The following is a 269020-nucleotide window of genomic DNA, read 5'->3' on the forward strand; positions in this document are numbered from 1 at the left end:
TTTCAGCCAATACATGGCATTTACCCGACGACCAATTTGAAGTGAAAACCTAAATTGAACGAAGTTCAAAAGTTTCGTACGTCTTCGAATGGAAATCGAAAGTGGATAGAACAATAGGGGGAACCTTTTCCTATTTGGCATTAAGCCGGTAATGTTCAATGGAATTTTGCCTGAATGATGGATCATTGTCAAAATCCGTAAGCATATAAAATTGATTGTTCAATTGAATTTCATCAGAAGGGGGATCAAGCGATTGCCCTTTTCTTTTGCGCCTAGGCGCCATGGCGGCAGACCCAAGTTTCTCCAAATCGACTTCCAAGCAGATTACTGTATGAATCCGAAAGATCGAAGAGGAATTTTCCTCGGTAGGGTCCAAACAAGAGGAATAAGAGTCAAACAAGATAGAAATTTTTCAATTAATAGTGATACTGAAAAGTGCTGTTTAAATTTGTTCTAGCTTTAGGTAGCAGTAACACTTCCTTCAGCAAAAAAGCAAATAGATCCTCACGTCAAGAGAGTGCGACTGAAATGCCCGTGATTGTTTTTATGTAAAGAGGAGCGTACCGATATGGATATACACTTATGTATATGTATATATTTTTTTGTTGGAACGTTTTTCAGGATGATCAAAAATAGAAGTCTGATGTCTCCTCAGGATTGTTCAATATTATATGATCAAAGAATACTTCACAACAAACTGTACGGGATGCTTTGCACGGATGATGACGAATTGCTACATACCTGTAATGTGAAAAAAAGAAACATAGGGGAAATGCAGGTAGTGTCGGCCTAAGTGTCCCTAATTTGGGCCCATACATAAATTCAGCAATCAACTAAATTTTCAATAGCAATCAAAAATATCCATTAGTAACGTCCCAATAACGCGTTGATCTAGATAAAATTGATAAATAGAAGACTTTTAGCGATGGTCCCAAATTAGGGACATGTAGGCCGACATTACCTACATTTCCCCTAATTAATTACTTTGTCTCATTTGCTTAGTCTTCAGAATGACTAAATTATACAATCCGAATCAAACAAGGAACTGAAATGGGCAAAACTCATCACGACGAAGTCATCATCCACAATAGTCGTTTATTTCCTTCAACACCTTTAACCAACCATCAAGGTCGGTTCTCTAAGCGTCTGTCTCGTCCAAGCGCCGCTGCACCCACCCAGCTGGCTAGATAGCTAGTTTACGATCATCTCTTCCAAGTTTGGCGGTAAAAACCCAGCCCCAAAATCCCCGACGACGAAACTTACGTGAGACAGAAGAACACATTGAGCTATTCCTGCGCGTACCGAACCAACGAACCGATGGTGTCACTCAGTTTGCCTGGTAAGATGCCCACTTGCCACATGGGCTTCCTCAGGATCAGTATGCACTCGATTAAACCCAGGTTGGTCATAAGTCACGCTTATGAAATTCTTATGTGTTGTTCATAAGTCGAGCCTTATAAAATTCTTAAGTCTATTTGCCTCAGTGTATGATTTAAAACAGGGAATTTTTCATAATACAGTAATTACCCGATTATGTCCACTTCTTTTTTTTTCTAATATTCCTCAAAATCCATACGCTTTTTCTGTGATGTTATTGTGTCAAATAATACCTAAAATGTCCATCTTGAAGACGAATGAAAAGGATTTGGAATTACGGTAATGTATAATTATTGAAAGATAAAAGTCTGATGTGCGGTAGGGCTGACGAAATCGTATCATTACTGTACTGAGTAAAATGTTACTCAACTGTGAGTTGTTTTTAATAGCCTTGTTGATATTGATCTGTCAACTGCTAAAAACTCAATTTACAGTGTACTAGACACCTTGCTCGACCTTTTGTGCAGGGGCCTGGGTAGCGGCCATGTTTTTGATGCTATCATCTGCTCTTGTCTTTCTGCTTATAACACGATTCTCCGTCCCTTTCCACCATGTATACGTCAGGCGGGCCGTATTTAAATAAGGCCCGTGATGTTGCCTACTGTCAAACGTATAGGATTGATAAAGGCTTGCCAGCCCCCTGCTTTTGTATCACTAGTGTCGGAAAACATCGATTCTTGGGGATAATAGCAGAGTGAACTCTAAACGTGCTGTCAAATCAGCCTACAGATCTTGCGCAACACGAGAAACGGGCCTATCATTGTTGATCGATTCTCTTCATCGATTTTCTCTTTCGCTAATAACCCGACTGCAAATGAATTCGACAGTGAGCATTCATAAGGGCGTATACGCGATGATCGATTCTCTTCATCGATTTTCTCTTTTGTTAATAACTCGCTAGATTTAACGTTTGTCGGTGCGTTTGCAGTTGCTTTTGATAGCCAATGCAACCTGTTACAACTCTACATTGAATAAATTCTACAAAATAGTTGCGCTTAGCTGTAGCAATGCAAAGAGAAAATCGATGAAGAGAATCGATCATCGCGTATAGGCCCTTATGCATGCTCACTGTCGAATTGTCTACTGAGTGTGCTGTTTCAGGCGCAAGCTAACATCATCTTCTATCGAAGTGTGCTGCGAACTTAGCGAGAAATTCGTTTATGTTGCCGTGGTAAACCAAAGAGAAAGTCGATGAAGAGAATCGATCAACGAGGATAAGCCCTTTTCAAATGTTAAGTGAGAGATCATTCCTGTATGAAATTGGCTCCAAACGTAAATAAACCTTTTAGGTTTCTTATGGCTTGTTTACGTTTCGAACCAGTTATACGAGGTAAACGACGATTGTACGATTCAATATAATAGCAGCGCAAGCCGATTTCCATACAAAATGGTCAACTTTGACAAGTTGTAACTTCGTTCTCTTAATATCAATTGAGCTGAATTGATCATAAGTTAACAAAGTTACATCATGTCAAAGTTGACCATTTTGTATGGAAATCGGCATGCGCTGCTATTATATTGAACACAACTGTACGTATTTGACAGCCACATCCCACATGAATCATATTGTTAATTTATAATATTTGATTACGCATAGTCATAGGTCGATTCAAAAAAGCTTATCTCATCCCCCTTCAAAATTTCATGAATGTGAATAAAGTGCTTCACCCATCAAATTACACCTAAATGTACCTTACTAACCTTTTAAATTGATCAAGCTAGGCTTCATACTGCATTTTCTTCTGCCTAATTCAACATTCTGATATAAAAACTACTAAAAATCATCAAATTACCTTACAAAGACAGCCTGATTAACAACCACTTAACCTCAATCACACTATTCCTTCCAACTCCCACCTGGACGATGACTAACTTCTTTATTATGTCGGTTTGCTTCCTCAACCGCACACCGATTATGCGTTTTGGCTTTTCTCACTTTTGTATCCTGATAATCCGAGCTTAATTTAATTAACGCCTGAATGGCACCCGAACAAAAAACCCTGTTAAAACTTTTACTTACTTTTACCTGGTGGCAAGGTGAAATCTCCGCTCGCGAACAACAGTGGTGGGGATTTTTAGATGGGCAAGTTCCGGACGAACAACCGCGCTATTTTCACAACGTCCGTCGAAGCGAAGAAAAAAAATCACAGCATCACAACAGCAGCATCTTCATTCGCCTGCCGGGTCCGGCATGCATTGTCGTCTGTCTCGTTCGAGAGACAGGAGATAAGGAGTTTTCGTCTTTCGTCCGGAAGTTGGCATGGTTAAAACATTTTCTCCGTCGACGAAACAATGATGCTGTCGAGCGGAGAGCATAGAGCATATACCGTTTTGACTCAAATTACGGACAGTCTCGAATTTCGAATTATAATGGAGTCGTTGATTTCAAATGAGTACAAAGTACACAGTCAAATACATTTTTGCAAAATAATACACTGGAAAATGAATTAATTGGGTTGCTTGTAATTGAATAAACTTCATTGTGCAATATTTAAGATGGTTCTATAAACCCTATAAAACACAATTTCTAGTAGTTACAAGGCACAATTCAATAAAAATACATGATTTTTAAAATCCCATCTACGCTTCCTTCCGGTGCTTATCGTATCACAACGTGGTATTTTTTATTAATTTAATTAGGTTGCATCTTTCGGAAGTCACCCTCCCCCTTGAAAAAAAAAATGTATTTTCGTTACGCAAATTTCTATCATTGCCAGAGGTCTAGGTTTGGGAGTGTTCGGAATTTGGATCAAAACGGTACTGCATCCGATAAGCACCTTCCGAGGAGATGTGGTGCGCCTCATGCGGAAAATGTAGAAGGGAGAGGAAGATCGGTTAAGGAAACAAGCGAAAATATATAATTTAATTACAACTTTGATGAAGTGGTGGTATAATTATTTATGAAGTTAATTAGAATTTTAATTAATAAATTTGCATAGATATTGTAGGGAGCCTTTTGGCTCCTGGTTTGCCTTTTTTTTTGTCTCCGACAACTCTTTCCCTGTCATGGTCGGTTCGGTCTTGTCTAGTGTCGGTGGTGCGATGCCAACGATGTGTACGAAACGAGCAGCAGTGAAAAATTTAACGAGTTTTTGTCTTTTGCTCTCTAGGAACATCCGGAGATGCTACGTCGCCGACGACAACGACGACGGAAGAGACAATATGTCTTCGGCAGGCATTTTCAATATTTAATTTCCATTGTTTTCAGAGCTTTTACTCCCCTTGTATCTCGATCCCATGGCAGTGTATTGTTGGCCTCTATTATGTCGGTCTACCTTCTCGCTTCCGAATCGGCGACGGGGGAGGCTTTCCAGAAGAATGTCGACAGATTTTCGCCATACATACAAAGTTCACTTCCGTTGAAAGTGGCTCTGTGCATCGAAAGAGCAAGGAGCACAATGTTCACTTCTTTTCCGATAAAGCACTTTGCAGAAAAGTTCGAAAAGCCCCCGATGAGAGACTTCGAGCAGCAGTCGATAGTTTGGTGAAGAAGTTGGGAACACTGGGATAGTTTGGATTCAAAATAGGCTTCTAAATGGTAATTTTAGGTGAAGTTTAGTACAAAATAAATTTTGGTCCGACGCTAAGCACGCTAGACAAAAGAAATTATAAAAAGTGGTGTGGGTCAAATTTGGTTGCGATTAAATGGAATTGTTGGTTGATAGTAGATGTCGATCTCAAGCCATACTCCATGAATCCATGATTTCAAATATGTTTTTCAGCCGAGTGTGAATTACAGCCAACTGCACTGTTGCTTTATCATTTGCTTTAGATATGAAAATATTTTCAAACAATTTAGCAATAAGTGAGCATATGATGTATAGATTAGAAAAAAATAGAGTTAAACTTAAAAATAAGAAACACAGTTAAAATTATAATGAGATCTCCGTGGAGAATAATGAGGTAGTGAAACTTTGTTGCAGTGACTTAAAAGATTGAACTGTTTGTGTTTTTGAATCTCTATGATGTGACGACCACAGCTTTATTTTCTTTTTGAATAACGAATATAAGCCGAAACTTATTGGGAAGTACAAAAATGTACACATACTGCAACTTAATATACGACCATCGAACAAAGACAAAGCTTTTGAAAAAATAAAATAAGATGATCACAACTGCTGTCGAACGATTACAGATATTACGGATCAGTAGTAATCGAAGCATCAGGTTGATCAACACATTGAAATACATTTTTCCAGTAAAGCTGGGTATTGCAACTCTGGCGATTGGATCTGTGTTGAACTGATTCGATTCGCTTAGTTCTATTTTAATAAAAAGGGTTCCAACCAGCTACACCGTACTCAAAATTAAAGCGTACCAGGGAACATGACAGCGATTGAAGGCAGTATACCTCGATATACTCGATAAAACACCTTAGTTATCCTAAAGATAAGATCCAAGATGTTGAGACTTTCCCAAGCAACACAGTTGGTCATAAACAGGTTTACATTCCTAATTTATGACGAGCTTAGCAGTAAAAATTAACGTCTAACCACTTATTTACAACGCATTTATAACGAAAAAAGCGCAAGAGGTAGGGTCAATATACAGTGCTTTCCCGATTTTGCCAGCTCCCGAATTTGTCAGCTTTTTTCCCGATTTTGTCAGCCTGCAGATTTCACTAAAATTTTGAGTTTTTAAACATGAATTCTCAAACTTTACGCTGTGAATAATGTGAATGTTATGGGAAGTGGGGATTAAATGTGCATACGGGGTAAAATTAACAATTGACGATTTTAAGTGCTTTTTCATTCAAATATCAAACAATTTCAGCGCATCCAATGTACCTTTTACATTTTAATTAATTTACATTTATATAATATTCTCCTGCTAAGAATTATTAGTTTTGAATTGCTGTTCGCTCTAAAAATCATCGTTCTGTTTTTTTGCAATTGTAATAAAAACATTGCTTCATTGTCAGCAACATTTATTCTTAGAAAATAAAAAAAAAAGCATTGAATTGTACATAAAAGTTTTGATTGACTTTCAATTTTCAAGAGATTTTGTCATCGCAAATTCTCGAATTCAATGGAAATAAATAACATCGTCAATTCTGAGGGACAATGCTTCAACCTAATCAGCTCTATCAGCTTTTGTTTTGGATTGTCGGAGAGGCAGTTTGCATTCTGGAAAGGTGGATGTAATTCGAACAATGGTCGAGAGAGCCGAGAAGGCGTCCAAACAGAAGCAAAGACGAGATCGATATTGCACCGTGATAACGATCGCCGTCAGGAGTGCGTTCAACAGCGCAGCTGGAAAGCCATTGCCAAAGCGCTGCATAGAATGAGGGTCCCTGACTACCCCTGTGCAGGATTCTGAGGAGTTACTTCCAGCGCCTGGTTCTGGTCTATGAGACAGATATGGGACTGAGATCGATTAGGATCACAACGGGAGTTCCACAAGGCTCCATCCTTAGTCCAACGCACGCCTTTGCCTCGAAGCGCGTGTTGAAATACCTGGGAATGATGATCGATGACCGACTAAACTTCAACAGTCACGTCGAATTTGTTTATGAGAATACTTCGAAGGCCATCAACACAATAGCTAGTATCATGCTGAACAGTTCTATTCGCAGCAATATAAAGAGGCGTCTTCTGGCTAAATACTGATGTATGGAGGTTCAGCCTGGTTTGCAGCACTGGAAACGAAACAGAGCCAAAGGAAACTGAGCAGTACGTTCCACCTCATGGTCATGCGAGTCGTGAGTGCGTACAGAACCATCTCATCGGAAGCAGTATGTGCCATAGCCGGAATGATCCCTATCGTCATCACCCGACGGAGGACAGCGAGTGCTACAGTCGGAGAGAAGCCGGTAGAGTACGGAAAGTGGTGAAAGCGGAGTCTTTGGCAAAGTGGCAATAGGAGTGGAACACGATGGATAACGGTAGACGGACATATCTGTTATTACCGATTCTTTCGACTTAGGTGAACAGAAAACACGGAGAAGTCAACCACCACCTGACGCAGTTCCTGTCTGGTCAGGAAATATCTGCATCGGTTTGAACACGCAGCTTCACCTCTCTGTCCGGAGTGTGGCAACGTGGATGCAACGCCGGAGCATGTGGTCTTCGACTGTGAAAGGTGCGAGACAGTTTGAAGGGAGATGCCTGACCTTAACGTGGAGAATTTCGTCGATGAAATGTGTCCAGAGAAAGGCACTTGGAATGGAGAGAAGAGCAGCGATCTAGCAACGCCAGCTAGTACTGAGAGTATACGAAGCGCATGAACAAGTAGTCGAAGTAGTCGCTTCAGCGTGGTCCCGGGGGGATCCAGGCAGAGGAGAGAGTAAGGAATGGGCTTTAGTGGAGCTGCACTAGGCAACTAGTGGATACCACCCCTTGCCAACTTCAATACAGGTCTAGCTTGTTGACCCCCCCCCCCCATTTTCTCTGCTTTGAAAGTTTTTTTTTATTATTAATTTATTTGATAAGGCTCAACCGAATTAACTTTACAGAGCCAAGTATTCTTGTTCACTGTTCAATACATCTTAAAACTATAGTCAAAAGGTACAACACAATAAACATTTTATCTTCCGCCATCCAATAAGCTTCCTCTACCAGAACGGGAGCCGCTTCCAGTGGTTTACTTGTATGGCAGATTCGCCAACGAGGGTCAGAGCACTTCCATTGTAGCAATGGACGCAAAACGTGGTCAGCACTCACACATTCATCACGAAACGGTTACTTTGCAAAGTCGACGACGCATCGACTGAAAGAACTGCTGATGAAGAACAATGAGGAGGACCACACAATGCACAGTGGCTTATTTCGAGCAAAAAAACAGACGCAATTCAGACACGGGTTTTCAGCTTACGGAAGATAGTGAATCTTATGTAAAAAATTCCGGGGAATCTCATGGTGTAAACCCCTTTCCGAAAAAATGGCAGGAAACGTCCGATTTCTCCCTTTTTCCCCTATAAATGAGAAATATTTGAAAATATCGATCTATAACAATCTGCAACCTCGATAAAGACATTCAAAAACCATTGTACCTTACGTAAAAAAGTCTAAGAAATCGAATGCCAGTAACCTCTTTGATGTCAAAAATCTTAAAGTGGCCCAATTCACCCGTTTTCCCCTATAAGTTGAAATTTTTGAAAATATTGATAACAATCCGCAACTTCAATAAAGATATTCAAAAACCATGCTGCCTCACGTAAAAAAGTCCAAGGAATCGAATAGCGTTATCTCCTTTCATGTCAAAGATCGAAAAGTGGCCGAATTCACCCGTTTTCCCCTAAAAATTGAAATTTTTCAAAATATCGATCAATAACAATCCCCAACTTCGATGAAGGCGATCAAAAACCATGCTACCTTACATAAAAAAGTCCAAGGAATTGAATGCTGGTAACTTCTTCAACGTCAAAGATCGAGAAGTGGCACAAATTGCCCGTTTTCCCCTATAAGTTGATCTTTTTTTTTTAATTTCGATCAATAACAATCCAAAACTTATATAAAGACATTCAAAAACCAAGCTGCTATACGTAAAAAAAGTCCAAGGAATCGAATGCCGTTATCCCCTTTCATGTTAAAGATCGAAAAGTGGCCTAATTCACCCGTTTTCCCCTAAATATTGAAATTTTTCAAAATATCGATCAATAACAATCCAAAACTTCGATAAAGGCAGTCAAAACCCATGCTACCTTACGTAAAAAAAGTCCAAGGAATCGAATGCCGGTAATCGCTTCAACGTCAAAGATCAAGAAGTGATCCAAATCAACCGTTTTCCCCTATAAGATGAAATATTTTTAAATTTCGATCTATAACAATCCACAACTTCGATAAAGACATTCAAAACCATGCTACCTTATGTAAGAAAGTCCAAGGTATCGAGAACCAGTATCTCCTTTAACATGCAAAATCGAGAAGCTGCCTAATTCACCCGTAATCCCCTAAAAGTTGAAATTTTTGTAAATATCATTCTATAACAATCCGCAAATTCGATTAAGATATTCAAAACCCATGCTACCTTATGTAAAAAAAGTCCAAGGAATTGATAACCGGTATCCTTTTTACTTTCAAAAATTGAGAAGTCGTCCAAAACGCCCGTTTTGCTCTTGAAGTTGAAATGTTTTGAAATTTCGATCTATAAAAATACACAACTTCAATAAATACATTCAAAACCATGCTACCTTATGTAAAAAAAAGTCCAAGGAATCCAGTATCGGTGTCCCATCAGTATATCCAAATTGGAGAAGTAGCCTAATTCACCCGTTTTCCCCTTAAAAGTTGAAATTTATCAAAATATCGATCTACAACGATCCGCAAATTCGATTAAGACATTCAAAAACCATGCACCTTTATGTAAAAAGTCCAAGAAATCGAATGCCGGTATCCCCTTTAATTTTCAAAATCGAGCAGTGGCTTGATTCGCCCCTTTTTCCGTTTAACTTGATTTTTTTTTTTAAATAACGCTCCATACCAATCACTTCGATAAAGACATTCAAAAGCCATGCTGCCTCATGCAAAAATCCAAGGAATTGAAAACCGGTATCCGGTGTGAGGAGGAATGTAAACAAACATCCTTTCTCTCTTTTGATCTCACTTAAACCAGATGGCAGCACGCTACTGTCGTCAAGGCGAATAAGACGCTTGCTCATGTAAATAGAAAAGAAGATGAATGATGTGTCAAAAACTCGGAAATGCGTTTTATGCTGCACAGTTTCCTGAGTTGATTGCTCAAGTGTGGGTGTGTGTTTTTTTTTGTTAAAATGAGGAACGAAAAAGTTGTGGACCTCTATCTCCGTTAAAAGCAAGATCGCGAGTGTTTAATTCAGGAGCTTATCGCAGAAGGTGTGAGCAATCGGAAAGAACTGTTGCCTGCTGTTACAACGTGGATTCGAAACTTCCGCTACCGCTGGAAATTGTCGCATGGGAAACGGAAATTTTATAAGAAATACCGGAGATGGCTCGATGAAACGTTCGTGGTAAGATATATTACTATTTAAAACACATTCTATTATTTTCATTGAATTGACAATTTGTTTTGCCAATTCTATGGTTGTTGACTATGTAGGTAGAGTTTTTCTAGTAGAATAGTTAAACCTGGTAAATGTTTGTTGCGTTAAGTGTGTCATTATCAAGGATGCCCTGCACGTTCTTACTTTTGAAATAGGTCGCCCCAATTTCGAAGAGAAAACGTGGTCCGAAAAATAAATGCTTCGAAGATCTCTCTGAAAGCTTGAAGAGCAAGCAAAGCAAAGCTTTAGCCGATACAGAGCCTTTGGAGAAATTGCTGCGGGCAGCTGAAAAACTATGTAGCATGCATAGCTTGTCTCCAAGTATGGCAAAAATGCTCCGAAAGCTGAGGATACGCGGAGAGGAATGGGCATGCAAAGCTTTGAAGAAGGCAAGGCAAGAGAAGCTTGTCAAACCAACAGCAGAGAAGTCGCTTCGTCTCAAAACTCGATTGGGCCTGACACGGAGAAAGTACGCCAGTATCAGAAAGTATAGCAAGTCCATTTATGGTAGGAACTGCTTAGTTCCGTAGGAGGAGGCGATGCAGCATCGAGATGCCATCATTCCGGCGTATGATCCTCCGATTTGGGACAACGGAGTTTTAACCTGTAGGGTAGCTCTAAGAGACATGGTCGTAAATATTATCGAGAGATTACTTAGCTTGGAAGAAGTTCAGGAGGCTGTGATCATGATGGACGGTGACGTGGATTGTGTTTTGTTACTGTCGGCTGGCGTAGACTCTGCTACCGGTTTCAGCCAGTACAGCCAGAAAGGAATTATGACGAAGGATAATTCGTTGCTCACCGAATGCGTGCTCCTGCTAATTTTGGAGACCAGATCGGGGGAAAAACTGTGGACAAATCCCAACCCACAATCGGATAAATTTTGCCGAGCTAAGTCTATGAGCTGGCAAAAAGAGACTGATTGTGTAACAAGGGATCTGTTCGGCAAGTTTTTTGCAGAGGTTGACCATATCGCGGAAGAACCACTAGTCGTTGAAAACGAGGTATTATCTCTCATATTATAAACATTTCTTATTCTCATTGCACTTTTTTTTTCATTCAGCAAGGATTGAGGTTGAATGTCACGGTTTCGGCTTTTTACTCGATGGTTGACGGCAAAGTTGCTAATGCGGTGAACAAAAACACTGACACGCATAAGTGTCCTCTATGCGTCAACGCAGCAGACGATCGGATTGGACCGTCTTTTTACCATTGTCGACTGAACTGTGTAGAATGGCTGATTCGGGTCTCTGGTCAGCTGCACATTCCTGGACATCCCGCACAAAAGGACACTAAAGTTAAGGAGAAGAGAAAGGAGATAACCAGACAGCTCGAGAGCCACTTTAAACTCTTAATAAATAGACCGAAAATAGGAAGAAGGGGCTCATCCAATAACGGAAACATGGCTCGAAGACTCCTCGCTGATCCAAAGAACTTCTCCGCCATTTTGGGAATCAGCCAGGAGTTGGTAGAAAAGCTCAGAATGATAAGTTCTTTGGCATTGTCATCCAAACATCTTAACGCCGAAAAAGTCAGACAATTGTATGCGCAGCTTGAACAGCAGATCTGGAAGCAGTTTCCATTCCTGAATAATAAAATACCGCCATCAATGCATAAATATTCACACCTACCGGAGTACATCGAAAAATTGGTAACTATAATTAAAAGATTCTTATGGCAGTAAGAAAAACTAATTTCATAACTGAACCATTTCAGCCATATCCTCTAAGTTTTGCGGATGAACAAGCCGGTGAGAGGTTCCATAAACGGTCCAAATATGGCAGAACGTATCTTTCTCGGAAAACGTCACCAGAGAACAACTTGGAAGACATGATGCGCCTCTCATTGACCTGGTCAGACCCGAAACACGCTGATCAAGATGTTCCAGCAGAACGCTCACGGAAAAGAATAAAAGACGAGCTGTTTGAGCGACAGATGACATTTTACTATTCCGATCAAGATGATAGGGATAAGGCCGATGAAGACGATAGCAATGTACAAAGTGATGATGAGGAGATGGGCGATGATGAATCAAATGAGAGTGAAGAGGAAAGCGATGAGGATGATACTACATGATAAAAAAGAATTAAAATTGATAACATTTTTGCACAGGTGCAAAGTCAAAGTCAAAACGCTTCTTATTATGTCTACTGAAAATGTCTTGAGCGGGCAACATTTGATTTGATTTCTGATCTTTGACAGTATAAAGGATGCCGGAATTTGATCCCTTCAACTTATTGTTACATATGGTAGCATGGCTTTGGAATGTCTTTATCGAAGTTGCGGATTGTTATTGATCAATATTTTCAAAAATTTCAACTTATAGGGGAAAACAAGTGAATTAGACCACTTTTCGATCTTTGACATGAAAGGGGATAACGGTATTCAATTTCTTGGACTTTTTTACGTAAGGTAGCATGGTTTTTGAATACCTTTATCGAAGTTGTGGATTGTTATAGATCGATATTTAAAAAAAATCAACTTATAGGGGAAAACGGTTGAATTGGGTCACTTTTAGATTTTTGGCATTAAAGAGGATACCAGCATTCGATTCCTTAGACTTTTTTACGTAAGGCAGCTTGGTTTTTGAATGTCTTAATCGAAGTTTTGGATTGTTATTGATCGATATTTTGAAAAATTTCAATATTTAGGGGAAAACGGGTGATTTAGGCCACTTTTCGATCTTTAACATGAAAGAGGATAACGGCATTCGATTTCTTGGACTTTTTTACGTAAAGCAGCTTGGTTTTTGAATGTCTTTATCGAAGTTTTGAATTGTTATAGATCGAAATTTAAAAAAAATCAACTTATAGGGGAAAATGGGCAATTTGTGCCACTTCTCGATCTTTGACGTTAAAGGGTTTACCGGCATTCGATTTCTTGGACTTTTTTACGTAAGGTAGCATGGTTTTTGATTGCCTTCATCGAAGTTGCGGATTGTTATTGATCGATATTTTGAAAAATTTCAATTTTTAGGGGAAAACGGGTGAATTCGGCCACTTTTCGATCTTTGACATGAAAGGGGATAACGCTATTCGATTCCTTGGACTTTTTTACGTGAGGCAGCATGGTTTTTGAATATCTTTATTGAAGTTGCGGATTGTTATAGATCAATATTTCCAAAAATTTCAACTTATAGGGGAAAACTGGTGAATTGGGCCACTTTAAGATTTTTGATATCAAAGAGGATACTGGCATTCGATTTCTTAGACTTTTTTACGTAAGGTACAATGGTTTTTGAATGTCTTTATCGAGGTTGCAGATTGTTATAGATCGATATTTTCAAATATTTCTCATTTATAGGGGAAAAAGGGAGAAATCGGACGTTTCTTGCCATTTTTCCGGAAAGGGGTTGGCACCATGAGATTCCCCGGAATTTTTTACATAAGATTCACTATCTTCCGTAAGCTGAAAACCCGTTTCTGAATTGCGTCTGTTTTTTTGCTCGAAATAAGCCACTGTGCAATGGATGCTGCCAAGTAAACAGACGATCGCGTAACACACATTGAGAGTGGTCTGCTTATGTCGACAGCCGAGTGAACACTGAACTTGCTTTGAAAGTTGATACATATTTCATTATCGTCAAAGGAAAATTGATTCAATAATTCTAATTATTTGATAGTTTAGAAGAGATTTTACAAATAATATCCAAATGTAGCACAAGCAATAAAGAGATGTATTGGGAACCAGTGATCTTGCGATCTACGAATTCCTTTGTTTGTCTGATGTTAGAATTTGATGTGACCATCCCCTCCTTTCCACACATTTTCCAGCCGTTGTGTCGCAGTCTTATTATCCACCTGTTTCTGTGCTACTTGCCCCTGCCCAGCCAGCATTTGGTCAACCGTTCGAGAGTAGTATCTGAAGGAGGCTTCAAAAACCTGTTTCCTACCTAGCTCCTTCCAATCTAAATTGCTACCCATTAACCTCGAGCTCGCCACGAGTAATTGGTACCCAATACTAACCTAAATCTACTGCTGTTTAAAATGTTAATTAAAAAATTACTGATTTTTAGCTCCGCAAAGTGTCACACACGACTGAGCCTAGTAAATAAACAAACTATTTAAAAAAAAAGTTGGTGTCAAACGCACCCCGGTGTTATATGACCAACAGCGTTTTTTCTCGTACTCTTAAAAGACTAATTGATAGAAACAATTTCGCTTATGACTGTTGTACAGGTCTGCTAGTGATTATTGGTGAAAATTAAATTTGTTTTGAAAAACATGTAAATAAGCGCTGTTGGTCATATTATCTCATAGCACCCCGATCCCTTTAAAAATTTCATTATTCTGTACGAATTTTGATCACAAAAATAATGCGAAATTTTTTCCCGATTTTGTCAGTTTCCCGTTTTTGTCAGCCTAAAATTTGAGAAGGGGTTGACAAATTCGGAAAAGCACTGTTTATTAACTCGTACACTGAACCAATATGACATATTCCTGTTATGTGGAAGTCTTTTAAATGTGCGCTATAAGATAAAGCAATGAAAATGATATGATTGAAAATGTGTCAGGTAAATTCTATATGAATATCTGATAAATTTACAATGCTGATAATTTGGTAACTTTTATATGATCGTCATATGATAAATGAAAATCGGTCAAATTATAATAATTAACTGAAATGGATTTGAAACCCATAAGCATAAGCATAAGCTTTACTTTTCACCACAATATAATATATGTGACATAAATCAATCAAAGTAAAGTTTATGTGAAAATCACATGAAATTTACTTCTTCTTTTGTCACATATATTTAATCGATTTCTAAAAATAAATCGAAAAATAAACATCAGGCTTTCACAGTTGTGTCTTTTTTATTGTAGCTGATTTGGGATTCGATCCAGAACTGTTGAGGTGTTATCCTTTCGGTGTCTGCGCTCGATTCCACTGGGCCACGGCTGACTTCAAGATTGAGCTAGTTCAATTAGCATGAAGTAAGAACAGCTCTCCAGCCATAGAATGTAGTGCAACGTTATGCTCGTTTTGCTAGAATGAAGAAAAATAGCACTGACAAATTTATGCTCCATTTCGGTGGTGTCGTGTATTCAAATCTTGCTTAATGCTCCTGTGTGCAATAAAACAACGACTACATGCTTTGAGTTCATGGAACTGGTTCATGAAGCTCGAGTACTTGTGCTGGAATCTGAATCAGCCGTGTAGAAGGCTTACAATTAGAATCTTAGCAAATAAATATTGCAGTAGAATCATTTTTTTTTTTCGATCTCAATACATTCTTTTCCGCAACCCCTTATCTTATGGAACAATAACAAACAAGGATTATTCCATACAGTATCATTGTTGTTAGCAATATTTAGTTGGACTAATCATTTTAATGAGTGTACGATAACATCGTTGAAAATTGTTTCAATAATTTATGAAGAACAATCATGTAAGATGTATTTTATTGGGAGCAATATTCATCCCAGAAAACCATGCCAAAACAAATGTTTGCTGTTGGATTTCTTAAAAGGTAAATGTATATGACTATATAATGATTGGGATAGATCTGTTTACAATCTTTAAACGTCAAAAATCAAAGGAACCTATTACAATGAGATATACATGTTTTCCTATATTGCAAAGTTAAATGGCTGTCTAATAGTTTCTACATGTCTGTTTACACGCGACATATCAACAAACGTCAAAAATCGTTAAAAGCAACTCCAATAAAATAAACAAAATTATCTTATAAGAAATATCTTTTAGTGAGCAATATTCATCAGAAAACCAGGTATATTTTACTGAATTTTCTCATAGTGCAAACTTATATGATTTTCCATTAGTTTCTAGATGTGCTGGAATCTGAATCCCACCCATTACATATCACCAATTTTTCACCTTGAAATATTTCAGGCAATATTCATATATTTCTTATCTATCACTAACCACGCTCAAAGTAAAGTATTGTCAAGTACTAAGTATGTGAAAATACGATAGAAATCATTCCATATCGCAGTCATAGTTTTTAAGTGATAATCCTATGGAATCTATCAATCATCACATAGGATGAATAAATCTGCTGACATTGCTATGTTATAGGATGGATCCAATAAACGGTACATGTCGATTTGTTTCAGTGTATGATTAACTTACGCTACTTGAATATAACTATAACGCAACCCAGGCATGGATCCTCCTCAGAGCAGAAAAGAGAAAAGTAAAATTCCAACCTCACTCAGTTTTCAATACCATGCGCTCTTCTCCGCTTTGCTTCGACTTTGCTCTTTGAAACCGACGACGGCTGTTCGGATGGCCTCCTCAATGTTTTAAAAACTGAGGAGATCACATTTTGTTCCGCTTTGTGAGACTGTTTGGCTTGATTAAATCCGTTGATGTAATGAATCAAGGATTGCATGCTTCTTATTTGGTTTTTATCGCAGTGTTCCAACAAGCGTCGCAGGACTAGCTGGTTAGGTACGCGCTCTTGGAACCCAGAGAACGTGGTTTTAATTCCGGATGTAGGGGAAATGGATGTAATTTCGGCCTAAATGTCCCTGATTTGGGCCCATACATAAATTCAGCAATCGACTAAATTTTCAAGAGACCAAAAATGTACATTAGTACCGTCTCTAAATGTCTAGATAAAATTGAAAATAGCAGATTTATAGCGATGAGCCCAATCTTAGATCCATAGGCCAACATTAGAGCCATTTGCCCTATTAGAGAAAACACATCAATCACAGAATATGAGCCTACCTGACGGTACCTACGTTTATACTTTTTGATGCAAATTTAAAGCCCCTTCTATTAAGAGAATTCGGCGAGTTTTTTTTTTTTTTTGGCATAATGATCTTAATAGGAGGGGCTTAGAATTTGCACCAAAATGCATAAACATCGGTACCGTCTGGCATGCTCAGTGCTTGATATCAATATTCGGCGACTGTGTTAGGGAAACCACTTTTCCCATCACGGAAACGTCTCGTTTTCTGACGATAAAATTACTCATTTATGCGCACAAAACGCACGAAATTTTTGTTTTATTCAATAGATAATAAAAAAAAAGCGAATATTGATTGGAGGAATTTCTTACTCAATTTTTTCCAATCGCGATCAATCATATAAATTCGTGGTTTTTTCTTGTTTTTTCTAGCGTCCTGGAGAAAACCTTCCGAAGTGTCTCAGGTTAATTGACATGGTCATGTGGTATTCGGTCATTGCGAGAATTTGTATGTACCACTTCAATGGCTAGCAAAATGGCGAGCGAACGTTAAAAAAAATGAACTCTAAACAAAAATAATTTATGGTGATCCTAAAACGGACTGTTTTGTCGTAATAATTGAGTAATGCTGAGTATTAGAATGTTCAACACAGATGAGGCTGGCGAGCTGTATGTTGTTTGGAACGAGGGTGACGCGCTTGGCATATAGATGACCCTCAGATTGCACCAATACATTCAGGCCTACAATTCCACACCTTCTATAGACCAGGTTGAGCCTTGATAAATAGCTGCTTGCCGGAACTGACATCCGATTGATGACCTTAACAAATGTCCAAAACATACTCTTAAAAAAAAATTATGATTATTCTAAAAAGGACCGTTTTGTCGTGATGGTTGAGTTATGCTGAGCTATTAGGGAGTTCAAAACGGATGAGGCTGGCGAATTGTATATTGTTTGAACAAGGTTGACACGCTTGACATTGATGACGCACAACTACTAACGAGGAAACTGATTTCGATCCATAGCTGTGCGGCTTCTTCCTCCTTCTATGGATGCTCATGTGGCCTGTGCAGCTCGCTGCTTGCAGGCTGCCTTTCGTTGTGTACTGGAGAACAATGTTCAACGCCACACGCCGAAAGCACTGCTGCTGCTGCTGCTGTGGACACCGACGACCGGACACCACCACACACGGTGATTGAATGAGCACCGTTTCTTTGAAACAGGATGAAATTTGATTTTTAAATCTCTGTTAGTGAATGCACTGTTTGCAGGCAATCGGTGATAATTTTACTCACCATTGCAACAGGTGGACATTGGTGTATTTTTCAATAGTGACCTATTAAAAATTAATAAAAAAAAAAAAGTTGCATAAGGGCTAAAATGTACACAAACACCAAAATACAATTAATTTCACGAATTTTCACTTTAAAACCACTTGCATTGAAGTAAACATATCGTCAGATGATTGAAGGAGGTTGAATAAATAAATAAATTTAGCCATTAAATATTAATTTCCAACCAATTTCACCAGATTTTATTCTGTTGAATTTGCCCAATTATTTCTGGCTTCCTTTAGGAGTGTCTTTTAACTATCTCAGGATGTTTTGTTTGATTTACTTTAAAAAGATTCTTCAGACATCCCCCAGAAGTTTTCATTTCAATTTCCTCCGGAAGATACATTCACATTTCTCCTGGAGTTTTATTTTGTCTTTTCTAGTAAATTTCGAAAATTTGTTCCAGTTTGTTCCAGTTTTAATATAATGTATTTTACGACATCTTTTGGAAGGTTCTACTGACTTCCCCGGGATGTTTCTATTGACTTCCACCGGAAGCATTCTGAAACTTCTCCATGTAGTTTAATCCGGTTTTCCCAAGTGCTTCTGGCCTCCTCCTGTAGTTTCAAACGACATGGGACTGGAAGCTTTATTCAGACTTGCTCGGAAAGTTTATTCTGACTGGCACCGGAAAATTCGTACAATCACTCCTGGGAGCTCCCCCAGTCGGTGCCGCCGGGATGTTCTGAGGCATAAAATCTCTGATCACGCCTTCCTTCGGAAGGGAAGTAAAGCCATTGGTCCCCGGTTCATGAGTTGATGGGTGATAGATAGAGTCCAGGTGTGGGAGCTACTTCTCTGGCGTCGGTAGCATTGGTAATCAGTACGGAAAAAAAGATCGACGGAAAACAGATCAAGGCAAAAAACACTCCTAGAAGCTCCTTCTGAATTATCCTCGAAGTCCTCTGGAAGTTTAAATAAACAATCGCTGTGAGTTTTTTCCAACTTGCCCCGGAAATTGCTTCCGACTTTTCCTGGATGTTTATTATCACTTGACAGAGTCGGTCAGCTTCACCAAACTTTTTCAGGGAGTTTATTCTGACATCTCTGGAAGTTATTTACAACCTCTCAAAAAAAATCCCATCAGCTTCCACTGGAAATTTCACTCATTTCATTCATAGTTCTACACGGAGTAAGTGTTCCAAAAATGGTTTCCTGGTCGATGTGGGCAATCTTAATAAATTTATATTTAGCATGCCTTTTTATAGCTGTTTCCCAGAAAATCGAATTAGCTAGCCTAGAACTGAGATTTTTATTAAATTAGTAGCGGGAAGTAATTCCCAGGATATCAATTGAATTTCGTTTTATTTTAATCAAGTCATTTTAACAACCTCCAGAAATCGGCTGTGCCACTGATAAGTATTGTAACATTTATGTTTTCATATACAAGAGCGATGGACTAAAACCATATTGAAAATTTGCTCAATACAACCCATCTAACCGAAATTAAAATCTTCAAGGTTGCCAAATGATTTGTATTTCAAATTTTTAAGAGTTCTTCAGGACCGGTTTATGTCGTTAGCAATCATTAAAAATTCCAGGTCATGATAAAGCTTTATTCTACCATATTTTAACCTTGCCCACTCTCTATGAATTGCTGCATAAAGTCACAGGTGCTAGTAAGAACCACACTATATTTGGCAAAGTTGTACTGTCGGATGTTAACCTAGCCAAACTTGATTTCCCATGCAGATATTCAAAACCTTATGAAGATTTTATGTTTGAGAATGTGCACTTTATCCTGCACTGAGACGATACCCTTAGCAACATTAAGCCTTTATTTATAATTCAGCATAAGTATACTTAACCGTTATATATCCTAGGGTCTTCAACTTGGTCTCCAAATTGCCTTTGAGATCAGATTATTTGAACTACTGAATCAACAAGGGCTTGCCTTAGCAATGATATCTGTTCAATTAGATGCATACAGGATGTGTGCACCATCCACGGTTCATTTTCATTTTTATTTTGGATTTTCTAGGTTCTCCAAATTATCCAAGAGTTCTGAACAAATGATCTACTAGATCAAGCACGTTTGGTATTATGTCTTTAGCGACGAAACATGTCCAAACAGGTTCATAAAGTATTGGTACATCATGTACCCCCTAAGCTTAGTCGGTACAGGCGCAGCTACAAAACAAGACCATGCTGGAGGTGGCTGTGTTCGATTCCCGGTCTGGTCTATGAATTTTTCGGGTTGGAAAATTTCTCGATTTCCCTGGCGATAATAGACTTGTACTTGCCACTCAATTGTATTAATGCAAAATGGTGCATGCATCGAAATCTCTCAATTAATAACTGTTGAAGTGCATCTAGAACACTAAGTTGATAGCACGCAATAAGCTAAAATGCGTTAAGAGCATTAAGCTTGAAATGCAAAAAAGATGCAGACATCATGTACAGTCTATTTTTTTTGCTAGGTTTCCAAAATCATTCTGGAGTTCAGATAAAATGATCTACTAGATCAACCCCGATTGATGCAATGCCCGAGCAACGAAACATGTCCCAATAGATTCATTATGCTCATCCACAAAATTCACATTCCATTTTTATGCATATTAGACGTTTTAGGATTTCCAAACTGTCCTGGATTTCACACCAAACGATCTACTAGATCAACCCCCACTGAGACAATATCTATAGTAGTAAAACTCGTTCAAGCAGACCCATAGCGTCTATACACACTACGAAAAAGTCGGAGAAGCCTGAGACCGACACATGTAAGCGGTGCTGTTGACATAAGAATCAGTTGAAAAAAACGAGAAATTCAATTCAATCAAATTTCGATTGAGCCTGTACAAATAAATGAATTATAAAAAAAAAATCAATCAAACGTTCTCTTCGTCGAGTTGCTTATGTTTCGGTTTGAGAACACTTAATTTTACATGAAATGTTTGTTTACGTTCCATGATTTACATCCAATATGGATTACGTCTCGTGTAAAAGTAGTTATTTCTAAGTGTGTAGAGTATATGTACACACACACTTAGAAAAAATCATGTAAATTTAGCTGCTCTCAGAGTGACATATACGAGCGTCGATTTTGGCATAAATTTGAGCCATAACAGACGCGAAATATAGTTCAATCAAACGTACTTTTCGTCGAGCAAAGAACATTTCAGTCTCGGAGCACTTAATATTACATGAAATGTTTGTTTACGTCTTATCTTTTATGTCAAAGATGGATTCCATCATGTGTAAAATTAGTTATTTCTAAGTGTGCAGTGTATCTCAAAATTAATCGTACACAGCAAAAAAATAATTTTGATATCACGTCAAAGTGGATGCACTACAATCATGTCGAAAATATGGTGTAATATTACTTGCTAAAAAGGACAAAATTATCATTAATACAATGCATGAACTGACATTATGCTGCTTTTACTGCATTTGTTTATTTATGTGGTCATAAAAATTACATGAAATTTTCGACATGATTGTAGTGCATCCACTTTGATGTGATTTCAAAATTATTTTTTTGCTGTGTACAGCAGTACTTAAATTTTAGAAAAAAGGACTCTAAAAGCACAAGTTAAAAAGATACGCATCTGAATTTTTCGCAGCTGACTCAGCTTACATTTATCAATTATTGGCTAAGTATTTGGCATACTTGGTTGAGTTTACAAAAAGTTAGAACAATTTACGGAAAATGTCTTTTGCTTGAAAAACCTCATTCTCTTGAAATAAAATTAACATAACTTCTTAAAATTTTGCTCATATTTAGTCGTAATAAAGATCATTCATCTGTCACTAATTATACTAAAATTTGTCCGCTATGTAAAAAATTGAAAATCGAGCGTTTTATTAAAATAAATCTTGCTTCATACAGGCTCTTCCAATAAAGACCAAAATTATAGCAATAAATCAATAAACATCTATTCAATCGCCAGCCCTGCTTTAAAAAAAATACGTCTAAATATTCACCGTGTTTAAAAAAAAATCTTCTAGGGTGTACGATCAATTTTGAGATACACTGTATGTGTATCAATTACATTTTATTCCATGTAGGGGAAATGGATGTAATGTCGGCCTAAATGTCCCTAATTTGGGCCCATACATAAATTCAGCAATCGACTAAATTTTCAATAGCGACCAAAAATATACATTAGTACCGTCCCAATGACGCGTTGGGCCCAATCTTAGATCCATAGGCCAACATTAGAGCCATTTCCCCTATATAAGATGTTATAGGTTCCTCAAATCTTCACAGATCACATGATCCCCTACGTCAACAACGACTAAAACAATTTGTTTAGAAACGAACCAACCAGATTCATTGGATGCACATCATTTACGATCCATTAATATGTATCCAAGAAGTTGTAGGGTTTCCAAACCGTCTTGGAGATCAAATCAAACGATTTACTCAATCAGCCACGACTGGTACAAAGGCAAGGACAAATTTTTAGCCTAGAACAAATGAGGCTTATTTGCTAGATCAAATGATAATTTGGATTACCGTAAAACGGGGTATCTTTGATAATGAAGGTAGCATTGATAGTATAATATAAAGATTAAATTTACTCGCTGCGCTTTTCCCAAATTAGAAACATTGATTCCATTTTGTAGCTTAGGGAATTTCCGTTGATATCGTATAGAGTTTTTATATAGTATGTGTTACTTATTTTACAAACATATTATAAAACAATTTTCGTGTTTTTGGCCTGTTTGAAAAAGCACTCAAACCATCACTTATGAAATGTATTTTCGATATAGCCATCACAAATTCAATATTGTATTATTATTGGTTATGAAGTCTTCTGATTATAAACTCATTCAAAGTTTCATATTAAAAGAACTAAATTGATTGAATTTCACTATTTTTTTTTCTACATTCATCGAGCATAATCAAAGTTACCCCAAATCAAAACACTGAAGTTCGGTCACAAAACTAAAAAAAATGTTTAAATGCTTTAATTTCCGTTAAACATATTACTAACGAATTGACTCTTGGATCCTCAGTACTTGTTTTAAAATTTGAAAAACATTCATTGCTGTAAAAAATATTTAGAATATACTTTAAAAAACTATCAATGTTACCCCGTTTTACGGTACTTAAAACATGTTTTATCCATGAAAGTGGAACTCAATAAAACTGCTTAGCTTTCGTGAAATACCCGGTTGACCTTGATCCTATGACATATTCTCTAGGAAGATTTGCTAATCCAACAACATCTTAAATACACGTAATTCGTTCGTAATAGATGCGTTTGGACTCCACAAAATTGTTGGAGGTTATAGAATATCTAATATACATTAAAATTGTTTGAAACTGCCGTGTATTGATTCCAGGAAACTGTCTGGACATGTTTCGTAGTTATTGGCATTGTATCAGCCGTGGTTGATATAATAGATAATTTGATCTAAACTTCAAGACGATTTGCAGGACCTAGAACATCTTATATTGATGGATGCGCATAGACTCCACAAATAACCTTGGATATGTTGCGCTGCTAAGCGCATTGACTCAGTTATGTTTAAAGTAATGATGGTGGAATGATCTGAAGTCAACGATGATTTGAAAAATAATCAACATCTTATAGGATAAGTTAGCCAGATAGCACTATAGTACTGTAGGGTACTGTCATTGGTCGAAAGGTACAGTAGCAGCACGTACCCTACCCGTGTACCCTCGAGATCGTCAAGTCGACTATGACAGGAGCACATACCGTGGTAGTGGTAACAATGGCTGCAATTTCCAAACCTATGACTGGATGCTTTCCTTCAGAAAACACCTTGAGTGTGGTAAAAATCGATAGAACTGTTTCAAACACATCGTCTGTACTTGAACGTATCGGTGATCATCGCTTTTTGCCAGTGGTACGGAGGGGGAATACCCCTAACCATCCCTCTCCAACGGGAGAGTTTGGTAAAGAGAGATGATCAAACCGATTTGTACCTTCATTCATAAAAGTTATCCTTGCTCGCTTTCTACTCTCTATATAAACAATTTCACACTGCCGTACTCTAACGGAACTATCAACTCTATACTTTCATCTCCTCATCTATCGTATCAGAATTACCACTCTAGTCTGTTATTTGAAATTAGCATCTTCAATTATGTAAATCGTTGACTTCACGCAGAAGTGATATAAAACAAATATTTAAAGAACTGTGCAAAGTTTGGGGACGACTGGTTGAAAACCTACTTTTTTGCATTTTTATCCCTACACACTACGGAAAAGACATGTAAATTTCAGTGCCCTGAGACCGACACATGCAAGCGGCCTTTTTGACATAAGAATCAGTTGAAAAGGACGAGAAAATCAATTCAATCAAACGCAGTTTTCGTCGAGTTGCATATGTTTTAGTTTCAGGACACTTAATTTTACATGCCATGTTTGTTTACGTTCCAGGATTTACGTCAAAGCTGAATTACGTCTCGTGTAAAAATAATAATTTCTAAGTGTGTAGAGGAGACCACAATTTTGCTTGAACCATGCAACTGACCATGTACAAATAATTTTGCCAGGAAGTGTCTAACAACTTTGCCAAAGGAAGTACGGTGCAAGAATATATCTAAAAAATAGTTATAGCTGTTCAAATATTTATGGTTTGAATTAAATGCCAGAAATCATTTTTTCTGCCAACACTGCCGTTATATCAATGGGAGTCAGATTCGAAACTGAAATAATTTCGGTGTTTCTTATCTTATCGATTTTGTATGTTCAGATGAATTATTTAAAAACAAATGCTCTATCTCATATACGTAGCTGGAGAGTGGGGGCTTAAAACAACCCCCGCCTCCTCACTCATATCAATAGAAGTAAAGTTTCAAACTGAAATATCCTACGCCTAAAAATCAACTTATAGAACATAATTAAAAAAAAATCTTTTGCAGGCTTAATGCTTGGAGCCTACTTGAACAATGCATTTCATTTTAGTCTAAAAAAATACTTTTCTCTTGTACAAATTTTCGAAAAAGGTTAGACTAGCTCAAAATGTCAAAAATGTTATAACATTTTTGAATAAAAAAAGGTCTATTAGAAGTTTCTTATAACTTAGCGTTGATATTCCTTCAGCAGCTTTATAAATAGTCATTGGTTTCTTATATAACACGATGTATTTCTATTTTTTTTTTTAATAAACATTAAAGATTTTCTTAACAATATATTACTTAAGTCCGTTCGGGACAATATGTGTACCATCTTTCTTCAATTTTGCTGTATCATAGGAAAGCATGTTTTGAAGCAGCTGATTTGGAAAAAAATCGGAAAAAATGTAGCCTTAAGTAAGCAACTTAACTAAAACTATTATATTCATAAATGATGAAGTATTGAAGTACGATTTAGAAGACTTAAAAAATTGATTGGATTTTAAATGATAAATCTAGATGTTATGAACATGACTAAGTACCATACCACATAGAATTCCAGGTGTTTTCAGCAATATAACCAAGAATAAGCACTCCAGGATAGTTTGGATGGCCTGGGACATCCTAAACAAAATTTTTTGCTGATATTTTGCTTTTTTTGTATGATTTTCGATCAAATCTTCCGAAAAATCTGTAACCCTTACTGTTCATGTGTAAAGAGAAAAGTCGTCCCATAAGGGTTAAAACCACTGCTCCTGAGTTGGATCGCATATTATGTTTTAATGATTTCATTTACCCAGCGTCAATTGGTCATGACATGACTTTAGAGCGGCCAATTTTTATTAGCTCCAACATTGATAAAACAAAATTTGTTGCTTGGGAAGTCATAAAATGGTACATTTACAAAACTCTCAATTAACAACTGTTAAACTAATCATAATATAAATAAGTTAAAAAGCGAATAAGGAAAAAGCGAAAATTATAACTTACTCCCATCGGTCTTGCATCGCAAACACTCACATCCCACTATCCAAATTCAACAACTCAATTTTCCTCCTCTTGCCAGTAAAACCCCGTCCAACTGTTATCTGTCATCTCCATTGTTATTCTCAACTGATTTCCGCAGCATGGCATCATCCACCTTCGAAAATGAGTAGCATCAAGCTACCAAGTCTCCGCCGGGTCGGAGATGCTGCCGCCGACGACGACGCCGTTGAGGACGAAAATGAAAAATTATAAAACAATAAAGACTATAAATTAACGTGATTGTTTCGCACTCGTACGGAATTTTCCAGAGTAGGTATGTCCTCCTTATCCAACGCAACAACAGCTCAATGAGCTGCTTGCCTATGCTACGTATCGTCGTACTGTAGAGGGAAAACTTTCCCTTCGCATGCTTCTATGTGTAGATTCCTTCACGAGTTTCCTCCCGTCCCGTTGCGTTGTCATCCTTCGGGGTATATCATCATCACCGAAGAGGCCTTGCCAAGCAGTAAATTATGCAAATTTCTATACCGTGTCTCTTCCGCTTTTCTCTTTACTCTCGTTCACATTCGATCCCAAAAAACAACGACACGGGAAAGTACCATTATGAGGCAGTAGCGCGGTGCACTGGGACTGCTGATCACACTACTGGAGCAATGATGGCATGCTTCCAGCATTGTATTTTGTGGGAAAAGCTTTCCGCGCATACACACACATTCATCCGGGAAAATGTGGAAAATTTTCAATATTAGTCACAAAAGACAAAGCATCGGCAAACAAGGGCAAATCACACATGCTTTCTTCCCACTTCGGGAAAGGGTGACGGGGTGTATCGCCATTAATTCGTTTAGTCTTCGATGCACTGAAGGCGTTGCTGGTGGGAGTGAGGCATAGAGCTACCAATTTCTTCCTTTGCTTTCGGTTCAGGCCCAAAATGCATCTTTCATGTTCGTTGCCTTAGTGTTTCAAAATTCATTACACAGTGGTTGAACACAGATTATAGCACTGGGATGGAAAATCATCCAAAATTTATACTTTTTCCGGGACCGGTTGAAATTATCTGAAATTTCATGGAAAATTACTGACAGCGACAGGTTTACAATTCACTATGTTAGGAAGCCTCCAGATTTAGGTTGTCCTTCTCTAATTTCAATAAATCCTTCTGTAGTATCGCCATAAAAATCTTTTGAAGTCGTATTTGTATTTCTACTTTTCTATAAATCGTCAAATCAAATCATGAAATTTTTTAAATAATTATATTTTACTATAGGTTCGATGAGTCTCCTCAGTACAAGAATATTTACAAAACATTTATCAGCACGATCTAACGCAACAAGACAAGTCTGCCATGATTAACTTATCATCTTAAAAGTATCATGTGAAGCTACGCATCTGCTTGCATCGCGTACTCAGACGGGCACGTTCTTACTCGACGCCACTGTCTAACCACATCACGTGAGATTGCTTGTATTCTCGTAATTGAATTTTACCCCCTACTAAACGTAGAAGCACACTCTCACCTCAAAATAAGAACACCCTGCACTACCCGTTCAATGAAACAGTATCGCTCATCAAATATTTAAAAAATAATAAAAAGCAATTTTATTGCCGTGAAAATCCACTTATCACGTATCACTTATAAGAAATAAAAAAAAAAGTTTAATCTCACTAGAAGACTCCTCAAACGACTACGATATAATAGCAAGAGAGCACCTAAACTTAATTACGACGATTGCTGCAACAGTTCCAGCTGATCCAGTTTATCCAATTCGTCTTCGATCCAGCTCCGGTAGGTGGTCAGATTGGTGAACAGATGTGGCGCCCGGTTGATGTCCGTCGACCAGGTCAGAATGCCTCGCAGTTCCACCCGTGCCGTCGCTCCGTCCTCTGACCGTTCGGTGCAAATCAGGGGTGATCCGCTAAGGTCCTAAAACAATAAATGAAAGCAGAACATTACTACTGTGGTGAAGCGTTGGCCGCAGCTCTGTGTAATCAAATAAGTTATCACTAAAAATTAGCAAGAGCAAATGTTGAAAACGCCAAAATAAACAATCGAATACCTATTTTGAATGGGAAAAACAAACCAGACCAACCACCCCGATACCCAGTGACATAGGCGTGCAGTGGATAAGATGGAATGCATTTAGATTATAAAAACCATAAGCTTTGCAATCTGAGTATTCGAAGAATATTACAATTTTGATAGAAATGTTTGGGACCACGAGTCATAGAGCTTAAATTGGCAGTGCATGTGTAAATTCAGATGCCAGAAAGAAAAATTTCAAAAATTTCAGTCATTTATTGCTAAAATTAAATTGTAGCATTTCCAAACTATTTTTCAAATAAATCACCAAAACATTGATCGATTCTCTTCATAGACATTCTCTTTGGGTCGCCATGGCCGTACAAAGGCACTTGCGAATATTTTTGACACACAGTTTGATGAAAAAACAACGTTTCTACATCCAGGAAAAATTGTGCAGTCATGTTATTAACAAATTAGAAAATCGATCAATGTTTATTTAGACCATCCTTTATTTTTCTTAAATGGAAAATGTTATGGTTTGAATTTTTTTGTTTTTTTTTTTTTATTTTATGGTAGACAGACGTAAATCAGATTGAGTGCAGCTAGACGTTTCTCTTCTTCTTATTCGCATATCAAGCTTATTGCTTTGTGCATATTAGCTTATTGCGTGCTCTCAACTTAGTGTTCTACTAAATGCACTTCCACAGTTATTAATTGAGAGCTTTCGATGCCAATACCAATGCATGAAATTGTATATTGTGTAATGCTTCAGTATATTTCTTCCTTGGATTGTTATCTTGTTCCAATTTGGTCAGTGGAATCTTGTAAATAGTCTGCTCTTCCCGGAGAAATTTCAAACCGCCCCACAGAGTGGTATTTCTTCTAATCTAGCTGGCCAAAAGTCGATTTTTAAAATTAACCAACATTGTTTTTTAATTGGTGCATACCCAAAACATAGGAGAACAATGCTCTATACCTTTTATGTTTTATTCATAGCTCACAACGTTGTGATATCAATTCAAATTTAGCTGTATTTGCATAGTGCAAAATCGCACGAAATGATCGTTGAAGGAAGTATTCTTGCCTGTGCTTGCTGTTCGGATTGAATCTGTTTGTGTCACATGCAGAGCGTAAAATTATTGACTGCTTAGGCTGAGTGTGAAAGAACTGCTCTATTTAATTCATTGCTCTATCCAGACCGTACACATTTAAAGACTAGGCAACGAAAGAGCAAGCAAAAACATTCAGTCACTCATGAACAGGCGACTCACACCGCTGGCTTTCGCTCACACAGCATGTAATTGAGGCATTTTTCCATATAAAATGTACGCTCAGTCATTCAAAACAAGGATGGGGTACCATAACGGAAGAATAAACGTGCTGACTGAGCTACTGAATGAGTGCTCTGCTGCCAATGACAGTGACTTACTTCCGAATCATTCAGACTCTCACGAGGCAGTGAATGATGAGGCGGATGGCTGTTCATATTCATTTGAAAATGACTCATTGAACCTGAGCGTTTTGCGCACTGGTCACATATGCATTGATCAAACAGGCATTGAAGTATATATTCCACATGATATCAGTTTATTTTGCTAAATTTAGGATTCGTTCCAATAGTTCGTCCTTTTATTTATTTTTTTTTTTTTTTTGGTAAAAAAGTTAATACATTCTGTATTTTTTGTGATTACATCTATTGAGCATTAATGACAGGTATGGAAGCTTTAAGCGAAAAATCAGCTGCGATTATTTGCGATCATTCGAGATCCTATAACATCGAAATATCGAGTCAAAATAGATAAATCTTACACAAAACAAACAAAAATGCTTATACTGACCTCAAACTTCGCATGACATATTAAAGATCGTTTTTGTTTTTTTTTTCTTTGTGAGTTATATGATAAGGTTCAATCGAATCAACTTTACAGAGCCGAAGATTTCACTATACAAACTACAGTCAAAAGGTACAACACAATAAATACCTTCCGCTATCCAATAAGCCTCCTCCATCAGAATAGGATCCGCTTTCATTGCAGCAATGGACGCAAAATGTGGTTATCACGCATACACTCATCACGTAACGCTTGCTTTCCAAAGTCGACCACACATCGACCGAAAGAGCTGCTGATGAAGAACAATGAGGAAGGCCACTCAATGGTTGATGCCGAGTAAACAGGCGATCGCATGACACACATCGAGAGTGACCTGCTTCTTTAAACAGCCGAGTGAACACTGTTTTTATTTTGTTAATCATCAAGATTTGTGCATTCAATTTGATCACAAAAGGGTGGGAATTGTATTTAGAAGAGAGGGTTGCCTTCAAAATGGATTTCTTTTTTTTTACTTGAATCACGTTAACAACGTTCTATATTGAGAAGCCGCTAATGGTCAAAATGTTACTTATTTATTGAGCTAAAAAGTAAGACCATGCTGGAGGTGGCTGAGTTCGACTCTCGGTCCGCTAAAATAATTTTCAGGTTGGAAAATTTATCGAGTTCGACGGGCGTAGAGGATGGTTGTACTTGCTACACAATAATTCTAATGCAAATAATAAATATTGCTTAAAATATTCATAAGAAATGTTGTCAATATTCACGAGAGTTTTTCTTTCAGTGTGCATTGTTTTATTTTTTCTATTAACAGTATACACTGTTCTCAACACTTCTTCAGAAAGAGACCCTTCCTCCCAAAACATCTCAATTTGGCTCGTTGGGCTATCTTTTAGTGGACTACGTTTTAGTTGGGCTCCCGTTAGTTGATTTGTGGTCCACCCAAATTGAAGTCAAACGTCATTTCTGACATAACAGATTTAATGTTTCAGGGACTCATGGATGAACAATTTGGATAGTTGCTAATCGATTTTGACGATACTACCTAGGACCGCTACTGTTTTCGATCTTTTTAAACGACGTCGCCTTTCTGATACCATCAGAATGCCGCGTTTTCTATGCAGACGATACAAAATTATTAAAAGTCTCTCGGGCTGTTGGGATCTCCAGAATATGTAAGGTATTTTTACTGACTGGTGCTCCAGAAATTTGGCATCGAAAAAAGGAACCTTATTTCCTATCACCGAAAAATCGAACCCATTATGTTTGACTATGTTCTCTACGGACGCTGTCTTGCTCGTGTAGAGCACATAAAAGATCTCGGCGTTACCTTGGACTGCAGACTCACTTTCAGAATCCACTACAATGACATCATCTCCAGAGCTAATCGACAATTAGGGCTTTATTTTCAAAATTGCCCACGAGTTCCGTGACCCGCTATGCTTCAGGTCACTCTACCGTATGCGTGATAATGTTTGCAACATCGTACAAATAAGGTTCCCGTTTCACATGTGCGTACAATGCCTTGGTTTTCTTTGCATGCACGTAACCTATAGCTCATACCGTAGTAGGCTGTGTAATACACAGTGTGTATAAAAGAAAATGATTTATTTTGTTTGACAGTTGCACCATGACGAAGTGGCAGCGTATTCGTGATTTGTCCCACACGCAAATGTCGCAAAAAGACATTTCAATCGCCATGGGAGTGTCCCGGTGAACCGTCAAAAGGGTTTTAGACCGAGAAAAGAAAGGACAACTATCCGCGAAGGTGGCCACAGGTCGTCCGAGGTTAGCTCGGGTTCCGAGGGTTATCGCTGCTATCAAAAGGAAGATTCGGGTGAATCCAGCGCGTTCAATAAGGAAAATGGCAAAGGAACACGGGATCAGTGACTTTACGGCACGGAAGATCGTAAAGGAAGATTGCGGGGCGAAGTCGAGGGCACGGAAAAAAAAAACTCCCATGATAACCAACCGCACCCGGGAGCTACGAGTCAAACGGTGCAAGAAAATCTTGAACTTCTTGAGCGAAAAAATCCGGTAATCATGTTCACCGACGAGAGCATGTTTACCGTCGATCCCGTATCAAATTCCAGAACCGACCGGTATATTAGTTCTCTTCCGGTAAAAGACGTGACCGACGAGCAACAGTGTGCATCTGACCAAGCATCCTGCTAGCGTTATGGTGTTTGGATTGGTGGCTTCCGATGGCAAAAAAAGGGACCCGGTATTCATTCCAGAAGGCGACAAGGTCAACACGGAGGTCTACATCAGGATTTTAAGTAAGTATGTTCTTCCGTGGATCAAAGAAAAGTACGGTCCGAAGCCAAATGTTGTATTTCAACAATATGGGGCTCCGTGCCACACCTTGAACCGCACTCAGAAGTGGTTTCAGGAACATCTTCCGTTCTGGGCGAAGGATATGTGGCGATCTAGCCCCGATCTTAATCCACTGGATTACTCAATATGGCGCGTCATGAAGGCCAAGGCCTGTTCTAAACACCACCCGAGTACAGCAAGCCTTATTAGAACCTGCCGTGCATTCCGAAAGCGTGTGGAGGCCGTAATTGCAGCAAGTGGAAACTAGATCGATGATTAACATAGTTTAAGGCTTTGAGAAACATCCCCCTTTAAATAAATAAAAAAAAACCGAAAATGAGTTTTTTGAGAATTGTTTTAATTTTGACATTGCTCAATGGTGCAAACATTATCATGCATACAGTGCGATCCTTATTGGAGTCAAGTTTAGTTGCTTGGTGCCCTTTCCATGCTAGCTGGATCACTAGAATTGAATCCGTTCAACGCAAATTTGTGAGACATGCTTTTTGTTTCCTCAACTGGCGTGACCCAACGAACTTGCCACCGTACGAGGAGCGTTGCCGTCTCCTGGGACTCGAACCATTAGAGGTGAGACGGACGGTCGCTCCAGCTATGTTCGCTGGAAAGCTGCTAACGGGTGACATTGACTGTCCAACACTGCTGTCTCAGCTGAATATGCATGCCCCTGAGAGGCCTCTTCGTCAACGCAACTTTCCGTTTTTGGAACCACGGCGCCGAAATTATACACAACACGAGCCAATTCTAGCAATCAGCCGGCAATTCAACAACTTCTTTTACATGTTCGACTTCAATGTATCAGCTAACGTGTTTCGTCATCGGTTACTTGGTCTTTTCCGTACCGTTGACGTATTTATGTAGTTTAAGTTTTATTCATTTAGACAATAATTGTCAGTTGAATTTTTCAATATACAAATAAACAAATACAATCGGTGTATCTGCAAGCAATTTTCAGCTTTTACAGGTCAGCCTACCTAACGAAAGCCTTTCACTAATGTAGTATAAAGGTGCAATGAGCAAATAAAATAAATAAATAAAATGAAATTAGAAAATAATAATTGTGTTTTAATATCCAGAATAGAAAATACGACACTATTAACGAAGTCATTAATCAACTGGTAACCGCCATTACTAATTATAATAATAATAATAATAATAGTAATAAGAATATTTGAACTTTCCTAATGAGATTGAATTCCACGTCGCAATCTCTGATTGGTTGAAGTGTTAAAGCCTTCAGCTATTTAAACAGGGTGTACTGTCCATTCTGACGCTGAACAGGTAGCATCTACTTCGAAAGCAAGCGAGCCCTCTCCTTCTTCTGGAAGTGAGAGTCCCCAAGCGAGCCCTCTGTCGACGGTAACCAAGGCAACCACCGAGTACCGATCAGCATACACCAGCAGCCTACTTCGATCGAGAATATGGCACGGAAAGCCCTCTTATTTGAATAAGTAGCGCAATCCAGCCAAATCTCGAGTAGGATGATGCCCAGTTACGACAACTAAGTGGGTTATGGGTTTAGCCCAACGAGTGAAAGTTGACTGTAACTATATAATAACAGAACGTTTTTGACAAGATTTACAAGACGGCTTCATTCATGTACTTCATCGTACTTTAATTTTCCACAAATACTTTCGTGAAAGAGGTCATCCACCATGAAGATCATTGACATTTGCATAACAAACATAATGTCACACGAAAACATCTTATGACCAGCGCTGTCATTGTAAATTTAGAGCTTGCTACTAATTTATTTTTGAGATATGCTTACAATCGCCCACCTCAAGTTCATGCGCCCCCTTTCAGGAGCGCCCATAATTACAATTTATCTCGATGCGCATTTCAAAACGTCTTATCTGCTTTGATCGACTCTCTTCATCGACTTTCTTTTTGGATAACCACTGCTATGCAAATAGATTTCGAGCTATTTTTACCACACAGTTTTGCGTGGTTCTGATCTAGCGCCCAAAACGTCAAATACAAAAGGGATAGGTTTTGCAGCTGAGTTATTAACGAAAGAGAAAGTCGATTAAGAGAATCGATCAATGCAGATAGAACCTTTTAAAATGTTCATCTAGGCATGAATGTGTAACTGCTTGTACACACAATTTAGTTTTCTCTTCCCTAAAGTTAATTTGTACTGGGGTATGGGAAAAACTTGTATGCAATTAGCTCAACTATTTGAGACGAGATCATCAACTAGAGTATCCAGACCATGACCTTAGATAGCCAAACTTCAAATCATTGTTCAATGCTACCATAATTGTTTCACTGTCTTCGTTCAGAAACATGGATTGGGAAGCGATAATAACGGAATTCTCACGTAACATTTGAAAAGTGCTTATCCTCGTTGATCGATTATCTTCGTCGACTTTCTCTTTGGTTTACCACGGCTAAATAAACGAATTTCTCGCTAAGCTCGCAGCACTATTCGACAGAAGATGATGTTAGCTTGCGCCTGAAACAACACACTCAATGCAAAATTCATTTGCAGTCGGGTTATTCACGAAAGATAAAATCGATGAAGAGAATCGATCAACAATTATAGGCCCTTTACTCGTATTGCGCGAGAATTCTTTTTTGCGTTACAGTAGAACAATCAATAGACGTCACTAATTAAAGCGAGAATATGATAATCCAACAGATACAGACAGATATGATAAGTAAGACTTCCTGCAATTTTAACAGATGATCTTAGAACAGCCCTGAAGATCCCGAAATGTTACTAAAGATCTCAAAACAAACGTGAAATTCTCTGCAATTCAATTCATTGAAGATCAGTGGACTTTTATTAAGTCCTCAGAATTTATTAACAGTTCCTGCCATTTCAAAACTACCCCGATGCTCACGGTACTTCCCTTTAAAACCTTTGAACTACCCAGATCATCCATGGACATCCCTAAAGTTATCGGATTTTTTCTGGAATTCTAGGAACTTCTTGCAGATTTAAAAATTATCCTGAAGTTCTCGGAACATCTCCAATGTTTTTGTATGTTTCCTGAAGCTCTTGATGCTGCTCTGAACTCAATTATACTGTCCTTAAAATCCATTAACTTCTTAAAAATTCTCTGAACTTCTGTGAAGTTCTTAAAAAATGTCAGCAGTTTTCTAAACATCTATAGACCTCTTGAAAACCTAGGAACATTCCATGATTTCCGAGATGTATCTGAAATTAATGGAACTGCAATGATCCTCTCTTAAGTTCACCTGATTCTTGATTCCCACATTTTTCTGATGTTCATGAATCTTTCCTGAAGTCGTCAGAATTTCCCGAATCTTCCCTGAAGTTCTCTGGACTTCTAGGTAGTTACCACAGTTTTCCTGAAGATCTCCAATTTTTTTTTTAATTACTTAACTTCCCTGGAGATCTTTGTATTCCCTCGAAATTTCAGGTTATTTTTTTAAGTTTCCTAATTTTTTTCTGAAATTGAAACAAAATGATTGATAAAGATCTTAGATTTTCACTGAAGTTCTCAAAACTTTCTTGAAATTCGTGGAACTGCCCTTTAGTTATCGAAACTAATTCTTCGTTATCTTTAAACATCCCCAAAAGTCTAGATATGGGCATCCCTTAACTCAGTTCGTAAAGGCGCAGCAATCAAGCAAGATCGATTCCCGCCCGGTCTAGGAATTTTACGAGTTGGACAATTACAATTACTCGACTTCCCTTGGCATAGAGTATGTCTGTACTTGCCTCACAATTAAACTAATAAAAAAATTGCGATAAACAATAAGCTTCACATGCGAAAAAGAAGAAGACGAAGAAGAAGAAGAAAGTCTAGTTATCACTGATGTTTAAGGTGCTTATATTATTGGAAATATTATTGGAATTGGAATTCCCTGAATTTCTAAATTATTTTTTTCAATCTTCAAGTTTCCTTCAACTTTTCTGGACTTCCCTAAGGATTCGAATCTTTTCTGATGGTCCCTAAATTTTCAAATGTTCCGGAAATTTTCATCATAGGGTTATATAATGATATCAACCTATATGGCATTTTTTGTAAGTTTTCCTCTAGCTTCCAAAAATATCCATGTGTATCGTACAGATGATGCATAGTTCTTCGACAAAATTTTAGGAACATGATTTTGATTTTATCGATGGGTCCACTCTTTAAATCCATAGGCCATCATTGAAGCTATTTTCCCTATTTATAAATATCGATGAAGACCCCAAAATGTCCCTGAAGTATCGAAATAATCACGGAATTCTCGGATTATCCCATAATTCCATGCAACTGGAAGTTTCTGCAATTTTCCATAACTGCTTCTTCTTGTTTCTTTATTAAAGTGAGTTTCTACCATGGGCTAGTTCATCTCTATAATTATCCATAAGTTATTAGAACTAATGATATATAATGAAACTAAATGGAAATCTATATACTTCACTGAAGTGAATTTATGAACGTTCTCGCAATTTTCTTGAAATGTATTGAACTACCTTGAAGTTGTCTGATCTTCACTGAAGTTTTGAAACTGCCATGAACATCACGGAGCACCCCCAAAAATGTTCTAACATTTTCCTGATGCTCTTGTAACCTCCCTAACGTTTCTGAAATTTAAATCAAGCTCTTGAAACGTTGCTGAAGTTTAAGAAATTCTCTGATTTTCTTGAAATTCCGTAAACAGTCTGCACCAAAGATCTTTGAATTTCCCGATATTTTCTGAATCTCCGTGAATTTCCGGCAGCTTTAGTGAAGTTTCCAATTTTTTCCTTGTGGTCTCTAAACTTCCCGGATGCTCTTTAAATCTACCTGGAGCTCCCAAAGCATAGTCTGAGTTCTCAGAACTGCTCGACACTGTGTAACTTCCTTTAAGAGCTTTTAACCCGTCTATAGGACCTGAAATTGGGACTGGCTTAAAGGTCTTAAATTCATTAAATCTATCCAACTGCCCTGAAGCTGCCAGAACGTATCTAAAAAATCCTAACGCATGCCCGTAGTTCTGGAGGTTCTTGAAGTTTTCGGAACTTACCTCAAGTTTTAGAAGCTTCTTTTAAAATCTTAGAAATTTTCAAGAGATTATCATTTTTCAAGGTTCCCGCATTTTTTCTGATGTTAATGAACGAAAAAAAAGGTTTTCAAAATGTTCCTGAAGTTCTCGGAACGTCATTAAAAATCCCCCAGTTGTCCTTAATTTTATGGAACTCCCAACTTTTTAAAAGTTTTCTGGACTTTGTTCTTGGAAAATCTTTAAAGGTCAAGCATTTTTTTCAGAAGTGATTTTAACGGTCCTTAAATTCTTAAATTTACCCTGAGGTTTTCGGAACTTCCCAAAAGATTCCACAATTCAAAAGTTCTTGAAAATATCTTGAAATTGATAGAACTGTCACGAAGTTCCCTATTCTTCATCTTAGTTCACTAAATATTCCTGAAGTTCATTTAATTGCCCTGTAGTTTTCAGAGTTTAGCCTTAAAGATCTCAAAGCTATGAACTTTTCTATAGTTCTTGGAACTAACCTGAAGTTTTTTTTTTGTTTATTTCTCTAAATGTTTCGGAATCTCCCCAAAAATCTTAGAACGGACCTAAAATTATCGGAATTGATCTTTTTTTTTTGGTATTTATTATCGAGATTTTTAGCCATATGGCTAGTACATCTCTTCAACGAAATTGATTCTCATCTCTTCAACGAAATTGATGCTCCGTCATCCCTCATTTCTTCAAGGCTTTCCTAAATTTCCCAGAACATCAATAAAATTCCTGAAATTTTTCATAAACTCACTAGCGGCGAAGCAATATTTCTACATTTTTAGAGCAATGACTTGTCAAATTTCACAAGAGCATAAGGCGGACAAAAATAGAAGGGTGTCCAAACATTTGGGGAAGATTTTTGGTACGCCCAGTTAGTTTTGATTAAAAAAAAAACAAATTGGCTTATGGAGTTGATTACTCATGGAGTAACCATGAGTAACCAATATGACAGGCATAGACCTCGGTTGGAAATGCTAACATGAAGCTTTAGTGTGATGATTTTTATTAGCTAGAGAATGATTTTTAGAAGAGGGTAGGTGGATAGTTCCGTTAGAGTACGGCAGTATGAAAATTGAATAGAAGTTGAAAATGAGCGAAGGGCCATTAATGCGACAGTTTTAAGATCGACGCACATTTTTGCCTAACCCGTACGATGTACGTGGGGACTTGAAGTATGTCTCCAAGTCCACAGGCAAAAATGTGCGTCCCTCTTTTTGCTCATAAACTGACTGCGGCTGTGGAATAGTTCTAGCAACGTTTTCATCACTACCTAAAGCCCCACGTTGCGAGAGCATTTCCAGTCGATGGTGTGTTATAATGCAGTTCTTCTTTACCCAACTATTGTATTGCTCCTTTCGTCATGACCAACGTGATCATATCAGAGAGGAGGCACAGGCAGTAGGGTGGTTGTTGTGTGCTGTACCATCATCAGCATTGTTGACGGCTACTCCCGCCTTGAGTTGTTACATTCAAAGTGTTTTTATGTTACTTCATACGCGAAGTTAACGATTTTCAGAGTTGGTTGGAAATGCTAACATGAAGCTTTAGTGTGATGATTTTTATTAGCTAGAGAATGATTTTTAGAAGAGGGTAGGTGGATAGTTCCGTTAGAGTACGGCAGTATGAAAATTGAATAGAAGCTATCCACCTACCCTCTTCTAAAAATCATTCTCTAGCTAATAAAAATCATGACACTAAAGCTTCGTGTTAGCATTTCCAACCAACTCTGAAAATCGTTAACTTCGCGTATGAAGTAACATAAAAACACTTTGAAGGCATGGACCTATTAAATTATGGTGATCCTAAAAATCTGAATAACGATCCGCTCAGCTCCTGGTTGGTTGGTTGGTTATCTTTATTGAGGAGATTTTCAGCAAGATACTACATGCTTCATTCGTTTTTAATATCACAAAAAAAAAATTTTGAAAATATTATTGAAAACGTTGCATAAGTGCTGGAAAAGCTTTTAGAAAATTGTTACCTAAGGTACTCGTCAAACCTGCAAACGCTCTCGTTTCTATACTAAAACTAGCTTCCAAATCAGCAAACAACGTTAATAGTCCTTACCACATGCAAGCTGCGACTTTTATCCACCGGGCCGGCACACAGATTCCCCTGGTGCTGCAGATAGTCCCGGTGTTCCCGACGGCATTCGCTACTGTTGGCCGGAAAAATGCTAATATTTGCCGTTATGTAATTAGTGCCATCGTCACCGGAGCCGGTTCGGTTCAGCCGCACGGTTCGGCTCCGTTGTCGTACCCGTTGGTTTAGCCGCTGCCTCCGGCTTCCAGCTCCTCCTGCTCCACCGGTGGACGACCGACCAGCACTGTACCGCACCAGCATGGATTTCACGGTCGCCGGAAAAGATAGATGTGATAATTGAATAAATAATGCTCTTTCGTTAAAACTATTTAATTTTCACTTAAGCAAATACTATCACCGAGCTGCAATAATATGGCTATGGTTGTTAGTCGTGTTGGTAGTGCTTGCCAAGCGGCATAATGAATTTAGTGTGCTGAAAATATGGCGAGTAAAGGGTGAGATTGTTTGCTTGGGAAAACAGTGTTAGTAAAGTGGTGATGCAGTTTAATGTTATTTTGCTGGGAACGTGAACCGGATTTTATGCGAATTTAGATAGAGCAGCATAACAGCAAAAAGCCGAAACGTGTCAAATGTGAGTGAAAGCGGGTTTTGGTTACTAAATTTTATGACCATAGCGTGACTGAGCTAAACCTTCTATGACCCACAGTTGAAATCACATAAATAAGACTTGAGAACGTCGAGGTGGGAACAATTGCAATTAGTGTTTCGCTGGCGTTTCACATGCTAATTAAATTAGTCTGTTACTTTTGCAATATCGTATAGAAGTTTCAACTCCTTCTTTCAAGTACCAACGATAAAAGCAGTATGTGCATCGCACATTAACCAACCTCTTATCACCAGTCTAGTCTAATTGAAGACATCCCTCCTCTTGATACCATTCGAGAATTGGAAAAGTTTTCACCGTAGCCAGCCAAAATTATGCAAACAGTCAAACCGCTCCCTCTGAACGACGGTGGAGAACAACGCGCATTTATAGCTCATACGCCAGCAATTGCTCCCGTTCAAATTAGAACCGAAAAATAAAATGTAAAAACTTGCAAGGTAAAGCAATTTTAAAATTGAAATAAAAATGCAAATTCACCTTATTCCCAACCATCATTATCGTTAAGTCCATCACCGTTGGCGACTTGTTCCGTACACCAACCGTAGGATGGCCTAAACTTTTCCTACAACCATCCAAAAAATAAACCCATCCGAGCGCTTAATACAGAATGAAGCAAACCTCCTGCAATACTCGACGGACAGAGGAAGAAAATTGAACGCCGCAAGCACAAGGACTAAATAGAAAGTTGAAAAGTTACCAAGTTAAACATAGCTCATCTTGCAGTGAACCAACTTCCTGGATGGGATACTTCCGGGAAAATGCAACCAGAACCCTACCGTTGGACAGTGGGGCCAAAGTGGTTTAAATTCTATTTTTTTTTTTTTGTAAACTATTAATAGTAAGTATATTGTTCAATAACACAAACTTTAGGACCCATAGGCTAATACCGAATCACCTGACCTGGTTGAACAGAGAGTGTAGAGAAGAAAACTTCTACCTACACTCAAAAAATTTATCACATATCTAATGGATGAAACCCATGTGAATTTCTCATAGCTTTCATGTGATCTCACATAGCTAAAAATCCCACCACAAAATCATATGAATATTATGAGGCCGATGAAATTTATATGAAAAATCAGATAAAATTAACGTGATCGCATAAATGTTATGTGAAATTCAGATGCATTCCATTAGTTTTGTTTATGGATGAAAATCATTTGCGTTTTCAATGAAAGCTACATGAAAACTATTTTCGGTGTAACACAATTCCTTTCTGGTTGCTTCAGAAAGTACCTGCATCGTTTCGGACACTTAAGGTCACCTTTCTGCTCAGAGTGGTAGGTGCATAATTGCTTCTCTGCCCAGTTGATCTAGGTGGCACCTTCTTTTGAATGGGTAGTAAAGCTATTGGTCCTGGCCCATGTGATGATGGGTTCTATACCTATGGTCCACATGTAGAGTCACCTCCCTGGCTTCAATGTTTGGCACTACGTGCGAAACAGAGACGAGAGGCAGCTCACCTCACTCGTCACTCAAAATATTGAATTAGATTAGATTGCTGTTGCTTTAAACATAATATAACTATTGAGTCATGAACATTAAATGGATTCTGGATTTCTTACATCCTCTGTATATGATTCTTACAACACTCGTAATGACAGTACAATGGACTGATGCTTTTTCTTAAGTTCTTTGGACTTCCCTTAAGATCTCGGAACTTCTTGAAAGTTCTCTGATCTATGCTGATGCTCCCGAAATTTAACAAAAGTTCCCGAAACTTACATGAAGTTATTTGAACTCCTCTAAAAATGTCACCGCATTTTCCCGAAGTTCATGAAATAAGTCTGAAGATTCCGCAATTTTCCTTGTACTCACGAAACTTTGCTAAAATCTTCAAAAAATTTCTGAGTTTATTATTTGAAAGTACTGAAAATTCATTGAGGTTAATTGAATTGCCCTGAGGTGCTCTGAACTTCATTGAAAGACTATTGAGCAATCGATGAATTTACGTTACGGTCGACCAGCAGATGGAAATGATGAGAAAATGATAATGACGTTTTGCTACCTATCAAATCGTATGGAATATTTTTTAGTACATCATCACTTTTGTGGTTTTGGATTTCAAACCTAGGTGTCGCGTGCACTGGTGCAGTTTCGCGAAGATTCATCAATTCTCCTGAAGTGCTTCTATGAAGATCTGAAATAAATGGCAATGTCCGATATATATTTATATATCTCTGATGTTCACCGGATCTTCTAGAAGTTCCTGAAGAATTTAAAAAGTTTTCTTAAGATTGTTTTCAGGCTTCCCAGAATTTCTTGGAATTTCTTAAAATATATCGAAATATTATTGAAACTCATAAAACTGTCCTGTTCTTTTCAGAACTTCCTCAAAAGTTTGGATTTTCTCAAAATTTTTGGAAAATCCATTTAGTTTTTTTCGCTGTTGGGTCATTCGTGACTTGTCCAGTGTGAGATTTGAAATCGTGACTTTGGCGTGAGATGTATGGATGCTAACCACTAGGCCAGGGTCGCCCCAATTTTTGAAGTTATTAGAACTGTATTTAAGGGGAAAGGGGACGTCAATAATTTTTCGGAATTTCAAAAGACAGATTTTTCGTTGAAAACTGAAGTTCTGTCAATGAAAATGGTAAGCAAGTAGACAGCAAATTCACATTTTCATGAACGTAATTTAATATTTGGACGAAACTACTTTAGATTTTTGAAAATTAATTACATCAACTTTTACCTTAAGACCTCTGATCTTCCCTGTAGTTCTCTAAACCAAGCTTCTCTGAGTTTCTTGGAACTTCTTTAAAGTTTTAACAATTTTCATCAAGCTCTCCGGACATCTATGAAGTTTTACTTCCTTGAAGTTCTCATAACTGTTTTAAAGTTGCTACAGTTTTCCTGATGCTAATGGAACTATCTTGGAGTACTTTAATCTTCCTAGAAGAACCCAAAACTCCTCCAGAAGTTCGTTATGTGCTCGCGGTCGATTCAAGAAAGTGCCCAGAAATTATCGGATCTTCCTTTCAGTTTTCGCAACTTCTTTAAAGTTTCTTACGTGAAGCCTGCCCTGAAGAGCTCATAATTACTCTTGATATTTTTTTTTCCAGAAATTACACTGAAATTAATTTAACTTCTAACATCATTCCTGAAATATTCGGAACTTCTTGAAGTTTCCCGCTGTTTCCTGAAATAAAAAAAAAAAACTGTTCGAAAGATCTAGAAAATCGCCGTAAAATTTTCCCCGCCGTCATGGAAAATCCGACTGCGACCATGAGATGGATCGGAAGACAACTGGGAATCACCCATACAACTGTGTCTCGCGTGGTAAAATCGTTTAAGGAGTCCCAGACGACCGAGCGGCGGGCTGGAAGTGGAAGAAAATCGAAGACAGCTGACCCTGTGAAGGCCCGGAAGGTGTTGGATTATTTCAAGCGTAATCTGAACCTTTCGATTCGCGACGCGGCTCTGAAGGCAAAGTGTTCCGCCTGGTTCGTTCAGCAAACCATGAAACAAGCTGGGCTTCGTGTATTCAAGGTCCGGAAGGCACCGAACCGGCATGATCAACAAAACACGGCGGCCAAATCCCGCGCAAGGAAGCTGTATCGAGAGTGTTTAACGAAACCGATGTGTGTGGTTATGGATGACGAAACCTACATCAAGGCAGACACAAAGCAGATACCGGGGCTGGAGTTCTACGTTGCCAAATCACGGTTTGATGTTCCGGAAGACATAAGAAAGAAGAAAGTGGACAAATTCGCCAAAAAATACTTGCTCTGGCAGGTCATATGCCAATGCGGTAAACTGAGTAAACCGTACATCACAATTGGTACCATCAACAGCGAAATTTACCGCACCAAGTGCCTCCAGAAGCGTCTGTTGCCCTTCCTGCGGTCCCACGGAGGCAAGACAGTATTTTGGGCGGACCTGGCATCACGCCATTACGCGCGATCGACGTTGGATTGGTACAGAGACAACAGATTTTGAGCCATAATGAAGGCCAAAGTTCGAAAATCGTCCAAGGTGTTTAAGAACGAGCTGGAGTTGAAGAAAGAATGGATGAAAGTGACCAAAAAGGTCGGCTTCACCATTGCACAAAATGTAATGAGGTGTCTTAAGGGAAAGGTGCGGGCTTTCAGCGATGGAAAGGAAATAGAATAAAGTAATTATGCCGAAACATAATCCATATGCATTAGTTCATTCCCTGAACGTTTCAAGAAAATCCGACTTAAAATAAATTTTTGGCGAGCACTTTTGTCTGGTGCATTTTTTTCGAGTACAGGCCTTAGATGAAATTTTCGATTTCGGTTTCATTTATAATGCAGATACCGAATATGTATTTACCTCAATACCCCTAAACAACCCAATTACAACTGATCTGGCAATAACAGAGTAACAACCGTCGGCAGTCAATCATGTTCATATTGTGTTCAAAAAGTAACCTCGAACCTGCTTGACAGCGAAAAATCTGAAAAGAACAAATTCTGTAGTGAGGTCACCGGAATGTTTTTTGAATAATTTTGAAATTTTATGACAGCTTAAATTTCGAACAGTTTGTTTTCCGAAATACATTGTCTCTAGAAAATCGTCACGTTAAGGTTTAATTCAAAAATATGCATTCTGAAATAATTTGTATGTACGCTGCAATCCATTGCTACAACTACCATTACATTTGTTGTATGAAACATATCCAGAGGATGTAATAAATCCAACCTTACATTGGACGTAAGAGAAATATTTGTGCGTGTGGTTGTTGACATCCATGACTATCGCACCGAAGGCACGAGTTCAAATCTCATCCCCGGACAAGTCACGAATGACCGAAGAGTGTTGATGTAACTATAATTTAAAAAAAAAACAACGCATTTTGAATATAACACTTACAAGAGATTACAAATGGTAAAAAATAATACTGAAAACCGGAGCAACATTTCCACCACCATTCAATGTTCAAAATCCCACTATGCAATGGCTGCCAACCAATAAAGTAACACCTCTCATGCTGGCAGCTATGCGGTTAATTTTAAGCAATACAAAAAGTATAATATTAAAATTACGATTACACCACTTTTTGCTAATTCAAGCCGCCCACTACTACCAGATCGTTCTGCTGAAGGGAAAGTTGAAAGGAAAGTTAAACCTATCCACCGAAATCAATCAAGCGCAGGAATCCTATGGAATTCCCCTCTGATCATTACTGCTTGAAATGTACCTACCTGGCACTTTTCCGAAGCTTTCTCCAGGAGTAAGTTTGACAAATATTGGACATTGCCGGTGAAGGATGATTTATAATTGATGATAAGCAAATATAGGCCGACGATTCTGGTTGATGATTCGGCTTGTTCCCTGCGATAACCAAAGATGGAGGGAAGCCTACGGACGGATCCTGAGCCAGTGAAGAAGAGTTGTTTCTTCGACTGTTAGGGCTTACTTCCGCATGTTGTTGGAGCCAGATGGTAGCGGTGGTAGTCGTAGACGCGGCTGCAGTTCTACTGATGTTTCTGAAGAGAGCCTGTTTGAATACTGTATTATCTTCCTCGTCGGAAGGTTGATGTTTGCCTTTGTCCTGTTCCAGAACAAGAAGAGCCTGAAAGGACGAGTGAGAAAGTGTGTTTGTGTGCGAGAGTGATTAATAATTTACTCGTTTGGTTTCTGCACGTTTCGATTATTATTATTACAATATGTACATTATGGATCTGGTAGGATGTGGCGTTGCATAAATTTTGCTCCTGTGTGAGGGATTTGTGGAGGCATGAATATTTCATTTGGATGTGATTCTATGGAAGAGGCCATTATTGCATATTAACACGGTCAATTTGTGGGTTACGGTGATGGGCGAGCCTAATGGGCCGTATTTATAATAATTTATTACATGAGCATGTGATTGAAATGAAATGCAAATCCACTTCATCCCCACTAACTTGAAATCTATCTAAATTAATAGTCAAAAAGGTCTAATAAACACATAAAATTCAACAAACACTGCTCACATCACCTTCTGAATTGCTTCAAATGCCAATTATCGACAAAAGATATCATCTTTTTTGCTACTATTAATCCCTCCAATCAAATTACTACCCTCAATTGAGCAGAGTTCTTTATCTCTCCCCACCACGCTATACCTACAACATTGTTCTCCAGTCGTTCGAACGTCGTCGCAAACTGGTCCGGTATGACGATCCTTCGAATGGCACGCGACTGCTCCTCATCAACGGCTATCCGGCCGGTTTCGCTTGACTGGCGCCGCACAATTAACTGGTCGGGATTTTTGCTAACAGCGTCAAAAAGGCGAAGGAAAAAGGAGGAAAAGAAGAGAAACGTTAGAAGATCTAAGATTTGTGCAAAGAATGAAAAAATCAAATTAATGCTTTCCACTCGAGATGATCATAAATGTAGTAATTGATTAGCCATTTTATTGTCTATATAACGGCATCTACGTCAGCTGATCAAGAAATGTCCATACTTTCAATACACATTTTCCTGATTTGTCCGGAACATTCACGTGTTTACAAATATCAATGATGTCCAGACTGACCTGATTAATCTGGGAAAATTGATCACCCCTAAACAGAAAGTGAGGGCCTACCAGCTGGGCACTGAAGAGGTTTATTTTTCCTATTATCATTTAGTGTTAATGCCTCAGTTCGTAAGCAAGCTCCCCAAGTAGACCTACAAACAGCATAACCATTGATTGCCCCAACAAGACGGTACGCAATCCAATCGGAAGAACTCCCAGCGCAATCATCAATGAACTAAAGCTTTCAACTGAACTCAGCTCTGCATTCGAAATGAGAGAAAACCAGTTGAGGGAAACAATCACCCCACAACCGACAATGTTGACGATGATGCTTACTGCTACTGGAAGAAGCTCAGTAGCTCACGGTACTGGAATTCTTAATTTGGCGCCCCCTCTAAATAATTAACAGAAATTAAGCTGGAAATTGTTTTTGCTCTCTACTGTGTGTATCCTGTGTTATCGTAAAAAGCAAGATGGATTCAACCGAAGAAAGGCTCACCACTGCACAGAAGATCTTATACCAAGACCCGAAATCAATGAAGAGGGAAAACAGCGACTAGAATGGAACAGGGAAAACAATCTCCAACGAAGCTGCTGATTTTCTCGTTGATTTAATTCTCCCGCGGGGGTTGAGTAGAAACAATACAACAAAGAGGTTGTGGAAGTGAACAGCTAGCAGGCAGGAGCGGATTTGGTGATGATCCGTTTTGGCATGGCTCTGCCCGATAGCAAGACATGGCTGCATAGCAATAATTTGCTTGAGGCGGCGAGTTCATTCCCGGTTTGGCCGAGGAAATTTTCGAATGTAAAATTTTCTTTGATTTCTGGGCATAAAGGGTGCATTCAATAAAAATGGCACACACATATTTACTCACCATAATTAAACCGATTATTTGATTTTCTTGAAATTGTCATGGAATGAAAAACTACTAAATAGTTATAGTCTACAAAATTTGATTTAATAAATTTCGTCTCCCATCCCTTCCTTTCCACTCCACAAAACATCCGCAAATCGCCTGCCGGATCAGGAACTTCTTTGCAAATTTCGATAATTTCTTCTTGAACACGCACTTAGACTTGGCAACGAAATATTCTTGCCCAATAAGTTGAAGGAAGTCGGCCTTGACGTAAGTTTCGTCATCCATCACGATGCAACACAATTTGGTAAGCAACTTCGTGTGAAGTTTCCGGGCGCGGATTTTCGCAGTGATGTTTTGCTTCTCATTCCGGTTTGGGGCTTTTTGAACCTTGTGAATATGTAGCCCAGCACGCTTCACGATTTTCTACACAAAACCGACTGACACCTTGGACTTTTTAGCGACATCTCGAATTGACATGTTTGAATGTTTCTTGAATTGTTGCACCACTTTCCTGGCCATTTTACTATATATTGGACCACTTTTACAACCACTCCCTTCCTTCCTTCGGGCACTCAGATGCTCCTTGAAGGTTCGTATCACACGAGACACAGTTGTATTTGTAATTCCAAGCTTTTTAGTAGAGCGTAAAATTATTTACAGCTTAAGCTGAGTGTGAAGACACTGCTCTATTCAATGCATTGCTCTATCCAGACCGTATGTACCAAACGGTAAAGAATGAGGCAATGAAATAGTCAACAAAAACAATCAGTCACTCACGAAGGGGCGACTCACACCGCTTGCCTTCGCACACACAACATGTAATTGAGGCAATTTCCCATATAAAATGTACGCTCAGTCATTCAAAACAAGGATTGGGTACGATCACGGAAAGAATAAACGTGCTGACTGAGCTACTGACTGAGTGCTCTGCTGTCAGTGACTCGTTTGCTTCCCAATCATTCAGGCTCTCACTCGGCAGTGAATGATGAGGCGGATGGCTGTTCATATTCATATGAAAATGGCTCATTGAACCTGACTGTTTTGCGCACTGTTTTTTAGCGATCCATCGGTGGGACGTCTCTGAATTTTGATTGTAAGTGCACAAAAATTTTCACAGATAATTTCTCACGACATGACTGGAACTACTGTATGAATATCTATGAAACTTGATAGATGTAAACAATACACTATGAATAATATTTACTCAAATTTTCAGGTTTTTTACTCAAACGGTTCAAAGTTACAGAAGATTTTCGGTGTGCCATTTTTATCGAATACACCCTTTAGAGTATTATTGTGCAAAAGTGGTATGCACGTAAAAAGCTTTCAATTATCAATTGTAGAACTACTAATAAGTACTCAAAGAAAAGTAATTTTCAAATATTGGAGTATTCAATGTCTGAGAGTGTCATAAGCAGTATTCGGAAAATCTTTCTCAAATCTCATTCATTTAGCCTCCCTGAAAGGATAAACTCACGTACAAATTTGACAAACACGCTCACACTTGAGATTCTGTTTTATTTTTACGCACTTATACTCACAACGCCAAAAAATCATTCCAGCTTTAAACTCATAAAGAACGCTCAAATGTCAATTGATAGAATGCTTATGCATGTTGTGTTAGTTTTTCATTCACTGATGCAAAAACAGCTTTAATATCAATGAATAAACGCTAAAATATAAAGCAATGAATTTTTAAACCTGAAAACTCACCAGTGATTTTTACGCAGTTGAATTTTGCAAGGCAAAACACATAGGCGAATAAACTCAGGCAAGAGATTTGAGTTTTTGAGTTTTTCCAAACACTGGTCACAAGGGCAGGGGTTGAAACTGTTGACGTTTTCTACGACGCTCGCTTCGTGGTCATGCGCGATAGTCTGTTTTTATTCGTACTATTATGCTCTACCATCGTCTCTCTTACCTAACACAAACGGTAGAACAACATTTGAGCAAAAAGAAAATTTTCAAATTACTATCATATGACATGTGTGATTTCGTTCTAATTCCTCAATTTGGTGTAAATTAAACCATTTCTGATCAGAAATGTTGTTACTAGGTCATCGTTGCTTGCTATTTTCAGAATTCACACAAGCACAACATCCGCAGCTCTTATTATGAGAAAAACTTAAATACATACATTCGTGACGGTCTTCGGCAATAGTGTCGTATGACAGAGTCTATCATATGACATTTTAATTTGGTACTGTAGTTTGATAGCTTGTTTTGCAAGTGTCGGAAGCAAAGGCAGTCGATTATCACAGAAAATATGTCGACTACGGTGACCACTTACAAGACTACACAAGGGTGCAAATATTCTTGGAAAAATATTAGTATTTAGCGAAATTGCCACAACGTCAAATCATTTCAAAAGTGGCCGCAAATTCAAATAAAACGTTTGAATTTAAATAGCATGTAAGGCAACAGGACTATTGTAAAACGGTCTACACTGATTGACGATAAATAAAAAAAAATAAAATAAATAAATGTGCGAAATGAAGCATCATTCAGGTGGCCAGGTGAATTTTATTTAACGGATTTTTCCCGGTTTTTCCGGACCAAATTTTCCGGTTTCTGGCAAATGATCAACCGTTAGTTTTCCTGTCATAACTCAAAAATGGTTAGGCATACCACTCTTAAATTTTCACTCATGAATTTTTGTTCATATTTTTTTGTGAATGTTTATTTGTTTTTTAATTTGATTTTCTTTGCAATTTTGGATTGCTGATATTATCATTTCACAAAAAAAGAATGTTTCTGCTATGTTTTCTTTACTAGTAATTAATATTTAAAGTCTGTGATGTCCAGGAAAATCTGACATTTTAACTAAAGTTTCTAAAAAAAATCCACCTAAAATTTGTGATTTTTTTTTCTCAAATTTAACTATAAATTCTAACTGTGGTCGAAATTTCATAAAATGTTAAGATACTTTGGCCCAATAGTAAAAAAAAATATTTTAGAAATCTTAAATTTCATGCAATTTCAGACCTAGGTAAAATAGTTGAACAAATTGTTGTCTGTACTAACAAAAAAAATAAACTTAGAGATTTGATATTTGATAAATGTTTCGTGTCTAAAGCCAGATTTTTGACATACACAAATATTAGTGATCATAGATTTAGAAAAAAAGGAACAGATTTAATTAATTCAACTGAGAAAAACACTCAATATGGTTCAAAGATCCAAGATTCCAACAAAAAAAACGTTATAATCGGTTCTGGATCATTTCTAGGTGCTGGGAAATTTAAATTTCAATTTTACCAGAATTCCAACGTAATTGTGAGATGCAGTTCTAAGGAATTCTGAGATGAATTCCATGGGATTTGCGGGGAGAAGAAATGAAATTCTGGATTGAATTCCTATGTTATTCTTAAAATAGTTCCAAAGGAGTTGTGAAGAGAACTGCAAGAAGGTGATTTTATTGATTTTTTTTTTGCTTCTTGCCAGATTTGTTCATCCTTAAAAATGAAAATGTGTAGCTCTGATCTTTAAAAGTTATATAAATGTTCATCTCCGTGAGTCTCGAGGTTCTGGCAGGAGTAACACCCCTCCAGAACCGTTTCTGGGAGCTCTCTCTCAGAATACTAATCAAATGCGGAGTGACGAACACACTTATAATTGCTAATTTTGAAGAAATTCTTGGGCTGAACACACAATCTCGATTTATGAGAATCTACCACCACTACATATCATCATATATGTGTCTTCCTTGTTATACTCCAGACCGTGTTCACTTCACCAATCGCAATTCTTCAATTGAATATGATCTGACCATGAAACAAGCAACTCATGGGATTCCCGATCAACTTCGACCTATTATTATTCCGCGTATTTTTACTGAAAAGTACCAACAAGTCAATTGCATGAAAAGATATTTTACAGACGGGTCCCGTCTCAATGGATCCACTGGCTTGGGTGTCTTCAATGAAAACTCTAACGCCTTCCGCAAACTTCAGGAACCTTGTTCCGTTTTTGTTGCTGAGCTGGCAGCAATCAACTTCGCAATGGGGATGATTTCCAACATGCCCGCAGACCATTACTTCATCTTCACGGATATTCTCAGTTCGATTGAGGCTATTCGGTCTATGAAACAAGGTAGGCACTCATCTTATTTCCTTTCAAAGGTAAGGGAGCAGATGTGTGTGCTGGTCGAAAGATCATATATGATTACCTTTGTATGGGTCCCTTCACATTGCTCAATCCCAGGCAATGAGAAGGCGGACTCTCTCGCAAAGGTGGGTGCGCAGGAAGGCGAATTGTATGACAGGCAAATTTCACACGATGAATTTTACCATTTAGTGCGTCAGAGTACCTTTTCGAGTTGGCAAACCGATTGGGACACTGGAAATCTTGGACGGTGGTTACATTCAATTATTCCTAATGTTTCTTCGAGAGCGTGGTTTAAAAGCTTGGGTTTAAGTCGTGACTTCATTCGCGTGATGAGTAGACTTATGTCCAACCACTACTCGCTAGATGCTCATCTCAATAGAATAAACCTCGTGGACAGCAACATCTGTCGGTGTGGAAACGGTTACGATGACATCGAACACGCAGTTTGGCAATGTACGGATAATGACGCCGCCAGAGAGCGACTTTTGAATACCCTCGAGGCCCAAGGAAGACAACCCTATGTTCCTATCAGAGACGTGTTGGCAACCCGTGATCTCTGCTATATGCAGTGCGTTTATGTTTTTCTTCAAATGTCTAGTATAAGAATTTAATTCCTTTTGTCTTTTGTCTCTCTTTATTAGTTTTTGTTTGTCTTGTCCCCCCGTCTCGATGAGTCTCATCGTCGCCCACTGGTCACCCGCCATAGCCGGTCGAACTCCGGACGAAGCTAGAACAGCACTACCGTTCATACTGGCGACAACGCTCTGATGAGATAACGAAACCCTACCCCAAGCTCCTCCCCTGACCCTATCCTTCGAAAATGTACCCTTCTAACCTCGAGTAAGCCGCGAGTAATCGGCCCAACTCCTACTAGACATAGAATTAAGTGAATTTTGTTACACACAGTGAACAATGAATTATCGGCTCCGTAAAGCTAACGCGATTGAGCCTTCCAAATAAACGAACTAGATAAAAAAATGTTCATCTTACTTTTATAATACCACAACAAAACATGAAAACATTCCAAATTGGCTTCACAATGATTGACATTTTCTTCATTATGTATATAACATTAATTCAACAGAAAAGTGTAGGTTGTCATAAAGAAGTTGAAATGATAATTCAGATGACGCATCTAGTAGGTATTTTTCAAAACATCTTCAAAACGAACCAAACGCATTCGCTCTATGATTTTCCTGCCAATGACGAGAACATCATAGATAGTAAGCCTAAGTTAGTCATCTTTAGTCTAGTTAGAAAGTTACAATTCTATGACATGCTCAACAGTTTTCTTTAATTATATTTTCGTCACTAAAATTCATCGGTTATTATGATGTTTTCCAAAACATTTGATAAGACCATAATCTACTTTTACAAACTCCTCTCGCTTGGTATTTTGCCATGTGTGAGAACTTGATGGATAGTAAAAAATTGTTTAGCAACAAGCGGAGTTGGTCTACTCGAGAAGTTACTAACCTAAAGGCTGACTAAAAGTAAATTGCTATGCCCCTCGATCGCCACAAGCACGCCTCTAGTGTTGGGAATCGAAAATCTTTGATAGTGGTTTGTTTAGACTTCTATAGATAACAACTGGTGCAAGTTTGATCAAAGGAGTCGATCGTGTTCAGAAATAACGTCAAATGGAACTCGAAAGAAAAAAAAATATTGTGCACAAACGCCTGGAAAATCCGGAATGGTCCGGTTCCAAGCTGGCTAAAGTGCTGAAGATGCCGGAAATCCTGAGTGTGGAAAGGAATCAGCGGACCTACGAAAAAAAAACTGGAACTAGGGATCATCAGCTGCGCAGCAAGGTGTTGAGGTGCGGTAAAGCCAACCCTGGTCTTTCGATCCGAGATGTGGCCAGAAGGTACAACGCCAACTTTCAAACGGTGCGGAACATCCTTGCCAGGATACAATTCGTACAAAGCCATCAAACATTCGAACCGGCACATGAAGCCGAATTCGGTGCCGAAAAAGCGTGCAAGACTCTTGTACGTTTTGACGAAACACAAGGGCTGCAGTTTGATCGATGACGAAACATGCGTCAAATGTCAAAACATACGTTTTGAATGTTAATCAAAATTAGTTATATGACCAATGATTTGTTTTATAACGCTTCAAAATCTGCGCTTTTTCAGTTGAATAAAAGTTTATAAGGAAATGTATGTAATGTCGGCCTAAATGCCCCTAATTGGGGCCCATACACAAATTCAGCAATGGACTAAATTTTCAATAGCGACCAAAAATATTCATTAGTACCGTTCCAATGACGCGTTCATCTAGATAAAATTGATAAATAGCAGATTTTTAGCGATGGGCCCAATCTTAGATCCATAGGCCAACATAAGAGCCATTTCCCTTATATTAGGGTGTCGATTCTAAATCAGGTTCAGATAATTCTCCAAATATTTGAGTTTATGTGGATGCGAACTGATACTGCACTGGCCCTTTGTAGTATACATGAGAAAAGCTATGTGAAGAGTGATTTTTTTTCTCAACATCTTATAAGGTGTCCCAAAAAGTATAAGCACACTTTCAACTCACCGCCGTTTCTACCCCGATGAAGTTTATCAGCTTTTCATCGATGTGTGTTGTTATTTACTTATTGCTCAAAATGTTTGTGTATGTAAAGTGCATTTTTGGCGTAGACTACGTCTTACGGGAAGGTACTGGGGGTAAATCGAAAATCTAAAATTGCAACCGTCACGAAAAGGTGTAAGGTTTTGAACGCTTATAACTTTGTCATTTATAGATTAACTTCAAATCCAAATACACCAACCAATATGAAATAACTCTCAAAATCTGCCACAATAAATGCTTTCCAATGTTCTATTAAACAACGGTTGAAAAATGTAAATAATATGTGATAATTTTATCACTGTTTTCATGAAATCAACGGTCTTCCCAAACTCAGTCGTCATAATCGAGCACCACTTGGTTGCACATCGTTCTGATTGAAAATGAAAAGTTATAAATCAGCACTGCTGTCATTTTCCAATTTTGATTTCAAAGAGTCACAATCACCTGTTCGCGGAAAATCAAGAATGAGTGAAGTTGTTAAATTTTATGTGTGAAACACAAACTTTACAAACCATTCTTGCTACTAACAAATACAAAATATCATCATAATCATGATATCTTATGATTCCATGGCACATAAAACATCTTTTTATGCGAAAATTCATTTCAGTTCAGACAGTAACCTTACTGTCATAATGCGTAACAATGAAAGAGGCAACACATCAAATTTTTATTCTCAGCCCTATTCTGTACAACATTAGGAGCGACTATGCTGAAGCTAATTTCGGGGGTATGTTCATTAAATTTACGTTTTGTTGAAAGGAAATCAGTATCGAAAACACAAATTACATTCATTTGGTTCGTTGCAGATCGAAAAGATCGAACGGAAAGATCGATTTTCCGATTTTTAAATAAATATAGAATCGATCCTAAAAATCGAAAATCGAGATCAAAAAGATCGATCCAAGATCGCCAATCCTAGATCAACCTCGCCTAACTAATGTGATAACGATCTCGCATTTTACAAATACTTCTTGGGCTGTGTTCCAATTGTCGAGTAAAATGTAACTTGTGGTTAAAAGTTACTGATCGCGCACGGAACTTCGTTTCCCTACGTTGTGATATTTTTTAATATATAAAAACAGACCGGCTGTTGGGCCATCCTGCCATGGCGGAGGCATACGAACTATATACATTTATTCATACGGCTGACAAATAATAACACAGTGAAAATTATACATGGACAAGTGGTGACATCACTGACATCTATGGACAGGTAGTATTATTATTTTATGCTAAGGGTAAAGGCGGTAAACGTCGCTTGCACGAACATACCGGCCCGCCAAAACCAACGGTTTTAAAATTATATAATGATTTCGATGATGAATTCACTGGTCATTCTTCATTCTTCGTCGGTGGATGAATATTGATATTAAAAAGTACACTGATGCAATCACGCAGGCAGATGAATATCCAACGTAGACACTTGCCCGTTGTCAATGAGCATCCGCCTCTAGCCAAATACTGAGCCTTTTGCAGCAGTATCGGAGGGTGAGCTAGATCCGAGCGGGATGCTCTGCTAGATGGCTACTTGAAAAGCCACACCATCGTAGCCGGTAGCGTAGTTGAATACTCCATAGCACACTGGTTTGATCGCACAAATATACAAAGTTCTGGGATTTTCAAATTGGAAAATCACGTCACTTTCATTACGGTTCGCGCAATCCTGGTCACGGCACCATTATGATCGCGCACGGAACTTCGTTTCCCTACGTTGTGATATTTTTTAATATATAAAAACAGACCGGCTGTTGGGCCATCCTGCCATGGCGGAGACATACTAACTATATACATTTATTCATACGGCTGATAAATAATAACACAGTGACAATTATACATGGACAAGTGGTGACATCTATGGACAGGTAGTATTATTATTTTATGCTAAGGGTAAAGGCGGTAAACGTCGCTTGCACGAACAGTTACACTTCGAAAGTTATTTTCATTTTCAAATGATTTCGATCGATCGGTTTTCAAACAGAACTCAGTCACAGTTGCCAAAATTTAACTTCTAGTCGGTCAAAAGGGTTATTTGATAACTTTCCATCTGTCACTTTTAACCACGAGTTAAACTTAACTAGCCAATTGGGACACAAGCTTGGAAGTAAAATAAGGTACCATCCATAAATAGTGTAGCATTTTTTTGCCCATTTAACCCCCTCACACCTTGATAACAACCTAAAGAAACCATACATGAACTTTGCCGAATACTTTTTTCCAGGAAATTACATAGTGCAACAAACTAAAAATTAAATGGAAATGGTAATTTTCTCGTACATTTTTAACCGTCCGCAGGGAGCTAAAAAGATAAATTTATGAAAGAAAATTCAATCTCGAGCTCAATATCTCAACATAGCCTTTATTTTTATGACACTTTACTTGTAATTTCCCTCACCACAGATTACAAAATAGAGTACTACTACTAAATTTATTAAGATTAACATCCATATACATATTTTGCACAAAAGATACTTTCTGCTCCGCCCATGCATAAAAAAACGGTGGGAAATCCTTTCAAAGGCGGGGCTTATAAAGTATTTTTTTGAGCAAAATAAATTAAAAAGGAGGGACTTCGGATGTTAATCTAAGTGCATATTAAGAGGTACCAGACATGTTTTGCATTGCACTGCCCTCTATGAACAATTAACGGAAAACAGATTATGCGTAGCTTCCGGTAGATGTCACCGCAAACAAGAGCAGTGACATCTGATGGAAAATGAATGCATGAATGAATGAATGATTTTTTTTTAGCGTTCTGAAGGTGAATCGCTGTGGAAACCTTATTTCTGTACAATCTCATTACCACAAAAAATGCAATAGCACAAATATCAGCTCTCACAAAACTTATAACAATGAAACTGGAACTTTACGTTTGCAGCAGTGCAGTACTCAAGGAGTTCAAATTTTATGAGTGATGTCACAAATGCGTCTAATATTTGTGCTCTAGAAAGTGAAACGGGATATCAGCCATCATGGCGACCATTGTTGGACGCTTCAAGGAATCACCTGAAGAAAGCCCAACCTTCATATCTTATTGTAATTTAGGAACCAAATGGAATATAATATGTATTCGCATTTTATGAGGTCCTGAATTTAACCAAGTTTTACTATGTAGGAAATCCAAAATATCTACATACGACTGAAATCATAGATTAGTTCCATTGTATTTAAAACCAATATACAATATATATATGTATAAAAATGAACGAGAATTTCACTAAACAGCTTAACGTAGTCTACGTCAGCCATGCAGTCGTGTCTTGTACACAGCCCCACCAATTTTTTAAAATCATCAAAATGCGAGGCATTTCCCCTGAAAACCGCACACAGACCGTGCACAAATGGTGCACTATTTCCAATCTATCAGTAAGGAAGTTGGCGAAAATTGAGGAAGAAAGTATCCGAGCAGTCCAAACCGCAATCCGGAAGTTTGGCGAATAAGTTACCTTCGAGGACACATCGACATCTGGCCGCAAACCGGGACCGGTGGACCAAAAAGTGGACCAGAAGATCACCAAACTTTCTTCAATAAAAAAAAATGCCTCTGTTCGAGATTTGGCTAAAAAACTGAGAACATCGAAGAGTAACGTCCAAAGAGCCAAGGTAAGAAATGGGCTGAAAACGTTCAAGAAGCAAAAGAAGCCGAAACGGAGTCAGAAACAAGCCGCATCCATAAAACCGAATGAATGATATAGCATAAGCGTTCTAGTACTACTTTTATTTCAAAATTTGGCCAACCCAATTCTGAGAAAATCAGTCACGATTCTTCAGAGTAAATTTTGAAAAATATTGTAACTTTGGGTGAACTTTTAGCACACAAAATTTGAAAATTGTATTGAACAATTTGCCCACGAGGAAAGTTCCATTCAATACCTTTCAAATGATCTAAAGAGAACGAAAATTGGACGTAACATGACAGAGATATGAACATAACAAATTTGGCATGTTTTTTTGGGAGTGTCCTTAAACTTATGATCGGGAGTGTATATGATAGCCTTCTGTGTGGAAAACTGGAGTGTGTTATCATGCTGCCCAATCCATATAATATCATTAGGTTTCAGTAGTTTTCTCCAACGATATGTTTATTGTGAAACTACAAGGAAATCGAAATTAATATTACTCACAAATTGGCGCTTTTCAACCACTGTACAATGTTGCCTAATAAGCAGTTTATGGAGCATATTAGAAGAATATCTACTTCCTAATTAATTATCCTGATTGAAATGCAGCTCTAACCAAAGTTGCAGCTCATAAAATTTAACATTAGTACAAATAGCAAACTTTCCCGAAGATCATTACAGCGAAGGACTAGCGCACTTTTCTTATAGTAATACAAAAGTAAATTTTGGGAGAATTACCAAGACCTGATTGGAAATCGATTGAACTCGATATTTTGAACCACCCTAATATAAACATTTGTGTATGTATTTTTGTTTATGTGAAGTGAATAATAAATTATCATGAACAAAAATAAACAAAGTTCACCAAATCGTTACTTCCGACAGCAAAATGTCATTCCAGATATTAAAAATAAAACTCCCAAATACTGCCCTGTTTCAATCACAACTATTAACCACAAAAGCCAGGCAAAAAACATTTGCAGACAAAGAGACGCTGAGTTGCTTCCCTCTCGCTCCTAATGGAGCACAGCTTTATCATTATTAACCAAATGCTAGATTTGCTGGTATGCCTTGAAAGCGAAAGCTTCATTTTCGTAATAGGATAAGAGGATACACTACAAAGCCGTTCGTTGTGTAGTTACTGTTACGACATTACAAAAGGCGAATATTTATATCCATTTGTATTTGCCTGCACATTTTTTCGTTCTGTTTTTTTTTTATATATATTTTTCAAAGAGAGCTAGATAACAGATTAGAAAAGGTCTGTCAGAGCGTAATATATTCTCATCTAGAAGCTCGAAGGGGACAGGGATGAAAAATCGCGAACGGCGTTCTGTTGGTGGAAGAATGGCACAGACAGAGAAAACATGAATGCTTACAAACGCAAGATGCTCTCAGAGATGATTGATTAAAATAAATATACTTCCTGTTGGATATAGACTGCAGACCGCCTTCAGCAGGGATTACTCTGGATATAAATGATGTAGCACTAGAAACATGTGCAATGACTCATTTAAGGTGCAACGGAGTGGAATCGATTGATGATGGCCTTAAATACTCTTTGGAATACAACAATTTTAGATTTATGAGGGTTCTAAAGACGATGAATCAGATTAGTAGCATGCTTTAAAATCTCTATAAAACTTGCAATGCTACTTGGGCATTAGTTATTGTTTTTATTCACTTTTTAACCAGTGCTTTGTAGGTAAATTTTAATACCTCTTCTCTGATCCGTAAAGAACGCTCTAGTAGTGTGATAAATTTAAATTATTGTTCAATTACTACTAAAAAACTAAAACAACACGGGTTGCCAAACATAGGAAGGCACTGTATCAACTTTCTATAAAATAGATAATGTGCCATTATTCTTGCTTAATAAGATACCGTCTTTCGTAGGCGGGGCAGTTTTTGAAGCATTTATCCTTCATGTAGGAGGTCACGGTCATTCAGAATCAATATTAGAAACAAACAAACAACTGTAACTAAAAGCACCAAACTCCACGGGCAAAATATATCTTCTCTCTCAGCGGATATAATTAAAAAAGTTTGAAGAACGTTGTTCAACTGCACAGATATAGAAATCCAAATTCAACCGAAAAAAAAAACTCGCAGTCAAATTCACAAAACTCTCCACTGCTGCTGCTCTACAATGAACAAGCGAACACAAAAAACGGAACGATTCGTTCCTCTAAAATTATATTTACTTTTACTCAACCTGTGAATCGTACTGCAAAATTGCATACGAAATTGTTTTCCTTTTTGGCTCGTTTTTTTTTTCTATTTTCGCCTCCCGCTGGATTCGCTTCGACAGAAGGCAAAGAAAGCTGAACTGAGCGGGATGGAAAAAAAAGGCGTTATCCTGCTCGGTGAGCCACTTTCCCACGACGCGATGGTTTCCTACCCTGCCTAAGGGCAATGTGGAAAAAGGAAAAGCATTAAAACATGGCAGGGGGAGGTGAAGTTTCCTAGCGCCTCTGCGCGAGCTTTGCCCGAATACTTTGCTTTTCATTATTTTTGCTCCTAAATTGGCTCCGGGATTCAAGAGCTGTGCACACATAACACTTGTTCGCTCGCGGGTCACGTCGAAGCGGCGACGTAGGGAGCGTCAGATTTTTTACCCCGTGCTCGGTGGATGTTTGTCTTCAGTTTGAAATGAGAAACGGTTTTTGGTTGGACTTTTCGAAAATAATTGGTCGCATTGGTGCAGAATTGCTTGCTCTCAAGGATTGTTATAGGGTTAACTACCCCATTTCCGTCCTATTAAGCACAACCCGCACTTAGTCTTTCTCAATCTAGCGCAGTTTAGCACCAAACGGAATGTTATTATTACTGATGGCTTCCACATTTATTTACCTTTCCATACGTACCGTAGGATTTGATAAAGAGAAACCAATCGTTCAGATATTGTCAAAAGTCTAACACTGCTTCTTGACGCCAAACTCGGCCTATGGATTCTAAACTCGGCCTAACGCATTGAAACGCAATTGAAACGCCAATGAATTCACTTCGGCCTATCGGATGAAAATAAAAATGGATTCGGTCGGAGCGCTTCTTTTGTTTTTGGGAATAATGGATGCAAACGTTCATATCACGCGTTCTCATTGACTTCGTTCGGTAGCTTATTAACTAAAGTATCGTACCAAACGCATAATTGACTTGTTAACTCTGAAATCATGGATTTATTTGAAGTTTTCTGCTCAATAGGCCCAAAATGGGCGATTAGGCCGAAGTAGTTCTCTACCCTACAACAGTTCCATTTCAAATGACGAATTCTTTTTAAATTTTGTGATCGACCTTTTACGATTATGTTGAAACTTTGCACAGTTGTTTGTTATTGTCCATCATGCCATTTTACATATTTGGTTCCCTAGTTTTGTACACAACTAACACTTGAAAAGGGCTTATGCAAAAATGATACGTGTTGTGCGGTAGCAAGCGAATCGAGATTTTGTCAATTCAATGTATTCAGTTTTATTGAATTACAAAATTCCTAATATAAATGTCATATTTGAAATTATTTGTAATTAGATTGAGTATGAGATCGTTCCTTACTTGTAGTGATTCTATACCGCTCAACGTTTTAGTCTAAATGTTCAGTCCAAGTTGTAGCTGTATTTCCTGTGTCTAATTAGATCATAACTGTAGTTCATAAGCTTAAACCAACATTTTTAGTTTAATTTTCACCTTCACTTGTCGATTTAACGTAGTTTAAGCACCTTTCTCGGTCTTTTCTTAGGCCGTATCGCAATATTCCTAGGTAATTTTATAATTAGTTTAAGATTTAGTTATACCGCTTTACGTTATTAACCTGCAGTAGCAAAAAATATTTTCTGCCCGAACTCAATCGATAATTCACTAGTATAAGATTGTGTATTTTACTTAATTTAAGAATTCACTAGGTATTCAGCACTAGGTAATTTAGTAATAATTATTCGTAAGCCGGTTGAAGTGCACAGAAAAACTTCGAACAATAGCTTCTGTTGTTTTTCTTCTGGTCTTCCCACTGTCCCATAGACAAAACAATCCTCCGTACGTACGATGGGTGTGGATGGATTCGACCATCTACGTCGACTGTGTGGGGCGTGTGGGGCTTAACGGGCTCGTCAACGTAGCGCAACCAACACTCCCCCCGGAATGGGCTTCTGGTCATCCTGATGCGCATTGCTTCCAGCGCCTACGTCGAGCACGGCAAGCTTCACAGTTGGTCGCTCGTAGATGCCACCGAAAGTCTGCACAGTAGCACTTCGCACCTGTCCGTCCGATCCCTGCTTTATCCCAATAACTCGGCCTTTAGGCCAAGTGTTCCGAGGAAGTTTCGGGTCCACGATGACAACGATATCGTTGACTCTGATGGGTTTCACCTCCGTGAGCCATTTCGTCCTTCGAGTGATTGAGGGAAGATAATCCCGAAGCCACTGCTTCCAAAATTGGTTGGCTAAAGTTTGCGAAAGCTTCCAGCAGTTCTTGAGCACTTCAGAGCTGTCGTCAAACGGAACCCAAGGCCTTAGTCCATTGCTTGATCCCAGCAAAAAATGATTGGGAGTTAGCACCGGTGACTGGTCATCGTCGATTGGAATGCTAGTTAGCGGACGAGAGTTGACGATATTCTCTATCTCCGTTAGCATGTTTTCGAGGACTTCATGGGACAGCGTTCTGTTGAGTTTCAGTTTACCAAGGTTCTGTTTGACAGTTCGTACGAGACGTTCCCATGCTCCACCCATATGCGGTGAAGCGGGAGGAATGAAATACCAGGACGTATGGGAGGTGGTGAACTCCGCCGCTAGACGATCTCGATCCAAGTTCTCCATAGCCTCTTGGAGTTCTTTACTGGCTCCCTGGAAATTTGTACCTCTGTCACTATACACGACTGCAGGTACCCCCCTCCTAGCCATGACGTTTCTCAGTGCCATAATACAAGAGTCGGCTTTTTTTCGCCACGAGCTGTCTTCGGGCGCGGACGCATTTGCATTTTGGTCCGCAAGTAATTTGTATATATATATATTTTTTTTTTTTTACACTTCGACAACGACGCGTGTGGGTCTCGCTGGCCATTTGTACCTTATAGTATCGCGTCGAATATTTAAAACATAAGCAGTTATGCCGTGCGGTGTAATATCATGCAGCATCAACGACGACCGCTTTCTATGGAAGTGCGAATTTTGCAACAAAAAATACCATGCTGCCTGTGTCGGAGTACAGCGACAACGGGAGCATTTCATCACGGCATTCATGGTGCCTATGTGTGCTGACTGCCAGCACATTTTACGGAAGGAAGCCGACGTGAGGAAGCTGCTTCATCAACAGGAGCAACTTGTGGAAGCAATCCACTCTCAAACGGACGCGAACCACCGCATTGCTGCTGACCTAAAAAAATTCTGCTTAGTATCAGAATTATTCGACAGCATTGAGCACCTGCTAAATGACGTAAAAGAAACGTTGGCAGTAATAAATAAAAACAATAATAACATGTGCAGCGCGGTCGGCCAGCATATGAAAACGTGTGATTCACAAGCGCACGCGACAATAACCGGCATCAACGAATCAAATTCGTTGATGTCACAAAAAATTACAAAATTACTTGACGAACGGCTATCAAGCTTATCTAATGACATGGCACTTTCAATAAAAGGGGCCGAATCATCACCTCATCATCATCATCCAGAGCCGAAACTTCTGGAAATTCTTGAGGAAGTGAAATTTGTATCTGGGGCTGTTTCTAGTCTTCAGATAAATGCTGCAGAACCTCATCAGAAGACCTTGGAGGAAGAGTTAGCTGAAAGTCCTCCAGTACACAAAAATACAATATCTCCAAAAACTGACCATTCATCTCCTGGATGGCGGTTTTTAGGCAACAAATGGCACTGGAAGCAGGACTGGTCTAAATTTGACGCAAAACAACGGACTCGCAGGTTGCAGGAAAAAGCTGCTGAAAAATCCAAACGCAGCAGAAAACGACGAAAACAACAACAAATCCACACCAGCAGTACCAAAAACATCATCCAAGGAAATGAATACAGCCGCGCCAAGGGATCGGACAAGCAACTACTGGCCACAGCGAAAGTACAATTTGCTGGTCCGCCATTGACCACCGACCACCCAATTGCAGCCCTCTCGGTCCCAAAATTCATCAACTTCAGGAAGGGTGAAACCATCAACCAATACCGGACAGAAAAGCAGGTACAACACAACAACAAGACTGAAACGCCGTCATCATTGCAATCATATACAAATACATCAAATCAAACATCTGGATGGTCACTCGACCCTATGCGCCCACCCATCGTAAGCTTGACGCAGCAATCAGCTGATGGGGACGGGCGTTTCCTGAAAGCACGACTACGGGACACAAAAATAATGTACATCGTTCGCCTTTATTTGGCATATATGCATGACAAGGAGCCATCGTTTTGCCATGAAGGAATGACCACTACTAGCATCAAAATTAATTTGGCATCCGAAGGACTACCGACTTCAGCGGAGGAACTTCGGAAAATCTTTTTCGAGGTGCATGAAGAACATGGTGTACCAAAACAGGCGGCATCTGACGATTTGGAATCCTATCGGCGTCATCTTAACAACCAGAGGATCCAACACCTGCAGCGTATAAGGGAAAGCGCCGACAAATTTCACAACCCGAATTTTCGGAAGCAATGACTCCTTTCGACGAGAAAGAGGTAAATAATAATACCAATGAAAATATTTTATCAACCGACGTACTTCCAAAAATCTCTTCACATAAACAGAATGCGACTGAAATTTTGATTTACTGTCAAAATTTCAATCGCATGAAAAGCCCAGCTAAAATGAAGGAAATCTATCAAAATTTATTATGCTCATCCTTCTCGGTCATTCTGGCAACTGAAACAAGCTGGGACGAAAGCGTGAAAAGTGAAGAAATCTTTGGAAATGCTTTTAATGTATTCAGAGACGACAGAAATTTTCATGCAACTCAGAAGAAGTCAGGCGGTGGAGTCCTTATAGCTCTTTCGGCCAATTTTAACTCAGAACTTATCTTTACACCAAAATTTACAGAATTTGAGCATATTTGGGTGAAATCACACATTGCCGGTGAAACGCACGTGTTCGCCTCAGTGTATTTTCCACCAGACCATGCTCATAAAAGCACTTATGAAGCCTTCTTCCAAAGTGCTGAACAAATTCTATCTGAGCTTCCTCCTGAGGTTAAAGTTCACATCTATGGAGACTTTAATCAACGCCATGCTGACTTCATTCTGGACTCTGAAAATGAATGTATCTTACTCCCAGTCGTTGGGGATAATGAAACATTGCAGTTCATTTTTGACAAAACTGCTAATTTAGGACTGAACCAAATTAACCACATCAAAAATCAACAAAATTGCTATTTGGACTTTTTACTAACGAATATTTATGAAGATTTCTGTGTGACCAAATCATTAAACCCATTGTGGAAAAACGAAGCGTTTCACACAGCAATTGAATATTCTTTATTTGTACACGAATACCAAAGACCCAACGACTGCGAATACGAGGAAGTCTTTGAATACAAATTAGCAGACTACGAAAAAATCAAACATAAATTAAACAGCGTCAATTGGCAAATAATTCTAAGGAATGAAGGAAATGTCGAAACTGCTGTAGACATCTTCTACCAAATTTTATCAGGAATAATTTTGGAAGAAATACCTTTGAAGAAAAAAAGACGCTACAGAAGCACAAAAAATCCAGTCTGGTATAACAGACAAATAAAAAACTTAAAAAATCGAAAACAGAAAGCACATAAACATTACAAAAAACACAATAATAGTGAAAATTTGGCTATCTATTTGGACTTATGCGATCAACTAGATTTAGCCATCAGTAATGCATTTGAAGAATTTAATTCAAAAACTGAACTTGAAATAAAGTCCTGCCCAAAGAACTTCTTTAATTACGTAAAAACCAAATTAAAATCTGACAATTTTCCATCAATAATGCATCTTGACGAACGTGTCGGGGATAGCTCGGAAAAAAATTGTAAGCTTTTTGCAATTTTTTTTCAAGAAATCTATACGACATTTTCCGATGAAGATCGCGACCGCGATTATTTTGCATTTCATCCAGAATTTTCAAGGGACATTGGCGTCAATCAACTTCAAGTGCAGGATATTTTGCAGGCTTTAAAGAATTTAGACGCCTCAAAAGGTCCTGGACCTGACGGAATTCCTCCAGTATTTTTAAAAAGTCTAGCAATGGAACTCACTGCTCCATTGTTTTGGCTTTTTAATATGTCACTGGAATCCGGAACCTTCCCAAAAATATGGAAAAGCTCATTTTTAGTACCTATTTTTAAATCTGGCCGAAAATCTGACGTACGTAATTATCGTGGAATAGCCATTATCTCTTGCATTCCAAAGCTTTTCGAGGCAATTGTAAATGAAAAATTATTTCTTCAAACCAAAAATAGAATTACTGACATGCAACACGGCTTCTTTAAAGGACGTTCGACCTCGACAAATTTACTTGAATTTATAGACTATTCATTAAATGCAATGGATAATGGAAACCACGTAGAAGCTCTCTATACAGACTTTAGCAAGGCATTTGACCGAATTGACATACCAATGCTTCTTTTCAAATTGAAAAAAATTGGAATTGAGCCAGGACTCCTGAAATGGCTTGAATCATATTTAACTAACCGCCAACAAATAATTAAATTCAACGGAAAGAAATCGACCCCAATTCAAGTCACCTCAGGAGTCCCGCAAGGCTCTCATCTGGGACCTCTTCTTTTTATTCTGTACGTAAACGACATTTCCTTCATTCTCAAAAAAATAAAATTGCTAATCTATGCCGACGACATGAAGCTCTTTTTGGAAATAAAAAATGATGAAGACATCAATATATTCCAGAGTGAAATACACATATTCTACACATGGTGTAAAAAAAGCCTATTAGAACTGAATGTAAAAAAATGCAACTTAATATCATTTAGCAGAAAAAGAACACCATCAAACATTTCAATTGCATTAGGAAATCAGAATGTAGAAAAATGTGAAAGAGTCAGGGATTTAGGGATTATCTTAGACTCCAAACTAACTTTCATAGACCATTACAATACAATTATTCACAGGGCAAATAACATGCTAGGCTTTATCAAGCGCTTTTGCTATAACTTTCAGGACCCATACACAATTAAAACACTATATATTGCCTATGTGTGGTCAATACTGGAATATTGCAGCATTGTATGGTCTCCATTTTCAATCACGCACGAAGAAAGATTAGAATCAGTACAAAAGCAATTTCTATTATATGCCCTTCGTAAATTAGGTTGGACATCATTTCCTCTTCCATCATATGAAGCACGCTGCATGCTTATAAACATACAAACATTAAAAGAGCGTCGTGAATATGCAATGGTTTCGTTTGTAAACGATATCGTTTCGCAGCGCATTAACTCAGCAGAACTTTTATCAAAATTAAATTTTTATGTACCTACTCGACAACTCAGAAATCGAAATTTATTTGCCGTAACCCATCATCGCACAAATTATGCAAAATTTGGGCCATTAAATCGCATGATGGCGTCTTACAATCAATACTGCGAAACCATTGACTTTTCAATGTCTCGGCATAAACTAAAACAATATTTTAACTCCATACGGAATCATAACTCGTAGGAAGTAAAAATATAATAGCTGACAATATATTTTTTAATATTCTTAAGAAAAACAAATTTGTATATGTATTTGTACTAGTCTACATCGGTTGATGAAATAAATAAATAAAATAGTCATTGTGTGAACGATTTGCAAGTGGATGGCACGAGTGGTAAGGCAAGTGGCGAGAAGTACCCAACGTTTCTCGAGACGTCGTCCAAGGATAATCACAAACGGTCCAAAGTAGTCCACCCCCATGTAAGTGAACGGACGAGCGTAGGCGGCCAAGCGAGGTAAAGGCAAGTCGCTCATAGCCGGTGGTTGCGGTCGTGCACGGTCGTTCTTGCATTGCTGACAGCATTGACGGATCCTGTTGTAGGCAGCCTTCAGACGAGGGATGCTGTATCGCTGCCGCAGCTCGTTGATAACTGTGTTATGGTTTTGATGATGATATTTGCTGTGGTAGTGGGATATGACGAGACGGGTGATGTGGTGGTCTCGTGGAAGAATAACAGGATTCACCGCATCCTGATTAACAAACGGACAACTGATGGTTCTACCACGAACGCGGAGTACATCATGTTCGTCTAGAAACGGACAAAGATGATAGATTGAACTGTTCTTCGGTATCGTTAATGTGAAGTTTTCCGACGCTCGTATGCCCGATAGTACTGCTACCTCATCTGGGTAAGAACTTCCCTGAGCAAGCCGGTACAAATAGTTTTCAGCCGTAGCTAGCTCTGAACTCGTCAACACTCCAATAGTTCTTTCTTCGGGTCTGGATGTCCTCAAGTTCCCGATGAATCGAAACACGTATGCAGTTCGATGGACAAGTGGAGTCCATTTAGAGCAGTTTTGGAGGTCGATGATTGGCTCCGGTAATTTGACGTGAACGAGCAAATGTGGGCGCAGTTCCTCCGTAGTAGGTCCTTCGATGTGTAGTTCCACAGGCCATTCTCCTTCAATGTTCTTGAGAAATTCCGGTCCGTTAAACAATCGGCTAGTTCTAGTCATGTCAGGCACCCGTTTCCACTTCGTGCCATCATCAGCAACGTCCTTTTTAGTTTGGATCCATTGCCACTCGTAAACTTCCGAAGCTTCTAGTATCTCACTCACTCGGAAAGCAACAAATTGGCTATACCGACGATGATCGGATTTGAGCCAGCTGATGACGTCACTGGAATCCGTCCAGAAGTAGCGTCTATTCACCTTGATAGACAGTGACTGTGCTATGCTGTTCGCAAACCTGACTCCGATAACGCAAGCTTGAAGCTCCGAGCGCGGAATCGACAGAAATTTGATTGGTGCAACACGAGTCTTCGATCCAACCAGCGCAGTTTCGATGATGGGCCCCTCCTTGAATCGCAGATACACCACCGCCGCGAAACCCTTCTCGCTAGCATCGACGAAGATGTGCATTTGTACTTCGTTGGAACCTCCAACAGATGTAGCCGTCCTGTAGCACCGCGGGATTTCTACCTTTGCCACTTCAGGAAGGACCTTCAGCCATTGCATCCACATCTCAAACTGTTTTTCTTCGATCGGGTCATCCCATCCGACGGATGTTCTCCAAATTTCCTGCAGTACCACCTTCAGGAACATCAAGAAGTGGCCAATGAGTCCTAAAGGATCGAAGATCATCATCAAGGTTCTGAGCACTTCGCGCTTCGTTGGTGTCCGCTGCCCCGACATTAGCTCAGGATCGTACCGTGGAGAAACCTTGAAGGTGAAACAATCAGTGGACGTATTCCACCACATTCCGAGCACTTTCTCGGTTATCACTCCTTCTGCCATATTAAGGTCCTTCTCTTCCGTATTTCGTTCATGTAACGCCTCCAAAACATCCGGGCTATTTGAGATCCAGTTCCTCATTTCAAAGCCGGCTTCATGGTGAATTTTCTTTACATCCCGTGCGAGGTCCACTGCTTCTTGCTCGCTTTCCACGCTTACAAGCATGTCATCTACGTAATGCTGGTCGACGATAGCTTGAACAGCGGTGGGATGGTCCTTCTCAAACCGTTGGGCGTTGGTGTTTTTGACGTACTGCGCAATGCTTGGAGCACACGACACTCCGAACGGTAACACCAACATGATGTACACCTTAGGATCCGCGTTGCCTTCATCGCCCTTCCAGAAGAAGCACAGTCGAATATCTTGCCTCAGTAGAACCTGCAGATACATCTCCCGGATATCCCCGCAAATTGCGATCCGGAATTCACGAAACTGGACGAGAACTGCAAGTAGCGACGTCAAAAGGTCAGGGCCTTTGAGTAACAGCGAATTGAGTGAAACGCCATAAGCAGGAGCAGCTGCGTCCCAGACTAGCCGTACCTTACCCGGTTTGTTGGGGTTCACAACAGGGAACACGGGTAAGTACCATTCCTTAGACTGATGCATATTGAGTTCATCATCCGACAACTTCCGAACGTAGCGTTTATCCACGTATTCATCCATCTTCGTCGTCACGGTTTTTGCAAACTCCTCATCCCGCTTCATGCGCCGGTCTAAACACTGCCATCTTCTGTAAGCCATTCCTTTGCTACTTGGAAAGCGAACATCATCGTACTTCCAGAGGAGTCCCGTTTCGTACCGCCCTTCTTTTGGGATTGTCAGCTTTTCGAGCATTTCCAAGGCACGTTGTTCTTCCGTTGACCGCAAAATCTTTTCTGGTTTTGCCACTCCAAGGCTATCTAGAGTGAAGTAGTTCTTCATTGCGGTGTGCAGGTTATCGTCGGAATCAAGATTGCACTCACATACTTTAATCGTATGGACATTCACGTAGTTTTGGTTTCGCTGTGTTCGTGAACAACTCCCGTAGATTATCCATCCCAAGCGTGTTTTGACGGCGATAGGTTCGTATGGCTTTCCTTCTCGACTTTTCATAGCATGCCCAAGCGACGCATGGTCAAGCCCAATCAGGATTCGAGGACATACGTTACTGTAGGATTCGACAGGTAGTCCACCGAGGTGTTGATACCGTTGCAGTAACTCAGAATACACTAACGTTTGCGGCCGAAGTTGTAGGTTCTGAATCGTATGTACGTTGGACATCCTGTGCGACTTCGAGGTATTTCCGATGGCTGATATTTCCACATCCACCTTCTGGGATTCATTCTCCACTCTCTTGGTACCACCCGTCCATTTTAAGCACAGCGGTGTTCGAGGCCCCTTTACGCCAAGCTCCTCTGCAAGGCTATCTTCCATCAGTGTCAGCTCTGAACCGTCGTCTATGAACGCGTATGTCTGGATGGATTTTGATGGACCGTGGATTAGCACGGGAACAATCCTGAACAGGACTTCGCTAGTTTGAAGTTGGTGAATATTGCAACTTCCGGTAGCAAAGGTTTGGCCAGAACGTTCCTTTTCAACCTCCTGGTGGTCATTGTGCAACAACGGATGATGCAAAAAGATGCATCCTTTGATCCCACACGGTTTTTGCTGCCTGCATGATCCATTGTGCTTACGCAGACATTTGCGACACAGCTTTCTCTCTCGTACAACAGCCCACTTTGCAACTAGGCTTAACTCAGCAAATCTTTTGCACTTTGCAACTGACGGACAATGACCTCGGCATGTGATGCATTCTGTCATTGGCGCTGATGATGATCCGTGGATACCCCGAGTCTTTGCAGCTGCTGATCGGGACAGTTCTGATTCTGCTTCAGAGTGGACATTGATAAATCCATCATTCTTTGCTCCACGACTTCTTTGCGTGCTGAACGAAGTTTGCATAACTGAACTAGCATCTTCCGCGATCGAGTACAGCCAATAACTGAAATCAAGCAGATTTGGTGCTGCATTATTTCTGGAATACTTCGCCCAATCCAGCTTCAGCCCAGGAGGAAGACGATCCACTAGCTCACATTTCAAAGACGCATTGTATACGAAATCTTCGACGCCGCATGCCTCTATCGTAGCTACCAAGTTTTCGACCGTCAATGCAAAATTGACAAGAGTGTCGAGTTTTTCCACTTGTGGCGATGGTAATGACCGAATCTTCCTAACTGATGCCTGAACGATTGCTTCTGGTCTTCCATATAGCATTTTCAACGTAGAAATTACACCGATAACGTTGGATGGGTGGAGTAGCCGGCATCGTACAGCATCTAGAGCCTTGCCCTTCAAGCATTTTCGAAGCCGAAGCATGTTTTCTTCGTTGGAGAAGCCACACATCTTCGTTGAAGAGTTGTACATGGAGAAGAACAGCGGCCAATCTTCAGGATTTCCGTAAAACTCCGGTAACTCCTTGGATACAGCCTGACGTGCTGCTAACTGGCTTCGGTTGAGGATGCACACGTTCTCTTCGACATTGCGAGCAGCTGGTTCCGGATTTCCGAAACCCTGGGATGTTGAATCTCCTTGAAGCATTTCATTCCTTGACCCTGAAGGTTGACGATACTGGCTTTCCGGGACGATTGTTGGTTCTGGCCAGAAGTGTTCATTTGGTGCAGCAGGTGGCGGCCGAATGCCCTGAACTCCTGGAGCTGGAGCCACTCGAGGGACTTGCGAATGATGGAACTGGATTCCTGGAGCTGGAGCAGGCCGAAGATCCTGTGGCAGGTAGTTATGTGTTTCTAAAGCTGCAGCTGACCGAAGTACTTGTGGTCGGTAGAACTGGTCTTCTGGAAGCGTGTGCGAAGGCGACCTTCGGAGCAGGCCTTCTGGAACAGGTGCCGGTGGTCGACGGAACTGGACTTCTGGAACTATGGCTGATGGTTGACGGAACTGGACTCCTGGAGCTGTGGCTGGTGGTTGACGGAACTGGACTCCTGGAGCTGTGGCTGGTGGTTGACGGAACTGGGTATCTGGAACAACAGGCTGACGAAATGGCTCCTCTGGAACTGGTGCCGGTGGTCGGCGGAACAGGCTTTCAGGGATCGGTGCTGGAACGGAAGGTTGCATTACACGGCTCCTCAACCTCGGATCCATACGAACGGTCTCTTGAGGCGTTGAACGTTGGTTAGGAACGAAACCATGTAGAGATGATTGCGGTTCCGTCTGCCCCATAGTCGGTGCCTGCTGAATGACAGCTTGCACTTGATCATCGTTCGACTCTTCTTCCACCAGACCGGAATCATAATCTTCACCACACTTTTCCGTATCTCTCAGCCATCCTCTCACTTTGGACATCTCCTCGGATCCTACATCATCATCACTGGCGACAGTTTCATCGTCAGCGTCCTCTTCATCCAAAATGCGGTATTTTTCATCCAAAAACTTTTGTTCCAACTGCTTCTGCTCTTCCAGCTTCTGCAATAGTCGATCGACCTTCCGTTGATTGCTCCGGTTACTGCTTGCCTTTCCGGTGGACTTCTTTGAACTTACAGAGTTGGGGGGTGGATCTACCGGTTGAATCTGCTGGAGCATTGGTGTCTGCTGCTCTTGATGACTTGCGCCGAAATGCATGTATGGACACTTTGGACAAATCCAGCTGTAGTCCGCTATGCCACTAGTCACTTCTACACAAGAGAAATGATACCACTTATCGCAACCATCACACTGCACCATTCTACTAGTATCACGTTCACTACACAACTCGCAATGACTGTACCGAGTTATATGAACGCGTTGGTTCAGATCAAGTCGAGCGTTGGGTCTCGCGTTAACGACAATATTTGACGACCGGACGGGATTGACTTTAGTAGTAGCACTAACCTTTATTTTGGGTATGGCTCCCTTTACATGGGCCTGTCTGGTATTGGCAACGTCAAGATTTACCTGAGGACTAGGAGGGGGAGGAACTACTTTTACCACAGCTGCATCGCTCTTTGCGCCTGTTGCCGATTTCATCGAGTCCTTCGCTCCGCGTTTCGCGTTGGTCACGATAGTGAGACTGTTGATCCCGGCAACTACATCTGCATCGGTTATTGGAGTTCCCGTGTCCTTGTCTGCTGCGCTACCCACATCGCCTGTACCGAAAAGTTGGCTTACCGCACCCATGACAGAACTCAATTCCGACCTGGATCTGGTTGACGATTTGCGAGACATCCTCGACGTGCTTACAAGAATTTTGTAAGATGTTGTGCGGTAGCAAGCGAATCGAGATTTTGTCAATTCAATGTATTCAGTTTTATTGAATTACAAAATTCCTAATATAAATGTCATATTTGAAATTATTTGTAATTAGATTGAGTATGAGATCGTTCCTTACTTGTAGTGATTCTATACCGCTCAACGTTTTAGTCTAAATGTTCAGTCCAAGTTGTAGCTGTATTTCCTGTGTCTAATTAGATCATAACTGTAGTTCATAAGCTTAAACCAACATTTTTAGTTTAATTTTCACCTTCACTTGTCGATTTAACGTAGTTTAAGCACCTTTCTCGGTCTTTTCTTAGGCCGTATCGCAATATTCCTAGGTAATTTTATAATTAGTTTAAGATTTAGTTATACCGCTTTACGTTATTAACCTGCAGTAGCAAAAAATATTTTCTGCCCGAACTCAATCGATAATTCACTAGTATAAGATTGTGTATTTTACTTAATTTAAGAATTCACTAGGTATTCAGCACTAGGTAATTTAGTAATAATTATTCGTAAGCCGGTTGAAGTGCACAGAAAAACTTCGAACAATAGCTTCTGTTGTTTTTCTTCTGGTCTTCCCACTGTCCCATAGACAAAACAATCCTCCGTACGTACGATGGGTGTGGATGGATTCGACCATCTACGTCGACTGTGTGGGGCGTGTGGGGCTTAACGGGCTCGTCAACGTAGCGCAACCAACAATACGCATCAATAGAAAAACATATATCTTGCGAACGATTTGTTTGATTGAGATGGTGTCTTAGAAGAAGTGGCGGACAAGTATTGTGCCAAGAAAAAATAAACACTGTAAAATATTATTATTTTTTTACAAAAAAAATCAAAATTATCAAAACAAATTAAAATTACTCAAATTGCATAGGGGAAATGACGGCTTCGGCATGACAGACTATTTTCGGCAACACAAATTGAAACAATATTTTCACTGGATTTTCTTACGAAAACACTTCGCTGAATGCATGCAAACGATTCTTTATGCTTTCCGCAATTTTTACCACTGAGAAAAAGCAATCTAGCAAGGTTTTCTTGAAATGCAACACACGCACTACAAATTGTAGCTGATTTCGAGTTGCCGATAATAGAACAGCAGATTTACATGCAGTTCAAATGGATCGGTTGCCGAAGAAAAACTGGTTGCCGACAATACTCGCTCACACTATAGAAGATTGGAGCTTTGTAAAAGCATTTCAAAACAGTTTTTGACAATTCTTTCGACTGAAATTGTTAGAGCAGCTGACAACAAAAGATTGTAAACAAACCAATACTGCATATGTGTGCGTTCCTTAGAGAAAAAGGCTATAGAAAGAAGGTCGCTGCTTAGGTTGCCGAGAATACGTAAATTCCCCTATTTGTTTTTTTATTATTTTTTTTATATTTATTTTGTAGTTTAGATAAAGTTTCACCTACTGACACTGTGCATTTTCTGGGCAAATCATAAACAAAAAAGTTATGAATTATTGAAAAAATAAGTATTTTCCAAAATACCACCTAAAGTTATCGAATATCTTTAGAATAGTGTTAATATTAAAACACATCAAATTTACAACAAAAAAGCTCATAATGCTTAAATTAACCAAAGTTGCAATTTTCGAGATACTCGGAGGTTAAAATTCACTTTTCGCATATTTTAAGAAATTTTCACCTTTTTGAGATGTTTACTCAAATTGCATATCTTTTTAAAATATTTTTTATATATTTTTCGTTTGTAGCTTAGGTAAAGAAATACCTATTGACACTGTGTATTTGCTGGGCAAATCATAAACAAAAAAGTAATTAAGTTATAGAAGACAAAAAACATTTTCTACTACATATAATGAAAACATCTCAAAAACACCAGAATATACCTCTCTCAAATTTTTGATATTTTATTTATCGAGTATTGCTTAATTTTTGCTGGAAAAATGTCAGGTTGCGTTTTTTTGCGCTTTAGGAGATATTAAAGTTAAAAAATTGTAGTTTTTTTTCGTTTTTTTTTTTTCAACAATATCTTTAAAATTTGAAGCTTAAACCAGTATTTTTTCACAAAAGTTATATGGTTAAAAGCAAAAAAAACGAAACAGGAAGAAAAAACAATATATTAAAATATTTTTTTTCTTTTACTCCATATAACTCAGAACTGTGGAAAATTTACGTCTCCAAAAGAGCTGTTTATTTTGTCAAGATAAACAACTTTACAGAAGACATCAAGTCTCAAAACCGTCAGAGAAGTTAGATTGTGGCGCCATCTTTGCATTGAGTTTTGAGCTATTTGTTTATGTCAATAGATAGTCCTTATTATGATGAGAAACTTTGCCGGAGACACCAAGTCGCGAAAATGCTTCGTTTCGGAGTTATTAATTTTGCTCCGCCAGATTACATTCCTGGCACAGGATGCACTGCTTCAGATGCTCAGTTTGTTCAAAGTCTCCGTCAGTTCAAAAGTTCAACACATCGACGTAGAGCCTGGTCACATTCTAGACGTAGCATTTGGTTCATTTTGTATAAATACTATTAAGCGATGCATCCATTATGCGAAACGTTCATTATACGAATCGTCCATGATGTAAAATGTACATAATGAAAAAAATAGTCACATCATAAACGTAACATTTAGTCCACTTTATGTATATAATTTAATGAAAAATGTTCATTATGCAAAATTTCCATTATATGAACCGTCCTTATGCGAAACGTCTGTATGTGAAATGGACCCAATGAGGTACAGCGAGAGGTGAGGCAGATCATGAAATATTGTTGTATCAGTAAACCAAAAATTCAACGTAAACGCAATAAGTGCCTAATTTCTTGTATTGTTCAGGGGTTTCACTCGCACAACTTAACCGATTGCTTCACCTCGGTAATCCATGTCAGTGAAATTGACCATCCCCGATTAATACATGTATACGGACAAATATCAACAATGCGAAAAAAGATAAACATTTCCTTAAATTACCCTTTTATCACTCAGCGGCTGTTTATAAAACACATAGCCAGTACGTGTTTTATGGACAGCCCCTGAGTAATAGATCTGGATTGCAACAAAATTTTCTTTTAGTAATGATATCCATATAGGGTAATTGATTCTGGTTGGACCTATCGAAAAACTGATGATGGTTGACCTATTTTTTCAATTGCTAGTTTAGTCAATCTTCGCTATTTTTTTTTTCAAAGACCACTTTACTATCATAAAAAACTCTTTTTCTTCAATTTGCATGGGTGTTTTATTGAAAAAACTTCAAAACGATTGATTTTCAATGTGTTTTCAAAACAGTTCACTTTCCACTCATTTGCTCGTCATCATGCCTTACTTTCAAACAAACAAAAAAGGAATATTTTTTACATTTATTTTTATTTTCATGCAGTAAAATACTGCTTTAAGGTGTAAACAACACGTTAGTAGGCCATTTATCCATTGGTTTCACTAAAATGTTTGAATAATTGACGAAATTCGAATAGATAAATATGATCATGGTTGGACCTACGCATGATGATGGTTGGACCTATGTGTTTCGTAAGACGGCCGCTAGGTGCGCTTCGGTTTGTCTACATCCTTCATGCGCAGCTGATTTGAAATTCGATTTAGTTTTGGCCGAGTGATCAGTTTCTTCGATTGAAAAAATGGCTAAAAAAAGAGTTATACGGTCGAAAATTTTCAAGAGGCTGTTCTTTTAGCAAGAACTAAATCACTTACCGCGTATTAGGCACAGAAAAGGTACAATATTCCGAAAACGACACTTCACGCTAAAATTAAGGGAAGCCACGGCAAGAAATATGGAAGGGAAATAGTGTTGAGTGTTGATTTGGAGAATCAGCTAGCGGATTGGGTTTGTATGTGAGCTGCTTCTGGCTGTGCCAAGACGGCCAAAAAGATCTGGGAAGCTGCTAAAGACCTTGCGTCACTAGTTGGGCGTAAATTTAAAGGAGGAATTCCATCGTCAGGTTGGCTGAAAGGGTAACCGCAGATTTCCGAACTACCACGAAAGCGCCGAAAGAATCTGTTAATATGAATTTACATTAAGCACTTCTCATACACCTTCTATGTGTGAATTAATTTGAAATAAAATGTTAACAAACTAAAAATTGCTAACTGAAACATATTTCCGAAAAAAAACTCCTAGGAGAAAAAAGAACTATAAAACCGGAATTAAGTTCTGATATGCTGTCATTTTAAGCCCCTAAATTTCCCGGAGGCACCCAAAACATGCCCGGAAGTGGCCAATGTGGTCCAAGGCACTCAATTTTGTTATTTATTTATTTATTTATTTATTTATTATTATTATAGTCCATCGGACTTGATAGTCTCAATGAAACACTTAAATCTAAATGTAGTCACTCATTAAAAATTAAAAATTGGCCAACAGCAAACGATGACGAAACATCGAGGCATTGATGTCAAAGTCAAATAGGTCAGAGGCTTCGTTGAATTGATGAATCATGGCGACAAAGGAACTGTTTGCAGCATAGTTGGTTGCATGTACTACTTCATGTAGCAAGGTTCTCGGACGGAGTGTTCGGGCAGGAGCATACAGATTAATTTTGGCCAGTAACTCAGGAACATCATATTCTGCGAGTAAAACTTTAGCAACGAAGACGACCTGCGATATGTTTCGTCGCTTAGCAAGAGTATCCAAACCCAGTAAACGACAGCGGTCAGCATACGGTGGTAAATTCAGCGGGTCACTCCATGGAAGATAGCGCAGTGCGTATCTGACGAATTTGCGTTGAACAGCTTCGAATCGTCCACTCCATACAGCTTGGTAGGGATTCCAAACTACACTCGCGAATTCCAGTAGTGAGCGTACCAATGAACAGTAAAGGGCTTTAAAACACAGAGGATCACGAAATTCCTTAGATATCTTGAACATGAATCCAAGCTGTCGATTAGCTTTGTCGATCGTGGTTGAGAAGTGGCGAGTGTATGTGAGCTTTTCATCCAACATGACACCGAGGTCTTTACCGTGATCGACACGTTGAACTGCAGTTCCAGCAACGTTATAATCAAACAAAATGGCAGTCCTAGTTCGACGAAAACTAATTACGCAGCACTTTGAGACGCACAGGACCATAAAATTACGTTCACACCAATCATTAAAGATTTCAAGAAGGTTTTGTAGTTCTAAACAGTCGGCATAGCCTCAAATGACTAGATAAATCTTCAAGTCATCGGCAAAAAACAATTTACCTCCTCGTAGTAGAATAAACGTTACATCGTTCACAAATAAAGAGAAGAGCATTGGTCCCAAAGTGCTACCCTGTGGAACTCCTGATCTGTTCGAGAAACAGTACGATGAGTAGTTTCCAATGCATACAGTAACTTCACGTTGCACGAGGTACGATCTAAGCCAGCTGCAGAAGGAAACAGAACATCCAATTTTTTCAAGCTTTGCTAGCAGAACGTCGTGCACAATTTTATCAAACGCAGCTTTAAGATCAGTGTAGATGGCATCCACTTGAAGTTTCTTGCATACATTTTCCATACAGAACGACGTAAAGCTGACGAGATTAGTTTCCACGGAGCGGCCAGGAAAGAAACCATATTGACATGTACTTATGTAATGCTTGCAGGAAGCAAACAATCTCTCATTTATCAGCGACTCAAACACCTTAGATTCAACCCCAAGCGAGGTAATCCCACGGTAGTTTTCCACATTGCGTTTGTCTCCTTTCTTGAAAACAGGGAACATAGTAGACCGTTTCCATAGTGCGGGAAATTTCTGTTGACGAAGTGACAGGTTGAAGAGCAAGGACAACGGAGCAGCTAAGATATCGGAGCATTTTTTTAGGACTGCAGATGGAATAACACTCGGACCTGGTGAAAATGATGATTTGGTTTTACTCATCACAGAGAGAACCATTTGTACATCTACGGCAAAAACATCCATGTTTACGATGTCGGTTGGCACATCACGGACGGCTCGCTCAATTTCTGCTTGCGATGGGGAGTCATTCGAGAAGACGCTTAAGAAGTGCCTAGCAAATAGGCTGCATTTGTCCTCAGTTGTCAATGCTACGTCATTGCCGAGAAACATTTTTGACGGCAGTCCAGTTTCCTTCCTCTTAGTATTCACAAACGACCAGAATCCCTTGGGGTGGCATTGCAGATTATGTTGAGTACGAATTACATACCTCTTGTAAAGAAGCTTGTTGTAGTGGCGATAATCATTGCTGGCAATTGAAAAATTTCGCTTGGTAAGGGTACATCGTCGATGAGTGAGAGCACGGAGAGCTCTAGATCGCACTCGTTTCAGGTTGCGGAGAGTAGCGTTAGACCAAGGCGGTTTTCTTGGAGGTTGGCACTTCGGTACTGAAGCACAAACACAGTCGCGCAAAAGGCTATTATAGCGAGCGGCTGCTGTATCGATATCAAGGTCATTCAACACGTTCCAGTTGATCCGGGACAAGGAACGTCTCAGCAAACGGAAATCGGTCTTCCGGAAATTGAGCCGAGTGGCAGTCATGGTTTCATCAAAACGAATTTGAGATCCGTTCGCGATAGATATATCCAAAGCAGGGTGGAAATTGTCAAGAGGAACGATGACATCAGGCGCTTCAACGACGACACAGTCCAGAAGTGCACTTTCGCTAACAAAAACCAAGTCAAGAAAACGAGACTGGAAATTGGGAACAAGGTTTATCTGGCTCAGTCCATGAAAAACCGTGCCGTCAACAAGCAAGCGGCTGGCAGGAGTAGTTGAAGATGCAATCGGATCTGGAAACGCATAACCCTGGCCTGAGGGTGACCAGCTAAGCCCAGGCTGATTAAAATCACCAAGCAGAAGAAGCACATCCGTTATATCAGCCATGGACGATGCAAATTCTGTAGCATCCAGATGAAGCTGCATTGTGGTGCAGTCATGTCGACGTTCAGGGGGAATATACACCGCTCCAATGAGGATGTCCCGCAAAGTGAGGCTGACCTTAATCCAAACCGCTTCAATTGTAGTAAATAGTTCGTTGGAGATTACGCAAGAGGCGAATTCGTTGGAAACAGCGATGAGCACACCACCACCGCGAGTACGAATGCTGTTGGATGAATTACGGTCTAATCTGTAGACAGTAAAAGAGTCACCAAACAGTTGCACTGAATTGATCCTCCCATCGAGCCAAGTTTCCGTGAATACATAAACGTCATATTCCCCGTCAAGCGCAGCCAGATAAACATCGTCCAATTTAGTGATTGATCTTGTTATCGAATGATAGGTTTTATTCCTTCCATGTCAAAATTAGGTCCATGTTCCATATACCCTGGAACTTGTTGCGGCCATATCTCCAAAACCAGTTGACCGATTCCAAAAATATTCGATAGCTTTCAATGGGACCACAATACCTATCTTTTTTTTTTTTTTTTTTTTTTTTTTTTTTTTTTTTTTTTTTTTTTTTTTTTTTTATATAGTTACTTTAACACTCTTGGGTCATTCGTGACTTGTCCGGGGTGAGATTTGAACTCGTGACTTTGGCGTGAGAGGTATGGATGTTAACCACTACGCCGGGGTCGCCACCCCCACAATACCTATAGTTTGACGTTTAAAATTTTCTAAATCGCGTCAATGATTTTCCGAGAACATGAGCCATAGTGAATAGTAAATGCGTGGAAAGTGAACTTTTTTAAAAACGAAGTTAAACTCAAATTTCTTGATTTGATTGAAAAACTGTATAAAAAGGGTTTTTCCATTATACCAATAAGCTCTAAACAAAGTTTTTGAACAAATATGGGCTAAACTAGCATTTGCAAAAATAGGTCCAACCATCATCATATTTTAGGTCCAACCAAGATCAGGATAGGTCCAACCAACATCATAATTCTTTGCTGAATAAAAACCTTTTATAAAATCATTTGTTCATAATATTTAACTTTTTATGTTATTATCAGAAACAAGAAAGGTAGATCTTTCCCCTAATCACGCATTTTTTATAATTATATGTTGAATTCATAAAACAAATACGACATGAATGTTGACGTTGTGTGAAACCGGCTTAATAGGTCCAACCATCATCAGTTACCCTATTTGTTTTTACAATCGCAATTCGGGAATGTCGAGAAATTCTGCATTTCTTTCCCGTTGAACATGTTTTGTAACGATAGCGACCATTCATGTTTACAATTTACCATGAAAGGACATTGTAAATACACCCTGTGCACTGCACATTCAAGTACCCTCTTCAAAACAAAATCTACCGGACAATGGTCCCCCATTTCCGCTTGTCTCAGACAACAAGCGATACTTCAGCAAGCGACAGAGTATACAGCAAATAATTAAAACACAAAAGGAACTTGTTGACAGGAGCGACGTGGAAAAAAAAATCTGCCCGGGGAAGTTAAATTTTAATTTTGATCCCCTTCCTATCTTACTGACCATGGTCATCGTCCGGTACAGTCCTCACTGACGGCAATAAACTCCTAGGATGGGTCAGTAACAGTGAGTGCACCGAAAGCGACAAAACAGCGGAACTGACTCGTTTTGTGCAAATTTCCCGAGTGTCTGGCCCAGAGAGAGAGAGAGAGAAAGAGAGAGAGGGAGATTCGGAGAATGGGCACACCACCCACATATGTTTTGCCTGGGAATCAAATGATAACCATTCACTGGCCCTACTGAGGGCATTCCAGGCTGGAAGATTTGATTGCATTGTTTTCGGTCCTTCCCCCGCAATTATTGTTGTCGGAGTCTATGTGATTTTGCGGTATTCCATAAATGCACGTATAATGGACCTTTTGTCTCATGGCCTTTACTGGCTTAGGGTGAAAATTTAGCACTCCAACAAGCAGCACATCGGGATCAGTTGCAAAACTGTTCGGGAATAAAAAGTTACGAACCGGAAAGTAATAATGGCCCTTCTTCCCTAAGCCCCACCGCAAGCAGTTTGTCCCATTTTTCTCCCGTAACGATCTTTTTCCCATTTGCACCTTTCGACACCTCGAGGGAAAACCTGAAAGTCTCATTTATTTTGAAATTTAAATTAATGCATTCATATGGTGCAATACTGATGATATCGTTACCGAGGTATGCAAATGGTAGATGGAGTCTGTGGCACTCCGCAGGTGAAAAGTTTCACAGATGTATCTCCTTACACTGACTGTGTGGTGACCGCACGCAATTGCTAACGAGTGTTTTACAGTTTCGGTATTTCTGGCCAAGCCATCTGAACAAACCGGTAGCGAAGTGGTTTATAAGCAATAAGTTTCAATTTGAAAGTTTGCCTTTACCTACTGTTTGGCAGAGTTGTTCCAATGGTTCAGTTCGTACCAAAGGAAGGCAACTGGTCATCCCAGGTGACGCAAACCCCCATCAGGTCCTTTGGAAAGAATGCCAAATAACACTTACTTTATCACGCAGACTGCAGTGGTTAACAGCACGCTCGGATGGATTAACGTTCCGGCGCAAATTGTGAGTCCTTTTTCAATTAAAATCACCCGGTAGAGCCAGGGAAGATTCTGCTGTAGTTGCTGCTGCTGATGCTGCCGTACCGAATGAGGTTGGTTAGTTCTGGTTGGGTCCCTGCTGTAGCCCTCGTCGCTCGAAATTGCAATTTGCTGTAGAAAATGAAAAAGAAACACCAGAAAGAACGAATATAAATTAGCATTCCACGTTTATTTCCCCCGCATTGGAGCAACCTTCATTACTATTGCTACTTATGCTACAATATTCCAGGGTACCACTAACTACTGCTGCTGCTGCTGTAGGATGCCGGGACCGAATGTTTCTGCTACTGACCGAAACCAATGATGACCTGGTCAAACCGTTGTCGTCACCCGGAACGGACTCCAAGTGGTAGATAGGATCAAAAGGCAACCCAACTCGCTCCATGATGACGAGGATATGCGATTGCAGAGAGCAAGCTCTAAAATTACTGATGAAAACGTTCATATCCTGACTGACTTTTTGCCCTGAAGGCATCATCAGCATAGCATCAAAGTAAAACGGTATTTCACGTTACACAGACACACACACACGCATCGCGTTTGAGTGTTAATATAAAAAGTTGTGATGAGTGCTAGCTCTGTCGACTAACTATCTTCATTTAGATCACCCGCTTCTGTATGATATGATAAATTACCTCTCCAATTGTTTAACACATACCATTAGAATTGCTAGAATTTTTTTGTTCAGAAAGTTTGATTTGCAAAAAAACGTAATTCAACTTCTGTAGAGTCATAAAAACAAAATAAAATGAGTAGGAACTTTGGAAGGAAAGAATAGGAATAGGAAGAATTGAATAAATAGTCCAGACGTCAAGGTAGACATATATAGTATTAGGTATTAATATTAGGGTAGAAGAAGAAAACCAAAATTAAAACAATGATTGCACTGGATTTTAACAACATCGTCTCTTCGCAAAACGCATTTTTTTAACTATTTTGTTTATTTACTAGACTCAGTCGTGTGTGACACTTTGCGGAGCCAAAAATCCGTAATTTTGGGTACCAATTACTCGTGGCGGGCTCGAGGTTAATGGGTAACAATTTAGATTGGAAGGAGCAAGACAGGAAACAGGTCTCTGAAGCATCCTTCAGATACTACTCTCGAACGGCTGACCAAATCAGGCGTAACATTTGATAACGGCACAAAAGCTTTTGTAAATAAACTTTTTAAGGCCCTTTACACGCAAATCGAAGTACGCTCACGCAAACCAACAACATAATCGGATAGGGGCAACTCTCACTGAAAGTGGTATTAGTTTGCGTGGGCGTACTTTGGTTCGCGTGTTAAGGGCCTTAAAAAGTTTGTTTACAAATGCTTTTCTGCCATTATCAAACATTACGCCTGACATGCTGGTTGGGCAGGGGCAAGTAGCACAGAAACAGGTGGATAATAAGATTGGGACACAATGGCTGGAAAATGTGTGGAAAGGAGGGGATGATCACCTCAAACTCTAACGTCAGACAAACAAAGGAATTCGTAGATCGCCTGCATGTAGGGAAGATCGCGGGTTCCCAATACATCTCTTACTTCACGGAAGGGTTGTCTACCTTGGGCCACTAGGGTATCCAATAGACATGCTCTGGAGGCTTCATTACCCGGGTAATGCCAAACTGCGTGATCAATGTCATCTTAACTTTTTTTTTTTAGCTCTTTATTAAAAAGATTTTTAGCCTATGGCTAGTTCATCTCCGGGATGTCATCATAACCGGTTCTGCACCTACATATATTGCTGTCAACGAGATTTATTCTGTAGAGATGTGCGTCTAGCGAGTAGTGGTTGGACATAAGTCTTGAAATCACGCGAATGAATCCCCGACTTACATCCAGACCTTTGAACCACGCTCTCGAAGAAACGTGAGGAGTAATGGAATGTAACCACCACCCACGATTTTCCACCCCTCCCGGCGACATCCAAAACCCCTGATGTCCCATTTTTAAGAACAGAAGCTTCTTCTTCATCTGGGTTGTTCTCATTTGATAACATTGTGGACGATATCCTTAAGTACCTCAATATTTCTGATCCTCCCAAAAGCATTGTTTTGGCAATGCTTCCTTCTTTGAAGACCCTCTTGAAGCAATTTACATTGAAGTGGCCCCTCCTTGCAGTAACCATTTCCTTCGATGGATAATTTTCCAAACGAGGTCGGGGATTTGATCACTGTCCTACAGTGGAATTGCCGAAGTCTTATTCCTAAATTATACTCTTTTAATTTTTTAGTTCACAATTATGATTGTGATGCATTTGCTCTTTGTGAAACTTGGCTCTCTTCAGATATCGATCTTCCTTTAAATGATTTCAACATTATTCGATTGGATCGTGAGGATTCGCGTGGAGGAGGGGTACTTTTGGGGATCAAAAAGTGCCATTCCTTCTATAGAGTGAATCTTCCACAATTCCCAGGTATTGAAGTTGTCGCCTGTCAGGCTTTTGTTAAAGACAAGAGCCTTTGTATTGCTTCTGTGTATATTCCTCCCCGAGTTTCAATTAATCAAGAACAACTTTCAGATATCTGTTCAGATCTTCCAACTCCTCGGTTGATTATGGAAGATTTTAATTCTCTTGGTACAGGCTGGGGGGAACTGTATGACGACAACCGTTCTACTTTGATGACCTCTGAGATAACTTCAATATGACAAATTCTTAACAATGGCTGGACCATCCTCGAATGGAAGTAAATTAGACCTCACACTTTGCTCTAACTCATTATCGTTTTATTGCATGTAGAATGTGATCCAAGATCCCCAGGGTAGTGATAACTTGCCGATCAAAATTTCGATTGTCAGTGGGTTCAATCCGTCGGAATCCGTTAACGTCGCATACAACCTCACCCGTAATATCGATTGGACAACGTTGAAAACCACGATAGAGGAAGCCGTGTCGTCGGTAGAAGGCCTTCCACCATTGGAGGAATATAACTTCCTCTCCAATCTGATCTTGGACAGCGCACTTCGAGCTCAAACTCGGCCGGTTCCAGGAACGTCTTTTCGTAGGAAACCTCCTACCCCTTGGTGGGACCAGCAATGCACTGAGGTTTATCGTAAAAAGTCCAACGCGTTTAAGCATTTCCGGAAACGCGGAACACCCGAGTATTTCGAAGCGTAAAGGGTGTCCACGATGAAATTGCCACACTATGAAATTGCTCTAACTTTTTAACCGTTGGGTAGAATTTAATGAAAATTTGGGTGGATTTAGTTCATAGTGCATTATTTACATCCTGCAAGTTTTAAAGTCCTGTGATCAAAACTCGCGGAAATGGAGTCGAAAGAACAGCTCGTGCGTGATAAAATCTTGCGCATTCATCACGAGAACAAGGAGCTCTCGCATCGTTCCATCGCTAAAACGTTGGGAATCGCGAATTCCACGGTGTCGCGAGTGATTAAGCGGTTCGAGGAACGGTTGACCACCGATCGGAAGCCCAGAAGTGAAGGAAAAAGTATTCTGTACAAGACCAACAATCACAACCGCGTAGTTGGGGCCTTCAACCGAAATCCGAACGCCTCCGTTAGGGATGTGGCTAAGAAGCTGCACCTAAGCCGAAGTTTTGTCCAGAAGGCCAAAACTAAGGCTGGGCTTCGAACGTTCAAGGTACAAAAGGCCCCTAATCGCGACGAGAAGCAGAACAAGTCCGCCAAAACCCGTTCCAGGAAGTTGTACCTCAACATGCTGACGAAAGTTGAATGCTGCATCATGGACGACGAAACATATGTGAAGGCCGACTTCAAACAGATCCCCGGCAACCTGTTTTTCACGGCCAAGGATAAGTTCAGCGTTCCGGAGCATGTCCGCACTCAGAAGATGTCCAAATTTGCGAAGAAATTCCTGGTTTGGCAAGCCATCTGCACGTGCGGGAAGCGGAGTGCACCTTTCGTGACCCAGGACACGATGAACGGACAGGTGTACATAAAAGAGTGCCTCCAGAAGCGGCTGCTTCCTCTCCTGAAGGCCCACAACGTCCCAACAATCTTCTGGCCGGATTTGGCCTCATGCCACTACTCCAAGGACGTGCTGAAGTGGTATGCGGACAATAAGGTCAATTTCGTGCCGAAAATGTTCAACCCTCCCAACACTCCGGAGCTCCGCCCCATCGAGAAGTACTGGGCGATTATGAAGCAGCACCTTCTTAAACGACCTAAGGTAGTGAAGACAGTCGAGGAACTGAAGAAAGTATGGGTTTACATGCAAAAAACGGTTGATTCACAGGTTGTGCAGAATCTTAAGGCCGGGGTTAAGGCCAAGGTGCGGGCATTTGCGTATGGACTGTAAATAAAATACGAGTAAAATGGTAAAATGAAGTTTAATAGTTATTTCTCAATCCCTGAAAATTTGATGGCAATCGGATGAAAACTCGAATTTTGCGAATCAATTTTGTGTGTGGCAATTTTATCGTGGACACCCTTTACTCGACTCTTGAACACGAACTCAAGAGCCTCATCAAAGCCAAGAAACGTGGATACTGGCGGCAATTCGTGGACGGTTTATCGCGCGAAACGTCGATGAATACGCTTTGGAACGCGGCGCGAAGGATGCGAGTACTTAGAGGAGTAGTTAGATCGATGTCGCGCGAAAAGTATGCCCGTGCCGGCACATTCAATGGTTTGATAAAGACCCATCTGATCAGGAACCGTAATCCAATGCTTAAAGGAACATCGAGGACCTCCATCCAGTTGGATTTTTACCTTCCTTTTAAATAGAGATCAGCTATGGCAGATTATGCACGAATACGGATTTCCGGATAAACTGACGCGATTGGTCAAGGCGACGATGGATCGAGTGATGTGCGTTGTTCGAGTATCGGGGTAAACGAGTCCCTTTGAATCTCGAAGGGGGCTACGGCAAGGTGATGGACTTTCGTGTCTGCTATTCAACATCGCGTTAGAAGGTGTGATCAGAAGAGCTGGGATAGACACGAGTGGCACGATCTTCAGAAAATCCATCCAGCTTCTTGGCTTTGCCGATGACATTGACATCATGGCACGAAACTTTGAGACGATGGCGGAAACGTACATCAGACTGAAGCTAGGCGGATTGGACTTGCCATCAACGCATCAAAGACAAAATACATGAAAGGAAGAGGTTCTAGGGAAGACAATGTTAGCCTCTCACTCCGAATTCAGATTGACGGTGACGAAATCGAGGTGGTCGATGAGTTAGTGTATTTGGGCTCACTGGTGACCGCCGAAAATGATACCAGCAGAGAAATTCAAAGACGCATTATGGCAGGGAATCGTGCCTACTTTGGACTCCGGAGGACGCTCCGGTCGAATAAAATTCGCCGCTGCACTAAGTTGACTGTCTAAAAGACGCTGATTAGACGCGGTGGTCCTCTACGGTCACGAGAACTGGACTATGCTCGTGGAGGACCAACGCGCCCTTGGTTTTTTCGAACGGAAGGTGTTACGTACCATCTACGGTGGAGTGCAGATGGATGACGGAACGTGGAGGAGGCGAATGAACCACGAATTGCACCAGCTGCTGGAAGAACCATCCATCGCCCTCAAATTTTGGGCGACTACGGTGGGCTGGGCACGTCGTAAGAATGCCGCACGACGACCCAGTGAAAATGGTTCTAGAAAGCGACCCAACAGGAACAAGAAGAAGCGACGTACAGTGGGCTAGGTGAATCGACCAAGTAGAAGGCGACCTGCGAACCCTTCGCAGACTACGAGGCTGGCGAACTGTGGCCATGGATCGAGTAGAGTGGAGACGACTTCTTCGGACAGCAGAGGACAACAAGGCCTTAACCTGATTGGTAAGTAAATCTAAATGGATTGTTGTCGCTTTTATCTGTCCAAGTACTGCCTATATTATAAAGAAGGAGTCAACACCAAGAGAAAGAAAGGACATTTGAGTACTTCAGTTTGAATGCTCAAATTATGTCTAAATTTGATTCACTTGCATTATTAATTTTATTGCTTTTAAAGGGCTACTTCAGCGACATATTTCTCAGGTTCTCTGTTGGTATCCAAGTTCCCTGAACATAAGGTTACATTTCTAAATCTTGACTGAGGTTTATTGAACTGGAAGTTTGAACTATCCTTAACTTCTTATAGATTTTCTTAGCTTCTCTTAAGTCTGATGCTGAAGTACCCTAAACGTTTCTGACGGACCTGTGAACCTTTCTAAAGCTCCCTTGATCTTCTCAAAAGAAACTTCATTATGCTCTCCTAAATATCGCTGAGGTACCCTGAATCTATCCGAGGTTCCCTCGACTATAAAGAATTTTCCTGAGCTATTTAGAATGTCACTCAACTTCTCTGAGTTAAGATAATCATCTTTGACGTTAGACGGCCCCGTAGGTTAAGTAAGCATGACTGCATTCTCACTCCAAAGAGTCCGCGTTCATTCCCAATCGAGCTTGTTCTGAGGCGTAAAACCTCTTGTCATGACTTCGAATGGAAGAAAAGTCATTGGTTCAATGGATTCATATCTAGGGTGCAAGTGAAGTTGTCGCCCTTGCGTTGGTTATTGGCACTTACGTGGCGGAACAGAATTAAATGGGAAATAACCAAGGAAAAAACTAAATTACAGTCAGGAATATTTTCTGAAATACATTTAATTTATTTGAAATTCTGTTCTCCTGCAGTTCTTTTTTAAGATCAGATAGTCAAGAAGCTGATGAATAGAAGGAGCTGAGAAGCTCTTAGAAACTTTGATCTGCTTCATGGTGGTAGTACCTTATCCGTAGGACCACATTTGCCCACAGCAGGATATGTTCCGGATTCCTCAGGGAACCAGCTAGAACTAGAATACTACCAAAATCGGCCGCTGATGTGGCACAGTAAATGCGATCAACATTCGATGATAAATCGATTGCCGGTAATACCCTAGTAATCACATTCGCCACGTCAGAAGATATTCCGGAAACATCCCGGTAAAGTATTGAGAAGAAGCAAAGTCGTCTTTCTTATTAAAAAAACCGGTCTAGAAAGTTTCTGTCCTCGGCAAAGACCTTTTGGATGGTGGACAGATTTGATCCGAAATCTTTCACTACGTGACACCAGTGAACTGTTTGTATAAGCTTGATCTTGAGATCTTGACTATCTATGAAGTTGCTATCTCCAGGAAAGTTGTTCTTATGATTAAGGCCTTTAAATCAGTTCAGAGTTTTCTCACTATTTTGCGCTAGTGTGCATGTAATCTTCCGTTATGCGCATATTTTGAGATCCTGGCGATCTACAAAGTTTCTGCGTTAAGAAAAGTTTTTCAGGTGAGTGAATGTCTGAACAAGTAAGATAAAACGACATTGTAAAGTTAACACAATATATGGAACTATCATGAGATAAAAATGTCATTGATAAAGAATATTTAAAAAATTTTGCAGTCACCTTGAAATCTGAAAAATATATTTACAATTGAACACAATAATTTTAATTTTAATTTGTTAAGTGCATCTACAACAATTCATTGATTTACTTTCACTGCAGAATTTTGCAAGTAGTAAACGAAATATGTAATAAAATTCATTAAACTAGTATTCAAAATGCCGTATCGTCAGCATTCACTGCGATTGTTAAATTTCTGACAATAGTGCCAGCAGCTTGTGGGGTCTAGCAGTAAAGCAGCCGTATATTTTGCCAAAGGTGGTATTTAAGTAGAATTTGCTTAGTTGTAGATACTAATTTCAAATAACAGACTAAAGTGGTAGTTTTTATACGATAGATGAGGAGATGAAAGTATAGAATTGATAGTTCCGTTAGAGTACAGCAGTGTGAAAATTGCATATAGAGAGTAGAAAGCGAGCAAGGACAACTTTGGGAAGGTACAAATCAGTTTGATCATCTCTCTTTACCAAACTCCCCCGTTGAAGAGGGATGGTGAGGGGTATTCCTTTCATCTCCTCATCTATCTTATAAATTACTGGCATCACTGTCTCTTCGGTTTGCCTTGAAGTTAATTGAATGTTTTTATGTTGTATTTATATCGTGAGAACCATTTTTATAAATCTGACCGTTTATTTTCCGTGGATGTACTGTGTAGGTCACTGAAGGTCTGTGTCAAAGTGAGCTGCAAACATCAAAACGAACATAAGTGAAAGTGATCTGTTCTGTTTATTTCTTATTGTTCGACCACGTCATTCAATCCACCACGCTGTATCTATCCCAGTACCTATTGTGCAGTGTTCTCACTAGTAGCTGAAGCAAATCATTTCTGGATCAACAATAGAAAAGGGCCCATCAGCATTTGTAAACAAACCGTTCTAAAGCCCTTTCCTCACAAAGCGAAGGCCACCCACGCATACCAACACTATCATCGGATAGGGGAAAGTTTCCCCTACACGATGATGGTGTTCGTTTGCGTGGGCAGCCTTCGCTTTATGCGGAAAGGGCTTTCGAACGGTTTGTTTACAAATGCTGATGGGCCCTTTTCTATTGTTGATCCAGATTTATGGATTTTAATTCGCCTGCGCATATCGTATCTACATTTTGGCGTTAATCCAAAATCTAGTCATGGCATGCCCGCGTTGTCAAAAAGTCATTTCTGACTCTGACCGCATCGTCTGTTGTGGGTTCTGTGGTGCATCTTTTCACACCTTCTGCGCAAATGTGGACATTCCGGTGCTTGACGTTCTGGGGCTGCATGAGAGGAATATTTTCTAGATGTGCGATGGTTGTGCGGATTTATTCTCCAATGGACATTTCCGTAGCATGACCGCTCGCTGCAATGATAGCCCCACAAGTCCAGCCGATTCAGAAACAATCAACTCGCTAAAGGACGACATCTCCAAACTAAGTGATGCTGTCGTTACGCTCTCAGCCAAAGTTGAATCTCAGCCAAAATCGCAGATTGCACTGGGTGGATTTCGTTTTAACGATTTGTCGAACAAACCGAGCACACCAAAATGTAGGCGTTTTTCTGATGAAACTGCTTCTCGTAGTACTCCTAAGCTGGTTAAGAATCGTGGTACTAACAAGACTATGGGTGAAGCCATAAAAACCGTTGAACTGAATGAAGACCTGTTTTGGATTTATGGACTTTGTTCGAAAATGCTTGAACATGAACGATGACCAGCCGAAGTCGAAGGTGGTGAAGCTAGTTCCCAAAGGCAAGGATATTTCAACAATGAGATTCGTGTCTTTCAAAGTCGGTGTTAGTAAGGAGATGAAAGGTATTGCGCTCTGTACTGATTCCTGGCCAGAAAATATCTACTTCCGTGATGACCGCACAAAAAACGTAGCGCAGATTGTAAACCGGAGCAATGATCAAGCAACAGATGGAGGTACAACAGTTACTATAGACACACCGATGGAATAATGGAAAAATCAGCGCTTACCTCCGGAAGCACATCCACCAACATAGCCGTTCGTATATACTCCGCAGGAGGCATTTCCCACAGTTCTATGGGAGCCCCGGATCCACCCGACCCAGTCATGTTTGCTGATTCCTCCTGCCAACGTAGTCGTCCTGGACCTGTGGTTGTGGCTGGTGGTGGGGTCACCCAGCAACACCTCTCAGGCAAGTATACGTATGTTAGAAACGCTATCTTGCCTAATTGCTTTACGAGTTCCAGTAACCCTCGGAGTGCCATTGATGTCAGCTCCAATGCTTCTGATCTTCCTGCTGAGCTTGTAATTCGTGGCCGGGATTCCAATTCCACTGCAGTAATGGCAGATAACTCCTTTACGCTGTCAACCCAACCGGTGTCACGTGACAACATCCTCTGTTATCCGAATTCGGACAAAGTACACCCTCAAATGGATTTGACACCACGAGGACGCACTGTATACAGCACTTTGGAAGCCCCTGATCCACTCGACCCAGTCGTGTTTGATGCTGTTTCCAGCCATCGGAGCCGTCCTGGTCCTGCGGTTGAGATCGGTGAAGGGGTCTTCCAGTCTGTGTTGCCAGGCAAGTATTCTACACATCAAAACATTTCTCTGCCTGACAAACATTCGCGTTGCAGTTTACCTGAGCGGAATGGTGCATCTTCTGGTCTCACCGCACCCAACGTCGCCGATATATCATCTGAGCTACACCTGTACAACCAGAATGTTCTTGGCCTCAGGACTAAAATTGATCAAGCTTTTCTTGCAACCGCCGAATTGGATTACGACGTGTACGTGTTCACAGAGACTTGGCTGGACGATCGTATACAATCTTGCCAGCTATTCAACAACAACTACTGCGTCTATCGCGTTGACCTTTGCGCCTCCAAGTGCTTGCGTCGACGTGGCGGAGGCGTACTAATAGCCGTGAAGCGAAAGTACGCTTCTTCAGTTGTCCAGCTTACAAGCAACATTGAGCAGCTGTTTGTTGGTGCACTGTACATGCCGCCAGATAAAAGTCAGGACCAGAATTTTGTTCAGCTTCATGTAGATGCCATCTTTGAAGCAAACAGACAGCATATCGATATGGGTGAGCTCGTTTTGTTCGGTGATTTCAATCAACCTCGTCTGTTCTGGAAAAGTTCGAGCAGTGGATACGCCTTCGCTGATCCGATACTGTCACAGACTTTAATGGCCAGTCAAATTATTCTTGATAGTATGGCATTTCTTGGATTGAGGCAGCGTAATTTAATTCGAAACTGTTCTGACCGAGTACTAGATCTAATATTTTCAAACGATTCAATTATGACTAACGCTACCGTAACATTAGCAGCTGAAGAAGTTGTGCCAAGCCTGTGGTTTGTGTGCCTCCTGTATCATTTCAAGAAGATGTTGACCTTTCTGAGCGTAACTTTCGTTTAATTTCGAGGGGATTATGATAACTTGAATGAACTGCTGTCCCAAGCTGATTGGTCTGAAGTATACCAAAGCTATGACGTCGATAGCATCGTCAGCTCCTTCAATCGTGTTTTGCATAATTGCATCATTCAAACTGTACCGCTAAAAAGGCCCTCAAGGAATCCTGCTTGGTCCAATGCGCATCTTAGCACCCTGCGTCGACGGCGCGCCTAGTTGCTGCAGCGATATTGTTGTCAACGATGTTTGTATCTAAAGCACCAGTTTGACGAAGCTAGTCGAATCTATCGTGGATACAATCGTTTTTTGTGCAAAATGTACGTTAGACGGAGACAAGATGATCTTCGGCGAAACCCGAAACGGTTTTGGAGCTTTGTAAATTCAAAACGTAAGGAGAGCGGATTGCCGACTACGATGCACTTAGGAGATGTTCATGCTCTTTCTGCAGAAGCAAAGTGCGAGCTTTTCTCTCAAAAATTTGCTAGCGTGTTTGAGAATCGTATGCCAACTGTGGACGTGATAGTTGTAGCTGTTGAGCTGGTACCAAGATACGCGGTGGATCTTGATGTATTCAACATCAACACAGCGACGGTTGAATCAGCTCTACAGAAACTCAAGCAACCTGGCCCGGATGGCATTCCTTCGTGTGTATTCAAAAAGTGTAGTGCACTTTTGGTTGCTTCTCTTCAAGTAATTTTCAACCAATCATTGCAGCAACAGTGGTTTCCTTCTGCTTGGAAGACCTCCCATATGCTTCCAGTGCACAAGAAAGGTGATAAGTCAGATATTTCTAACTACCGTGGGATAACTTCGTTGTCAGCTGGACCTAAGTGCCTCGAAATCATCGTCAATGAAGTACTGTTCAGCTCTTGCAGGAACTACATCAGTGCCTCTCAACACGGATTCTACCCCAAACGATCAGTGGACAGCAATCTGTGTGAATTTACCTCTTTTTGTATCGGCACAATGGACGATGGAGCTCAAGTTGATGCTGTATACACCGACATAAAGGCTGCTTTTGACACCGTGAACCACGATAATCTTCTTGCCAAGCTACTTCGACTAGGCGTTTCCACCAGAGTATGTAATTGGCTTCGTTCGTACTTAAACAACAGGCAACTCGTTGTTAAAATTGGATCAACAGTGTCTGCTCTGTTTACTCCGTGCTCTGGTGTGCCTCAAGGTAGCAACCTTGGTCCATTGTTATTCGTATTATTTTTCAATGACGTGACGATCCTTTTAGCAAATGGGGGACTGCTGATTTATGCAGAAGATTTGAAAATTTATCTCGTAGTACGAAATGAAGCCGATTGCAGGCAACTTCAAGAGTTACTGGATCGATTCGCTCATTGGTGCAACTCCAGCTTCCTCAAAGTGAGTGTATCTAAGTGTTGCATCATCTCGTATCGGCGGTACAAAAAGCCTATTCTGTACAACTACACGATCGATGGACAGGATCTTGAGCGCGTTGATAAAGTGAAGGATCTTGGAGTATTGCTGGATCACCAACTCACATTCAAGATGCATTATTCAGCTGTTGTTGACAAAGCCAACCTTCAATTAGGATTCATTCTAAAAATCACGCAAGACTTCAATGATCCACTTTGCTTGCGTGCTCTCTATTGCTCTCTACTTAGATCAATACTAGAATTTGCATCGGTTGTTTGGTCACCGTATGAAGCTGTGTGGATCTCCAGGATCGAATCTGTGCAACGTAAATTTGTCCGGGCTGCACTACGAAGTCTACATTGGCGTGACCCAGTAAACCTACCGCCTTATAAGCATCGTTGTGCCTTGCTGAATATCGAACCGCTGGCAAATCGTCGTAAGATGGATCAAGCTGTATTTGGAGCTAAGATACTTCGCGCAGAGATTGATAGTTCAGCCTTACTGAATCGTATGAGGATTTATGCCCCAGAGCGAGTGATGCGGTCACGACAACTAATCCAACCAACTACGAGGAATACTTTATATGGCTCCAATGACCCTTTGAACTCTATAAGCAGACGGTTTCAAGAAGGGTATCATGTTTTTGATTTTAATATGTCTACAAACACTTTTAAACAACGTTTACGATCTCTGCATATATTTAATTAAACTAGGATTAAGAATATTTCATTAAGACCACGATGTCAGATGATAGATAAAAATAAAAATATTCTAAATAAATAAAAATTACCACTTCAGTCTGTTATTTGAAATTAGCATCTTCAACTATGTAAATCGTTGACTTCACGCAGAAGTAACACTAAACATATATAGTCAAAGTAGAATTTGCTCCTGATAACGTGCTGTTTTTAATGTTTGTTGGTTACAGTGGTATCGTACATTTCCAAGAGCTAAAGAGAAGTTCCGAAAAGTATCGAGAAATTCCGAGACGTTTTGGGAACTTTAGAGAATTTCCGAGAATTTCCGAGTAGTTCAAAAAACTTTCAAGAGGTCTTAAGCAGCTCCAACGACTGCAGAGAAGTTTTAAAGATTTTAGGGACGTTTTTAAAATATCCAAGCACTCCAGAGAGATTCCGACAATGTTCAAGAACTTCGCTTGAAATTCTTACGTGTCTTACGTACATCCTTTCAAAATAACCAAAATTCTATGTCAACACTTTCAACAGAGTTGTTTTACAGGCCTAACAACTAAGTAACTAACTCGATTAGGTGTACCTATGGCTATACGTTCGTATTATGGTGTGTTCCAATTATGGCCTTTGGAATTTTAATTGGTTTACATCCTTTTACCCCTACAAAAGTTTGAGCTGGACGATTTAACTATCAGATAATTAAGTACAACATCCCGATTAGCAAACAAAATCGAACGAACTGGTTTCAGTTACAGATTTAAATTCCCGCTACAGTTTACAGTTGCTTCACAGCGATATATGTGAAAAAGCTTAGGCGTCCACCTCTTTGATTACACTTTTGTCCAAATATTCACAAGTATTCCCAGTGATCAAGAGGTCATGAATAATCAACAAATCATCCTTTTACACTAGCAACCCCGTAATATGATGATATCATAATATTCGGCAATGTTAGGAGTTTCAAGTCTTCTTCCAAAAAACGTTCAATTTTTTCATCAATTATAAAATTCAGTCCATTATATCCATAATACCCACGTGAGGCTCAAACCTTTGGAAAACATCATAATACAAACGTATAGCAATAACTGGTACATCTACCCTAAGCTAATAGCTGAGTGTACCTAAAGGAAAATATTTCAAATGTTTTATTGTTTTGCAAACAGGCAACTCACGTTCCACGCACCTCACCTAGAAACGCATTCCGTCCGCATAGCATCACAGGCATAGCATACTATAGTAAGGGGTTGGCTAACGCACAACAGTTCCCAGGTTCCTTACCCCCACCTTCACCTCTTTTGATTATGTATGATTTTTAGTGCTTTTCTATACGTACATTGACGGTGCTACCTCCGCAATGCCGGCGTGGTGATTGGCGTGCCGGCTGCGCATGTGACAACGACGACGATAGCGATGATGACGAGCTCAAGGTTGAGGATGTCACCAGTACTCCGGCGGCATTATCGGCGGAGGACGACTGCGTTCGGGATGGCGCGAACGAATTATGACGGAACACTGCAGCCACGGCATTCTGGATCGTCGGGTCTATGGAGCGATTGAATTTCTTCTTGCGACAGCAATAGTCACGACACGAGTTGTGTATCTTTCTGCAAAATGGCGAGAAGAGCATAGAGAGGAAAGAAATCAGAGATGCGTCCACCACTTGTGCCTGTGTAGAATCGGAGTGAAGGACATGAATAAGTTAATAGTTGGTTTTATCTTCATGGCGTATCATTTAAAATAATAATCACGCTAATAGTGGGCTGGCATTTAACCGTCTTCGTCGTCGACCGTAGATATACGATTGTATAATTGACTACTATTGCAGTGGTTGTGGTTTGTGGTTAGGGAGGAAGAATGATGAAACGTAATATACTCTCTGGCAAATAGCCTTCGAGCTTTCAGCTACCCAGACCTGTTCTGAATCTGAACAAAGAGTTGGTGGCGTGATGAATGCGATGCTTACATGCTACGAGTCTTTAACCTGTCAGCATTAGCACCTCGTACTGTCATTAGCAATCAGGGAAAGCCTCCCAAAGGGGGAGTAAAGTGGTGATCTATATAGATATCACTGTTCAAGGCGTTATTTAAATGATCTGCGTATCTTCTTCATATGAACGGAAAACATTGTCCACATAATTCAAATTTAGCCCTAAGCCCTTTTTGGTAAACACATCAACTTTCATATCGGAAACGGTATTCAATTCAAAGCCTACATCAAAGAATAACGCTGGACAGCTATTATTTCAGCGAAAACTAATATCATGATTCATTATCCCTCCAATCGACCGAAACCACCCTCCTTCTGTCGAGAGGTAGAACGATGCTCATGAGGGGAAAAGGTGGCAATCCAATAAACCGTGTCGCATCCGTGCCATTACATAAATTACATCAAACCTAACCGGATCTCCGCAGCAGCGCTTTGTATTACTACCTCCGATATCCGCCGAGCCTCGTTTTCAGCATACTGCGCATTCAATGCTCACGATTTACCCAGAAATTCAATCGTCAACGGAAGTTTGCGTACGGCTTTGGTGGAAATTCATCACATAAATCCAATATGCAATTTCTCTCGCTCAGCCATGGATGGGAAAGCTTCCTGTTTACGTCCTATTCTGTGTGGATCGGTATGAACAGACAACGATACAAAAGAACCACCGGAGCGAGATGTGGAAAGTGCATTTTGTCTAATGAAAAGAGGCTTTCCCGGTAAGTGTGCTGTGCGTACCTAACAGTGTATGTATGAGTGAAAGCGTTCAACCTCTCCACCGTAGCTCAATGGAACTGATTTATTATTTATGATTTAATTAAATTGATATTTGAACAACGTACGTTCTACAGGGAACGAGCTTGGCAGTGAATCAGTGTATGTTGGTATAAGGAAGCGTATGCAATTTACCCTGCCTCAGGATTCCAGGCGATGATGATGGAGTGCGCTCTCGTTCATAGGTGACTAAAAGCAAGGATTCACCAAGCTATCATCTGTGAGGCGGAAAATTGACTACAGGCGATGAGCTTTCATCTCGGAGTGTTTGAATTTAGTATGAATGTGGGATCAATCTAATTGAAAAAGGAAGCTCTTCTATCAATTGGTTTTCAGTTTCACATATCCTTGTCGATCGTAATGCAATGCGAATTGAGGTAGGTAGTGAGATACACAGCCCCAAAATTGAAAGAATTCATCTTCATTTGCTTGGTTATAAAGTCCCAAAGACGGTAAATTACAATCATACTCTATGCCCAGGGAAGTCGAGAAATTTTCCAATCCGAAAATGTTCTGGACCGGACCGTGAATTGAACCCAGCCACCTCCAGCATGGTCTTGCTTTGAAGCTGTGCCTTTACCGACTGAGCTAAGGGAGGCCCCTGCCCTTAATGTAGCGTTAATTGAGTCGGCAATCGAACCTCCAGCATAGTTTTGATGTACTTATAACCAGAGCTTTGTGAACTAGGCTACACACTAAGAAATACCTATTCTTACACGTGACGGAATCCACATTTGACATAAAGTATGAGACGTAAACAAACATGTCATGTAAAATTAAGTGCTCCGAGACTGAAAAGTTCGAATGTACGTTTGATTGAGTTTAATTTCGCGTCTAATATGACTCAATTTTATGTCAAAATTTACGCTCGTATATGTCAGTCTCAGAACACCTAAATTTACATGAATTTTTCTAAGTGCGTAGGACAACATATCAAGAAGACTGGTAATTCTTCCCTTTGCCAGGGGTGTAGCCTGTAAGGGCACAAAAGGATAAATGCTCTTCCTCCATAATTCAGTAACAATATAGCAGATTTTTTTTAAATTTCAGGATATTTTTAGTGCAAATAATTTAAGGGGCGATAGCAGATCATATTTGAAGTGAAAATTTTTTCTACACATATGATCAAATCTCAAAGATTACTGAGTTATTGAACTTTTTCTGTTTTGGTCCATGTTTGTCATAAATTGGCTCTAACTCAAAAACTATGCCATTTAACTTCAAAACTCTTGCCTCTATTGGCCAGCTTGGTAAATTTACCACTTAATAGTGTCATTTCTACTTTAGGTAAGCTGCATTTATACACAGTTTAGGGATACACGAGGCTAAAACTTGTGTTTTTTCCTACGGGTTTTCTCTTATTCTTTCAAAAAAATACGTAATAAAGTGTATTGTATTGTCCAATCAAAATATGCCTCTTAATGCGTTCTACAACTCTCTATTTGACACAAATTGTCTATCTTATTTAGTTTTGTCGCAATTTCGTACTAAACACATGATGTTGGGTCGTTAATTAACGGTTGTTTAAGATACGAATTCAACCCCACCGTGCGTTGCTGTTGACGTCTGTTTGCAGCGCGCATAGCACATTTCTCGCGTCACTTTTCAAATAGTCCAATGTAACAAATGTAAACAAATCGAGTTATTGCTCTTCTGTCATTGTATGTGATACAAAAACATCCATCCAAATTTACTTTCATTTATTTAAGATAATCATTGATCAAAAATTGTCCAATGTACAGTTTGAAATGATGGGTACATGATTGTTACTTCGGTCATTCGGACTGCCTAACATGATTGGTGCTCTTTTTTCCAAAGGCGGGGCCAATCTAAAGTTAGGTACTATACTCTGAAATCTGTGAAAGGGAATCTAGTATCATGTAGACAAAACTTCCAATGTAACAATCATTGATTATGTCATTGAGAAAAATCGTCCAATGTAACATGTCCGATGTACAACTCGACTTGTCAAAACGTCCTATGTGATTTTTTCTATGTTGTAGCATGAAATTCAAAGTAAAATTGTGATTTTACTGTTTCTTCTGAATTTTCAACGTTATTATATGCTGACTACATTAAAAATAGTAATGCAAAATGTATTGTTTTTAAACAGTTAAAATAATAATCTGTCGAACTTCAACTTCGATTTTCTCAAAATGGTGGATATGTTACATTGGTCTATTTGAAAAGTGACGCGAGATTTGATCGCCACGCGGAGTGACGGTATGAAAAGTGTGACAAGATAAACAATGCTGCGGACGGTTCAATTCGCCTTGACACCAGTCCCGAAGTGACGTTTCTTCACACACATTTTGACAGTTCCTTATGGGGTTTTGCGTTGGAGTGAAAGAATAAGAAAAAGTCCGCCATGTTTCACACATACACTGACAGTTACATATGAGATTTCTCCATAGGAGTAAAGAGTTACAGAGCTCTCGTCAACGCCAATCGAACGCATGATGAAAATTGAAAATGTTCTATTTTTTTTCTCGATACCAATGTAGATCAGTTCATTGAACTGATTGGGTATTTTCCAATGATCAATCAAATTGAAACACTGATCTTCGTTTCTTTCATAAATTTATTTCAATAGTTGCTCTATGTGTCCTCTATTTTCTTGGATTTTCAATTACCCACGTGTGGTCATTGTGGGTATTGAAGTATCCTGCACGGGTAAAGGTGCACTCGTCCGTACAAAGAATGCTTTTCAAGAACAATGCATCCTCATCCATTTTCGCTATCATAATCCTGCTGAACTCAATCCGGAGCGGTATAACTCTTTCCAGAAGCTCATGAACTTGTAACGTAGGGGAAATGGCTCTAATGTTGGCCTATGGATCTAAGATTGGGCCCATCGCTAAAAATCTGCTATTTATCAATTTATCTAGATTAACGCGTCATCGGGACGGTACTAATGGATATTTTTGGTTGCTATTGAAAAAGTAGTCGATTGCTGAATGTATGTATGTAAGCCGGCGCCGGTGGTGTAGAGGTAAGCGTGACTGCTTTCTAACACCCCAATGGGTCTGGGTTCAATCCCAGTCGAGGTCGGTGGGATTTTTCTGAGGCATAAAAATCTCTGGTCACGTCTTCCTTCGGAAGGGAAGTAAAGCCGTTGGTCCCAGCCCATGTGTGTTGAATGGGTGCGATATCCTACGCAGGTGTGGAAGCTGCCTTCCTGCACATTCGATTGCCGTCAATGGATGGCAATCGATGTCCGTCGGTGATTGGCACTAGATTGTGGAACAGAGACCGACGTTAAATAAAGGAAAAGAATGAATGTATGTATGGGCCGACACTTAGGCCGACATTACATACATTTCCCCTATGAAACGGATGCATATTCTCTAACTGAGCTGCAACTCGCCTTGTGCTGGTTTTGGGATCGTTTCTCAAAATTCTCTTAAAATTATCTCCACCATGGCCGGTGTTAGCGACCGGCGGGGCTGGTTGGCTTGAGGTGCAGTCGAAAATAACGTTTCATCCCGGAACCGACGGTGTGTAGACGTGAAGGTTCCTGTGTCAGCGTAATTTTTTACATACAAATCTTAAATCTAACATTATTTTTACATACTTGCGTTAGGCAGTCGACGGTTGTGGAACCTGCGACCATATTCTTGCTGGGCTCTCGTTGCCACACAGTTGACAAAACTGTAACAGAGATGAATATCCGCCAGCTCTTCTGGAGAATACATGTTTGTTTTCTGCAAGCTGTAAGTTTCTGTTTTGATGTTTCTTCTTGGCCTCACTTATCGCACTTTTTTTTTTGTTTATTAATTTATTTGATAAGGCTCAACCGAATTAACTTTACAGAGCCGAGGATTCTTGGTCACTATACAATACATCTTAAAACTATAGTCAAAAGGTACAACACAATAAACACTTTATCTTCCGCTATCCAAAAAGCCTCCTCCATCAGAACTGGAGCCGCTTCCAGTAGTTTCATTGTATGGCAAATTGTTGTACGCCAACGAGGACGATGGACGCAATGGACGCAAAACGTGGTCAGCACTCACACACTCATCACGAAACGGTTGCTTTCCGAAGTCGACGACGCATCTACCGAAAGAACTGCTGATGAAGAACAATGAGGAGGACCACACAATGGTTGCTGCCGAGAAAACAGACGATCGCGTGGCACACATCGAGAGTGGCCTGCTTTTGTCGACAGCCGAGTGAACACTCTACTTATCGCACTTATCAGACCGTCACTCCGCGTGGCGATCAAGTGTGCTATGCGCGCTGCAAACAGACGGCAACAGCAACGCACGGTGGGTTGAATTCGTATCTTACGCAACCGTTAATTAACGACCCAACATTATGTGTTTAATACGAAATTGCGACTAAATTGGTGTCAACAAGATAGAAAATTGGTGTCACAGAGAGAGTTATAGAGCGCATCAAGGGGCATCTTTTGATTAGTACATTTTATTGCGTATTTTTTTAAATAAGTTTTAGACCCGTTTATCCCTCAAATGTGTCTGAATGCAGCATATTGAAGTAAAAATGATACCATTTAATAGTAAATTTACCAAACTGACCAATGGAGACAAGATTTTTGTGCTAAATGGCATAGTTTTTTAGTTAGAGCAAAGACCAAAACAGAAAAAGTTCAATAACTCAGTAATCTTTGAAATTTTATCATATGCGTAGAAAAATTTTTATTTCAAATATGATTTTCTATCTCTCCTTAAATTATTTGCACTAAGGAACCGAACACCCTGTTTATTCAGAGGACATCTAAAACACTTATTATCAATTCAGGAAATTTCGTAGAGCTTAAAAAAAGTTAAGGTGCTTTGTCAAAAATTCACAAAAAACTAAGTTGACCTAGGAACGTTGTAAAAGTTTGGAAAACATTGATTAAGTTACAAGAACTTTGGTTTATTTTAAGAAACTTCATACAAGCTCTTCTGTTACCTGAAATACCGTGATTATTTTAATTTAAAAAACTTCATAAGACTTCTTAACTTCTTAAGACTTCTTAACTTCTTAAGACTTCTTAACTTCTTAAGACTTCTTAACTTCTTAAGACTTCTTAACTTCTTAAGGCTTCGTAACTTCTTAAGATTTATTAACATCTTAAAACTTCTTAACTTTTTAAGACATCTTAACTTCTTAACTTCTTAAGACTTCTTAACTTCTTAAGACTTCTTAACTTCTTAAGACTTCTTAACTTTTTAAGACTTCTTAACTTCTTAAGACTTCTTAACTTCTTAAGACTTCTTAAGACTTCTTAACTTCTTAACTTCTTAAGACTTCTTAACTTCTTAAGGCTTCTTAACTTCTTAAGACTTCTTAACTTCTTAAGACTTCTTAACTTCTTAAGACTTCTTAACTTCTTAAGACTTCTTAACTTCTTAAGACTTCTTAACTTCTTAAGACTTCTTAACTTCTTAAGACTTCTTAACTTCTTAAGACCTCTTAACTTCTTAAGACTTCTTAACTTCTTAAGACTTAAAATAAATCAGGAGCAAACTCCATAATAATTCTGATAACTTTTTAGAAGTCAACTGGATTACGTAGCAATTTGAAGAACTTCGTAAAACTTCATAAATGTGCTGAGATTTTTTTTAAGCTCAAGGAACTTCGTCGGAGTTCAGCCAAAATTGTAGAAGCTCAAGAATTATTGAACAAATTCAGCAGTTTCACCCAGATGTTTAGAAAAATTTGTAGAAAAGTTTGATCGTTTTTTTTCTGCTGTTTGGAGAAGGCCATGGATTTTCTGAGATCTTGGTCGGATTGAAAGAACTTGAAAAAAACATTATTTATTTATTTATTTATTTATTTGGAGGGAAAAGCCCACACTAGTGGGCGCAAAACCTGATCATTTAAGTACCAACAGAAAACATGGAATCCTACAGATACATTTGCTTGAACTAAGTCCTAAACATATAAAAAGATATTAATGATAACATAATTAGCGATTAACAAATTAAGTTATTTAAATACAGAAAACAGAAACCGTCAGGAAGTTAAAAGTACATTATTAAACAGATTCTTAAGCCTAACACGGGAGATATTAAAATCAAAGCAGTTATAACATTTGTTGAAAATTTTGCACATGCTAGTTAAAGGCTCATTAGCGCCGTAGTTTTTGCGAAAAGCAGGGATATTTAAAAAAAAAATACGAACGTAAATTTACGCGTCTGTTATTGACATTCAACTGCTGCAGAAGTGAACCGCAATTAATGTCCGATCGAAGGAGATCAGCGATGAAGGTAGCGTTAGAGACGCCTCGGCGAACACTAATACTCCGTTCACATTACAGTCTATGTCACGTAATAAAGGCTGTCTTGCCATGAGCACTCATACATAGGGCGACACGAATGTCACAGAAGTGATAAAGTGTCACTAATAAATAATAATAATAATAATAACTCATACATACGATTTCCAGTAAAAACTAGATGTATGGGTGCTCATTGCAAGACAGCGTATATCACGTGATATACGCTGTAATGTGAACGGGGAATAAGTAATTATAGGGACATCAAATTACAGCAACTTTCATAACTAGGGAGATTGAAAGGATCACTCCAGGGTAGCCAACGAAGGGCGAAACGTACAAATCTTCGCTGAATGGCCTCGATACGATTCACCCCGTTGCTATAAAAAGGAGTCAATTCTACGGAACAGAACTCTAATGTGGAATAATATTTGCTCCTGCAGGCTGTAAGCATAACAGATAGGTGATTTTCCTGGAAAACCTTATAATGGCACATTTAGAAGCATTTAATACCATCCTATTCTTGTCACACCAAACAGTAAAAACGTCCAGCTGCTGCTGAAGAAACAATGCATCACTTCGATATTTGATGACAAAGTATAGTTTGAAATCGTCTACATAAGACAGCTTCAGGTAACGGATCGAAAAGTGAACGTCAATATCCCAGAATCCAAAGAGAGGTTGACGATGGATGCTAAAGGTGCGGCCAGCACTCCAATACAGTTCTTAATAACCGCGGAAGGGATACCATCAGGGCCAGTGCTGAAAGAATTTTTCAAACGAAGGCTTGCTCTACGAACATCATTAGTCGAGGTAAGCGGATGCGGCCCAACAGCAGAAAGTACGGGAACATCACTTACGATGTGCTCGTTAGGTAAATTTTCTTTGACGAAGACACTGCTGAATTGTGACTTGAACAGGTCAGCGATTCCCGTATCCGTATCTGATTCTTCTTAATCCGTATTGTACATTGTAGAATGTAAGCCCGATTCCTTCCGTTGATCGTTCACATGATTCCAGAAGCTTTTGGGATTTGCTTTGAGTTTAGTTTGTAGATGGCGTTGATGGGCTTGATAAAGCTGTTTGTTGAGCCACTTATACTGTTTTTTAACGAGGTTGTACCATAGAGGTAACTCTAAGACTAGTAGGTCCCGAAGAAACGAGCTCAACTTTTTGGCTCAGCTCTGGTACTATCTTCGGTCCAAAGCTAATCGATTCACCCCTCGAAACATAGGAAAATCCACTAACCCTTCATTTTATCTGTCAAACTTTCATAGCGAATCAAAACAAACATAGTGTAGTACTGGAATTTATACTAGAATTGGGTACGTTAGTCGATTTGCTTGGGACCATTAGGCTAGTCAAGTCTTCGATGTATCCGTTCGAAGTTTACAAAATGTCTTCAAGGCAGCTCGTTTGGATGACTTCGGTCGCTTGAGTCGGTGCTTGGTCCAAGGATGGTTACTAGATATGGGTGGAGTTGTCATGGGTACAAACTGGTCGATCACATACGCGACAATAAATATTCGAGAAAATAGAAGAGGCAGCATTCGCGTCACGATCTCGGAGTTCATCGTCCCAGCTGATGTTTTCGAAAATGGTTGCCATTCCCTCGAAGTCAGTCCTACGGTAGTCATACGATACGCTGTCCACAGGTGAATGGAGTCTACAACGTTCAACTAGTGGTTCGGGTGCCTCTTGAACCGAGCAATTATAGGCGAGTTCATGGCTTAGGAAACATAGATCAAGCAGTCTATGATTTTAATTGGAGATCCTGTTCCGTTGCAGAATATCAGCAGTATTGTAGCAATCTAGGAGAGATGCTACTAGAGGTGTAATATATGAGCCATTAGAGCGAGGATGAAAGAACCCTGTTTCATTCGATGACCAATTGACAGAAGCAAGATTGAAATCACCAACAACAAGGATTTCTTCAGTCGCATTCATCTTGGATACAACCCAAAAAAGTGAACCAATGTGTTGATCGATCAACTCAGAATCGCCAAATCGATCCGGGGGTTAAACAACACGTAAATGAAGACCATTTTCAACGGTAGGGTAACAGCCACCCACACCTGTTCGACACCTGGCTATTAGGTGGATGAAGTAACCTAGAGTCAAAAGTAGAACGAATTATGAAACTCACTCATCTGGGTATATCTCAAAAACTAGAAGAAGAGTTTTCCAAAGTGTGGTAAAAATTTGAGACCAAAATATTAAAATAGGTCATTTTTTGATAATTTGGATACCTGCCGGTAATCAGGCTGTCAGTTTACTGTAGTTACTATAACAAAACAAAATTTGGGTACACCTATAAGAATCTACATTAAAAACCTTCAAATTGACGTTCTAAGATCACGAATAGCTTATTTGGTTGTGGAGTAATCTCTTCTGGAAGTTGCAATTTTAAAAATCTCGAAAATCCAGGGTTGTAGCCGAGAGGGATCTAGGCACTTCAGAGCAAAATCAAAAAAGGCGTTTGTTCATAATGCCAAATTTGACAGCTCCCGTGACAAGCAGGATATTCTGGAATGCATTAAATATCATAAATTATGAGTGGATGTGACAATAAACCTATTATTCAAATAAATCTACTGTCCGTCTTACCTCCGCTGTTCGTTTTACTCCCACTGGCCGTCTTACCCCGAACACACCTAGATTGTATTTGATTGATTTCCACAAACCAGGTGGACAGTTTATGAATGATTTTAGATAAACCCTTTCCTCCCCTCTACGTAGATAATTAATAATTATTAATCATCCATACCGACCGATGCGATACTTACAAAAATCTCTACCTATCTCTAACTGATTGATATTTCCCAGTACTTTTTTCAAATGATGCTTCTCACCTGAAGTACTCCTCTACAGCAATTAATCTCTGCACACAAACACACGCATAAGTAATAAAGCTAATGGGTTCGTAAAAGATCAATAGCACCAGCTTACGAGAGGATTTAACTCCAATTACTTCTAACTCATTAACTTGTAAATGCACCGTAGATTTACACAAACAGGATGTTAATGGGGTGGTGTACGTGTTTCTGATGTGTGCTTAATAGCGCATGCTGCCAGCCTATTTACTTATGGACCCTTGCGCTCTGTGTCTGTGCATATATTCATAACTGGCGGCCAATTCCACATCCGGACGAGTGGCACTGGTACTGACGATGGCATGATTGCTAGTCCTCTTTGAGCAAAGCTTTGCACACCTTACTCCGGGTCAGCCAGTGCCATGTTTCCCTCTAATCCGAGGCTATAATTCACTCAAAAGCCTCTCGTTTGGTGATAGATTCCCAACAACTGACTGATGATATCCATTCGACATCCCACCATCCACGCATTGCACGAGTCATGGATTCTGCATCTGAAAGGATGCTCTGCTCGCGTCAGATGGAGCTGGACGGGGCAGTCTTCTAGCCTTTCTGCCTGACTATATTAGCATTACCATAAATCACTTTAAAAACCCCTTTCGAGGAAAAGGCTCTCACCTGGATTCTAGTCAGGCGCCCTAGCAGGAATGGATTCCCGGTATTGATATGTGGATGTCGGAAACAAGTTTTGCTTTCGTGAAAGTGGCCTTACCGTATAGTGTTCCTTTGCTGCACTCTACGCACACATCATTGCCAGGGGTTGGATGGACATCTATGTCAGAAGAGCCGAACCCAGCTATATCATTCATTTATTCATCAAACATCACAGGAAAAACTTCAGCCACAGGCTCACAATGTTGAAAAGGATTTCAAGCGGATAAGCACCTCCCAACCACCCGGCCCGACTGATCGTCCTTGCTGTGGTTTTGCATTTCCGGGATTGCTTGCTGTGCAGTGAGGATAGGAGGATATGTGCGTGTCAAATCAAATCCGGTCACAGCACCTGAATCATCATTTCATCATCAACAACGGCCAGTTGAAGTGCAGTTTGCTGAAGCTTGCACGTCGTACGCAATACCGTTTTTGTGGAAGTTAAATCTGGACTGATCTCCAGAGCTTAGGGGCCTGAGACAAATTAAGTTTGCATACAATTAGACTTTTACTAGCTAACAACTTTTACGCTGCTTTAATATTTCGACGATTTTTTTTTTCTAATGATTAATTTCTGCGCTATAGATTGGACCATAGTCTTATAACAGATGGACAAATGGACATTTGACTTGATAGATGTTATCTCGTGATCGAATAATGAGCTTACGCAGTAGAAATTTGGTTTTCATCGAAATCGATTTATTAGTCTCCAAAAAAGTGAGTGCGACACGTGAGCCTCCGAGCCTTGAAGCTAAAATGTGCTGTTAAGTGCTTTACTTATTTAAATTCAGACAAAGTTGCTAAAGCCCACATTTCGAGAAGAGGAGTAAGATATTTTCTGAATGATATGTGGGTCTGTGTTTTAATGTTCATACGTTACGTTTACGACTCATGGTAGATTTTGGACAGCGAATATGTTCATAACAAACAATCATGTATTTGAATTTTACTGTGATTTGTTTTAACTTACTTGTGTGGCCAACATATTCTTGTTAATTGAACTTTCAGGCGCATTTCAAATTTCGGTCACTTCCTGAGGGGCCCCCAAAACATGGCTAGCTATGGCCAATGTGGATCCAGGTACAAAATATAATTGAGAGAAATGTGTATGACACATTAAACGTGACGTTTAAACGGATTATGCCTGTTTTTTGACAGTTTTAGTACTGTAACTGATAAAAACTTAAGGGTTGTGTTACGTAGTGATTAGTTTTGGTGCTCCATTCAATAATATTAATATATTATAAAAAAATAAAAAAATAAATGGATTAGAAATTAACTCAAAAATAAACAATTCATTAATTTCTTTTTTGAAATAAGGCGGTTGTTGAATGAATCCTAAAATTCAGATTCAATTTTAAAATAAGAAAATTAGCTCCTTAATGATTCATAATTAGGCTCCAACCATGTTCACTCAACTTTCGGAAACTTACTGATGTTAGTCATGGCAAAACAATTTTAGAAATCAAAGTCCACCGGATATCACAAATCTTTATGTTGCAGAACTAGGACAGACAAGTGATTTTCAAGTAAAACTCATTTAAGATCACTCAATTATCGCTTATTTTACTTCCATGAAGTATTTGTAGCACTCCTGAGTAATATGGCGCTAATTGGAAATAGTAGATAGAATTTCTTTCTCTATTATGCACCATTTTTTTTTCCTTTGGTTTGTTTTCCGTCGATCTTGTTTTCTGTGCTGAGCACCAATGCTACCGACGCCAGGAAGGCAGCTCCCACATCTGGACCCTACCTATCGACCCATTAACTCATGAACCGGGGACCAACGGCTTCACTTCCCTTCCGAAGGAAGGCGTGATCAGAGATGTTATGCCTCAGAACATCCCGGCGGCGCCGACTGGGATTGAACCCAGGCCTGCTGGGGTGAGAGGTAATCACGCTTACCACTACACCACCGGCACCGCTAAATTATGCACCATATATGCATTTAGATTAACATCCGAAGTCGCTCCTTTTTTACATATTCTGCACAAAAAATACATCCGAAGACCCTCATTTTTTACATATTCTGCACAACAATACTCTCTAAGCCCCGCCCCGGACAGGACTTCTGGCCGTTTTTTATGAAAGGAGTGGGGCAGAAGTATCTTTCACACATGCCCGATATCATCCGGTCGCAGCGCCTGCGAGAATGTTCAGCACGACGGTAGAGAGAGAGAAAATCCACCACTTGCTCCTGCTTACTGCTTGCCACGCCGTCCAAAGCGGAAATGAGCAGATGCAGGTTCAAGCAGTACAATGTTCAGCCGATTATGACGACTGGGTTTGGGAAAAACGTTTATTTTATGAAAACAGTGATAAAACTATCATTTGTATATTTTTCAAAAGTTTTTTTTTATGAAAATTTTAATACGTATTTATTTCAGCAGATCTGTAGAGTTATTTGCTAATGATTGGCGTATTTGGATTTAAATTTCATCTATAAATGACAAAGTTACAAGCGATCAAAACCTAGCACTATTTCGCTACACATTTTTTTTATTTGCAGTCTGTAAAGATGTAGTTCTACGACAAAAATGGAAAATAACCCCAAAATATGATTGCTGATTTGGAAAGTGCGTCAAATTTCTTATAAGAAATGATTCAGATTTGAGAATCTCAATACGTTTTGGTGAGTAGTTGTTGGGCAGTGTAGTTGAGAAGAGCTAAACGTTGTAATGCCTCTTGGTCAATTTTTATAGGGAATTTATCACACATTCCAAATCTGCATTTATATTTGAGGAGTACTATTATTTATTATTTTTTTCAGTTACAGTACAAAAACTGTGTAAAAATCAGAAATAAACGTGGATCCTAGTACAACGGGTCATGTTTTAAATTCCTATATGAAAGATTATGGTTTAGTCAGCTTTTGGCCCTACTGAAGGAATCTGGAACATGTTCGAATGTGACCAATTTGGGCCAAAGATCTCAATTCAACCAAAAATGATCTTACAAACATTGAACGGTAAATAAAAACTTATTCAGTCAAAAATATGCTTCTTGAGCTAAAAAATTGCGTCTTCAATTTTAATTCAGCTTAAATTATTTGTTGGATAGAACTTCCATTGACCTACACTTAGACAAAAGAACGTAAAAATTCCATAAGAAACACTTTTGAACTTTACCAACAATAAATCGGTATTAATTTCATAATGAAAAATAATGTTGACATAAAAATAAAAAATCGGAGCAGACGGGAGCCGAACCATGAATGTTAAGATTACGGGGCCCGTGTGTTGACTACTCATCTTTCAAGGCTTGAAAAAATTAAATGGTTAAAGGCGTATAAGAGTTACCTCATGCACAGCAAAAAATAAATTTTAATATTACATCCAAGAGGATGCGCTTCAATCATGTTTTTTTTATGGCCACAAAAATAAACAAATGTAGTAAAAGCAGCGTAATGTCAGTTCATATACTGTATTAATGATGATTTTGTCCTTTTTGACTAGGAATATTACACCATATTTTTGACACGATTGAAGTGCATCCACTTTGATGTGATATCAAAATTGATTTTTTGCTGTGTGCTACTCGAAAATCATTCTCGCTTATGAAATTCATATGTGTTGTTCATAAGTGGAGACTAATGAAAATCTTAAATCTAGTTGCCACAGTTTAGATTTTGAATACTCATATGATTTAAAATGTCACATGATAGTTTGTGATCAGCGTCAAAATCTTGCCAATTCCTCGGGGTTGATCGGATCATGTCCAGATGTGACCAAAGTGGTCACGTTATCGACTGTTATAGATTAACAACGCTTATTATAGCTACCACTAGATTTTGAATTCCCATGTGGTGTCACATGATGCGTCCAAGGATGCCTGGAATATGTCCAGATTTAGCCAACATGGTCTTGGGTACTCGATATGACTAATATTGAACATGGTTTTGAATTCTAGTGACATTTGAAGTGTCGCATAATGGATTTTGGTCCAAGTCGGAAACTGGTCACTTCTTTGGGGGTACCCGGAACATGGCCTGATGTGACCAATGTGATCCTGGGCACTTAATATAGCTACCATTGAGCTAACATTGCATGATGGGTTCTGGTCCGAGTAATAACTGGCCACTTCCCCGATGATCAATGGAACGTGTCTGGGTTTGGCCAACATGGTCTTGGGTATTTGATATAATATTGAAATTGGCTTAGAGTTCTCATGTGATTTGAGGTGTCACATGATGTGGTTTGGTCCAAGTTAAAAACCGGCCACTTCCACGGAGTATGTCCAGATGTACACACTAATCGAGTCAGTACGGTTTTACCGAGTTTTTGAATTGCGGAACTGTTCGGTAAAAGTTTAAAAATCTTTGGAAAATTTATTATTAAGAAAATTTGTTCTGAACTTGTATATACTTAGTTCTGTTATCCCCATTTAATGATAAAAAATAAAATTGGTCAATTTCATTGATTCCTTACGGATAACGGTCATTTGAATTTTTACCGACTTTTTCAGCAATTCAAAAACCCAGTAAAAAAATACTGACTACTGTAAAAAAAATCTTAGTGTGTAACCAATGTGGTCCTGACCACTTGATATAACGACCATTGAACAAGGTTTTGAATTCTCATGTGATTTGAAATGTCGCATGATAGATTTTGATCCAGCATGATTGACCGCCCACGGTTGCTAATCTGTTATTGCCAGATCAGCTGTAATTACACAGAGAACCAATAAACGATGCTTGGAACTAGCAATCATCCTAAATATGTAAAAACTGGTGATCTCAAACTAGGAAATACCAGTGCCAGTCGTGCCCGAACACAGGTCAAGAAAGGAATCGGTAGGAATTTGTTGAAGTGACACTCGCTTTGATGAAAACCGAGAACACCTCTGCACTTCCACGAGGAATCACTGGGATATTGGGTAAGAGGGTTGCAGCAGGGTTGGTTTTGATAAGCGATAAGCTGAATTGATATCCTAACGATTCTATAACGCGAAGGAGCTTATGATTGATCCCACGGTCTTCTACTGAGTAAGCAAAACCGTTTGCCACAATGCAAAGGAGCTCCTTTTCATGCTTGACATGCACAGTTGTACACACCAACTGCTCGTTTGTTAATAACTTTTCACTCAGTTGTTGAAATTTAGTGTTCTTTCAAGTAATTGATAGATTAGGATCATAGTTTACTGTAGACATGCAAAGAGTAGGTAAATCTTATCATTTGAATCAACACCAATGAATTTTTACACTTAAAGTCCGAGATGTGCAGCGAGCATTTCTCACTTGATTTTTGCAACGCAAAATCAATTACAGTTTATTACTAAAATTAAAATATAATTTTAACGTATCTATAAGAAGCTTAAACTCTATTCTATCGACTGCTTCAAGCAGAACTATGTTTCGTCAACTCTGTGCAAAGTTATTAGCAAATGAGCAGTTAGGGAGCAAAACTGTGTATGCCAAGCATGCTCTTTTTATTACAACATAACAATGATCGATTTGTTGTTATTCCTATGTATTGACATTAACAAATAAAGCGAATCTTGAATGTGGAGGGGCTTGAAATTAATCTCATGATGCTCTACTCAGTAAACAAAAATGGTCATTCTAAGGCCAGCAAGCCCCTCATATCACATCATATAAGATACGATCGCGTTGCTATTGCAACCATACAAACCCGAACCTGACGGTGACGATGATGACGATGTTAAGTTGCACAAAACACTCGATAATCAAGCGATGTTATTACAAGTCTCCTTAATATGATAGGACCTGGGATTTATTTAAACTCAAACTGGACGACGGTGGCCTTTACACAAGAACTAGCTTCTACGACCGACGATCTTTTAAACCTGGAGATAAAAAGCTAAGAAAAGTGCTTATGCCTTCATTACATTCTAATTTTACGCGACGTTCGTTGTTTCCATTTGGTCCTTGCTTAAGACGGGAACAGAATCCATAAAACTTTCACATTTTCGGATTACCATGCCCGTTATTTCACAAAGTAAACTACAACTGACCCGACGATTTTATCAGCGTAAAAATATTGCACATCTTTTAAGCTATCTCAACCGAACTCTATTGCATTTTAAAACGACTGTTATCTCCTTCATATTTCACCGGACCGCCCCGATTATGTGTCAAACTACCGCATCAAAACCACCAAACCGCACAATCAAACACAACCCGCCGTGACTACCGTCAGTCTTCAACCACAGCCCTTTTTTTTTTTTTAATGTGTTTATTTTTCCAGGCTCATTTGCCGTAGCTTTGCGGAGCCGATATTCATTGTTTAGGTTACAAAATTTCTTAAGACTAACGTTAGTAAAGCGGGGGCCGATTACTCGCGGCTATCTCGAGGTTAGGGGTAACAAATTGTAACAAATGGATGGCAGGGTAGGGATTGAGAACACAAGGTTTGGAGAGCAATGTGCTCTTGATCTCGAACTAAGCGACCAACTCATGAAAAAGACAAACATGGGGGTACACCGATGGGCAGCTAACAACTTGGGGGAACACAAGATGACACTAACTACTAAATCCTCAGATCTATCCGTTTTAAAAACACATATATTAAATTGCAATAGTCGAGATCTCGGCTCGCCAAGATGTCTCTAACGGGCCGCATGGGTTGTTTTCCTCGGGCCCTGAGGGATGCGGATAACTTGGATCTAGCAACACAATGGAGGGTACATGACCAAAGTACGTGGTCGATATCGTGATAGCCACTACCACAAGCGCACAAATTGCTGCCTGCGAGCCCGATTCGGAAGAAATGCGAGTCTAACGAGTAGTGATTGGACATGAGCCTTGATATGACACGTATAAAGTCACGGCTCATGTCCAATCCTTTGAACCATGGCTTGTTCGATACCTGTGGGAGAATAGAATGTAACCATCTTCCCAGATCACTCTCATTCCATTTTTGTTGCCAGTTGGTGAGGACGTGCTGACGGGTAATTGAGAAAAATTCCGCAAAGGCGATTTGTCGATCAAAAATATCGCCTTCCATAGCGCCCACCTTAGCTAGCGAGTCCGCTTTCTCATTGCCCGGAATTGAGCAATGAGATGGGACCCAAACTAAGGTGATAGTATAGGAGCAGTTAGATAAAGTACTCAATTTAGCTCGGATTTCGGTCAGGAAATACGAGGAGTGCTTCATCGGCCTCATTGATCGAATAGCCTCCAACGAGCTAAGACTATTAGTAAAAATAAAATAGTGATCAGATGGTAGTGAGGCAATTTGCTCTACTGCGTAAAATATAGCTGCTAGTTCCGCAACGTATACGAAACAGGGTTTTTGCAGTTGATATAAGGCGCTATGAAATTAGTTGAATACTCCAAATCCAGTGGAAGCGTTTATAGTTGACCCATCTGTGAAAAAACTCTTATTGTTACTAACATGGTGGTACTTGTTTGCAAAAATTAAGGGAACAACCATCGACCGATGGTGATCTGGTATTCCACGGATTTCTTGCAACATGGTCAGATCAAAATTTACAGAGGAACTATAAAAGTCTTGGAGGCAAACACGAGAGGAATTGAATGAAGAAGGGCCAATCTCCAGCGTCATGTACTCGTAATAGAGACTCATGAATCTTGTTTGAGGATTTCTGTCGAGCAGCTTCTCAAAATTTTCTATTACCAGTAGGTTCATTACTTCACAACGGATAAGAAACCGGAAGGACAGTTCCGCGAAACGATCTGTCAGTGGGAGAACACCCGCGAGTACTTCGAGGCTCATCGTATGCGTCGAGTGCATACAGCCAAGCGCGATTCGGAGGCAACGGTATTGAACCCGTTGTAGCTTCAGGATATGTGTTTTTGCCGCGGATTGAAAACAGAAGCTACCGTACTCTAGAACCGTCAAGATGGTTGTTCGATACAACCTGATCAGATCTTCCGGGTGTGCTCCCCACCAAGTTCCAGTAATTGTACGAAGAAAATTGATTCTTTGTTGGCATTTTTGTTTCACATACGCAATATGTTTTCCCCACGTGCTTTTGGAATCGAACCAGACACCTAAATACTTGAAAGATATACTTTGAGTGATTGTTCTACCCTTTAGTTGAAGCTGTAACTGTGCAGGATGATGCTTCCTAGAAAAAACAACCAACTCAGTTTTCTCCGGAGAGAATTCGATACCCAGCTTCATAGCCCAAGTAGACAAATTGTCTAAGGTATCTTGCAATGGTCCTTGCAGGTCCGGTGCACTTGGCCCTATAACGGACACAACCCCGTCATCTGCAAGCTGCCTTAGCGAACAATTTTCATCAAGACAACCATCAATGTCTTTTACATAAAAATTATAAAGAAGGGGGCTTAAACATGAGCCCTGGGGGAGACCCATGTAACTAATTCGTGAAGTTGTCGAGTTTCCATGAGAAAAGCTCATATATTTCTCAGACAACAAGTTGCTCAAATAGTTGTTCATAATTGGTGAAAGCCCACAATCGTGGAGTTTATCCGAAAGGACATCGATACAAACAGAATCAAAAGCCCCCTTAATGTCCAAGAAAACTGAACCCATTTGCTGTTTTTTGCGCATAGGCCAGTTGAATTTCAGTTGAAAGCAACGCAAGACAGTCGCTCGTTCCGTTGCCTCTCCGAAATCCAAATTGCGTATCTGAAAGTACACCATTTGACTCGACCCATTTGTCTAGACGAAAAAGAATCATTTTCTCCAACAATTTCCGTATACAGGACAGCATCGCGATGGGACGGTACGAGTTATAATCCGACGCGGGTTTACCGGGTTTTCGAATGGCGATAACTCTTACTTGTCTCCAGTCATCCGGAACAATGTTGTGCTCCAGAAATTGATTGAATAAGTTCAACAAGCGTCTCTTCGCGACATCTGGGAGATTTTTAAGCAAGTTGAACTTGATTCTATCCATTCCTGGAGCTGAATTGTTACATGAAAGGAGAGCAAGTGAGAATTCCACCATCGAAAACGGGGAATCTATTTCGTTATTACCCGACGGACGATCACGAACGTTGGTTTGAGCCGACACCGAATCCGGGCAAACTTTCCGCGCGAAGCTGAAAATCCATCTGTCCGAGTACTCCTTGTCTTCGTTAATCGGTGTAGACGCGTTTCGCATTCTCCTGCCGACATTCCAGAGTGTTCTCATGGAAGTCTCTCGCGACAAACCATCGACGAACCGACGACAGTAACCGCGTTTTTTTGCTTTAATTAAGTCCTTAAAAGTTTTCTCGAGGTCGGTGTACCGCTCGAAATTTCCGACCTTGCCGTGTTTGCGGAAGCGTTTAAACGCGGCGGACTTCTCGCTGTTCGCGTCGGTGCAATCCTTATCCCACCACGGGGTGGGAGGTCGCTTGCGGACGGAAACACCCGGAACACGTTTCGTCTGTGCTTGCAGTGCAGAATCGATGATGAGACGCGCGAGAAAGGAGTACTCGTCCAGCGGAGGAAGTACGTCAACCGATTGACTGGCATCAAGAACCGCGGTCGCGAATTTTCGCCAGTCAATGTTTTTCGTAAGATCGTACGCGATGTCGACCGAGCGAGTAGAAGATGAACCATTGGTAATAGAAATTTTGGTTGGCAAATGGTCACTACCGTAGGGATCTTGAATTACTTTCCACGAGCAATCCAACGATAGTGAACTCGAGCAAAGTGAGATGTCTAATCTGCTTATTTTTGCTGGAGGTTTGGCTACTCGTGTTGCTTCCCCGGTGTTTAGAATTGTCATTTTGAAGAAGTTGCACATGTCGTATATCAAGGTTGAGCGGTTGTCGTCGTACAGTTCCCCCCAGCCTGTACCGTGAGAGTTAAAATCTCCCAAGATCAACCGTGGCTCTGGCATAGCCGTGCAGATATCCGAGAAACTTTGACGAGAAATCGCAGTTCGCGGTGGAAGATATACTGAGGCAATACTGAGGCATTTACCTCGAATATTAACCTGACATGCAACAACTTCAATGCCTGTCACCGAAGGCAGATCGATTCTGTAGAAGGAATGGAGCTTGTTGATCCCCAGAAGCACCCCTCCATACGAATCTGCCCGATCAAGGCGAATAATGTTGAAATCGTGGAAAGCAAGATCGTTGTCTGAAGAGAGCCATGTTTCACAAAGGGCAAATGCATCAGAAAGTAAATTGTAAAATATTACACTGAGGCGGCAGATGACTGGTGCGAGGCTATTGTTTGCCCCAACGGCTGTTGGGTCGATAACCTGATAGCTGGTATGCCTCGGTCGCCTCGGTAGGCAATTTAACGTGCTTTCGTTGTTGCTATCAATGGGATGATGTGATGATGCGATGATGGTGATTAAAGCTGGACCGTAAGCAAAGCGCTCGGCGTATGGTTAACGGCTTCCTCACTCGCGCACTAGTTGTATTAGCACTATGCCAACTAACTTTGGCGAGAAAAAACCCTAGCGTGGGGAAAAACTCAAAAACTCAAATACTAGTGTCGTACAACGAGACCGATGCGACTTGACCGGCTCAGCGTGCGAGACGGAATGAGCCACAGCCCTAATGATCTTGTTAAGGACACACCTAACAACTTATCAAAAACTAATCGGTCAAGTGCCTAGCTGGCATGTTCGATCGCGACGTTTATTTTTTAACGAATTATGCTTCAACATGAAAAAAAAATCATAATGCTTTATTCTGACCAATGGGAAACGATGAAAATAAATCTCGATTTCTCCCTCGAAGAAACGCATCCGCTCCAGCAAACAATGCGTCCGATCCCCAATCCAGTGCAACCGGCATCCCGCCCATGCATGCCAACACCACCATCAGATAGGGGCAATTTTCCCCTACCTGATGGTGGCCCCAGCATGAGCGGACGAGAGACCAGCCACACCAAACCGAACAATCTTCAACTGCAACGTACACACCAAATCAATTTATCCGGGAGCGCATTCCCAAAGCTTCCACGCATATTTGCCTATAGTCATTTCTAAACAATTCCTCCTCCAGCGATTCCAGCCACACAATAACTAAGCAGGGGATATGGCTTAAATGTTGGCCTATGGATGTAAGATTGGGCCCATCGCTAAAAATCGAACTATATATCAAACTGAACGCGTAATTGAGATGGTAGTAATGGCTATTTTTGGTCCCTATTGAAAATTCTGTCGATTGCTAAATTTACGTATGGGCCCAAATTAGGGGCATTTAGGCCGACATTACATCCATTTCATTACATCCATTTCCCCTATCACTTTTCTTTTTCAAATCACTCTGTGCACAAAAGCATTGCACATTGCAAAAATCTAACAATAGATCAACGCGGTCGAGTCACACCGGCAACAAAGGGAAGCGAGAGCACACCTGGCACCTAAGCAACAGGGGGAAAACATCAGCACAAACCATTCTAAATCAAATTATCGCGCCTGGGACCCAAAACTATTAAAATGCGAGCACTAACAAACTCCACGGTCACCTTAGTTTGGGTCCCATCTCATTGCTCAATTCCAGGTAATGAGAAAGCGGACTCGCTAGCTAAGGTGGGCGCTATGGAAGGCGATGTTTTTGATCGACAAATCGCCTTTGCGGAATTTTTCTCAATTACCCGTCAGCAAGTCCTCACCAACTGGCAACAAAAATGGAATGAGCGTGATCTGGGAAGATGGTTACATTTTATTCTCCCACAGGTATCGAACAAGCCGTGGTTCAAAGGATTGGACATGAGCCGTGACTTCATACGTGTCATGTCAAGGCTCATGTCCAATCACTACTCATTAGACTCGCATTTCTTCCGAATCGGTGCGGTGCGCTTGTGGTAGTGGCTATAACGATATCGATCACGTGCTTTGGTCATGCACCCTGCATTGTGTTGCTAGTTATCCGAGTTATCCGCATCCCTCAGGGCCCGAAGTAAACAACCTTTGCGGCCCGTTATATACATCTTGGCGAGCCGAGATCTTCTTCTTGATATTCGCATTTCATGCTTATTTCTTAGTGCATATTAGCTTATTACGTGCTCTCAACTTAGTGTTCAAAATGCACTTCCACAGTTGTTAATTGAGAGCTTTCGATACCAATACCAATGCATGAATTTGTACATTGTGTGGCAAGCACGTTGATACCATAGAGGTAACTCTAAGACTAGAAGGTCCCGAAATAACGTGCTCAACTTTTTGGCTCAGCTCTGGTACTCTCTTCGGTCCCAAGCTAATCGATTCACCCCTCGAAACATAGGAAAAACCAATAACCCCTCATTTTATCTGTCAAACTTTCATAGCGAATCAAAACAAACATTGCCTAGTACTAGAATTTCAACTAGAATGGGGTACGCTAATCGTTTGCTTGGGACCAAGAGGCTAGTAAACTATGTCCGGTTTGCATAATTTTAACGGACTTGGTTGTCATTGAGTAAGTGGTATCTGGGTGCCGGAACGAGTCCGGGCCAGAGCACTGGGAATCTTTGAGGTTTCGGAATGTGGTGTCCTTTCGGAGCACATTGAAAGTCACGCCTCGATGGTTGTCGAAAGACTCTGTTTAATTCATTGTTCAGATACTCTTTATAGCTAATTAATGATGATGTTTGCAATTTTACAAAATCGATTCTCTATGATGGATAGAAACGCCTGGGACGGCGGTGACAATATTTGATAATATTAAACGATAATAATAAACTACCTTCGGTACGCAACGTTGTTTTGAAATATGATTCTTTACTCGCCGTGGAACGAACGACCGCCAGTAGGTAAAAGAGGAAAGTCAGCAAAACATACCGTATGCACTTTTGCAATACTATTCGTTCGTAACTGACCTACCTTCTCTACTTTATCTGAATTGGTGATTCATCCCGGCTGTTTAGGCAAATGTAAATATAATTTAATATGTTTTACGGTGAGAGATGTTCTAGACAACTTGGGTACAGCACACTAGTCAAGTAGTGAGCCAATTTAAAATCGTTAGTTTCGTATTGATTGTTGTTGATACTCTATGCCCAGGGAAGTCGAGAAAATTTTCAACCCGGAAAGATTCCCTCGACCGGACCGGGAATCGAACTCGCCGCCTCCAGCTTGGTACCGTGTCTTTACTGACTAGGCTATGAGGCCCCACAAGATCTCGACAATTTAAATTTAATTTATGTGTTTTTAAAACTGATCGATCTGAGGATTTAGTAGTTAGTGTCATCTTGTGTTCTCCCAAGTTGTTAGCTGCCCATCGGTGTACCCCCATGTTTGACTTTTTCATCAATATGTCGCTTAGTTCCAGATCAAGAGCACATTGCTCTCCAAACCCTATGTTCTCAATCCCTTCCCTGACATCAAATTGTTACAATTTGTTACCCCTACCCTTGAGATAGACACTAGTAATCGGCCCCCGCTTTAATAACGTAAAGTTTAAGTAAGTTTGTAACCCAAACGATGAATATCGGCTCCGCAAAGCTACGGCAAATAAGCATGGGAAAATAAACTCATTATAAAAAAAAACTCCATGCTAGCACAAAGGTAGCCAGAACTAAACAAATGAATAAATATAATAAAAGCCCACAGCGTAGCAAAAACACAGCCGTTCACGAACGATTTTCAAAGCGAACCCCAGTAAGGCTTAAGAACTAGATTGATAAAAACCAAAAATAGCCGTTTGTATGGTTTGTTTGCCTTGTGTGGCTTATATCAATCTTGTTCTTAATGCAACAATATCAAAGTATTGATGGATTTGGGTACCGTAAAATGGGGAGAAATTGATCACTGTTTACCTATATACCTGAACATTTTTCTAACCACATGTTTGGCTTGTAAACAAATAACCTCTGAAACCTGCACCAGCAAATGCTATTGTACGAATTTAGTTTCTAAATTGAATGTTTGGTTTATTTCTTAGAATTAAAATTAGAATAAACTTGCAATTTTTCAATTCTTTAATGAAGTTGATCATGCAGGTGTTTATGCAATGTAATATTCAGAAGTTAGCATATATGTACATTTGATTTATATTCATTAAAAAACAATCTGGAGTTAAAATTCAAAAAAAAAGTTGAGGTGCACGGAAAATTGCATATTTTTTTCAAAATGGTTAAAGTACCGAATGTAGGCAATTAACAACAGTTTTTCTTACATAAAATCATGTTTAAGATATGAAATTGTTCATTTTAAAGAAATCTGATTTTAAATTTGAATTCAGCGACCCTAAATTAAGTTAAATAAGTAACTTTGCCGTACACAGTACCAGAAGGAATGCTGATTCTGATAGTATTTTTAGGAACAGTTAAAAGATGCATATTTTAAGACTTCCACAAAATTGTACTTTTCGAGTAAATTTTAAAAAAAAATAACTAAAAGCAATTTATGTTATGGAAAACGTTTCAATAGAACTATTTTAATCTACTTAATGAAATACTACACAAATTACCTTTTAACAATATCATGATAAAAGGATTGTTGATCAACTTCACCTCGATGATCAATTTCATCCCGTTTTACGGTACAACAAGCATCAACAGCAACAACCTTGCGTTTAGCAAAAACATAAATTAAACATGAAGGCCAATTATCAGTCGTATAGGTAATACATTACGAAAATTTAAAAAAAGCTGTTTATTTTGTAGAATTTGGAAAAATATTGATGCAATGCAAAAATAGATTGCTACGATTTTTATTTCTTCAAATCTCTGGCCTCTGGAGGAGGGCAACACTAGGTAGGGGGGGCCAGGCCCACCATATTTACGACAATGCTAGTTCATCAGAGGTCCGATGGTAATGAGCCACCACTTTCGAATTACTATGTATTAAATAGACTATTAAGAATATTAATGGAAGTAGGCAATGAAATGGGTTCTGGCCTGGCAAGAGCGTTTTGCGCCATCCAAAAGATCGTTTCTTAAACACTTACGTTTCATACTTGTTTAAGTGCATCAACGAATAACTTACGAATCCGCTGATATACCCTATACCTATGGAAAAACTCTCCTGCTTCTTAAAATTTCTCATAATTAACAAACCAACATCTAATGACATCACACCTACCTCTGGTTTACCAAGTTGAAAGGTGATGAACCCGGCGATGAAGTCAGCAGATCTTTGCAGGAGTAAGTCTCGCAGGCACAGTGCTTGGTGGTAACGTTGAGCGTCGATGAGTTCGCCAGACAGGTGATTAATTCCAGCTGCGGTGGCTGTCACGACCAACCAACCATCAGAGCCAATCAGATTCCAATCGCAGATTTCCGAAGTGACCGTAGGACGAGGAAGGCAACAACGACGCCACGGGTCGATCGTGATGTCGCGCGTCCATGAATGAGCGAGGGGACCGTTCGTCGTCCGGATGATTATCAGATGTGTACATACAAAAACGGTAGGCATATGAAATGAAACCAGAAAAAAGAAGCAGGAAAAATCATCAGCAATCAATTATGTATTCCTCGTTCGACGCTGATCATTATTTGTGTTCATTTGGAGCTGTTTCTTTTTTAATCGTATTGATTCCTCAGTACAAGCAGTAGCGGTTGGTGGGTACTACTAACAACATGTTGCCAGCGTGTGCGCTTCGGCCACGATGGAGAATGAGAACCGCGTGTACGATAATAGACCAGACAATTTATTTTACAATTCAATTTCTCATCGCTGTCGGATGGGCTGGGGTGGAAAAAAAACCGACCACATCCTAGACCCCAAAACGACGACGTGCATGACAGGAAGCTGATTGAAACACTCTCACTGTATGTCGCTGCATTCCATACAACATAAATACGGTCCGGTGGCGCTGATCGATAGCGTAGTTAGGAAATCTGCATTTATCATTCGTCAGGCAATGTAATTTTTAAATACACGACGATAATTTTTCCTTTTGCATAATGCGAATATTTTTAGCACAGAGAAATTCCGTGCAACTTCCAATCAGCCACAACCTGCATACGCCAGTGAATGTGCTGACAGCACGCGCCATTCACCACTGCGCTGCGGAAAGGAAGCTGCATCTCATCCTCATCCGAACCGTTGTTATAAATAATGATGATAGTAAATAATCTTCCTGTACAAGGGATAATTGTTTCAGGGAAGGTCATTTTTCCGTTTTCGATTTGCAAGCTGTCGTCAGTGGACAATTTTCCCCCACGGCCGCTTCTGCTGCCACTTCTCATTCAAATGGGAAACAAATCAGCGCTACATTGTGTTACAGAATAAAGCATGCTTTTTGTTTCGCTTTGCAACGTTCATTTAGCAATAAAGATTTACTCGGCGGTGATGTATCCGGATTGTAACTCATCCTGCATCGTTATCCGCTAATGCGCTTTTGTTAAGTCGATTAATGAAGCGACCTTCGCGTGTCGATCCAGTGGATTATCGGATTGGCAGTATTTTAATTATTAAATTTACAATGCCTGATGCTTTTTATTCGATCGGTTTCCGTATGAGAATCGCACGAAGCGGTTTGTTGTAAAAATTTCACTAATCAACATTACTAATTTCACGCCAAATCACCCAGTCAGTGCTTGGTTGGCAGTGGAAATAATGATGATAATAATAAAAGAAATCGATCAAAACAAATCTTCACTCGGAAAATGGATTCCTTGTATTTCTTTGCAATGTTCCTCGGGAAAAAAATCCTTTTCATTTCAAAATTTTTTTTTTTTTTTCTGCCATTCTTGGTTCATGAGTTATGGATGTTCAAAGTACGTGAATTAATAGCGAAAAAATAAACAAATTTTAGATTTTACCTCTCAGAATTCCAAGAAACTTTGCATAATTGTTCTCTAGAGGCAATGCACCAATTTTGTGCTGGAATTTGGTCATTTTGACTCTCGTACATTTTTTTAAAAGGCGCATTCGATATTTTTCAATAAATCATGTTACACACACGGCTTTTCTATTCGAACTGATGCCTGAGACAAAGTTGTACTGAACTGAATTACCTTTTCAAAACTAAGCAAGCACTGGAAAAAAAATTCTTTCAAAAAATGGAAAAAAATGCTAAAAACTGCAATGGCAAAAAGTTTATCAAATTTTTTATCTTTTCTGAAATGGACATAATGGACACTTACAAATTTACTAAAATCTAGATTTATCTTTTTCAATACGCACTGGATTAAAAAATATGTTTTCTGCATAAAAATAAATAAAAATTGTGTGTGGAAAAAAATCTCTAAATTTGTACTAATACTTGATATTCTACAACATTGGTCAATTTTGCAGCTACCATTTTGCCCATGTCAAAAAATTTAGCATTTTTGAAAGGCTACCAAGTCTTAAAGCATTTTTGATAAGTTTAAAAATCTTAAAAATAATTTGCTATTAATGTTTTCAACAGTATATTTTCTTTTCCAAAGTAAATTTGTGGATTTTTCAGTGATTCTATGATTTATTTAAAACATCGAATTCGTCATTTTGAAAAAAATGGTGTGAGAAAAACTTACCGAAATCCGGAACAAACTCTAGTGAACAACTTTACGAAGTTTTATGGCATTTGTAGAGGTAAAAATAAAGTCGATTCGTCAGTTGGGGTGGAACCTCTTAATTATCATAGGCCATAGTTTAAAACTGGTAGGCGACACCGCTCTGTAATCTTCACCATGAATCAAAATTTCGTCGAAAACATTTTTCATACTATAATTTTATGGATCGCATACATAATTTCCTTATCATTTCACTACACAACGTTCTTTCTACAACATACATGCAGGGCTGGAAAGCACCTCAGAGCGTAAGCAAAGCAACTTTGTACATGCATCTCACAACACTCGACAAAGAGTGTGCGGTTCTCCCATTTACTTCGCACACTCTTTTCCAACTAATCTGAGGGAAAGCGACCCACACAATGAGCGGGTACACTCCGTGCGGCGCAGGGAGCGAATAGAATACAACAAGCGCTAATGTCTTCTTTGAATTCTTTGCAGACTTTGCTTACCACGACTGCATGCATAGAATATGAAGAAGGGCATAACAAAGAAGAATTTTGTCTTTTTGCTGTGTTTCCCATTTGCAGCCCTACATTGAGTGGCGCTCTTTGCATCGGAGCCGTCGGAGCGATGGCTACACATTGAGTTTTCGTTATATATGGGTGTGTGTCTGTCTTTTCTTCTCCGCTGATTTACACTTGCGCAGGGTGAAAAACAACCCAACTTTGTGTTTGTTTCTAGAAATCATCGAGAGAAGTCATTGTTTACAAAAGCTGTTACGCCCTAATTCCAGCTTTATCTTGATTTCAGAAAATCAGTACATTGCGCGCATTGAGTGATCAGATGTTAGCCCTGTTCATGAGTTATAAATTTTCAATGTCCAAGAAAATCCGAAAACTTGAACTAAAATTTTCCGGAAAAATTTACCACCCTGAATTTTGTGATTTTTTTTTTGTCATATAAACATAAACTCTACTGTATTTCATAAAGCAGCGTTTGATACGATCAACCATGACATTATGTTGGCAAAGCTATCCAAACTCGGTGCGTCGGACCGTTTGACTTCGTGGTTGTGCTCCTACTTGACTGACAGGTCTCTGCGAGTGAAACTCGATTCCAGTACTTCCTCGTATTTCACGAACTCGTCAGGTGTACCACAGGGTAGCAATCTTGGCCCGTTGCTGTTTGTGTTGTACATCAACGACGCACTTCTTCTACTTGGAGATGGCTGTAAGCTTGCGTATGCCGATGACCTAAAGCTGTACTTCGTGGTGCGGACTGCTGAGGATTGCATTCGTCTTCAATCGGTATTGGATCTGTTCGTTGATTGGTGTCGTCGGAATAAGCTTACCCTCAGCATTCCTAAATGTATGGTAATGTCGTATTACCGCATCAGGCAGCCGATTGTTTTTGACTATGCCATCAACGGTGTGGTTCTTCAAAGAACCGACCAGTTCAGCGATCTTGGTGTTCTACTGGACCATAAGTTGACGTTCAACCTCCACCGCTCTGCTCTGATCACAAAGGCGAATCGCCAGCTAGGTTTTGTGTCGCAAATATCGAAGGACTTCATTGACCCACACTGCCTGAAAGCTTTCTATTGCTCACTTGTGCGACCAATCCTGGAAAATGCCTCCTTGGTCTGGTTTCCTCATCAGTTGACTTGGAGCTTGAGGATCGAAAGTGTTCAGCGCAAGTTTATCAGGATAGCATTACGTAATCTACTATGGCGTGATCCGCAAAATCTCCCGCCGTATTCTGATCGCTGCAATCTGCTGAGCTTGGATACTCTGGAATACCGACGGAAAAATCAGCAAGCAGTTTTTGTTGCCAAGCTATTGAATTGTGAGGTCGACTGCTCGAGGCTTCTCTCGCTGTTGGATATCCGAGTACCACCGAGAACATTACGAAGTGGTACCCTTCTCCAACCGCGGTACCATCGAACGGCGTTCGGTTACAACGAACCACTAACAACTATGATGCGTACGTTTACGGCTGTCGAAGAATTATTCGAATTTGGGGAATCTTCATCTCGCTTTTTGGCACGGATTAGAAACACTTGAATTATTTTAGCTTTAAGGTTGTTTCATGTAGACAATAGTCCGATGAATAAAATTAAATAATAATAATAATAATAATAATAATAAAATGTTGAGACCCTTCTTTTTATACGATGGTCCCACTGCTTACCGCTTCAAAGGTTTGAGCTGGATGGTTTATCTTTAAAATAATTAAGTATAACATTTAACCAGATTAGCAAACAAAACCGAGCTTTTACAGATATAAATTCCCTCAACACTTTTCAGTTGCTTCACAGTGATATAAATGTGAAAATTTACCCTTTTGCCCACCTCAAACATTCACATTCCCAGTGATCAAGAGCTCATAAATAATCAACAAAGCATTCTAATACGCTAGCAACCCCGCAATCTGGTGTTAGCGTAAACTTCAGCAACGTAAGGAATGCTCATGAGCCCCCGAAATTCAACCAGAAGACTTACTATTAATTCAAGGCATCTTCCAAATAAGCTTCAATGTTCCATTATTTGTTTGTTTATCAAATGTTAAATTCAGTAAAAATTACTTTTTTTCATAACTACTACTATTAAATCAAATATTAAAAATCCATCATCACCATCGTGGCGAACAAAATAGTTTTTGTTGTGCTACAGTGCTACAATAATTATTAAAAAGTCGTTATGACAGCTATCCATACAAAATGATCTGTTAGAAACTTCCTTAAGATACATAATTTGTCAATTCATAAATAGAAATTCATTAGATAACTTTTCATAAGACAGCTTTAACGTGTGAAATGCAATGGCAAGTAAATTCTGTAAGTGTAGTTACACGTTTAATGTGTCTAGGCATCGAATTGAAAACATTTATTCTTTAAAATACAATGGGTTTTGTGAAGCACAGCTCAAGAAAGTAGTTTTCAACCTAAACCTAAATATCAGATAACTAAAAACATCCCCAGCACCTTCCCAGATTTCAATTACACTTAGCGAGTAAAAAGACTCAAGTCTACTTAGCCATTGTTGCACACTTGTTTTATTTTTAAAAAAATCAACTATTTGAAAAGGGCTGAACTTAATTTATATTGTCCACTCAAAAAAGGTGACGTTCGGTTTCTTTTCGGAATTTTGTTTCACGTATATTTTCGGTTGCATGGGCCTTATAGTCTAATCAGTAGGCACGTTATTACCAATCGGGCGAGTTCGATTCCCGGTCCGGTCGAGATAATCTTGAGGGCTTAAAATTTTCTCGAAATCTCTGTGAATAGAGTATCATTGTGCTTGCCACACAACATACAAATTCATGCAGTGGTATTGGCATCGAAAGCTCTCAATTAATAACTGTGGAAGTGCATTTAGAACACGAAGTTTAGAGCACGCAATAAGCTAATATGCGATAAGCAATAAGCTTAACATGCGAAGAAGAAGAAGTTATAACGGCGCCGGTGGTGTAGTGGTAAGCGTGATTACCTCTCACCCCAGCAGGCCTGGGTTCAATCCCAGTCGGCGCCGCCGGGATGTTCTGAGACATAACATCTCTGATCACGCCTTCCTTCGGATGGGAAGTAAAGCCGTTGGTCCCCGGTTCATGAGTTGATGGGTCGATAGGTAGGGTCCAGGTGTGGGAGCTGCCTTCCTGGCACGTCGGTAGCATTGGTGCTCAGCACGGAAAACAAGATCGACGGAAAAAAACAAACCAAAGGGAAGAAAAAGAAGAAGAAGAAGAAGAAGAAGAAGAAGAAGAAGATTTTCGATTGCTGATCCATTCAAAATTACTGAAGGGTTTATTCCGATAAATCTCCCTTGCTCCATATTAGTCCCATCGTAGAAATGTACTGATCTTCACAACATAAGGGGCAGCATTATTAAGCATTAGATTTGATCAAATTATTCACAGTTCTACTTGTCCAACGCTCGCAGAAGGGTGAGGGCTAGAGGATAACACACATACACAAAATATAACGCAAAATACTATGAGACAAACTAAAATCTAGTGTAATAGTGAAATGAAAATTGTCTTAACATTAATATAAAAATAATGAATAACAATGTCTAAACTGATAAATTATCTGCTGACTTGCAGCCGCCCCTGACAGGATTTTTCGCCGTTTTTTATGAATGGGTGTGGCAGAAAGTATCTTTTGTGCAGAATATGTAAAAAAGGATGGACTTCGGATGTTAATCTAATTGCATATAAAGAGGAACCAGATATGTTTTAGTCAGTTTGTTTGTTCGGTTTTAGTTTGTTTCGCTCTTCGTTTTTTCGTTTCACGCCGTGGAAGTGCCGTCAACGTCACACACTCTGGCAAGTTTGGTTCAAATTGCCTAAAACCAGGTGGTGCGTCAGCGTACTAGCAACCGGTGGAAACTAACGATTTAAAATTGGCTCACTAATTGACTAGCCTATTGGTCCCAAGCAAATCGATTTACGTATCCCATTCTAGTCGAAATTCTAGTACTACACTTTGTTTTGATTCGCTATGAAAATTTGACAGATAAAATAAGGGTTTCGTGTATTTTCCTATGTTTCGAGGGGTGCTTCGATTAGCTTGGGACCGAAGATAGTACCAGAGCTGAGCCAAAAAGTTTAGCACCTTTCTTCGGGACCTACTATGGTACTAGCGCATCAGCAGTAGAGGGCAGACCGGAGCGTCAATGAACGATGCTCAAAACCGTGTGCTGCAAAGCAGTCAGTTCTCAGTGCTCGAGGAAGACATGTAACGCATGACTCGCAGCTTGCGAGATCTCGACCACCGAATACGCTTCCTGTCTCTAAAACGAGTGGCTTAAGCGCCACCTCTGGAGAGGACCACTCGTCAAGGTTTGATTTGCCCGACAAGAAACCCAACATCAGGCGGGTTTATGAATGGAAGAGACCGAAACTTAATTTGAGGGCGATTCAGCAGACTGAAATCCCATGAGAGATTGAGATCCTGAAGAATCTAGCCAACAAAAATTAACATTACGAGGAAAGCTTTTACTTTATGAAAACAACATTTATTTCATGGCCAAATAACGGAAATCATTATATGATTTATTCCTAGGTGTGGTAGAGGTCATCATCGTCCTGCGCACCTGCAAGACCAGATCTGAACAGCTTCATGCTGCTCTGTTCCATTTCACTAAAAAAGGGCCGTGAAGTTATAAAGATTGCAAATTGGAACGCTTGTTCGCTGAAGAACAAGCATATCGAACTACTTGACTTCCTTAACGCCAAGGAGATCCACATTGCCGACATCACCGAAACCCATCTAAGGCCGGAAGTCAACATCTACCTATCGGACTTTTGGCTCTTGAGACTCGACAGAACCAGTGCAAGAGGAGGGGGAGTAGCCGTTGCTATGAGGCGTAACATCAACTGCCACCTGCTGCCGTACTTTCAACTCAAAATTATCGAAGCCATCGGGGTTGAAGTTGGCATATCTCTTGGCCCCATCACCATCATTGCGGCTTACTGCCCCAAACAAGTCAACAACAGGGATAGGTCAGCAGCGAACCTTTGACGAGACATCATCAAGCTGACTCGGCGGCGGCAAAAATACATCATCACTGGCGACCTGAATGCCAAACATTAAGCTGGGGGCAACAGTCGGCGCAATCAAAACGGCACCATCCTGAACAACCATCTGCAGGAAGCGCAATACAACATCTGGAGTCCGGACACTCCCACCCGGTAGGAGTAGGTCCGGTGCTCACGCCACCATCGATATCTACATCAGCAACATGGGTAACAACATTTCGCAACCTGTCGTGTAGCTCGGATCACTATCCGGTGGTAGCTGAAGTGGATTCCTCAATCAACAAGTTCCAAGTACCACGGCGAAACTACCATCGGATAGAATGGTCACAGTTCCAACACTGCATTGACACCAGTATCGACTATGACGTCCGCCCGGAAACGACCATCGATGAAGCGATTTCTCGGGCCAGGGAGCAACACGTGCCAGTATCCAGACAGGTGAGTAATACTCTGAACCTTGTCAGATCTACCAAAGACCTTATAAGACTCCGTAACACCATCCGAAGACAGTACCAACGCTCTGGACTGCCTGTACTTAAGACCCACTGTAATCGTTTAACAAAAACCATTAAAGCCATCCAGAAATCAGGACTTTGCTAACAGGATCCACTCTCTCCCAGATTGTGCAAAGCCCTTTTGGAAACTAACCAAAATTCTTAAAAATAAGCCAAGGCCCATTCCACCACTGACCCCACTGGATCGTTACGGCGACCCACTGGTTCATCTGGTAACTCCTGAAGAGGAGGCAGCCGCGATAGGTCAACACTTCGTCAGCTCCCATTCTCGGACAAAACATCGTCAGCCCTCACGAAGCAACCAACCTCCATCAGATTCCCAATATTTTTTTCCGAGGAATCCGAAATTACGGCTGACTAACTGTTGGCCTATATCAAATCATCTAAAAATATGAAGGCCCCAGGTTTCGACAACATCCTGAATCTAGAACTGAAACACTTGAGCTCCAGATTCTACAACCATCTGGCACTGATTTTTAATCTGTGCCTCCGACTTGGCTACTTACCCTCGTGCTGGAAGTCAGCTAAAGTCATACCCATCCGGAAACCTCGGAAGGATCCGTCCTCTCCTTCAAGTTATCGACCAATCAGCCTTCTCTCAGGGTTATCAAAACTGTTCAAAGGAGCAGTCTACCACCGGCTCCTAACATCTGCCGAACAAAACAACATCTTACTCGAGGAACAGTTTGGTTTTCGGAAAGGTCGTTCGACCGTCCACCAGCTGACTCGAGTGACAAACATTCTCAGACGGAACAAGTCTGTTTCGAAAACATCTGCCATGGCGTTGTTGGACGTTGAAAAAGCGTTCGACAATATCTGGCATGATGGCTTGGTGTTCAAATTGCAGCAGTATGGTCTTCCAATCTTCCTGGTGAAGATAACTAATAACTATCTATCGAACAGGACATTCCGAGTCTCTCTGAATGGCATCACATCAGATGCTTTCAACATCGGTGCTGAGTTTCCACAAGGAAGCATCCTTGGCCCCATTCTATTCAACCCGTTCACCCGATATGCCGGCTCTCCCTGATGGTGGATCGTTGTCTCTGTTCGCAGATGACACATCCATCGTCTTCAAGGGTAGGGTCATCAAAGCTCTGACTGCCAAACTTCAGAGAGGCCTGGACGTCCTGTCTGAATATTTCAACAGCTGGAAGATCCGTATCAACGCGGCAAAGACCCAGGTCATCATCTTTCCACACTCAAAATCTCCCAGACTTGTTCCGTCGGAAAATAACAAGATCTGCCTGAACGGCACAGTGGTGGAATGGTCGAAAGAGGTCGTGTACCTCGGGCTAACACTAGACAGCAAGCTGATTTTCAGGGAGCACGTTGACAAAACCAAGTGAAACATATTGATAAGATCACTGTATCCACTCATCAACAGGAAGTCTACTCTATCCCTGCAAAATAAGCTTGCTGTCTACAAACAAATCATCCTTCCCGTAATAGAATACGGGATGCCAATCTGGAAGAGTTGCGCCAAATGCCATTACCTCAAACTCCAAAGGATCCAGAGCAAGATCCTTAGGATGGTCCTAAACAGTCCCCCACGGACTAGAAATTGTGAGATCTACCTCCTGGCTGGAATTCAACGGAGAGTATTCATCCTGGAAACACCTGTCTGAGATCAAATAATCAGATCATACGTGATCTAGCACGTTAGGTTAATTTATACTCGTAGTTAGGTAGATTGTCACACCCCCAAAGGGGTATTCTGTAAACTACTTGAAAAACGCAAATATTAAATTAGAATATCAAATTAAACAAAGAGGCCGAGCCAGGTAGGCTAATCAATTAAAATGGTAAAATCAATGTACTATCATTATCAACAGAAATAAACATAATTTTACTACTACCTTTTAGTCAGTTGTTGATGAATCACAAACACAATATCATCAAAATGTAGACATGCCTGGGTGAGCAATGTTTTTCTGGACAAGCAAGGGGAATTAATTTTACTTAATTGTAGTAGTTTGTTGATTGTTATTTTTCGGAAAAAAAAGTGATAGTCAAAGCTCATGTTCAGGTTGCTATTATAGGTGAGGAGGAAGAGGAGGAGGAGGGGGGAGGTGTTATATATAAATAATTTCCGTCATTCGTTCTAGTTACCGTCTCTCATTCGACATCGCTGGTTGTCAAGGTGATCGATCCCCTGCGTAGACAATTAGGGGAAATGTATGTAATGTCAGCCTAAGTGTCCCTACATAAATTCAGCAATCGACTAAATTTCCAATAGCAACCAAAAATATCCATTAGTACCGTCCCAATGACGCGTTCATCTAGATACAATTGATAAAGAGCAGATTTTTAGCGATGGGCCCAATCTTAGATCCATAGGCCAACATTAGAGCCATTTTCCCTATCCATACAATTTTTTTTCAAGTGGGATGGGCCGTGGATAATTTCCAACCCTGACTATAAAACCATTAGATTTCATTACAAAAACCTTATCAAAATAAAGTTAAAAATCCGGGTCAATATGACCTGTTAACACCTTATTTCTAATTTTTTTTTCTGTAGCAGTTAAGGTTCAATTTACTTTGATGCTTTTTGGAAAATTTCAAAAGCGGTTTTTTTTTCAGACGCATTATTTCAGATTGCAAAAAGTTCGCACTATTCGATTCCTTTTGATATTTTACACAAAATCACGCGAGCTTTTTGCAATCTAAAATAATGCGTCGAAAAAAACTGCTTTTGAATTTTTAAAAATGCATCAAAGTAAATATAACCTTAAGAAAAGTCCATATAAAATGATTTCGATGTAGAAATGTAAGCCTTCGCTAATTAGAAAAATTCAAACAATATTCAAAATGCTCACCCTAAAACCTATATTTTAATGTTGAACTCATTTTATTCACTTTTTACGGCTTGGCGTAATTTTTCAATAAAAAGATTACAGCATGCAAAAATGTTCCTTATCAAAAGTTATACAAATTCCTGAAACAAATCCTTAAAAAATTAATGTATAAAAACTAAGTTAAAAAACGGGTTTTCAGGGGATACCCTAAATTACTTATTAAAATCTAATATAGTAGGGTTAACTACCCCATTTCCGGCCTATTAAGCACAAACCGCACTTAGGCTTTCTTAATCTAGCGCAGCTTAGCACCAAACGGAATGTTATTATTACTGATGGCTTCCAAATTTATTTGCCTTTCCGTATGTACTGTAAGATTTGATAAAGAGAAACCAATCGTTGAGATACTGTCAAATATTTAGCTAAGCCAGGAATCCAAAAGTTATGAATTGGTTCGCGTCTGATCTATTCTGGACAAATTATTTTTATCTAGATCAAAAAATTCTATGGTTTTGACAGTTTGGATTACTGCACATTTAAATCGGCCGTTAACGATTTTCGGGAATAAGTCAGAATTAAGCGTCATGTCGGTTTTTTTTTTTTCCTTTGGTTTGTTTTTTCCGTCGATCTTGTTTTCCGTGCTGAGCACCAATGCTACCGACGTGCCAGGAAGGCAGCTCCCACACCTGGACCCTACCTATCGACCCATCAACTCATGAACCGGGGACCAACGGCTTTACTTCCCATCCGAAGGAAGGCGTGATCAGAGATGTTATGCCTCAGAACATGCCAGTGGCGCCTACTGGTATTGAACCCAAGCCTGCTGGGGTGAGAGGTAATCACGCTTACCACTACACCACCGGCGCCGTTGTCATGTCGGTTTGTCGGTGTTCAAACGCCATTGAAACTCCAATGGATTCACTTCGGCCTATCGGATGAAGAAAAATTGATTAGGTCGGAGCGCTTCTTTTCTTATTGGGAATAATGGGTGCAAACCTTCATATCACGCGTTCTCATTGACTTCGTTCCGTAGCTTATTAACTAAAGTATTGTTCCAAACGCATAATTGACGTGTTAACTCTCAAATCATGGATTTATTTGAAGTTTTCTGCTCGATAGGCCCAAAATGGGCGATTAGGCCGAAGTAGTTCTCTACCCTACATGAAATATTAGAGAGAGAAAATTGGTTTTGTATGCAAAATTGTTCTACCGAATTGATTTATTCGAGTATCACCTCCCAAGTAATAATTACGGTTTTAGGTAAGGTACAGTAGATCATGATTTAAAGTTGTAGAATGCTTGAAACCCTCGATAAAACTTGAAATGTTACTTCATTACTTCATTACTTCATTACTTCAAAACTTAAAATGTTACTTGGGCTAGGACAAAAAAAAACTTAAGCTTAAAACACGTCAAATTTCAGTCCACCTAAAGGAGCAAACGTTATTTTTCCCGAGCTACATAAGGTGCACCGGGACAAGTTGAAGGCATGGGGAAGTTGAAATGGTGATGATTATTTCTAATTTAGTAGTTTGCGGTACTACACAATACTTCTCAAAAATGATTACAGTGAATATTCACTTCCGCTAAGAGATACACGTACCGTTTCAACTTCCCCGTGCGTTTCAATTTGCCCCGGTGAACCTTATTTGTCGATCGCTGATATTTTCGTCCTTTACGTCAAAGTTTAATTTCGTCACGTATAAAAATTAGTGTGTAGACAGAAGTCAGGCAAAAATTAGGTTACCATAACATACGTTTTATACAATTCTTCTAATTCACAAAAAAGACCTGTGACTGCATTTGATCGTATCAATAATAAATGGTGAATTTTCAGAAAATTCCATTAAACGTGATTGCGTTAACTTGTTCTTTCGCCATCAAAAATTTACGTTACTTACATATCTCTGAACTATTTTTCACATCCGATACTTCATATTTACACTGCACTCACACCTCCCCTCCATGCTCCCATACCGCCCAAGCACATCATAAAACGTAAATAAAACGAAAGCTATGTTAAGTTTACTATTCATGAATATATCACACATCATGAACGAAGCAGCCTCCGCCGCTCGCGAAATTTCCATATAACATTCCCATCACCAATCAGACCAACCCCTTTTGATGGGCTTCTATACCCTATTCCATTTGTCGCCGTTTTATAGTTTTAGAGCCACGCCATGTTCATGTAAAATAGATTAGAACAGCGCGTACCGTATAAAAACCATGATGGAAAGAAGAAAAAATACCGAATCCCTCATCGGCTGCTGCAGCACTATGTACACAAGAATCTAGGCTAACCGAATCCATATCCCGGCACAGTTTCGGAGCGCTTCTAAAACTGCTTTTATTAACATTTTTATTCCCATCCGATTTTATTTTCTCTATATTTTATTCACAATAAATCAACGGAGCGCGCTTCTTTTTCGGCTGTCTATTTTTCCTCTATGCTGTAGATAAATTTGGCGTTCAGTCGAGTGGTGTTTTCAGAGCTTTTAGGAAACCAGACTTGGTCAAACTTGCCTGCTTGCAGGACCTCTGTTTCACTCCGTTGCAATCAACTCTGGATTTTGTGTTTGTTTGTTGTTTGCTTATCCACCAAAAATCCTCACCAAGCATTCCAGGGCCATATGCATGCATGCATGCTGTAGGTGGTATGTGCATATGCGTGGACGACACTGGACAGAAAGAGGGAGAGAGAGCATATGACTGCTAGTTTTAGGCTTACGTTCGGTTGGTCTGTCTGACTATTATTTCTATTTCACGCAATTGTTCACAATGGCGACAGGACGACTTTTTTTCTGTTCCAATATATGTGGATTGTGGACCCTAAAGTTGTCGTTTGTCGGAATGTCCACATCATGCAGGAGGGCGACAGAACAGCCATCGATGTACCGCCAGAAACCAGGACAGGCCACATGTTTTGTTAAATGGCCAGCAAGCAAGCGGGAAATTTGAAGGACCTACAGGATAGAAACGATAGAACCGGGACATCCGAAAAGGGTGCGGTTTCAACAATTGCTGCCGGTTTCTGCTAGAATTGTGTTCTGTCATCAAATCAAATGTGACTGGGCAGGGTTGTACTGATTGTCGGAAAAATTATCAAAGCCTCAGAATCATAAATTGCAAGCCTCAGAATAAGAGTCTTCAAGGTTCATCCGACCGGTCAGCATTCGTGATTTTTTCATTTATCGTGGGGTCGTTATTTGTGATTTTGATTTCAAATTTTCTCATTATTTATGAACGACCCTTATATTCATAATGACGTTTCACATTCATCTAGTGACCGAAAAGTAAAATATTTGTAATCGGTTATATCATGCCAAGTAAGCATTAACTTCTTCAAATGATCATCACCCATCTTTTTAAAAATGTTCTGAACTCTCATTGGTGGAAAAATGACAGCCCAGCGAAAACAAAATAATCAATTTGTTGTTAAACAAGTAATTAAAAAATTGGACTGATTTTTGGAGTGATTGTTTTGGTAAAAAAAAATACGCTAAACGTCAACTCTAGCGAGGAGTAGCATATCTACAAAAACACCTTGCATACCCCCCGTATTCATTGGATAAAGCTTGTAAATTTATCAATATTCTAGAAGAACTTAAAAAAAATCGAAATTCTGAAAATATATTCTGTTGGGGTCGTCTTTTTCACCTCTCCTTAAATCTTAAATTTCATTTGATTAAACCTGGTTTAAGGCTTAAGTTAAGGTGAATAAATTGGCCCCTAATGCATTTTGGGTGGCCTTCTGTTGGTAACACCTTTGCTATACTCAAGGTTATTGATTATCGCACTGAAGCGATGATCGAATTATTTTCCCATCGTGTGCGATCGCTTATATTGACGATGCAATTTGTGTTATTTTGTTTCTCCCACCCTTCCCTTTATTCACTGAGTGAACACATGCACCCATTGAGCATGGGTCACTCACTCTCAAATTTCCAGCAACAATCGTTCTTCGCGAGCGATGCCACTCGTAGAAGAATACACCCGGATTGATCCTCTTCATGAAGAGCATCATTGCTATTATCGTTCATGAACGAGGCTTTGTGTGGTCGCTTGTGATGACGAGTGTCTTGATTTTGATAGTGGGCTTACGTGAGCTAGTGCAAAAGGGAATATTTTTTGTTTCATTTACACAAACATTAATGAGAAACATCGTTAGAGAAAAAATAGCATGCCGACGGAGAGACGTTGTCAGCGCCAATACGCTTCCTGCGATGATGATCATTAGAGCATATTCAAATATTCTTCGTGAGGATCAAAGCATGAGCATCGCGTTGATGCGAAAAACCATTCGCATCTTCATGAAGGCTAAAGCATACGAAGAACGCTCCCACCGCTCGCGATGCGAACGACGAAGAGAAGTAGAGCAGGCAGGTTTGAGTGGTGCATCGGCACTCACACTCCTCACTCACCGAGCATTCTTTACAATTTGCTTTTATGTGGGCATCCACATCATTCAAGAGTTTTGCTGAGATACCGATGCTTCGAGTACCGTCGCACACGATGAACGAATATAAGAGAAATGAAGCGAATAAAAGTAGCCTTGTCAAGTACTTTCAAAAATCACGTATTATGTTTGAGTGAATCGTATAAACAAATGTAGTTCAATTTATCCCTCTACTGCTCTTTTTTTCAATCATGCATGCCTCAAAGGCAATATGAAAAAAATGTTGGTATTTTTTTAATCTAAATCAATTTAAAAAAAAATCGATTTTTTTTTTAAATTTGGCTAGTTGAAACTACTTAGTACTAACTAAACTACACTGTACACTCAGTCGGTAAAGGCGCAGCTACAAAGCATGACCATGCTGGAGGTGACTGTGTTCGCTTCCCGGTCCGGTCTAGGAATTTTTCGGGTTGGAAAATTTCTCGACTCCCTGTGGATTGAATATGATTGTACTTGCCACACAATTATACTGATGCAAAAATGGTAGCAGGCAATTAATTAATAACTGTGGAAGTGCATCTAGATAGAACACTAAGTTGAGAACACGTAATAAGCTAATATACCATAAGCAATAAGCTTGAAATGCGAAGAAGAAGCAGAAGAAGAAACTACACTGTAAGAAAAGACCTGCCATTTTTCGAATGATTCGTTATACGGTGTATTAACAAATGCCAATTTCTTGTTATTGAATGAAACCAGCAACAAATGAAAAGGATGCTTAGCATAAAGTGAAACCCATACTTAAAGTAGATGCTAATGAACATGAAACTTATATGAATTAAAGTTTGCTTCTGGAATGTACCAAACCAAACGAACATAATTTTAAAATCTGAGAGATAAATGTATCATCGAAGCCCCATAACGATAATAGTTCATTTTCCTAATGAACTGTTGATGTATGAAAAAATGACAGCGAAGTATCTGGCAGACATGTTGAAGAGTACGTAACTTTTATTTTTCAAATTGAATGTTGAGTTTCTATAGACTATTACCTTAAATGATGGGTAAGTTTTAGATTAGTTTATGCTTCGGTGTATATACTTAAATTAATTAATATGGTTTCAAATCCAGATAATTACACCACAGTGCAGTGCAGCTGATTGCTCGTCACATAATTGCGGACAAAAGAAGTTTTCTGAAGCGCTTTCGTAAAGACGCCGAGGCCAAGGGACGTTCCCAGCAGGAGATGCAGGAACGGTAGCAACGAAAGTTGCTCTACAGCGATGCCGTTCGGTCGCGGGAAGGTATCATGGACAATTTTCTAGAGGCACTGCATCGGCGTTCGGTAATCAGGATCACCGATTCCGACGGAGACCACGGCCTTCAGGAGCGGAGCGGAGTGCGCAACTAGATCGAAGCCGATCGCGAACAGGAATCACATCCAATGCTTACTCCAGTTGAAAGATGCTGTCGGCGTTGTTTACACCTTCGTAGGAACTACTTAGCTCGAGGTACATAGGCGTTGGGACTGTAAGATCGACTCTACTTATATGTATATATAAAAATGAATTTCTGTCTGCCTGTCTGACCCTTATAGACTCGGAACTACTGAAGCGATCGGCGTGGAAATTTGTATGCAGATGTGTTTAGGGCCGGGAAAGGTTTTTAGGATGGTTAGAGACCCCCCCCCCTCTGTAAGAAACAGAAAAATATAGCGTGCTTTTTTGAATCGGCGCATAAACTCAAACTAATATTGAATCCCGAGCTAGGCCGGGCACATTCACATTGAACTAAAATCATCCTAGATTAGAGTGTCAAACATCCTAGTTGTTGTGGTTTTAACAGATGATGAACCGAATGATGATTATCTCAAAATCATTTGATAATAGTAATAGCAACAATCAATACGAAACTAACGATTTTAAATTGGCTCACTACTTGACTAGCCTATTGGTCCCAAGCAAATCGACTAACGTACCCCATTCTAGTATTAATTCCAGTACTACACTATGTTTGTTTTGATTCGCTATGAAAGTTTGACAGATAAAATGAGGGGTTAGTGGATTTTCCTATGTTTAGAGGGGTGAATCGATTAGCTTGGGACCGAATATAGTACCAGAGCTGAGCCAAAAAGGTTAGCTCGTTTCTTCGGGACCTTCTGGTCTTAGAGTTACCTCTATGGTAATAGGGCTTGGGCGAAGCAATAATCCTTCAATCAAAGGCTGATGTTTTGGTTCAGTATAACTGATATTGGGTCCACTAGACTGATGCAAAATTTGAAATTTTCGGTCCACAGTGCTCAAACAGTTCCAAATTGGGCCCTGATTAGCCTTCCAAAATTTAAACTCATTTAATGAGAAACTGACTTGGCACAAATCATTTGAACTTTATATGGGAATTACTATGAAGAAACCATAGTTTTGGTTCATATCTATCTCAAAATTCACGGGTTCACTTTACTTTAGAAAATGATAGCAGAGCTTGTTGAGAATTTTCTCTGGTACAACTTTGTTGAAGACCACTTTTCGATCAAATGTAAGGAACAAAAATGATTAATGATTCAAGTCACTGATATCTTATGATTATGCTCAATCAACTGTTCAGCAGGCAACATTGGTGTTTATAGTGCGTAGAATAGAGGACAAAAATCATGGCTACTATGTCACACTGCAGAATACAGTGTTGCCCACAATACAGTTGCTTAATCTTGCCATAAGATTATCAATCTCTTAAACAATTAATAACTATTAAATTTGACGCTTGGCTGAAAAACGATTTTCTGCAAAGTTGTAGCTAATAAAAATTCCTATAAGAATAGCAATAGAATTTGTTAATAGTACAATATGTTAAAAGGCTAGAAGACAAGGAACAAAAAATTTTGTTTTCCCATAGTAATTTCCATATAAACTTCAACTGGTTTGTGCCAAGTCAGTTTCTCATTAAATGAGTTCAAGATTTGGGAGGCTAATCAGGCTCAATTTGGAGCCATTTGAGCACTGTGGAGCGAAAATTTCAAATGTTGCATAAGTCTAGGGTCCACGGTACTAGCATAGAGGTAACTCCATAGAGGTAACTCTAAGACCACTGGGTGCCGAAGAAAATCATTATTATTTTTGGCTCACTCAGTACCAGAACAACGGTCCCAAGCAGTCCCAAGCTATTTCACTCACCCCTGCATGTTCTGCATGAATCCACACATCCCTGATGTTATCTGTCAAACTTTCATAGCGAATCAAAACAAACATAGTGTAGTAATAGAATTTCAACTAGAATAGAGTACGTTAATCGTTTGCTTGGGACCAATAGGCTACTAAAGTGGTGAGCCAATTTAAAATCGTTAGTTTCGTATTGATTGTTGGTAACTCTAAGACCACTGGGTCCCGAAGAAAATCATTATTATTTTTGGCTCACTCAGTACCAGAACAACGGTCCCAAGCAGTCCCAAGCTATTTCACTCACCCCTGCATGTTCTGCATGAATCCACACACCCCTGATGTTATCTGTCAAACTTTCATAGCGAATCAAAACAAACATAGTGTAGTAATAGAATTTCAACTAGAATAAGGTACGTTAATCGTTTGCTTGGGACCAATAGGCTACTAAAGTGGTGAGCCAATTTAAAATCGTTAGTTTCGTATTGATTGTTGGTACTAACATGAATTTGAATTTTGACATGACATCATTCTCTTCACGCTTATTATGGTCAACTCAAAATTGAGTCGAATGTACTCATCTCAGCGGCAAGGAGGGCTACTCTACTCTAGTAACCTTATGTTGACTCACTTTTGAGTAAACGACGTTCTCACGTATACTGATTCAAATCCACTCAACGATATTTTCAGTTGTGGGGAAGTTTTTGTTTTGATTTTATTCAAGGAAATGAAAATTGTCTGCTCCGGATTCATTCTACCGGAGCAGAAAAAAGGTTTAACACCATTGCCCTAAGCAATTCCTTCTAACCTGAAGGAATTTCCGCCGGTTTTGAGTGAAACATTCGCCCGTTTTCTAAGACGTTTCCTCCAACATGGTTGTCATTTGTTCTAAGTCCAGGATTTTGCTGACTGAGAGTCTTTTACTCAGTTTGACAGTTTTTGACAACTCGATACATCGGACGAAAGTGAGTACGATCGACTCACCCTGTGAGTAAGCTGAAGTTAGCGTGTTGATCAAGGCAACCGAGGGGGGCGACTATATCTGCAGGATGCAGGAAAGTCGCCCGCGCGCACGCTGAGTAAATAGAAAGAACATTGATGAAGATTCTGAAGATTTCCTGCAGAAAGATAATGCTCGGTGCAAGTAGATGCGAAAAATTTTAGAAAATGTTTCGAAGATTCATTACGAGCTTCTAGAATTGAGATTTAGGTGTGTCACCCCCCATTTGCCAACAAGAAAAAGTGCTCCGTACTGCATTGGAGATCACAAGCGAGTGGTTGCTGCTGTCAAACGCAAACCCAACTATTCCGTCGCGGGATGTTGCGAAAAAACTGCACTTGACAATAAGTTTCATGCAGAAAGTCAAGAAACGAGCAGGACTACGTTCATTCAAGGTGCAGAAAGCACCAAATGACAATGAACGATAGAATTGGAAAGCTGGAACGCGGGCATGTAAGCTGTACACACAAATGTTGACAAAACCCCACTGCTGTATCATGGACGATGAAACATAAGTAAAAGCGGAATTCAAAAAAATCCCTGGAAACCAGTATGTGAATGCGAAAGACAAGTTCGATCTTTCAGAGTCTCTGAGGAAACAGCTAGTGTCGAAGTTCCCCAAGAAATTCATAATTTGGCAGGTGATTTGTTCATGCGGAAAACGGAGCAAGCCTTTCGTAACAACTAAAGCACGCTAGCACGCCTCTAGTGTTGGGAATCTAAAATCTTTGATAATGGTTTTTTTTATACTTCTATAGAGAAAACTGGTGCAAGTTTGATCAAAGTACTCGATTACGTTCAGAAATAACGTCAAATGGAACTCGAAAGGAGACAAAATATTGTGCACAAACACCTGGAAAATACGGAGTGGTCCGGTTCCAAGCTGACTAAAGTGCTGAAGATGCCGATAACAACAGTTTGTCGAGTGCTTAAAACCTACAAGGAAACCCTGAGTGTGGAAAGGAATCAGCGGACCTGCGAAAAAAAACTGAAACCAGGGATCGTAAGCTGCGCAGCAAGGTGTTGAGGTGCGTTAAAGCCAACCCCGGTCTTTCGATTCGAGATGTGGCCAGAAGGTACAACGCCAACTTTCAAACGGTGCAGAACATCCTTGCCAGGGAAGGATACAAGTCCCACAAAGCCAGTAAACATCCGAAACGGCACCTGAAGCAGAATTCCGTGGCCAAACACAAGGGCTGCACTTTGATCGATAAAAAGATGAACTAGCCTGCGGCTAAAAAAAAACTTTGATCGATGACGAAAGACACGTCAAATTTTTAAGCAGCTTCCCGGTCAAAAGTTTTGTATCGCGACTGGAAGTGGGGATATGCCGGGAAGATTCAAGTTTGTGTTTGCCGACAAGTTCACGAAGAACGCCATGGTTTGGCAAGCGATTTGCAGTTGTGGCCTGAAGACGGAACCATTCGTCACATCCTCGAGGATGACATCCCAAGTTTACATCGAAGAATGCCGGAAAAAGCGTGTATTACCGTTCATCCGCAAGCATAGGGGCAAAGTCATCTTTTTGCTCGATTTGGCCAGCTTCCACTACTCCAAGGTGGTTCTGGTGTGGTATGCTGCCTACAAGATCGATTTTGTGCAAGCTAATGAATACTGAGCAATTTCAAAGCAGCAACTTCGACGAAGCGGCGGGCAGTCAAGGACATCCAGCAAAAGCGAGCAAAATGTGCGAAATGCGCTGATTCCGTGTCCGTTTCCACTGTGCGGGCACTGATGGGCTCCATCAAGAGGAAGGTCTAGATTTCGTTCGAACTGGATGAATGTAGCCATCTAATGCTGAAAATTTGAAGTTTTAATAAAAGTACTGTAAAGCAACTATTAATGGACCATTTTAAACTTATTGAATCACGAGTTAGAGGTCTTTTTGTGCGTACCAATTTACTTTCAGTCAGCCTTTACAACCGTAAACGGCCAATTCTACACAAATGATTGCCTGAAGAAATGACTGCTCCCGTTTCTCAAATCACACAACGTTTCTACAATTTTTTGGCACAATATAGCCGCTTGTCACTACTCCAATGACGTTCTGGAGTGGTACAAGACGAATGGGGTTAATTTCGTGCTGAAGGATCTCAATCCCCCAAACACACCGGAGTTACGTGGAATTAAGAAGAAAGTTCGGGAATTTGGATTAGGTGAAGAAATAGAGTGAAATAAAGATGCTTAAACCAAGCTTATTTAATTCCCTGAAAACTTCATGACAATCGGCTGAGAGACTTATTTTTGGCAAGTACAACTAAGTGATGCAATTTAACTGTGGACACCGTTAAGTTGGCGTAACATTGCAATGCGGGTCGAATCCTGAGGGAGGTTGGAACAGCAAATAAGTAAAGTAAATAAACAGACCAAGTGACCACTAATCCCTATCAGTCTAATGGCATTTATCCTAGTGGAATTTGGCCTAATTATATACAAGTAAAAATCTGAACCTCTATTTTTCGAAACATGACTACGTTGTTATAAAATGCCATTAGATCAAATAGGTAATTATACCTTAATATGGATGACTACTTCTTCAAACACACTTAGATTATCAAAATGGAGTCAGTAATTCAGAAAACAGTTGGTCTTAATTTCGCAGTGGGTGTTTGACGACTGTGGTAATTGATTATATGGACGGTTTTGGGCTCATTCAGTCTCAAAAAACAGCAAAAACGTTTATTGCTTCAATATCCGACGGTTTTGGTTATATATTAAACCTTTTTCAAGGATTAGAGGCAACGTTTCATTGTTACAATATGTAGTGCCCTACATTTTGTTGTCCAACATAGTATGGCGCCCACTTTGGTGCAATAGTTTCGATTTGTGTGTACCGCACTGTACATTTGATCAGAAACTTTTTCCGTTAGATAAAAGCTTTTTATATCGTTTTACAATAGTTGATCTATAGATTTTAAGTGCGGGCGTTTTATCGACACCTATTCTGACTATTAGTAATACTAATAGTGCTCGGATTTTGGTACCTGCGGTACCTCAATTCAGCTTATATTTCAATAAAATTATAAACTTACCTAGCTCCAGGCTCTCCATAGATTTTGGAATACGTCAAAGTTCAAGATTTCAAATTATTCCCAAGTTCTGAGTCTCAAATTGGGGCATCCATTAGCTCAGTCGATAAAGCCGCAGCTACAAAGCAAGACCATGCTGGTGGTAGGTGGGTTCGATTCCCGATCCGGTCTACAAAAATTCGGGTTGGAAAATTTCTCGATTTCCCTGGGTATAGAGTATGATTGTACTTGCCATACATTTATACTAATGCAAAAATGATACCAGGCATCGAAAGTTCTCAATTAATAACTGTGGAAGTGCATCTAGAACACTAAGTTGAGAGCACGCAATAAGCTATTTTGCGATAAGCAATAAGCTTGAAATGCGAGGAGGAAGAAGAAGAGTCTCAAATATTTGTCTAAGTCAGACACCTCGCCAAATTTTCAAGTTTCTAGATTGATGAAAATAATTCTAAGTAAATGAAAAATCTTTATCAAAATCCAGCACCAAAAAATATTTCTTTGAGTTTGAGATCTCAAACACTTTTTAAAATCCTAAAATCTGTCCATGCAAGATTTTCGTAAAAAAAAACCATGAGTTCGAGATCATAAAAAAAAATTAAAGTGTCAGAATTATAAATAACGGCCTAGTCCCAGTATCAGAAAACATGTTTCATATCCGAGTTCTTGGAACCCGTACACAAATCTCAGGAAAAACTTCAACCCTGACCGTTCATCATCCAAGCATTCACTTTGGAGCCCGATGTTTGTAGATTTTGCCGTGGGCACCAATCAGCACCGATAGCAAACGACAAACGGTAGCAGCAAGCGGCTAGGACTAACGGCAAGAGCCATGCTCTCAGGAGAAAATCGCGGCGTATTCCGCAAACACGTATGCCAAACAGTCCAACCACGGTATGTAGAACTCCTACCTATGTGCGAACAATGTGTCGGACGAAGGAAGGATCTGGTTCCTCAGTCCTGCTGTTCTGCTGCATCAATGTTTCCAGTGCTCGGTGCCCTGTTCGAAACATGGCTGAAGGAGAGGATGTTTAATTTTATTATGAGTGTATTTTCCATTTTTAATTCTGGGGAATCGAGATGGAAGACATGCGGCATTGGCCGTATTGTGATGCAAAGACCAACATCAGGAAAGTTGTGTATGATTTGCTGTTTCCGTTCGTTTGGACGCTTTCCAGTAAGGGGTAGGGGACATGCTTTTGTGTCCAATCGAGTCCCATTTGACTTGGCTGCAGTTGATGGGGTTCCCTCTGAACCGATCCGGTGTCCAAAGCGGAGCAGAGCGCACAGGGAGATGAAAACAGATAGCAAGCGAGTGAGCGCGAGAATTGTAAATTATTTATTCATGAGTTTGTTTTAGCTGTTTGGCATAATGAATCTGACGTTCTGATTTCGATGCCGGTTTTTAATCCCGTCCCGGTGCGGCGAAGCTTCTTCTGTTCCGTGTGTGCGACACAAGTGCTCTAGTTCAAGCCAGGGCTACTGACATCGTTCGTCGGTTTATCCTGTCAGGTTGTAATCAATTAGGCACTCTAAATCGTGCGGAAAGTAGAATGACAATCGAGATTATTTAAAGCTGTCGTATCGTGTCATGATGTGTCACAAGAGTTTACGACAGGCTATGTGAAAGTATAGATCTGGGTTATACGACAAAACTATTCACTCAGCAATATCCGAAGCCTATTTGCTTTCCATTTCAATCCAACTCTCAACAAACAATAACACTTTTCTACCAATCAACGAATTTTGTCAAAAAGCGCAACCAAACTCTATACCCGTTCAAATCGAATACACGTAGACTCCCATTGAGAGTTAGAATATTTGCGACAAATTGAATTAACAAAGCGTAAAAATGTTTGCACCAAATAAAACACAATCCGCAAAGCGGTCCTCGGGAAAAGAGTTAATTTTTCGCCTTTTCAGTCGTTCGAAAAAAAGGGGGAAAATAACAAAACAACAGTTGTACCCAATCAAAATTCTCGACAAATATTGCTCCCAGCTATAGGTAGGGAAATTGCTGAAACACAGAAAGAGAGAAATGCACGATCCCCAGTGAGACCGGGGATTTATACAAACTAGCTGAGCCTACACGAATTCAAGCAGAGAATTGAAAATTGATAGAATTTTTAACCAGATCCGATGGGAGTTTAGCCCCGAGATAAGAGGAATCTGCAAAGCTGCCGAACGCAGGTAAATTTTTCAAATTTTCTACATCGAACACTGCCAGGGAGTCAATTCGTGCATGCATATAAATTTTGATCTGGATATTAAATGGATTGGACTGAGAAAGGTTTTTTTGTTCGGCCCGGTTTCATTTCTTTCCCAACCGACTGCCGGTCGGTGTAGTTTCGGGACTAATTTAGTTTCGAATCACGAGAAGCAATTTAGAAGGCGCTCGCGCTGATAGCTAACGGAAATTTGAATTTATATGCAGCGTCCGAATGATTTCGAGAAGCCATTAGGATCGGGTAGGTTATGCATTCCTAATTAGGTTAGAACCTGGGATACCAGATATTTCTCGCATCGAGCAAACGTATGAGTCATGAGTTTATTGTACTTACACTTTGTTGTCATATATTCTTGATCTACTAGATTTGATCTATTTTGGGTGGTTAGTCATGAATGGCGATTAATTCCCAAATTCACTAACTGTACCGCATCGCTATAATCGCAGCAGGTAAACGAAGCTGCACACTTTGAGTAACTCTGCTAATCTCTGACTGATCATAACCTAGGAAACACTGGATTTCAGAATTTTAATTCTTGGTTTTTCCTGGTTCTACAAGAGTATTGAGTGAATGATTGGATGCTTTTTGGCGTGGTTTTCTCAGTTCCCAAAGTTTCGGACGTACGGTTCCAGTCTTTTAAAGAGTTGTAATGTCTATCGTTCCCCGTTACACAGTTTTTGGAATACGCATAGAAGACAGTGTGTATGGTGCTTTTAAATGACCTGTTGTTTTGGTTGAGAGAATCATAATAACGGTCTTCTACACAGCACTACAACGTTTGTGTTTCAGATTACTTTTGACCCTTATGAATGCGATATGTAGTTGGGAGATCATAAGAGAATTTAGGAAAAAAAAACTTTGAAAGGATACCAATAATAATCAAAATATTCAGACATTTTAGCAACATTAAAAAAATGCAACAAGGGGAATGGCTCTTGCCTATGGATCAATTGGATTCTCATAAACACTTAAATATGTACGATAGGAAACTTTAAAGCGAAAGATTAAATAGAAATTTTATGACTAAACCTTCAAGCTTCTACTACTTGGAAAAACCTGAAAAACCGGGAATTCTCAGGGAATTCTATTTTTCTTGAAAATACCTGGAAGTCTCAGGAAGTCTTATCATTATTCAGGAAATTTAATAATGTTCTTACTAAGAATGCATTTTAACATAAAAACATTTAATATTCCTAGTTATTTTCATCCACAAATTGAACTTTATAGATCCAGAATGAATTAATCTTCAGTAACAAACGAGGGGGGCGACTCTATCTACGATGCAGGAAAAATTGTGTTTTGCTGTGGTTAGCTGCATGCACACTGAGTAGCTAGAAAGAAGATTGATGACGATTCTGAAGATTTCCTGCAAAAAGTTGATGTACGATGCAACTAGATGGGAGAAATGATTGAAGATTTTTCGAAGATTGATTCGCTAGTGTGAGATTTGTTGAGCATCTAGAATTGAGATTTAGATGTGTCACACCCCTCGGTAACAAATACATTTTTAAAATTCAGAGGCTTCAAATGATTTTTTTTTGGTTCTAGAATATGCATATTTCCAACAAATTTTATAAATTCTTAACTGAAAAGTGAAAAGAGTCAAATTTCTTGCACAGTTTTAAGGCTCATGGAATTTTATTATAATTTCTAAGGACCTCATTCTACGGGAGTTCTGAAAAAAAATCTATGAGAAAAACATCAACAACAATCTACTTTTATGGTAGTTGTGAGGAATTTTAGACTTCATGTGAAGCCTAAGCCTCACTCCAAGCGAATTTTCATGAGAAATCTCCGTTGAATATGGAATGGACTATTCTGAGGTCTAAGCTTCAAGCGAATTTTCATTAGAAATCTCCGTTGAATATGGAATGGACTATTCTGAGGTCTTCAGAACTACGTGAAAATTTCCAAAATATTCCTGGAGTTAATTAAATTGCCTTGAAGTTCTTTTGTAGTTTGAGAAACTCGCCTGATACTCGCAATACTTCTCATCATTTTTTTAACTTCTCTAAACTTTCCACAATTTTCATAACGTTCATGCATTTTCTCTAAAGTGTTAAAATTCACTGAATTTCCCGAAACTTTTTTTAAATTTATGTAACTTCCCTACTCTGGAATAACTCTCCTCAGAGGATATCTGTTCTTTCTTGAAGTTTTTTTTGTTCAGAGCTTTATTGGCGAGATCAAAACTTTCTCAAAACTTCTCTTAAGTGTTTGCAGTTCTAATGAAGCTTGTTGTACTACCATGAATTTAATTGAACTGTTCTAAAAATGTTTTAGCTTGCGGGAACTTCTGAACTTATGTGAAAACCTCAATAATTTTCTTAACATCTCTTAAGTTCTCTGAATATCTGGGAACTTCTTGAAACTTCCCACTAATTTAGTGAAATTAATGGAACTGAACTCCCGGAAAGTTCCTTTTGTTTTTGGAGCTTTACTAAACTTATTTGAGATGCTCCCGAAACGTCCATAAAAGTCCCTGAAGTTCTCTGATCTTCCCTTAAGTTCCATAGACTTTTATGAAGTTCTGGATATGACAATAAACAGTTTCGGCTTGGCAGTCTGGCAATCACGCAATCAGAACAAATTAATTTTGTAATTTGTCCCTACGTTTCGGCTCTGATTAGGGCCTTCTTCAGGGGAAAAATTGTTGGATTTGTTCTTTGTCTAAATACTGTTTGAAAATTCTGGAAATGTTTCTGAGATCTCTGTACTTCTGTGAAGTTTTCGAAGATATTCTGAATTTTCAGGAACTTCTCTAAGTTTCCGCAGCTAAATAATCAATATAGTTCTATGATTTTCACTGAAGTTCTCAAGATTTGTTTGAAGTTCAATTATCGAAACTAATTCATAACTTCTTCAATAGTCTAGACTTGCCTTTAAGTTCTATAATTTGCCTTAAGTTTTATAAAGTTTATAAACGCTCACGGTACTTTGCCTTAAATCACTAATTTTCCCTGAAAAGCCTGCACACTTAGAAAAACCTAATATTACACGTGACGGAATCCATCTTTGACATGAGACGTAATCAAACATGTCATGTAAAATTAAGTGCTCCGAGACTGAAAAGTTCGAAAATACGTTTGATTGAGATGAATTTCACGTCTATTATGACTCAATTTTATGTCAAAATTGACGCTCGTATATGTCAGTCTCAGAGCACCTAAATTTACATCCATTTTTCTAAGTGTGTGGACTTCCCAGAAGTTTTATACACAGCTAAAAAAGAGTAGTGTAAACTTCCGTTACTATGATGCACATAAATGGAGCGTCATAAATCATACAAATTTACATTATAAATCGTGTAAATTTATGAGACATGTCATGCAATATTCCATATATTGTATGCAACTTTCCACCTTTGTTTGCAACATTTATTGCAAGCTACTAGTTTACGTGAAAAGGAAGTTTACATGCATGCATGTTTGCATGCATGGATGTTTACATCACCAGTAAAATTCAGATTTTTTTAGTGTGTATGCTTACCTTAATTTCTCTAAATTGATCAAATGTTCCGATAAATTTTCTAATATATTTATATATTTATAATTCCCTGAAACTTCTAAAGTTTTCGGATCAATCATAGAATTCTCGGAATATCCCATAATTCTAAGGAACTCCTTGTAAGTCGCTGCATATTTCCTTAAGTTAATGGGATTTTTCTGATGTTATCTGATCGTCCTCGAAGTACTCGGAACTTCACTGAATATAATGAAACTATCTAAAAATATCAAAATTTCTAAGAAGTTCTCTGGAAATTCTTGAGAATATCGGTGCTTGCTTAAAGTTCTCGTCTTTTTTATTATTGGCACCTCGTTGATATTCTCTAATCAACTTAACTAAATTTTCTATTTTTTTAGATCTTGAAATTTCCATTATATAACACCCTTGAAATACTCTCACATTTTCCGGATGTTCCTATAATTTTTATTGCGTTCCAGAAATTTTCTCTGAGCAATCCGAAGTTTCCAAAATTCCGGTTTCTGTCATTTCCTTTACATTTTTAGAACTGCCCTTTAATTATCTGATCTGTCTTGATGTTCTCAGAGCTTCCCTAAAACTCTCAACTCTAATGAAGATCTCGGTTCTGCTTTAAAATAAATGGAATTCTCGGAACACCTTTAAACATCCCTGGAATTCTCTGGATTTCTGTGATGCTCCTGAAATATGTATGAAGCTTTCATAAATTTTCTGAAGGTCTCTGTACTGAATATTTTGAAACACCTTTAGGGATCTCGATTTTATTTCAGCACATCATGGAATCCTTCATTATTTCAGCACATCATGGAATCCTGAATTTGTCTAAACTCACGCTTAAAGATTTTTAACCCAATTCAATATTCTGGGCTAAAGTTTCGGGAAACTTTCCCTTAAGATCTCTGGAATTCCCCAAAGATCTAGCTTTTCTGAGATCAATGGATCTTCATTAAAGTTTCCACATTTTTGTTAGTACGAAACGTCAAGACATTAAACATGTTGTGATCTTAGACTTACTAAAAGTAAGTAAGTGTTCCACTTCAACATTTAGTGGATTTGATAGTAAAACTGTGTCTTAAAAACTGATTGCCATGTCGTTGCTGATGAACGTATGCTTTTAAAACATATTTTTAACACATTTCATAAATAGCATTCTTGTTATAAACTTGGAAATTAAGCGCCAAAGTTATGGAAAAAACCTGGAAAACTCAGGGAACTTTATTTAGCCAAATGAGTGGACATCCTATAGATAGAGAAGAACGATTAAACTTGAAAAAAAAACTCTATACAAGGTCGTCAAATTCGAAATGTTCAAAAAATACAACAAAATGTATTCAGAAGAGTGATCAATCTTGAAATAAATTCACGTTTAAAATAGTTTGGAATAGTGACTTACTACAAGAAAAAGTGGCTTTAGTGGCTTGGCCTTAAAAAAAAGTGACTTTTTAGTGACTGGCTTGAAAAAGTGGCCAAGTCACTAAAAAGTGAATGTACGGTAACCATAACAGACGTTAGCCATAATTTTGTTGTATTGGATTTTTTTGAGCCAATTGCAATGCAGTACCCGTTATATGTATTTTGTCAACAAGCCGAAAAATGTAGTGTTGCCTAAGCCGAACGGTTTTATTTTGAAAATACTATTATGATTCCAATGATTTTGGACCACCGAGAAGTAGAGAGGAATCATCTTCACAGCTAAGACTTCAATAATCTTAATTTTATTAAAAATTGTGAACGCATGGAGCGAAGATACATAATCTTCAAAGTCCGTTTAATCGAACGGCTTTGTGGTTTTGTTGCCGAAATTGAACCATGCCAAAGTCGAACGGCTACTGTACTCACAAATAATTTTTCACTTTAGAAAAATGCAATGGAAATGCAATTTCTTGCTTTGAGTCGACTCCTTCTTTAAACTATAACTTGTTTTTAACCGGATAAATACTTTTAAAAAAATTATCATAAAATACTCACAAATTATGTTGCTCTTGGAGTTGACTCCTTCTTTGTATCTTAAGCTGTTCTTTGACAGATAAAATTCCATCTGAAAATTCTCAAAAGTAATGTCTTTCTTGGATTTGACTCCTTCTTTACAGCATGAGCTAGTCTTTGGCAGATAGAATCCCATCTGAAATTTCTCAAAAGCAACATCTCTCTTGAAGTTGATTCCTTGTTTACAGCATGACCTGTTATTTGACATATTTCTTAAATGAAAAATTCAATTGAAGTATTCACAAATTAGTTTTTCTCTTGAAGTTGACTCCTTCTATATAGGATGAGCAGTTCTGTGAAAAATAAAATACACTCTCCCCCCGAAGAACGCGAACCCGGTCTACACGAATTCCATTTACGTTGGTTTACGAAGGAATCGCGACCTAATGATTGGTGAACAGAAGTTCGGAATTGTCTCACTACGCGGCGCTAGTATGCTTAAATTTGTGATTCCCTAGTTTATGTTATAACTTGAAATCCTTGCCAGCTAGAAAGTTGCTGCCTTGGGGGAAGTTGTTCAATGGATCAAGACTTAATAGTTGGTGGACAGAAGATCGGAATGAACCATGAAAAATCAAACAAAAAAAATAACAAAAAACAGACGCAAAATCATAAAATATAAAGCATAGAACATAAAACATGTAACATGTAACATATAGCATGTAATATGCAACATATAACATGTTAAATGTTACATGAAACATGTGACAAGTAACAAGAGACATGAAACATGTAAAATATGACACGTAACATATGAAATGTAACATGTAGCAAGTAACATAAAACATGTAAACTAAAACAAATAAGATGTCACACGTAACGTGTAACATGTAACGTGTAACAAGAAACGCGTAATATGTAACTTCAAACATGTAACATCACTAATTCAAACACACTACAAATTCCGTACTGCTGTCCACCAAACTTTAAGTCTTGGTCCACAGAACAACTTCGTCGAAGACAGCAACTTCCTATATCGAAAGAATATCAAGATATGATATAAACAAAGGGAATCAAATTTCAAGCACACTAGCACCGCGCATATCGCATAAATAATGAAATCACTAATTCAAGCACACTAGCACCGCGTAGTGAGAAAATTCAAAACTTCTGTCCATCCAAGATAAGTTTTTAATCCACTGAACAACTTCGCCGAAGAAAGCAACTTTTTAGATGGCAAGGATTTCAAGCGCCGTTTAGTGAAAAAAAATCCAAACTTCTGTCCATCACCGATAAGGTCTTGATCCACTGAACAATTTCGCCCAAGACAGCAACTTCCTAGATGGCAAGGATTTCAAGATATCACACAAACAACAAACAAGGATATCTCAAATTCATGTACACTAGCGCCGCGTAGTGAGAAAAATCCGAACTTCTGTCCATCAACCATCAGGTCTTGATCCACTGAACAACTTCGCCCAAGAAAGCAACTTCCTAGATGACAAGGATTTCAAGATATCACTAAAACAAGGGCATCATTAATTCATGCACACTAGTGCCGCGTATTGAGAAAATTCCGAACTTCTGTCCACCAACAATGAGGAATTGATCCACTGAACAACTTCGCTGAAAACAGTAACCTTCTATGTGTCCCGGATCGCGAGATATTCCATGTTGGTCCCTATTAGGTCAAATCCCATATGCTACGTGTACCGTAAAATGGGGTATATTTGATAATGCGGGTAACTTTGATAGTAGAATATAATGATTAAATTTACGCTCAACACTATTTCCGAACTGGAAATAGTGGTTCCATTTTGTAGCTTGCGATGTTACCTTTGATATTGTTTTTGCAGTATGTTTTACATATTTTCCAAATACCTCCAAAACATGTTTTTCTTGTTTTTCGCCTGATTGAAAAGGAACTTAAACAATCACTTATTAAATGTATTTCCTATATAGTCATGATAAATTCAATATTGTTTTTTTTTATTGCTTATGATGTTTCTGGTTATATACTCGTTCAAAGTTTCTTATTTCTTGATCAAAATTGTTTGCGATTCTCGCATGGTTTTCTAATTTCATCGAGTATTATCAAAGTAACCCCAAAACAAAAATCTGATGTTCGGTCATAAGACAATAAATAAAAAAAAATAGTGCAAATGCAAAAATTTCTGGTAAACATGTTACCAACCAATTGACTCTAGGATCCCCAGTACTTGTTTAAAAAAAAAACTAAAAATTTGAAAAACATACGTTGTTGTAAAAATATTTAGAATATTCTTTAAAAAAAACTTTCAAAGTAACCCCTTTTTCGGTACTCCATTTACGCGGTACGTATTACTCGCGCTCTTCGGGGGGAGAGTGTAGTTTAAAAAGTTCAATTGAAATGATCACAAATTGTGTTAATCTTGGAGTTGACTCCTTCTTTACAGCATGACCTGTTATTTAAAATATCACCAGTCGTAAAATGTGAATTTACAATGAATATATTATGTCAAGCGTACATCCAACAGCAAACATGTATTTGAAAAATGTTAGCTTGTTTGATTATAATAATTATGGCAAATGTCCATTATGGCTATCGTAAATTGTGACTAACGTCCACATACGAAAATATCAGTATGGCTAACGTCCATTCTGATACTCGTCTGTATGGCAAACATCCGTATGGCAAATGTCCGCATGGCAAACGTCCGTATGGCTAACGTTTTATGGCTCATGGGGTGTCATCGTTTTCACGATAGGCATTCAAATTCAATCAAATTGATTATGAACCAAAAAATGTGCTCATGGACTTTGGGACGTTCTAGTTTAAAATCATAGCAGAAGTCGGAGATGGAATCGGTATGTTTTTCGTGTTTGACTGCGACTCCTCATGTTCAAAATTGTATCTGACTCAGACTCCACTGCCCTTTCATTAAAATTTGCATTGAATCCTATTCAGGACTTCCTTAGAATTCAACTTAAAAAATGCCTTGGAATTATCCAATCAGAGTAATAAAATTAGTTGAAATCTGAAGACCCTCAGAGTTATTTAGAAAGCAACGACGTACTTTATTAAAGGAGTACAATGGTACTACCACAAACGAAGTGACAGACAGAGCGGCTCGAAAACTTTGGTGACGAACCTTCTATTGCAATTTTTCAGTGTACCACATGGCCACACTACTACTGGATTCCCAACTAACAATTTATGCTGCAGATTAGCTTATACAGCCAAAAATTGGCTTATACAGCTAATTTTTGCCTGTATAAGCTAGTCTGAAGCTAAAATTGTTTGTTGGGTTGTACTAGCATTTTCACCAAATGTACTAGAATGTTTTGGCTCTATCTCATTTTACTCTATTCAAAACTGAAATGCATAAAAAAAATGACAAAATTATACATTCTTTGCACACTGTCAAAGATCATTGCACAAAAAATCAACTTTTTTCAAATCAAAACAAAAATACTAGCCCATCTGGTGGCTGATGGCACAAGCTTCTAAGTTCATTATTTTAATTGATTTCTTCGCCAGTTAGTCGTCTGTCACTTCGTTTGTGATACTACAATCAACCGATGGAAACTAACAATTTTTAATTGGCTCACTATTCGATATGAAAGCTTGACAGATAAAATGAAGGGGTTCGTCGATTTTCCTATGTTTCGAGGGGTGTATCGATTAGCTTGGGACCGAAGATAGTACCAGAGCTGAGACAAAAAGTTGAGCACGTTTCTTCATGACCTTCAGGTCTTAGAGTTACCTCTATGCTACAATCATGTCTGTCGAAAGTATTATGGTAGCTTATGGTCTTTGTCTAGTAATACGCATGGGTACCCAGGTACATGCTTGTACACACCAACTGCTCATTTGTAAATAACAGTTGTACACACCAACTGCTCATTTGTAAATAACTTCACTCAGTTTTGGAAATTTGTTTTTCTGTAAAGTAATTAATAAATTAGGATCATAATTTACTATACCTATGCAAAGACTAGGTAAGGCTTAATATTTGAATCAACACCAATGAATTTTTACACTTACTGTCCGAGATGTGCAGTTAGCATTTCTCACTTCAATTTTATAATGCAAAAACAAATACAGTGTATTACTAGAATTAAAATCTACTTATTAACGTATCTATAACGAGCTTAAACTCTATTTTATCTACTGATTCAAAAAGAATATGTTTCGTCAACTGTGTGCAAAGTTATTAGCAATTGAGCAGTTCGTGACCAAAACTGTGTATGCTAAGCATGTCCAGGTACCCCGTCACTACGCGAATTTAAGGGCTATGACCTAATAATTATGGAGAAAATTAAGGGTACCAAAAATAATTCAGCGAACGACTAGAATATGTGGAGAATGATAATCAACGAACGGGAAAATCCACGCTGCTAGCAGCCTCTTCCGATGACGAAAACTCATCACTCGGTAAGTAGATAGGCTTATATTGTACAATGTGGTGTTAAGTTCCTCAATCATCTGGAGAAGAACCAGCCGATGAATAGCTAATAACCATTGCAATAAAACTTCATCTGGCTTCAATATCCATAATTCTGATGATAATCACGGTCCCCAGGTAGGTGAGACAACAGCGCGTGCGGTGGTAGGGATGGTGGCGGTGCAGTATAAAAGCCATATCTGGTTAAATTTAGGGTCAATGACAACGATGCTCGCACGCGGATGAAGCTGTGAATTATAAACGTTTTCCTCTTTATTACTCTGCGTGTGAGCATCAGCAGTAGTGGCTCAAGCGATTCTCGTAATGGTCACCGATTAGCCATCTAGCAAGAGGACTGCTGCATCACACAAAAAGGGCGGAGAAACCTGTCCGGTGGTGGTGTGTCGTCGTCTCATCTGCGCGAGGTCTAGAAGTTGAAAGATGTTCTAGTTTCAGGTCCGTGTTGGAAGCACGTACCTTCTCGACTAGTCGTTCACGGAGCGAGCTCGAAAAGGTGGAATTACCGTAAACCACAAAAGTTGATTCCAGTTGAAAGAAAAATAAGGGTAAAAAGTTAAACAAGAAGCCGTTTGAAAGATAAAGCGAAGACGATAGCAGAGGACCAAGTTTTATTTCGTTTTAAAACTAAGTTATTGCTGTTGATGACGGGTTTAATTTTCACTTCTGGTTTCGCAAAGTATATGTATTGCACTTCTTGACGGCCAGAGACGAAGTTGGCTAGGCTAGCAGCAGGTACAATAGGTGTCACCGCCTTGCCACCGCCGGCGGGGATGTGAGGCGTGGATCGTGTAATTTAAAGTTGACAAGTGTTGAGCAAATTGGAAGAAATGAAGATGGATGGAACAAGAATAGAAGGGATGCCGAAGGAAATGTCTCAGGAACATGACGATACAATTTACATTTATTCTTGTGGACTATCTACACACACTCAGTTTACTAAATTCAATGAGCTATAATTTATAGGCATACATTTTTCAATATTTTTTTCCGTCGATCTTGTTTTCCGTGCTGAGCACCAATGCTACCTACGCCAGGAAGGCAGCTCCCACACCTGGACCCTACCTATCGACCCATCAAACTCATGAACCGGGGACCAACGGCTTCACTTCCCTTCCGAAGAAAGGCGCGATCAGAGATGTTATGCCTCAGAACATCCCGGCGGTGCCGACTGGGATTGAACCCAGGCCTGCTGGGGTGAGAGGTAATCACGCTTACCACTACACCACCGGCGCCGCTACATTTTTCAATATGATGGTGCAATATTGCCGTATCCAGTAAGCTATTTAGAACAGAAAGAGCACGCAATGGAAAATATGATATGATTGGAAAACGAAATAACAAGAAACCAACATAGTAGGCACAGATAAACTACAATCAATTCAATAAACGAATGTTATGTAAGATGGGATATTACCTAGGATATTACGCACCACGGGATAATATGACCATTAGGATGGGTCATTATGATCATTTTTTCAGAACAATGTTTTTTTGGTTCCATTTGGGGTCTCAAACAACTGTGCAAAATTTGGGGACGATTGGTTGTAACCCGGCTTTACGCATTGCGTTTGAAATTTGTATGGAAATTAGTATGGGAAAACCTACTTTTTTGCATCTTTATTACTAGGGACCACAATTTTGCACAAACCACGCATCCAAATACTTTAAAATATAGCCCAGAAAGTGCGTAGCAACTTTGCTAAGGATGTATGGTGCTAGAATGTATCTAAAAAAAGTTATAGCTGCTCAAAGCCGGTGTACCAATGAAAGTCAGACTCCAAACTGAAATAACTTCGGAGTTTCTTATCTTATCGATTTGATATGTTCAGATGTATCTCATAGACATATTAAGTGATGAGATCTCATAGGCATATTAAGTGATGAGGGGGGGCTAACTATACCCCGCCCTTCCCTCTTTTAAATGGAAGTAAAGCTTCAAACTGCAATAAATCCGGTTTTTCTGATCTTGTCAAGTTGGTATCATATGTATTCAAAAACATGTGCTCAATTTAATAGGCGTAGTTAGATATGGGGGGGGGGCTTACTGTATCCTTTCCACCCCTCACTTATACCAATGAAAGTAAAGATAAAGACTAAAATAACTTCGGAGTTTCCCATCTCTCGAGTTGTTCGGATGGGTTATTCAAAAACATTTGCTCAATCTCATAAGATCTCATTGGATTGTAATTATTATATTTCAGTTTAATATATTCTACGATTTCTCAGCGTACTTTTTTCGATGCTGTTTTATCTCCTGAAGCAAATATTGTCAGAGTTGCGACCTATCACAATCACGGTCGCCAAACAGCTGATGGTAATAACGCTTTGTACATTCCTATCAATGCGTTGGTCGAAGCTCTCTCCATGACCATCCATCAAGTTGACGAAAGAAGTAAAAAGCAGCTCGACAGTGAGCATGCATAAGGGCGTATACGCGATGATCGATTCTCTTCATCGATTTTCTCTTTGCATTGCTACAGCTAAGCGAAACAATTTTCAAGAATTTGTTCAATGCAGAGTTGTAACAGGTTGTATTGGCTATCAGAAGCAACAGCAAACGCACCGAGAAACGTTAATTCTAGTGAGTTATTAACAAAAGAGAAAATCGACGAAGAGAATCGATCATCGCGTTTACGCCCTTATGCATGCTCACTGTCGAACTGATGAATGTCGTCTTCTGTTGTGATTCATCACCGATCTGGTCATTCCCGACAATCACGACACTCATCTGTGCTCGTTTTGAAGCAGTTGCTGCTTATGTGAGTGTGTTGGTGAGTGAACCCAACAGCTTCCGTTTCATGTTGCCTGCTTTGTTTGTAACTCACACAGTCGCGCCTGTCGAGACTAACTTGGAATACGTAGGCATTGTTTTCATTTTCTTCTGTCGTTTCGCTTTTTCTCATGATCGTACTGCAGAAGTCTTCACTGTTTTCGTTGTGCTTTTCATCATCAGCAGTGAGTGTAAAGTTTTGCTTGTGAGCAGCGACCATTACTGGTGATTGTTGTTTGCCATGGCTCTAACCACAGGAGTGGAACTTTGGATCAGAAAGTGGCTCCACTTGTCATTTGCGAACACTAGCGCACCTAGCGGTGGAAGGCATCTTCTGCCTGCAGTTAAGATAGGCAGCATGCTATGATAGTGTGAGTGCACATAGAAAGCCCGTGTGGAACGCTACCACAACACATCGCTTGTTGAGCAGAAAAACGAACACTTTTTGATTCAACGATTTGTTTGCACTTCTCCTTCTGTTCTGTGCTCTAACTCTCACTGCGTGACAAAACGATCTGTCAGCGATAGTCGGTTGATACGAAGACGAGTGTCACGTGAGTGTCATGTTATTTTGCATCACTGAATATTGCCGTTGAATTAGGTATCGGGTGGGTTTCTTGATAAGTCAAAAATTAGCCTCACCCCTCATTCAGCCATATCGTTGGCGACCATCAAGGAAGCAACTCGTTGTATCGCATTGACATAATCTGTATCATTACTCCGCTCGTTTGCCGGGTTTTGCATGAAGCCGGCCGAAATTTCGAAAAGGAATCAGCACTGTTAGAAATGACGTTTGACTTGGGAGTCCAACTGAAACGTAGCTCATTTAAAGATAGCCCAACCAACAAGCGGAATCCAACTGTACCTGTGTCTGAGACGAAACTGGTGAAGACAGTTTTCGTTTTCTCCTGTTTTTTTGATTTTTGATGTACGACTACTTCTTTTTTTTTCTATATGCGGGTGGCCCTAATGGCAGTTTAATATTTCAAATAAAAGCTTTAAAAAAAAAATTAAAATTGTTTGCGTTGTGTTTAGGTAAATTTGACAGTTAGACAATAGATTTAGCTGTCACTTTGCCGCAACGCGTCCGATCCGGATCTAATGTGCGTGGGCCTTAACAAATGAACGGACAAGTGGATATTAAATATTTACACTACAACGTGATGGCGTCTTACAATCAACTGCGAAAGCATTGACTTTTCAATGTCTCGGCATAAACTAAAACAATATTTTAACTCCATACGGAATCATAACTCGTAAGAAGTAAAAATAGAATAGCAGACAATTTTTTTTTATTCTTAAGAAAAACAAATCTGTATAGGTATATATTTGTACTAGTCTACATCGGTTGATGAAAATAAATAAACAACAATTTTTGTTTTAAAAACTGCATATAGTAAGCACCCCCCCCCCCCCCCTCTCAAACTACGCTTATAAGATTGAGCAAATGTATTTGAATAATTCAACCTGAACATATCAAATCGATAAGATGAGAAACTCTGAAGTTATTTCAGTTTGAAACTATTGATATGAGTGAGGGGATGGGGTATATTATTACCAGACCACCTCCCCCCCCCTCCCTCACCAACTACACATGTGAGATAGAGCTATTATTTTTGAATAATTCATCTGAACATACCAAATCAGTAAGATAAGAAACTCCGAAATTATTTCAGTTTGGAATCTGACTCTCATTGGTACACCGGTAGTGTTGGCAGAAAAAGGGATTTTTGGTGTTTAATTCAAACCATAAATATTTGAATTGTTATAACTTTTTTTAGACACATTCTAGCACCGTACTTCCTGTGGCAAAGTTGTTAGGCACTTGCTCGACTATATAAGTACATACTAAGTTGCACTGTTCATGCTAAATTGTGGTCTCTAGGTTGGTTGGTTTTCCAATACTAATTTTCATACACATTTCAAACACAATGCGGAAAGCCGAGTTACAACCAATCGTCCCCAAATTTTGCACAGTTGTTTTGGAGTCCCATGGAACCAAAAAAGGGTTGTTCTCGATTGATGAGGTAAAGTTTGCGAATTTTCCATGTAACGATGACCGACTCTAATGACCATCTGCTTTTTCTCATATGTTTTTGAAAACCATTCTTTTATACGCAGAGTTTTTTTTTTCCTGTGTCGTGGACATTTACCACTGCGACCAGTGTTGTTGTGGTGTATCCTTTTTTTACTATTTGACGTGTGTTTTCATTATCAACCACTATTTAGAGTGATCTTCATCATTGTTCATCGACATTATCCCAATATGGAATTGCACTTCGAATGAAGTATACAACTTTATTGGGTATACTGGTCCAAATTTCTTCAGGTACGGTGAGTCCTTAATCAAGAAATCTGTATCGTTTATTAAATAGTGCAGCACAATCACACAATAAATGTTCAGAGCTTTCGCTCTCCAAGTTACAAAAGCGACATCTATCGTCGCTAAGCTTTCCATTTTTTTTTATTATATTGACTAGGACAATGTCCTGTTATTCATCCAGTGTGGGTGCTTAAATCTGTTTTGAAAAGATTGAGTAACCTTTGCGTACTCAAAACGTCGGGCTTAATGAATCGTTTGGATTGCCACTGTTGAGGTTTTATTTCAATTGGATTGTACCTTGTTTTTCCCAGTTCTTCAACTCCATTTTCAGATTTGAAGCCGATAGACCAATAAACGGTTCGGGACCACTAAATTGCTGGGATGAGCGAAGCTTGCTAATTGATCAGCTTTTTCATATCCTTCCATGCCGCAATGACCAGGAGCCCAAAATTGATTTACCTTAAGTCGTTAGGACAATTTCTGAAGTTGGTTATAGAATTTCCACACTAACTTTGAAGTGTAGATCATTGATTTAAGGGCATTCAAATATCGCAAATATCTCTGCTTGGAATACTGTTGGCCATTTACCTATTGATACAGAACAGTTAATTCCGGAGTCTGTTATTCCTGCCCCTACCCTGTTATCCTGTTGTGAGCCATTCGTGTAGAATGTTTAATTTAATTAACGGTCCTCCAGTCTCCCAGTCGTTACGTGTTGTATTGAATACATTGAATAGATGGTTGAATTCATGTATTTTTGCCATAAAATCTTCATTATTTAATAATAGTGGACTTAATTGAATCTCTTTCAAACTGCTAATATGATTTTTAAGATCTCCCTCGAAGAGCTCTTTTGTTCATCTGAGTCTGAGAGCATTCTTTACTGCATCCAGTTGAATTAATTGATGTAAAGAAAGAGTTATGGAGGTAGTGGCCAACCTCTGCAGTTTTTCAAATCTTTGTTGAGCTGTTTTTTGCACTGTTTTTGGCCATCAAACTAGTGATGCATAGATTGTTCTTGGTTTTACTATAGTCGAATAAATCCGATGTAACATTTTCGGTTTGAGTCCCCATTTCTCGCGAAACGTCCTTTTACTAATCCAAAGAGCATTGGTTGCTTTTTTTATACTTGTTCTAAATGTACATTACAATTGAGTTTACCATCTAAAGGAGTGCAGTTTCGAACCCCTTTGGATACGGTTGTGTTTTAAGTTTGTTCTCTGTTTTGTGCGTGCGTTCGCTTTCATTTTTTTTTTTTTTTTTTAACTCTTTATTTGTTCCAAATTCAAAATAAATTACATTTCATTTTTAACCTAGGTGCTCCAGTTACTACAGTAACTTACCAGCCTTAATTGTTATGATATATATCTAAGTGTTTTTACATTGTTCCTGTCTTGGCAATTCAGTATTTTAAACAGGTTTTTTAAACCTGCATGTCAGTATAACAATTGATAGCTTAAAACTAAATAACTAAAACTAAATCTTATCTAAGTATAAAGGGAATTAATCGTTGCAATTGAGGATTGTAACGATTTTTGCCGGAAATTATTAATTATTTTGTTGGACATTTGTGCTAAAGTCTCAACATTCGAAATTCTATGTACTTCGGTAGTACTGTACCAGGGAGGCAACTTCAAAATCATCTTCAGAATTTTGTTCTGAATCCTTTGAAGTGCTTTTTTCCTGGTAGTGCAACAACTAGACCATATTGGCACAGCGTAAAGCATGGCCGGTCTAAAAACTTGTTTAAATATTAGAAGTTTATTCGTCAGGCAAAGTTTGGATTTCCTGTTTATAAGAGGATACAAACATTTTATATATTTGTTACATTTGGCTTGAATGCCCTCAATGTGATCTTTAAAAGTTAATTTTTGGTCAAGTATTAATCCAAGATATTTCACTTGGTTTGACCAGGAAATTGGAACTCCGTTCATAGTGACTATGTGACTACTACTAGGTTTCAAAAATGAAGCTCTAGGCTTATGTGGAAATATTATAAGTTGAGTTTTGGAAGCGTTGGGAGAAATCTTCCATTTTTGTAAATAAGAAGAGAAAATATCTAAACTTTTCTGCAGTCTACTGCAAATAACACGAAGACTTCTTCCTTTAGCGGAAATGCCTGTGTCATCAGCGAACAAAGATTTGTGGCAACCCTGAGGCAAATCAGGGAGGTCCGAAGTGAAAATGTTATACAATATAGGCCCAAGAATGCTACCCTGAGGAACTCCTGCTCTAACAGGTAGTCGATTAGATTTGGAATTTTGATAATTTACTTGAAGAGTTCTGTCAGTTAAATAATTTTGAACTAATTTCATAATATAAAGTGGAAAATTAAACTTTTTCAATTTAGCAATCAAACCTTCATGCCAAACACTGTCGAATGCTTTTTCTATGTCTAGAAGAGCAACTCCAGTTGAGTGGCCTTCAGATTTGTTTGAACGAATTAAATTGTTAACTCTTAAGAGTTGATGAGTAGTTGAATGCCCATGGCGAAATCCAAACTGCTCATCTGCAAAAATTGAGTTCGTATTGATGTGAAGCATCATTCTATTCAAAATTATCTTTTCAAAAAGTTTACTTATTGAAGAAAGCAAACTTATTGGACGGTAGCTAGAAGCTTCAGCTGGATTTTTATCCGGCTTCAAAATTGGAACAACTTTTGCATTTTTCCATTTATCAGGAAAGTATGCCAAATGGAAACATCTGTTAAATAATTTTACCAAGAAAGACAAGGTACTCTCTGGGAGTTTTTTGATGAGGATATAGAAAATTCCATCATCACCTGGAGCTTTCATATTTTGAAAATTTTTAGTTATAGACCTTACTTCGTCTAAATCAGTCCCCCAGGAATCATCAAAAATATTTTCCCGAGAGAAAATATTCAGAAAATCCCGAGCAACCTGATTCTCAATAGGACTAGTAAGACCCAAACTGAAATTATGGGAACTCTCGAATTGCTTAGCAAGTTTCTGAGCTTTTTCCAAATTTGTGATCAAAATTTTACCACCTTCTTTAAGCGCTGGAATAGGCTTTTGAGGTTTTTTCAAAATTTTTGTGAGTTTCCAAAAGGGTTTGGAACTCGGGTCTAATTTAGAAATATTATTTTCAAAAGTTTTGTTCCTCAGGGCAGAGAATCGCTTTTTAATTTGTTTTTGCAAATCACGCCAGATAACTTTCATGGCAGGATCGCGTGTTCTTTGATATTGTCTCCTACGGACATTTTTAAGACGGATCAAGAGCTGAAGATCATCGTCTATTATAATTGAATCGAATTTAACCTCGCATTTTGGTACTGAGGCAGCTCTTGCTTCAACTATAGAAGTAGTCAGAGATTCAAGAGCATAATTAATTTCATCTTTGGTTTGCAAAGGAATGTTTGGATCGAAGTTATATTCCATAAATGTTCGATACTGCTCCCAATCAGCTCTATGGTAATTGAAAGTAGAGCTGTTGGGATTACAAATTATTTCTTGGGATATTTCAAAAGTTACTGGAAGGTGATCAGAACCGAAGTCAGCATGGGTAACCAATTGGCTACAAAGTTGACATGAATCAGTTAAGACCAAATCAATAGTGGAGGGATTTCTTATAGAAGAAAAGCATGTTGGGCTGTTTGGATATTGAATAGTGTAATAACCTGCAGAACAATCATCAAACAGAATATTACCATTGGAATTGCTTTGAGCATTATTCCATGAGCGGTGTTTTGCATTAAAATCACCAATAATGAAGAATTTAGACCTATGACGGGTAAGTTTCTGGAGGTCACCCTTGAGAAAATTCTTTTGCTGGCCTACGCATTGGAATGGCAAATAGGCAGCTATAAACGTAAGTTGTCCAAATTTTGTTTCAACAGAAACTCCCAAAGTTTCAAAAACTTTGGTTTCAAATGAAGAAAGAATTTTATGTTTGATTCGTCTATGAATAATGATGGCAACGCCACCACAGGGTCCATCAAGACGATCATTTCTATAAATCAAGTAATTTGCGTCCTTCTTAACCTTATGGGCAGGTTTAAGGAACGTTTCAGTTATAACGGCAATATGCACGTTATGAACTCTTAAAAAGTTAAATAGCTCGTCTTCATTATCTTTAAGAGATCGAGCATTCCAATTTACAATATTTAATGCTTTAAAATCCATTACTGAATTTTAAAGTCATGACAATATTATTTGCAAATTTTACTCCAGTTTGAATAGCATCAAACATGGAGTTAGATTTAAGCATATCAGAAATCATGTCAATTAATGAATTCTGTAAAAATTCCATTTTGGGGGCAGTAATGCTTCCTAAGTCAAAATTGTCAAAATTTCCGTTAGAACGTTGGTTAGTATTTTGATTTCTACCCGCTGCAATAGCAGCATAGGTAGCTCCATTAACTCGCTGAACATTGTTAGCAGCGAGGGGAGTAGGTACAGATGAAACATTTGAAGCAGGGGAGATATTTGTACCTACGGGTACGAATGTAGAATTTGTTCCTCGCTGACCGTTGTTAACAGCAGAGGAATTTGTACCTGGTCGGAAACGTGGAGCGTTTCCTACCTGACGGTTAGAACGAGATTGTAGGATCGCTTTGCGAGTCTTACATTCCCAAAAATTGGATTTGTGGTTTTCACCACAATTTGAACATTTAAATTTCTTAGGATCTTCCTTCACAGGACAGTCGTCCTTTGCGTGAGAGGAATCACCACAATTCATGCATTTAGCTGGCATGTAGCAATTTTTAGTTCCGTGACCCCATCCCTGGCACTTACGGCACTGGGTGAGGTTTTGGAAATTTCCTCCAGTCTTCCTGAAGTGTTCCCACTTCACTCGGACATGGAGCATAAGGCTAGCTTTTTCTAAGGCCTTAAGGTTGTTTAGTTCACTAGACTTGAAGTGAACTAAATAAAAATCATTAGAAATCCCGTTGCGCGAATCGCCAGGACGGGATTTCATTTTCATTTTGATTACTTGGAGTGGCACAACTCCAAGTAATTTTGCCAGTTCATATTTGATCTGATCCAGGGATTCACCACTGGGCAGTCCTTTCATGACAACCTTGAACACACGTTCAGTTTTGGTGTCGTAAGTAAAAAATTTGTGCTTCTTCTCAGTAAGATACTTGAGAAGACATTTAAATCCGTCCAAGGTTTCAGCCAATACACGGCATTCACCCCGACGTCCAATTTGTAGTGAAAACTTAACTTTCACGAAATTCAAAAGTTCCATGCGAAGAGCATGGAAATCGGTAGTGGTTATCACAATAGGGGGAATCTTTTCCTTCTTGGCATTAAGCCGGGAAAGTTTACTAGAATTTTTCTTGGATGATGGATCATTCTCATCATCCGTGAGCAAATCAAATTGATTACTCAAATTAATTTCATCAGAAGGGGCGTCAAGAGTTTGCCCCTTTCTTTTGCGTTTAGGCGCCATGGCGGCAGTAAATTTTTATCCAGTTCGACTTCCAAGCAGATTACTATAAGAATCTGAAGGATCGAAGAGGAATTTTCCAAATCGATATCCAAGAAGGATTACCTCGGGTAGGGTCCAAACAAGGATCGAAGAGGAATAAGAGTTGGAACAAGGTAGAAAATTTTTACAGGTTGAGCACTGAAAAGTGCTGTTTAAATTTGTTGTAGCTTTAGGTAGTAGTAACACTTCCTTCAGCAAAAAGCAAATAGATCCGCACGGCAAGAGAGCACGATGCGGACTGGCGTTCGCTTTCATAGTTTTTGGCTGCATTTGCCGGATAAGCGCTGGTCTCCCGGATGGTTATAAGGGAGAACAGCCTATAATGCACCTCTGGGGTAAAATGCCCACTCATAGAAAAACAGCTATAACTTTTCCTCAGATGCAACTACACATAATTGTGATTTCATATCTTCCTCCTTAAAGATGGATGTTTAAGATACACATACTTTGATAGCTGACAAAATGGGGTCATTGCTGTATAATTATTCTCTTTTTTCAGCCTTCATTCAGACTGGATCTTTTGATTTAAATTATTTAAGTTTTCTTCCAGCTCTTTGATAACAGAACATCATTAGATTTATACTGTAATGATTCACTCTTACAGCTTTCACCCTGGTTTTGTCTGTTGATTTGATTTTTTTTAATTGATTTTCAGCTCTTTGGTGTTGGCAGTCACGGGCGGTCAATTTTGCTCATGCTCATGCTCAAAGTTTATTTTAAGCTTTTCGATTATGGAACGTCTTCAGATTTATATTATAATGATTCACCAGGCAAATCCAAGTATAATGCATGATACTAATTCAATTAAAACCATGGTCGCATCACTTATCAAGATGAATCCTGATCCAACGAACCCAACTTACTAACAAAATTTCCTTTCCTGTGTTTTTAGTTGGAGCGGGGTAAACACGGCCCACAAACAACAAAGGTCACTCTAGTATTCCTTAACTACTCCCACCTGATTGCAAGGACGTGGCCGGCGCCGTTATTGATCAACTAGGCTATTTACAATAGAGTTTACTATCTAAAGTTACTCCTAAGTATTTAACTTCCAAAGAATATTTTAATTCTGTTCCTTCCAAAGTTTTGAAAATAAGACTTTTCGTCTTTTTGTAAAGAATAAAAAATTTAGGATTTATTTTCAATCCTTCATTTTTGCACCACAGTGTAGTTACATTTAATGCCATCTGCATTCTGCTTGAAATGATTTCATCAAATTTTCCACGGACTATTATCACTATATCATCCGCAAACCCAATAATTTCAAACCCTAGCGATTCAAGACTAATAAGAAGCTCATCTACTACTAGCGACCATAGAAGAGGAGAGAGAACGCCTCCTTGAGGACAGCCTTTATCAGCTGTTACCTTTATGGTTGACTCTCCAAGATTTGATGATATTTCACGATTCGATAACATTTCTACTATCCAATATATTATCCAATATATACGCAGAGTTACTAGACTATCATTTGAAAAATTGTTCAAATCAATTGGTCTTCAATCATTTTCATGCATTGTAGTGGATGCCACTAGTGAATGAATGTTCTGAAGTGAAGCTGTGAAGTGAAGCTCTGAAAAAATATTTGGTACAGGTGCTGGGACAAATTTTAATTTTTCTAAAAAACTTTACTCTACACTATTTTTTTTTTCTTTTTCTTTTATTATAGTCACTTTAACACTATTGGGTCATTCGTGACTTGTCCGGGGTGGGATTTGAACTCGTGACTTTGGCGTAAGAGGTATGGATGTTAACCACTACGCTGGGGTCGCCCCTCTACACTAATATTTATACTACTACACATAGAGAACTGCTTTTAGAAAGCAATTACGGCGGAGAAGATGGACACCTCTATCTAGCTCAGGAATTTCATGAACCGACTCCTGCTGGCTGTGATCCCGATCCGGTTGAGGAAATCTCTTGGCTTGAAATTGTGTCGATTTCCCTGGGCATAGTGGTACCCCACTTTTAGCACCAATAGAATCAATAAAATGCACCCTAAAAAATCAATAATTTATCCAGAAAAAGCAGGCTGATGTCCCAATATTTAAGTTGAACTGCTCAAACAAAATGTGGAGACACCATGAATAAGTGAAATTGCACCAGTAAAATTAAAAAAAAGTCTCAATAAAACAAGGGAAATGCAGTAAATGTTAGTAAAATGGCATGACAATCGGAAGAGGAGGATCCATTGTGTGCTAAGGAGGATCAGGTGAATCACGAAATGATTCACGACCCACGGATTGGATGATCAAATTAACATGGTGAGACCGGTCCAAATACTTTTACAATTAAAAGAACTTTTTGAAACTGGAAGTGTGTGTGCAATACTAAAAGCAAATTGATAGAGGTAATACATACATGCGGGGCTTATTGTAAGTGAAAGTAACTTCGGAATAGGCGTGACTCTCCAGACATTCTGAAATGGGTTGCTGGATCTTCAATAGAGCTCTCCCGGACTAAAGCTGTCTGCAATGACCATAAATGCGACATTGTAGGGAGGGTTCTTATAATAATACTCCCGGCCAGTGGAGGTTAGAGGGAATACACACAAAATTCTAGAGAAATTGGTGCGATAAGTGAATTCTAAGGAGAATTTCAAAGTAGATCTGAGTACAATTACAAGTGAATTATGTGAAAAATTTAATGATAATTCCAATTCCAAGAAATTTCCAAGGGGCTTTTCAGAAAAGTTTTCACAGAATTTCGAGGAGTAATCATAGGAAAATTTTAAACTCCATAGGACTAAAGAGGAACTTTCAATTCAATTTCTGAACAGAATTCAAAGTGAATTCAAAGGATAAATCGATATGGAGCCAAATCATCAGGAAAATAGAAAAAAATTATATTAAGCCTGAGTAGATAAAACGTGTGTTGATTTATTTTTGTCCACTACTGTATGTACTGCACCAATAGTAAGTTTTTTTTCACACTATTGAAATTAAATGAGGAGCATACATTAAAATAAACAGAACTCTCTTGATCTAATCGAAAAAAAAACAGGCTTAAGAATGTATCTTCCGAAGCCTGTAATGTTACTACTTAATACCGCCAATGATGCAATCCCTCAACCCGCTGCGAAGTTTATAAGCACTTGAATCGGGGAACCTGCTACTTCCTCAAAATTCCAAAACGAACCGTCGGTCAAAAGACAAGTTTTTTTTATGATCCACACAAAAAATCAGCCGGTGAGCCGGTTAAGGGAAAGCAAACCATTTAAATACAGGTAGGGATGCGATGGCCGAGCAACGGGGAGGTCAGATTTTTATGATTCCTCCAACAACCTGTTTTCGCGCAAGAACAGATCCACCCGGCCCCGGCCGGGTTTACTTGCGGCCCCTATTCGGGGAAAGAACGCCGAAACAAAACAATAAAAGGAGAAAAGCCAAGATCTCCACAGACCCCCTGGATGTTACGGTGGGTATTTATCAAGTTCATTAATCATCGAAAACACAAAACGCGAGATCCCAAAAAAGCTCGCGAGCTGCGACGCTGACGGACCGGGAATTGGTTACATAAAAGGCGCTAATTATGTATTTTAAAGTTGCACTTTTTTGGCAGAGCTAAATTCCTTCAGGAGTGTGTTTCACGAGATCATTTTTCTTTCAGCAGATTGTCAGCAGACCTTGTTCAAAGGCCGCTCCATTGACGATGTAAAACGGTGCGATGGGAGTGTTTATAACACCTTTTTGCTCCTCTCCAAGTACCTTGGTTGTTAGGTTATCATTAGCTTCATCATCATCTTTGCAACCGGTCGACACGGCGAGCAAGGCAACCAATGGCGTGCACAGAGTGTACCTATTTTATGATCCCTACTTCTGGAATCCCTTTTCGCTAATTTCTGAAAAACACGTTTGAATTTCATGCCCCTTTCTTGGAATATTCTGCACACATTAACGTGAAAGTCTTTAACGGTGTACAGGAATGGAATGTGGGTTACAAATTAAGAGATCGTAGCTTTTAATTTTAATTGTCGCTCATTTGCTTATTCAAGAACCAGTTATACTTTTTCAGCTCGAAAGGGAGACATCATACAATCTTCTCATGATTCATACTCACAATATCATTCAGCATATCGGCCAGCAGAATCAGCTTCAGCTTGGACAGCTTCGTCCGGTAGACATTCTTCTCTGACACTGGCTGTCCGCTACCAGTGGATTGAGCTCCCACTGAACTAGCATCCTGTATCGACCTCGGCCTTGGTAGGGCCACACTGGTGGGCACTGCCATTCCCGGTGGCCGCCTTAAAAATAACACTGCACCACCACTGCTACCGCCAACACTTCCGGTAGCGACGACTGACGACGTTACAACATCGGAACGGGACACTAGAGTCCCGGCTCGTACGACGACGGTCAGCAGCGAAGCGCTTAAAATCACTAATAATCGCATTATCGCTGGTAGAATTTGCATCTCATTTGAATTCTTGATGGTGAGAGCGATTTCTTTTTATCGCTTGCTCGCTTGTTGATCTTTAACTTTATTATCGAACGACCGCGAATGCGCTCTGGGTAGAACGCGACAAGACCACAGTGTGAGCGACGGACACCAAGTTTGTTTAACCCGTCGATGAAGAGCTAGCAGAGCTAATGGGAAAATAATCCAGAATCTAGGACAGAACGGCAATTAGGAACATGGAACCCGATAGCAGTCGTGCTCTTTTGGTTCTTTTGTCGGGGTTTTCACGTGCGTCATGACAATCCTCGTTGTGGAGAAATTGGACATCTGCCACAAAAGCTGAACATTAGGATGTAAATGTTGCAATACAGAATAGAAGATCAGGAACGACGCTGCGCTGAATCGGTCATTAGGCCGACTTTCGGAAAGCGTGAAGCGTTTTGACCTTGACAACCCCTTTAATAGTTCGTTCGAAACAAAGTCTTCATATTTCTGAGACCGAAAAAAATTCAAAATTCAAATTTTCAGATTCTGGAACATGTAATCTAAACTAATCTAATCTAATCTCCCACTAACGCAGCCATGAAAGCATCCTGGAAAATGATGACTTCTTGAATGTGTCATAGTTCTAGGAAACTGCAGGCCAACTACGCAGCATGCGCGGCATAGAAGATTCCAAGAAATTGAGTGGTATCAGAATGAGTATCTAAGACCACTACACAACTTGAAATCGAGGGAAAGAAGAAAGCAGTTCCAGGCAGTGATGCCACATATACAGATTTATCTGTAATCATACAGATTTTTTTCAATATTTTGATACAGATATCTGTATATACAGATTACATATTTTTGAAAAATATACAGATTTTTAAGATTTGTCAAATAAAGGAATTGCAAATGATAACTTGGCTGTGTAAAGTTTATTCTATTGAGCCTGTACATCTTTATTAATTCCGATAAATAATCGTTTCTTCCTTTTGAGCAGCTTGAATTCAATCTGAGCATCAAAAGAGACGAACCAGCTAAAGACTGAAAGTCTTTATAATAAAGCAAAAAAAAGTAATCTAAGCATCAATCCCAGATTGTATTTTTCACTAAATAAATTATTATTGTTTTAGCTTCGAATGGACTCGGAATCTTTTGAATGGACTTCTGATGCTCGGATGTTCTGATTTCTCGTTGGAAGGAATATTAGTTTCCCTTTCTATTTGTTTAATTAACCATGTCACATGGTGACAGATACGAAGGTTAATTATATATATTTTTTGTCAACTCGATAAACAAGCCATTTTAGAAAACCCACAAAGTGGGTAATTACAGTTTGTGAGTCGAAAAATCAACTGGATATTTTTATATTTAAAAAGCGTAACTACAGAAATAAAGAATATTGCATGCAATTCGACTAAACTTCCTTCAAAGTTCTGTGTTATGTTCAATGTCCAGATAAAGGTCTGCGTAATCTGAGACATAAATAAATCAAATTCTAGGGAATTGTTATAGTTACTTCATTATTGAATATTTCAGTCGGAAACAGATTTGTCTCTTACAACTGGTACTTAATGTTTTGTATTTTCAGACAGTAGAAGAAATACAAAACACTACAAAAAATCAAGATTGTAGGATTTCAAGATTATTAAAATAGACAAATTCTTTAGAAAGCAAACTTTAGTAATTTTTCATGATTATAAACATTGAACAAACTCCTTCTGAACTATGAATTTGCTCAATGGAGATTTACGTAAATCCGCACTGAGACCGTAATATAGAAATTATACAGATTTTTGTCAGCCAGATACAGATTAAAAAGATTTTTTGCGATGAAAATACAGATTGAATTTCGAAAAAAAGGCATCACTGGTTCCAGGTAGGAGTTAGATCAGTGTTCACTCGGCTGTCGACAGAAGCAAGCCACTCTCGATGTGTGTCACGCGATCGTCTGTTTACTCGGCAGCAACCATTGTGTCACAGTTCGGAGTGGAACTTCGGATCAGAAAGTGGCTTCACTTGTCATTTGCGAACACTAGCGCACCTAGCGGTAGAAGGCATCTTCTGCCTGCAGTTAAGATAGGCAGCATGCTATGATAGTGTGAGTGCACATAGAAAGCCCGTGTGGAACGCTACCACAACACATTGCTTGTTGAACAGAAAAACGAACCACTTTTGATTCATCGATTTGTTTGCACTTCCCCTTCTGTTCTGTGATTGTGTGGTCCTCCTCATTGTTCTTCATCAGCAGTTCTTTCAGTCGATGCGTCGTCGACTTTGGAAACCAACCGTTTAGTGATGAGTGTGTGAGTGCTGACCACTTTTTGCGTCCATTGCTGAAATGGAAGCGCTCTGCCCTTCGTTGGCGATATTGCCATACAATGAAAACACTGGAAGCGGATCTCATTCTGATGGAGGAGGATTATTGGATAGCGGAAGATAAAGTGTTTGTTGTATTGTACCTTTTGACTATAGTTTTAAGATGTTTTATATAGTAAACAAGAGTGCTCGGCTCTGTAGAGTTAATTCAGTTGAGCCTTATAAAATAAATCGATAAGCAAAAAAAGTAGAATTAGAAGTATATAATAGTTTTTAAGAAACAAAGAATTACATATGTTAAAAAGAAAAAAAATCATGTTTCTAGATCGAAGATTAATATTTAAGCAATTGAACTTTGGAGGATTGCCTAGGTTTCAGATTTTAAAAAACTGTTTTTGGCAGTTCTATTCATTTTCTAGGAAATTTTTACGAAAATTATTCTGGAATTTTGAGGAAAGTTTAAATGAAATTTATGGTTTAATTCCGAGAAAAATGTCAAGGCGAATTTGGAGATAATTCTGGTAAGAATTCAAAGACTGACGATGATTCTTAAAGAATTGTCTAATTGTAATTGTAATTTATTTAAACTACGATACCCTGCTGGTAGAACCTTTTATCAGGTCTGTGGAAAACTCCAAAAGAATTCAGAGGATGGTTTCACGGGACATTCGAGAAGAGTTCCTTGCAAATTCAAAAGACGAACTTTGTTTAGGTGAGTCCAAAAGGAATTCGAAGCCTAATTCCATGGAAATATTGGGAGCATACTAAAATAATGCTAGGGAAAAATTTCTTTGGGAATAGTGAGGTGAGTTCCAACTGTATTTTAACGTGCAATTTAATGAAATTCTGAGCCCAAGGGAGCTTTAGTAAGAATTCCAATGGAGTTCTGACTTGATTTCAAATGTAATTTCAGAAGAATGCTGATTGTGGGGAGAGGCGTAGCATAGGGCAGTAGGGCAAGCCAGTGGTGAATTAACCTCTGGTTATTTGACACGCATTCATTCCACTCATCCATTCCATTTCAAGGAGATACTTTCAAATAAGTACTTTTGTAAATAATGTGTTCAATAGTTAATTTATTATAACTACTTTCTCACCCACTCAAGCAAATTGCCACCATCATGTATGAGAATTTTTCTCAATGCTGTTTTTATAAGAATCTGCAGCTGATTTTATGATTTACACACTTCATGTAATGGCATAGAAATTTACTGAAATAACATTATATTGGAAAATGTGACATTCCTGAGGATAATGGACTGCTTACTTGAATTGGAGCTCAGGAAGAACTTCGTTTTCTTAAAAGAATGTTCTGATTATCTAAGGTCGCAGTAGTGTTTGATGGAATTTGGCACGCTTGATTTTCGTAGACAAAAATCAACAAGCAAACAACTTCGGTTGATTTTGCAAGCTGTGATATCGCAGCTCAATAACTAATCATAAATCAAGCTAACAAAACTCACCAGCTGCAAATCTCACCAAACTGTGGTGAGATTCAGTTTAATGATTTTTGCTTTACAACCGAATGCAACCAAAACTACCTTAAGGTTCAATTTACTATGATGCTTTTTGGAAAATTTCAAAAGCAGTTTTTTCCAACGCATTATTTCAGATTGAAAAAAGCTCGCACTATTCGATTCCTTTTGATATTTTACACAAAATAACGCGAGTTTTTTGCTATCTAAAATAATGCGTCGAAAAAAACTGCTTTTGAATTTTTTAAAAATGTCTCAAAGTAACCTTAACGGCTTGCAGCACTCCCTTCGCGTCTGCCATCGGTGAAGATTAAAAAGAGATAGCAAACTATGCTTCCTCTTTCTAAGAAAACGATGTGCAATGGACTCATTTTTGTGTCGAGTCAACTCTCAGCTTGATTTTTGCACGTTGTGAATTGTCTCGCAATATCAAAGGAGCTTGTCAAATCAATATCAAGCATGATATTTTGTTCCAATATCACGCGTGATATTGCGAGCCCATGAGAGCGGAAAAATATCATTTGGTTTCTGATTTTGCCAACACTGATTGTTTGTGTAGTTCATCAAACCTCTCAAAAGTTCTTTTAAATAGCTTCGGTGTTTCTTTTCATTAGCTCCCTGATTATTTTGCAGTTTCTTTGAGAAGTTCAGATAGCTTCAAAGATGTTTAGTAGGTTCCAGGGTAGTTTTAACAATTTAAGATAAGTTTTCAGTATTTCAAAGAAGATCAGCGGGCTTTTTTTCCTTGCCAGGTTTTTTCATCACTGCGACCATTTTTCTGATGCATTGTGATGTACCTAGCTAAAAGAGCTCATTGCAAGACAGCCTATATTACGTGATATAGGCTGTAATGTGAACGGGGTATAATCATAGAGGTAACTCTAAGACCAGAAGGTCCCGAATAAACGAGCTCAACTTTTTAGCTCAGTTCTGGTACTATCTTCGGTCCCAAGCTAATCTATTCACCCCTCGAAGCATAGGAAAATCCACTAACCCCTCATTTTATCTGTCAAACTTTCATAGCGAATCAAAACAAACATAGTGTAGTATTGGAATTTATACTAGAATGGGGTACGTTAGTCGATTTGCTTGGGACCAATAGGCAAGTCAATTAGTGAGCCAATTTAAAATCGTTAGTTTCGTATTGATTGTTGGTATAATGTTGGCCTATGGATCTAAGATTGGGCCCATCGCTAAAAATCTGCTGTTTATCAATTTTATCTAGATGAACGCGTCTTTGGGACAATACTAATGGATATTTTTGGTCGCCATGTCAAAGGGCTTCTATCAGTCCCTTGTTGAAGAACTAACGCCTTTTGTTGAAAATTACCGGACAGCAAATGTTCCTTTTCTATGCCACAGAAGCGACTTACATCATCTTGAAGTTTTCCAATCAGCTTCAAGTGATAACAGCTCGGACCAGTGCCTGTTTTTATCATATACCATCACACGCAAGGAGTAGCGCTTCAACCCAGTGTGGATGAATTGCGTTCGTTTCGAAAAATCTTCGTTGTCACGTACGAGCAAAACGAACAAATGAGTTCATTATACATCAACGAATACGCGTTTGTTAACATTCACCACTGCTTAATTATCCAACCCAAAATTATCAAAATCAGAAGCGATTCTCAAAAGTAAAACGTTCTACAGCTCTATATTTGTGTATTATGAACATAATCATTCTGCATTTGATCCTCAAAATCATTCCCATCAAGATGAAGATGAATATCGATATTGACAACAACACAGGCGATAATAATCATCCTGCCACGAACGAACAAAAACAAATGTTGACTTCGATACTCAGAGGTTGCCTTGATCAAGAGAATGTGTTTATGTCAAAATTCAAATTCATGCAGATTGTTGGTCTATCTGTAAAGGTTGTCTTCGTTTTCAGCTAAGTTGAGTGTAGAAGGAAAGGTTTTTTATCAGCACTGGCTCGGACAATGACCTGTTGTAACCCCTCTATATATGCTAAAACCTTTCTTAGAAAGTTCCAGAATTTTGTGGGTCACAAAAATGTTTGCTTTAATGAATCGCTTCGACTGCCTAGCAATGGAAGTGTTCTTCCAGTTTTGCTCCACTTTTGAAGATTCCCACGCTTTTAGCTCCATTCCAAGAGATGCAGCCGATTAGCCACAAAAGAGCTCTGGCCCTATGAACTTATGAGAAGATCCGAGTCCTGCTAGTGCATCAGCTCTTTCATTTCCGGCAATCCTGCAATGACCAGGAACCCAATATAAGTTGACTTGATTATGACAAGACATTTTTTGAAGTGATTGAACACACTTCCAGACAAGCTTTGATGTACATGTCACCGACTTTAAAGCATGTAGATGAAGACAACAAACAACTTTTCAATTGTCTCATACGAACGCTTCGAACGAATTTGAAGCAAAGATTACATCCTCAGAAGAAAGGTTTGTGTATTTGCTCATTTTTCTATGCGTTGCTACCACCTTCACTCAAGCGCAGCGCTATTGTATCTGTCGCTTGGATTCTGGCCAAGTTGCCAGTCTTCATGATATGATGTCTTCGATTTAGAGCAGCTTGACTGTCGGACATGATGCATATATTTGAACTCCTATAGTTTCTACGTAAACATTTAATAGAACACTCTAAAAATGCTTGGATTTCAGCTTGGAACATAGTTGGCCATCTGTCCATAAGAACCGATATGTCTATCCCTGGGCCAGTTACTCCTGATCCCACTTGATTGTTCAAATTTGAACAATTTGTATAAAAAATAATCGATCCTGCACGGAGAACCGGACCGCCAAATTGCCATGAACTACACCTAGAGTCAAATACTTGAAAATTTCGATTGAAATTGTTTCTTTTCTCCATGCAGTTTTCGTTGTTCATTACTAGAGAGTTGATACTAACAGATTTTAGAATCCTAAGATGTCCTCTAAGGTCTCCTTCAAAGAGTTTAACTGACCTTGTTATGCTTAGAGCACACTTTTCGGCTTCTAATTATACAAATTGATGCAATTGTGCATATAAAGCAAAGCATCCAATGCCTTCGTTTTCGAGAGAGTTGCTAACCTTTGGAGTTTTTCTAACTAACTAACTCTCTTATGTTTTTGGCCACCAGACCAATGCACCATAAGTAACACTGGGTTTCACAATTGCCGAGTAAATTCAATGGATCATTTTCGGTTTCAGTCCCCACTGTTTACCGAATGTTCTTTTGCATATCCATAGAGCATTAGTACCCAACAAACAATTTGAGTTGATTAACAGCTGAATAAGCAATTTTTTAGCTAAAGAAGCTTATTTTTGCCTGAATAAGCTCTTATTAAACATTCAATGTTTGTTGGGTAGCTTTGTTTATTTCCTGCTCTGGATGCATGTTCCAATTCAGCGGGCTTTCGAGAATTCCAGTGAAATTAAGAGAAGCGTAAGGAACTTCATTGTAGTTTATTAAATCCCACAAAGATGTTTGGATGAATTTCAAAGAACTTTAGTGAGCTTTTGAATTTTATATCGAACATCCGAGGAATCCGACATCAGAGAATTTCATCGAAATTAAAGCTCAAAGAACTTGATTGTAGCTTTAGGAATATCAGAAAGCACAAGCAAAGCACATTTTTGACCACACCCCACCCTCAAATATTTTTCGGATGCCTTATGGATATAAAATATATGTTCAAAGCTGTTTTGCCCACCAATGTTCCAGCTAAATTGGCGCTATAGGGAACACCTCAGATAAGATTGGGAAAACTTCAGAGAAATTTAGGAACCTAAGAAAGACTCTTCGAAGTAGTGTGGTCAGTTTAACGGGTATATCCATTTATCTACGGATTTTTAAATTTACTACGGATCTGTGAACTTACTTCCTTTGAACGAATTGGAAGCAGTGTTGTGAAATTTTCATAGAGTATGATCCGTAAATGTAATGACCATTCAAAAAGTTAAATTAAAAAAAACATTAAAAGTGATGAGCACCCGCTGAGTGGTGAGCCAAAATTTCAAGAATCCGTAAAATTTCTTCGGCATTAAAAAAAATCCGCGAAATCTGGGGAATTTAATTTAACTTTTTGCATGGTCATTACATTTACGGATCATACTCTATGAAAAATTTACAACACTGCTTCAAATACGTTCAAAGGAACCTCAGGAAAGCTTGGGGAAATTCAAAGGGTATAATTTTAGGGTTCAGTTCAAAGCAACCATAGCGAAATCTTAAAAATTATTAGGAAACTTTTTTATAAAGATTTATGAAAATTACTGGAAGTTTATTGAACTTCAGAACCGTAAACTGTAAATATTAAAATTACTTTCTACTAAAAATATCATCGACCAAAACCAGTAGCTATGAGAGCTCTATCGTTCAATATGATTACTTATCTGGTTTGGATGTTTTTCTTATTTTTGGGAAATTTTTGAAAATTCAAATTTAAAAATTTGGTGAAATTGATCAATCCTTCAAATAACTTCTCAGAGGATTTATAGTTAGTGTGCTTTATGAATTTGGGTTCCCTGAATCCGAATTAGACGTTAGAATCCTTGTTAGTTAAAAATCCACTTTCAAACTGATGACAACAGTCGTTGCAGCCCTATGATCGTTTGTTTGAATGGTTTACTGCATTAAATTTTAATTTTATATTATTGGCCTTCAAAATAAAATTAAATTAAAATTTAATGCAGTAAAATTTACATTTACAGAAAAACTCATCAAAACAAACATTAGTAAGAATCCCTTGACGAAATAATATCAAGATTTCACTCGAAATCCATCAACAAACATTTTCAACGGGATATAGCTAAAACACAAGGCATAATGGTCAATTTCCGTTGATACCGTTGAACCCTGTTAGCTAAAATCCCAATTAAACGACGCTCATTTAGAATTTACTAAACTGGTATCCCTAAATAGGTACCCAATTTACGCACCAGTGTAGGGGTACCAGTTATACAAATCCTATATGGACTAAACAGTGTAATTGCAAGTTTAGCTATTCAAACTAACGAGGTTCTACGGTAGGCTCAAAGAGGTTCACAGATCTTCTAAAACCCGTTGAGATCAGACCTGTGCGCAGATCAAAATTTTGTCGGCGGCGACGTGATATGGTATTTTCCGTCGGCGGTATGGTGGCGACATGTCGTTTGCATTCGTAAGCCTTATTAACTGGTAAAAAAACCCTACTTTGATATACAGCACCTTACTGAACAAGCGGCAAAAAATATGGAAAGGCGTGAAAATTTCTCCATTGTCCCTCGAACATTCTTAAAGCTTTTTATCTTTACTTCTTGAAAAATTGCTCAACTTCTATGGTGGTCCATCGACTTCTTCCAAGTTTTATAATAATTATTTTTACACGTGCTCGCAATTCATCCATGAACTTAAATCATCTATATCCTTCTCCAATGTTCAGAAATGACCCTGAACGTCTTCTTCTTCTTATTATTTCAAGCTTATTGCTTAGCACATTAGCTTATTGCGTGCTCTCAACTTAGTGTTCTGGATGCACTTCCACATTTATTAATTGAGAGCTTCCGATGCCTGTACCATAACTATTAGTAAAATTATGTGACAAGTTCAATCATACTCTAACGCCCAGGGAAGTCGAGAAATTGTCCAACCCGAAAAATTCCTCGACAAGACCGGGAATCGAACCCATCCATCTCCAGCATGGCCTTTCTTTGTAGCTGCGCCTTTACTGACTAAAATACAGTACCAAATAAAAATGTCATATGACATGGATCTCAGACATGGATGTGCCGCCAAAGAATGTTACACTTTCGTATTGGTTTTTTTTTCTCATTATGATAGCTGCTCATGCCGTGCTTATTACAATTATCATAATATGTAACAGTAAGCGAGAGGAAACATTGCTGATCAGAAATAAATGAAACATCAGGTTTATCAGGTTATGAAGTTTTGGGTTTACGCTCAATACTCCTATGTGACTACACTACTATGCGTCTCCATTGATACATAGCTAACATAGTCACATAATCTATACCTATTTCTACCCAAGCCACACCATTTATTTCCCAGCGAATAGCAACAACCTTAGTGTGACTAACTGAAGGTCTAAATTATGGACAATGCATCGCATATAAAACTTCATTGTACCCAAGGGCGTAGCCAGGTTTCGAGCTAGTGCGGGTCAAAAAAAAATACTATGGAAAATTTGGCCGAATGCCATTTCACCGAAAGCCTTTGTGTTCCTGAGTTTAGGGGAGGGCAGTTGCCCCCCCCCCATGCCCCCCTCTGGCTACGCCTATGATTGTACCTTAAAAGGCGCAGAAGATGGAGTCTCTTTGTTACTTTTTCGGCGCTTTAAGGTGAGGCGTCCAGTATTTTGGGATGATCACCGACAAGATGTTCTGACAGGCTTTACGACTAAAACACACCTAACAGCACTAAATCCTTTCCAAGTTACAATAAGGCGTAATAACCCTAATAAAAATAATCATAAAAGAGAGCTTAATGACGTGTTCGGGGTATCATCCATACCATTTTTGGGATAGTTTACGCATCCGGGATACAGCTCGTTAATGGTATTTGTTTATTAGGAAAGTGCATGGAAAACTTTTTTTAACCGAATAGTCTTTTATTCAGTACAAATAGTTCTTTTAATCTTCATTCTTGAGCTGACTGAAAGCTTATTCAACGCAAAACAGCTGAAAATTTACCTTCTTATTTTTTATAATTTTATTTTTCATCGGTATCTTTCCTGAAATAAAGCAGATTTACATATTTGAAACCCAAAATTAGCCCAAATTGACAGAAAGAATTAGTTTTTTCTTGAGATTTTGATTCCTTTGCACCTATAGTTGTGGTAGTGTTCCTATAATAGTGGAGCCCATAAGAAACCAATGCATTCCACTATTATAGGAACCATAGTAAGCAACTACCACAACTACTGGAACAGTGTTCCTATTAATGGAGGGGGTGGTTGCCAAAAAATCATACAATTTATTCACAATGTAATACTCTTTTTGCAAACTAGAAACTGGAAGCTAAAGATTGACGTATACAAATAGTATGTAGATCATATATTCATTTTATAATAAATAAAATAGCTTAGTTCCACTATCACTGGCTCACCTACCCTACACGTAAATTTTCTCTAAAGAAAAAAAAATGCAAAGTAGTTGGCTGTGACACAATTTCAGGTTAGTACAAAAATGCTTATTTTTTACCCTTTGTTCGATCGTAATATCACAAGGACACACACTATCCAATAATTAGTGTATGGCATCGATATTTTTACTTTTCGATTTCTAACTTCAAACCCTAAGGACTCAAACTACCAGTTTATAGCGCTCTGCCTGATTGATAATAGTGACATCAGCTCTGGAAGTGTGATTCCTAAACGTAAAATCTAGGTCCTTTTTTGCGGTAAATTCAACACCTTGTTGCCCTTATTGTCGTAGATTCAATCGCACAAACTACCATGGTAATTTGACCCATCGTAAGAATGGAGAGTTAAAGCCATTTCACTACGTCGGTTTCTCAATCGTAAGGCTTTTTTCTATCATCATTAAGACATCCAAAGCCTTCCCTAATAAAAAATACCATACCCGAACGATAACTCATATGATAAAATGATTCCACAAATGGTTTGGATGACATCCTGAACACGTCGTTAAGCAAAATAATTATACAAATTTTATTAGGGTTCACCTGAACAACATTACACCATAAGAAAATAGAATCGATATTATTGAGTTATTTAATGTGCTGCACCCATAACAAATCAAAATGCTTTCACATAGGGGAATTTACGTATTCTCGTCAATCTAAGCAGCGTCCGCGCTTCTGTTAGCGTTTTCTCAGCGTCACGCACACATAAGACGTGTTTGTTTGTTTACATTTATCTGCTGCTTGCTTCTCCAAACTTCGCAGGTGAGTGTAAATATTATCGGCCAGTCTCTTTTTCTTCGACAACCTTTTCATTTGAACTGCGTGTTAACCAGCTGTTCTATTATCGGCAACTCGAAATCAGCCGCATTTTGTAGAGCATATATTTCATTCGAAGAAAAATCTGGCATAACAGGATAACTCAATCGAAAAATGTAGTCGGATTAAAGCTGATAGACTATAGACTATAGTCACATAGGAATATTGAGCGGAAATCCAAAACTTTTTTTCGTATTAATTTATTTGTACAGGCTCAATCGATTTTTTTTTCCTTTATTATAGAGATTTTCAGCCATATGGCTAGTTCATCTCTTCTTGGCTCAATCGAATAAACTTTACCGAGCCAAGTTATCATTTGCGTTTTACATAATTAATGTCTTCAATCTTAAAGGAGTTGAACCGATTAATCGCGGTCGTCTCTAGGTTAGTAGAGATGTACAGTTTTATGGATAGGGAGAGGAAGAAAAACCCAAAATTTGATATCTTAAAAAAAACTAGATCAAAAACGAAAAAAAACACAAGCCTAATTTTTTAGCGAAAATGTTTGAAACATATTACACCCTCTGTCTACAAACCATGAAAAAAAAACATATGAGTCAATGTTTTTCAATAGATAATTCCACATTTTTAATTTAATTTTTCGTTAAAATTATTTTTAATTTACTTTCATTTAATAATTTGATCTTTGAAAACGGCCCTTTAAAACCATTATGAATTTTTGAAAAAAAAATCGGGTAAAAACGATTTTTTGGACTATCCCAACATGGAAATGGTCCCCTAATGACAAAATAAAAGATACGGGTTTAATATTTTGCGATAAGGAAGAAAACCACCAATGTTTACGAAATTCTGTGAAGAACTATATCGTTTTGCTATGGAACACAAAATAGAAGAATTAGCCGAAATGAAACTGTTGGTATGATAGTTGTTCTACCACTCGTGCCGTGCGAGGATGGTGATGGTAGAGCATGAGTGTACGAAGATAACGACAACGAAGCGATGTATTAAAACGCAATCACCGACATGGTGCGTATCAGAAGAGAATACTCAAAAGCTGTACGTATTCAATAACCGTTGTCTGCGGTACATAATTCGTGCCTGGTCGACTCACAACTGGATCTCGAATGCTGAGCTCCGTAGTCGATGTGATCAAATGCCGATATCAACAGAAATTTGTAAACATAAATGGAGGTAATCTGGCCACACACTACGAAGGGGCGCTTACGAAATCTGCATGCAAGCGCTGGATTGGAACCCATCAGGACATCGCAGCAGAGGCAGACTCAGGGGTTGACGAAGTGGAGCATCAACAAGGAAATCAAGCAAGTCGTTAGTTCGTTAATCGGATCTGGGCCCAGGTTAAAGCAAAAGCAAGTAGCCACCCAGGATGGAAGTCTTTCACGTTGGAGCATTCCGAAAGAGTTCTGGGCAGAATTTTCAGGAAAATTCCACACTAACAAATTCTGCAAAACTGATGAACCATTTGTAGAGAATGGCATAATTAATTCCAAGAGTTTCCTGGGAGAGCTTTTTGAGCATACTGCAAAGTGTATAAAGTGTTATTAAGATAGTTATAAGGGAATGCTAGAGCTAGTCGCAATATAAACTCTGCGAAAATTATACGATGAATGTAAAGAAACTCTTGAGATAGTTCCTACAAAATCCCGTGAAGAGTTCCAAGGGAATTATCAAAATGATTGATAAATAGAATGTAAAATTCAATGATTCTGAACAAAGACACAAATCATAATCCTGGATTTGCCATTAATTTCATGATACTAAGATGAACAATATGTTGTAACAATATTACAGACTATGAAAAATCATCAAGGGGTAGGTGACTTAACACTCCGAACATGATTCCTACGGTAAAATGTGTAACGGCAAACTTGCAATGTTTGAAAAATCATAACTCAGCCATTTATTGACGAATGTCAAATCTATTGGTACCATTTGAAACTTCATTCGATATAAATAGATTTGAAATCTATTGTTAAATTTCGGAACAATGATTTATCAAACTTTGCCACTTTGTCGTTACACATTTTACAGGAGGCATCGTGTTCGGATTGTTAATAATCTGTTCGAAATTCTAGATTTGAATAAACAGCTCACAAATCAATAATGTACCAAAATGAACCCTTGTAACCGTGAGAAGTTTTTTGATTTTTTCTACACCATGTTATTCAAATGGGAGGTCACTACAATTCTTTAACTTTGAATTTTTTAAAGATCTTATAGTGAATTTGTTTATTATTCAGGTCCAATCTAGATCGGGTATCAAGATCGGCTCTGCTTGTTTTCTGACAAACGTCAGTTTGATCGTTTGTTTTTAAAACCTACCTCAGTTTAAGGTTCGCACTGAGAAAAAGTTCGGTTTCACACTAGGTTGATATCATTATTGTCTAATTGTATTCATCATCATGAATTTTAGCCCAGAATGAATGAGAACTAAATAAAATACAGCGTCAAACATGTTCATCGAAGATTGATAAAACCATTAAAAAAAAAAAGTTTAGAAAGGTTGGGCAGGCCTGCTACTGGCACATATTTGAGTACATTGCTAAGCCGTTAGCAGTGAAAAGTTTTCGTTAGCTCTGAGTGAACGCTCACGAGTCATAAATTCGCTGATTGTGACGCACTGAAAGCGAAATTGACAGGTGTTATGTGTCAAGTACATACTTTCCAACCTCTTATTGTTTCTGACAAGTATAAACTATCATACTAGCATCCAATGATTCCATAATTTCGAAAAACATGTTTTATAGCTAAGTGAGTGGAAGTAATCCTGAGCCATATCAAACGGATATAACAACTAGTTATCAAGAAGTTAAGTTTGGAAAAAAATAGTGCGAATAACGACAGTAGGGTGAATCTATTTCAAGTACCGAAAGTACAAGTACAAGAAAATTCTTCGAGAACCCAGTCAAAAGCTGCTCTGAAACGGTGAACTGCTGCAGATAGCGAGCGTTAAAGGATACTGTTTATCCCAACTTTCTACTGCTGAAGACGTTCTTGACGTTATGCACATCGAAACTTTCAGTTCTTCTTCTATCTTATTTTATGAGACTTTACAGCTGGTTCAAATGTTTTATGGACTAGTGGCTGTTACGTCTTGAGAGCTTGTGAATTAATTTGGCTCCAAACGATAAGTTCATTGCACTAAAAATTCTTTGAGCGCACCCATAGTTATTAATTGATAGCTTTCGAAACTTACATCCGAATTTGGCAACGCGTCTCCAATGTTGTAAATTTGCTTGTAAATCTTTAATCCAATTTAATATTTTAAATTAACTTCCAGGATAACGGTGAAGCTTCAGAAGTAATCAGATAATTAGGTTTGTACTTTTTTTTTAATTTGTAGAAAACTAAAAAGTTAAAAATTGTGTGTTGACAAAATCGGACCCATACCGTATTGTGTGTCACTCTAGGCCCAGCGAAGATTTCCAACCCAAATACCTCAACCAGATCGGGAAACAGAGTAAATACTACTTCGGAAGTGCGATGCACTGATTCCATGTTCAAATTCACAAATACCACCAGTAATACGTTTCAACTTTCTAATTTTCTAATAATCAAATAAAAGAGGTATTTATCGCAGCATATTTAAATTTCATAAATTGATTGTTATTTAAGAACAGTTCCATTGATTTTATGGATCGAGCTCACTTCAGTGTTTCATAGATAAAAATAAATCGATAAGCAAATCTTCAAATTGTTTTATTTCTCAATTGACCTTCGCTTACAATTTAAGAATTCCAAAATTTCCATTTTACTCATTTAGATTACACATTATTATACAAAGCCGCTTGAATGTCCAATTCTAAACGGATGCAACCATTACATTAAATATTCACTTTTGTAGCCGATTATGAAAATTCAAAACAACCAGGTTCCTAATGCCGTTCAAATTAATTAGATCCACTAAATTCTCGTTTAAAGATCTTCAATAGCCTTGAGGCCCACATAACAACATCACTAACCGCGCATCCACCAACGAACCAACCGACACAAAATTCCCACGGTATTAACCTTCAAATCCGAATCGGTTTCAAATTTGTAAATATACACACACCGAAATCCTAAAACACTCTTCCGGCCTAATCTTCTTACGGGAGCAGAACCTAAAAACTCTGCTTCCACTCGCCAGCGCCGACCGAACCGAACTAATAATATCTTGGCCGATGGGGAAGGTAAGAGTATTCTTCACGATCAAGAGACGCGAATGATGATCACCATCATCATCATCGTAATCGTCATCGTCATCATCAATCCGTGTTTGTTGTGTGCCTTCAAGTTAAGTGGACCCCCAAAGGCAACCGGCCGAACAAGTGAAGCTCTAGCTATCTTTGGGGCTGCGCTCGCATCTTCCTTTACAAGCAAATGAGTGATTGGGCGCAAGGTGGCCGGCCGCACCGCGACCACGTAGGTACCCCTACAAGGCAGAAAAGACCGAGAGGGTTCATCTTCTCGTCATCAGGCGAGTGCTCGTTGCTTGGCGCGTGTTGGATGTATACCACATAACTAAACGTAGGTACGAGTTCCCAAAACAGGAGAGAAATCGAACAAGAACATCGCGCACTGACCAACCGACCGCGATCGCGATGTGAGAGCAGTTCGTGAAGAATACGAACGAACGCGGGAGAACCGATAGCAATTGGAAATGAAGTAGCCCGGCCCCGGAGTGCACGGACGTGATCGCTTGGGACCCGGAGGGAGGCAACGGGGGGGGGGGGATGTGTCGAAGTTGTCACGTTGTGTCATAACATGTATTGTGCCAATTACAGTTACCAAGCCCAACAGTCCAGAAAGTGCCAGAAGGCATGCTTGCTTGGTACAAGGAGCGATTCGAAATGAGATTATCGAGAAAGTCGTTACGAATAAACGAACGAATTTTTGGGCATTGCATTCGAACGTAGATGAGAATGACCGACGAAACGAATATCGAAAAGGTCAACCGCAGCAGGAAGCTTTTCCAAGAATTTTGGGTTGCATACAAAATGTTACAAGTAAGTCGGTGATTTCGGAGGCTTAAATGTGTCAAATTAATCAATATTAAAGAAGTAAAGCCCATGAGAAAGGGAGCCAGTAAAACTGAATGTTATGGTTCAATTAGGTATAAATTATAAAAGTGTGAAATGCGGTCCAATGCATCTTAAAGGGGAGATGTGCGAAAAATATGCCAATTGTTACTTAAATAAAATTGCTGAAAAAAATTGTATTAGGGTTAACTACCCCATTTCCGGCCTATTAATCACAACCCGCACTTAGTCTTTCTTAATATAGCGCAGTTTAGCACCAAACGGAATGTTATTATTATAGATGGCTTCCAAATATATTTACCTCTCCGTATGTACCGTAAGATTTTATAAAGAGAAACCAATCGTTGAGATATTGTCAAAAGTCTAACACTGCTTCTTGACGCCTTACTCGGCCTACGAATTCTAAACTCGGATGATGATGAAGATAAAAATTGATTAGGTCGGAGCGCTTCTTTTGTTTTTGGGAATAATGGGCGCAAACCTTCATATCACACGTTCTTATTGACATCGTTCCGTAGCTTATTAACTAAAGTATCGTACCAAACGCATAATTGACTGGGTAGCTCTGAAATCATGGATTTATTTGAAGTTTTCTGCTCGATAGGCCCAAAATGGGTGATTAGGCCGAAGTAGTTCTCTACCCTATGTCAAACAACCGTGTGAACCAAATTTGCATTTAATGTTTCATTTATGTTTCCTTTGCACGTTTAGCAATCTGAGATATAATTAAAAGACTTGAATGAGTTCTGAGCGACGAACTTCAACTTTTACTTTACACCGTTTTACCTTCTGGGCGAGGTGAGTCCACATAATTAGTTGTCCATAAACCACGTAGACGAAACAATAAAGGTTTTTTGGACCAGCAACCACTGATATCTGCATTTGAATGAAGCAAATTAACTTCAATATATGCCCAACTTTATCGTTTCCAAGCAGAGTTGTCAATCGTTTTAGAAACTGTCAAATACCTTCCTTGATTGGTTTTCCGTCGATCTTGTTTTCCGTGCTGAGCACCAATGCTACCGACGCCAGGGAGGCAGCTTCCACATCTGGACCCTACCCCTATCGACCCATCAACTCATGAACCGGGGGCCAACGGCTTTACTTCCCTTCCGAACGGCGAAGGAAGGCGTGATCAGAGATGGTTTGCCTCAGAACATCCCGGTGGCGCCGAACCCAGGCCTGCTGGGGTGAGAGGTAATCACGCTTTTCACTAAACCACCGGCGCCGCTGAATGGAAGTGATGTGTAGAGGTCGGAAATCGATGATTGATGCCATGTTGAAAATAAAAATTTACAAGGGACCAGTGCTGATAAAAATCATTCCTTCTACACTCAACATAGTTAAAAATTAAGACAACCTTAACAGATAACCCAACTACTTGCATGAATCTGAATTTTGACATAACAACATTCTCTTGATCAAGGCAACAAGGATTTTCAAAACAAACGCAATTCATCTAGACTGGGTTGAAGCCCTACTCCTTGTGTGTGATGGTAAATGATAAAAACAGACACTGCAAGGTACAGCCCTATGGGGTTGTACGCAATGGTGACGTAGGACTACGTGGTTTTATATAATAAATGTTATTTGTTAACTGCAGCAGGAGCTTGTGTTTTGTGTAACAATAGGAATTTGAGCGGGGTTCTTTCTGTTTATACTCTTTAGTATGACTATGATTGCCCAAAAAAGAACCTTTTGAAGTTTTAGTTGGGACATATTCAGAAATTTAACTCTTTTGGAAAATCTTGGTGGCCCTGAAAAGGGCCAATGGTAGTACAGGCTTAAAGCCTTTGTATGATGATGATGATGATGATGATGACAATTGTGATGATATTCTTCGGTTCAATGGTTGGGCACTCCCAAGAGTCTGCTGCTGGACAGGGGTTGAACTGGTGTCTGCGTCAGGTTGGAAGGCTGCAGAATATCAGTGTCCATGCAGCTAAAGCTCCTCCCCTTTTTAGTTTTTCTCGTTAAACTCCTTCTCTCAACGATTTGGTAAAGCTTAGCCTTTAGCAGAAAGACGCTTATGGGGTGTTTACATCTGTGCGGATTTACTCGCGCTAGTGTATACTCGCCAACTAGCACGAATTTCAGTTGCTCCTGAAATGTCATGCTGGTAGACGCTAGGGTTACCATATTAAAAACTTGAAAAAGAGGACATTTCATTTTAGGTTTGGAGATTAAGGAGGACAATGATTCCCTTTCTTAACATTGAAGGAGGACAATGAGTTTTTATCAAACGTTTTAATAATATGTGTGCTATCACAAAATTCACGATTTGCAAAGGTTCAATTGAGATCGTTCATGACTTGTAGTCGATACCAATTCGATTCATCTTCTTGTTATACTTCTGAAAAAATGCATCAAACTAGTCATCCCAACTTTTATCATGTTCAAAAATCAGGATATATGTCATGTAAGCAACCTGTTAATTTTACCATTGATTCAGCATAGGACTCAAAGGCCACTGCCATATTGGTAGCGAAGAGGCGCGCTTAGCGTTCTATTATTGATATTATTCCTTACAGTCGATTTCACGATTCGTGTGCCTCTCGCTCTCAGTATGGTAGCGGCCTAAACAGGGGCCACATTGCGCATCTCGAAATGAAAAACTATTTCATACAAGCGTTCGTACAAAAAGTCTTTCGTTTCGAAATTCGCAATGTGACCCCAGAAGTACCTGAAATCCCATAGAACCAGAACGTCAAAATCGAACACATGTTGGATTCAATCTGTGTGGCTGTGTTCCATTTGGTGAATTTTAACTTAAATTTTACAGATATATTTTTTTCAAATATACCTGCTATTGTACCAGTCTTATTTCTGGCAGCCCAGGAATCAATTTCGACAAACACCACCAGTTAGACAGATAGAAAATTTTCAAATAAACCTGCTATTGTACCAGACTTATTTTTAGTAATCAATTTTGACAAACACCTCGAAAATCACACGATCAACAACAGAGAGATTTTCGAACATTATAATTTATTTTCGAAATGTAAAATTTATGTAAACATTCAGATAAATGGAACACAGCCTAAGACAACCGACAAACCCACATGACACTTAATTCTGACTTATGTCCGAAAATCGTAAACGTCCAATTTAAATGTGCAGTGATCCGAACTGTCAAAACCATACGATTTTTTGATCTAGATAAAAAAAAATCCAGAATAGATCAGACACGAACCAAGTCGTAATTTGTGCATGCGGGTTCATGGCTTAGCTAAATATTTCCCGCGAACACGGAGCCAGATGTCAATAGTGTGCTTTGGTCATACATTTTATTGTTTTTGCTTTGGTCATTCATGTCGGTTTGTCGGTGCTAGGACTGTGTTCCATTTGATAAATTTTCACTGATACTTCGAAAATAAATTATAATGATCGAAAACCCCTCTGTTGTTGATCGTCCGATTTTCGAGTAATTGTTTGTCAAAATTGATTCCTGGTTTGTCTGAAATAAGTCTGGTAAGCAGGTTTATTTGAAAAGTTTCCATCTGTCAAATATACAGTGTGTCTCAAAATTGACACAATTTTTTGAAAGACTGTGAGTAGATAGATTTTTGAAATCTTAGCTGGTGGTTGAACAACTATTTATTAATTTGTCGGTATAGCTTTGGACTTAATTGGCAGAGTGTGTATGAAGTTTGAGTAATTTCAGTAAATTCATAATTTTAGTAGTAGGCGGATTTTAGCAAAAATTAGCGGCATTTTAAAGATCTTTATTATGACTACAGATGAGCAAAATTTCAATATGTTTGACTCATTGTATTTCAAGAAAATGTGCTTTTGTTAGGAAATCTAGTTTTTCTAAAATAACTTTAACTTCTTACACACTCATTTCAAATAAGCCCAATACTAAAACGATGACCAATTAATGGTTGATGAGCCAGCGGCCGGAACTTTAGAAATCTATCTTTTTAAGTTGTGCTCGTACAGCTGTTTTTCTGAAATGTACGGACAGCTGTAAGCTCAATTTTGAGATACACTGTAAGTTAAAATACACCAAATGGATCGCCACCAAATGTAGGGTGGTTGACAGCTGTAGTATATTTCTAGTCCCACAATCGAATGGCATTTACTAGATAAGATGAGGTTGCGACATAATTAAACAAATAAGCTCTGCAAACAACGCTCTTTGAAAACATTTTTATGAATATGTTACTGAAAAAAAAATGCAAGGATTAAAACGAAGGAAATTTTCGGGCAAAAGGAGGATGTAGAAAAATATTGAAAAAGGAGGACATGTCCTCCTTTAGGATACCATATGGTAACCCTAGTAGACGCTGATGGCCTATTTACATTATGCTAGTGAGCTTTTTTGCTAGCAGGTAGCTCATTAGCGCTAGTGAAATAGCATAAATGTAAACATCCCATTAACACTTTTTTCGGCGAATTTATGATCCTGTTTCACGTCACGTCTTATCTATGCCTTTTCAAATAAATTAGTACTTTTATTTATTTTCTCTACTGCGCTAAATAAAACGAGCAGAAATAAGAAGGGATGTCTGTTACGCGCTCGAATAATTGAAAATTTGATAAATATTCAATCGAATAGCTGGAAAAATCTTTACGATTAATCGTTAATCGAAGAATTGAACTTTTAATTAATTAATTAATTTATCTTTATTAGGGAGGCTTTCAGCCTGGGGCTGGTTCGCCTCTAAATTGAACTTTTAGGCATCCCTAGAAAAAAGTGTAATTTCATGTTTTTTGGTGGTTTTTTTCAAAAATGCCGAACAGCAGAATTGCAACCAGCAACAGTAAAGGGCCACACACATTAGATCCGTGTGCGTCGCGTTGACGTAAATTTGACAGTTAGACAATAGATTTAGCTGTCACTTTGCCGCAACGCGTCCGATCCGGATCTAATGTGCGTGGGCCTTAACTCAAGAACCAAAAGCGGTGCGATGCTAGTTTTCATGGCTATGACGACGACTGAATAAGGGGCTTACAAACAGAGGGGTGAAAATCAATTATCTTCATCGATTTCCTCTTTTGTTGACCATGGCTTCACTAACCTATTTCGCACTATTTCTGCTATGCTCTTCTATCATTCAGAACAACAAACGTGAATGTGTGTGTCGTCGAGTTATTAACGAAACAGAAAGTCGATGAAGAGAATCGATCAAAATCACTTGCACCCCTGCTTCCATGTTTGGTTACAAGATTACAACTAATGAGAGTATTTTGTGTGGTCGTTGGGGGCGTGTGGTTCTGAATATGGCCATGAGTATGCAAAATGTTACACAATTGCATCCTTCATATTCGCACACGCCCAAAGATCGGAGGCGACTGTGTTGTGGAAGCAGCATATGCATGTACGTAATTGGTGGATTTGTTAGTTATTTTGACACTATTGGACTATGCTTGACATTTACCACTTTTTCAATAGTTTCTTGTTGAAAATCAACAGTCGGTGGGTAGAAATATTTCTGATTGATTGGGGATAAAATTATTGAAATTGGCACAGGGGCAACTGACTTATTAACGTTCCAAATCTTTCATAATTTCGTTACATGTTCCATTTTCGGTTTTCACAAAGTGTACCCCCATATAGAAATCACAGACGTAGTCCTACGTCAAAAAGGCAGCTTCCGGCTTAAGAAAAAAAGCTCGATACCCTACAATATGGGTATTTATGAAACGAGAATATCGTCTACTTCTTCATCTTCTTCTTCGCATTTCAAGATTATTGCTTATCGCATATTAGCTTATTGGGTGGTCTCAACTTAGTGTTCTAGATGCATTTCCACAGTTATTAATTAAGAGTTTTCGATGCCTGTACCATTTTTGCATTAGTAAAATTGTGTGGCAAGTACAAGCATAGAGCTCAGGGAAGTCGAGAAATTTTCCAACCCGAAAAAAATCCTAGACCGGACCGGGAATCGAACCTATCCACCTCCAGTATGGTCTTTGTAGCTGCGGCTTTATCGACAGAGCTAAGGGAGGCACCGAGAATACCGTGTAGAGGCCAAAAATCAACGATTGATTGGAATCCAAGATGGCGTCTCCTGGATCATGAAAAACTGTCAAATACCCTACAACATGGGTATTTTTGGAACGAGAATTACGTGCAGAGACCAATTGTTTTGAAATCAACGATAATGGCTTAAGAATATTTGACAAATATCCTATAAAATAGGTAATATTGGAACGAAGATGACCCCGATCAGGAACGAATATCTAGATAACTTGAATTGGTTCGATTAGTCTGACATAAGTCGTAAAATACCAAATATTAATACCAAAAAAAGGTTCCCACAATAACATTCCAATACCAAATTATGCAAATGCAATACCAAAATAATAGTTTTTATAAAGTATTTGGCATGCACTTTTTGGTATTATTCTTTGGTATTTTACCTCTTATGCCAGGCTGACCAACAACAACTTTACAATTAACAAATTACCAGAATTAGGTGAATACGTGAATTATGAGGAATTCCGAGGGGGGCGACACATCTAAATCTCAATACTAGATGCTCAAAAAATTTCACACTAGCGAATCAATCTTCGAAAACTCTTCTTTCAGTTCTCGCATCTATTTGCATCTACTTGCATCTTTTTGCAGGAAATCTTCAGAATCGTCATTAATCTTCTTTCTATCTATTCAGCGTGCACGCAGCTAGCCACCGCCAAACACAATCTTTCCTGCAACGTAGATAGAGTCGTCCCCCTCGAGGAATTCATCATTGCAGGATGTTAGAGGAGACCGCATGAACGGAGGATGCGATATACCGAGCTGCGGTTCAATGCAAGAAAACGGAGAATGAAACATGTGGATACCCAATTAACATTGCAAGTTTTATCAAGGTTTTAAAGCATTCTACAAGTCTAAACCATGGTTTACAGAACCCTCATAAAACCCAAATTGTTACTTGGGTAAGCTAAAACCGAATAAGAAGCGATCATTTCCTCTCATACTCGACTTCGGATGCGAGCAAAGCATAATAAAAGTTATCAAAATGATAGAGGAAATGTCGGCTTCGGCAATACCTTAGCCTATTATCGTCAGGGGGGTAAACAAAGTCCTAGAGCACTCAAATTTGGCCAATAGATTCTCTGAAACACAATGTATCCACATACCAAAATTGACCTCTCAAACTGCGTACCATCGATACTTCGCGTATCTGCAGGTATAAAATAGACCCCAACACCTCTGTGGGTGTGGTCACTTTGCCTCTTGTCCAGTTACTCCTATCCCTACCTCCCCACGGTGCCAGCTGGGGTACGAGTAACCATAGGATAGATCGGGTAACCAACCCGGTGGGACCTTGATCGTATGCTGACAGGGAAGGGGGAGTGCAGTCTTCGAGCGTCTGTTCACCATGGAGGTGCGGCTCCAAACGGCGTCTGTTCTCCATGTTAGGAGCGGCTGATCAACGTCCTGGTGCCAGCGTGGGACTCTAAACAGTGCTGTGCACGATGGTCCTCCGGCGAGACAATGGAGGTTGGTGCAGGCCCTACAAGCCAGCCATAAAAAAAAACTAAAGTGAACTATTGCGTTAATGGCCTTCGCCGCCTTCTCGCGCGCACATTCGAAGTGGCTGTTAAAGTTTAGCCGGTCGTCGAACATCACTCCCAGATACGTCAACACGCGCTTCGAAATAATAGTGTGCTGCTTCGCTCCTTGCATCCAGTTACCAATCGTATCTATCGCCTCGGCCGCCAGCATTTCCACTTCTTCCAGAGTCTCACCTGTTACCGTCAAGACGACATCGTCCGCAAAGCCAACGATCTCAACTCCTTTGGGCAGCTTGAGCGTCAGCACGCCATTGTACATTCCTTTCCACAGCGTGGGACCTAGAATGGAGCCTTATGGAACTCCCGCCGTGATTCTAAGCGATTTCTGCCCCGTGTCTGTCTCGTAGACCAGGACCCGGTTATGGAAGTAACTACTTAGAATCCTGCAGAGGTAGTCTGGAACCCTCATCCTATGGAGCGCCTTGGCGATGGCCTCCCAGCTGGCACTATTGAATGCATTCTTCACATCAATCGTAATCACGGCGCAGTATCGATTTCCTCTCCGCTTCTATTTGGAAGCTTTCTCGGCTCTGTCAATCACTGTCCGAATTGCATCCACCGTCGATCTCCGTTTCCGCAATCCGAACTGCCTCTCTGACTACCCGTTTTCACTCTCCGTGCACCTCGTCAGCCTGTTCAGAATGATCCTCTCTAAGAGCTTTCCGACAGTATCCAGCAAGCATATTGGCCTATACGATGCAGGATCCCTCAACGGTTTTCCGGGCGTCGGCAACAGCACAAGTTTTGTACCTTCCACCTATCGGGGAACTGACCCTCGTCCAGACATTTCTGCAGCACCATCCTGAACATGTCCGGGAACGTCTGGATCGCCGCCCTCAACGCCACGGTGGGAATTCCATCCGGGCCGGGAGATTTCTTCGCCTTCAACCCTTTCGCTGCTGCTAGGAGTTCCTCGTTGGAGACGTTGTCTCCATCTTCCTCGCCATATGGTGTAGGTGGCCAGGTCGTTGGGTCATGCTGTGGTAAAAGTCCCTCCACGATGACTTTCAGCTTGTTGGTACACATTTCAACCGGCATCGTTGGACCTCTGATATTCACCATCGCGCGTTGCCCCAGGGGTTGGCATCAGCATCGCGGCACAGCTCCTTGAAACTGTTTGACTTACTCAGCTTTATCTTTTGTTTTAGAGGAGCCCTGGCCTCTCGAAACACCACCCTGCGTTCCTCTCTGTCTGCTTCCGTTCTTGCTCTCTGAACGCGCCTTCTGGCTAGAAGACAACTCGACAGTGAGCATGCATAAGGGTGTACACGCGATGATCGATTCTCTTCATCGATTTTCTCTTTGCATTGCTACAGCTAAGCGAAACAATTTTCTAGAATTTGTTCAATGCAGAGTTGTAACAGGTTGTATTGGCTATCAAAAGCAACAGCAAACGCACAGAGAAACGTTAAATCTAGCGAGTTATTAACGAAAGAGAATCGATCATCGCGTATACGCCCTTATGCATGCTCACTGTCGAACTAGCATAAAGAGTGCTAATTTCCTCGTTCCTCCAGTAAGCTGGACGCCGCCTGTTCGTTGGCTCCAGTTTTCTTGTCATAGTTGTGTCACATGCCCTTGCTAATGATTCGGTCAACTCGTTCGCGCTTAGACCCGGGACGCTGCTGTCTACCCTTAGAGCTTCGATGCAGAGATCCTTATTGAATGCCTTCGTTTTCCACTTCCGCTCACTTACTTTCGTCCTCCGCATTTCCACCGGTGTCCGTTCGCCGATACTGTACCGGATCGCCTGATGATCACTACGGGTGTACTCTTCGCACACTCTCCAGTTCATATTAGCCACTAGTGACGTACTGCAGAAAGTGACGTCAATAATGGATTCCCTACCATCTTTGCGGAAGGTGTTGATGGTTGCTAAGTTGGTCAGACTTACGTTCAACTTTGCCAGAGCTTCCAGTCCAGCAGGCTATACGCAGTTTTTGAATCGAAAATTGTTGTACTGTAAATATGTAATATCCACTTGTCCGTGTCTGTGAATTATTAGCAGTTGGAAAATTTTAAAATTCAATATAAAGCTTTAATTTGAAATATTAAACTACCATTAGGGCCACCCCCATATAGAAACACAGAAGTAGTCCTACGTCAAAAATCAAAAACATGAGAAAACGAAAACGAAGAGTTTCGTCTCAGGCACAGTGTCGTAAAAGTTTCATAGAACACAAAGTTGACGGCATGGGCAGGTGCTGTTTTTGACTGTCATATTGATTTTAGCCTCAAATAAATCACGTTATAAACATCAAAAATTATGGTCTGGGACAATAAAAAGCTTTCACCATAAAAAAAATGACTACGAGCAGACCTTCAAGAGCGCTGTATAGCTACATAAAGTGGTTACGATACAGTGCCTTCTTATGATCCAATATCCATCATGACGCCCCTCCGTGTCCTTGACATCCAACCGATCGGATATTCAACTTTAAATCAGCCAGATGAGCCACCACCCGCCTGATACTGCCAACAAACCTATAGCCTATGTATGTACAGTACCCGTTCGATTCTGGCAACAAAACCACAAAACCTTTCATTTTTGGCACCGTGCTAAATCCGAACGGATTTTGAAAATAATGTTTTTTGCTACTAGTGAATACCCCCTTGTCACGTTTTCCTATACCTAATACATGGCGGTTAACATATTAACCACCCCCTTTGTGTTACGTTATATTTGAATGGGCCCTAATTATTACTAAAGTCCGTGTCATAAAGATGACTCACGGTGGTCCAAAATCAACGAAATCCTTATTTGTATTTCAAGATAAATCCGTTCAATTTTGGCAACACTAAATTTGCGGGCTTGTTGCCAAAATCGGACGAGTACTGTACCTAAGAGCTAATAATTGTCTATACAAACCCGCGATGCGATGGCTCTCACCATTACCTCTATTAACCATGCCGTGTCCGTTCACCACCCGTCCACCCATCCATCGTCGCGATGCACAGAGATGATCCTGAATAAAACGCGTCGAGCCCGAGAGCGGTGTTGTGGTTTTACGCGTCATGTGTTTATTTCCCTGCGCTGCCACCTGCCTCAAACTGCGGGAGCGTTTGGTGGTCGTTAGCCTTATAGCGCACTCCAAACACTTGAGCATTATCTTCAACCGGCGAAACTGTTCGGAACTCACTGTCAATACAATAAACGCCCGGAGGTGGAAAGATAATTTTCAAATTAAAGACAAAGAGGAGTCCAAAGGCGCGATGGAAATGGAATCAATTTAATGGGACAGGTAAAATCGAATGAATACCCAGTAATGATAGCATAATGACTTCAAGATGATAACGAAAGTGGTTGGTGCAATCACGGTAAGGATCCATTTGTTTCTTTGGATTTGAAAATGATTCAAATTACAGGTTTGTTCGTTAGAAACAACGTTTTTTTTTTTCTTGCTGAAAAAAAAAACACTCATAGTCTGAATTACAATTCTCCCTTCCCTCCTTCCTTTCTTATCAATAAATCTTTAAACTTTTTGTTTGCCACCGTTTTGATTCCAGTTGGTAGGCGCTAGTCCGTTTCTACGCTTACAATCGAGATTCGCAAGATAACTAGTCGCATGTACAAATGGATACAAACCAGGGAGCTGGAGCAATCATCAGCCATAACAATAAACATGGATAATCACATCAACAGAAGTCAAGTATCAAGTAGTTGTGCCATGCTGTGAGGGAGATTGAATCGCGAAATTTGCCCTGTCATTCTTATTCCAGTCGCTTGTGCGTGCCATCAGCGCTAAGAGTTCTGCCATAGCTTCACTCCAACCACCTCATCGTTCCAATGGAGAGCGGTTGCTAATATAACGACAGTAGACTTCTCATCAGCATAACCCATCCAGTCAAATCAAAACAGAAATTAGTCCAATTATTAAGTGTTATGTCACTGACATTATTTGAACTACACTGGAGGCGCTCTTTACGCGGATTTTTTGATCACACGGTTATTTTTTGGCGGATTTCGGAATTTACGCTGTTTTCTTAAGCGGATTTTGGAATAATCGACTCCAGTGTGTTTTGTTTTGGATTTTCACTGATTAAAATTTAAATTGAAAGTTTGACATTATTTTGGGAAGTAAATACTTACTTGAACACTCCCAATATAAAGGTTACTGACACGTATGTCGGCGTTGGTTGCTTGGTTGGTTTTATTAAGAGGCAACATATCCGTATCTTGCCGTACGGATTTATTTTCTTTTTGCTGAAGGAAGTGTTACGTCTACCTAAAGCTACAACAATTTTTAACAGCTCAGTGTTATTTAAATGTTATTAAATGTTATTATTCCTCTCTCATCGATCCTTGTTCCTTGTGACCCTTAGAATAACCCTGCCGGGACACCGATTTGGAAATTTCTTCTTCTATTCTCAGGATTCTTTTGGTAATCCTGCTTGGAAATGATTTGTATAAACTAATGGCACCTAAACACAAACGAAAAAGGGTAATCTCTTCTAATCCCTCTTCTGTTGAAACTCCTTTGAGCAATCACCATACCATGATAAACCATACCTTAGCAGTCAGGCTAAAGCCTGTTGTTTTTTGCTACATACAAAAATCGTCTCAATTTCAATCGATCCATGGCAGTCCGTCGCCTGCTTCGCAGTCTGCGGAGCGGTCACCTTCCGCACCTGTTCTCCCCAATGTCAACGAAGTTATCGAGTACCATACAATCAGGGTGTCCATCCAACCGGGAAAACCGGGAAATCCGAGAAAAAAACCGGGAATTCGGAGATTTCGTCGTTGTCGATAGCTAAATCTATATAATTTCATATGGTGTCATTGAAATGCATATGGTGTCATTGCTTGAATTCTCTTGCTGTAGTTTTCTGAGTGAAGTAGTTCTAGTATAAAGGCTGAGCGAGACATATCCTGTTACGAAGCTACTTCAAGATAAAGAAGCAGATTCATGCCGTCTCAAACTCCTTGCAAACTCCGATCATGCTTGGCATGCAAATGTTTGACACTGGACATAGAGATAAATTAAACATTAATTTATGCACTTTTTGCTAACCAGATACCAAGATTAGGACATTTTTGAATACCGAGGATAGTCTGTAAAACATAAAGATCTGAATCCATACCTCTCACTCCAAAATCATGAGATCAAATCTCACCCGGATAAAGCACGAATGATCCGAGAGTGTGAAAATATCTATAAATAAAAAAAAAATACTCTTGGAATCCTGTAAAGATACTTTTAAGATTATTTCACAAATCATGATTGGAATTTCCTTGCATTTCTCTTCTCAATTCCTTCCCCAATTGAGAATAACATATTTTGACCTTACTACATATTACATACTGTATTATTTATAGTCAATAGTTAAGCAAAATAATAATCTATGCTTCAAGTAAGGATTTGGGTTTTATCATGCGATAAAACTTGTGATGGTACTTGAGGTATTTTACCATATTTAACTGTTTCAATTAAACTGGGAAAACTAAGTTAGACAACTATAAAAAAAAACCGAAGAAAAAACAGGCTTTTAAATTCTTAAATAGAATGGCCAGAGTGCATTTGTTTCAAGTCCGTTATCTTCAACAAAATTAGGACATACAATTACATTGTCTATGATCTCGAGATATCACAAATTTTCTGAGATTTCGAAAAAAAAATAAACTCTGGTTCCGATATATCTTCGTCATCTTGGAATTGGAATGGTCTAGGAAACTTTCCAAGCGCTAGAGATTTTTTTCAAAGACATGAATTTCGATAAATCTTTGAAGGCCGGAAGCATTAGTATCGGCAAATTTCCAATCCCAGATTATAAATAAATTCTTTGTTTAAAATCATGAAATATTTTCTATATTTTAGAAACATTAAATTTTTCTCGGACTGTGAACTTACATTCTAACATATCGTAAGCTATTCTACGCTTTCTTAATTTGTTTGAATTGAAGATCGCGAATTACTAAGTACCAGCATAAAACAAAACAAAAATCCAATATCTTTACAATGTATACCAGAATCTTACAACTTTTTTGAAGATCGAGATTTTTCCAGAAAATTTTGCTCGTTCCAGAATAATGATAATTATTGATACGATCCAGAACACTTGACTAGGTTCCAGAGATATGAAAATTTGTCTGTGTTTGAAGTTTTACAGAAGTCTCTATATTTGAGATCTTTGAAATTGCTTGTATTAAAATTGATGGATTTGTTCAAGACGTTGAACATTTTTCTCTGTGCCTGAATTTTCTCCAATTTCAAGATTTCCTAATAAATGTCTATGGTCAAACTTTCACATCCCGAAGTTCAACCGAGCTGAATCTAAATTCAACTTAATCAACGGTTGATTTCCAAAAAATCGTGGCAGAAATGTGAGGAAAGGGAGGATACAAATTAACCTATTGATTATCCAATTAATACTAATTTTCCGAAAACAAATTTATAAGATCCTTCAACCATTTGTCTTATTTAAAAAAAATCTTGTAAAATGCTCATGGTGGTTTGGGAATTTGTCAAAGCGGATCGCATTAAACCATTGATCTTTCCGATCAATAAATGGTCACTATTTTATAGTTTTAAAGTCACTATTTGGTCACTTTTTTCGTTATTGTAGTCAATACTATTGTATAAAATACCCACTACCAGCCCTGCATATTGTAGAGGAATTCTGCTGACAAAATTTTATCATTATCTCTTAAGGGTTATATTTGAACGCCTTTTTTGTTTAAGGTAGAGTTTTTTTTTAATAACCGGGAAAAAACCGGGAATTGAAAAATTGAATTTGAATGGACACCCTGTACAATGTACTAATTTCTAGTACAGGAAGCCATCCAGTACAATTGACCTTTCTGACGTTTATACAGTGTGGCCAGACCTACCGATTTATCGGTAGTCCCACCGATTTTCGGGATGCCTACCGATTCACAGACAAAAGGTTAAAAACTACAGATTTTTCACTTTTCCTACCGAGAATCACAGATTTTTAGTAATCTGCACTTTTGGCGATTATGAGTGAACTAAACTCAAATTTGAGTCGTTCTCATTCGCCGTGTGTACACCACCGGTCAAACCGCAGGAAGAGGAAGAGGTAAAAAACTACAAATAGACGAGTGCACGGATGGATTTGAGTTCACTCACTCGACAAAAAGTGACACAACAGCGGGGCCCTGTTTACTAAAAATGAACACCTATGTGTTCATTTTTAGTAAACAGGGCCCCGCTGTTGTGTCACTTTTTGTCGAGTGAGTGAACTCAAATCCATCCGTGCACTCGTCTATAAATAAAATTATGTAGGTAATGACACTGGCACGAACGCTGGTTATATTTAATAAATGATACTTGGAAAATTGGCGATTTTATCTTCATTTGTTTATTTGTTATGGTTGCATCAACAGACTAGAAACAGTCCCAATGATGTTTTGTAAAAAAAAGTACAGATTATACAGACGACATACATATACTACAGTTACTACAATTACAAACGAAAATAAAAACCCTCAAAAAATTTATCACATATCTAATGGATGAAATCCATGTGAATTTCACATAACTTTCCAGTGATCACATAGCAGCAAATCCCACCACAAAATCACATGAATATTATGAGGCCGATGAAATTCATTTGCAAAATCACATAAATTTAATGGGATCGCATAAATGTTGTGTGAAATTCAGATGAATTCCATTGATTTTGATAATGGATGAAAATCATGTGCATTTCCAATGGAAGCTACATGCAAACTTTTTTCGGTGTAGGAAAGCATTGTCAAGTTACTAAAAATGTATAATGCTGGGTTTAGACTAGGCAAGTTAAATGATCAACTCAGTTGAATTCAATTGGCTTGCAAAGTTGAGCCTGGTTCAACTTTCTTCAATTCAAGTGAGTTGATCAAGTCAGTTGAATGGCATGGTTTACACGTTCAATTCGCGTTCAAGTCAGTTGAATTCAACTGACTTGAACGCGAATTGAACGTGTAAACCATGCCATTCAACTGACTTGATCAACTCACTTGAATTGAAAAAAGTTGAACCAGGCTCAACTTTGCAAGCCAATTGAATTCAACTGAGTTGATCATTTGACTTGCCCTATCTAAACCCAGCTTAAGTCTTAAATTTTACACTTAGCTGTTGGGCATCAAGCGCCTTCGATCAGCAAAAAAGGCAGAGAATCTTCGACGAAGCATATTCCGTGTCATGTGGAAATCGAACATCGACGCTACTCGGTTGAACACTTGCTGCAAGCCGTAAATAGCGCTCCCTATGCTATAATTAGTTCGAAGAAGTGGAAGTCTCAGCATAAGACTGTTGCGTAGTGATCGAGGTTGAACATCAATATTCACTTGTTGTAGAATCACTTCGCAGTCGATTCTTCCTTGCAGAGTATCGGCGACGGTTAAGGCTCTGAAAACATCTCTTCGGATACGTAAGGGCTCGGCATTGATCAATTGGCAGCGATTCTCGTAGCTTGGAAGACGAAGTGGGTATCTGCAAGGCAGCTTACCGAGCGCGAAGCGAAGAAAACGTCGTTGAACAGATTCAATTCGCTCGGCCCCATTATTGTAGTTCGAGCTCCAGACTGCAGAGCAGTATTCCAACGTAGATCGTACGAGAGAGTAATAAAGGGTGTCCACGATGAAATTGCCACACACAAAATTGATTCGCAACATTCGAGTTTTCATCCGATTGCCATCAAATTTTCAGGGATTGAGAAATAACTATTAAACTTCATTTTACCATTTTACTCGTCTTTTATTTACAGTCCATACGCAAATGCCCGTACCTTGGCCTTAACCCCGGCCATAAGATTCTGCACAACCTGTGAATCAACCGTTTTTTGCATGTAAACCCATACTTTCTTCAGTTCCTCGACTGTCTTCACTACCTTAGGTCGTTTAAGAAGGTGCTGCTTCATAATCGCCCAGTACTTCTCGATGGGGCGGAGCTCCGGAGTGTTGGGAGGGTTGAACATTTTCGGCACGAAATTGACCTTATTGTCCGCATACCACTTGAGCACGTCCTTGGAGTAGTGGCATGAGGCCAAATTCGGCCAGAAGATTGTTGGGACGTTGTGGGCCTTCAGGAGAGGAAGCAGCCGCTTCTGGAGGCACTCTTTTATGTACACCTGTCCGTTAGACTGATGCAAAATTTGACTTTTTCGCTCCACAGTGCTTAAATGGTTTCAAATCGGGTCCTGATTAGCCTCCAAAAGTTACAACTCATTTGGTTAAAAACAGACTTCGCACAAACCATTTGAAGTTTACATGTAAATTACTATGGGAAATCTCAACTTTTTGTTCATTGCCTTCTAGTCTTTTTCCATATTGAGCTGCGAAACAGTTCGATAGCAATTCTTACAGAAAATTTTCTCAGCTACAACTTTGCTGAAGATCGTTTTTATGGAAAACGAGACAGAAAAAAGTTATTAATTATTTAAGAGATTGGTAAACTTATGGCATGATCAAGCAGCTGCTCTGTAGGCAACACTGTATTTTGCAGTGTGACATAGTAGCCATGATTTTTGTGTCCTATTCAACGCTCCAGAAACACCAATGTTGCCTGCTGATCAGTTGATTGAGCATGATCATAAGACATCAGCGCATTGAACAATTGATAACTTTCGATCCTTGCATTTAATCAAAAAATGGTCTTGAGCAAAGTTGTAGCTGGGAAATTTCCTACAAGTACAGTTGAAAGTTTTTGAAGCAAACCGATATGGTGAATTATTAGATAGACATGAACAGAAATCTTGGTTTTACCATAGTAATTCCCATACAAACTTCAAATGGTTTGTGCCATCTCAGTTTCTCACCAAATGAGTTCAAATTTTGAGAGGTTAGTCAGGATCAGATTTGGAATCGTTTAAGTATTGTGGAGCGAAAATTTCAAATTTTGCATCACTCTACTGTCCGTTCATCGTGTCCTGGGTCACGAAAGGTGCACTCCGCTTCCCGCACGTGCAGATGGCTTGCCAAACCAGGAATTTCTTCGCAAATTTGGACATCTTCTGAGTGCGGACATGCTCCGGAACGCTGAACTTATCCTTGGCCGTGAAAAACAGGTTGCCGGGGATCTGTTTGAAGTCGGCCTTCACATATGTTTCGTCGTCCATGATGCAGCATTCAACTTTCGTCAGCATGTTGAGGTACAACTTCCTGGCACGGGTTTTGGCGGACTTGTTCTGCTTCTCGTCGCGATTAGGGGCCTTTTGTACCTTGAACGTTCGAAGCCCAGCCTTAGTTTTGGCCTTCTGGACAAAACTTCGGCTTAGGTGCAGCTTCTTAGCCACATCCCTAACGGAGGCGTTCGGATTTCGGTTGAAGGCCCCAACTACGCGGTTGTGATTTTTGGTGTTGTACGGAATACTTTTTCCTTCACTTCTGGGCTTCCGATCGGTGGTCAACCGTTCCTCGAACCGCTTAATCACTCGCGACACCGTGGAATTCGCGATTCCTAACGTTTTAGCGATGGAACGATGCGAGAGATCCTTGTTCTCGTGATGAATGCGCAAGATTTTATCACGCACGAGCTGTTCTTTCGACTCCATTTGCACGAGTTTTGATCACAGGACTTTAAAACTTGCAGGATGTAAATAATGCACTATGAACTAAATCCACCCAAATTTTCATTAAATTCTACCCAACGGTTAAAAAGTTAGAGCAATTTCATAGTGTGGCAATTTCATCGTGGACACCCTTTAGAGCGATTTCAAGCAGTAATAGTGGTAAGCTCCAACCGGTATTATCCTCGGATTAAATCCCGATCACGAATGCCCGGCTGCTTTGATGCCGCCATCAGAGTGAATCAACGCGACTTTAAGCAAATATTTTGCAGATTATCCAAACAGGGACGGTATTAAAAGTTAATCCGAGTTGGAGCTTACCGCCATAAATGTCCGTGAAGTTCTTAGTAATCTTGAAGACAAAGCCAAGCGTTCTGGACGCTTTGTCGACGACATACGATATATGGTGTGAGTATGTCAGCTTTGAGTCTAGAAAAACGCCTAAGTCTTTCACGCAATGCACCCGTTCGATAGTCGTGCCTAGTAGTTTGTAGTTGAAAATAATCGGTTGTTTCTTGCGTGAGAAAGTAATAACTGTACCTGGGTTGACCACCAGTCGGGTTTAGACTACACCAGTCAGCAAAGATGTCAATCTGATTTTGGAGAGAACGGCAGTCGGCGAGTGAGCGGATGCGCAGAAAAACTTTCAGATCGTCTGCAAACGATAATCGTGGCTCTGTGCTAACATGGTGAACGTCGTCGAAGTAGAGGAGAAATACCAAATGGTCCCAGATGGCTACCCTGAGGTATACCAGACTTTGCGCAGAAGCTTACTGAGCGACAAGTACCCAAAATTACTGTCAAATTGGCGCTCCGTGAAGTAAGAACGAAACCATCTCAAAAGATTTCCACCGATCCCTAGCCTATCGAAGGCTGCCGTAAGATCTGTGTAGATAACGTCCGTTTGGGTCCGAGCAATCAAACTGTCTGTGATGTAAGACATTAGGCACAGCAGGTTCGTAGTTGTGGAACGCCCAGTTATGAATCCGTGTTGATCTGTACTTAGATATTACTTGCAATGCGCATTTACGGACTCTATGACAACCAGCTCAAAAAGTTTTGATACAGCACTCAGCGACGTGATTCCCCGGTAGTTGTTTACGTCGCGTTTGCTTCCCTTTTATGAACAGGAAACATATCCGCGGTCTTCCAGCAAGACGGAAAGATGCCGCTGGAAAGAGAGAGCTGGAATATGCGGCGCAGTGGATCTAAAAGACAAGTGATGTTCTTTTTAAGAATAATCGACGGAACACCATCGGGTCCAGCCTTAGTTGAAGTCTTAAGTTTAGATGCTGCTCTAGAAATCGTATCTGTAGTGGCTTCGACCATGCTGAGCGTTTGGTTGATCAAAGGAACATTACTGGCCGCGGAAGTAATGATATTAGCGGAGAGTTGCTCGTCTTCAAACACACTAGCAAATTTTGCTGAGAACAGGTTGCAAATGTCTTGTTGATTTCCAGCAGTTTCACCATTAAAAATCGTGGAAGAGGGTAAGCCGACTTCCCTGCGTTGCTCATATACGAAGTTCCAGAAGGATTTCGGGTGTGATTTTAGCCGCCGTTGAATCCTCCTTTGATAGCGTTGAAAACAGAGACGACTTAACCGCTTATACTCGTGGTTGAGTCTGACATAGTAGCATTTCAGCGGCAGTGTGCGGAGTTTAGTAAATCTTCTGAGAGCAGCCTTCTTAGTTCTTTTCAACGAGCGAAGATCTTTCGTCATCCACGGGACGCGAGAGTCAGGATGATCTTTTTGGAAACGTGCAATGTTGACGTCTACAGGATCTAGAATATGCTCCCAATCTAAATTAGACAGCACATGGACGATACTGCGATGGTCAGCTCTACGGAAGTCATATGACACAGCGTTTGGAGTGCTGGTGAAATCATGGACAATATTATTTTCGATCACGATAACTAAAGCAGGGTGATGATGCACTTCCTTGACTAAAGGCTCGGGTGCCGTGGAGAGGAAAGGAGCTGTATCACGAGCACTCACAAACCAGAGATCCAGGGTGCGGTTGTTTTCATTCAACTGGCCATTGATTTGTGACAGAATTGCGGTACTATAACTGTCCAGAAGCTGGATGGCTCCTACGTGGAAAGATGAACGCTCGTGATCGGGACAAAAGAAACCACTATGGGTTGGAGTCCATGCAATGTCCGGTAGGTTAAAATCGCCAAGAACAATAACTTCGTCGGAAGGGCCTGCTTTGTCTGAAGCGGCCAAGACGGATCGACAATGTGCGTCAATAAGCTCCAAGTCACGGGTTCGATCTGGAGGAAAGTACACTGCACAGAGAAGCAATTGACGATCACCAAGTTCAACCCTGTTCCAGGAATCGTCCTCGATAACTTCTGCTTTCAGCTTGGAATCAACTGCGATAAGGACGCCTCCCCCAGTAGTTTTCCTACTATTATTCGTGTTTCGATCGCAGCGAAATATTTCGTAGCCAGCACCAAAGACATAGTTTGAAATGCCCCTTCAGCCATGTTTCGGTCAAAACTAAAATGTCGTAGCAGTGATCCAAGACGGCCAGATGATAATCTTCCACGAGGCCGTTCATACCGCCAACGTTCTGATAGTAAATCGTTATGTCCGACCTCCGCTGTTCGGGAACAATGGAAGGTAATATATTTGTCGGTTGATCATACTTGCCAATAACAGGAATGTGGAAGACCCCTTCTCCCATCTCAAACGCAGGGCCGGGACGACTGCTGGTCGCTGGCAGGAGGGGCTTGACTGCGATGAGCGGAATAGGGGCTTCCTCAGAGCGGACGGCAAGAATGCGTCCCGGAGTGCAGTTGACTGTGGTGGCTCCATGTTGCCGACTGGCAGATGTTTGAGGTGAGTTGAAGGCACTGGAATTATGATCATCATCAGGCAGTGAAAGTCCGCTAGTAAGTGTGTACTTGCCTAATATAGCAAGCTGGGAGACCCTCAATTCACATCTAAACTCAGGGCGAGGACGACTTGCATGAACGCTGGCTGCAATAGGCGCGACTGATTTAGAAGAACTGAGGACTCCCAAAATGCTTTCTACGTTGCATCCCAGTAGAAATGTTATTTGGCTCAATAGATTTTCAGAGGGCATCACCGAAAATTCGCTTTGGACCGGGGTCAGAATAACCTGAGTATGGGAGAACTCATCACGCAACGATAAACTTAAATCACAGAGGTACTTGCCTATGCAAGCATGGTGGAAGACCCTTTTTCCACCACCAACTACAGGGCTGAGACGACTATGTTGAACGAAGGCGGCGGTAGGCGGGACTGTGTTGGGGCGATCGGGGGATTCCATTAGACTTTCTACGGTGCGTCTCCGGGGCATTGTTGATTCGTCAGAAGAGATTAAGGGGTGACTGTTATACTGGGTGTACCTAAAGGGGCTGGCATATCGAGAGGTGCTGGTGTCCCAAACGGTGTGCCCGTTGGAGAGCCACCCGGAATAGTCTCTGGAACAGCAGGGAGTGCTGGGATATCAGGAGGTAGCCACACATTGTTTTTCGCCTGAGTATCCTCAAATTCTCTGTACACAATCCCCTGTGGCCAAGTTTCAGGGTTCAAAGCGTTCTCTTTTAGTTACATTTACTGAAAAACAACAAACGATATTTTTTACCGAGAAATTCAGCTAAAATAAACGATTGCTGGACACCCAGTTAAGAGCTGTCAAACTGATAGCATCACAGTTGCAAGTATTTTGCATTCGTACAAATCCGTCCACACCGCAGGAGGTAAAAAAAACTACAAATTATGTAGGTAAAGACACTGGCTCGGACACTGATTATATTTAATAAATTATACATGGAAAAGAACCTGACAATTTTGTCTTGGTATGGTACTGGATAACTTCATTGACATCTATACCCAAGGAACAATGCAAGTTTAATGTAAGTTTTAAAGCATTCTACAAGTCTAAATAATGGTCTTAAAGAACCCACATAAAACCCAAATTGTTACTTGGGTATCGAGAACCATGTCACCATTTCCAAGAGAGTTCGTGGGGCAATACCAGGCGGGATTCATGAGTGCCCGTGCTACCACGGACCAAATTTTCGCGATTCGGGAGGTTCTGCAGAAATGCCACGAATACAACGTGCCCACACATCATTTGTTCATCGATTTCAAATCCGCATACGACACAATCGATCGAGATCAGCTATGGCAGATTATGCACGAGTACGGATTTCCGGACAAACTGACGCGATTGGTCAAGGCGACGATGGATCGAGTGATGTGCGTTGTTCAAGTATCGGGGACACTCTCGAGTCCCTTTGAATCTCAAAGGGGGTTACGGCAAGGTGATGGACTTTCGTGTATGCTGTTCAACATCGCGTTAGAAGGTGTGATCAGAAGTGCTGATATAGACACGAGTGGCACGATATTCAGGAAGTCCATCCAGCTCCTTGGCTTCGCCGATGACATTTACATTATGGCACGGAACTTTGAGATGATGGCGGAAACGTACATCAGACTGAAGGCTGAAGCTAGGCGGATTGGACTTGCCATCAACGCATCGAAGACAAAATACATGGAAGAAGAGGTTCTAGGGAAGACAATGTTAGCCTCCCACCCCGAGTATAGATTGACGGTGACGAAATCGAGGTGGTCGATAAGTTCGTTTATTTGGGCTCACTGGTGACCGCCAGCAGAGAAATTCAAAGACGCATTATGGCAGGGAATCGTGCCTACTTTGGACTCCGGAGGACGCTCCGGTCGAATAAATTTCGCCGCCGCACGAAGTTGACTGTCTACAAGACGCTGATTAGACCGGTGGTCCTCTACGGCCACGAGACCTGGACTATGCTCGTGGAGGACCAACGCGCCCTTGGTGTTTTCGAACGGAAGGTGTTGCGTACCATCTACGGTGGAGTGCAGATGGATGACGGAACGTGGAGGAGGCGAATGAACCACGAATTGCACCAGCTGCTGGGAGAACCATCCATCGTTCACATTGCAAAAATTGGGCGACTACGGTGGGCTGGGCACGTCGTAAGAATGCCGCACGACGACCCAGTGAAAATGGTTCTAGAAAGCGACCCAACAGGAACAAGAAGAAGAGGCGCGCAGCGGGCAAGGTGGATCGACCAAGTAGAAGGTAACCTGCGGACCCTTCGCAGACTACGAGGCTGGCGAACTGTGGCCATTAGAGTGATGCAAAATTTGAAATTTTCACTCCACAATACTTAAGCGATTCCAAATCGGATCCTGACTAACCTCTCAAAATGGCACAAATCATTTGAAGTTTGTATGGGAATTACTATAGTAAAACCAAGATTTTTGTTCATGTCTATCTAATAACTCATCATATAGGTCTGCTTCAAAAACTTTCAATTGTACTTGTAGGAAATTTTCCCAGCTACAACTTTGCTGAAGACCACTTTTTGATTAAATGCAAGGATCGAATGTTATCAATGGTTCAATGCGCTGATTTCTTATGACCATGCTCAATCAACTGCTCAGCAGGCAACATTGGTGTTTCTGGGGCGTTGAATAGGGCAAAAAAATCATGGCTACTATGCCACACTGCAAAATACAGTGTTGCCTACAGAGCAGCTGCTTGATCATGCCATAAGTTTACCAATCTCTTAAATAATTAATAACTTTTTCCTGTCTAGTTTTACATAGAAACGATCTTCAGCAAAGTTCTATAAGAACGGCTATCGAACTGTTTCGCAGCTCAATATGGAAAAAGAGTAGAAGGCAATGAACATAAAGTTGAGATTTTCCATAGTAATTTACATGTAAACTTCAAATGGCTTGTGCGAAGTCTATTTCTTACCAAATGAGTTGTAACTTTGGGAGGCTAATCAGGACCCGATTTGAAACCATTTAAGCACTGAAAGCGAAAAAGTCAAAATTTGCATCAGTCTAGTGGCCATGGATCGAGTAGAGTGGAGACGACTTCTTCGACAGCAGAGGACAACAAGGCCTTAGCCTGATTGGTAAGGTAAGTGTCCATATGTCCGTCACCGACAAACCGACATGAATGACCGTACAAAGTACAATCAAATTTCTGATCAAAGCACAACCCAACAAACAATTTGAGCTAAATAATGGCTGAATAAGCCATTTTTTAGCTGAAGAATCATATTTTGGTCTGAATAAGCACTTATTCTGTATGCAATGTTTGTTGGGAAACCTAACATCTGAGGCCGTGTTCACGAAAAATGTTTATCCTAGTAACGAACACGCATGCAAAATGTATGAGTTGGTTCGTGTCTAATCTATTCTGGTCTGATTATTTTAATCTAGATAAAACAATTTATATGGTTTTGACAGATGGGATCGCTGCACATTTGAATTCGCCGTTATGAATTCTCGATCAATAGTAAAGTTTAAGTTTCATGTCGGTTTGTCGGTGTGTCCGTATCGTATACATGTAATACGTTTACCATATATCTAATGATTATATTAGGAGTCATGCATAAATTATGTCACGCTGTAGAGGGAGGGGGTGCAAGATTTTGTGACAAGCTATGGATTAGGTAAAGGAAAATGGTAAAAGAGAGGGGCGGTCAATTTTTCCTCAATTTCGAGTGATATAATTTATGCATCGCCTTTACACATAATGCGCAGTCTAAAATGCGTTTGCTCATACCTTAATGAAAATTCAATTAGCATAAAATCTGTCATACAGTTGCTTTTTAGTTGAACCATGCAGGCATAACATTTGATAACGGCACAAAAGTATTTGTAAACAAACTTTCTAAGGCCCTTTACACGTGAACCAAAGTGCGCCCACGCAAACCAATAACATCCTCGGATAGGGGCAACTATCACCTTTCCGAAAGTGGTATTGGTTTGCGTGGGCCTACTTTGGTTCGCGCGTAAAGGGCCTTAGAAAGTTTGTTTACAAATGCTTTTGTGCCGTTGTCAAATGTTATGCCTGCATGGTCCAACTAGCGAGCATACAACTATCGAGCTACCAACGAGAGAATCTCCGTGCACACTAAGATTTTGGTTCCGCGTTCGGTAAATTTTACCGAAATCAGAATAAACTTTGACCTTCATTTTAAAGGCTATTGAATTTGAAAATAATTTTTAAAACATGTTCAACCTTGTTTAAATGATCAAATCTAGTTATTTTAGTGGAGATTTAGTTTCAAAGTAGCTGAAAAGCATTTGAACTGAATTGCATAAATTTTACCGAACAGTTCAGCTGTTCAGATTTCGGTAAAAATTACCGAAGTCGGTGATAATTTCTAAGTGTGTGCGCTGTATTTATATTCTTTAGGCTACTGCTACGTAATTTTTCAACTGACCCCAGCCTCAAGCAGTGCTATGAACATACCCTGTCTACCTATACTTCCAATGTCGTTGAACATGTTTACCTCTGCTTCGCCAAACATAACTCTACACAGCAGGCCAGCGGTGTAGAGCCCATACAGAGCCGCAGATTTAAATTTTCTCCACACAAAGTCTTGTCAGCTGGCTGTCATCTAGCAGCGCATTTTTCTGTTCGTTTAATTTTGTACTTTTCAAAAAGACGAGACTGATAAATATTTAGTTTAAATTTTATTGTATATTAGTTTCAAACCCATTCGATTTTTATTGACCAAGTACTCACTAATTGTAACATGCTGTATTGGTAAGTTTTTATAACAATATTAACTAGTAGAAGAAACAACGAAATCCATATAAACTGGTGTGAGATGTTATGGGCTGTATACCCACTACAATTCTCCTTTTCAATCTTTTATTTTCAGTGATAATTGAATAGCAAAGTGCCTTTTGTGTGTCTTTTTTGATTCTACCTGGTAGTTTTCCGTTTCATCAGTCATAAAATGGTACGCACAAAGTCGACCCGCCATGGGAATTCCAAACGCAATCGCACCAGCTTTCAGGAAGAAAAAGTCAACGCTAAATTAAGAGATTACGATGTTTTAGGTGGGTAAAATAAGGTTTATTAATCCCAAAAGTTGTTAGGAATAATATTTTGTTTTACATTTCAGCCGACAGCCTGCTGGCCAACTTGGAAAGCGTAATGACCGATAAAATCGAAGAGCTAACGCTGATGTTCAAGACTGAAAAGAATCGAGTGCCCAAACGGGTCCTGCAGATGCGAATGGGCGATCTTCGACTGTTGGGAGTCAGTACTTTTGATGATCTGGATAAAATGAATAATGAACCATGTGATGGAATGAGTTCGATGGGCTCCAGCCAGCTGTCATCGCATAGCTTCGGTGCTGCATCAAGAGGCGAGAAGAAGCAATCACGAGCTGATGAGGGTAAGATACAGGAACGAGTTGTTTCGAAATAATCATTGAAAATCGCATTTTCCGGCTGGTGATTCACACATTTTTAGTTATTCATCATTTGGTACATCATGAGAAAATTAACATCCTACATATCTCATTCATCTGGGGATAATCATTGACTAACTTTATTTTCGCATCTTTCGCTCTTTTCCCGTGTTTTTCATAACCTAAAGGATATCTTACAGAGGACAGTGCATCTAGTAACATGAACTCGGACCTGCAGTATTCGACTAAAGCTCGCCCTTACGGCCCTCTTGCATCGGCCATGCAAAATAGACGGCGCAGTAAATCCGCTTCGTCCAACGGCACTCCGCTAAAACAACACTCGTCGCTGTTGTTCGGTATAAAGTCGAAGAAAACGTTTGGTGGCAGCCAATCGGTCTGTACGGAAAGCAACCGCCTATCGCGAACCAAATTTCGAACCCCTGGACAATGTAGACCGCAAACCGTTAGTGCAGACCGTGGCTTGAGCATGATTACACCCAAAGTACATCCCAACACACCAATGGCCATGCTGCGTCATGCTCGCTTAGGAGAATCTATCTACTCCATTACTGGCAGTCCGGTTATCAGTGCAATAATGGTAGAAGAAACGGCAAATGTTAATATTCCGATTGTCAACGGCATGCTATCGATTCGGCCGACCGCGATGGAGTCTATTGATACGGGATTGTTGCAGAGAATAGATTCGAATACATTGGATCACCTGAAAAAGTTACAGTTGAACCTGAACAAGATCATGCAGATTGCCGAAGGGAATAATTTTCAAAAATATTAGCTGTAATTTTACGTGTATTTCTTTTTTCTTATGTTAGTATTCTGCATTTATGTTAGGGTAACTGCACCAGTTTGGGATATTATAAATATGAGATGCATTTTATTTTGCCATCTGCTGCCGAAATAGAAGATAGTCTAAAATTAAAACAGTTCAACTATTCGGTGTCACTAGACGCAAATCATTGTGATGTTCTGAATTTGCATTTCTTGGAGAGATACGCCAATGAATATAAGCTTGCTATGTGTTAGTTCCTTTTAATTGAATAAAAATGTTTCTAATTGTAACGTATTCTGTTCTTCCATGTTGAAATTACATTGCACTGGTACATACCAAACAAATAATTTTAGCTGCAGACTAGCTTATACAGCCAAAAATTATCCTAACTAGCTAATTTTTGCATGTATAAGCTGATATGCAGCTAAAGTTGTTTGTTAGGTATTAATTCTTGTGTACGTTCGAAACATATCTTCGATAGAAAAAAACCAAACATGAAGCGAATTCTAAAACTCCCTTAGTAATTCGCAAAAATCTTCAAACAAACAACAAACCTTTTGAGCTACTTATATACCATTACCTATATTAAAAGAGATTTTTTTTCATTATGAAATCTCCTAATGCACATATTCTCAAATTTGGTTTAAAATGATCTTGCACTCAAATTTACGCATAAGTTTCCGTCGTGTATTAGGGTAACTTTTTATAAAAAAAAAAGTAGAAGGGTCTGTGCCTAGGGGCACGAACGAAAGTTTGACGTAGGACCGCTAGTGGACGGAATAAATGTGAAGAGCATTTAGTTCTTTTAATTGATCAATTATCTATTATCTCAACTCTTTCCGTTATTGAATTGTAAGCGTACCAAATTTGTAGTAAATTTTTTCAAAGAGAAAGTTGATTAAGAGAATCAATCAAAATCACTTGCACCCCTGCTTCCAAGTTTGGTTACAAGATTACAACTCTGGAGAGCATTTTGTGTGGTTATTGGGGCTTGTGGTTCTGAATATGGACAAACAAGCACAGATAAATTCTATTCCAACTATTTACTGATGTAAGCTTGATGGCCCTGAAAAGGGCCGTTTTATTGAAGAGGACATCCATGGCCGCTTACGCTTGGCGTGTTTAGTGTAGGTGACAGCATCACGGACCTCATTTTCCAGGAACACCTTCAGCATGCCTCGTAAATCAGACTGGAGATACGTTAGACACCACCACGGCGAGCCAGACGACGGATGGTGGTTATCTCGAAGAATTTGCGTTTGGTTCTGAATATGGCGATGAGTGTGCAAAATATTACGCAATTCCATCCTCCCTATTCGCACGCGCCCGAGGATCGGAGGCGAATGCCACTTCGACTTGTTTCGTCTACTTAGTACTCTCTGACGACTGTGCTGGGGAAGCAACATATGCATGTAGGTGGATTTGTTAGTTAATTCGACGCTTTTAGACAATGCTGGACATTTACCAGTTTTTCAATAGTTTCTTGTAGAAAATCAACAGTCGGAAGCATTATTATCGATGCGTAGCCATATTTCTGATCGATTGGTGATAAAATTATTGAAATTGGACCAGGGGCAGCTGAGTTATTAACGTTCAAAATCTTTCTTAATTTGTTACATGTTCCATTTTGTGTTTTTACAAAGTGTACCCCCATATAGAAATCAAAGACGTAGTCCTACGTCAAAATGGGTTTTTTAGGCATATGGATATATATGTAATATAGGGTGTCCCAGAATGTCTAAGCACGGCTTTGGAAATCCCCGTTTTTTTCAGATGACGTTAAAACAGCTGTTTATCACGCTGAATCATTGTTTGCATTTACCGAAAAATTCGGTAAAAAGACTTTGGTTTGGCAAGCCTTTTTACCCCTGGGAATGTCTTTACATGGCTGTCTAATCGATTCACCCCTCCAAGCTAATCGATTCACCCCTCGAAACATAGGAAAATCCACTAACCCCTAATTTTATCTGTCAAACTTTCATAGCGAATCAAAACAAACATAGTGTACTGGAATTTATACGAGAATGGGGTACGTTAGTCGATTTGCTTGGAACCAATAGGCTAGTCAAGTAGTGAGCCAATTTAAAATCGTTAGTTTCGTATTGATTGTTGGTTAAACTTTGGCTATTCCTTGATGGCACTCAATTGCAGAGAGAAAACCAGGTTAAAGATTTAGGAGTGATTTTTGACGAAAAACTCACGTTCAAGCCACATTTGTCGTACGTAGTCACAAAAGCCTCAGGAAACCTTGGCTTCATTTTTCTGGTAGCAAAAGAGTTCCAAGATGTATATTGCCTGAAATCATTCTATTTTTCCCTGGTACGAACGACATTGGAATATGCTTCTCCAGTATGAACCCCTCATTTCCAAAATGGTGTTGAACGAATCGAGTCGGTACAGCGGCGTTTTATCAGATACGCTCTCCGAAGATTACCTTGGAGGGATCCCTTTAATCCTTTAATCTACCGAGCTACGAGAGCCGTTGCCTCATGATTCAACTGGATACCCTCCAAACACGACGTGAAGTGGCTAATGCACTTGTCATCGCTGATATTCTAACCGACCGTATGGATTGTCCTGCCCTGCTCGGCAACATTAATGTTCAAGCTCGCTCCCGTGTGCTTCGAGGCAACTCTCTTCTCAGGATCCCACACAGGAGAACCAACTATGCGGCGAATTCCGGACTAATCGCCCTCCAACGGACGTTCAACCGAGTCTCCTCAGTTTTTTGATTTTGACATGTCACGCGACTCTCTTAGAAGACAATTTTTGTTAGCTTTAAGATAACTTTGTATAATTTGGACACCAAACTAGTCTGTGTATAATATACAATAAAATAAATCAATAAAGGATGAAGAGAACATAGGTAAGTATTATGGTGTGTTCCAATTATGGCAGATGGGAACCCCATAGGCCATAATTGAAACACACCACAATAAGTGGTGTGATGTGATATAAGGGGCTATATTAGCCTAACATTCTTGTCGCGTCATCTCTAGCCGCGGCCTCTGCAGAGTTAATAAAACCATGGTTCAAAGCAAAATATAAATAAAGATTCTACCATTGGGGCTTGATAGAGTGAATAAATGTAGGATATAGATTATATATTTATTCTATTTTAAATTGGTTTTACTATTGTAATTGTTCAGTGCATAAACCGTGCCTTCCGCTAAGTCAGCGTATCTAGCGACCGACCCCCTAGTCTATCTATATACCTACTGTCCTTCCCGTTGCACTCGTCAGCCTGTGCTATACTCTAGACTCACATGGGTGGTCGTACCCGGGTCCTCCACCGGGTAGGCGCAAGTGTCCGTCCAGGTGCAGGTGTAACGTATTTCGTTGAAGGGGACTTTTCTCTCAATTAAATGTTCCCTTGGAGAAGGCTAAAACAAGAGTGAGTTTATTCAGCTATCGTGCGATCAGAACAAAGTACAAACAGAACAAATAAATATCGCAACTGCTTACAAAGCATATGTGCAGTTGGCGACCACAGTTCTTTGCCCTCATGTTACGTTGATACTTGATTTGTTTGTTTTATCAAATATGCATCGCAGCACTCGGGTAATGACCGATTTGGGGAATATACTACACAGGTACATTAACTTATCTGTATGCATGGTTTAAGTACTACTACTACCAAACTCATATTTTTCTAATATGATGATTTCGCTGAAGGTTTATGAAGGTTAATGATATCTATGAGGTGTGTGCTGTGATTGCATTATATATAGGGGCTTAATACGGATGTCACGTCACGGTGAAAAGTTGTCACTTGTCATCACGGTGAAGTGATTCCCATTTGATTTGTATATAGTAACGGTAATCACGGCTCTTATTCTGAGTATCACTTGCTTATCACCGTGTAGTGACACCCGTAATAAAGCCCATAGTTTTTGAAGGACATGGGATGTCACTCAAGTGTAGGATTGGAGTTTATATGTAATCATGGTAGCATATCCCTTACCATGGAATCAAGCAAACCATTGTGGGAGGCTGTCATGCTTGAAGAGCAACGAAGTATTGACAGGAGGGAAAAGTGTTTTAAAATAAGATGGTGGAAATGAGTCTGAAAGTTATACATATGCGTGCACGCAGCTCATGTCCAACTTACGGTTCTCCTCGTCAGATTCCTCGGGATTTCACTCGCCAGGGTTGTTTCCTACCGGTTCGATCCCCCATTAATATGGGGTCCTCCACTGATAATTTCTTTGTCTTCCTGATCCGTTGCTGGCTGTTCTGATTTAGTACTCGATTCGTACATGAAATGTGAGCGGGTAAATAGGACAATTTTAGTGTTAAGCCTTATGCGTTGTGCCAATCGTGCGGGTCCTTGTGCTGTGCACTTCGCACTACCATGACCGGCCACAATACCATGACCTCCACAACATCTTGGCAAAGTGAATCCCGCACAACAAGCATTCTTGATTGTTCAGTTCGGCGCACAATGGATACGCCGTATCTGCGGAAACCTGACCGACAGCTCCGGCGTTAGATGTGGTCAACTCAACGAAATTATAGGAAAAGCAAAACTCAAAAGCGTAAACCTATCACCCCTAGCCCATCTGAACCATTTCAAAATAAGAATCAATAAACCATATTATGCTTCCCCTAAGCGGTCCCTCTGCGTCCTACATCTCTCCAGCCTTAAAACTGTTACAAAGAATAGAATCCCAATAATACATACTAACTTTGGTTAGAATATAGAGGCCAACATTAGAGCCATTTCCCCTACATATAGGGTTACCATATGGTATCCTAATGGAGGACATGTCCTCCTTTTTCAATAATTTTTCTACATCCTCCTTTTTAATCCTTGGATTTTTTCCAGTAACATATCCATAACATTATTTTCAAAGAGTGTTGTTTTGAGAGCTTTTTTTTTCCTTTGGTTTGTTTTTTCCGTCGATCTTGTTTTCCGTGCTGAGCACCAATGCTACCGAAGGCAGCTCCCACACCTGGACCCTACCTATCGACCCATCAACTCATGAACCGGGGACCAACGGCTTTACTTCCCATCCGAAGGAAGGCGTGATCAGAGATGTTATGCCTCAGAACATCCCGGCGGCGCCGACTGGGATTGAACCCAGGCCTGCTGGAGTGAGAGGTAATCACGCTTACCACTACACTACCGGCGCCGTTATTTTGAGAGCTTATTTGTTCAATTATGTCACAACCTCATCTTATCTAGCAAATGCCGTTCGATGGTGGGACTAGGAGTATACTACAGCTGTACCCCCCCATCATTTAGGCTGCGGTCCATTTGATGAATTTCAACTTATATTTGACCGATGGAAAATTTTCAAATAAACCTGCTATTCTACCAGACTTATTTCAGACAAACTAGGAATCAAACAATTTCTCGAAAATCGAACAATCAGCAACAGAGGGATTTTCGAACATTATAATTCATTTTCGAAGTGTCAGTGAAAATTAATCCACTGGAACACAGCCGTTGCATAGACCAGAAAGTCCCGAAGAAACGTGCTCAACTTTTTGGCTCAGCTCTGGTACTATCTTCGGTCCCAAGCTAATCGATGCCGAGATCGATGCACCCCTCGAAACATAGGAAAAACCAATAACCCCTCATTTTATCTGTCAAACTTTCATAGCGAATCAAAACAAACATTGCGTAGTACTAGAATTTCGACTAGAATGGGGTACGCTTACAGATTTACTTGGGACCAATAGGCTAGTCAAGAAGTGGCCTTACGCTGTGTTCTATTGTTCTGAATTTTTACTTAAATTTGCATTTCGAAAATCAATTATAATGTTCGAAAATCTCTCTGTTGTTGATCGTGTGATTTTCGAGGTGTTTGCCAAAATTGATTCCTGGTCTGCCAGAATAAAGTTTGGTACAATTTGAAAATTTTCTATCTGTCAAAATTAAATTAAAATTCATCGAATGGAACACAGCCACACAGATTGAATCCAACATGTGTTCAATTTTGACGTTCTTGTTCTATGGGATTTCAGGTATTTCAAGCATAATCATTCAAATCAACGTATCTAATGTTGTAAACAATAAATTCAATCGACGATTTGTGGCAACTGCAAGTTCACTCACAGAAACTAACAACACCAGCTAGTAGGCGAAAGTTTCCCCTACACTGAACCAAAACACCCACCGCCTACTGAATGATTTTTGCCTCACCCAAGCCCCATGCTTATAATCAGATGATTTTAAGAAGATCGTCATTCAATTCATGTTTTGACAGAATCAAGTCAAATGAATGAATATAATTTAAAATCAGCGCTATAATCATGCATCAATCAAATCAAAATAGAACTAGATGTGAATGATTTACATACATAAACTTTTCAACTCATCAGTCTTGTAATGGAAGAAAATCAGATCGTATTTAAATGATGCCCTTATCTATGTAGTTGGCTTAATAGAGGTATTTGCTTTTCAGAAATATGATTGAAATAAATAATTACACAACCATTTCAATCAGTTATAAGCATTACTAAGTAAAATGTTGTTAATTTGATAATAAGTAGGAAAACAATTGGCCACTAATCTATAGAAACGATTATTTTCTACTGTTGAGATAACATGAGTCATCTGTAATGAAATGGTTGTATAATTAAATGTTTCTATAATATTCAAATAAAATATATGATAATTATTACTATTGACATGTACTTTATTTAACACCTTACCTGAAAATATGTAAACAAATATGTAAAAGGTAAATGCATATTGTAATCTCCATTAAAAATGGAACCCAAATCCAAAAGTTCATGAATTTTGGTACACTGGAACTATTTTAAATAAGTAAAAATATCACTGTGCTCAGAAAACGCAGCTTTTTAGATGATGTATAAAAACCGATACATATTTTGAAATTAAAGAACCAAATGGTCATAAATGACGTTTGACTTCGATATCGATGATCATCCCCGTTAAAGAATTTCATCAAGCAATTACCTCAGCATAATCTTGGTTGTGATGTACAATGTGTGGAGAACTTAATACATCCTGCGTCTCATTGGATCCAACACTGCCGCTTGGTTCATCATTACATATTACCATAGTGTCACACGAACCATCTTCTTCAGCACAACCATCTCCTTCTACTGAATCTTCTGATGATGTTCTGGGGTCCTGGCGCGGCAGAGCATGTCCGCCTGAAGTTGATTGATTGATTTATCTTTATTAAGGAGGCTTTCAGCCTGAGGCTGGTTCGCCTCCAAATATGCCTGAAGTTGACGGGTTTAGGATGCTAACCTTGTTCATCATTGATGTCGTGATCTGGAACACGTAAACGCTCGACTCTAACAGTGGTATGCAGGACTCATCCGGAGCAATTTGCTGCGTTAAAAAGGAAAATTTATTCGAACTACAAGTTTTTTTTTTCAATCGATCTTAATAATGTTTTATTTTGATATAATAAATAATAACTATACAATATATAATTATCAAATTCAGGCTAGGTCTTAATTGTCAACTTAGCTTTATCTCGTTAATAAACCAGGTAAAACCTAATATTCGAGTGTAGAGCAATTGTTGGCTCCCTTGGACTATTTTCGGCAACTGAAATTTAAACGTTAATTCCAGCTCGAATTCCTACGAATAATCTCATCAGACATATTTTTAAATGCATTGAAACGGTTATTAGTGAATCAGTTGCAATTGTTTTTACATTTTAACGATTAAGCCATCATGCCAGGTTTTTCACAGAATAAACACATTTGCGCAGTCACAATACTGTTTGTTCGCCACCATTTGCTAACTGATATGAAGAATGACCGAAAGATGATGATAAACCTGAAATAGAATGATTTTCATAGAGGGGCTATGAAGAAATATATTCATTTTGGTTCATGATGAAAAACATACGCTTAATGTGCCTGTTAATATGTGACTGATTATCGGATGACATAGAAAAAAACATTATTTTGAAATGTAAACAAAAATAACCTATTGCTGCCCGCATAGAAAAGAACCATTTCTAGAATAGTTCAAACTTCACTGAAACCTTACTAACTATATTAACTTTATACAAAATAGTTTTGTTATGGTTTATGGAATGTAATAAACAGAAAAGAAACATTAATTTATACTGTTACAGTTTCTGGTATGTTCCAGCTACATTTTGTTACGGTTGATCAACTTTACGAAACTATATTGAACTGTTTCAAAACATTACGAATAAAAGTTGTATACAACTTGTACAATGCTTACGTGTTTCGCTTATGGTTGCTTTATGTTTTTACAACTGGCACAAACAGAGGAAAATGCTTTTCTTTGGAACGGCGGCCATGAGTTCACGGTGTTTTTTATGCTTTATTATTTTATTTTTAAAACTTTACTCCAAATGGAAAACCTGTTTTATCGTAAAAAAAATGAATAACGTAAGTAATACCAGCTTAAAGTATAAAGTATTTCTAAAAAAGCATGTATTTCCTATAAAAATATCTAGGGCCTTTGACAATCCCAGCCATCATGGATAAGAAACAGCGGTCTACATGGGTTGGAAATTTTGATTCTTCTGGCTCACATTAACCCAAACAGGAAATCGAAGCAGGTTCAAATAGAATGAAGGTTCGTATTTCAGGGTGTATTTCTTTTAGTGCTCTGTTTATATGAAGAACAATAAAAACAATTCCCAAGTGAAGGGAGAGGTATTCACAAAAAGCAATCTTGTAAACCACATTAAAATTAAAGAACAAACAATATCTGCTGAATTCCACATAAACTACGACAGTATTATAACGTCAATAAGTATGGTCGTTTCTACCCGTTCATAGTATATATTGAAGTTAACAACAATGGTTGGTTCTAAAACGTACTACCTTATTCGAACATTAATGGAAATAGGTTTCACATTTCCAACTTGAACCTTTTCTGATGTGGTTAGGCTATAGTTTCTCTGCAAAAAATGTATGGGAAAAAGTGAGATTTCGTATGGTGAACGTTCTTAACCACCCATTATTCGTATGGTTAGGTCTTCGAAAACCTTAATCAATATGGTTAAAACTTTATCTAGGTATGGTTCGATTAAAGTTGACTGAACCATTCTCATTATGGTTTTCACAGGAAGATAAACCATTTTCAATGTGGTAACCTTATGGTTATGATTTATGCGGGTGATCATTAAATCATTCGACTTGATTGTCATTCAATCTCTGGAATCATAAGTTTTGCTTGACGCTGAATGAGATTTCATTCAACGGGCGGCGGGAGTTTTGGTTCAGTGTACCTGATGATGGTGTTTGTTTGCGTGGTTGAGTTAGCAGTTAAGACAAATCGACAGTGAGGGCGTATACGCGATGATCGATTCTCTTCATCGATTTTCTCTTTACATTGCTACAGGTAAGCGAAACGATTTTCTAGAATTCGTTCAATGCAGAGTTGTAACAGGTTGTATTGGCTATCAAAAGCAACAGCAAACGCACCGAGAAACGTTAATTCTAGCGAGTATTAACAAAAGAGAAAATCAACGAAGCGAATCGATCATCGCGGTTACGCCCTTATGCACTGTCGAAATCGTCGATTGAAGAGATTGTTTACAAAAGCAGATACTTCGATTTTAATAGTTACGCTTGATTTGTTTAGGACGCTGTCATACTGAGGCTGTGTTCCATTTGGTAAATTTTCACTTAAATTTGACCGATGATTTTTTTCAAATAACTAGTCAATCTAGCAAATTTATTTCTGACAGACAAGGAATCAATTTTCACAGACGCTTTCTCGAAAATCGGGCGATCAACAACAGAGGGATTTTCAAACATCTAATTTATTTTCGAAGTGTCAAATCTAAGTGAAAATTTTCCAAATGAAACATAGCCTGAGAGCGAAGAGGAAGCGTGAAATCAAACGTAAGGAATGATATAAATAATAGAAATTCTTTTGTATAGAACGCTAAGCACGCCTCTTCGCTCCCACTATAGCAGCGGTCTCGGGATCCTATGTTCAATCAGTGGTAAAATTAACAAGTTGCTTAGATGTTCCATGTTGGATTTCAATCAACGATGACATGTATCTTAATGTATGTACATTAAAAAGTTGGGATGGTTTCAAGGCTGTAAAGCTGTAGTTTTCATGCAAATCAGCTAGACTAGATCATTTCCAAGTATCAAAAATGAATTATGAAGGCTAGTTTGATGCTTTTTTCAGAATTATAACGAGAAGATGAATTGAATTGGTAACGACTATAAGTTATGACAATCTCAATTGAACCTTTGCAAATCATGAATTTTGTGATAGCGCACATATTATTAAAACGTTTGATAAAAACTCAATGTTTTTTTTTCCTTTGTTCGGGACATAACACCACCGCGACCAGTAATTTGATCTATTGTAGTAAAAAAAACTCAATGTTAAACTTTAATGTTAAGAAAAGGAATCATTGTCCTCCTTAATCTCCAAACCTCAAATGAAATGTCCTCCTTTTCAAGTTTTTGATATGGTAACCCTACCTACATAGGCCCTTATTACCGATGTCACTTCATGGTGAGTGAAGTGACGGTAAAGTGATTCCCATTTGATTTACACCGCAATCATTACACCGTTAGCGACAACTGGTCACTTCACTTCGGTTTCAACGTGAAGTGACACCCGTAATAAGGGCCATACTGTTCATAATTTATCCACCATATGCCGTACGGTGCAACCATACGCCGTGTGGCAGAACAACAGTGACTGCACAACTAGACCGCACCGCGTAGACACATAAGAACAACAACCCACTGAGCCAACAACCATCAAAAAATGCTGTAATTGTAATTGTAATTGTAATTGTAATTGTAATTGTAATTGTAATTGTTCAGTGTATAGGCTGTGCCAACTGCTAAGTTGGCGCTATCTAGGGACTAACCCCCTAGCCTATACACCTACTGTCCTTCCCGTTGCACTCGTCAGCTCGTGCGATACTCTAGACACACATGGGTGGTCGTATCCGGGTCCTCCCCTGGGTAGGCTCGTGTCCGTCCAGGTTCTGGTACATTAACTGAACAACTCACCTTTTGATTATAAATGTCGATAATGCTGAAACTATATGAATGTTAGTGATCATTATTAGATGTGTGCTGCAATGGAGTAGTAATTGAAGGAAATGAGGTTCTCATGTGGCTTATAGGTAATTCTATAATAGGTAAATCATGCAAGCACACACCTTTTACAATTCTTATCCTACTTACCAGTTCCGTCCAGTATAAATTGGCTGTTTCCAAATGGTCTAATCCTTTCTGACTGCTTACTCTCTTACGTTTTCTCGCTTTTTTCCTTCTTCCTATTGAAAATCTGGCCGTGTTCCCATTTGTTCTCAGGTAGGTAATATTGGTACATGAGAGGAAGAAAGAAATAGAACAAGTTAAGTATGAGCCGCATGCGTTGGTTAGTCGTTTGGGTCATGATGTTGTGTTCCCTATTTTTTTTGCCTCTATTCAGCTCTCAGATCGCCCCTCCCCCCAAACTATTGTGGATGAGAAAAAGAACCCATATTTGGTAACCTCTCGCAAGCTGCAATGCATAAGATATGAATAACAAACAAATCTAGAACGGGGCTTAAACATATAACATTTTCTAAGACTGATCATGATTAATATAGTATGAATAATGCGAATTGTATGAAGAAAAGACGATCCCAAAAGAAAGTTCCCTAGCAATAAAACTATTACTCTGTGCTAATATGAGTTATTTCAAAATGGGCATCCATACTCAGAAACTATACCCGACCTCAACAAACTGTACCGAAACAGAACAGCTAAGCTACTCGGTAAGATTTTGGCATTTCTATTTAATTGTATTAAGCTATCTCACAGAGACCAGACGTCCAAGTTCGGTCAGAAACATGTGTAAAGTTAAGTGGAAACGTTGCCGTTACGTAGCGCTAGCATCTCCGGAATTTATTTTCAGAAACATCGTACAGAACAAACTATGCAAAAAATAGCCCAATCAATCGAATGATGCGCCTATATATAATTTGCATTGCGGAACTATTGACATCACTATGTCCAAGCAGCAAATACAAACTAAGCTAAAACAGAATAGAATTAATGCATAGTATGTAAGTAAACATTGTAATAATCATTGTATGTAGTCTACACTGGCTTGACGAAATGGAAATAAATATTCCTGATTTCCGCTATAAATGTATCACTTTCGAGCAATTTGCCACTTGGCGCTACCAGCACTTAGTGTCTAGTGTAAGTTTTGCAAGGCCAGCGCCATCATGTTGTCAAAGAGGGTTTTTAAGTGAGGAAGTCGCCGTTAGTGGCGCTTAAGTCGAATAGGAATCTTTACATAAGTTTTTAGAGAAATTTTGGAGCCTCAACGTCTGTTCTCTGTGGCTATCTTATATCGAGCTCTTTTCAATAATTGCAACATGTGAATAATGCAGAACAAGTTTAAAATTGTTCTAGAGCCAAATTGGTTTTGAAGGAAAGTCAAACCATAGAGGTAACTCTAAGACTAGTAGGTCCTGAAGAAACGTGCTCAACTTTTTGGCTCAGCTCTGGTCCAAAGCTAATCGATTCACCCCTCGAAACATAGGAAAATCCACTAACCCCTCATTTTATCTGTCAAACTTTCATAGCGAATCAAAACAAACATTGTATAGTACTAGAATTTTTACTAGAATGGAGTATGTTAATCGATTTGCTTGGGACCAATAGGCTGGTCAAGTAGTGAGCCAATTTAAAATCGTTAGTTTCGTATTGATTGTTGGTCAAACTACAAACGAACAGCTCAGCCGCTCTGAACCCTATGAAAATTATGCTTTCCCAATATGGTACATTCTCTCACTAAACCTGTCATTTCTAGCGAAGACAACAAATCAAGAAGACTGGCAACTCTTCCATTTTCTCATACAAACGCTATGAGACAGGTACAATCGCGTCATCTGCCGCTCAAAGGTAAATGCTTCGAACGAATTTGATAGCAAAGATTACATCCTCAGAAGAAGGGTTTGTGTATTTGTTCATTTTTCTATGCGTTGCTTCCACCTTCAGTCAAGTGCAGCGCTACTGCATCTGTCGCTTAGATTCTGGCAAAGTTGTCAGTCTTCTTGATTTGGTGTCTTCGTTTCTAGCCTATCTGAACTATTTAATAAATGGAAACCATAACATGGGTTACGCTTCTCCTAAGCGGGCCCTGCGCATCCTATCTCTGTCTTATCTCAAATGCCAATGGTTTGAATGTATCAATATATACATTGGAAATGACGTTCAATCAAATAAACCCATACCCCACTCACTTGGCCAGGCTTCAGAATCATCCAGTGGGCAGTGCGCTCTACACTCCAAGTTCCCTTTCTTTAGGTTACTAGAGTATTAAATAATCTAGGTCCTATTTAGGATTATATCTAAAAAAAAATCCAAATTTGGCCAACGCTCGCCAACGAAAATCGTCCTGATTTTCAATTCTGCATCCTAACGCATTGAAACGCTTTCGTAGAAAAAGTGGGTTCGCTACACTGAAAAAAGTTTTCATTTAGTTTCCATTGGGAACGCACAATATATTTTTCCAATAACAAAATTAATGATTTTTACCTGAAATTCACATAACATTCATATTCTATGTTATAACATGAATTCTATGTGATAAATCACATAAACTTCATTGGACACATAAGGTTCATGTGATTTCGTGGTGCGATTTTCAATTATGAGATCACATGAAGGTTATGTGAAATTCTAATGGATATTTTCCATCGGAAATGTGATTTATTTTTTGAGTGTAGGAGTGCTTCTTTTGCTTTGAGTACAATGAGTGCAAATATTCATACAATGCGCTTTAATAGACTTTGTGTTTTAGGTTATGAACTAACGCATCGGAACTAACGTATGATTGATTTGTGCACGGTGAAATAATAGATAGGGGAAATGGCTCTAATGTTGGCCTATATGGATCTAAGATTGGGCCCATCGCTAAAAATCTGCTATTTATCAATTTTATCTAGATGAACGCGTCATTAGTCCGGTACTAATGAATATTTTTGGTCGCTATTGAAAATTCAGTCGATTGCTGAATTAATGTATGGGTCCAAATTAAGGGCATTTAGGCCGACATTACATCCATTTCCCCTATTATTGATTCAAAGTGTTTTATGTTACTTCATACGCGAAGTTTGCGATTTTCAGAGTTGGTTTGAAATGCTATCTAACATGACGCTTTTGTGTGATAATTTATTAGCTGGATAATGTTCTCAAGGAGATGGTAGGTAGATAGTGCCCGTTAGAGTACGGCAGTATGAAAATTGAATAGAAATTGAAAATGAGCGAAGGGTCATTAATGCGACAGTACAAAGTCAAACGCACACCTTTTACCTAACTCGTACGATGTGTACGCGGAGATTTAAAGTGTCTTCCAATCTACAGGCAAAAAGTGTGCGCCCGCCTTTGCTCATTACTGTCTTCGACTGTGGAATAGTTCTAGCGACGTTTCATCACTACCTAAAGCCCCACGTTGCCGAAAGCATTTCTAGTCGATGGTGTGCTATAATGCAATCCTTCTTTACCCAACTATTGTGTTGTTCTTCTCGTCATGACCAATGTGGTCATCTCAGAGAGAAAGCAGTAAGGTGGTTGTTGCGTACCATACTCTAACGGGTCGGAGCTATCTACCTACCCTCTCCTAAAGACCATTCTCCAGCTAATAAATTATCACACAAAAGCTTCATGTTAGATAGCATTTCCAACCAACTCCTATTATTGATGTTTTCTGCTGTATAGAACGGAAATGGGCGATTACGATGGAGTAACGCTCTGCCCTAGTAGTTATCCGTTTTTTACGGAATCATTCTCACCATCCAAATACATTTTTGAGTTAGTAATGAAAAAAAATTACCAAAAATTGATTTTTCTGGGTGAACCCTCTCTACAATATCTCAAGCACAACCCTTTAAAATTGAACCCCACAATCAATAAGGCATTCCATGAGACAGCAGCGGCCAGCTGATTTTTTGTTTACCGAGAAGTTTTGACAGTTCACTTTTGAACTGACAGATCTTTCCCATTGAAAATAGCTTTGTTTAAATGTATATTTTGCATCGTCAACACGTGATTGCTCACAGCGGTCAGGTCAACTGCGAACCGTCGTATGAGTCACCTCAGAAAGAACATCCCAGTGTCAAAAAGGATTTCGGATAAATCACGATACGTAGGTACAAGCATTACGCCATACGAAACTCTTAAGATAAGATGATTCAATCACTTTGTTAAACGAGATACCATTTTACAATCGAAACAAATATACATACTCGGTGAATAAACTAACATGTTGGGATTGTGTTTTGCATAAGTAGGCAATGTATGTAGGGAAACTTATGCATAATCAAGTTTGCTCTCCATATTATTGTTTGCATACTGCTGCTGATTAAAAACTAAAGAGACATAAAGAATAATGCCAGGTGCTCTGTCCAGACTCGCCTAACACAAAACAACAGCGGAAGATGGCTTTAAAAGCAAACGTAAAAATTGGATCATGTTTTCAAGACTTTTACCATCCACTCACAACAACAAGAAGAATGTTGTCTTTACACCGGTGCGGCATAACGACTACTTATACCGTCTACTTTTACTTCGGACGCTTCCATAGCGTTCTTTATCACTTTAAACCATAAAAATCAAATATTTAAAAACTACATTCCTTTTTTGTACATTACACACTACTATTATAGAAATAACGGAATTATTTCCTCAGTTTATACATTTTTGTTTGTAATTCGGTGTAGGTGTACGTGAATAAAACCAATCCAATCAAACCTGGTGCAGCTCTCTCGGTTTGAAAGCAGAAGTAGAATGGGTGGGTCACCTTCGACGGTTTATTCTGAGGATTCAATAGCCATCCAGTGGTTCAATGCCATGTTCTTCCTGTTGATGTTGTATCAGCCCGCTATCGCTGAGAAAACTAGCCTCACACAGATGACACTGCAGTACCCGAACATCGCCATGGGTGTTTCTGTGAGCTTTCAGACTGTCCGAACGTGTAAAGCTTTTGCCACACACGTCACACTCATACGGCCGCTCACCGGTATGCGTTCGTAGATGGATTTTCAACGACTTTGGCCAGGCGAACTCTTTCTTGCATATGTGGCACCGGTGCTTTGATTTTGGACCGGATGGCTCGGAATTAACGCCTTCACTCGCTCGGGATATGTTGTCTTCTTCGTGCTCGTAGCTATTGTTGTTCTCATGCTCTTCTTCTTCTTCATCTTCCTCATTCGGACGGTCCCGTTCCTCTTCACTACAATAGTACGGAAACAAGCTTTGCAAAAATAACTGCATTTTCAAACCAGTGAATTGTTTACCCTTCCTGTTGTTCCTCTTCGTCTTCTTCTTCATCATCGTCATCGTCATCATCGTCGGAATCCTCCTCTTTTACCATCACTTCAATGACCTGAAAGTAACAGAACATGAATTAGGAACGTCAGTTCAAAATAACATTCTAAAGCTACAAACACCCAATTTGGATGCCGACCGTTACCACCGCTCACCTGTTCATCCTCGCTCTCTTCTTCCTCATCTTCTTGTTCCTCTTCCCCATTCACTTCGCCATCCTCGACAATCGTCCCACCTACTTCCACATCCGGATCTGTCTTCAGATTCAACAACCCATGGAAATCTGCCAGTGGTTCCACCTGCTGCATAAGACCATCGTTCGACCCATCTTCCGATGAAAAGTGTCCCTCGCCTGTCATCTGCCGTCGCCTCATGAACGCCTCCTGTCGGTGGATTTTCTCGTGCGTTTTCAGATAATCGGAACGAATAAATGCCATGTCGCACTTGTCACATTTGTACGGTTTTTCTCCGGTGTGTAGCCGAAGATGCATCTTCAGGGTCACGGCGGTCACAAAGGTCTTATCGCACTCGGAACATTTGTACCGTCCATCACCGGTCTTCTGAAACTCTATTCTATCTGCCAGGGCATTCGTCATAGGACTGATGGGTGATTTGATCTTAGCCATCCTACTAGTGTAACTCATATCCGTCGTAGAATCGTCATCATCATCTAACATCTCGCCATTCGCTTCGGCCAATGCCTGTCTATGTCTTTTCGACTTAAAATGCTCTTTCAGATAGTCGACCCTATTGAACGATCGATCACAAACGTCGCAAAAGAATGGCTTCTCCTCCGTGTGGGTGAGGGCATGCTTCCGCAGTGAGTCACTGTGGTTGAATACTTGATCACAGATCTTACATGCATACTGACCATCTCCAGCATCCACAAAGTGGTAGTTTTCTGGCAGTAGACCGGCTCGACCAATGGTTGGTTTTTGGGGACTCATGGAGTCACTACTGTCTGACATCCCGATGCCCGCAAATGAACCTTTCGTCACCACTGGGGGCAAAATCACCATCGGATTACCGTCCTTCCAGTGGATTTTCATGTGCCTTTCCAGGTAGTCCGACCGGATGAACGATTCCGAACAGTGACTACATTTGTAGGGCTTCTCGTTGGTGTGAATTCGGTAGTGGATACGAACGGTTTGCTGATGGGAGAAAACCCGTTCGCAGGCAGTGCACATAAATTTACCATCTTCGGTGCGGATGCAGTACTCCTGTTGGTCGGGTGGTTTCCGCTCCTCCGGTGGCTTGAGCAACGAGATTCCAGTGGATTGTGGACGAGCACTGAGCGGCTTCAGCAGCGACACCGAAGGCGTCGTCGAGCTGCTCGTGACCGTTGTGCTCGCAAAGGGCGCCGTGCTGAAGGACAGATTGGAAGTATCGATGGCCCCGGGGGCACCCGGGTCCTCGCCGTTGTCTTCGATGTGTTTCTTGAGGTGATTTTTCAAATAGTCCTGCCGCATAAATGCCAAACTGCACAGCGGACACTTGAAGGGGGTGATTGCTGGTGAGGAAAATAGATAAGAAAGGGATATAAGAACGACTGGTTGGAAAGACGGTAATTGAAGATGTGTAAAACTAATTAATCGCACTTTCGAGATTTTTTGAGAATTAGCATTTAATTTTAGAATGTCGGCGCAAAGTCCCAGCTACATAAAGTGTGTAAAACTGTACCTCAAAGCCTAACCATTCCGAACACTTTAAAAAGTTAGTTATAAATGAGAAACCAAGCTCTAATTAGCACGTAACTTTTACGATGGCCCTGTAGTATTTTCCAAGTTTGTCATGCTGTATAGTTGATGCAATATTTAATAAAACAAAAAAAGTTCAGATTAAACGAATGTCCGGCTTTCAGTGCATGTGTGTTTCCATTATAAAATTTCATAATTTAATTAGATTTTATGAAACGACTTCATTTCCTTCCCCGGAATTTTAGTCAAAGTTTTAAAACTGCCCGTAATTCTTGGTTATAATAATTAATTTAAAATTTATTTCGGAAAGAGCGTAATTTTTTTAAATACGATAGGGGTAAACTATAGATACTGTACATTCCACACGGAGGCACAAAAAGTTGTTTTGGCAACCATAAATGCTCTTATTGGCATCCATGAAAAATGTTCATGTCATCAAAGAGCTTTTCGTTGTGCTCGAGAGGGGCACCTCTATCTAAGGCTCTGAACCATTTGGCGAATTATTTTAACTTTTGGTTAAAATTTGACAGATGGAAAGTTATCGACTAACCCTGCTATCCGAGCGTGGTTACTTCTGACAGACAAGAAGTTAAATTTTGACAACTGTGGCTCGAAAACCGGTCGATCAACAGCACGGGGATTTTCGAACATAGAAAATAACATTCGAAATGTCACTTTTAACCACGAGTTAAATTTAACTCGGCAAATGGTTCACAGCCTAAGATGCAGACAGGAAAATGTTGCTTTGCTGTTGTGAGATGCGCGCACGCTTAGTAGATGGAAAGAAGATTGATGGAGATTTTTAAGATTTCCTGCAAAAAGATGGAGAACGATGCGAGTAGATGGATTTAGATGCAGGAGATGAAAAAATATGTTTCGTAGATTGATTTGCTAGCGTGAGATTTTTCGACCATCCAAAATTGAGATTTAGATGTTGTACAGTTTTGTATTGTTTTGTGGTTTGCGTAATATTTCCTTCTTCCGTTTTCCGCAAAATAAATCAGAATGTGGAGTATGGAAGTTTAAATGAAACTAATTCATTCCGTGCATTTGTCATGTCAATAGAGGAGTTTACAGATGGATTTGCGTTCACTCACTCGAGAAAAAGTGGCACAAGCTGCGGGCAATGTTTACTAATCATGAACACTAATGGTGGTTAGCTCCAAGGTGGATTAACCTTTAATACCATCCCTGATTGGAAGATCTGCCAAATGTTTGTCATGGATGGTATTGATTAACATCGACGCCTACAACAAAATAGACTGTCATTTGTGATCTGAATTTATTCCGAGGATAATACCGGTTGGTGCTGAATAACGAACATTTATGATAGTAAGCTCCAACCGGTATTATACTCGGATTAAATCTCGATCAAGAATATGCAACTGCTTTGACGTCGACATCAGAGATTCTAAGCAATCATTTGGCAGATCATCCAAACAGGTTATTAAAATTTAATGCGAGGTGGAGCTTACCACCATTAGTGTTCATGATTATTAAGGCTCTGAACCATTTGGTGGATTATTTTAACTTTTGGTTAAAATTTGACAGATGGAAAGTTATCGATTGACCCTGCTATCCGAGCGTGGTTATTTCTGACAGAACAGAAGTTAAATTTTGACAACAGCGGCTGAGTTGTTCTGCTTGAAAACCGATCGATCGGTAACACAGGGATTTTCGAACATAAGAAATAACTTTCGAAATGTCACTTTTAACTTCGAGTTAAATTTAGCCCGGCCAATGGTTCACAGCCTAAATATTGCCCGCAGCTTGTGCCACTTTTTCTCGAGTGACTGACCTCAAATCCATCCGTGCACTCGTCTATAAGATTTTGCACCGCCCGAGGGGGACGACTCTATCTACGATGCAGGAAATATTGTGTTTTGCTCGAGGTTTTGCTGTGGCTAGCTGCGCGTACGCTGAGTAGATAGAAAGAAGATTTATCACGATTTTGAAGACTTCCTGCAAAAAGATGACGCGATGCAAGTAGATGCGAGAAATGAAAGAATTATTATTATTATTTATCTTTATTAGGGAGGCTTTCAGCCTTCGGCTGGTTCGCCTTCAAGAAATGAAAGAAGATTTTTCGAAGATTTATTCACTAGTGTGAGATTTATTGAGCATCTAAATTTGAGATTTAGATGTGTCGCCCCCCTCGGCACCGCCGGGGTAAACCTCAATCGGATGACAGTTCATTTTCTTCCTTTATTTAACGTCGGTCTCTATTCCGCAATCTAGTGCCAATCATTGACGGCAATCGAATGTGCAGGAAGGAAGCTTTCCACACCTGCGTAGGATATCGCACCCATTCAACACACATGGGCCGGGACCAACGGCTTTACTTCCCTTCCGAAGGAAGACGTGACCAGAGATTTTTTGCCTCAGGAAAATCCCACCGACCTCGGCTGGGATTGAACCCAGACCCATCGGGGTGTTAGAAAGCAGTCACGCTTACCACTACACCACCGGCACCGGCATGGATGACAGTTCAGTGGTACTGTTTACGCGAACTTAGGCTCTGAACCATTTGGTGAATTATTTTAACTTTTGGTTAAAATTTGACAGATGGAAAGTTATCCATCAACCCTGCTATCCGAGCGTGGTTATTTCTGACAGACAAGATGTTAAATTTTGACAACTGTGGCTCAAAAACCGGTCGATCAACAGCACGGGGATTTTCGAACATAGAAAATAACTTTCGAAATGTCACTTTTAACCACGAGTTAAATTTAACTCGGAAAATGGTTCACAACCTAAGGCTCTATTTTCTATGTTCGAAAATCCCCGTGTTGTCGATCGACCGGTTTTCAACCCACGGTTGTCAAAATTTAACTTCTTGTTTGTCAGAAATAACCATGCTCGGATAGCAGGGTTCATCGATAACTTTCCATCTGTCAAATTTCAACCAAAAGATAAAATAATCCACCAAATGGTTCAGAGCCTTAGGCTGTGAACCATTTGCCGAGTTAAATTTAACTCATGGTTAAAAGTGACATTTCGAAAGTTATTTTCTATGTTCGAAAATCCCTGTGCTGTCGATCGACCGGTTTTCAAGCCACGGTCGTCAAAATTTAACTTCTTGTCTGTCAGAAGTAACCACGCTCGGATAGCAGGGTTAATCGATAACTTTTCATCTGTCAAATTTTAACCAAAAGATTTTTTCATGGGTAGATTTTCTCGATAATTTTTCAAACTGCAGTGAGATGCAAATCACAATTCTGCAATGTCGTACCACCGTAAACAGTACCACTGAACTGTCATCTGATTGAGGTTAACCCCGACGGTGCAAAACCTTATAGGAAGATTCCTGTGGAGCTTTGGATGAATCACAAACCTTATCTGGCAAAACTTTGAGTGTTTGGGTGCTTGGATAACATCGCAACAGAGAAAGAAGCTAGACCCTAATACCTTGTACAGATATACAAAGTACACTGCTGTACTACCGTTGTACTTCTTTAAGCTTGTACTTCAAATTGTACATTTTGACGTACTCGATTAAAGGAGTACAACGGTACTGCTTTGTATGTCTGTCAATGGTATAAGAGTAGAACTTCGTCGGTGGTATATCTGCGGTGATGGTAATATGTATATGCTCCTAATGTCTATCGCTATCGCTTATGGGATGTGGCTGTTTATCTCCAGAGATGTTAAATTCGACAAATATTTTGCTTTCCGTTTGCTAAGAAGTGCCGCTTACAGTTGTACCATAGAGGTAACTCTAAGACCAGAAAGTCCCGAAGAAACGTGCTCAACTGTTTTGGCTCAGCTCTGGTACTCTCTTCGGTCCCAAGCTAATCGATTCACTCCTCAAAACATAGGAAAATCCACTAACCTCTCATTTAATCTGTCAAACTTCCATAGCGAATCAAAACAAACATAGTGTAGTACTAGAATTTCTACAAGAATGGGATAGGTTAATCGTTTGCTTGGGACCAATAGGCTAGTCAAGTAGTGAGCCAATTTAAAATCGTTAGTTTCGAATTCATTGTTGGTTGTACCTTACGATCAGGAAGTTGAATCCAACGGTGACCATCAAAGTGAAGCAAGTTTGAAGACTGCACCACCAGCCGAGCCAGAGGAGGAAAACCTGAACCAGAGTGTTGGATCTAGTGCATCGTGGAGTTCTGATGACGAGTCTCGTGGCAAGGATGATGGTGTGCAGCCCTCGTTTCCGGCAGCACTCCCTTCGCAACAAGAACTTGGTTCGAACCTTGCTATGGCAACCATAAAGCACAGCGAACGCAGGATTCCCGGTGAGTGGAAAGGTTTTTTTTCACCGGATGAATTGTAACTGCTATACAATGTAGCTCAATAGATGCAATTCTAGCCTTTGATGAACACTCATCAGTCAACGAACTGGAATGCCCATTCTCCGACGTACCTGAAACCTTCGCTGTGATTTTTGGCCGCCCTGATGGAAGAAACGGGTTTCAAGCTGTGAAAGACGAACTCAACTCTAAGAAAGAAAACGATGTTTACCCAAGCGATGGTTTGCCTATTAAGACAAAATGGGTTTTTTTTTTTGCATCAAGGAGGATGAAGATCAAGGAGGATAAACCTGCACGTCTAGGATTTCCTAAAGAAGGCTGGATTGGCTTAGGGTAGATAGGGGCAAGACTTTCGTACGGGGCGAGATGGACCACCGTTTGTTTGGGAATATTTCCCATTATTTAGATTGCAAACTTGTTGAAAATGCTTCTAATATACTTCTTCTTTCTTCTTGTTCGCATTTCAAGCTTATTGCTTAGCGCATATTAGCTTATTGCGTGCTCTCAACTTAGTGTTCTAAGATGCACTTCCACAGTTATTAATAATTGAGAGCTTTCGATGCCTGTACCATTTTTGCATTGGTATAATTGTGTGGCAAGTCCAATCATACTTCTATGCCCAGGGAAGTCGAGAAATTTTCCAACCCGAAAAATTCCTAGACGGAACCGGGAATTGAACCCAGCCACCTCCTCCAGCATGGTCTTGCTTTGTAGCTGCGCCTTTACCGACTGAGCTAAGGGATGCCCCATAGTGCACCGCTGGTTGTATCAATAATCACTGTTACTATCACTGAACAATTGCACTGAATGATTGCACTGATTTTGGCATTTTCTCGTTAATGAAGTCATTTTTATCGAAAATTTCCCTATTAGAGATGAACTAGCCTAAGGCTAAAAATCTCTTAAATAAAGAATTAAAAAAAAAAAATCGAAAATTTCCCTACTATGTTACCTGATTTATAACGAATATACGTTGTATACGAGCACCCCAAGTACAACGGTATAGTTCGCCTTATTTTACATTGCAAATGCTATTTAAAATTAGACGGCGTTTTCGTATACGACGTATATTCGTTATAAGTCAGGTAACACAGTAGTTTGCAAAAAGTTTCAAGAAAATTCCTACACTAATAAAATTGTAAACTAAAAGTTTATATTTAAAACATTAGTTTTATATGTGAGGTGGTTAGAAGGAAAGGGTTGTAAGTGACTTTGATCGATTCTCTTCATCGACTTTCTTTTTTGATAGCCACAGCTTTACAAACATATTTTGCGCTATTTCTGCTACATAGTTTGATAAAGGAGGTTCTCATCTAGCATCCAGAATGGCAAAAGAATCAAGGAATGTGTTTGCAGCTGAATTATTAGGCTATAAAAACCCTTTACATATTATAAGATAGCCCATAACACGTACATCCGGAGAACTTTGAGATTTGGACGTAATTGCTTTTGTAAACAAATACGTTAATCGCCGATTTCTCGTGAATAAAAGAACAATCTTGCGAACAAACAATACCATATGATAGAGGAACCATTCCTCTGCTTGTTTGTGTTATTAGTTTTTAGATTGAGCTTTAATTCACGAGAATCGGCAAATGACGTGTTTGTTTACAAAAGCAATTATGCCCTAATCTCGAAGCTCTCCGGACATATATGCGTACACATCATTTTGATCAGTTGTCATTGTCATTGGCAGACTTTCGCGCGATATTGACAAAATTGTTTATCACGTAGTCACTGATAATTTTGATCCTCAAAAAAACCTTCGTCAAAATCTCATTTATTTTTTCGTCAATGACAAAGATTCATCTGGTAGCAAAAAGTGAAATTTCGTGCATTCTATGACACATTATTGTTCTCTAAGCAATTCAGAACGAAGATGCTTGCTCACTTTGACCACAAACGAAGTGACAGACGGAGCGGCTTGCAATTTGATTTGACGCACTTACATTTTAAATTTTCGAGTGTACCTCACGGCAACACTACCTACTCATATGTACTAGCTTAAAGTACTTCATGCCACTGGGGTACCGCCTGTTATCTCTTTTTCTCTAAAGAAATTTGAAAGGAGAGCCTGTTGTCAAACAGCATATCATTATGTCGTCTTCTTTGTTATCTGCACTTCTTTTGTATAATGAAAGACTATAGATCAAAATGATTGGGGGTAAACACATCGAGTTAACATTTGCTTACATGTAAACGATGTTGAGCTGACAATGACCGACAGTTTTTGCTGAAAATATGTTTTGTTTGAAAATACTATGTAGCAATTTTTGACAGCAGTCATAAAAAAAAATCAAAACAAAGTGCTCCACCATCGCGAACCGTCTGCCAGTTACAATTTTTACAACGGAGTCCGTTTGCCGATTTTTTTTTTCAATTTCGGTGATTATTTCTACGTGCTTTGAAAGGTAAGCAATAAGATTGGAGTAATCAAAGTTAAATTAAACATTAGATCAGTTTTCTCCCACATATTTTCAGCTTCTCATGAAGGCAACTGCAGAAAGAGACTGGATGTTTCGGCTCAGCATCAGCATCGCTAAATCGACGCATAATAATACCCTCGATGGACGAATATTGCATGCTTCCTTCAATGAGTTTTCCCCGGAACTGCACAGCAAAAATAGCTATTTTTTTTTCATGAAAAACAAAAGGAACAGTCTGCTGAAATTGATCAACGCCGATGCTGAAGTTTGGATCAGTACCACGACAAAGGGTAAGTTTTTTATCTACTGAATGTACGTACGGCTGGAAGATTCTGGCAACTGTTTCCTGGTGCCATACCTTGACGTATGAAAGTTTTCGCAATGGTACAGGAGCTGACAGTTGCGCGAATGGCAATGAAAACTATTTTTCGTTCGCTGGGGAAGAAGCAACTGATGATGATGTTAATTTTTTACATTTTTTTGTAGATGGATTAGATAAATCCGCTGCAGTATGAGAGCGTATGAGAGCAAGTTTTAATATCTCTGCACGGTGTTGGTCACAAGGAAGGCGCGTACGATGAGCACAGTCCGAGAGAACAGGCCATTTGCAGAATCGATGCTTGCTGAGGCGGGTGCTGACACCAACTATCATCGATACCACGCTCAGTGCTTATAGAGGATTACGTCATCTATCATCAAAGTTGGAATCGCATGAATGTTTGTTACTGATTTGTATTTGTTGAATATTTTACTGCATCTATTAAAGTGGCTTTCATTTTGGTAAAATTGTAAGTAAAAAATAGCAACATTGAAAAACAAAACACAAAATACTATGCCATAGTGAAACATCACAGAACATAGTAAAAACCACAATTATTCCATAGTAGAATCTAGGGAAAAAGTCATCGTAAAATAGCATGTACGGTTAAAAATACTACGTAATGCGTTTTTTTAGTGCATAGTATTTTTGAATGCACTTGTGCTCGTAGCGAATTCACAATGTAGTCTGGAAAAACATATAGGTGCATTGCGTTTACTTTAAACCCCCAATATGGTAGATTATACTTTCCGTGCAATCATCTGAGACCGAGAAGACATGGGACTGGGAGAGCAACAGTTATTCAGCAACAGAAGCCAAAATTTACATCCAAAATCAAAGAGGTTCCGCAAGTGGTGCTACAATCGATGTTTCTCAACAGCGAACTTTGGCCCTTATTACCGATGTCACTTCACGGTGTAGTCCCTTTAATGACCGTGTTGCCGAAGTAATTAATACCAAAATCGTTAGCGAAGATGAAGGAAAGAACCGACCTCGTCCTCCTCTACATAGTTGTTTGTTAGACGATTAAAATTAACTTAACCATAATGCTTTTGAACTATCGAACTCAAGGATCCGGGAACCAGGAACTAGAGATGAACTAGCCTAAGGCTAAAAATCTCTTTAATAAAGATTAAAAAAAAAGGAAACCAGGAATGAATCGCAAACATTCCAAACGAGCGATACATCGAAACAGGAAGCTACCGATTCCGTGTCGATACCGGTCGGTCGTTAGAGCCTAAAGCTAGCCCATTCGTTTCTGTCGCACGGCTCGTTCTCTCCCAGAGCGGGAAGGACCACGATGACGGGAAGAAACCTGATTTGGACCGACAATTGGCACCCATGTTCGCCATTACCACTCTGATGTTGCCGATGTTGCTGCTGCCGGTTATGATGCAAGAAAATCAAGCTGAACATTGCATTAAGTCCTAAGTAACATTGATCGACTCTCTTCGTAGACTTTCTTTTTCGTTAATAACTTGAGCGCATAACTGTTTTTTGTTGAATTTGTCGTATTAGATACTAGATAAAAACTTCTTTTATAGATCTGTGAGCAGAAAAAACCTGGGAATGTCTTTAATTAGCCGTGAGCATACAAAGAAAAAGTCGACGAAGAGAATCTGTCAATGTTACTTAGGACCTAATGCAATGTTTAGCAATCACTGATTCAATTACACAAGCCCACTTCATCTGGCCCGTTTCAAATGGATGTTGTGGGAATGGGGGTTGAATGCGAGAGGCTCCCAAACATACAAACTTTTCTCTTTCATTATCATGACGTTCTTATGCATAATCCAGTGTGACGTAACGTTGGATCATGCGTAGGAACACCGTGAGAACGAAAGAGTCGACTATATTCCTTCTGCCGTACCTATAGCAATGCACACGGTTCCCGCGCTGACTGTTTCTTACTTTTTCACTCTAATCAAAATTTCCTCCGATGAGTGAGAAAACAGCACCCCGTCAACGCGAGTTGCCAGATCATTGCACACAAAACCAACTTGAATTAATTCAAATCAAAAATACTAGTGAACCTGGCGGTGAGCGGCGGAAAGTGGTCTAAAATTCTATTACAGAGAACCACATTATTTTAATTAATTTCTTCGGAGAAAGTCGTCTGTAACTTCGTTTGTGCTTTGACGGCTCTATGTAATTATTTTCCTCAAGTAATTTAATTTCGTTACAAATTTAGCTAATAAAAAAATCTGCACATGTTCGTCACTGGCAGTATTGTCACTGACAATTGACATGGTTTGCCTTGACGATTACTGTTAGCTCAAATAGTGACCAAAGGAGAATTTTGAATATCGCCGTGTATTGTCGAGATTTTGCAGCACTGATTTTGATGTTTGAACTTTGAACGCTGAGTGTCGCTAAATGCTAATTGTTAACTGATTGGCGCAAGGCAAACAGTAGGTGGAATAGAAATTATTCGTTTGAATTTCAAACTTTCAATGCTCTTTTCTCGCGAACCAAAGCTCGCCTTGCCAAACCAACTATTTAACACGTTTAGGTTAAAATAGACAAAAATCTTGAAACAGAAAAAAATTAAAAAATTGAAACAGTCTGCGCCCCTGACATACCTACATGATCAGGGATAAAAAAATCTCTCCTATTCGATAGTGGTGTTTGGTTGCCCTTCTGTATTGTTGGTCGAGCTCGAAAATCTTGGTTCAAAAACAAATCTCTATTACTTGTTCGAAGGGACGCATCAGCTTTTGTAAACAATGCATTTGAGCGTCAATTTGGCGTATCTAGTAGCTCACCCACGCATACTAACACTACCATCAAATAGGGGAAATTGTCCACTACTTGATAGTGGTGGTGTTAGTACATAGAGATAAGGTTAGTATGCGTAGACGAGCTGCCAGCTATACCAACCGGTGGAAACTAACGATTTTAAATTAGCTCACTACTTGACTAGCCTATTGGTCCCAAGCAAATCGATTAATGTACCCCATTCTAGTCGAAATTCTAGTTCTACACTATGATTAGAAATTCTAGTACTACACCGAAGATAGTACCAGAGCTGAGCAAAAAAATTGAGCACGTTTCTTCGAGTCCTTCTGGTCTTAGAGTTACCTCTATGGTTATACCTCGTTCTCATTACGATATAATCAAGCTTATATAACGAGATGTTATCGATATCAAGTTGAGGTGTTCACATTACGGTGACTTGATATAGTTTGTCATTTATGACAGTGAGAAAAAAGAACAACTTTGTCATTGTTTGCATGTGCAGTATCAGGGATTTGAGTTTGCTGTGGAAACTTATCCTGACGGCGGTATCGCGTGGAAGCTTTCAGAGCGTACGAACCCAACTAACATTTTCAGCTTTATAAGCCAACTTTTCCAGCGTTGTGCTGTAAAGTAGCTGAAACAAAGCTGCATATACAGCTACAAGCAGAAGCTAGCAAAATAGTTTTGGAGAGCGTTTAAGCGAACCCCACACGGTAAGAAATATTGTCAATACTTACAAGTATTGACAATAATATTGATGATGTGAATACAGAAATATTGTCAATACCGATGTATTGACGTCAATATAAAATGTATTGACAATACGATTATTGTCAATAAAAGCAATCGTGTACGGTCCACATTACTCAACTTTTTCACAACCATTATTCAATTTGTCAGTCGCTCTGAATAACATCAGCCAATAAACGCTAATGTCACTTCTATGCAAGTATTAATCAACTTTCAACTTTAAAACAAAGCTAATAAAGCGAAAATATTACTTGTTTGATGGCTTCTACACAACCAACCACTCTTGCTGAATAACATAAACATCAAAAGTACAACTAAACAACCTGTACTCAACTAATAAAGTGCGTTAGCGCTACTGTGGAAGCTATTTTACAGTCAACCAGGTTTATTTTTAGACTTGTGCAGTTTTACAGCTTTTACTTTGCTTCTTTACAAAGCTGAATTAGGTAGCCGAGAAAAGTGATTCATGTGCACTATTATAAAGCCTCTACTCAGCGTTCTTGTTGTAGAAGGGCATGTAAATTTGTTTACGTCAATTCAAAGTGTTGGCGTAGCAAAGTTGGTAGTATCAAGGTTCGCCATTGCAGTCGTCTCGAGTTCGATTCCAGGTTCCAGTACAGTGTAAAAAATTTGGTAGTGTTGTTAGTTTATAAACTAATTTTGAATAATTTGATTCGCAATAAAATAAAAATAATAAATTCCTCCAACAAAAAAAAGCGTTAACGATATTTAACCTGGCGTCAAGAGAAAGCTGCGTAGTGATTATTGGATAATCGGGTAAAGGTTGAGTAAGCGCCTTTCAAGTTCACAAACAACTAAACAACAGGATAACAGCTGTATAGAAGTGTAAATATATATGCAATAAGAGCTTGTCGCAACCGTCACAACGGCCATAAGTAGCTGACTAAGTTCGCCAGATTTGTTTGTATAGAGGTTGAGTAAATGTTGCCTCATATCGTGTAACATTTGAATACAGCTTGAGGCTGTATAAATGAAATGAGTAAAGCGTTTACATTGCAAAAATTGTTAGTTGGGAAGCCAGTACCGAGGAGATCCCAACACGGTTTTTCGCAATTTACACGGTACGTTTCAAACGATTTCTCGACAACGATACAACCTGTCGACTTGATTCCAATCACATTATCCGTTTCAAGCTATAGGTAATCAAATGGCATACTTAAAAACAATCACAATTTTCGGTGTAAATACAGAAATGTTTTAAATGTGTCTATATGGACCATAGCATGCTATAATTACAAATGGCATCAACATCCGATTTTTTAAAACCATTTAAGCATGTGAAAAATCAAAATCTCGTAGGTTTTTTTTTTACACGGTGCGTATCCCCCGTATAGGCCTGAGTGTACTTTTGACCAATGAGTGTCGGAATATTTACTGCAGCCTGACCAGTTTCATATCATACAAATGGAAAGCTATTCAACGCTGCATTTTCACTTTCAAAACTATGGCTTCCTGGATCAGGACATTGCGTCGATTTTGCAGGCTAAAGGGTGATACGGTCAAAATTTGGTCAATATCAACTTGACGTATTTCTTTCAATTTTGCATTTAAAAAACCTGAACACCCCTCATTTTGAAGGTGTGTGTGTGTAGAATGTTGCTCCTATTTTGATTTTGGAATTCACTCTTCAGTTGTCAAAATGCCGTCCAAGCAAGAAGAGCAGCGTATCAAAATTTTGCTCGCGCATCGCGAAAATCCGAGCTACTCGCACGCAAAGTTGGCAAAATCGCTAAAAGTTGCCAAATCAACCGTTACAAATGTAATTAAAGTGTTTGGGGAACGTTTGTCGACAGCCAGGAAGTCTGGATCGGGGGGAAATCGAAAACCGGAAGCCGCTGAGACGACAAAGAGAGTTGCCGGTAGTTTCAAGCGAAACCCTAACCTCTCTCTCCGAGATGCCGCAAATAAGCTGGGTGTATCGTCTACAACCGTGCATCGAGCCAAAAAACGAGCCGGACTATCGACTCACAAGAAGGTAGTGACTCCAAATCGCGATGATAAACAAAATACGACGGCCAAAGCGCGATCCCGGAGGCTGTACACGACGATGCTGACGAAGTTTGACTGCGTGGTAATGGACGACGAAACCTACGTCAAAGCCGACTACAAGCAGCTTCCGGGACAGGAGTTTTATACGGCAAAAGGAAGGGGAAAGGTAGCAGATGTTTTCAAGCACATGAAACTGTCAAAGTTCGCAAAGAAATATCTGGTTTGGCAAGCCATCTGTACCTGTGGCTTGAAAAGCAGCATTTTCATAGCTTCCGGGACTGTCAACCAAGAAATTTACGTGAAAGAGTGTTTGAATAAACGTCTGCTGCCTTTCCTGAAGAAACACGGTTGTTCCGTACTGTTTTGGCCGGATTTGGCATCTTGCCATTACGGTAAAAAGGCCATGGAGTGGTACGCCGCCAACAACGTGCAGGTGGTTCCCAAGGACAAGAACCCTCCCAACACGCCAGAGCTCCGCCCAATTGAGAAATACTGGGCTATTGTCAAGCGGAACCTAAAGAAGACCAAAAAAACTGCTAAGGGCGAGCAGCAGTTCAAGGCAAACTGGCTTTCTGCGGCGAAGAAGGTGGACAAGGTGGCTGTACAAAATCTGATGGCATGGGTCAAGCGTAAGGCCCGGCAATTCGGATTTGGAAAAGCGGAAGCCTAACTGAATATTTTTCCTGAATTTTATACTAATTGAACTTGAAAAAAAAAATTTAATTTAATTTTTTAAATAAACGATTTCACCGATTTACACGCGTTTTCCCTTGACCAAATTTTGACCGTATCACCCTTTACAACAGGACAGCCAGAGCAAGGTAAAGAAACCCACATGGACATTCTTTAAATAGGAATCTTTTTAGTATCATCAACAATCATTACGAAACTAACGATTTTAAATTGGCTCACTACTTGACTAGTCTAGTAGGCGAGCTGCCAGTTATACCAACCGGTGGAATCTAACGATTTTAAATTAGCTCACTACTTGACTAGCCTATTGGTCCCAAGCAAATCGATTAATGTACTCAATTCTGGTCGAAATTCTACTACTACACAATGTTTGTTTTGATTCGCTATGAAAGTTTGACAGATAAAATGAGGGGTTAGTGGATTTTCCTATGTTTCGAGGGGTGAATCGATTAGCTTGGGACCGAAGAGAGTACCAGAGCTGAGCCAAACAAGTTGAGCACGTTATTTCGGGACCTTCTAGTCTTAGAGTTACCGCTATGGTATAATCGAACGTCTGAGGCGGAAACAACATGCACTTATTCACCGATTTTCGCTAGCTGGGCAGTCGACACAAAACGGCGTCCATTCTGGTGACGGGACGTTTTGGTTGGGTACCGGAGAGAATCTTTGATTTGCTACATTTATTTGTTCGACGGGTACATGAACGAGTCAACACCGAGACCAAATTTCACCACGGAATCCTCCGGAGGCAATCACCACCGTGAAACCTTCTTTTAATTCGCGACAGTTGAATGGATCCAATACAATCGGATTGATTGATTGCGCAAGAACTTCGTCTCAAGTTGATGTTGATTTTACCGAGTATACAACATGATATGAGCTATATTAAGAACTATTCATGATATAGATTGACAGATCGTTTGTATGGGACATCACGTAATTTAGAATGTGATATAGCTGCTATATCACGAATCACTCTATATCACTTGATATAGAGCGTAATGAGAACAGGGTATTGCCAACCGGTGGAAACTAACGATTTTAAATTGGCTCACTACTTGACTAGCCTATTGGTCCCAAGCAAATCGATCAACGTACCCCATTCTAGTCAAAATTCTACTACTACACAATGTTTGTTTTGATTCGCTATTAAAGTTTGACAGATAAAATGAGGGGTTCGTGGATTTTCCTATGTTTCGAGGGGTGCATCGATTAGCTTGGGACCGAAGATAGTACCAGAGCTGAGCCAAAAAGTTGAGCACGTTTCTTCGGGACCTACTAGTCTTAAGCGAACCCCACACGTAGGGGAAATATTGACAATAATATTGATGATGTGAATACAGAATTATTGTCGATACCGATGTATTGACGTCAATATAGAATATATTGACAATACGATTATTGTCAATAAAAGCAAACGTGTAGGGTCCAGTTTAGAGTTACCTCTATGGCACTCAAACCAACATAACCATCATGTAAAGGAAGTTTTCCCGATGGTAGTGTTGATTTGCATGGGCGAGGCTTGACTCTCTAGAAATCATCGAGAGAAGTCATGGTGGTCAATAATTTTGCAAGCATCATTCTTTCCCTATCATTTCCTATATTTTTTTCATGCATTTTCACCTCTTTGTCCGTATAATATTATGCAGGGGGGATTGAGGGCAAGAAGACCACACGGGGCGAGAGAGGCCACCGTTCGGTTGGGCATATTACCTATTATGTACCACCGACAAACCGACATGAAACTAGATTAAAATAATTTGTCCATAATAGATTAGACACGCACCAACTCGTAAATTTTGTACGCGTGTTCGTGGCTAGGATAAATATTTTCCGCGAACACGGCGGCAGATGTCAGTTTTGTGCTTTGATCAGAAATTTCTTTGTAATTTGTATGATCATTCATGTCGGTTTGTCGGTGCTATTCAGGCCAGTGACAAGGCCTATACCAACAGCAGCGTTTGTCAGTAGACAGCATGTCCCGGGCTCAAATCGTTTATTTTGCTGTGCTGGGCCCGCTGTCACGGTATAACATGTTCCCTACGCGCCTGTCACTGGGCTGGTGCTATTACTTCAATCAACTTTTTTTTACAAACTTGTTGAAAATGCTTCAATTTGCTTCATCTCCATGGAAGCCAACAGTTTACAGGAAACCAACAAGCACCAAAATAGTTATCCCTTATACTTCCAACCATTTATTCCAGCAAAAAAAAATGGCCGCCTGCCATCACATGATTCATCGGACGCAGACTCTTCCACTCAGCGAAACAGGAAAGGTTAAGGAATTACAGTACATCTTCGAAACAGCGAGACTCAACGGATACAAGGAGACCACAATCCAGGCAATCTCGATAAAAAAGCGAACATTCTACAAAGGAGATCATTTACAACCCTCAACCAAAGATGAATACTAAGATGAAACTGTCGGAAGAAAAACTTTCTATTTTAGTGTCTTCTTTCACGGTCCCTTTCATCCAATGAGAACCCCCCGTATTCAAGGTAATTTTGTGGTTTTGCTGCCCCCTCGGAAGAGATGAAATTTTGCGCTCATTTTTATCAAAACAATCACATCAAAATCAGAGATGTCCCATTTTTTAATTACTCGATTAACAACTAATCGATTATTTTTTGTTCGCTGTGCAGCCATTTTTCCACCAATGAGAGTGCAGCACATGTTTGAAACGATCGGTGATGATCCTATGGAGATGTTAATGTTTATATCGGCATGATCTAACCGATTATAAATAGTTTACTTTTCGGTTCGTTAATCGATTAAACGATTATTCGAATGAAAATCGGACATCACTAGATGAATGTGAAACGTCATTTCAAATATAAGGCCGTTCATAAAGCCTGGTACGCAGCTGAAAAGAAAACGGAAAAGTAATTTTTGAGGATTTTTCCCAAAAGAAAATTTGACAGCTATAGTCTGCTAAATTTTGAGATTATAGGGCGATGTCGTCAAATTGTAAAATCAACACTTATTAGTGTTTATGTTGTTTAAATGCATCCAAAACATCAGTTTTGCAATAAACGCCAACATTACCTAACGGAATAATTGATCAGACCATTATTCCGCAAGGAAAGTGAAATTGCATTCAGAATGCGCCACCTTCATGTCGATCACGATACTAATGTAATCGATCTTTCCTTTACCGATTTCTTTTGAACTGCGTACTGGGTCAAGAAATGCTGAGGAAAAGTAATTTCTTTTGCATTCCGTGTCCTATCCGGTAGCACATAAAAACGTCATTACTTTTCAGCTGCGTACCAGGCTTTAAATAATGATACAATTTGAAAGGGACCGGGGCTAATCACAAATTACGTCTCCATGGTAACTGAAATAAACACGAGTGTTCACCGGTTGCCTCAACGCAGCACCTGAACCCTTGAAACGAGTGTCCGTTCCATTTGATCAAGATATTACTTGTAAGCTAAGACAAGACCACAGTTAAAAAAAAAATTGGATTAGATTTAGTTTTCACTAGTAGACATAACCAGTTAAAATAATTGTTAGGATCCACTAAAGACCCAGTTAATGTTTTAGGTAAAGCAGGTGTATATCAAATAAGCTGTAATAATTGTAACATAGTATATGTAGGACAAACCAAGAGAACTTTAGCAACTAGATTTAAAAAAAAACATATAGTGGAGGAAAAAAGCAAGAGGAAAATGGCCTAACATAATATTTCAAATCAAAGGTTGCAGAACACATTTTCACAGAGGACCACCAACTATCGACCGAGGACATCACGATTTTACAAACCGTATGTACACCATATAAATTGGATGTTGCAGAGAGCCCCGAGATCAACAAACAATGGAATTTAACTTTACTCAACAGGGATCAAGGAAACACATGGCTTTTCATGTTACTACCTAGGTTCTAGATCACATCAACAAGTAAGCAGTACCTGTTTCTACAGATTAGGTTTAAGTTTACCTAGCTTCTAAGTGAAAATGTACCTATGTTAATATCGTTAATATAGGTTCAGTAAAATACGATGTTTTCTTCAGTCGAGTATTGTAGATGAAATACGCGAATCTGTCGAGGATAAGCAAATAAGATATTGAAGCTAAATGGAAATTACTAATCTATCTCTCTTTATACAGGCATTTCACTAAGCCTCCCACATTCATCAGGATTGATGAAAAAATATCAGTGCCAACATTTCAAAGGGGTGTAATTGCTTTTGTAAACAATGGCTTTAGCTGTCGATTTCTCGCATCTTAAAGCTCACCCCTTCAAAATAACATTCCTCTACCTAGTAGTGTCGTTATTTTTTATGAGTGAACTTTTATTCGCGTGAAATCGACGACTAAAGCCATTGTTTACAAATGCAATTACGCCCCTTTGAAATGTTGGCCCTGAATATGTCGTTGCGTAAAACGAAAACGTTCTGTAAAAAATTTTTATTCCAAAAATCAAAATTGCCAGTTTGTCGGATTCTCTATCCGCCAAACTATGAATATAGTGACTATAGGAGAGGGCCACATTTACTTTATTCGTCGTTCAAGTTATTTAAAATATACCACAAAAATATCATTTACCACTCACTGGTGCTCAGAACTACTGGTTCTCCATTCAATATTGCTTAATATTATTTTATTTACTTCTGGAGAAAGCTAAAACTGGAACGCAGGCCATATTTGCTGGTTACAATGTGAAAGATTACAGCTTTTGGCACCAGTGAGCGGTAATAAGAACTTGCGTGGAAATTTCTACACTCATGGCATTTGTTATAGGAACCTATTTTACGAATTATAAACATTGCATCCTACCGAGCACATTCGGATTAAAAAATGTAGCCACCGAGTTGCAGCCTCAAAACTACCAAAAAGGTAAACATGTTATGTTTGTATTATGACTAGAAACCGGCTTTACTAGGTCAATTCTTCATTGCAAACGACAACCAAACTGCCACACAGCAAGAAATCGCCCGACTGGCTTGATTTGTAGAGATTCGTTACGATTGATACCCGATGTGTGATGGATTCCAGTGATCTTAAATCTTATCAAATCTAATCATCAAATACACCCACATACCTGTATGCGACCGTAGGTGTACCCTCAAGGACGTTTCCTTCGAGAAAGTTTTCTCGCACCGTGGACACTGCAACCTGCCGCCATCTGTCTTGGATACCTCGGTTAGCAAGGCTGCTATCATACTTTTCTGTTCCTCAGTCTCTTCGCCCAGGTTCTGTTGCTCTTCCTCACTCTCCGACGAACTGGCACCTCCATCACCTCCTTCATCTTCGCTTGATTCAGCCCGCGAAACCGAATTGGACTGTACTAGATCTTCCATCTTCTTCAAGCCAATACGTGGCCGCTTGGAGGCTTCCGATGGGAAACTCTTCTGCTTAAAATCCAAGGTTTTCAGATGATTGGACCGATGACATTGAAGGAAATCCTGCCGAATGAACGATTTTGGGCAGAGGTCACACCTGAATGGCTTTTCTCCCAAATGACGCTTTATGTGCTGAACCAGAGGATCACGAGAATCGTAACATTCATCACAATAGGTGCACGCAAATTTCCCATTCTCATCAACTTCACCGTGGGATTCGTTTTCCGAGGGATAGTCCGGATTAGTGGAGTAATTTTCTTTCCGATCAGCATTGCCGTAGTGTTCGGTGCGAATGTGTCTCAGCAGACCTCGATTAGTGGCAAATACCCCGGAACAGGCAGTGCAGGTAAAAACCTGTTCGTTTGTTTCATGGGATTTTATAATGTGGTATTTGAGATAATCGGAACGCACAAACGACCTGTCGCAGAGCTCGCACTTGTACGGTTTTACGTTGGTGTGCGTGCGAAGATGCACCGTAAGGGATTTCAGCCAAGTGAAGGTCTTATTACAATACTCGCAGTGATAAATCTGCTGCTGCGTACGTTCCGCCGTTCTCGATAGAATCGATTCCGCTGCAGCCATAACATCTTCTTCTTCATCTTGCCCGTGTTCTTGTTTCACAATTACTCCCCCTCCTGCGCCATCTACTTCCGGTGGACCGTCCAGTGAATCATCATCGCCGGACGCCATACTGGTTAGAAAATTAATATGGTCCTCGTCGATTCCGACAACAATCTCCTGATCGGATCCACCATTTTCGTCACCTCCAACGGGTTCGGTCGTGTGAAACTCACCCAAATCTAGCTCTTGTTCTCGTTTTACAGCCAATTCGTTCATTACGTAGTCCCTTGCTCGAACCACTATCAACGCGAAAAAATTCCGTCGTCACCGTGCTGAACCTTCTTTTTCTTCTTTGTTTTCCCCTTCCAACAACTTCCTCCGTGAAAAAAGGTTGCTTAATCGCTGTCTCTCTTTCGATGAAAAAATCCGTGACTCCGTGCGAAATCAAAACATTCCCACAAAGATAAACACTTGAACTCGACATCTAACGCATCGTACACCACTTCCGGTCCGGAAATACTCGAAAAAATGTGACCAGAAAAACCTGAAACTTGAGCACGCCCAACTCCGCGAAGGTTACTGCGATTCTTCTACACGCTACGCTGCTCCGAAATGTGTTGTTCCGTCCGTCCGTCCGTCGTCGTCGTAACAGCAACCCGTCGTGGTAATCTCGTCAGCATCTTTAGCTCAAGGCGATTCTCGCACACAAACCAGAAAAACATAACACAACCACCGAGACCAGAGAAGCAGAACAAAGAGGAACTGTCAAACGGATGCCAGTTGTTTTGACAGCAGCGTGTTGTCAAACAGAACAATAAAAATCAAGGGTTGGTAACTAATTTTGGTAGCAATTTCAACACCGACATTTCGAGAGGACGAAACTGTTTCCTTACACTGAACTAACGAGAAACGTAAATTTCACCTGAAAAATCAGGTAACCTTTCAAAAATATAAATCCAATAAGAATTACATGCTGCACATAAATATCAATGGCATGGTAATGAATTCCACTTGATTGACTGATGGAGTTCAAGTGCTATACAGATAAATGTTAAGTGAAGTTCACGTAAATTTTAAGTGACCTCATGATGTGAAAACTGTCTGCGTATTTGTTAGTTCAAAATGGCGGCAGATGAAAATATGCGATTTTTGTTTCTAGGAGATTGGGATTTTTAATGTTTGTGAGCGTAAGTTTGATTAATATCAATATATGAATCCTAATTTTCAATACCCAAAATAAATTGAAGAGTGTAAAATCGGATTCAGCAGTCCTCACAAGCTTAATGGCCGAACTACAGGAGTGCTTACAACAAAAAGACGTCTATTGGAAACATGATGTCCTTTTCGAAGTTATCGGTTGTTGGAGGAAAATAAATGTAAGGATCAAACTTAATGTTTTAAATAAACCAATAGCCAACTTTAGCTTTATTCAGGAGCAGCAATTTTTATAGAGCATTATGGAGCAAACAAATTCAAAACAATCAACTTAACAACAACCAGTGCAACAGGATATAGAATTAAGAATACGTTTAATACACATGATATTTACTAAAAAGAACAGTTTTATGTTAATTATATGCAAAACTTTCGAAAGTTGATCACTAGAGTGATGCAAAATTTGAAATTTTCGCTCCACAATACTTAAACGATTCCAAATCGGATCCTGACTAACCTCTCAATATTTGAACCCATTTGGTGAGAAACTGAGATGGCACAAACCATTTGAAGTTTGTATGGGAATTACTATGGTAAAACCAAGATTTTTGTTCATGTCTATCTAATAATTCACCATATCGGTCTGCAACAAAAGCTTTTAACTGTACTTGTAGAAAATTTTCCCAGCTCCACTTTTGCTCAAGACCACTTTTTGATTAAATGTAAGGATCGAAAGTTATCAATGGTTCAATGCGGTGATGTCTTATGATCATGCTCAATCAACTGCTCAGCAGGCAACATTGGTGTTTCTGGGGCGTTGAATAGGACACAAAAATCATGGCTACTATGTCACACTGCAAAATACAGTGTTGTCTACAGAGCAGCTGCATGATCATGTCATAAGTTTACCAATCTCTTAAATAATTAATAACTTTTCCCTGTCTCGTTTTACATAGAAACGATCTTGAGCAAAATTGTAGCTGAGAAAATTTTCTATAAGAATGCCTATCGAACTGTTTCGCAGCTCAATATGGAAAAAGACTAGAAGGCAATGAACAAAAAGTTGAGATTTCCCATAGTAATTTACATGTAAACTTCAAATGGCTTGTGCGAAGTCTGTTTCTAACCAAATGAGTTGTAACTTTGGGAGGCTAATCAGGACCCGATTTGAAACAATTTAAGCACTGTGGAGCGAAAAAGTCAAATTTTGCATCAGTCTATTGATCACCCATATTCTTGTTTTCGTTCGAACCCAGGAGGACTCTACACGGATAGAAATCCCCTTGTATCTTTTGGCCAATTTATATTGCTGATTATTCATAACATGTAAAAGTCAAGTACTAAACAGACGCCTTGCAAAAAAAGTTAATGAAGACCATGTGTCAAATGAAAATTTCATTTGACTCTCGCAACACGAGAAAAAAATTTCGCTTTCGCGAATAACCCGACTGCAAATGAATTTCCCATTCAGTGTGTTGTTTCATCATCTTCTGTCGAACTGTGCTGAGAGCTTAGCGACAAATTCGTTTATGTTGCCGTGGTAAACCAAAGAGAAAGTCGATGAAGAGAATCGATCAACGAGGATAGGCCCTTTTCAAATGTTTATGCATTCTTATACACTGAACGAAAACAACCGCAATACTTCAGCTGATTATTGTATTGCTCGAGCCCTTTAACAATGTGCTGTCGAATTTCGGATGATTTCCTTATGGTTGAATTCATCATCAACTGATGAGAATCCATATGACTGTCCTCCAAATAAAGGATTATATTTATTTGAATATGGGCTGTAAAACATACAGGGCTCAGAGAACAACAATTTAAGGATAGGATGACTTGCAAATGCTTTAGATTAGATTATTAATTCGATTGTTTACATTTCCATATTGAATAGACATGATCAGCCATTCATCATGGATACAAAAATTACTTGTAGAAGAAACTTTCTCCACCACGAAATAGACAATTTACGGTTTCCACGCTTTACCAATGCTCGGCGATTTCGATGTTTCGATTTGAATGGTCTGAGGTTTCATTCGAAAAGAGGACGGTGGTTTGGTACAGTGTAGGACCTATAAGCTATTTTACGTGACGTCTTGATGACAGTTCCTGGCGGGCCACTCGAACGCGCTCGAGGCATTGTTATTGTTTATGTCTGATGTTTTTGTTTTGATTTTGGTCGTTGTGTGTCAACAAATCGATCCGCTCGTAAACGTCAAAATAGGTAAACAGAAAAAAAAACAGCTGACTCGAAACGGTTCGTAAAATGCCTTATATGGTTTGTCTTATGGAATGTATAAGGATGATGTTTTGGCAAAAATGTATAAGTGAAACGCATGAATAAAATAAATAATTTTCGTTTCGTGTATCCCTGTCAACCGCATATACACATATAGATTTTATCGCCAAGCCCGGCAAAAAAGGTGCCGAGAATCAAACAGCAAAACTTTCCACAAACGTCAAATTTTGCCAAACCTTCGGAAAAAATGTTTACCATTTAAATATTGCGCATTTCACACCAAATTGGACTAATAAGCGCGTTTTCCTAGGGGAAGGACAGGTCCAAGTATCAGCATCAATATCGATGGTGGAAATATTAAATATTTTAATATGTGTGATATTTGCGAATCTTATACTTAGTCTGACAGTTGTTTTTTTGTTTTTGACTATTTTTGGTTTGAAGTGTACATTTGACATTCGTTTAGTAAAAAATGGATTTCACACCAGATGCAAGTCATTCTTTGATGATCTTGCTGGCCACCGCCACCAAAATCCTCTCCTTGTTCTAAAAAAATCGGCATTATTTGTTAGCTGATCTCAGTGCAAATAATTGGTCGCACTTCTGTCCCAGAAAATAGTCATTAATTTCCACGAATCCTTCATCGTCTGCGAATCAATGTGCTGTCCTCCGATGGAACGGGAATCGACTGACTACGCCTTCCCTGTAAACGGAGTCCCAGAGTGATGGTTCCGTGGTCGTATTACACTCGATTTGCCATGAGCTTGCAGCTGCCAAAATTTGCTGCTTGGGGAACATCCAGTACTGTTTTTATCATGAAAAGTCGAAATCGAAATCAATCAGAGTTATCGAAAACGAAAATCTAGGCAAAAATGAAAGCTGCAGTAAACATAAACAACAACGGTCAAACGTCATTGAGTGTATGCGTTAAAGTTACACTGTTATTTTTTTTTAATTTGAAGCTGTCCGCTTGACAGTTAATATCATTAATATTTATACTAAAAATTATACTAATTACCAATTTGAGCAATTTTTACACCAAATATTACTGCAGATCAAGTTGTACTTCCCCTAGGCCTTTTTTACTTATTAAAAAGTGTGATAAAATTGCAAGTTTACATCTAATCGTCTTGGTGTCATTTATTCCTTATGATGCAAGCAATAAGTGCTCCCAAGACTCAAAACGATTTGACGGAAAAGTGCACTTCTATCACACTTTTTGCATTTTTGGGACAGTCCCGTTGCAGATGCGATCAGCAATATTGTTATATTTTTTTTCGTGAATCCAGGAAGCTTATATATTTTTATTAATTTTATTTTTGCATAACGAGAGAGGAGGATTATTAATTTCCATTTAATTCCGCTACCTTATTTGCTTATCCTGACAGATATGCGTATTTCGTCTACAATGTGCAGACGAAATACGCGTATCTGTCAGGATAAGCAAATAACCCAAGTAACCATAGGTACGTTTTTTTTTGCTATATACGGGCTTCATCAGAACTTACAAACACTGTTATAGCCGTTGTCCAGCAACCAAAAAGGCGAAATAACGTACATATGGTTACTTGGGAAGGAAGTGGAATAAAATGGAAATTACTAATCCGCCAGTGCACTAGTTTCCCTTCGGCGCGATACGAATACAGCAACATTTCTTCAAGCACGTTCACACCGAGTTCGTCTGAAGTAAATTATTCCGATATCAACTGTACCATTTTTTTTAAATATTAAATATTTAAATAAAAAAAATAAATTAAACCTTTCATGAGTGCTTAAAAAACATCCCGACCAACCATTTCGTTAATTTTCTTTAATTTTCTATGCATCGATCTTCAAAGCCATTCATAAGAAAAATCGATAGCGATCGTCACCATTTCATGAATAATTGTAAAGATGCTAAAAGCAACAATCAATACGAAACTAACGATTTTAAATTGGCTCACTACTTGACTAGCCTATTGGTCCCAAGCAAACGATTAACGTACCCCATTCTAGTCTTAATTCTACTACTACACAATGTTTGTTTTGATTCGCTATGAAAGTTTGACAGATAAAATGAGGGGTTAGTGGATTTTAGAGGGGTGAATCGATTAGCTTGGGACCAAAGAGAGTACCAGAGCTGAGCCAAAAAGTTGAGCACGTTATTTCGGGACCTTCTGGTCTTAGAGTTACCTCTTATGCTAAAAGTCTAATCGTGAATCGTTTATAAAGATCTTTCACAAAATATTGCTACTAAAGAGGCTGAATTTATAAAGAGACAACATGTCAAAATAGGATTGGAAAATTGATACCTTTTTGACCTCTATTACACCTACATGGCTGACTGGTTGATGGTTATGACAAATAAATCAGTGCCAACATTTCAAAGGGGCGTAATTGCATTTGTAAACAATGACTTTCGTCTTCGATTTCTCGCGAATGAAAGCCTACTCATGAAAATGAATGACACCAGCAGGTAGATGAATGTTTCTTGTCCCAGCTAGCATTGGTAATTTGGAGGGGTGGGCTTTTATTTGCGAGAAATCGACGGCTAAAGCCATTGTTTACAAAAGCAATTACGCCCCTTTGAAATGTTGGCACTGAAATATTGAATTCATGTATGAAAAGATTTACAGAAATTTCAATACACCACATACTAGAGTGTGTTTGCCTGTCGTTGATAAACTCATCAACAGCAGCCGTGGACCCGAGGATTAGCAACCAACAACGAAATCAGTACACCCCAGATGGCATGGGATCGAAACTATAAATTATGCAGATAAAAAATCACAAATAAAATCAGCAGTTGTGTATCTATATTTTGATTTTACAACAGAAATGGATATTTTGATCTGGCAACACAATCGATATTTTAACATTGGTAACGATTGGTAGCAATATTTTGAGAAAGATTAGACTTTAAGCATCTTTACAATTATTCATGAAATGGTGACGATCGCTATCGATTTTTCTTATGAATGGCTTTGAAGATCGATGTATAGAAAATTAAAGAAAATTAACGAAATGGTTAGTCGGGTAGGTCCTATAAGAATGCATAAAAGGTATGTGTGACCAGAGGTGGCAACAGTACATTTTTTGAAAAACCATCGTCCAGAGCGAAACAAAACAGCCAGCACACGGGCGGCCGTTTATAACTACATTCCAAGCGAACAGCGGAGATAGAGAATAAATAAAATCTTGCAGCCTGATTTTTTCCAAACAGTTTATTGTAATGAAATTTTAGCTGCAGGCTTGCGTGTGACAGTAAATTACCAACTCCCTTATTCACGCATAATTTTAACCTCGATTTTAACATCAATGCTTATGACTGGTTAGTCTTCATTCTTATCTTTTAATTCCATGCAATAAACATCAAATAAATGCAGTAATTAGCCAGAAATCAGCAAAATTCTACACGACATAAATTTATGTCGCGCGTGTCGCCGGTCTTGTCTGCTTCTTTGTGCGAAAATGTTCTGTCGCTGGCAGAAAACAGTTTAGAAATGTCATGACATTTTTGCCGCTTGCCAGTTTGTTTTTGTGTGTCGTCAAAATGGTTATCGCAAAAAGTATCAAATGTTAAGGAAAAAATGTTAAACTCCAGGACTCGTGCCACCACTGTGTGTGACCGCTTATAAATTTCATTTGACACGATTTTTTTTCCTTTGGTTTGTTTTTTTCCGTCGATCTTCCCGCATAAACGTGAACCATAAATTGACCTTACCTAAAATGGTTAAAAATTGTTTATAATCCCTGCTAAACTTTAACTGAAATGGTTATGGAACTTTACATGAACGTTTAATGATAAAGTTTCAACCTTATGTATTATGGTTTTTTTGGAGCTGGACCTTACAAATGATGGGTTGTTAAGAACCATTACCATTCCAAATTCTTGTTTTCTCCATACATTTTCGGAAAGAGAACTATATTAGAACCTTTTAACTTATGGTTTGAGAACTTTAATGGTAATGGTTATGGTAGTCAGTAAGGTCCACGAATGGTTTTGTAACATCGATCAACTTTATGTGGAATATATCGCGAATTGGTTGCCTGTAATTTACTGATTACCAATTCACGATATATTCCACGTAAAGTTGAGCGATAATACAAAACCATTAATGGACCTTACTGACTACCATAACCATTACCATTAATGTTCTCAAATCATAAGTAAAAACGTTCTTATATAGTTCTCTTTCTGAAAATGTATGGAGAAAACAAGAATTTGGAATGGTAATGGTTCTTAACAACCCATTATTTGTAAGGTCCAGTTCCAAAAAACCATAATACATAAGGTTGAAACTTTATCATTAAACGTTCATGTAAAGTTCCATAACCATTTCAGTTAAAGTTTAGCAGGGATTATAAACAATTTTTAACCATTTTAGGTAAGGTCAATTTATGGTTCGCGTTTATGCGGGTTGTTTTCCGTGCTGAGCACCAATGCTACCGACGTGCCAGGAAGGCAGCTCCCACACCTGGACCCTACCTATCGACCCATCAACTCATGAACCGGGGACCAACGGCTTTACTTCCCGCATCCAAAGGAAGGCGTGATCAGAGATGTTATGCCTCAGAATATCCCGGCGGTGCCGACTGGGATTGAACCCAGGCCTGCTGGGGTGAGAGGTAATCACGCTTACCACTACACCACCGGCGCCGTTCCAACTTTGACACATCAGGCATAACATTTGATAACGGCACAAAAGCATTTGTAAACAAACATTCTAAGGCCCTTTACACGCGAACTAAAGTACGCCCACGCAAACCAATACCACTTACAGAAAGGTGATGGTTGCCCCTATGCGATGATGTTGTTGGTTTGCGTGGGCGTACTTTGGTTCGCGTGTAAAGGGCCTAAGAAGGTTTGTTTACAAATGCTTTTGTGCCGTTATCAAATGTTATGCCTGACATGATCTTCATTAACTTTTTGCAAGGTGTCAAGGTGTTGACTTACTTTTTATGAATATTCAGCAATAGAAATTTGCCAAAAGGTATAAGGAGATTTCTATCCGTGTAGGAAATTACTAATCCTCATTTTCATTAATAATGTTGCTTACAAAAGCTGATAGGCCCTTTTCAAATATTACGCGAGATTTTACCCTTTGCTCCAGAAATGCTCGGACCAGACTAATTTTTTTGGTAACCAACATCAATACACAAACCGCACAGAATAAACATACGTACACAGCCGTAAGTCAAAACAAATTCCGCTAACCCTGTTTTTGAATTTCCTCTGCACATCTCATTCGTCATTCAATTCGCATTCAACGGACTTTCCGGAACAGCTTCCCGCCCTTTTGTGGTACAGATGCTATAGCTAGTGATTTTCAAGTGAATTAATCTTATTTTATACAAAATATTCTGATTAAAATCTTTGTGAAGCATCAAACAACGGTTTACCAAAATGACGCGCACCAAAGCACGCCGCCTAGTCAGTCAAAAACGGGGATCTGCGGACGAAAGAACTCGCATCGAAAACAAAATGCGTGACTTCGAAGTAAATGGTGAGTCCAGTTTGTAAAACTTCAGTAAAACTATATAAAGTGGTCTTATTTTTGTTTTCAGTCGATTGTGAGCTTGCAAACCTAGAGCTGAAATTCCGAGATGAAATGGATCGTGTTCAACGATTGGTTGATGGCCTCAAGACAAGAATTCCGAAAAAGTTCCTGTCTATGACGATTAATCAGATAAGAGAATATGTAGGTACAAAAGAATGATAAACAGCAAAAAAAAAACTAAATCAATTATTGTTTCAGAATGAAGAAGCAGAAAAGATCGATGCATCTTTCTACGGTGACCGCACCGCAGCTTTAGCAAATTTGAGTATCATGCTGGAAAAGTCCGTACGTAAAAAGTCGAAGGATGACGGTGAGTAAACTTTATTACTAGGGTATATTTTTTCGGGATGCTTGGAAATAATTAGTGCCTTATTTACTGAACAATCTAACGGAATTTTTGCTTTTCTAACTTGGTATCTGCGAATCAATCTTTCTCTATTTCTTTATTCTGTGTAAATAATGCAATGACGGTGGTTGGGTTTGTCCCTTTCCGAACATGGCCATAATCCTGCAGGTTACCTTACAGAAGAAAGCGAAAATGATCGTCTTTCGACAATGTCCACATCGAAACGTATGGGTCCACTGATGTCTGCCAAATATCGACGTCGTAGCAAATCCTCCGGAGCGATCAATACTTCCACCATAACCTCTCTCTTCCATAGTACAACAACGGTAGACAGATCCATTTTGGGGAAAACTTTGGGTAGCAGCATTGTCGGAAAAGATCGTACTTCAAGGTAATTAATAGATCGATTTCACATGGAATTGAACCAAACATATTTATTAATCGTTAACATTTTAGATCCAAAATTAAGACACCGATGCCGAATCCTCGTCAAGCAATCAGCGTTGATCGAATCTACGGAAAAATTACACCAAAAGTACAACCCAATGCTCCATTGGCTCTTATTCGTCATGCTCGTTTAGGTGAACATGTGTATTCTATAACAGGAAGTCCCGTTATCACATCCAAGTATTTGCTTCCCGCAATAAATGCACCATTTCAGAGTTAACGTCTGTTCTTTTCCCTACAGCATCCTGGAAGCTACAGCCAACGTTAACATACCCATCAAAAATGGTATGCTCGCGATACGACCCACCGAAATGGACTCCGTTGATCCCACACTGGTGCGGAAGATAGATCCAGATGTGCTGGCAGAACTAAGACAACTGCAGGACAATCTCAACGTTATTATGCGTTCTCTGAAGTTGTAATCGCCAAACTACCAAGGTCAAGCAAAGTGGTCATATATTTTGTGTCACTTGACATGGCTTTTATAGAGTTAGTTTTAAGCCATTACATACATTCTATTTTACTATTCGTCTTTGGGTAGCTTATTAATTTTGTTGCAACAATAAAGACTCAACAAATGTTCAACAACTACCTAGACAGTCCTTTCGAGATTATTCACCCTACATCTTATATACTTGAAAATTTATCGTAAATGAGGTGTATAAACTACTTAAATTCGTTTGGACATGTTTCGTTACTAAATAGGGGGTTGACAATTATCAAATCCATCCATGCACTCGTCTGTAGGCACACGTTGTATTACGCGTGCATCTTAGTTTACGCGGTGGCTGTTCAATTGTAAGTGGAGTACTGAGTCCTTTTTTGAAAAGTTCCGCTGTAAGTGGCGGATTGAATTGTCTATCACCATGGAGGTAACTCTAAGACCAGAAGGTCCAGAAGAAACGTGCTCAAATTTTTGGCTCAGCTCTGGTACTCTCTTCGGTCCCAAGCTAATCGATGCACCCCTCGAAACATAGGAAAATTCACGAACCCCTCATTTTATCTGTCAAACTTTCATAGTGAATCAAAACAAACATAGTGTAGTACTATAATTTCGACTTAAATGGGGTACGTTATTCGATTTGCTTGGGAGCAATAGGCTAGTCAAGTAGTGAGCCAATTTAAAATCGTTAGTTTCCACCGGTTCACAAGCTTCTAAGAAAATTCTATTACAGCGAACCACATTATTTTAATTGATTTCTTCGCCAGTTAGTCGTCTGTTATTTAGTTTGTGCTTGAACTCTACTCTATCTACTGCTTCAAAAAGAACTATGTTTTGTCAACTGTGCGCAAAGTGATTAGCAAATGAGCAGACTTAACAACAACTTAAGACAAACTTAAGTTCAACCAACAATCAATACGAAATTAACGATTTCAAATTGGCTCACTACTTGACTAGCCTATTGGTCCCAAGCAAACGATTAACGTATCACATTCTAGTCGAAATTCTAGTACTACGCAATGTTTGTTTTGATTCGCTATGAAAGTTTGACAGATAAAATGAGGGGTTAGTGGATTTTCCTATGTCTCGAGGGGTGAATCGATTAGCTTGGGACCGAAGAGAGTACCAGAGCTGAGCCAAAAAGTTGAGCACATTATATCTGGACCTTCTAGTCTTAGAGTTACCTCTATGGTTCAACCATAGAGGTAACTCTAAGACCAGAAGGTCCGGAAGAATCGTGCCCAACTTTTTGGCTCAGCTCTGGTACTCTCTTCGGTCCCAAGCTAATCAATGCACCTTTCGAAACATAGGAAAATCCACGAACCCCTCATTTTACCTGTGCAGGATCCTTCAGGAGTTATTTCCTGAACCGGGTTCTGGTCTACGAGACAGACATCGGCCAGATATCGATTAGGATCATAGCGGGAGTTCCACAAGGCTCCATCCTTGGTCCAACGCTCTGGAACGGAATGTACAACGGCGTGCTAACGCTGAAGCTGCCCAAAGGAATTGAGATCGTTGGCTTTGCGGACGACGTTGTCTTTACGGTAACAGGCGAGACGCTGGAAGAGATGGAAGTGTTGTCAACCGAGGCGATCGACATGGGAGCGAAGCTGCAGATAGCCCACCACAAAACGGAAGTGTTATTGGTCAATAACTGTAAAGCGGTACAGTGGGCAGAAATCACTGTCGGGGAGCACGCCTTAGCCTCGAAGCGTGTGTTAATATACCTGGGAGTGATGATCGATGACCGGCTAAACTTCAACAGCCACGTCTAATATGTCTGTGAGAAGGCCTCGAAGGCCATCAACGCGATAGCTAAAATCATGCCGAACAACGCTGGTCCCAGCAGTAGCAAGTGGCGTCTTCTGGCCAGTGTGCCCTCATCGATACTGAGGTATGGAGGTCCAGCCTGGGTTGCAGCACTGGAAACGAAGCAGAACCAAAGGAAACTGAGCAGTACGTTCCGGTTAATGGCCATGCGATTCGTGAGTGCGTACAGAACCATCTCGAAGCAGTATGCGTTATCACCGGAATGATCCCTATCGACATCACCTTGGCAGAAGTCACCGAGTGCTACAGGTGGAGAGAAGCCGGAAGAGTACGGAAAGTTGTGAGAGTGGAATCATTGGCTAAGTGGCAACAGGAGTGGAACACGACGGAGAACGGTAGATGGACGAGGCAGTGCGCATGGAGATGCCCGTCCTTAACGTGGAGAATGTCGTCGTTGAAATGTGTCGAGAGGAGGGCACTCCACGTCAGCAGGGCAGTCACGCAGATTATGCGATCTAGCAACGGCAGTTAGCGCTGAGAGTACGACAAGTGCATGAGCACAGCCACCCCCCGAAGTAGTCGCTTCACAGTGGTCCCGGGGGATCCAGGCGGAGGAGAGAGTAAGGAATGGGTTTTAGTGGAGCTGCACTAGGCAACTAGTGGATACCACACCGTGCCAACTTCACTACAGGCCAGGCTTCTTGAAGCTTTCCTAAACCTTACTATAAAAAAAAAGAAAAAAAAACACACACACATACACACACACACACACCTGTGCTTCCCAAAATTCATTGCATTTTAAAGGAATAAATGTTTTCAATTCGGTGCCCAAACACATTAAACGTGCAACTACACATACAGAATATATGAGACATTGCATTTTACATGCTAAAACCACAGACAAACAGACATAACACATTGAATATTTCTCACTGTAAAACATCGTCGCTAAAACATTACCGCCATCTGTTGAGTACACTGTGGTGGGCACTACGCTGAACAGATGTCGGTAGTGTGTACGTCAAACGCAAGGGAATTGACTATGCGCGCCACAGGTGGCGTTACTACCAACTAGGATACTTTTTAATTGTCCGTTAAATGCTTGTTCGATGAACAACTTGCGAGTGTTATGTCTGTTTGTCTGTGCTAAAACCATCTAAAACTGTCTTTGAAGTTATCTAATGAATTTCTTTATGTGAATTGACAAATTATGTACCTTGATTATTTTGTATGGATAGCTCGCAACAAACAATCGTCTATTGAAGAAACGACTTCTTGGCCATTTTATTCAACTGCATGCTTGAGCATGAGCATGAGCATGATTTACCGCCCACGGTTGCTACTCTGTTATTGCCAGACCAGCTGTAATTACACAGAGAACCAATAGACGATGCTTGGGACTAGTAATCATCCTCAATGTGTAAAAACTGGTGATCTCGAATTAGGCAATACCAGCGCCAGCCGCGCAGGTCAAGAAAGGAATGGGTAGGAATGTGTTGACGTGACACTCGCTTTGATGGAAGCCGAGGAGTCCTCTGCACTTCCACGAGGAATCACAGGGATGTTGCCCAAGCAGCACACTTCGATCGAAATAAGCTGCTGCAACTTTATTGTGACTGGAATAAGTGGCACACAAGTAACCACGATTGTTCAGTGACATGTGTGCTGCTAGGGTGGGTAAGAGGGTTGGGTTAGCATCAGGGTTCGTTTTGGTAAACGATAAGCTGAATTGATGTCCTAACGATCGTATAACGCGAAGGAGCTTGGGATTGAACCCACGGTCTTCTGCTCAGTAAGTAAAAACGTTTGCCACTAGGCAGACGAGCTCCTTTTTCATTGATGAATCTTGAATGTGGATGGGCTTGAGATTAGACTCATGATGTTCTGCTCAGTAAGCAAAAACGGTTGCTCTAAGGCCACCGAGCCTCTCATATCACATTATAGCGTTACTCAAGTTATTATAACTATTCAAACCCGGCACCGATGACAACGAAAAGTATTGCAAAATACACGATAAACAAGCGATATTTTGATATTTTTAATATGAATGGATCTTGAAGGACCGCGTTTTTCTCCTCAGTAAGCAAGCCACTGCAACCGACGATCTTTGAAATCCTAAAACTAAAAGCTACGAAAGAGTACTTAGGCCTTCATTAAGATCCACTTTCACGCGACGTTCAATGTTTCGATTTTCTCTTTACGCATGGTTCAGACAATCATAACAAGCTATGACCGACGTGACGATTGTTTAAGACCTGGTTAAACAAGCTAATCAAATGAAATTACGTTCTCGAATTTCACTTGGAATGTAATGAACAACAGAAATACGCGATAATTCATATTTTCAGTGGTTGATGTTTAATTTTAAATATACTAACGGTACTGCTTACGACTACGACGGCGATTACGACAGCGACTACGACGGCACCTACGACAACGACAACAGAGAATTTGTAACTTACCGGCCACCAGCTACCACATATCCAGCATATCCAGCGAGACATCCTTCAGCTAACTCACAATCTCCGACACTCAATGCAAATCGCAGGCACACTTACGCTAGTTACAAAAAAACACTCGTGCAAAGAAACGGATCCAATAAACGTCACCCGTCGTCGTCGAACGGCAAAAAAAGGAATCGGTGGGCAATTTTGTGATACGGATTTCCAAAATCAAACGGGAATGCACGAATTTCACCACACCCAACTGCGTAACACGTTCAGAAGCACTTATGGTACACTTTCGTTCGAAAACACTTAATTTTTTCAAAAATATTTGCGAGTGAACCAACATCATCACCGCGTAAATAAACTAAAATTTAAATTATCACTCGCGATGCCACAAATTTCTGGACCGGGAGAAAAAAATCAAACAACGCAGATAGCGTTAAATCTTCTGTTGCTTGCAAACATGATGAATCATGTTTTCTTTCTCGATTCTAAAACTTCTCGGAAAGCGAGAAAACCACCACTCACACACGTATAACCGTCCGGGAGGCAGAGTGCCAGCGCTAATCCGGCAAATGCAGCCGAAAACTATGAAAGCGAATGCACGCACAAAACAGAGAACACACTTAATACACAACCGTATCCAAAGGCGTTCGAAACTCGACCTGCACGTTTCTCAAAAATTATGATATGCAAAAAGTCTACTGCAGTTCGACAATTCGAAAAGTATTCAATATTGGTTTACCCTACACCCTCTAAACGTGGGTATCCTTATTCAACTGCATGCTTAACAGTACTTTTACTATTTTTAATAATAACTTCTGTTCAGGCTTTGTTCACACAAATCTGGAAAATATATTCAACCACAACATTGAACTACTTGGTGTTGTATAAGGTATGTAAAGAAGCTTTTATTCGACTTATAAGTTGTAACAGAGTTTATACGATACAATTTTTGATTATTCACCGTTTATTAGACATCACTGCTTCCTTAAAACATTGATGCTCTGTATACGCTTGATTCTCATGTGAAATAACGTTTAATTAGACATTATTAAACATT

At 39.5% G+C, this 269020-nt stretch overlaps 4 protein-coding genes across 5 annotated transcripts; 2 read left to right on the forward strand and 2 right to left on the reverse strand.

Moving 5' to 3' along the window:
- Positions 1-27696: 27696 nt before the first annotated feature.
- LOC135713688 (uncharacterized) lies at positions 27697-172876 on the reverse strand. The gene is made up of 8 exons (XM_065236874.1): positions 172360-172876; positions 122873-123018; positions 96782-97052; positions 82589-82797; positions 46073-46217; positions 45163-45533; positions 39355-39613; positions 27697-28057 (listed from the first exon to the last, which is right to left on the reverse strand). The coding sequence occupies exons 1-8, from the start codon at positions 172711-172713 to the stop codon at positions 27854-27856; spliced, it is 1959 nt and encodes a 652-aa protein (XP_065092946.1). The 5' UTR covers positions 172714-172876; the 3' UTR covers positions 27697-27853.
- Positions 172877-214876: 42000 nt separating this feature from the next.
- Positions 214877-216714, forward strand: LOC135713287 (borealin-like). The gene is made up of 4 exons (XM_065236374.1): positions 214877-215028; positions 215147-215327; positions 215393-215668; positions 215872-216714. Exons 2-4 carry the CDS (start codon positions 215225-215227, stop codon positions 216474-216476), a joined length of 984 nt encoding a protein of 327 aa, XP_065092446.1. The 5' UTR covers positions 214877-215028; positions 215147-215224; the 3' UTR covers positions 216477-216714.
- A 14847-nt stretch (positions 216715-231561) lies between these two features.
- LOC135713657 (zinc finger protein 595-like) lies at positions 231562-254307 on the reverse strand. Its single transcript, XM_065236819.1, has 4 exons — positions 252707-254307; positions 232913-234267; positions 232727-232815; positions 231562-232662 (listed from the first exon to the last, which is right to left on the reverse strand). Exons 1-4 carry the CDS (start codon positions 253842-253844, stop codon positions 232254-232256), a joined length of 2991 nt encoding a protein of 996 aa, XP_065092891.1. The 5' UTR covers positions 253845-254307; the 3' UTR covers positions 231562-232253.
- A 7915-nt stretch (positions 254308-262222) lies between these two features.
- LOC135713299 (borealin-like) lies at positions 262223-263828 on the forward strand. 2 transcript variants are annotated; one of them, XM_065236394.1, is made up of 6 exons: positions 262223-262448; positions 262510-262643; positions 262701-262812; positions 263029-263239; positions 263305-263475; positions 263537-263828. In XM_065236394.1, the coding sequence occupies exons 1-6, from the start codon at positions 262349-262351 to the stop codon at positions 263715-263717; spliced, it is 909 nt and encodes a 302-aa protein (XP_065092466.1). In that variant the 5' UTR covers positions 262223-262348; the 3' UTR covers positions 263718-263828. The 2 variants fall into 2 exon arrangements, with proteins under 2 accessions (XP_065092466.1, XP_065092457.1); XM_065236385.1 differs by having other exon boundaries at positions 263017-263239; positions 263537-263823.
- The last annotated feature ends 5192 nt before the right edge of the window (positions 263829-269020 follow it).

This window comes from Ochlerotatus camptorhynchus, unplaced genomic scaffold, assembly GCF_037179485.1.
Source record: "Ochlerotatus camptorhynchus isolate MF236.1 unplaced genomic scaffold, CSIRO-AGI_Acam_v1.1 ptg000041l, whole genome shotgun sequence".
In the NCBI taxonomy this organism is placed as follows: domain Eukaryota; kingdom Metazoa; phylum Arthropoda; class Insecta; order Diptera; family Culicidae; genus Ochlerotatus; species Ochlerotatus camptorhynchus.

Bases quoted from the DNA above. Each gene is read 5' to 3' on its own strand.
- LOC135713688 (XM_065236874.1), bottom strand. From the start codon at position 172,713: ATGCAAATTCTACCAGCGATAATGCGATTATTAGTGATTTTAAGCGCT. The intron at 123,019-172,359 runs GTGAGTATGAAT...TGGTCGTGACAG, and splicing joins CCGATATGCTGAATGATATT to CCACCGCAGCTGGAATTAAT. The intron at 39,614-45,162 runs GTAGGTACATTT...GGTGCGGTACAG, and splicing joins AAGCTTCGGAAAAGTGCCAG to TGCTGGTCGGTCGTCCACCG.
- LOC135713287 (XM_065236374.1), top strand. From the start codon at position 215,225: ATGGTACGCACAAAGTCGACCCGCCATGGGAATTCCAAACGCAATCGC. The intron at 215,328-215,392 runs GTGGGTAAAATA...TTTACATTTCAG, and splicing joins AAGAGATTACGATGTTTTAG to CCGACAGCCTGCTGGCCAAC. The intron at 215,669-215,871 runs GTAAGATACAGG...CATAACCTAAAG, and splicing joins GCAATCACGAGCTGATGAGG to GATATCTTACAGAGGACAGT.
- LOC135713657 (XM_065236819.1), bottom strand. From the start codon at position 253,844: ATGAACGAATTGGCTGTAAAACGAGAACAAGAGCTAGATTTGGGTGAG. The intron at 234,268-252,706 runs GTATGTGGGTGT...TTTCCTCACCAG, and splicing joins ACACCTACGGTCGCATACAG to CAATCACCCCCTTCAAGTGT. The intron at 232,663-232,726 runs GTAAACAATTCA...GTACTATTGTAG, and splicing joins GAAGAGGAACAACAGGAAGG to TGAAGAGGAACGGGACCGTC.
- LOC135713299 (XM_065236385.1), top strand. From the start codon at position 262,349: ATGACGCGCACCAAAGCACGCCGCCTAGTCAGTCAAAAACGGGGATCT. The intron at 262,644-262,700 runs GTAGGTACAAAA...TTATTGTTTCAG, and splicing joins TTAATCAGATAAGAGAATAT to AATGAAGAAGCAGAAAAGAT. The intron at 263,476-263,536 runs GTATTTGCTTCC...TTTTCCCTACAG, and splicing joins AGTCCCGTTATCACATCCAA to CATCCTGGAAGCTACAGCCA.